The sequence below is a fragment of the Podarcis cretensis genome (assembly GCF_951804945.1).
Source record: "Podarcis cretensis genome assembly, chromosome: 6".
NCBI classification, from domain to species: Eukaryota; Metazoa; Chordata; class Lepidosauria; order Squamata; family Lacertidae; genus Podarcis; species Podarcis cretensis.
Window position 1 is genome coordinate 38,860,750 of NC_137175.1, and position 284,325 is coordinate 39,145,074.

Here is a 284,325-nt window from a genome sequence, read left to right on the forward strand (position 1 = left end):
TGGAATGATCCCCCTTAATGTGTTGTTCTGGGGGTTCTCCCAACCCTCTGAGCCAATTGCAGGAGACGCATGGAATGTGTGAAGATTTTTAATTTGTAGGCAGTTCTGGACAAAATGCAATTATTTTGTGGTGGAGACAAGGGAATGCAGAACTGTGGTTGGGATTTAAATATATGTGATGGTACAAGGATGCAACAGGGCTCACATCCTCCCCTGTGTACCCCACACCATCCCCAAAGCTACCCTAGAGGGTCAGAAGAATGTTTGGTTGTGCAGGAAAAAATCCTTGCACTGACATGCTGTTCTCCGTAGTGCTACTTTGTAATTTTTTCTTGATTTTAGGGTGTTATCTTTTTGTAAACCGCTTTTGAGTTCTTTTTCAATAAGTTTTATAAAATAAATACTTTGAATACAACCCTAAAACTATGCTATACTAATTACTTTAGGAGAGTGAAGGTGAAGGGGTGGATTACCTGCTTAAAGCTGCTTTGCTGGTATGATGCTATAGCAACAACAAAAATAAAATGCTACAAGGCGGCTATGGTTAAATGTTTGGTTTCAGCCCTGCAATCGGGAGAGCTGGGTGAGTGGGGGAACACTGTCCATAGAGGGCATCAGAAATGCTTCTCAAAATTATAGTAGTGTTATTTTAATAGCTATTGAATGACTTCATATTTGCTCTAGATTGAATAAATCCATGACAGATGGCCATCCTACTTAACATTTTATGTCTTTTTAATCGTGTTTGTGGGAGCGGTCATTATTTACTGGTTGTTTTTTGGTTTTGTTTTATTCTGCATTTGTCTTCTCATCTTGTATTTTTCTGTTGTGAATTGCCCCTGGGTCAAGGGCATTATTATTATTATTATTATTATTATTATTATTGTTGTTATAGACTAGCTCACTGCTTGTGAACTGAAGAAATGAGCCACACTGCATTCAATGAGATGTAGTTCCAAGTACATCTGCCTAAGTTTGCAGCCTTAAAAGTCGTAGATGTGGGGCTGATGGCTTTAGTTAAGCCACTATTATCTCATTCTCAACTTAAGTTTCCTGTCTGCAATATGGGACGACCCACTACTGGCCTTGCCTTATGGGGCTGCTGTAAGGTGATGTGTGCGAAAGTCTTTGAACACACTGACATACTGTACTTTGTAAATGCTAGAAGAGAAACCATGCAGAAACCTGAGAGCCTGCGAGAGAGAACTTAGCCTCCTCTCTGCCCTATACCAAAGAAACGCAAAAGGTAGATAACGTTTCATTTCGTAGACACCAAGGCGATGAAGATCAGCATGTCCCTAAGCAGTTCTAGTGGAACTTGCAGCAGCCATAAAAAGGGCTTGTTACAGCGGTGAGAAAACCAGTCCTCTACCGCAGTTACTGCCAGACTCCGATTCCCATGATCCCCAGCCACGCCCAGGATGATGGGAGTTGCAGTCCAGCAACACTTCGGAGGCCACGGTTCCCATCCAGGGAGAGCGACTCGCACGCCCCGGGCCAACCTTCGCAGGTGGAGCCTGCCCCTTGGTTTCTCCTAACTCCCGACTGGCCGGATCTGCACAGCTGGGCGTCTCCTGCTTGCCGCCGGACTCGACCCGGGCAGGTCCGCGAGACCGGCGCTCTGCACATGCCCCGGCAGCGCGTCGACCCGCGGGATGCTGCCTCTTTAAGAGCCGCCGCCTACGCGGACGGTGCCCCTTGCTGCGAACTCAGCGTCCGCCTCCTCCGCTCAGGCGAAGGAAGCGGAAACGCCGCCCGCTCGCCCGGCAGGGCGCATGCTCGGGCTGGAACGGGGCGAGAGGTGAGTGAGGCGCGTGCAGAGGGCGGAGAGGCGGGAGCCCGGGAGAAGCAGTTGGCCGGTTGCCCGGCGTCGCTTCATGTTCCGGTAGAGGACCCTCCTGTGCACCTGAACTCCGACCCCGGTTGCTCAGGGAACCGAAGGAGATGCAGCATCCCTGTGCAGATAACACGCATAGCCGGATGCTTCATCAACACACGCATTCACACATGCACACTCCCACCTAGCGGGAAGGGGATGCCGGGCGGGGAAGCAGGGCTAAGAGCACGTTCTGATAAGAGCCCCGAATTTCAGAATTAAGAAATTACCTTCAGGCGTGATCGCGACTTCGAATTCTTGCAGCTTTTCTCCTTTGCTACAGAAGTTTTATCTTTGGAGATTGCTGGCGAGTTCAACCCCAAGAAGGGGCTGCTTAATTCTGAAAGGCGTTGGGTCTAATAAAATGCTTTGGCTTAATGCACAAGCATTGCAATTTGGCTGCTGCTAGGGCATGCCTCTCTCTAGCTGCAGGTTCTCCTCCCAGGTAACTTTAAAAATTAGAATATAATAGGGCATTAGAACTGTAGAATTGGAAGGGACCACAAGGGTCATAGATAATAATAATGATGATGATTAATATTTGTATGCTGTCCATCTGCTGGCTTGCCACAGCTGCTCTGGGTGGCTCTCAACAGAATATAACACGATAAAACACCAAACATTAAAAACTTCCCTAAACAATCTAGTCCAACCCCTTGCAATGCAGGAATCTTTAACCCAGTGCGGGGCTCGAACCCATGACCTGGAGATTAAGAGTCTCATGCTCCAGCGACTGAGCTATCCGGCCTGTAAAAACACTATTCATTTAAGTGTTTCAGAATTACAAACATGAACCGACCCAGACCCTGTGATCATCTGAGGCCCTTCTTCGTAGCGTCCCCCATGAAAGGTCTGGAGGGTGGCAGCAAGAGAAGAGGCATTTGCTGCGGTGGCTTCCTACTTGCAGAATGCTCTCCCCTAGGAGGTTCATCTGGTGCCTTAGTTACATAACTTTAGGTGCTAAGCAAAAACATAGCTCTTCTCGCAGGCCTTTGGCTAACTAAACAATCTATGTCCTGTTGAACTGTGTGTGTGGCAGGGGGTATTGTTTTTGTTTGTTACTATGTGCTTTTGTGTTCTGATACCACCCTATGTTCCTCATATGAATGGCAGTACAATAGTACCTCAGGTTAAGTACGGTACTTAATTCATTCCAGAGGTCCGTTCTTAACCTGAAGCACCACTTTAGCTAATGGGGCCTACTGCTGCCGCCGCGCCGCCAAAGCACTATTTCTGTTCTCATCCTGAAGCAAAGTTCTTAACCTGAAGCACTATTTCTGGGTTAGCGGAGTGTGTAACCTGAAGCGTATGTAACCTGAAGTGTATGTAACGTGAGGTACCACTGTAAAGTTAAATGATCTAGTTAAAAAAACAAATGGAAGTTCATGTGCCCTGTCCTGTTTTGTGTACTAATTTAATTGTTTCCCCAAGTCCTTATCAACTCTTGAATAGCTAACAATTGTGGATGTGGCATACTTATCTCTTCCATCACTGAGACTCCTGAACTCATATTAACAAGAGTCTCTACCCTCCCTTCCTTTTGTCTGTGTCACATGCATATATAATACATGGAGACAGAGGTTAATATTTAACGTTTAATGAAGTAGGCTCTGTTCTAGGAAAGCTTGTTGGTCTTTCAGGCGCCACCACACATTTTTTTGCAGGGGAAGTGAACCTAGACAATTCAGGTTTTAATGGTGAGATGCCTGTCTAAGTGGTTGATCTTAGGATGAAGTGGTGAATATTTTTATTGGTTGTTGGAAGGTGGGCTGTTTTGCTAGTCTTTGGTGCTGAAGTGGTGCAGAGAGCCTGCAGATGTGGTTTAGTCCTCAATCCCTTTTATAGCCCTTGTTACAGCAAGGCTGATTGATCCGTTTTCATTTTTGTAATACCCGTTTTCCACTTCCAAGATGCAACTACTGTGGCTTAAATGAGGCCACATGTTCATGAAGCCTGAGTTCTACCATAGTTTCATCAAGACACTTCTATCTTCCTAAAGATAAAAAGTGCACTGGTTGTTGTTACTTTAGCTATATTGATTGCTGTGATTTTTATTCCTAGAGCCAGGTTGAAGCAGCTGATGGTTAAAGGCCTGATGGCAATGAGGTGATTCAGTTCCCTAAGCAAACCCAGTCTAGGACTTCAACCCACAGGGTTAAGAATGGCCGAGCCCTTCCCTCAACTCCTCATCGCTGCAGCCCGCCAACACCTCAGAATCGGGAAGAAGAAAGTCTTATCCCGCTCAGCCTCCTTGAACCTTGCTGGGGAGATACTGGCTGTAGCCGCCGGCTTGAAGCCAGCTTTCCTGTACGATTACAATTCTGCTGGGACTTCTCAGATCCTAAGCTACGTTCAGCAGCTTCAGACCATCAATCCGCTTGGATGCCGGCTACACATTCTGAGCATAGCTGAAAATGTTCTGATTGTCAACTTGGGGCTGATGCTGCTGTGGTTGGAGACAATCTTGCTTAAGGACAACATCCCCTTTGTTGACGTTTCTGCTTCCAGGACATGCCCTAGCCTTTGTGATCTGGAAGACGTGGGTTTCATCAAAGCCCATCTGTCGGAGATACTCAATCATATTAAAGCCCAGGCAGCAGACACATCTCAGATGCTTTCCTCCAGTGCGGTCTTTTGCTCAAAGTGGAATCTATGCACTCTCTTTGGTGTCTTGCTGGGCTATCCTGCTGCTTACAGTTTCCCTGTTCAGAAGAGCTTTGACAATTGCCTTTCTTTGACCCCACTGAGGGTGTTCACTGTCCAAGCCACATTCTGTAAGATAAGCAACGATTTTAGAGTACGCTTTTACTCCTTCAGCATCCCAGAACTCTTGTATCCCATTATGAAAATAGGCCTTGACGCGTGGTGGGAAAATCTCAAGGATGCTTTTAAAGCTCAGAAAGACTTTGCAGATCTTTGTATTACAAATGAAGTCATTGCTCTGGCAGCAGTGGCCTTGTAAATGTGGGCTGCAATCCAGAGGAATGTAGCAATTTTTCCTCACGCCATATTTGAGCAGTATTTTGGGGAGTGTGACTCACTGCTTAAGAAAAGGAAGTGGGAAAATGGTGCAGCTCTTACTCTCTTGGAGTCAGGGGTAGCCAATATGGTTCCCTCCAGATATTGATGGAATAAAGCTCCCATCTTCCTTGACAGGAGGCTGTCACTTGCAAATTTCTGTGGGTGTCTATACCCAGGCTCAGCATATATATAGAAGGTGGTATATAAAGCCTCATTTTGAAAGCCATCCTGCATTCAGTCTTCTCAAAATGAAGACCAGCCTGTCTGGTCTTAATTCTGTGAGGATCAGGATTAAATTGGCAAAATAAAAAATGAAGCCTTGTTAACCCCAGCCAGAAATATTTCAGCTGTTTGTTTCTTTGTTTTTACGAGTCCCAACTCCTAGGCCTGGGATGGGGAAGCTGCAGTTCTTCAGCTGTTGAACTCCATCTCCCAGCCAGTGTGACCACTGGTACAGTCAAACCTCGGTTGTCGAATGTAATCCGTTCCGGCAGCCCGTTTGGCTTCTGAAATGTTCAACAATCGAGGCGCAGCTTCCGATTGGTTGCAAGAGCTTCCTGCACTCAAGTGGAAGCCGTGTCAGATATTTGGCTTCCGAAAAACGTTAGAAAACGGGAGCATTTACTTCTGGGTTTTCCGTATTCGGGAGCTGAAACATTCCAAAATGGAGGCATTCAAGAGCCGCGGTTTGACTGTATAGGATGATGGAAGTTGTAGTTCAATAACATCTGATGGGACATGGGTTCCCCAGCCTTGTCCTACATGGTCAGACAGCACATAGCTGGATTGTGGGTTTTGAGGTTTCCAAAGCTATGGGACAATTGTGTGATGTTTCCATTCAAAACCCTCTGGAGGGTGGATGCATCAGACAGGCACTGTACTTTTTGTATTGTAGCCTTTAATTTTTTTAAAAAAAATAATACAACAGCCAAATGAAGCAACATACAAAGCCAAGCAGTCCAACAAACTTCTTTAGGAGATAGCAAAGTTCAAAATTCTTTAAGAAATTAAAAACATGTTTGATACAAAAATAGTCACTCTCTGTAGACAACTCAGAATGCCCAAATGTAAAAACAGTAACATAAGCAAAACTAAAGGTAGGTTGTACTCAGGGTACAAAATTTATTAAGTAGGATACTACAGCTGTTGCCATCACTACCAGTAGTAGAGGAATCCAATGATCCTGCCGTCTCTGGGGGGGAAAAAAGAGAGAAATCTAATAAGATAAACAAACTAGGGTATAATGTGTCTCTGTAATTCCTCCCTCTATTCGATCAGCTACACTTACATCTCTCCTACACTTCCCTTTTGTATTTTATTCCAACAAAGTCTGTGGTTCTATTTGCATGGAATGGTGATATTAGTGAATTTTTGGGAGCTGAATATTTTCCCCACTTTGCAAAGACAACAAATGAGACTCACTGCATAGATGCTGAAGACTGATTCATTCAGAACTTATCATAAATAAAATACAAGAGTGGCCAAAACCTGCCACTCTAGTGAACCTAAAAGAGTTGCAGTTTCCTGTTTCTTGCTGGTCCACGATGATTGTCCTAGCGTTACTGTTTGAGTTTGTGCTGAAATCTAAGACCACTGACTCACATTTTGACCTGACATCATGGGTGTAGCTGGGAGCGGGGGCAGCTGCCCTCCCAAATCAATAAAAATAAAAATACGTTGCTAACTGAGGTTCTGCCCCACCCCCCAAACAAAAATCCTGGCTACGCCCATGCCTGATGTGGCACGCTCTATCAACAGACTATATCAACAGTATGAGGTAGCACAAAGGGGGCATTCAGAGTGAATTCCTACTTTGGTCTTTTTGCTCTGAGGGTGATTGATCTCATCTCGGCACTGCTGTAACTTGGCAAGGCAGCTGCGGTACTCGTCACTCAGAATCTCTAGCTCACAACGGAGATCTATGCACTGGGCAAGAAAGCAAATAAGTGTTTAGTATGGTTGTTCACTCTGGTTTTTTTGAATGGTTTTGAGGGCAGCAGTTACCAATAAGTTTAGTGTGGTGGCACCTTGAGCATCCCTGATTCTGAACCAGGGTGGTTAGTTCTACTGTCCTAAACCTGGCTTTCTCTCACACCTTACTTCACAGCACATTTAGGGCTTCCTTCACCATTGGCTAAAAACTTCCTTCTTGTTTCAGGCTATGAATAAGGTAAACGCAGCATGTAATGCCAGAAAATGACATTGAACCTGAATGACTTCTAGTTGCTATAAATGTTATTGTGAATGAAGTGTATTGATACAAGTCTTCCTATCCTGATGAACAGGCATGGTGTTGAATTCAACAAAGTCATTGCACAAGCAGAACAACTTCCACAAGTAAACTTTCCCCTGTAAACACCTGCCTGTTTTCTCCCCCATCCCTCCAGAGCAAGTTTGGGGTCCGTGTGCAGGGAGAGGGGAGAGGGAGAGTTTGCATTGCATTACATGAGCAGAGACCTTTCCATTTGCACAATCGCTTTGTGGGATTCAATCCATGGTCTTCAAAAAGTATTCATTGTCAGCTGCTACTCATACAATTTCCCCTAAGAAAGAAATGGTATCCGGTCTCTCCTCCTGACTCCAAGGCCTAGCAAACAGTGGGGTTTGCTGTTTCTACATTAATATTTGAACATGCATAGTGCAATTGGGTGTGATGTCCTGTGAAGATGGTTCATGTGCCTTTGACATCACCTTTAGTTCAGAATATTGGAGAATGCCACGCATGTGCATCTATTTGTAGAAACTTTGGTTTGAAAAATCTGGCGTTTCTAGTTATTGTGAAGCCTTTATTTTTAATAGCCCGAGTCTGTCCCTTGTTTTGTGTTTTTAGCTCTTAAAGCCAATTCATACAAGCATTCAAAGTAGGCACCAGAGAGCCACCTGAACAAACCACCTGTTATCTGCTGGCTGTCCTCAACCAGCTAGTCAATAGTATGCAGCTGCCATCCTGGGCAATATTTTTGCATGCTGTGTGCAGGATTTCAAAATGAATATAGATGGTCACATGAATCAGCAGTGATTTGTTTTCTTCAAGCTGACGTGTCCTAGGGAATCACAATTTGGAAGTCTACACATAAGATGTTTGCCTGCTTTTTTTGTTTGGTTGCTGTTCCATACATGTCCAGGAGGATGCTTGTTCCAAACAGAAAGAAAACTTACACTGGATGTGGGTCATTAGGATGAGCTCTGATAGGAACATTGCTATGAATATTCATTTCACTGGATAGCTCAGTTGGTTAGAGTGTGGTGTTATTAACACCAAGGTTGCAGGTTTGATCCCCATATAGGACAGCTGCATATTCCTGTATTGCACAGGGTTAGACTAGATGATCCTCAGGGTCCCTTCCAACTCTACAATTCTATGATTTCTGTAAAGCACAGAAACAACAATAACCTCTAAAAGCATCTAAGTCACCTTTCAAATGTCCCTTCTGCTCTCTTGTCACTCAAGTTGCATGTACTCAGAAAATACTCTGTTCCAGAAGGAAGCAATGATCTCATGAAGAAAATGTTCAGAACATTTAAAGACGGTTGAGAATGACTCCCAACAGGATATGGCATATTTGCCAACAATCAAAATCTAACAAGGGCCAGAATGTCCATTGTTCATATGCCTACAGCCTGTAATTAAAACTCCCACCTTTTGTGTGCCATAGATTTATACTGCTAATAAAATATTTTACAATTGTGAACAGATCCTTCTAAGAATCTTTTAATAAAATTGTAAACTTGTATATTTTTTGTTTCCTTGAACTATGGAATGCAAGCTGTTTGAAAACTCCGGATATGCAGGTAACAGGCTTACCTGTGTCTCCCTTACCTTTCGGCATGTTGCTTAGAGCAGTGTTAGAAACTGAGATATAAAAGCTAGGAGCTAAATGGCACCTTAAACCTAGGTTATGGGCACAATAATGGAATGTCTAGGCACACTTTTTTATAACAATACAAAGCTGAAAATGAATGAACTGCAGCTAAAATATTGTGTTCATCTTTTACATGGTCTGGTCCTTCCCTTGTCCACCCCGCTGATACTCATATGAGGCTTCAGAGAGTAGCTGTAAGTGGGGAGGCAGAAAAAGGTCCTCCTTTCCTTCCACTGCAGTTTTAATCTGAAAACTTGGCCTCAGTACTGCACCCAGAGCTCAGAAACTGCTTGAGCTAATGAAATTCCCTGTTGCAAAGTGTGCCCAGAACAATGGGAGTTTCGAACACTGGCTTAGAGCCAAACTAGACATGAGTGCAGTAGATTTAAATATGTTTAAATCTGGGGTATCCAATCACAAGAGCAAAAGGAGGATGGAGGTAAAGTCTGTTAAATCCTCATGTACCTGCAGCACAATCCATGTAGTCTGCATACTCCCAATGCTTTCCAACTAACCACAGGTGAGTGGCTGGGAGAAAGGCAGTGGGGGCAGGGAGCAGCAAGCAGAGGGAAGGTTCTTACTCAATACCCGAGTGCCTCTTTCGCTGATAAACCCAGAATGCCACCACCATGGGTTGCATTTAACTAAGTTATACTCTAAGTAGCTCCAAAGAAATAAATAAACCGATGTTAGTCATTCCATTAACTTCAATGGGCCTACTCTGGCATTGAGTACTACAGTGATGTAACACAGGTTTGTCACTACCATGTCCATTTCAAATGGGGACAGGAAAACTAAGGCCTGGGGGCCAAGTTTGGGCTATAGGTAAAGGTAAAGGTACCCCTGCCCGTACGGGACAGTCTTGACAGACTCTGGGGTTGTGCGCCCATCTCACTCAAGAGGCCGAGGGCCAGCGCTGTCTGGAGACACTTCCGGGTCATGTGGCCAGCATGACAAGCTGCATCTGGCGAGCCAGCGCAGCACACGGAAACGCCGTTTACCTTCCCGCTAGTAAGTGGTCCCTATTTATCTACTTGCACCCGGGGGTGCTTTCAAACTGCTAGGTTGGCAGGCGCTGGGACCGAGCAGCGGGAGCGCACCCCGCCGCGGGGATTCGAACCGCCGACCTTTCGATTGGCAAGCCCTAGGCGCTGAGGCTTTTACCCACAGCGCCACCCGCGTCCCATCAAGTTTGGGCTATAGGCTGGGGAAAGTCCTGCAGATTGGATAGAACACTCATTCAGTGTTAACGTCTGAATGCAGATGCAACCAATGCGAAAAAGTGGCTGAAAGCAAGCCTTTCAAATCAATGTGCTTATTTTTATTATTTTTTAAAGAGTTTTCAGCCGTCTGGTTATCAGGTATACACACTGAAATGATGCACACATAGCAGGTATCTGTTGCCATCCAGAGTTTTCGGATGTGCATTGGAAGGCATTTGAAAATAGAAGTTAATCTCCCAATGAGATCCTTTAATCTCATTAGCTGCTTGAGTCACTTCCTCACCTCTTTTTCCTTAGCTGAAAGCTGGGATGTCCTCTTTTGCAGCTGGTCCTCCAGGCTGCTTTCTCTCCCCCCTTCGTGGTCTTTGGACTGTTTGGTTCTGGCTGAGCCGAGTCCAGAGCTGCTAGCTACAGAACAAAATGGATACTTTCACAATTCTCTGAGCTATCTGGGAATCTCAGCAGGCATCACATCACCAGTGTGCTCTCCTCTGTTTATACTTCATAGTTTAATTTTTTAAAATAAAAAAATCAGCAAAGCTGGACATCTCTCCCCAAACCTTATACTGTACTGTATAAAACATTAATGTCTCACATTGAATGTAACTGATCTGGAGAAAAAACCACTGAGTCTAGAGCTTGCCGATCAGAAGGTCAGTGGTTCGAATCCCCGCGACAGGGTGAGCTCCCGTTGCTTGATCCCTGCTCCTGCCAACCTAGCAGTTCGAAAGCACATCAAAGTGCAAGTAGATAAATAGGTACCGCTCTGGCAGGAAGGTAAACAGCATTTCTGTGCACTGCTCTGGTTCGCCAGAAGCTGCTTAGTCATGCTGGCCAAATGACCTGGAAGCTGTACACCGGCTCCCTCAGCTAGTAAAGCGAGATGAGTGCCGCAACCCCAGAGTCATCCGTGACTGGACCTAACGGTCAGGGGTCCCTTTACCTTTACCTAACCCAAGAAATTCTTTAATAAAAACTACTTTGAAAAACAAAAACAAAGTGGACATCAACGTTTGAGAAAAAATCATTTATTGTACAAGAAGCTTGCTCCAATAAAAGCTTGCTCCAATAGATACAGCTTCATGCCAACAGAGGAGAAAACTTCTAACATATATATATATATATATTTCAAGCAGCCTTTTGCAGACCAGTAACAATACACGCTATGTGTAATGCTTCTATTTTGTGATTCTTAATCTGAGAGCGCACATAAAACTAGAGTCTAGATCCAGGCCTATCCTGCGAGGAGTGGTTCTTAGAGTACAAGTCACAAAATCCCAGATGCCCAGAAGTCCCACACTAGTTTAGATGAGTTCTTTGCATCTCATCTTCATGAACTGGACTGATTCTGCATCCCATCTGCAAATGGAAGAAACCAGAGCAGATCATAATGCAGAATGTTTGCATGAACCAATTGCTTCTCTCTTTCCACACTGCTTTTCTGTCTCCAACACTCGATTCAGTTCTTCACGAACAATTAAAACAGTTGCATAGGTGCTGCAAACAGTTGCAGACCGCATAGACTGTACTGGTGCTGCAACAACCCCTACTTAGTCTAAACTCTAAAGGACAAGCAGGGAACCAGCACTCACTGAAAGAACCTGTGCACTTATTATGGTGGGTTAGGTGCACATCCTTAAATAACTTGCCACCTTCTCCTGCCAGCAGGTATTTTGGACTTGACTTGGGACTGAAAAAAATGCTCATCAGACTTCCGGTCAGCGCCAGCGATTAATGGCGGACTTTTCCTGGAGCTTCGGGAGAAGCCTGCTCCGCGGGTTTGGGTCCTGCTGCTACGGCGAAGCGGGGACCCTTAAAAATTACAGGTGCAGAAGCCTGTAAACAAGGAGGCTCGGCGGGTACCATTATGACCCCTCCGAACTGTGAAAGAGCCTTTTTAAAGGCTCCGGAACAGTGTCGGGGGGAGCGCGGTGCTGAGAGCCGCTACCCAGCCTGTGGAGCGAAGCCGCGTCGCCATTATCGGAGAGCGCTGATTTCTTCCGGCAAATTGATTCTGAAAGCATCTACTCGTGAGTAGGATTAAAAGCTTAATTGGACTTTAAAGAGTAAAGATTTAAAGATTTAAATTGGATCATAAAGTTTAAAAGATTGGCCACTGCGGGAAAGGTACAAAAGCGAAGTCTGCCTTACCGCATTGTAGAAAGAAGAAAGCAAAGAGACTTTTAAACTGAAACCTTTTGAGGATTGCATTTGAACAACAAACCCATTGCCTAAAAACAAGATACCCCCTCACTTAGCAGGCAGGAGCGGTGAGGGAGAACTGTCATTGAAACTAATTAACCTGCATGAAAGGGAAGAATTGAATTCTACCCACTGTCTTTTATATCCTGGGAACGGACTGCTCTGTAAGAAGGGATAAAGAATTTTGAACTGTTAAAAAAGTGAGCCTTGAAACAACTGGGAAAGATACACTGTTGAGGACTTTACCTGTACTGTTACATATTTTTAACTATTTAAGAAAAAAGTGCTGGAACTGGGGACTTTCTCTGTTTTAGAAGAGATAGGGGGGGAATTTTGAAACAATATATTTCTTGTAAGAACTGTGAACTGTGAATGTAAGTTGGGAATTCCCCCCTCTAGAGGAGACTTTGTTACATTGTGAGGAACAACTAAGCAACTAGAAGCTGAGCCACTGGAAATTTACTAGTAAAAACAAATCCAGGAGTGTGGGACTGACCTTGGCCTGGCTGATAGTGGCATGGCAGATGGCAAAGGAAAGATAGACCAGGCACAGGAGAAAAACCTCAGATCCGGCAAAACTTACAGTACTACACAGCCAAGAAGGGCCTCAGTGACAGGAACAGCTGCGGCCTCGCAAATAAAATCTAAAGTTATGTCTACAGAAGATGCTCTGACGAAAGCTCTTGGAAAAATAAATGAATCTCTGGAACTTTTAACAAAGCAAGGGACTGACACAAGCAAACAAGTAGCTGAGATCTCAAAAAAATTAGATTTGAATACTTCCAGTTTAAAAGAATTGGGAACTCAAGTTACTGCTAATGCTCAGAATATTGGGAGACTCCTAGAGGAATCAGCCACTACACGAAAGATTGCTGAGGACGCAAAGGAGATTGCAACTGAAATTCAGGGAAAAATACCACCGGTTGTAAAGAAACTGGCGGACCATGATTTATCCTTTGCCATGATAGATCTTCAGAGGAGGGATCGTAACTTAAGATTGACAACCTGGTGGATTTTATCACAAAAGAACTCTATGACTTTTGGCAAGAAGGCCTGCAGGGGGAGGAGATCAAGATTGTGAGTGCATTTAGACTTGGAATAAGACAAAAAAAGAACAAACCAAGAGACTGTTTGATTACTTTGGGATCGAAGGAAGAAAGAGATAAAATTTTAAACCTGCACTATCAAAATACACTGCAAATTGAGGGTTCTTTCGTGGAGATCTTTAAAGACATCCCAAAGCCCATTCTAGATGCAAGAGAGGACTACAAAGATCTGGTTGTACTACTGAAAAAAAGCAGAATCTTCTTCAGGTGGGAATTCCCCCAAGGCCTATCTTTCAAATACAGAGGAAAGAAAGTTAGAATAAAGACACCGAGTGATAAAGATTAATTTTTGAGAGATCACGAAGAAGATTTAGTGAAGGAAGCAGAACTTGGAGAAGAGCCAAAAATATCAGGAAAAGGAATACTGGACTTGGCAAATTTATCGTTCGGACTACAGCCACCAACAGATGAAGAGCAACAATCGGGAGCAGTAGGAGGAGTAAGTAAATAATCCCATCATGGCCCTGCGACTACTGAGCTGGAATTGTAATGGCCTGAATATTCCTCGGAAGAGGAAGAACGTATTTCATATTTTACAGAAAGAACAATTGGACTTGATTTGCCTGCAAGAGACACATGTGACAAGAGCACATAGAAAATTACTTATTAATAAAAAATTAGGACATGAATTTATTTCATCGGACAGAGTCAAAAAAAGAGGAGTGGTTATATATGCAAAGGATAGATTGATGCCGAAACAAATATTTAAAGATGAACAAGGAAGATATCTGGCAATTGAAATTCAAGTACAAGGCCAGAAATTTTTGATTTTAGGAATCTATGCACCAAATGAAGGCAAATCTGAATTCTTTAAAAAGCTACATGAGATTTTGCTGGATTACATGGACTTAAATATAATTTTGATGGGAGATATGAATGGAGTTGTTTCTACAAATATGGATAAAGCACAAAGACAAGTAATTTCTAAAGACGGAAGGTTACCAAAAACATTTTTTGAAATGACTGACAATATGGATTTAGTTGACATTTGGAGACTAAAAAATCCTCTTGAAAGAGAAGGAACCTTTTTTTCTGAAGCCAAAATGACCTGGACTAGAATTGACCAAATATGGGTTACTAGAGGACTGGCATCAAAGATAAAAAAAGTGGAAATCTGCCCAAAGACTTGCTCCGACCATAACGCCGTGAAGATGGAGATGAATCAAACAACAGCTGGCACATTCAGATGGAGGATGAATGACTCATTATTTAGAGATAAAGAATTTTGTAAAAAGGCCCAAAAAACACTAAGAGACTATTTTGAAATCAATATGAGGACAAATGTGGTTAAAAGAGTAATCTGGGATGCAAGCAAAGCGGTCATGAGAGGTTTCTTGATACAACAGAATGCAATAAAGAAGAAAAGCCAAAACGAGAAAAAAGATAAGATCTTAGAAAAAATTAAAGAAGAAAAGAAATTGAGATCAAAACCAAAGTCTCAGGAGATTTTGAGAGAAATTAAATTATATCAAATTCAATACATGGAACTGATGAACCAAGAAATAGAATGGAAAATTAAACAAATGAGACAGAAAACGTTTGAATCTGCTGATAAATGCGGGAAATTTTTGGCTTGGCAATTGAAGAGACAAAAACTAAATACAGTGACAAATTTAGAAGTGGATGGAAAGAACATTAACAATCCAACTGAAATCAGAAGCTGCTTCCAGAGATACTTTAAACAATTATATGCACAAGGGCCAGAAAAAGAGATTGATATAGAACAATTCTTGAAGAAAAATGGGATGAAGGAAATCTCATGTCAAGACAAAGTGCTTCTGAATCAGAAAATAACTGAACAAGAAATAGAAGATGCCATTCAAAACATGAAACTAGGCAAATCTCCGGGACCTGATGGATTGACTTCCAAATACTACAAGGCTTTAAAAGAATGGCTAATACAACCACTGAAAGAAGTATGTAATGAAATCCTTGAGGGGAAAAAGGCACCTGATACGTGGAAAGAGGCTTATATTACGCTTATACCGAAGACAGAGACTGAAAAGACTCAATTGAAGAACTACCGCCCAATATCTTTATTAAATGTGGATTACAAAATTTTTGCTGACATTTTAGCTAAGAGACTGGAAAATGTTTTGATGGGGGAGATTCATGGGGATCAAGCGGGCTTCCTCCCGAGAAGACACTTATCAGATAATGTAAGGAATATAATAGACATTTTGGAAATGCTAGAAGTAAATATAAATACAAAAGCTGTTTTGATATTTGTGGACGCGGAGAAAGCCTTTGACAATATTTCTTGGACCATTATGAAGAAGAATCTCCATGGGATGGGGGTAGGCCAAGGTTTTGAAAACGGTATAGGCACAATTTATTCTGAACAAAAAGCAAAGCTAATTGTAAATAATGTTATTACACAAGAACTTAGGATAGAAAAAGGGACACGTCAGGGGTGCCCAATTTCCCCACTACTTTTTATTTCGGTCCTGGAGGTGTTGCTGAACATGATAAGAAAAGACCAGCTGGTTAAAGGGGTTCAGGTCGGAGCGAGACAATATAAATTGAGAGTATTTGCAGATGATTTGGTACTTAGATTGCAAGAGCCGGAATCTAGTACGAAAAGGGTTTTGGAATTAATTCAAGAGTTTGGTCAAGTGGCAGGATTTAAATTAAATAAATTAAAGACTAAGGTATTAGAGAAAAATCTGACAGTAAGAGAGAAGGAAAGGTTTCAGGATGAAACAGGTTTAACTGTGGTTAAGAGTGTAAAATATTTGGGGATTAATATGACAGCTAAAAATTTGAACTTATTTAAAGACAATTATGAGAAATGTTGGAACCAAGTGAAAAAAGACTTAGAAATTTGGTCAAACTTGAAGCTTTCTTAGTCTGGTCGAATAGCAGCTATTAAGATGAATGTATTGCCTAGAATGTTATTTCTGTTTCAAACACTACAAATTGTTGACAAGATGGAGTGTTTTAGGGGATGGCAGCGAGATATATCTAAATTTATCTGGCAGGGCAAAAAACCCAGAATAAAATTTAAGATTTTAACTGATGCAAAGGAAAGGGGGGGATTTGCCCTGCCAGACTTGAAACCAGCTTTCTGCTGGTTGAAGGACTGGCTGCTTCTTAAGAACACAGACATTCTAGATTTAGAAGGTTTTAATAACTTCTTTGGGTGGCATGCATATTTGTGGTATGACAAAGTTAAGGTTCATAAAGGCTTTAAAAATCATATTGTCAGGAAAGCATTGTACAATGTGTGGATCAGATATAAAGACCTACTGGAGAACAAAACTCCAAGGTGGCTTTCACCAGTGGAGGCAAAAGCTGTGAAAAAACTTAATATGGAATGTATATGGCCGAAATATTGGGAACTCTTAGAACAGGAGGGTAAAGGTAAAGGTAAAGGTACCCCTGCCCGTACGGGCCAGTCTTGACAGACTCTGGGGTTGTGCGCCCATCTCACTTAAGAGGCCAGGGGCCAGCGCTTTCCGGAGACACTTCCGGGTCACGTGACCAGCGTGACATCGCTGCTCTGGCCAGAGCCAGAGCCAGAGCCAGAGCCGCACACGGAAACGCCGTTTACCTTCCCGCTGGTAAGCGGTCCCTATTTATCTACTTGCACCCAGAGGTGCTTTCGAACTGCTAGGTTGGCAGGCGCTGGGACCGAGCAGCGGGAGCGCACCCCGCCGCAGGGATTCGAACCGCCGACCTTTCGATCGGCAAGCCCTAGGCGCTGAGGCTTTAACCCACAGCGCCACCTGCGTCCCCAGAACAGGAGGGTAGTAATTTTAAATTGCAGAGCTTTGAGAAATTAAAGGATAAAGTGAGAGATTGGCTTCACTATTACCAAATAATGGAGGTCTATAAGATGGATAAGAAAATTGGTTTCCAGGTGGAGAAATCTAAATTGGAAACAGAATTGTTAGAACCCAATACTAAGAATTTATCAAAAATGTATAACTTGCTGCTGAAATGGAATACGCAGGATGAAACAGTTAAATCAGCTATGATCAAGTGGGCGCAAGATATTGGTCATAACATTATGTTTGCTGACTGGGAAAGGTTGTGGACCACCGGAATGAAATTTACGGCGTGTAACGCCTTGAGAGAAAATATTATGAAAATGATCTATAGGTGGTACATGACCCCAGTCAAGCTTGCAAAAATTTACCACTTGTCAGATAACAAATGTTGGAAGTGTAAAGAAAATGAAGGTTCATTCTTTCACCTCTGGTGGACGTGCCCAAGGATAAAGGCTTTCTGGGAAATGATATATAATGAAATGAAAAAGATGTTTAAATACACTTTCTTGAAGAAACCAGAGGCCTTTCTCCTGGGTATGGTCAGCCATATGGTGTTAAAGAAGGACAGAACTTTGTTTTTATATGCAACAACAGCAGCAAGGATCCTTATTGCAAAGTATTGGAAGACATCAGACCTACCCACTCTGGAAGAATGGCAGATGAAGATGGCAGACTACATGGGACTCGCAGAGATGACGGGCAGAATCCGAGACCAGGAGAGACAGTGGAAGAAGATTGGAAGAAATTTAAGGACTATCTTAACAAATATTACAAGATTAAAGAATGTTAGATTGACATGGATTTAAAAACATTGTGGTTTTCAGAGACATTAGAGTAAGAAAAGGAATGGAATTTGTAAAAAATTTTGGGGAAATAAGGGAATGGAGTTGCTGATGGGATAATGAAACTAGAATACAAAACGGTGAGGTATGAGGAAGTCGGGGAAATTAGGTTGAGAAAATAAGTTTTAAAATTATACTTGTTGTTTTTTGTTTGTGTTTGTCTTTATTGTAGTTGTTTTGTATTTGTATGTTTTTATTGGAAATTTTAATAAATATTATTTTTTTAAAAAAAAGAAAAAAATGCTCATCAGTTGCTCCAAAGGTAGATCTGTTGAAAACCTGAGCAATGCTGTCTCTTCTATTCTTTTGGTAATCAAGTAACCATGGAGTTCTGAGAAATTAAATAAAATCTCTTGATCTTTGGTAGTTTGAATCATCAAATGTGTGCACTTCACAAGTTATGATTGGGGACAGCTGGCTCCTTTGCAAGTAGGAGTTAACGTGGGAGCACAAATCACAGCTATTTTTGCAAAGATCAATGTATACAACATTTTCCTGCCTGTGCACCACATGTTCAAATGCTCCGTGTGGTGTACATGAGAAGTACATGTTATTTGCCAACATGGGAGTTGTGGTCATATGCAAAAATCCTCTTGCACAAAGCATCCTTCATTATGTCATCCCTTACTGGGCACTCTTTCAATGACACAACCTATTATTAAACATAATCAGAAAACTATTGCCACATTCAGATGTACAGCTGGCAACACCCCCTTCCTGTCCCTCTCCACAAGTGACTGTAGCAAAGGAAAACAGCTGTAAAAATTGAAGTATACAGTAATTATCTCTGTACTCTCAAATATTTACACTTTTATAGGAACCAAATGAATTATACCCAGAGGGATTTTAAATAGGGCTATTATACCATGAAGCACAATGTGTGAACGCTCTCTTTGTGGTCCTGCATGTTCACTGTCAATTTCTTTGGATCGCTATGATTTACTTACTGTGCAAATGTTTAATTGTTGCCTCCAGCTGTAGCTTATCTCTTTCTTCACTTCGCAGCTTGCCTGAAATTAACAAAATCATTCAGGAACAACACAGTTGACTCCATGCAGGGCTTTTCCTTTTCCCACACAGCAGTATTTGCCACCACAGGTGATAGTTGTATTCAGGTGGGACTCATGCTTTAGCCCACTGAAATTGAGGAGTCAGCACTACACTGTGGTTTTGCAATTTGTAAATGTTTTGCTTTTACTGAAACAATAGGAATCAAAAATGTGTTATTGCTGCTGCTCAGATCTACACATTACATACCTTGTTTGGTATTCCTCAAGCAGCTCCCAGCACAAACAGAAATAGGATCCACGTTTCCCAAAAAGTTATTTTTTCCTGAGGAAGTGACCTGACTTTGACTTCTTGTACATTGCCTGAATATATTTTACATGGAAGGCTGTATATGCATATTCGAAACAAAAAATAAATACCCACATGTTCAGGGAGGTATGCAGTACAATCATCCATATGACTGAATGCATACAGAGAATTGCTTGCTCACAAGCATCTCTATCCCAGCATGTAGAAAGCTAGCACTTTTGGTAAGAAGTATCCTCAAGTCTAGCTTCCAAGCTAGACATTAGAGTCATCTTTCAGACAAGCAATCTACTCTGCCCATTCAGAGGAGGTACAGCTGTAAATAAGAGCTGTGTCACTTGTTTCTCACCAACATTTGAATCACCTTCTTCCCCCTAAAAATAACAGACTGAAACCTAACAGTTGACACTATGCTCAAAACAGCAGGTAAGTTCTAAGAGTCATGTATTTATTTATTTTTGGAAACCTGTAACTTTTCATTTTCCTGCTCTGCCTAAGACCCAGATCAGTCAGCATCTAATCTCCTGTTTCCTCTACAAATGTCTTACCTTCCACTACACTGAGACACTCAATTGTGACCTTGTAGTCTTCCTGCAGATTATTAATTCTGGAATAGAGCTGGGCACGTTCAGTCTCAGAGCTCTGCAAGGCTTGGTGCAGCTGAAAGTTCTGGTTGTCAGACCACTGCAGGTAGCAAACAGCCGCAATAACAAGGAACTGGTTAGCAAAGAAATAACTAGAGAAAGGCTTGTGGGAATTATTGTGGTGTGGTGGGGTGGAGGCACTTACCTGACATTCCAGCAGGTGAGCAGTTGCTGCTCACCAGGAGGGAGATGGGAAAATGAACAAGGTGGCAAGTGGGGGGATGGTGTGGTGCAAGTGCAGCAACAGAAGCCCTGAACTGGCCTCCTGTACTGGCATAATGAGTCACTATTCTCAGCACAGCAGCTATGAACTAGACCATCACATTCAGGATGAGGTCTAACATGGGCCCAGGATGCTTAAAGGATCATTGTCTCCCATCCTTCATCCTGTCTGCTCCATAAGATCAGAAGGAGAGGCCATTCTCTGTGTCTCAACTAGGATATGGGTATGGCTGATGACAACAAGAGATAAGACCTTTTCAGGGACTGCTGCACTGACACTTTGGAATACCATAAAATGCAGATGGTCCCTTCTCTAGTTGTTGTTTTAGGATGGTGATTAATTTTTTGGTTTTGTGTGATGCTTTTGCCTACTAAGCAGGGCTTTTTTCCCAGCTTGAACACACCTCTCTAGGCTGCTGTGGCTGTGATGGGCATTCTCTCTAAAAAAAAAAAAAAGGTCAACAAGTTCCTGCACCTCTTTTTCTAGAAAAAAATGCCTTGTTGCTAAGTATTGTCTGAGGCCATTTTTACCAGTGATCTCTGTTGCTCTTAATGCTGCATATTTTATGTATTTTTATTATTGTTTTAATATTGTATTGTGATTTTTAATGGTTGTAAGCTGTCCTGAGAGGTGCATGGGCATTAAAAGGGCAGGACAGGGGTAATATAGGTTGAGCAGTAAATGTGTATAACAACTATCCATTGCGCATATTCAGGCCTCAAGCACATAATCTGCCTGTGAATAGAGAATTGTGCACCTTTCCCAGTCATTATACATGGTCGCCAACAGGTCTTCAGAAATGTACATATTGTTTTATATGTATATTATATTTTCCAATAAAATGTCAGTATTAATTTTTTTTAAAAAAAACCATGTATCAACTGAAATTTGTACAGTCTCCGTTCATTACGCATGCTATCAACAGGCCCTGGGAAATATGCATATCTGCAGTGAATTTTGTACATTCTCCAGTCAACACGCATATTCCCCAGCAGGCTTTGGGGAATGTGCATTTCTCAGCGACAATTTGTTCATTCTCTGGCCATGATTCACCCTCTCAAGAATCCTGTGATGTTAGCCACTATTATTCCCATTTTAAATTCTGACTTTGAGAACGGATTGCCAGACTTGCTGCTGTGCAAGGGAAGGTGGTCTCACAGAAGGACAAGGAAGCTACCTGAAGTTTGTTCTCCAGGACATGAAGATTGTTTTCCAGTTCAATGTGCTTGTCAGTCAGCTGGCTCCAGTCTTCGTTTAATGTGTTGTAGTGTTCTTTCCAGAGGGCACAGTCTTCTTCTGCAACAGCTAGGGCTCTCTAGGAGGAACATGGTCACATGTAAGGGTGAAAGTCAACAAGCATGCCTTCTCGAGAGTGACAAGCGACAAAGGGAGCAGGTGGTGTGGATAAAGCAAGCTGTGATCTCCATGACTTGGGATGGGAACTCAAGAGGTCAGCTGTGTCAGGTGGCAGGACTAGAGCCAACAGGTGGAGATGGCACGGAAATGAAACTCCCTAACAGTGTCCCAGGAGGAGCTGGGCTCTCTCCTTCAATGAGGGAATTTAAGCAGAGGTTAGCAGGCTCTCAGGCATGCTGTAGTTCCAGGCTAGCTGAGGGTCTAAGGGCCACACTGTCTCATTTTGGCCCCGCCACAGGCCATAGGTCAGCAGAGGGGGTGGCCACAAAGTGTATGTGGCTAACTCACAGTCTTGTACATACATGCACAGAACACAAGTCTCTCTCACACAGAGGCAGGCACAGAGTTCCTCTTCTGATTGATACAGATCAACAGAGGAGCAGGGAAAAGCTTTCCTTCCCATGCTAGCACTGGGCAGGGCCCATCCCATGCTACTGCAGGCAAAATTGGTGGCTGTATCTCCATACTAGCCCACAGGCCTCCAGTTAACCACCCCTAATATGGGTGGCATTGAGCAGGGATTTGGGCTAAATTACCTCCATGATTCTGTGATTCAACCTGCTGTAGATGGAAAACACCACATTCATTATAACACAATGGAACTTCCCTTCCATCTCTTCTGCCCCTCCCAAAAAATTGTTCCTGGGGTTTCCCAAGAGGGCAGAGAAGTTCTGTCATGCAACTCAATCTTCGTTTTCTTTCTGTCTGCATTTATTTGCTTGTGTCACAATAACTGATCTGTCCCTGAGATTTATGGATGTGGATACCTTAGGCTAACCTTAATCCTCTCCCCCCTGCTGTTTTCCTTCAAGATGTGTGCTATTAAAGAGAGCTTCAGGCATTTGCTATTTTCAAATTTACTTCCAGAAATACTATCTGGCAACCTCAGAAGCAAGAGGGGAATTATCATCACCAGACACATTGCCCCCATTTCTCTGCAACAAAGCAGCAGTTGATATTTTTGCCTGAAGGAGGGCTGGGTGAAACAAAAGCTCAAACATTTCCGTCAACAGATCTTGCTCCACTAGCAATCTTCTATTTTATGCCAAATAGCTTTCCATATGGTGCCATCTAGTGGGGATGTGAAGGGCCAATCCAGATAATACATTTAATATTTGATCACATTTATGTATCCTTCATTCTTTCCAAAAACAAATAGCACAAGCAGGTCTCCAAACTGGACTAGGACAATGTGGAGGAAGGAAGCGAAGTCTTCCCTTATACCAGAGGAAGCCAATGTGGTTCCCTCCATATATTTTTTTCTTGGACTATAACTCCCACCAGCCAATCATGAGCAATGGTAGAGAGTGATGGGAGTTGTAGTCCAAAAAATAAAAATCTGGAGGGAACCACATTACAACTCCTGCTCTATATGATACATTCCCAATGAAAAATTACCCTCTAAAACTGCTGTAGAAAATAGCTGCTCCAAAGGGCAAGAGGGATAAGGCCTTTTTCTCTTTGTGAGATGGTGCATGAGGAATAGGTTAACTCTCCTCCCCATGTGGCTGCTGGACAACCAGTTTTCAAAGACATAAAAGGTCTGCAATGTGGCCAGTCACTGTGCACATGTGTGTCTGTGTTAGTTATTATGTCGGGCTCTATTTGGGATCTGTAGAATACTGAAGCTTTGCTGAAAATTAATTCAAATGATTGATAGCATTCATCTATTAATGTGGGATTTTATTTAGAGCTTTTCTCTCCTTTGTGCAGTATTGTATACTGCTAACAGAACATTTAAAAATAAGTACAGTAAGATGCCTTGGTTGTGTTCACAGTCCTGTTTACTGTGCACACGTCATTCCAAGCACTGGGTTTTTAATCCATGTTCACACCAAGTTATCCAAAATGCATTTGCATCCTGTACAGTGGTATCTCAGAAGTCAAACAGAATCCGTTCCGGAAGTCCGTTCAACTTCCAAAATGTTCAGGTTTGTGGCATTCGGGAGCCAAAACGTTCGACTTGCAAGGCGTTTGGGATCCAAGGTATGACTGTACCTAGTTTCAAAAATGCTGGTGTTTGATGCATTGTTTCTCAAACCAGATTCACAATGACTGGAGTCCTTAAGCCTATGAAATACATCCGAAAACCCAAACAACTTAAGCACACTCTAAGGAGGTAATGTGAACACACCCCTTGTTGGAGCTTTAGGTAGAGAAAAAATAGCAGAGGTGAGATCTGAGCCAGAGAACGCCTGATTGGCTCAAGTCTTTTAGTAAGTATACTGCACCAGCTTAATACTTTCTGAAGGTACATAATTAACCACCCACCACAGAAAGACATGTGGCTGCTTTGCAGAGTTGTTACACATGTGACCTGAAATAACCCCCTTGTACATGGCGTGGGGTAATAACATGCTTAGCAGGGTAAAGAAAAGCCTGAGGAAGTTGGTGTAGTGAAGGCAGGCAAAATCCCCACCATGCTCTTTCAATAGAGCAATGTGGTTAAGGTTATGCTTCAGGCAGATCTGACCACAATGATGCAGCCAAGTGGTTATTGTCAGCAACCATGCTCCAAAAACACACCTCTCACATTGCTCTGGAGCTTCAGCCTTGTACTGAATGCACAACAAAATTCCCACATGTATGTAAAGATGGAGCATGTTGTGTAAATTGCTGCCCAATCCTGTCCTTGTTCCAGGCTGAAATTCCACACCTACCTGGGCATTCTGGAGCTGCCCTTCCACCTGCAGTTTCTCCTCAAGGAGTTTCTGAAGAGACTCTTTCGCTTTCAGCTCATAGTTCTGCTTTTGATCTTCCATCTCCAGTAGAATCCTCTTTAAGCTCCGCTTTGAGTGACTCTAAACAAATAAACGGAGAACTGAAGAATAATGCCCAATTTAAAAATATTAAAACCATTACGACCCATAGTTCACCAAAGTAGACAACATTCCCTGGAATTCTGTCACACTGGGCAATTATTAAACCCATTTGCTAGAGAATGTGGATGTGCACACACTCCTATTTATGCCGCCATTAAGAAGCAGAGGTTCTCCATTTAATTGGATCTTTAATTGGTTTTAAAGTACAGTGGACCTCGAGTTACATACCGCTCTGGATACGTAACTTTTGGGTTGTGAACGCAGCAAACCCGGAAGTGTATATGTCTGGGTTTTGCCACACACACATGCATAGAAGTGCTCTGTGCGCCGTACGCATGTGCCGAAACACTCTGCGTGCCATGCCCGTGCAGAAGCAGCGCCTCCAGTTATGGACTTTTCAGGTTAAGTACGGAACCCCGGTACGAATTTAATTCGTATCCGGAGGGTCCACTGTCCCAGCACATGATGGAAAAGGGTTGTAACAACATACTGCAGAATATACCAGTTACATGGATCAAAGGTTTGAATTGAGATAAGATTTTCTTTGGCCTGAGATGGTTGGGGAGAGGGAAACCCATGGTTTGTTTATTCTAAGCTTCTTTTATATATTTATGATTCAGCAACCCTCTCCGGAATATAATATAAAAAGATATTCATAAGTGAGGAAGGGATGTTGGAGTAATATTGATATTAACAAGGAAAAATGGAAACCACGTGTGATCTGAAATGAAGGAGGGGGAGGGGAAGCTCAAGTACGACTATGTTGGAAAGACCATGTAATTCCCCTCACCTCCGTTTAAAAACAATAGACAAGGAAAAAGAGACTGAGGTTTGTGTGTGCTACTGACGGAATATAATCTAAGATAAAGTTTAATTGGGCCATAAATCTCTTGCTGGAAGGAAAATAATTTGGGGGCTGTGATTAGAACACCACAGAGATTGGAAAGTTGGAAAGGAGATTTGCGACATGTTTTGCTAGTGAGACAGAATGGTTTCGAGCAGACTGTTGCCTGTTCCGAGACATCAAAGCAAGGGATAGAGAGATAAGAGCTCTGAGAAACTTCAAGATTCAGTTCTGCCCCAAGCCATGATGGGAGAAAACAACAGCTAGGAAGTGAAAGAGACAACACCATATATGGACAGAAGGAATCTCCAAGGACATAATCGTTTTCACACACAGGGCAGAATAAAAGATAATAGTTTGAGTTCCTCACTGGAAGCTTTATAAATTTATATATTGTAACATTACGAACGGAAATCATTAATTATGTAGTAGCTGTTGACTAAGGGATTATTATACTAAGTGAAATGTAACTGGCATTAAGTAAGATTAAGGGAAGCAGTGATATAAGATCGGAAATGCACCCAAACCACCATGCAGGGAGCCACGTTAACAAAAATGTATTAATTGGAAATTGATTGGTTTTTTGATAATTGTATAATTTGGGAATTAATTGTTATTGTTATAATTTGGCTATTATTGGGGGTATACTGGAAAAGAAATTTTTAAAAAGGAGGGGAGAAAAAAAAGGTTGCCCACTTGTGATCTAAAGCATGGCAATGTTAAAACAGAATTGGAATCTCTATGAGGGAGTCAAGTAGGTCATGCCCAAGCACTCATCTCTGAAACACAGAGCAGCCCCAAGAATACAAAGACTGGCCATTCCTGGCATAATTATGAAAATTCTCTCAGAGGGGAGAAACCACCCTTCTTTTTTGAGCCAAAGATGATTACATTATATTATAATTATTATATATTTATTTATACCCCACTTTTCCCCCTGACAGGGACTCAATGAGGCTGACATATAAAACAGGAACAGCTAAAAACATTTTTTTAAAAAAACAACAACCAAACATTTATAGAATTGAAACAATGTTAAAACTATTAAGAATATGTTACCTGGGTGCAAGTCTGCAACTGATTCTCCAGGGCACTCAGCCTGCACTTGAGTTTGTCTTCATTTAGCTGACCCTAAGAGGAGGGTGAGGGAAAGGTTGGAATTTTACATCCTCAACTTCCAAAGATTTGTCTAACAAAAAAACAAAGAAGAAAAAGAACCCACGTCCCCATATCTCTGTGCCCTGGTTCACTCATGTTTTCCAGAGTTGTTTTTTGTTTTTTGCAAAATATGAGCAATTCAGCTGAAATAATGGCAGTCTGGAAGTGCCTCTCATCTCCAGCACTCCCTAGTTATTTGTATCTATGCATTTTATCACTGTCTTATTGAGAGTGACTTGGTGCATCACAGAACAGGGTTCCTGGACCTTTCGTCATTGGGTAGAAGCCATCTCTTGTGCTGAGGAGAACATTTCAACAGGTGCTGCTTTCCTCACCACTGCAGAGCTCTGTCATGACAAGGCGTACCTTCCAGAATCTCCTCTTCCAGGCACCTACCTAGCAAAGTACTGCACACCAAACCTGAGTGGAGCATTTCTTAATATGCTTGGGATTAAGCACAAAAACGGTGGCTCAGATCCCTAGGAAATGCCTCTGTACATTAATCCAATGTGCAAAATGGCAAATCTGCTTTCCAAAGAGCAATGCTTAAAATTAATGGAGCTGGTGCCTAGGGCAGCACCCTTTGAAACACCAAGGAAAGGGGAATTTAGGTACTTGAGACTCTTAAGGCATGGTAACAAACTAGTGCTTCCACTTGTGTCCAAAATGGGCTAACAACACCTACAAAGAGCTACTATGTTGCAGCAGACTTTCAGTAACACCACACAATCCTAAGGCAACAGAGAGACAACACATTCACAGGGCATGTCTGCACTGGAGAATTATCTAGCTGTTAATCCACTTCTTCCCTTGTTCAAATTAGATCACATGTGTATGAGGAACAACTTTGGTCTTTCCTGTTCATACGAGTAGGTGTTCTCTTTTGTGTTTGTCCCCATCTTCCAAACTGCTGAATCTATTATGCAAATTCTATTATGCCTATTAGGCACAGACAGGGCATGCCCAGATAGCTGTGTGCACAACTTGGGGGCTGTTTTTTAAATCTCCTTGTCCAGGAAGTGTGCAATAGCATACAGTCAAGGAACTGTAAATTCTCAGCACCCAATTTTCACGTGGTTTGCTTGTACAGTTTTCCGATTTTGTTCAAATCTGAGAGAAATGGAAGGCTATGCTTCTCCATTCAAGAGCACTCCAGAAATAATTGTCTGCATAGCTGGGAAATAAAATTAAAAGAATCGTAAATTGTCAGCACACACTTTTCAGAATAATGGTGCTGCTCAATAGCTGGTGTGCAAATATTTAATGCTGTTTGCTTGTGCAGTTTTCTGGTTTTGTGCAAATCTGAGGGATCAAAAAGAAAAGAAAAGAAAAGAAAAGAAAAGAGAAGAGCATGTGGTCCCTTCAGGAGTGTGCTGGACATAGTTATGAGCATCGCTAGGAAAGAAATTAAAGGATGCTACAGGACACTAGCCTATAGGTTTCCAGAGGAGCCACATAGCCATTTCCAAATCAGATTTATTTATCTTCTCTTATTTGGAAACAAAGGGGTGAAAGCTTCCCCCCCCCCCACTTACACTCCTGATCCTGACTCTGTGCCAACTGCTTATTTCTTTAAAAATCAAACATGGCAGAACAAACTACAAGACAGGCATCACGTCAAGTTTGCTCCTTAGATATTTTGAGGCACTGAAAATGTTAGATGCCACCTACGGTTTTAAAGAGGCTCTTATTTTTTAATTAACTCATCTCTCATCTGACATTTGCCGTGCCAAATCTCAAAGCTTCCAATCTGTGTTTGTTTTTGAAATCCCAGCAGCAGGCTATTTGTTCCTCTCCAGAGGTAAGCTGTTAAGGCAAAGGCTGCAGTGGAAAACTATTTTCTACAACATCACTGCTGAGAGGTGAAGTCCAAACCCACCTGTTGCTAAGTTGAGGTTTCAGAGACACTTCCTGCCAGCGAGGGTGTCAAGCTATTTTTTCCTCACTCCTCTTGAAGCTTGACTGAAGTCTTTCACAGAGGAAGTCTCAAACCACAAAAGCATCAGACTGTACATATTCTTTGGCATTTCTCTTCTGTCAGAGCTCTTGCTGATCTTATTTTTGGGCAAACTACTTTGCATTGCTTTTCTTTTTTTAAACTGCCTGCAGCATTTTAAGGGCTTAACTTTCAATGCTGCCTACCTGTCTAACTGTGAAAAGCTGTTTAGGCTGTAGAGAGGACCTATCATTTTGTGGGTTTTGGGGCAGTACAATAAGACCATCCTTGCTAACAACTGAAACACACTTCTTCCATCCCATAAAAGGATGTTCTTTTACTGGTCTGGCAGTTTTTCAATATGATCCCTGCTGAATCCATGAAAATTTGATTCCTCCTCTCAAAAGGGCGATAAAGCCTGTCAGTATGGCTCCTATAAGCACCTATTTGCAAGTGGCCTATGATATTACCGCAGAAAAAACACATGCACTGCAATAGCCCAGTACAGAAATGGCCTGCTATTTAAAAGATCATTTCCTTGTTTCCAAAAACCATTTCCCCCTCACCTCAGCAGAGTGAATTCCCACTTCTAGTAGACCTACTAACACTGACCTAAAATTTAAAAACTTCATATAAAATGAGCACAAATGTTCTCCCGCCCTCTGCCCCACATGAAGGCACTCTACTGGGGAGCAAGACTCCTACTCTCTGGTTATCTAGTCTGATCATAGTGAAACAGGGACTGGAGTCACTAAACTGATACTGGGCAAAATCACTCTCAAAATGTGATACTTCTCTGAAATACTGAGGCGTCAGGCCCCAGGTCTACTGCAATTTCCTTTTTTGTGAGCCTTGTTTACACACTATGGACAAATGTGGTGGCACATGAAGCACTTGATTGGACAGACTTACACAAGTCTCAAGCACTTAAAATGCATTTTCTAATTTTCAGGGTGCTAACTCCACCACCTTGAATCATGGTAATAAAAATTGGGGTTTTTTTAAATTAAGTTTTTCAAACAGAATAAAAGCCAGGTAAGAAGGAAGCAGAGAAGTGGGATAGGAAGGAATAAATAACAATCCTGATATTCTGTTAGTTTGAACCATGCTTATACAGTAGTTTCTAAGTCCATAGCTTTTATCTGAAACACCTGATGCTTTTATGCATTTCAAGCTTTGTTCTATGGAAAGCAGGTAAGTCATTTTTGCACACAGGGTCAAGTTGAGCATTGGTGCATATGAGTGCATGGCTAAATCTTAAGCGTACTTACCAGGAAACGTTCAACTCATATTTGGAATGTGGTACTTTTCTTGTCCCTCTTGTAGATGCCTAGAAAGGGAGATTCTTGGCAAGCACACCTTGTCACAACAGAGCACTGCACTTACTGAAATTGTCTCTTCTGGACAAGGAATGACCTGGGCCTAAGAATGAAAGGTCCAGGAACCATGTTCACTGATGCATCTGATCACTCTGGGTAAGATAGTGATAACATGTGTAGGTGCCTTGTCCTTACTCCTCTACCTCCTGGTAAACAGCAGCAATATGGCAAATCAAAGATCAGGTGAGTGTCACCACCCCACCCTGTCACCTGCTATAATCTCAGCATGGCTAATCAGTACCTTCCAAGACTTTTCTGCCGCTTGCAGCAACGCGGCAAAAAGTTCCTGTAAGATGGCCATCTTCTGCTTCAGCAGTAGCTCCCGATGAAGTGCCTCCTGAAAAAAGGAAAGGAGGAATCAGGCTCAGCAAAGTGTGCAAAAGGTGTACTTATTCCCCAATGCATCCACACTATACATTTAAAGCACATGGCTTCCCCCAGAGAATCCTGGGAACTATAGTTTGCCCCCAACAGAGCTATAACTCCCAGCTTCTTTCACAAACAGCAGCTCCCAGGATTCCTTGGGGGAAGTCGTGTGCTTTAAATATATGCTGTGGATGTCACACCCATCTGCTGTGTCAGTAATGAGGTTTCCCTTAATCTCCCAGGAGAAATTGCTGCCAGGCTGGTTCAGAACAGCTTGACTGCTTCACACAAAAGAGGCACCCTGCATTGCCAAATCTCTTCTGGGGCTCTGATTCTGCACATGCTCTCACACCAGCTTCCCGTAAGCTGGCTATCAACCTGCATTTGTTGACCCCATTGCTTGCAAGGGGCCACCTTTAAACTGCAACTCTTCCCCTCTATCTTCTTCACTTATCTGTGCCTGAGATGCCATTTCCTGCACACCACTGTTATCATTCCTGTTAGACTTTCAGAAGGAAATCCCAGTGTTGCGTTAAGATCAGACCGCTGGTCCCTCTAGCTTGCCCTTTCCAATGACTGTCAGAAGCTTTCTAGGTTTTCAGACCTTTCCCCACCTCCAAGGACTAAGGCTGCTGCTCAACAGAGCAACTCATAGACTTCAATCCTATTCAAGCTTGCAGGTGAGTAAGTCCCAATGAACTCAAGTGGGTTCACTTTTGAGTAGATACATACACAATCATACTGCTCAGCAATAAATTGGATGGCATTGTAATGACTGCTTGATGAAACTTGTGCAAAACTGCAGATTATTATTATTATTATTAAAAAATGTGGTTTTGCACTAGCAGAAAGCACTTACTCGCAACTAAAGGTAAAGGGACCCCTGACTGTTAGGTCCAGTTGTGATCGACTCTGGGGTTGCGGCGTTCATCTCACTTTACTGGCCAAGGGAGCCGGTGTACAGCTTCTGGGTCATGTGGCCAGCATGACTAAGCCACTTCTGGCGAACCATGGAGAACACATGGAAACACCATTTACCTTCCCGCCGGAGCAGTACCTATTTATCTACTTGCACTTTGACGTGCTTTCAAACTGCTTGGTTGGCAGGAGCAGGGACCGAGCAATGGGAGCTTACCCTGTCGCGGGGATTCAAACCACCGACCTTCTGATCAGCAAGCCCTGGACTCTGTGGTTTAGACCACAGCACCACCTGCGTCCCCTCGCAACTTGTTATTGCTAATCCATCCCTGCAACTCTCCATGTACTACAGCTTCCTATGTCCTCTACAAAGATGCTTCTGATGGTAGGGGGACTTTCTGGAACAGCAAGGATATGGCAAGGAGTGATGCAGTAGGCAGGTAGAAGTTGGCTTTGCATGAATAGAACCTGAGGACTTTCCAGGAGTTCAGCCTCACCTCACCTAAAGATGCTAGGGATTGAACCAAGGATGTACTGTAGGCAAAGCAATTAATTGCATTTTAAATAATTTAAACTTTCTTTTTTAAACCTGCTGCTTGATTCACATGGGGTGGGATTATTTAAAAAAAAAATACTTTAAAAGATTATTAATCCATTAATCTAACCGTCTGTTTTTATACTTAACACTATTGGTAATCCAAATGTCCAGGAAAATGGGTAGCAGCCCTTACTTAGTGAAAATATGCACAAGGCCTAAAGCCACACGCTAACTTTTCTCCATTGGTATTGCCTTCAAGATGTCTGCTAAGGCACCAAATGTGAGGAAATGTTTGACTCTAAATAATGCTTTTGTAAGTTTTAAAAGTAATAAATATTATTTTAAAAAATAATGCTTTTGTCAAGCCTCTGAGAGCAAAATCTGAGGTAATTTTCCCAATTGGTGCATGTCTCATTTACAGTTATGGTCCTATCTGAAGGACAGAAGTCCTTTCAGAAGAAACAAAAAAGTCCTGGCACAACTCTTCTTGAAAAATGTTCCGATTTAGTGTTAATTACTCACCTTGAGGTAGTTAGAAAGTTGAATAATCTCCTGAAATTGAAATAAATGGATTACGCTCAAGTTCTGCTTGAGTTGAACATGGAAGTATTAGCGTATGTCAAGGAAATTAAACAGGCACTATCAATCTGCAAGCCTCAAAATGAAGCAAGGTAACAGATAGACCAAACATTCAGTGTGTTTAGGCTATGGATACTGGTGGGCATTGCAAAGTTAAGGGTACTTGATAAGAAGTATTCAAGGCAAAGCCTTCTATGATACAAAGAGTATTGGGAAAGGCAGCTCTTCCCAGCCTGGTGTGCTTCAGATGTTTTGGGCTACATCTCCTATCAGTCTGGTGCAAATTGTAGCCCAAAACATCAGCAGAGGAGGCTGATTTGGAGAATAATCCACAATTGGCTGCAGCACAGTGATATGACCTGCCCAGGTTTATCCAAGATGAAAGTCACTGCATGGCTCAGTGGCCTTTAACAATTGCCTACCCTGCGACTGTTTTGAAGTCCCAGACAGGCAGCAGAAAATGAAAGTCTCATTATTTGTTTAAAAAGCTCACAAGGAAGGGATCTAGAGGTCATCCAGCTCAACCCCAACCCCATCAAAATATAATATACAGTGGTGCCTCGCAAGACGAAATTAATCCGTTCCGCGAGTCTCTTCGTCTAGCGGTTTTTTCATCTTGCGAAGCAAGCCCATTGATGGCTTAGCGGATTAGCACTATTAGCGGCTTTTAGCGGCTTAGCGGATAAGCAGATTAGCGGCTTAGCGGCTTAGAAAAAAGGGGGGGGAAGGAAAAAAACAACGCAGGAACTCACAAGACATTTTCATTTTGCGAAGCAAGCCCATAGGAAATTCGTCTTGCGGGGCACCACTGTAAGCTGTTTTCTTTGAGAAGTTTTCCAGACCTTAGTCAGTATTTTTCAAGGATTCCCCAAACCAAGTTTCAAATTGGTATGCTGCTGCTGTGGTTGTTTTGCAATCCCAGGCAGGCAGCAGAAAAGGAAAGTATTACTATAAGCTAAAGTGGAAACACATGTACAGGTTCGTTTGGGCAGCTTATAGTCTTTACCACCAAATATATTTTATCTCTAGGATCTGATGTGTGCTGCTACACAGAGTATATCAATCATTAATGTCTTAAAATAGGTTTCACACTTCTTGTATTCCATACCTTATCTAAAACTGCTGTTCCACAACTGAAAAAGAAAAAAAGGAGAAGACTATGTCAAAAGAGGATGTGCCACTATTGCAAAGAATGATGCCGTAGGAAAGAGGTAAATGATCAAAAGTGTCTAGTGAATAGTATAGGTAATCATCAAATGTGTCCATACAAAAACCAAACAATGTGCTTCCTTACTCTGTCTGTTGGCCTGAGCTTTTCTTTACTGTACTCGACTCATCTGTGGTTTGGGTTCCTATAAAAACACAAAATGAATAAATTCCATATAACTCCTTTCAAGAATGGAAAGTTAAATATGATTGGACATATTTATTTTGCGTTTACGTATGCTGTTTATTTATGAAAGGAACAGCAGAGGGGGGAAATACTTCCATTCCAGAGTCTTTGAAATGGAAGCGTTTGCATCTTAATGGCAACATTTTAATCATGTTTATGGGAAATAAATCCCACTGTGTTCAGTGAGGCTTTTTCCTACCTAAGTGGACATTGGAAGTCTTGCCATTATCTGAAAGAATGTCCAACCAGTTCAAATGGAATCATGTAAAATTTAGAAATAAGTTGCATACTAGTTTTTGCTAAACTGATTTCAAAGTTTGTAGAGTCTTACCTTTACAGGTTGTGTAAACTTTCACAGTGAACATGTTTTTGGGAGAGGAGTTCAAGTTGCCATGTGCAAAAGTGTCAGTGAATCTATGCTGCACAGATTTGGTATGAAGCTGAGAGGTACAGTTATCCCAAGACTCCTGAAACAAAGTAAGAACATGTCTCTCTTCAACATATTGGTCTCAAGCTTGAGTAATGATGTCGTGTCTTATAGCCACATTGAAATAGAGTTGGGTGGTATTAGTGCCAAATTACCTCTAAATTGCCCCAGTATCAGATTGTCTGCCTGTGGAAGGATGGGACTTAAAAAATAAAATAATTAGAGGAAATGAACCATTTAAAATAGCACTAAAGGTAAAGGTAAAGGTACCCCTGCCCGTACGGGCCAGTCTTGACAGACTCTGGGGTTGTGCGCCCATCTCACTTAAGAGGCCAGGGGCCAGCGCTGTCTGGAGACACTTCCGGGTCACGTGGCCAGCGTGACATCGCTGCTCTGGCGAGCCAGAGCCGCACACGGAAACGCCGTTTACCTTCCCGCTGGTAAGCAGTCCCTATTTATCTACTTGCACCCGGAGGAGCTTTCGAACTGCTAGGTTGGCAGACAAAATAGCACTACTTTGCTATTAAAGAAAACAAAACACTATTGTCATCACCAGTAATTGAAGCTTTCCGACTACAAGAACAAAAACTGACCCTGGGGTAATTTATGAAAGCTATTCAGGGCCTAATTTATTTATTTGAAATATTTGTTTTGAGTCTTTTATTTCCAAAACATAAAAACAAACAAGAAGAACAGCAGAGTTACATCTTGTAATTATTAATAGGAAGTAGTATGTTTAACATCGATTCCTTCTTAAGTAGTAAGCCCTGTGTGTAAGATCCATTGGCAACTTGGAAATTTCAGTCATCACCATATTATAGTTTGTACTTAAGTCTCTTTCCCATGATCTGAATAAAAGCTTTGATAAATAGCTGTTTGATTTGTGTATGAGGTAAAATCATACCACACTATATAATAATCAAATATTTTTGCTTTGCCCTTAGCTCATTCAAGTTGTTAAGTCATTTTTTCCCCCTGCCATGGCTATTTGAAACATTTATATGCCACCGTTTATCCAAAGATATCTAAGCAGTTTAACAAAAGATAAAACCAGAGGCTATTCATGACTAATCCCCCAGCCTTGATCAACAGGAAGTTATAAAACATCAGGAGCGGCCTCAGTTAGAACTTTGATACAGCTAACTCAAGTATGTCCACACTGATGGGCAATGGCTCTCCAGCAGGGTTCAAAAGAGGGGATATTCCCAGTCCTATCTGGAGCTGCTGGAAATTGAATCAGGGATTTCTACCACTGAGATACAGACGTTTCTCAAGGAAAATGGGCCACTGAAGTCACTGAGGCCACATTTGTATCATTCATCTAAAGCACTGTTATACCACCTTAACAACCATGGCTTCACGCAAAGAATCCTGTGAACAATAGTTTGCAATAGATGCTGAGAAAGACCTCCATCATCTCATGGAGCTACAATTCTCTGAGTTGTAACAATCAATCTCTCTTCACAGGGAATTATGGGAAATGTAGCCCTGTGCGGGGAGAAAGTCCCATTGCCCTTATGTTCAGATATTACCTGGTTAGTAGGCAATGATCTCAGATATGCTGATCTCTCCCCTAAATCTCCAGGTCTGTTCTCAGGAACCAGGGACATGTCTGTGCCAGGAGTCAAATGCACTTCCTTCCTTCCTGGCCCTTCCATTATTAAATTTCTTCTTCTAAGGATCACTTTTTCTCGGCGTCTTTGAAGTAGCTCCTTGGCTTCTTTGCTCTGGCGTTTATCTGTGAGACGGCATGTGGTCCTGTTCCTCCTTCTGCGCAGGGTTTCTCGCTTTTCCTGCCGGCGTTCATATTTTTCTTCATAACTTTCATGCCTGGGGCCACGCCAGCCATGGGATTTGAAAATCTCTTTTATCATACTGATGGCGCAAGACACGGCAGTGCAGAGCACTTTCCAAATACACTTGAGAGTCACCTTCCTGGGGAAACCGTGAGAAGAGAAATTAGCAGGATGTTAGGCTGTGGGAGATTTCTGTATACAATAATACGCACAATGTATCTATGGAATAGGATGCAATTGACCCCAAAATGAAAACGTTTTTTCATAAAATCAAATATGCTGTCATGAGGGTAGGGTAACTAAATTCTGAGCTTCTGGAAGATGAAGCAAACTGTACTGTTCATATCATATTGCATATTGTGGAAATTTTACTGTTTCACTTGAGCAGGGTTATTTTAAAAGCTCCAGACCTTACTGTTCTCCTGTTATTCAAGTCTTTTGTGATTTCAACAACATGTGGGAAAATCCTAGAATAATATTTTAGAAGAGGATCATTCATCTAATTAACCTTCCCACTCACCCTTCCCCCCCCCCAAGTTTTATGCTGGACCAAAATGCAAATTCCATGATTTTTTTAAAACGCATGTGATTTTTCAATGAAACTAAAATTAATCTACTACTAAAATACAAAAGAAATCCAATGTAGTGCCCAATATTTTGAGTATATTTTTTTTTATCTCCCTGAAGATCTGTAAAGCTTTTGGACTAGGAAAATCACTGGTTAATGCACACAGCTATCTGCAATAGTTGCAATTTTTGAAAGTGGGTTTCTTCCTCCAGATACTTTTTGCATTTCACCTTCTGCTTAGGTTTAAGGGCTGCAGAGAGTGTGCTTTGCAGATTGCTTGGGAGTCATCAAAGGAACATCTAGAGATGACAAATTCTGAGGGCAAAGCTCACTGTAACAATGAGCAGGCATGCCACTGTTCCTTTAAAAACCCCTGCCACCACTTACCTCCTGTAGTAGCTTTACTTTCTCTGTTCTCCACACTGTCCAAAGGCTGTTGGATTAGGGATGCCATGTTCTATCGCTTAATGCTACACAGTTAAATATATTTATGTTCACTTTGAAGAAGGCTTACAAACTAAAGCCCCAAAACTGCAGCTAAAGGCAGTTTTCTGTGTATATCAGACTTAATCCAAGTTACATAGGCAGGTTGTGCCAGAATTCAGACAGAAGAATGAATGCCTTTGTTTTGGCATTACCTTGTTACCCTGTGCCTATATAAAGAGTGAGTTATTAACCTCCTCCTTCCCTCATTAAAATCTTGACAGCTCATATATTACAAGTATGTACGTAATTTGTCCTAGGAGTCAACTATATGAAAGGATTCGGATCTTTGCTTTTCCATCAGAAATAGAAAACAGGGTAGTGGGGGTGGGGGAAAGAGAACCCAACAAACTTCAAAAAAACCCTTATCCATCCTTTAAGCCAGTGGGATAATCCCTGTGCATATTCTAAGAATGGTGGCTGAAAGGAGGATCATGTGAGCATGCTAGGCATTCAGGAAAGAAGGTTAGAACAGGATTGGCCTTACACTACAATTTAGTGGCTAGCAGAGCTTTATTTCTGTCCATACCCTCCCCAGTTTAACAGTTATCTAGCTGCAACAGTAAAAGGGACGCAGGTGGTGCTGTGGGTTAAACCACAGAGCCTAGGACTTGCTGATCAGAAGGTCGGTGGTTCAAATCCCCGCAATGGGGTGAGCTCCCATTGCTCGGTCCCTGCTCCTGCCAACCTAGCAGTTGGAAAGCACATCAAAGTGCAAGTAGATAAATAGGTACCGCTCTGGCAGGAAGGTAAACGGCATTTCTGTGCGCTGTTCTGGTTCGCCAGAAGCGGCTTAGTCATGCTGGCCACATGACGTCGAAGTTGTACGCCGGCTCCCTCGGCCAATAAAGTGAGATGAGCGCCACAACCCCAAACTCGGTCACGACTGGACCTAATGGTCAGGGGTCCCCTTTACCTAGCTGCAACAGTATGCTTGACCATGCGGACTAGGAAGTTGGAACTGGTTTAAAATGCAACAGCCAGGATTTTAAGTGGAATTGCTTGCTGGGAGCGTAACTTGACAGTTTTGAGAAATGCGCACTGTTAGCCAGTTCACTTCCAAGCCCAATTCAAGGTGCTGCTTTTGATGCTTACAGCCCTTCAAGCTTTAGGTCCCAGGTACTTTAAGGACTGTCTAGTCTCATATCTACCTACCTGTCTCAGTTTTGCAATACTAAGCCTAGCTTGGTTAGCAACATGGCAGAAAGCGACAATGTGGGCATGGGAGAAGAAAACCAAGAGTAAAAGCGGACCAATGTGTGGCACCCAAGATGAAGAAGGAACCATAATCAGGGAAACAGGAGCAAAGGGCTCAAAATGTTTATTGCAGAAGGTTCTGTAGATTCCAAGTATCATTACTCACAGGTTCAGTGTGTGTTTCGTATGATCTGGTCCAATTCTACCTGCAACTTACCTCTTTCTTGGAGTCTTGATTTCTGGGCTTGACCAATGTGGAGGACGGTTTCCGTGAACTGCGGAGGCTTCACCTACTGGGAATTAAACACATGGCAATCAAGGGGACTGTTGCTTTATTTTGATCATTGGAACAGTTATATTACTTACAGCTCAGCAGCTTGCCAAGGGCAGGGAAGCACTCGCAACAGATGCTCTGCATTGCAGTTTGAAGAGGGCAAGCAGAAACCAGGATGTATGGCTGTGGTTGCATACTTTGGAACCATCTTCACAGTGATGCTCAATTAATACCAACATTATTATCCTTTTGGCACTGGGAGAAAATCTTTTTATTCTTCCCGACTTTTAGCATATCTATTGGGTCTGGCTTTTACACTGCTTTAAACTGCCGCTCTTGCTGTTTTGGGCTGTATTTTATTTTATATTGATGTTTTATTGTGTTATTGAAGGGTGATACAGAGGGATTGATTGTTAAATCGCTCTGGAAACTATATGTGAGGGGAATAGGTTTCTTAAAACCTCTTAGCAACCTTAAAAACTACAGTTCCCAACATTCTTTTGGGAGAAGTTCTGAATAAGGCCAGGACCCAAAGAACTATGAAGCTAGCTTTTGTAAGCCCAAGGGTTTACAGAACTTGCTTTTTTTCAAGCAGCTGTCGCATGTAAAACTGCTTTTAAAACAGGGGTGTTTCAAAAGCAGTTTGTGAGAGATGATAAGGGAGGGGATCATCAGTTCAATGAAAAGTGAAAAGTTTTTTTAAAAAATCCGTTAGTATAGTGTAATGGCTCCTTTGTGAACTTAAGTCACTCTTTGGATTCTGAGCTAACATGCCCAGACTTCCAGAAGTAATGGCCAGCACTTTCTGGCTGCAACAGCTATTCTTCATACAATGGAAAGTAAATACTGATGATCTTTGATTTATAAGATATATACATCTTCATAATGTACCACAAAAATCAAATACATGAACTACTGCTAATGTATTGGAAACAATGGTAGCCCCCCCCCCCCCCCGCTAAATCCTTCTCCCCATGCCATGGTCCTGCTCCAGCTCAGCCCCACCCCAAGGTATTAGTTAAAAACATAAAACTAGCCAAACTCTGTAACTAACATCACCTGTAGCTCGGCTCTTACAGAGAAAGGCAAAAATGCAATGTTCTCACACAAGCCAGGTACTCAAGTATAAGTACAAATCAAATGTTTGTATTGAAATTCAGGTTATTATCCTTATAAATAATCAACTTAAAAATAACCACTTCTTTATATATATATATATATAGAGAGAGAGAGAGATAAACACAATCCCTACCTACAGCTTCACCACACTGCAATAAAATAAGCACTGTTACCTCTTTGATGCACAGCTGGAAGATGTGTAAGGGAATGTAATTGGTGTCCATTGCACTCAGCTGCTTAAAAAGTCACCCCTCTCCCAGCTGATGCCTTTATCTCCGGCTGCAGCATTTTGATCTGACTACTTTGCAATGTCCTCCATCCAAGTCTGTGCTCTGGGCCTGCAGCTTACTAGGCTGTAGGACTCCTAGGCCTGCTCCACCAGGATAGCTTCTCTTTAGGTCAAAACCCCCATCGCAGACAGGTGGGAGTCTGTTCCCCTTGGCAGATGAAGCGATTCTCACCTCACTTCCAAAGTGAAGGTAAGAGCCCCATGTTAACACAAAGCAGAATGAAGGTGGGATGCAAGGGGGCTTCAAAATGGGCTGTACCATTCCAAGTTGCTGGTGAATTGCCTTCTGTTAAAAAAAATGTTATTGGGGTTTGCTTTTCTATTTTTTTATGAATGCCATTTTTTAAAAAATTACAAGCAGTTTTGCTTACAGCCTTAAATAAGTTAGAGACCTTTGGTGTGTTTTACAAGCAATCAACAATTTATAATAGTGCTGAAAATGATGATAATGTGGGAATGGGATAAAAAAAATGGGACAGCCCCCTCACAGTCTGAAATGGTACAGTCCACTCTGCCAATCCCATTATTTCGTTTATATACTGCCTTTTCATATTTAATGCCCATGGCTATAATACTATAGGTAAAAGGTAAAGGTACCCCTGCCCGTACGGGCCAGTCTTGACAGACTCTGGGGTTGTGCGCCCATCTCACTTAAGAGGCCGGGGCCAGCGCTGTCCGGAGACACTTCCGGGTCACGTGGCCAGCGTGACATCGCTGCTCTGGTGAGCCAGAGCCGCACACGGAAACGCCGTTTACCTTCCCGCCGGTAAGCGGTCCCTATTTATCTACTTGCACCCGGAGGTGCTTTCGAACTGCTAGGTTGGCAGGCGCTGGGACCAAGCAGCGGGAGCGCACCCCGCCGCAGGGATTCGAACCGCCGACCTTTCGATCGGCAAGTCCTAGGCGCTGAGGCTTTAACCTTTAGCGCCACCTGCGTCCCTCCGATAATACTATATTTGGGGGTAAATATCTTCCACACTCAGTGTAGGGGTGGAGCATGTGCATTGACAATTTGTTTAAAACATTTCTATATAGTTTAAAAATTATCAGTTTACCGTAGCTAACAAATATAAAAAACAGCAGCAAAAAGAAATCGCCCTAGAAAAAGAATCGCCTTGATTTCAATGTGTTAGGCAGTGCTCCCCCCCCAAAAAAAATGTTTAGGGGTACTGCATTCTCATTTTCCTACTCATATTGAAATACTGCTCCTCAATGAGGCCAAACTTACATTCACAAAATGTTTAGGGGTATGCGTCCCCCTGCATCCCCCCAGGAAAAAAGCACTGGTGTGAGGTGAACATTATTTTAGGGGTTTCCTTCCATCTTGAATTGGCTTTTTGGTTGTGATTATGATTGCTAGCATTCCTAGGTCAGGAGCATCCCAGAACCTGAGATTTTAGGGCCCAACCCTGAGGCGGCCCCTGATGGTGTCATAAGGGTGAGCCCTAGAGATGGAGATTAATTGGGAGAAGGGAACAGAGGTGGGCTGACACCTCAGAGCATCAATACTGTCATTTGCAGCCAGGCCCTGCCAGGTTGAATATTATTATTATTATTATTATTAGTAGTAGTAGTAGTACTCTTGCGCTGCACCTGGAGACTCTTCAGGTCAGACTTGATTGTCTAGCAACCCTAGTGACTGCACACATAGCAATTACAAAGCTAATAAAAACAACAACAACCACTTGTGGATATAAAATACCCTAGATAATCTACAACATTACACGATATAGCTTTATAGGCTAAAAATCAAACAAAAGCCCAAATGAGCAGAGGACTTTGCAAGCTTAAGAGCAGCACCATCTATTCTTAAAGGCAGATTTTTTCCCCCCTAAGAGAAAGACAACTTCAAAAATACTTTATCCACCTTTTTGAAACAACACCATTAGCCCACATATATATAGACTTGCAGTTTCAGAATATATGAATCATCTGCTTCCCTTAACATGCAACCAGGAAGTAGAGACAAAATGCTGCGGCAATGTGTGGAGGGATAGGTTGTGTCACACCATAGCAGCACAACTGGTTAATGACTGTGGGTGAAGTAAGAGCACTTGCAGAGTGTGACAGAGCTAGCCACAGGCCTCTCTGCTGCTGCACTTCAAACATACTGTGCTTTATTTAGCAGATGTTTTAAGAAACTGACAAATTTCCCAGCGTTAAGCACTTGGTAAATTGCCCATCTTCATTCCCTCATTGCTTGCCAGTCCAAAGGTCATCTCAAATACAGCTGCAACACGTGGCTAATAAGTATGGTAAATGCATTATTAGTAAGTATCCCATTTACCTGAATGGATAATTTATTAGAAATTATTTGGTATGTATTCCACCTTTGTTCATTTTTTATTTATCATCTAATAGGCAGGTTGGTCACTGTTATTTTTGTTTTCATACATTGTATGTAATGTATTTAATTTTATTATTAGCTGACGAAGATTCATCTTTGAAACAGATGACTTAATCTGGAAACACTGTTCTGCTTGTTTGCTGTTCATTATTGAATTCTACATACCCAGCACTACAATACTGTTGGACAATATCTGTTGAAAGGCATTCTGCCTGTGTCATGGTGTTCCCTGACAGCAATTTATTACGTTGACTATTTCTTGTTTATGGATTTATATATACATTATATAATGATGTTTATGATTTGTAAATTTTGGGTTATATTCTAACTTCTACTAAAAATACATTTACCATACTTATTAGCCGTGTGTTGTGGCTGTATTTGAGCAGATTATTCTGTATTGCAACACAGGGGTTTTGTTTTAGTCCAAAGGTCAGTGCATATTGGATGCTAGGCACAGCATGTATACCCACTGAAGATCCAGGGCCAAACTACACTTTGAGAATGGATTTCCTGAGGCATGGATTTTCTCTTTTAAAAAACCCCAGACTCTTCTCCTCTAATAGGACTGGAGAAATAATGCTGGGGAAGTAGTTTTTTGTAAACTTTCCCTCCCACTGTTTCCCAACCTCAGCTGCTCCCTCCTCAAGCTGCTGTTTTCTCTGCTGAGGGAAAAGACAGAGGCACCCACAGTACATGCTGGAATGTGTACTTTGCTTAACTAATATTATTCAAAGCAAGCTTCACTCTCTGGATTTAGAAAACACATGATTGCTGCCCACCAAAGAAGACAGCTGCCACACATTTCACATACTGGATCCAATATCCCAGATCCTCCAAGTGTCCCTATTTTCCAGGGATGTCCCTGATTTAGAGAAGCCGCCCTGGTTTCTGATTTGATCCTGGAATGTCCCACTTTTCCATAGGATGTCCCTATTTTCATTGGTGAAATGTTGGAGGGTATGGAATTATCTTACCCTCAAGCCTTCTGAAGGCAATCCTGTATAGGGAAAGATTTTTTTTACTGTTTTTTATGTTTTTATATATGTTGGAAGCTGCCCAGAGTGGCTGAGAGAACCCAGTAAGATGTGTGGCATATAAATAGTAAAATAATCATTATGAAATGGGATGTCCCTATTTTCACTGGAGAAAGGTTGGAGGGTATGTTATTCAGGCCACTTCTGGTAGGAGCCAGTGAAATTAGGAAAATTCTGTGATGAATGTATGTGTGATTATGCATGTGTGATCTCAAAAAGCAAAGGCCCTCCTCCCTATTATGTACGGTATCTCCTGTTTTGATGTGCAATGCAATTTCTGTTTAAAAATAAGTATATGGTTGACTTCATTTTCAGTCTTTCTCTTGTGAAAGTATTTCCTTCGTAGATGGGAATAGTCTCTTAAAAACAACTGAAAGAATTAACACAAAGGGTGGATAATTTATACATGACTTGAAACATTCATCTAGCCAACCACAGAAATGCAGGCTCACAGGATGACTTTCAAATGAATCATCTTTCTCAAAGTATGAGAAGTGTACAACAATTTTTCCATTTAGTGCTTAGGGAGATAGATAGATAGATAGATAGATAGATAGATGCTTTTTTAATGTCCTTTTTGAATAACCAGAAACATGGGAGATAGTTAGGCCCTGAGTACCGTATTTTTCGCTCTATTGGACGCACCGGATCATAGGACACACTGGACCATAGGAGGGGGAGAACAAGAAAATTTTTTTCCCCCTGTTCTCCCCCTCTAAAACAAGGTGCATTCTATGTGTTCAAGGTGCGTTCACCCGAAGCCTCCGGAGGCTTCCCGCTGGGCTCTGGAGGCTTTGGGTTCCTTTCAACCTGCTCTTTGGGGCTGGCGGGGCAGGGAGTGCTGCTCCGCCTCCCCGCTGTCCCCCAAGCTTGTGGGGCTGGCGGTGGGGAAATATCGGGATATGTGCCCGAAGACTGGAGAGTGAGAGGGGTCGGTGTGCACCGACTCCTCTCGCTCTCCAGGCTTCAGCAAAAGCCTGCATTCACTCCATAGGACGCACACACATTTCCCCTTCATTTTTGGAGGGGGAAAAGTGCATCCTATAGAGCGAAAAATACGGTAGGTACCAAGCACATATTAAGTGGTTGGATAGCTCACCAGTCTAAACCCATCTTCAGTCCTTTAGTACCTGACTGTTATCTCACGTTTTATGACAATCTGAAATTATCAGGATCGGTATTGCTGGAATGATCTAAAAGGAAGACTGTAGTGCAGAAGAAGCGCCCTTCGGATATTATTGGACTCCAACTCCCATCATGCCCTGCCAGCATGGCCAGTGTTCACAGATTATGGGAGTTGTAGTACAGCAGTATCTGGAGCGCATTACATTGGCTAGACTTGCTGAGGGTTATGCTGTTCATGTACAGAACCCTACTGGCTACCTTGCTGTAGCGCAAAGCTTTCTAATCTTTTCATGTTGGCAACACACTTTTTAGACATGCATAATTTCGTGACATGGTAATTCAGTTTTATTAGCAAACCGGAAGTTAAACTGACCCCTTTCCAGCCCCAGGAGAAGTGCAGGGAGCATTCGTGCGACACACCTACATACTGCAGCCGACACGCTAATGTGTCGTCACACACAGTTTGGAAAGCTCTGCTGTAGTGTAAACTCTATCCAATATATATTATCAATCCCTATTTCCCAGTTTAGCACTGCAGGAAATCTGCCTCTGGTGCAGTGAGAAACTGGAGACAGATTGCACCTAGCAAAATTCATCGTGCTTGGAACTCAAATCTGCCTAGGGTCTGTACCAAAACCTTTGCTGCTTATTGCTAGTCCAATGAGATAACATGAAGAATAGCAAGATTAGTGAAAAAAGATTGTATCAAGGAGCCACAATAAGCAATATGTTTTGCTTTTTAATTTTTATTTGGTAGGATTCCTTTTACTTGTATTCTTCATAGCCTTTTTGTCAAAAACCATTCAGGAATTTGTTCTTCATTTTCAACTCTTTCTCCCACTCACAGCCTGAGCACCTATCTTCTTCTTATACTGGACAATGTCGTTGGCCTACTGGATAGCCTTATAAAGGTAAATTGATTAATAATAATAGTATTAATAATAATACTATTAATAATAATTTATACCCCGCCCATCTGGCTGGGTTTCCCCAGCCATTCTGGGTGGCTCCCAACAGAATATTAAAAACACAATGTATACAGACAGGGTTAAGTGGAAAGTCAAGGCATATGTTTGCGATTAAACTTCCTTCATAGGATTTATATCCTAAAAAGCAGGATAGAAATAATTATAGGATATAATAAAGTATTAATTTAAATAACAGAAAGCTGCAAAAGCTGAAGAAGTATCTGTCCTTTGCTGGCCAGCTTCTTATCCACAACTCTGTTATGACACGAGGCAGCCAATTGGTGGGAACGTGTTCCATAAGTTGTTCATTAATTGTCACCACATTTGATGTTCACAAATGATTAGATAAAATGGTTGAAATAAGCAATTCAGGTTTCGTCTCCCTGCCACTAAAATTTAATTGTCCATTTTTCTGCACGCACACACAATATATTCACATTTGCATTTGCCACATGGTTGTTAGACAGGCTGTCCTCTTTCTACAAAATTCTGTCTGAATTGAATTCCATTTACTTTCTAGTATTGCAACACTGTACTAAAGCTCCTGCTTGAGGGCATACAGTAAATAGGTTTGTTTTGCAATTTCCTTGCTTTTTTCTTGCATTCAGATTGTCTTTGCACATCTCCCCCCCCCCCGCCCGTCATCTGATTTTTCTGTGTTTTTTTATGAGCCAAATACCAGGGCTGGACCAAGAGATTTTGCTGTTTGAGGCAAAGTACAGGATGTCCTTCCCTGAGCATTCCAAACCTAGAAGCTTGGCAGCTAAATCTTTATTCAACTTGGGTGATGGAACAGTGTCCTGCACAACATGTGAAGCAGCAAGTCAGTTCAGAGAGGCAAAGGCATGCCATGTAGCAAACACAGCTCTGTCCTCCAACAGAGGGGAATGGCCAGGCTTGTTTTAGGAGGAACAACCAAGGGCTGCTGCTGCCGTCCCCCAGTATCTGCTACCTGAGGCAGGTGCATCTCATTTCCTACTGGTGGGGGGTTGCCCTGCAAAATTCTCAGGTGAGATATCCTGAATGAGATATGTTACATTATTATTATTAACATTATCATCATCGTTAAATTAAATTTGTATACCACCCTATACCCGCAGGTCTAGTTATTTAGCTGACACATTTTTTCATCTTCATTCTCTCTGGTTCCATGCCACCTTTTCCCTCCTCTATTTTCTGCCATGTCCAGTTTAGATTGAAAGGCAGCATGAAAAGTTGCTATTTCTGCTTGCTTGAAGAAATAATGAAAGCTATGTGCTGTAAGTGTTTAACTGTCATAAAGGCAGGGAGGGGGAGAAAAGTATGGTGATCACCACCTCACTCCCTCTTAATGCCCACTACCACTGCAGTCATAGTTTGTTTGGTTTTTCCTGAGAATTCCTTTTAAAAAGTGGAATGTTCAGACATATCATGTAATTTTATACTAAAAATAACCAGTTCTTTATTTTCAAAATCAATCCATTTTAAAGTCTAAAACTAGATAATATTTTAAACAAGGATTTTGAATCCCATTCAGCCTGGCATATGATTACTTCTGTACCCCAAAAAACTTATGCAACAGGTCCCCCCCCCCCAGAGAGCTTAGGAACTACCTACCTTCTCCAGATGCCATTACTTTATTTTGTAGCTGCTTGGAAAAAACCTTAGATTCAAACCAGACTATGAAGATGAGAAGTACTCTCTTTATTTAACCCACAACACTGGGCACACTGCTGAGGCCTTTTAATCACATTATTGGTTTCCTTCTTCCAGTCTTGGCCAAAGTATTTGCCTTGGATGAACACAGATGCCCTTTATCTTTCCCTTGCAGGCATGGTCGCATACACACCAGTTTAATCAGGGGAAGTAATGCCTGCTCATGTTATGGCTGCACGTTGTCAATTGTGTTGTCAGAGGCTCAAAGCAAAACGTTCGTTTTTGTAGATTGCGTTTGCTTTCTCTAATCAACAAACAAAAATGGAAGGTCATTACGAACAAAGGAAGTCCTTACCTTTGCTTTTCCATGGTGGGCCCGAGTGAACTCGACAAGATCCGAGAAGCCTGGCTCTTCATTTGCCAAGGCACAAACGAGAAGATGCCCGTTTAGCTATCAAGTACTAACATGCTGCAACTGTCATTTTCATTCGGACGGCTTCACTTTGCTGCTCCGTTAAAAAAAGCAAAAAAACAAAACAAAACAGGAACTATAAGCCACAACACTTTACCCTAGTTCCTCTCTTTCTCTGTCTCTCATTCTGGCTTACTCTGATATGACAAGGGAGGAGACAGGAAGCCCACAACTCTGCAAGCAGGTTCATGGTATAATAGTTTGACCTCATTGTGGTTGGGCAGTCAATGTATTTCTTTCACTATCGTTGGGACTGCAGCAACAGTTCTTTGCTGAATTTCTGTTATCAGTTTTGGCGCCTTGAGTATGTACTTCGTTCCAAGGGACTGTGGTTTGCACCCCGGGACCGAGTCAACTATGATATAATGGCATCAGCCATGATACCTTTTGGATTAAGAACTCCTTGACTTGAGAAGAAATTAACGTTCATCCATTCTCAAGCATTGTGACAGTCAAGCTTTTAAGGTGGCAGTAGAATAGTGGTTTCTTTTGTGAGCTTTCAACCAGGAAGTCCTCCATCAACAATTCAATTTTTTTAAAAAAGATGTGCCCTTAGACTAGTCACTGTGGCCCATTGACCCATCCTGTATCTATAATACTATGAGCAACTTAAAGTACACTATAAACTTCCAACTTAGGCTGCAAGTGTTCACACTTTCCTGGGAGTGAGCCGCATTTAATACAGTAGGATTTACTTCTTCCTCTTCCTCTGCAGGTTGTTGGCAACACTGAAGATGGTGTCTGTGTTATGCCAAATTCTAGCTTGTTTGTTTGTTTAAATATTTATCCCACTTTACTTACAAACACTCCCACAATTGCTAATGCTAAAAAGAACAGTAATGAAATCAAGACAACAACAAAAAATTTAAATTTAAAAACCCCAGATGAAATATAAATCACAACCATTGGTGCAAAAATTGAAGCCATAGCAGCAGATTATAAAAAATATTAACTAAGATTGGTTTTAAAGGCTTGGGGAAATAAATAGGCCTTTGGTGCGGAAAGGATATAAGAGCAGATGCTTTGCGAACTGTCCCGAGGAAAGTCAATAACTAGGATGTCACAACTGAGAGAAAAAAATAGCACAGACAACTGTTTTAGTAGATATTATTTTAATGTCTGCCCTTAGTTAGAAGACACTTTCCTTGGTGTACAATCCTACAGTAGTAGGTTGTGAGAAGTTGTAGGACAAGCATCTCACAGTCACAGCGGAGCCCAGTTCCCTCCATTGAATAATCCCATCAGTTTAATTGAAAAATTACTTGGGGACCGATTTGCAAGTTCACACCAACCAGTTCACTGTTTAAAGCAATATTCACCCGATGGATCCCATTATGTTACCTGTCATTCTTCCTACTATAAAAACACAATACTGATACTGAAAGAGAGGGTGAAGCCTACTGAAAACAAAGTCTAAGTCCAGTCATGAACATTGGAAAATGAACTCTAGAGGCAGAGCTTAGAAATGGCTGGCAAGAGTGGCAAACAAACAAGGTGATAACATTAGTATTGTAGTATTGTAAATATTAGTACTGTAAAATTTGGGGTGCTCTAAAATGAAGTGAGTCTTGATTTGATGGCATAAATAGGTGATATGGGAGTAGGAATGGGTGAAGATGTTAATCTGGTTTTTCTTGGCTTCTAATTTTCCAGTTTTCAGCTCAGTTCTTTACACTTCCAAGTCAATTTGCATTTTTTCAAAATAAGTCCTCATGAAAATTCATCAACATTTTTGTGTGAATTTTGCTTAATATAGGGCTTATCCACACCTACCCTTTGCCCTGCTCTTTCCAGGCACAGGCCCGCACTTAAAAGCTCTGTATCTGAGCAGAGTTTTTGCTAGGAATGCTCCGGAACAAACAAACAAAACAACTTCTGCTAATATAATGCAATTTTGTATCTTATTTTCACCAATAGATGTATTGTTATTCAGACTTTACCCTACTATGTGCATTTTTGTACACATTACTTAGCTGGAGAACTGCACCACAAAATTTGGAAAGTGTGAATTTTGAAGCATGGTTGTGTTTTAGTTTGCAAATGATTTCAGAGAGTGAGAATCGGGTAAGTTTGGCTAATCAAGTTTCTCCTCCATGCCTGTACAGCAGACAGGAAATTTTCCCAGGTTGCCACCAAATTGAGGTTTTATTTGTTTTGATGGTGTCAGAAGGCAACATATGCCTCTCACCTCTGACCTCACCAATAAGACAAACCATAGTTGTACAGCTTCAAACTTGTATTGATTTTACTGTGCCGGGGGACAACAGAACAAACACTTTCATTTTCTAGGCCTTCCCTTCTTCTTTAAAATCCTTCACATTTTGCCATGAACCCATGCATCAATCCCTTTTGCACTGATTCATCTGGCTCTGTGTTCATCTGGGTTCAAATAGCAAGCTTTGCCCAACAATTTGTCTTCATTTCTCCGCAGTCTCAGTTGGAGAAGCTTAAAATAATTTTGTTTCCTGATGAGCAATGCTTTCAGGTTGCAAGTCTAACAATTTGCCTAAGCTAAGCCTTTGATACAATAAAATGAGAAGAGCTGTGTTTTCAGTACAGCTCATTTCTCATGCTGAGCTTTTAGGAGAAATGGGACAGAACAAAAACTGCTGGATGCCTAATATTTCTGAGAATCAAAAAACTGTGCTCTTTCCCCTTATGGTTTCTGGACTTCACAGTGAGGGTTACAATCTTTCTGAATGAGAGATAATCAAAGGCAAAACACCTTGAAATTAGGCGTAAATTAAGCAGCATTGCATTTTCTTTTCAAATATAATTAAGTAATACTTTAAGAAGCAATGTCAGTCTTTGAATGAGATATTGGTCATTCAGGGGACAGAAACCGGGATTCCATAGGAATTACTTCATTTGAATCTCTGAATAGGAAGCCTATTTGCTGGGACAAGAATACTCTGAAATAAGGTGCATTTCCTAATAATGATATTTACTCTCTGGAGAGGAGAGGATAGCTTGAGATCAAGATGCCACGTGGCTATTTAACAACGGTTAGAGACAAATCTAGACAAAGATAAATCATAGTAACATCAGGAACATTGCCAACCTAATGAACAGTGGCTAAAATAAGTAGGGCTCAAATACAGGAATCCCTACTGGGAGGGCATTCCAGAGTGGTGGGGGCTGTGCGACAAATAGAGTATTTTCTCATATTTACAGTTAGGTTTTCCTGAATATTGCTGAACTGTGGTGTAACTTGCTTCCCCCCCTTCAAATAAACCAACAAGATTATATAACAGTAGTTTTAAAAGTAGACAATTCTTACGCAGAAGCAATATATTAAAGCACAGCATGGTTTCAAGAGCTGCCATGCCCTAGTTTCAGCTGGCTGGCATGTGTTCAGATCAATGTGTCGCCTGTGAATCTAATCCACCAGATGGGGGAGCCATTGGATACACAAAAAACATTGCTTAAAAGGCCATAAATACAAAACCATCCCTTAATATAGTCAGTAGCATAATATCTATGTTATAACTTTAAAGATCAGGTTTTAAAAATGAAATAATGTCTTTTTTCTGGAGGGAGGAGGGAAAGCAATATAAAGACATATTTATATCTGAAGAAGTGTGCATCTGAAGGTATCTGAAGAAGTGTGCATGCACACGAAAGCTCATACCAAGAACTGACTTAGTTGGTCTTTAAGGTGCTACTGGAAGGAATTTTTTTGTTTTGACTATGGCAGACCAACACGGCTACCTATCTGTAACTGGACATATTTACATATAGCTTTAATTTTACGTCTCCTTGTACCCATTCTGGGCAGCTAGAGCTAAAATTTTGGAGACAATTTCTTGCAAGAAATCAACTTTATATTTCCCTGACACATTTTTTTTTACAACATTTTCAAATATGGATTTAGGTAGTTCAGTGTTTCTCTGTTGGTTTATTTTTTAAAGTGCAAAACCTCATGGGATGTATCAATCGCCGTTTCTCAACTGACAACAAGGCTTCCATAAGTGATATAGTAAGGAAATCAATTTCCTTCTTCTAATCCCCATGCCTCCCTAAATCTACTCTGAAGGGTCTCACAGCAGATTGGGAGGGGGAATGCAGATTGAGAGGGGGTGCTGTCATAAAAAGCCCTCCTTTCCCTCCTCTGTCAATGGAAGACTTACAGTCAGTTGAGTGACATCTTTGGATACAGACCTATAACTTTACCTTTTTATCAGCAAAACTAGCTCTGTCAAAAATGAACCCCAAAGACGTCAAATTTTCACATTTGATTTTTGTATGTGGGTGCCAAATCTGAAATTTGGGCAGAGCTTTATTTCCAAGTACACTAAGTTCTCAGTGCTCTTAAGTTCTAGGTGCTATTATATTTATTTATACCCCGCCTTTTTCCCTGACAGGGACTCAATGTGGCTAATATATAAAATAAGAAAAGCTAAAGAGCAGTTAATCTTTCAGTTTTTCAACGTTATAACTCCTCTGAATGATATAATCCAGGAGATTTGGAGCCCAGTCCCGGATCAATAAAGGGATTCTTGTAGATAAATATTCATAATAAATCTCCCTTTGGCGCAGGGCTCCTCCCTTAATGATTTCCAGTGCACATTCCTCCTTTGGTGCTGCAGAGATCTGGACCACTCCAGAAATTGCTTTCATGGCCGTTTCTAAGGGAAGAAAAGGAGCTCGAGTTAAGTAGGTACCCTCTGTTCAAGAAGTCAGTCAACAAGTGCCTACTGGGCAGAGTGAATTATACCCAGGGATCAGCAACCTTTTTCAGCCGTGGGCTGGTCCACCATCCTTCAGACCATGTGGTGGGCAGGACTATATTTTTGGGGGGGAGGGAGGGGGGGAAATGAATGAATTCCTATGCCCCACAAATAACCCAGAGATGCATTTTAAATAAAAGGACACATTCTACTCATGTAAAAACACACTGATTCCCAGACCATCCGCGGGCCGGATTGAGAAGACGATTGGGCCACATCCAACCTTAGATTGCCTACCCCTGCTTATACCTATCTACTCAGAAGTAAACCCCATTAGGTTTAATGGGGCTCAGCCTCAGATAAATGTGTAAAGGATTGCAGTCTAGTGGAGCTGATAAGAAACTTTGCCTGGTTTTGTTTCCACTAAATACAGTGGTACCTTGGGTTACATACGCTTCAGGTTACATACACTTCAGGTTACAGACTTCGTTAACCCAGAAATATTGCTTCAGGTTAAGAACTTTGCTTCAGGATGAGAACAGAAATTGTGCTCCGGCGGCGCAGCAGCAGCAGGAGGCCCTATTAGCTAAAGTGGTACTTCAGGTTAAGTACAGACCTCCGGAAGGAATTAAGTACTTAACCCGAGGTACCACTGTAGTGCATCACTGAATTTCCAAGTGTGTGGGGGTGGTATGTGAGAATAGACTATTTCAGAGGAATTCAGATGACTAATTGCAATGGCAGTTTCCACATCAGGAGTGTACCGTAGACCATATTTGGTACTGCCTTCATAGGATGAAACATTACAGCTTGTGGTGGTTGCCATCCGGTCATGGTTTTGCCCAAGTGGATCCCTACAACTTGTGCATTAGACAAGTGATTTGTTAGAAATCACTCTTTCAAGTTCTCAGGAATTTTGAGTTACATGTGCTGGCTGTTTCCAATGGTAACTCTTGTGTCTTTGTGCCATTGCATGTGCAAGTGTGTGTTTATGTAAAAGGGTCTCTATGTAAAAGGAAGTCGAAGAAGCTCACATGGTTTGGAGGGAAGGAAAGCTCACAGTCAATTCCAGACCTAGAAATGTACCGTTAAACATTGCCCTCTTCTCTTCAGCACTGTTCCTTCTCTTCTAAATAATATATGATATATAGAGAAGAACTGATGCAAATGGAGGCTTTTGAGTTAGAAATAACACTTCATCATTAATGCAAAAGTTTGCATATTCACTTCAGAAGCAATTTGCACGCCTTATCCATTGGCTTCACTGTCCAAACATAATTTATGGGCAAGCCCTACTTGAGAAGACGTTTCTTGGCAATTTCATGGCATTACAATTTATGGTGTTTTAGATTAGAAAAAAAGGCAATAAACAAACGATCCATATTTACGTTCACGTTGTTGAAGTTGAGATCTGAAGGATTTTGAGCACAGCACAAACCTGCCAATGAAAGCCAGGTCCTTATAGTCAGGTTTCAAAATGTTAAATTGTACCTGTATCGATGAGTCCAAGGACGCAGAGTGTGATGGAAACGTTGGTGTTCCTCATGGCAAATTCTTGCCTCAAGGTGCTGAAAAACCCATCCAGGGCAAATTTTGTTGCAGAATAGTAAACAGTGAATGGGAATGCAACTTTGCCTGCAAATACAGTATAGCAATAGTACAGTCATGGGTGAATTCCACTTTAATCCTGCAGGTGGCAAAGTAAAACCAGCATTGCTTGCATCTCTGTGAGAGATATTTTTCCCCTTCCTGCTTCCATTTGTTTACTTATTATTTTGTTTATAAAATGTTTCCAAGTTATGTAAGCACTCAGAAACTTGAACTTATGGCATAACTGGACCTTGTGAGAATTTAAAAGAAGATATTGCATATCTTTCAAAGCTCTCAAGATGAACTGTTTCTCCCTCCCCACCCCCTCTATAGGGCTGTTTTGTATATTAGCAGTTATCTGCAACTCTGATTATAGCCTGTGAAATTTTAAAGCAGAACAGAAACACTCTGATAGAAATGCAATGAAGAATTGTACAGAACCACACTTAATAAAAGCACAAGGCTGCCGGACTGTGACCCAGAGATCCTGTCAAATGCTTAGGGCACAAGTGGAGAAAGTTTAGTCCTCCAGAGGTTGCTGGACTACAACTCCCACCATCCCTGTCCCTTAGCCATCCTGACCGGGACCTAAGGTTGATGGGAGTTGTAGTCTAGCAACACCTGGAGGACTATAGAGTCCCGTCCCCTGTGCTAGGGTAAAGCTGCTATGAGGATTATTATGAATATATGAAATTCAATTGAGATACCAATAGTAGAACACTTGAATACCGTTCCCTGAGCAGTGGCAGGAGACATTCAAAAATTAGCCCCTGGCCTGTCTCACAAGCAGAGAGAGAGGTGAAGGGACTAGAAGCCATCCTTGCAGAATTGCCAATGGAAGAATTGAGTAGACCCATCCATATAATTCACACCGGGTTTGTTTTGCACCCTACAAAGGAGAACAGTCACCAGAATCACTGTTATGGAAAATTCCTTAGCCTTGCTATTGCTTAACAAGGTGAGCAGCTCAGAGATGGTTTTTTTCATTAATGGGAGCATTTCAGGTAAGAAAACACATTAAAGATGTGAGTTGATCAGCACACGTGATCTTTTTTGGAGTTGGCTGAGGGTGTCACAATTGGAAGCTGCAACCAGCTGAGTGTGCAGTCATATATGTTCGCAGTCATCAACATGCACAGCTATCATAGCAGGAAAATCAGAAATGTTTTAAGGAGCTCTAAGGCTCTGAGGGCTGAGAGTTGAGAGCTACTTCACACAAATGCTGTTTGTACTCACCTGCCAAGGATGAAACCACTACGATGCTTCCTCCGCTGTTCTTAAGCATGGGAAGAGCTGCAACTGTCATGGTCACGTAGCTTAAGAAATTGATATTCAGGACCTTTTGCATATACGCAACATCACTATTGAAATAGCTTAAGAAGGCAGGGCTAACATGATTCAGAATAAGCATATCTAGACCTCCTAAAAACAGAAAAGGGTTGTTAGAATTGTTTGTCTTGATCAGCTATCCTAGCAATGCTGTTTAATTTCTAAAAGAAGAGATACTTGAATGCCTGGTTCCGACCCATGTGTCTGCATAACTTGAGGTGCCTAACTGAAGGACTCAGCTGTGTCACTGCCATTTTTTCATGCGTTTGGTCCAGAGTTTCTGGACTCAGCTTGTGCTTGCAACAGGCTTGTTATCTCAAGGAAACAATGTTAGAATGACAACCCTGAAGCAATGATTCACATTTTCCTGGGTGTGATCTAGCTCTGATCTGCAGCAGAGGTAAGGCTGGGCAAGGTTTTCTATCAGGCCATCTATATTTCAGTGAGTTATGATGCTCCGTACAAGCCTGTGCCTGATTCAGGGCATATAAGGCTGTTAACACTTCACACTGGAGCCAAACTCTTCAGGTAGATTTGGAGTACTTCCAGTTGTGTGCTTCTAGCTAGGGAGGTCCATGGTTCAGTTCCCAGTGTGTCAGCCATGCAATCATGTCACAAAAGCTTCTGCAAAATGGTTTGGTGAGTGTGAGCAACTGGGGTCATACTGGGCCAGAAGGCTCCACATTCCTGATTCACAGAGTTGCAGCCCATGAGAATCAAAAACAGAGCTTAAAGCTTTGGAAAGCTTTGGAAAGCTTTAAGAGCACTTAATAGCATAGCAGAACTCGGACTAGCTTTCTCTATCAGGTTAATGAGTGATGCTTATATTACTATGGTAGTGGCCATTTTGGAACTGAAGATTTCAGGACATCTTTTCTTTGATTAAGTACTTCACCAAAGCCACAGCATAGTAGTATGTGTTAATTAGTTTTAACAAAAACAGGGGAGTAAGTAGTCTAGTGTTCCACCAAGGAGTTCTATTGGAACACATTATTATGATTTGGAGTCAGGGTGAGCATTGCGGTGACCAAGGTTGTGAATGATACCAAATTACGGTATTCAGCATAGTGAAAATCCAAGTGGACTGTGAGGAGCAGGTTTAGAAGAATCTCTTCAAATTGAGTGAATGTGTGAGATTCAGGTTGCTTCCAAACTTGCCTTTCCCCTGGAATATTTTATTCATTCATATATTACAGGGAATACAGATAAGCACTGCATTCCAGTGTTTTGTCCGTTATCCTCCCACGCTTTTACAGGGATGATTTTGGGATTCTTCTTTACTCATAATACACAGCACTTCCACACAGGGCCTTAATATTCTAACGATGTTGGTAACAGGTTTTATTTTCCTTAGAAAGGATGCACTTAGATTAAATAGAGGAGAACAGGCTGGCACTGGTGCCAATGTGGATGCTGTGAAAAATCTGCAGCTACAGGGAGTGCTCATCCCACAATAAACACCTCCTGGAAGCACCCATAGGTGCTGCGCCAGTGTGGACAGACATACAGCAGGAGTGAGTTGCGAGGCACTTGATGGCAGGGTTGAGTTTTCTGCATTGCTCTGACCCACTAAACTTTCCACTATTAATTTCTGGAATTTGTTGCTACAAGATGTAGTGATGAATGATCACCAACCTGGACAGCTTTAAAAGGTGACCAAACAATCCCTTATGGAGGATAAGGCTATCAATTTATGATGGCTGTGTAGAAGCTCCAGGTTCTGTGGCAGTCTACCCCTGAATATTGATTGATGAGATCATGAGTGGGAGAGGGCTATTATCTTCATGTCCTGCATATGAGCTCCCTATGGGTATTTGGTGTGGGGAGAGTCTCTTCCTTTAAATTCCTGGGAGTTTACCTTAGTGAAGACCTCACTTGGAAAAACAATATAACTCAGGTGGTTAGGAAGGCCCAACAGAGACTCGATTGTCTCAGGGTCTTGCAAAAGAACAATGTTAAACAACAGCTGATGACCTCCTACTGGTCCACAATAGAAAGTGTCCTCTCATATTGTATCACAGTGTGGTACGTTGGCTTGACAGCCATGGACACAAAGTCTTTACAGAGGGTGGTGAACACAGCACATGATATCACGGGCTGTCCCCTGAGCCCGCTAGATGACATTGCAAGGGATCGTTGCCTTAGGAGAGCAAGAAAAATTCTCAGGGACGATTCACACCCCAGCCAGCACCTCTTTAATCTTCTAACTTTGGGTAGGAGATATAGAAGTTTAATCAGTCATATCAACAGGCTAAAAAACAGTTTCTATCCATGGGCTGTTAGGCTGCTGAATGGAAAATAATATAGTGCAACTGACATTCAGGGTTGGTGTGTTGTGTGACAAGCACACAGAATGCAATGAGATTGAGTGTTTGTCGGGGGGGGGGGAGACTCGGTTAATTTCATTGTACACAGGTTGTACATTGACAATAAAGGTATTATTTTTTATTATTATTATTATTATTATTATTATTATTATTATTATTGGTGGCAAACAGGGCCCTGGACTTGATGGGCTTTTGGTCTGATCCAGCAAAGCACTTCTGATGTCCTTATAAAGTAAGCATACCCCACAATTCCTCTGCTTTCTTCACCACAGACTGAGCGAATGCCATGTCTTCCATGCTGCCATTTATGTAGCTGGCAGATGCTGCCCCCAGCTCCAAGCACTGAGCAACCACCTGAAACAAAGAGGAAAGGAGAATTCTGGAGGCTCGTTGCCCTTTCAGCCCCTTTTGCATCCCAGCAAATTAAATTCCTATGCTATGCAGCATTGCAAGGAAACAGCTGGCTAGTTCAGCTTACCAGAATACTCTGAGCACAACATTTTTTCGGGGGTGGGGTGGAGGCTGTGTGCTTAAAGGGTCAGCATTATTAGTGGGGAATTTCCAATGGAAAAAGCAGCTTCATCAAAGTTTCCAGCTGCAAGAACACCAAATTTCTCATTTGTAAAAATCAAAATGAAGCAAAATGGGCTTGAACATTCTTAAAATGAACTTGCAAATTCTGGGTATGGGCTCTGGCTTTAGAACTTTATCCCTTACTGGTGTCACTGCAACAGCTGCTGTCACAGCCATGTCAGGCTTCTAGCTTGCTTTTACAAATGTATTGGAAGTCCTAAAAATGTGTCTGTAATCATGACCATATTTTGTATTGAGCAAGAGCTGCATTTTAAAGTCTGCAACAATATTCAGGAGACCATTGGATTTTCTATAATCAGGGCAGGTGGAAAATTCTCTTCATTATTCCACTTAATTGTAAGTGTCACTGGCTCTCTAGTATCTAGTTTTTGCATTCTTCTTTACAATATAACAAACAATTTAAATATAAAGGCTATTAAAATCTAAGCAAAGGTGATGCATAAGTATGTACTAAGCGTAGAGTGCTGGCGTAGTTGCAGTAGTTAACCCTATCATAGGCTTTGTTACTTTTTCTGTTAAGTAATTCAGTCAGTGTACAAAGATAAAGATCCCTAGCTTGGACCCACTTCTGCCAAAACTTGCTAGGCTGAAGGTCTGGTGCAGGGTTTCCCAGACTTGGGTCTCTAGCTGTTTTTTGAACTACAATTCCCATCATCCACGACCACTGGTCCTGCTAGTGAGGGATGATGGGAGTTGTAGTTGAACAACAGCTGGGGTAGTCAATGTGCTGCCCCCAACAGATGTTGTTGGCTACAGATCCCATCATCCAATGTTCAAGGATGATGGATGTTCAAGGATGATCTGAAGGGCTCCATGCTGGCTAACCTTGATGGAGACAGTGCTGAGCTAGATGGACCAGTGGCAACTTCCTGTGTTCCCATGAGTGGCTGGAAGAAAGGCAGTGCGCCCGTGCCAGAAAGAAGCAAGCTCGACACTAGACATGCAGATGCATGCATGCAAGTGGGCACACCAGCTTCAAGGCCGAAGCCACAGCAATGAAGGAATCACTCCACCCCTCACCAGCCCTTCTTCCTTGACTTTGCAGTGAGTGATGGAGCAAGTTGGGCGCTGCTGGCAAAGAGGTTTCCCCCCCTCCTGTGCTGCAAGACTTTGGCTGTACCAACACTATCCTAACAGCTCCAAGCAGGCATTGGCTCAGTGCTAATGCACAGATTACACTGGCAAAAGGTCCCAGGCTTAACCCCCTGCGTCCTTGGTGGTTAACTCCCCCTGTAAACAGTTGTTCTAGCGCAACTGGGGTTTTGGGAAAATATAGCTACTTGTGGAGCATAAGGGTCCAAGGACTGATATTGCTGGATGTTGTTAAACTTAATGTGTCTCAAGAAGGGATAGATTAATGCAGGCATAGACAAACTCAGCCCTCCAGATGTTTTGGGACTACAACTCCCATCATCCCTGACTACTGGTCCTGTTAGCTAGGGATGATGGGAGTTGTAGTCCCAAAACATCTGGAGGGCTGAGTTTGCCTACGCCTGGATTAATGGCAAAGGAAACCAACCAAGAAGCAGGCCAATAGGCATTCCCATCCCGCTCTAACATGCAATCACAGGACCTCATATTTTTAGAATTCTTTGAAATGATGGCAGTGTCTGATTGTTCGCCAACTCCATGTCCCATTTCTGGCTTGACAATCTTGCAAAAGGGCATGTTGTTAATCTTCTAACTCTGAAATCAGAAGGGTTTGGTGAAGTCATTTACACTATGGTGCCTTATATTTAAAGTACAGCTTCTTGCCTGCCATGTCCCAGAATTGGATAATGGCATTGCCAATGCCCTGTTCTCTACTCAGACAGTGCAATTTCATCAGCTTGGCTTAGTGGCCAGAAGCGAAGCAGAGGCAATGCCCACAGCTCTGTGTGATCATGGCAGGGTGAGCCCGAATGCTCTAAAATGTTGGGAGAAAATCCTTGAAAAGATATTAGGCGACGTTGCATACAAATATGTGTATGTCGGGAGCAATGTGAACAATTCAGGTTAGGAGGGGCAGGCCTTAGGGCTGCACAGCTTCCAGTCTCACTGTGAATTTGTTGTATAAAATACAAATAAAGTTGTGGCCCTTAATGAACCTAATACACACTGCCTCTTCTTGCCTGGCTAAGGGTGCAAATAGGAACAAATGGAGTTGAGTTCCAGCATTTCAAGTCACTGTGTGGGTTGCTATTGTCTATTGTCTATAAAACCTCCTGGGTTGTTTCTTTTTCCACTCTAGGGCAATAATCTTCCCACATCTGTGCTTCTCACACTGCTGTTTGTCATTACTGACATGCATGGTGACCCTTGGGTGGTTTTTCCTAGTGCTGTGTACTGAACTCTCTGTTCTTCAGGTTCTGAAAAAGTATTCTTCCATTGCAGAAGAGACTTCCACCATCCCGCCTCTTTCTCACTTTAGGATTTAGAATTTGAGTGGATGAGGGGTCAGGCTTATCTTATCACTGCAAAGTGGCTGTGGGTGCGTCTTGTGTTTTTCTTTCCATGAAATGTTTCTCCAGAGCTCCACAGTCTTCCCAGCAGCCTGCACTTCCTGATCTGGTAAAGGCCCATGGGGGGATGTTACTGCATGATCTTTTCCTCTGAGTTTGAATTGAAACATAGGAAGCCAGGAGGGCTCGCTGCCAAGGCACAGAGAACAGTGTGATCACTGATTTGGTGTTTTTTTGTTTCGTTTTTTGAAGGAAGTCCTTTAAAAATCATTTTTCAATGGTTTCTTTAAAAGGAAAAAATAAAATTAAAACCCTTTACTTTTCAAACAACAACAGCCAATAGCTGCCAGGAGCCTCCCCGCTTTCCCATGCTTACAGAAAAGTGCAGCCAAGGACATCATGGCTTTTTCAGGAAATGCAGGCACCCAGGAATGCTGCAGAGTACAGACCACTGGAGAGAGGATTTGCAGAATGAAAGGGAAAAAATGCTCAGAAACATCCCATAACCAACCTGAAAGTAATGTAAGCACAAGAAAAGGCCTGCATGCAACCCACCAGGAATTCTCCAAATTTTTATCTTTTCTTTCATAATTTTTGAATGCCCTTATATGTGGATCCCTTTTCCCATGAGTCACACTTCTGTAACGGCACCTACTGCCTCTCTCTTCCATTTTTATGAGCAAATGCATTGATATTCCTGTAAATTGATATTCCTGTAAATTGAGACATGCATTCACACTCTGCTGGTGGTAAAACTGCAAAACCTAAATTGCATCTGGAAATAAATAAATTTATATAAATCTGAATTTTAGTAAAGCGTACAACTCTCCCTTCCTTCCTGTCAGGTTTGGCAATTTATCGTCACCCGTATGTGAATGTTTATCCCAATGCACATAAATATGAATTTTACATTCATGGGGTTACACATTATCTATCACCTGTGTGTGCAGGTGACTCTACAGAAGCATGCCCAGTAAAAGGCATGCATATATGAGTATATGACATTTACTTTCTGGAGCTTGGCTTCTGTTCGCGCAGTGATCAGTATGTGGGAGCCCATGCGTGCCAGGTGGTATGCCATCTGCTCACCGATTCCAGTGCTTGCCCCAGTAACAATCACACGCTTCCCTTTCAGCATTTCTGGAGAGCAAGATATAGGGACAGCCATTTATAAAGATCGCATTAAACACACCACCCAATCCTAAATCAGTCTCTAAAAGGGCAAGAAGCTCAAGAAGAGAAACAGCCATTTCTGCCTGCCGATCAGTTGCCCAGTCCAAACAATCTTCCAGTCTAATCTGCATTCTTCTCCCAAGAAACCAGCAGTCATAAGAATTGCTAACATTCCAAAAAGGATGCAGAATGCCAAGACAGCCATTTATTTTTGTTGTTGTTGTTATTTTACTCTAATTAAACATGAACATGCATTTCTTTTTCAAGCCACTTCATACGTTCAGCTTTCTTGAAGTTTTTGAAGCAATTGTACAATTAAGCAACTTTAAAGAAAGCCCAATCCTTTTCGAAATAGACAGAATATGAAAGGCTGTTGGAGAATCCAAATGGCAAGCCTCCTAACCACACCTGTTTGCAGGAAGAAAAAAAAATAGCCCTGCCTGTTGCATGATGTATTTCAAAGGCTTGCCAAGCAAAGCCTTCTATTATCGGCAATGCAAGCAACGCCCAGACATGTTTCGTTTTAGGCTTGCACCAGTTCCTGTATAAAAACCATTCCAGTGTGACTCCTTTCTCTTTCTCCCCCTCCGTCTCCCCCCTGCTTTTATTTTAAAATGTCTTTACTTAAAAACAACAACAACTTACCCGGCTTAAAGTCTTCATTTCCCGAATAAAAAAAGAAGGCCAAGATCAGTCCTGCAAAAAGAACCAGAATCTTTTGCAGCAGACCCATCCCACTGCAGAGTCAGGAAATAATCAAGCATGAGAAGCAAGGAGGAGGAGGGGAAAAAAAGCCCTGCAGAGCTGTTCCAGACAGAGGGAGCAATGTCTATGCTGCAAAAACCTGGTAGCATAGAGGCAGCAACTTGCCCAAATGTCCAACCTTCTGACAATTCAGGGTACTCGTGGCAACAGCTCCATCACAAGCCTCTAATTTACTGTTTGTCAAGAGTTGATAAACTTCGGCCTACGTGATCTTTGGATCCTGGCTGTCCCATTTCATATTTCCTGTCCCTACGGTTAAAATAGAGAAATTTGCACAACACCCTGAAAGAGGTGTGTCTTTGCTGAAAAGCATCAAGTTTCACTTCAGAGAAGATCCCAGGCTGCCTACTCCAGGTGGGCTAATTTTTTTTATAAAAAATATCATTGTTTAACATCTGCCAGGCATAGACCCCACACAGCACAAGGCTCAAGTGCAAGAAGCTTATGACTTCCACCCCAAAGAGCTTGCAGAGACTGAAGTGCAGAAGCAGAGGGTGTTGTTGTTATAATATCAGGGATTCAGGGCAAATGGGTGGACATGACTAAGTTGCACATGTTTGGGAAGCTGAGCCAACAAACGTGTTGCTGTGAGTTTTCAGATCCTTTTTGGAACTCTTGACAGTCTCGCAGAGTTGTTATCAGTCTCCAAAGTACTTTTATGCCCATAATTAGTAGAATATTTCAAAACTTCATATTCATCATTGGCATTACGTGGTGCTGTTTATGCTTTCTGATACCACAGAGTAAGCCATTCTAAGATATGTTAATCCCCACTTTACAGTCGTGGGCCTCTGACTCTGAATGTGTTCTAATACAGATTTGTGAGCCAGATCCGCCCTAATTGTACCATGGTGTTCATGTGACGCCCAGTGCCTGCGCAGCTATGGACCAGTCAAAGATTCAAGTTGCCAATGAACTCAGCACTGCATCCAGTGCAATTGTGGTGCCAATGACTGAACCACGTTAGGTTCACTAGCAGCACTGTGTTGTGTGCCATTTTGTTCTTCATACACTAGGTGCATGGCTTTTCCATGATGAAAATGAAGCAACTGGTGATATGGGCCCAGAACATACCACCCCAAAGATTGTACATCTAGTCCACCCCCCTGCAATGCCGGAATCTTTTCGATCCCCGGTTTCTCCACCCACAAAGATCTGGGAACAACCTCTGTTGGAGACCCTGGAGTACCACTGTCGGACCAGTCAGCTATGGGGCAACTTTGTATGTTTATATGATTCTTCCAAGACATACTGGAACATACAAAAAACCCCTTGTGCTTCTCTCTCTTTCTTTTTAATCTTTTTCAAAGTCAGTGCCAAAAGTGACTAGCATGACCAGTATGACTAATGAAGGAGCTCTAGATGAAGATGAGGAGGCAGAGTTATGCAGAAAAGAGCCAGCCTGATTCTCAACATTTGGCGTTATTAAGGTAATAAAAGACAAATAGTTTCTCTCTCTCTCTCTCTCTCTCTCTCTCTCTCTCTCTCTCTCTCTCACACACACACACACACACACACACCGTAGCGTATATGCTGTACAGTGCTTTTTTCTAAGAAAATGTTTAGGGCGCTGTCATTTTCCTACTTATATTGAAATACTGCCCCTCAATGAGGCCAAATTTAGATTCACAAAATGTTTAGGTGGATGCGTTCCCCTGTGTACCCCCAGAAAAAAAGTCCTGGCTGCGTACATGTTGCTTATAAATGAACTGCTGCCATCCATGCCTATGGGAAAAGGAAAGCAAAGTAGACACTGTTGCAGCAAAGGGAGGTGGCAGAAGCAGGGGGTCCATATCAGACACTGGGTGGCCTCAGCCTTCCATGTCAGAGATCCTGTAAGGCAAGTGTGGGGGCGCTTCTTCAGCCCCTGTAACTTTCCAGGGGCCACATGCCAGTGTTGGGTAGAGCAATGGATACCAATTTACCTTTATAGTGGTAGACCTACATTTTTGGAGCTCTGAAGCTTGAACTGTTATGGGGGCCTCTTCGCAACCAGTAAGGGGGTCTGGGTAACCACTGTTACCTTCTTCAACCTTTACAACATCTGGGCTACTAACTCTTAAACTTTAGGATTGTTGAAATATATACAACAAATTTTATACGCACACACAACAAAAAATAAATCTGTTTGAGTTGTGTGACTCAAATTGGGTGTACTAGATCCAATTTTTAAAGGATGTTTAAGCCATTTTTTAATAAGAGAGAGAAATTAAATGTAAACTAAAAAGCCTCTAAGGTCTCTGTACACTAGGAATTAGTAATGACAATTCAGCTCTTATATAACAGGTGTCATCTTAAATTACCTACTGCTTAGATCTATTTCAGAGAATCTTCCTGGATAGTACAGAACAGTAGAGTACATCTCATTACGTGACGTTCTGGGCATGATGCCATAGTACTTATAGACTAGGCATGACCCCAGTTGGGCTAAGAATCACCTAACAGGATCCTGAACATCTGTGTTTGGAGGAATAACACAAGATTAAAACCAGTGTTCCACAGGAAACATTGTTGGCAGCAGTTTGATGATGTTGAAGTGTTCTAGTATAATGGGCATCTCTCCCACAGTCTATGCAGGCTCTGGAATCTTGACTGCTAGAATCAACTTAAAAAACAATTAGGAAAGGGGGAACTTAGCAATGTATCCTCTCACTCAAAAAATAAGCCACTGAAAAGTTAACCCTGAAGTATCTGTTCTTGGTGCAAATCCCCAATGGCATAGCAGCCAAGTAGTAATAGAGTATCAGAGGGAGAGAGAGATGCAAGGCACTGGTAACACTACCAAAAACAAAGCAAAGGGTGCAAATTTCCATTCAATCATTAGTTGCAAAGTTATTCTTATCTAGGGGGCTGCAGTGATGGTTATAGTTAATGAATACCTGCAGTTTACTCTGTCTTGGGATCATCTCAATAGCAATAATTGCCAGCTCCTGGTAATAAAAGCCAACAAATTATGAGCCATGATATTATGAAACAAAAATTGCATGCAGAAGGTCCCGGTTTCAATCTTTGACGTCTACAGGTAGGACTGGGAATGCCCTCTGCCTGAAATGCTGAACCGCTGCCAGTAATGGATCAGGCTCATTATTAGCTTCCTATTTTTCTATCAAATGATGTAAGTTCCAGAAGGTCTGAAAAGTGACAAATTGTCAAAGGCTTTTTGAAAGTCAAATTACACAGTGCTTATTGGACCACCTCAATTCATAAGCTTGTTGACACTCTTGAAGAACTAGAAGATAAGCGAGACTGGGCTTACCTTTGCAGAAGAAGTGAAGCTTCAGGCAAGACTTGCTCTCTGCTAAGCTCCATAATTTCATATTGAACACTGCTTTCCAACATTAGGAAGTGCGGTCAGGCTTGATTCATCATATAGTCAAGAGGTTACTTAGTGACTGAACTTCCACATGATTAGAGCTGCCATTCAGTCAACTTTTGAATAGCCATCACATGCTGAGCTGTATGATCCCACCTTGTTATACAGACCATGAATGGGACAAAAAAAAAAAAAAATGAAAGTTGGTTTTCCCCTTCCACACCCCCACAGCAGTCTGTTCTGCAACTGTTATATTACACAGATTTTGCTTGCTGCAGTGTTTATTTCTCAACTACCCATTGGCGGTGAGGAAAAGATTTTCCAAAAGAAGCAGCAGTAGCAGCAGCAGCAACCCCCTCCCCACTTCCTAATAGACATTTAAACAGAGCCGGATGTTTAAAAATGCTTATCACCTGCACATCCCGTTGTGCTAAACTGAACTCAGCACTCTGCGGAAGTGGGAGGCAATTGCTCTTACAAACACAGCCAACCTTTTGTGTGGCTTTTCAGTTATATAATGAGTCCTTGTTTTGCAGGGAAATTCTCAGCTTTCCTGTGACTCTCCTCCTTTTCTTGTTCTAACCTTGAGGTCACAGACTCAGACACTTGACCTACATGAGTGAATAAATGAGGAATTAACAGCTGTCATATCTAACACCTGTATGCTACACCAGTGGTGGGGAGCCCCTGCCCCTGCACACTGCAGAAACTAGCTCTTCTGTTACTTGGCCACATTTTTTAAAACTGCAAATTCAGGATGAATCTAATGAGTTTGTTCAAGTTCATAAATTTAAAGTTCTGCCGTCTAATGAAAGAATGCCCAACTTTGACTCATACCCTGGCAGAGTTTGCAGGTACTGTGTGTGGTTCCCTCGTAGCTCAGTTTTGGATTTCAAGCGTGGCTTTTAGTCAATAACTTTGACTTCCAAGTCAAATGAATACTAAATAACTCAGGGCTCTTTCAGACAACCTATTCATAGAACAGCCCCCTTCTCCCCCCAAGACTGTTACAGAGCTGCCTAACTAGAGCATGAATGGGTGGGGATAGATCAGGACATACGGTGGTGAGAAGAGTTTCTGCCCATCTTGAAGGCATTAAAGTTATGAAGCCATCAAAAGGATGGCAATTCTGCTCTGACAGATGTGTGTCTCTTTTAAACTGACCCTGGTCCAGTGAATTCAGCCTTTGGTATGGAACATGCCAATTTGCTGATGTTTAAATGTGTCATTCCTTTCTAAAGAGGCCATCGTAAAAACAAAATTAAGCTTTTGGCCACTTGCCTATACCACATATGGTAAGTCTGTGGCCTTCCAGGTGCTGTTGGATTCAACTTCAATCAACCCCAGCCAGCATGACCACTAGTAAGGAATGATGGGAGTTTTAGTTCGACAACATATCCAGGGCATCTGGTTCTCATACCCCTGATTTGACAGCAACCCTGTATTTTTTTTTTAAGGCAACAGGAAAATGCTTAATAAATACTGCAGTGGAGTTAAAATGCTTTCCTCCACTGCCAGCCCACCCCACCCACCCACGCTCAAAATTGCTATGGAAACCTGTGAGTATCTAATGATTTGAATTCTAGATATGGTCCTGTCCACACCAAATGTGGAAAGCACTATCATGCTACTTTGAGCACTCATGGCCATCAAAGAATCCTGGGAATTAAAAGTTTGCTGAGAGGTGTTGGGAAACACTGGGATTGATTGGTAAATCACTCTGAGAATTGTGAGGGAATAGGGGTCTTCCAGGATCCAGTTCCCAGGATTCCTTTGGAGGAGCCATGAATATTTAAAGTGATATTATACTGCTTTTTAAGAAAACAGCACAGAAGGGTCCATGAAACAGCAATCGGGGCCAATCCCTGGTAGACACCCGTTTGTATTTTCCAGGATTTTGCCTGTTGCCTTTTTCAATACAGTGTTAAAGTAAAACACATCAAATGAAGACTCTGCCATCCCAGGATGAGTACTCCCATCACAGCCAAGAGCACACTTCCAAAACCTATATCTTTTCCTGTATGTCATCTTACATATTATCTCTTTTTTATTATTGGCACCAAGCTGCACTACACTGAATCATTCCTCTCCACTGCAAGTGCTTCTGTTTACATAAGGGATTAGCACGCCTCCTACTTGGCTGATCTCTCCTGATTTTGGCTTGATGAGCTCTTTCAAACATTCAGAGGAGGCTCATGGCCAAACCCTCTTGGGGCTGCACCATTTCAGAAGGTGAGCGGGGGAGATAATATGTTTCACTGGTCTCCTATGAAAACCCCACACATTGCATTGCAGCCAGTGGTAGCTTTGTGCTGGTAGAAGTGCTTCCACTAGCGCAAGGCCAGGCACCCCACTTTCATCAATATATAGGTAGCCCTCTATACCTTGGGTACCCAGATGGGAGACTATGACTCCCATCACCTGCAGCCAGCTTAGCCGGTATTTAGGAATGAAGGGGGTTGTCTGCGGGCCCAATGTCGAAGAACACAACTCTATACCATATACCATGCAGTTCTGGTGGGAATTCTAGGGAACCCTCAACCCTCTAGGGAAGATTTTCAAGGGGCTTGCATTGCATTGGAGGAATCAGCACAGACTTGTGGAAAATACAGTGTACCTTCTAGCACAGTAATGAAGAATCTTTTTTCACCCCAAGGGCCATATTTCAGTACAGTGGTACCTCGGGTTACATACGCTTCAGGTTACGTATGCTTCAGACTCTGCTAACCCAGAAATAGTGCTTCAAGTTAAGAACTTTGCTTCAGGATAAGAACAGAAATCGTGCTCCGGCAGCGCGGCAGCAGCAGGAGGCCCCATTAGCTAAAGTGGTGCTTCAGGTTAAGAACAGTTTCAGGTTAAGAACGGACCTCCGGAACAAATTAAGTACTTAACCTGAGGTACCACTGTATTGGACACCTTCCAGGAGGTAGGCAGGACCAGAAGCAGAGCAATGGATGCTACCATTGCCATGCAAAGTCAGAGGTTTCTACACACACACACACACACACACACACACACACACACACCCCATTGTCTCTGCTTCACAACCTCTACATCTGCTATTATCCTTGCTTTGTTTTCCTGACTCTGGAATGTGTCCTCTTGCTTAGAGACAAGATAGAGAAGTAAGAAGGGTGCAGGAGTGCATACAGAAACTAGGCTGTTGTACAAAGGTAAAAATTTATACCCATTGCCCCACCCAGGAATGGCATGTGGCCCCAAGAAAGTTGCTCAGAATGAAATGTGGCCCTCAGACTGAAAATGGTACCACACCCCTGGCACAGTTGTAGGAAACGGAAGGACACTTTTTACAAAGTCATTTGCACCTTCCTTATTTTACCCATTTTACAGCTGGGGAACTGAGGCAGAAAGATTCTATGGATTTCACCATTTAAATGGCATGGAAAGCATCCATGAAGGGTTTGAAGAGGTCTGTGTGTACAAGAATAAGTTTGATAGAGGCAAAGTGATTGCATGTAAAATGCTCATGTGGTACCTTAAGGCAGTGTTTCCCAACCTTGTGCCTCCAGCTGTTTTTGAACTACAACTCCCATCATCCCTGACTAGCAAGACCAGTGGCAAGGGATGATGGGAATTGTAGTCCAAAAACAGCTGGAGGCACAAGGTTGGGAAACACTGCCTTAAGGGTCAACTGGTTCAACCTCCTGGATTCACTGGATCAAACCCTCCTACTACAGCAGCCCTGACAAGTAGCCATCACAGGGATATAGGATTATAGGAAGCTACCTGATAGTGGATCAGACCACTGAGCCATCTAACTCAGTATTGTCTACACTGACTATGAGCTGCTCTCCAGGATTTCAGGCAAGAGTCACTTCCAGCTACACCTGGGATTGAAACTGGAACTTCTACATGCAAAGCACTGAGCTAGGGCCCTCCCAGCCTCTACTTAAAGACAGCTAATGAAGGAAAAGTTCACTATATTCTGACACAGTCTGTTCTATTGGCGAACAGCATGTACCTTCAAGAAGTTCTTCCTAATCTCTAGACAGAATCTCCAGAATGAGACCTTTCACTGCAGGACCTCTTAATAGCCTGCATGAGCTTTTTTATTTCCAAAGAATGATTTGTCCCAACATCTTGGCAAAATATCTATCACACTTGGTTTCTGTTGTACCAGACAGCAGCGGTATGTTTACTAGACATAAGGAAGAACAACTTCTGCTGAAGCAACAGAAAACAACAGAAAACTCTCACAGAGTTTAGTGGGACTTACTCCCAAGTATCTCTATTGATTAGACTATGAGTTGCAGAAACTGCTTGTCAGAAAGACTGACAAGCCAATTCCATTAGCTTGCTGCATAATTTTTATCTCTGATGTAAAGATCATTTCATTAGCAGCTTCAATGGGGTTTAAACATAGCAGGTCTCATTTCCTTTCTGACATGGAACAAGACTCTGCCGCACATGTACAGAGACCATATAGATCAAGCAAAGGTATTTTGTTGTTTATGAACAATACAATGACTGTCTTGGGGTCTCTGGCTGTTAAACACCCGGCTCCCTGGGCACTCCTTAGCCTATCATCAAATGAAAAGAAGAAAGTTTCACGAAGCAATTGGTCTTCTGACATCTGCTCACATGTATGCTACACACTACGCCTGCTGCTTCCTTTATCCTTCACAAACATCTTCTAAATTGAGCTGGGAAACATAGTCAAACATGAGGAAAAACCCCAAGATCTAGTCCAGACAGTTGGGACAAAAGATACATCAAGATGCCCTTGAAAAAAGCATCATGAAGAAGTCACTACTGAAGCAAGGAATTCCAAACTCAGTGAGACTCCAATGCCCATCAGCTACAGCCTATGCTGGCTGGATAATAAAAAACTGCTAGATTCAGGCAGGTAGCCGTGTTGGTCTGACACAGTCAATATATATATAAAAAATAAAAAATTGTCCAGTAGCACCTTAGAGACCAACTAAGTTTGTTCTTGGTATAAGCTTTCATGTGCATGCACGCTTCTTCATGCACACAAAAGCTTATACCAAGAACAAACTTAGTTGGTCTCTAAGGTTCTACTGGACAATTTTTAATTTTTTAAAAATATATTTCAAAAATTGCTGGAAAGCATCAAGTTGGCAAAGGCTGCCTAGAACTCCATTTCTCACTTGAATATTCGAGCTATTTTCAGTCAAACTATTTTACAGTAAGTGCATTAAGGACTGTAGCTGTAGATCTTATCAACAAGATTTTGGCAATGCCTGTTTCTGGATTTCATGCAGAGTGAGTCACTGATCCAAAAGATTTTTTTAAGCATACCACGCGGTTTAAGATACTTGTATATTTCAACCACTTTCAACAGGCAGAAAGCAGTATATCAAATCTGTCTCTTTCTTCTCCTTTCACATTTTGTGTCAGCTGTGGGGAAAGGGTGCAGTTGAAACTGGATCTTAACATGCTAGGCACAAACCTGGGGAATTGTCTATTCACACCTAGCCAAAGCAAGTTGATTCCATGTCATGGTAAAGGAAGCTTGAGAGCACATTCACGGTTGGGTCTCAGATTTGGGATGCTTTAAATTTCACTGGAAGTCCGACAGCTTTAGGTTCTGAATAGCCTAAAAGACAGGGAACTGTTGCCACTGCGTGGCTCTCCTCTCTTTTCCTTGCAGCATCTAGCACAAAACACGTTGCATGTCATTGCACTGTGCAACTTGTTTGGAAGTCACAATGCCACTATGTCCCACAGCCTTGGGCTCACATACTCGACCCCACCTTAAACAAGAAGAACAGGAGAGGCACAGGAAACTTCTGACACCAGCCAGATACAAAGAAATTCTGTGCCACCTAGTGACTAAACCCTATAATGACACTATCCGCATAATAGCCAAGTCTTGGGATCCAAATGTTTCTTTTATTTTATATTTTTCTTCTATCATGAAGCCTGAAGTGGCACAGATGGGGTTTTCAGAAGCTATCTCATGCTAGCACAGGCCACTCCAAACCTGCTCAGCACCAGCAAGATGACTGCCTCATGTGCACTCAGACCTTGCCCTTACACATGTTTTTACAATTCTACCACGACCCCTTAGGAACTCTTCAAAGCTGCTTTCAAACCTTGGGAAGCTGATTTTGCTTTTTCAAGGACACGTGTTTCCGAGACCACAAGCAAGAAATGGATCCTTCCCCCAAGCTGCCAAATACCACCAGGAATTCTTTATGAAAGGTTCAATTGACACCATCAAACCATCATTTAGGCATCTAGAAAAGCAAGCCAATGCCCGCCTCTGCTCTTTGGAGAGGGTAAGATTATATTACAGGGAGTGGAATGCACTTTTATTGTGTTAGGAAGTTGTTTATTGGGCAAGTGTCACACTGAGTAACACTGGACGCTTTTGCAAGCATTTTGCTCTCCATGTAAATAGATCAGGGCGGCAGAAGCCAATGCCATTTTGTTCCGCCATGATGGTGCTATGATTTAAGCCAGGCATGTCCAAAGTCTGTTTCAGGGGCCTAATGAGGCCCGCTGGTCGGTTTAATCCGGCCCCTGTGGCAGTTTATTTCCTGGGGTAAAATCCTAAAAAAAGCTCAAAACTTCAATCCTAAAAAATCCTTGCTCCCCAAACACCCATTTCAGGGATTTCTCCCTGCCACCACCAACAGCTCCTTTCCACCCAGCTGGGACCTCCATCCATCAATGATGGTACTCCGCTATCTGCCAGCATCCTTTCTGCAGAGACGTTCCTAATGTGCCATACCACCTTCCTCCACTATTCAACACGGTGATGGTAGAATTGTTCCCTTAGTAATTTGTCAGTGAACACATTCATGTTATGGTCGGGAACTTAATCTTCTGGAGCCACTCTTTTGTGAACGTTTACTGAAGGGCATGTAACCGCAGCTATCTCAGAAACACTTCTCTGCCGGCCATGTGCATTCCCAACTCGTGTAGGCATGCATCTGGCAGCCACTCCTGGATACTATTCTTGATACTTTCTTTTTTAAAAAGAAACACCACCCCTCTACATTTAGTCTTGGTGGCATTTGGAACCTGATGCTTCAAGCCTGTAAATATCAATATCTCCTTCTATAAACAGCCTCCCTGCCCTTGAGAGAGGTCTAAAAGGGTGGGTGGAATTTGGAAATAATACAACAAACTATCATCACTTGACTGAACTGGCTGCCTGTTAGTTTCCAGGCCCAATTCAAAGTGTTGGTTTTGACCTATAAAGACTTAAATGGCACTGGACCGCAATACTTCAAGGACTGCGTCTTCCTGTATGAACCATCCCGGACCCTCCGCTCCTCATCTGAGGTCCTTCTTCATGTGCCTCATCCATGAGAGGTGTGGAAGATGGCAACAAGAGAAAGGGCCTTCTCTTCAGTGGCTCCCCTGTTTGTGGTTACATTGCCCTTCCACATCATAACTGCTATTGTGCATTTGGCTTTCATTGTGAGAGAGAAAGGATTGCAACTAGTTATACTATGAAATTTGTCTTCTACAGTCATACTAAATGGTCCATTTAGCTCACTATAGTCTGCTGTTTCAGAAATCAGTCCTTTCCAGCCCTACAGGGAGATGCTGGGGATTGAACCTGGGAACTTTTGCACTACCACTAAGATATGGCTCTTTCCTGCTTTAAGTTTTAGAGTATTGGTAGCTATGTTTGCTGAAGTACAGGATTCCCCTTGTCCTGGAGTCTGCATGAATACCTACTTTGTACTGGGTCAGAGCAATGGCTCATTCGTTTCAGCTTTCGCCCTGTTAAGAAACAACTTTCCAGTTTGGATTTCCCAAACAGATTGCATAAGATGTTATATAAAACAGGCCTGAAACACATATTGTACTCTGCCCTCAGAAGCTGTGCCCACATCTTTTTATTAGTTAAAACACACACACAGAGATTTTATAGGAAGGAGGTTGAAATGCTCAAAAACTTTACACATATTATTGTATCAAGGATCCCCCCCAATTTACTCTCTAGCACTTTCCACATTAGAATCATAGAATCATAGAGTTGGAAGAGACCACAAGGGCCATCGAGTCCAACCCCCTGCCAAGCAGGAAACACCATCAGAGCACTCCTGACATATGGTTGTCAAGCCTCTGCTTAAAGACCTCCAAAGAAGGAGACTCCACCACACTCCTTGGCAGCAAATTCCACTGTCGAACAGCTCTTACTGTCAGGAAGTTCTTCCTAATGTTTAGGTGGAATCTTCTTTCTTGTAGTTTGGATCCATTGCTCCGTGTCCGCTTCTCTGGAGCAGCAGAAAACAACCTTTCTCCCTCCTCTATGTGACATCCTTTTATATATTTGAACATGGCTATCATATCACCCCTTAACCTCCTCTTCTCCAGGCTAAACATGCCCAGCTCCCTTAGCCGTTCTTCATAAGGCATCGCTTCCAGGCCTTTGACCATTTCGGTTGCCCTCCTCTGGACACGTTCTAGTTTGTCAGTGTCCTTCTTGAACTGTGGTGCCCAGAACTGGACACAGTACTCCAGGTGAGGTCTGACCAGAGCAGAATACAGTGGCACTATTACTTCCCTTGATCTAGATGCAATACTCCTATTGATGCAGCCCAGAATTGCATTGGCTTTTTTAGCTGCCGCATCACACTGTTGGCTCATGTCAAGTTTGTGGTCAACCAAGACTCCTAGATCCTTTTCACATGTACTGCTCTCAAGCCAGGTGTCACCCATCTTGTATTTGTGCCTCTCATTTTTTTTGCCCGAGTGCAATACTTTACATTTCTCCCTATTAAAATTATCTTGTTTGTTTTGGCCCAGTTCTCTAATCTGTCAAGGTCATTTTGAAGTGTGATCCTGTCCTCTGGGGTGTTAGCCACCCCTCTCAGTTTGGTGTCATCTGCAAATTTGATCAGGATGCCCTTGAGTCCATCATCCAAGTCGTTGATAAAGATGTTGAATAAGACCGGGCCCAAGACAGAACCCTGTGGCACCCCACTAGTCACTCTTCTCCAGGATGAAGAGGAACCATTGATGAGCACCCTTTGGGTTCGGTCAGTCAGCCAGTTACAAATCCACTGAGTGGTAGCATAGTCAAGTCCGCATTTTACCAGCTTCTTTACAAGAATATCATGGGGCACCTTGTCAAATGCCTTGCTGAAATCAAGGTAGGCTACATCCACTGCGTTCTCTTCATCTACCAGGCTTGTAATTCTGTCAAAAAACAAGATCAGGTTAGTCTGACATGACTTATTTTTCAGAAATCCATGCTGACTTTGGGTGATCACAGTATTCCTTTCTAGGTGCTCACAGACTGTTTGCTTAATGATCTGCTCCAGAATCTTCCCTGGTATTGATATCAGACTGACTGGGCGGTAATTATTTGGGTCCTCTCTTTTCCCCTTTTTGAAAATAGTCTGGTTATTAAATGCCACATTGACAAAGTAAGATGGATGGGTTGACCTCTTTCAGTAATATTACGAGAGTGTTGACCTCTGAGATTACAACAGGTCAGGAGGCAGAAACAGTGCTGGACGGAAGGACTAACATAATCCTGTCTATTCTAGCTGCCTGAGCCACCTGGGTGCTATTCCAACAGTTACACATATCTCTTTGCATTAAGCTTATAAACGATGACATTGCACAACTGCTTCCAAAACGGTACAGGCTGCAGTGCTCTGCCCCGTTCATCCTGAGGAGAATCAAATTGCCATTTTTAAGTGTGTGAAGTTGAAAATATTCATTAGATTAAGCTCTGCTCAATCAAGCCTTAGGCAAGACCAGTGTTGCTTTTGAATAAGGTGGCAGGGGTGTGAGAGAGTGGGTTTTCTAATTTACATGTCTTTTTATTGCTACATTTTATATCATTAGCCTTGCTCAGTGGAAACAAGGTTTAATAGCTAATGTGTCTTCTAGGAGGTGAAGTATGATACTCTGCAGTTGGGCATTTTCACTGGAGCAGATATGACATACTGTGTTGATGGATCATCACTTGACAATAAATTATTACTACTGTGCTGTATCCAATTTTTGCATCCCCCCCCCCCTGCAAAAGTTGCCTCTTTACGAGTGGTGGCAAAAAAAAATCCATAGTAACATTGCTACACTCCACTCTTTCACAGATTTTTTTCACATCTATTTGTCTCTACTTCTGTTTCTCCTCTTTTTAAATTTGAAAGCTTCTTCACTGTGTGATTTCAGTCAATCAAATGTCATGTCATACATACATACATACTTTGGGGATTGGAAGCTGGTTCCAAAGTACTAAACTAATTTTGGATGTCAAGGCTGAAATATTGGAATTCTCCGGAGATCATAAGCTTTGGTGAATACAGATGTACAGTGGTACCTCTAGTTACAAACTTAATTTGTTCTGGAGGTCCGTTCTTAACCTGAAACTGTTCTTAACTAGAGGCGTGCTTTCGCCAATGGGGCCTCTTGCTGCCGCTGCACCTCTGGCACACGATTTCCATTCATCATCCTGGGGCAAAGTTCTCAACTCGAGGTAACTCTTCCAGGTTAGCGGAGTTTGTAACATGAAGTGTTTGTAACCTGAGGCATTTTTAACTCGAGGTACCACTGTACAAGGTTTGAATCATCGTTCAACTTCTAATATCAGTGAAACCAAAGCAAGCTGCGTTTTAAAATTATTATTTACACCATTACCTCTTTGAATGGGTTGGGGCCAAACACTACATTAATAAGCAGTAGGGACTCTGGTTTCCTACCATTCATCACTGCCCCGCACCAGTTAGCTAGCTTGAAGTCACATAAGTAGTACAAATTCCTGTAGACGACTTGTTCCTCAAACATTTTGACCCCAAATATGCAGGTGTTGAAACAAATTATGTCTAAAGTGCTGTCTTCTAAAAACTAGGTTTCTAGCCCCAAATGGTACAAATATGAACAATGCAGAATGAGGTTTCAGGTGCCAGATGGGTGGGTGGGAAAGAGCGGAACTACTAGGGACTAGAGGGTGGGGGTTCAATGCCCTGTGTTGTCTTTGAAGAAATTATGGAAATTGAGCATGCATGTATATAGAATTCAAATGATCAATGCAGAGTTTTGGACCAGAAGCATCCTTGGAAAAGAAGTTGTAGCAGCAACGTCAGACTACCCATGAAGAATGACATGTAGAATGAAAAATCCACATGGATTTTACAGGAAAGCTCCACAGACAGAAACTGGGGCCCTGCTCACTTGGCATCATAGTCCTTTCCTGAAAAATATGTATCAGTTCTACCCTTCAGTCTAAGAGGTGCATTTCTCTCTGGATCTGTGTAGGGGGGGGGGGTATTCCCTTTGAACTGATCTTCTTAACCCAGCATTTAAGACCTCAGCTGCCAGTGTTAACATGTGAAAGCAAGAATTAAAAACCAGCAGTTGTTTGTGAGTCTCTGTTTGCAAAGGAGACCATGATGTGCTGGTAGTCTCCCTAATTATGCTCCCTGGAGATCACATTCTCTAGGCCCAAAAGCATGAAGTTGGCAGGCTGGCTGAACACTCGATGGAAGGGTACTTTTCTTATCACTTAAATCAAGCATGGAATTGGGCCAGCCACTTGTCACCCCAGAGTGCTGGAAGAGAGGTCAGACTTATTTTCCCATATTTGTTTGAAAGTCATCACGACCTCATAACTCTTTTTTCATAGCTTCCTTGCTGGACACTCTCCATGCAGAGTGTTTTAACTAATCCCCAGTGGACTGGCCAGATTCAAAAGAGGAAAAGGCTCTTGTGCCTTTAGAAGCTGCACGACATGCTACAACTGCTAAAATCCTTCTTCTACATAACCATTAAAGGTGCAGGAATCCTGAGTTTCCATTTGAAAATCTCATGTCAGTAAAGAAGGAAACATTTACTTTAAAAACATACAGCTATCAATGGCATTTCAGCCATGGGCACAGCATTTCACATTATTAAACAGGTTTTCTTGCTCCACTGGAAGAGTCATGTCAGAGCTACAAAATCCAGTTGAAATGGAACTTCTGCCATTTCAGAATCACAAGCTTTACAGTGCAGTCCTATGCATCTTTACTCAGAAGTGCACCTCATCATGTTTTGTGAACCTTACTCCCTAGTAGCACAACCTGACTCCTTCATCTGCCCCAGCTGCAACAAAACATGTCTCTCCCTTATTAGTCACTACAGCCATGGCAGGTGCTGCAACCTTCCAACAGTTTGACTTCACCCCCAGAGGCACACTTCTCCATCGTCTTCAGAGACAGATGGATGCCCACAACTCCCTAGTAAGTGTATTTAGGATTGCAGTCTTAAATGTTTCAAAATATATTTGTAGTGTTTTCTGTTGCTCTCCTTATTTGAAATCCATTGTCCTCTGTCTTCCTTGTCTGTCAGGCAGATGGGCAGGGGACCAACATGGGCTCATTTTAGGGTGATTAGGGGGAAGTGAAGTGCCCCCACATCCCATAAAAGCAAACACACCCTTAAACTTAAAGTCGGTTTGGGTGGTGTGTGAATGCTTGGGACTCTGAATCAACTTCCACCAACATGTGGGCTGTGCAGCCAGAACAGATGGGATCAGTAACTTACATTTTTTGAAATATCTGCCTTGTTTTTAATTTACTGTGTGCTGTGTCTGTGGCTGGGATTGCAACATGCCTTTTAGGGCATGGGACTCTTTGAGAGCTGCAAAGCTAACTGAACTCCAATCTTGCTCCTGACTTTATTTGAGGAAGGCAATTGCAATTTTATCCTGGGTGAAGTTTGTTCTCATTTGTATGCTAGCTGCTAGGGAATGCAATTATCTTGGATCTTGACTGCCTGAGGAAATGAGCACTGAAAGACTTGGTGGGAACAAAGTACTTTCTCAAATGGAACTGTTGGCTGACATCCTAAGATTTCCCAGGACAGGGAAACTTGTGTGGGTTTTGTCATTACAGGAGCAGAACATATCACATAGCATTTATTCTTTTTTTGCAATAAAGGGTTTTTTTGTGGGATGATAATACCCATTTCCATTTGGTTTTTATTTTTTATACTGAAGTCTTGTGCGAGGGTGATATTTTCCTGATTAAGGATTGCCTAAGAGTGATAACAGGGACGTGGGTGGCGCTGTGGGTTAAACCACAGAGCCTAGGACTTGCCGATCAGAAAGTCAGCGGTTCAAATCCCTGCGACGGGGTGAGCTCCCGTTGCTCAGTCCCAGCTCCTGCCAACCTAGCAGTTCAAAAGCATGTCAAAGTGCAAGTAGATAAATAGGTACCGCTCTGGCAGGAAGGTAAACAACATTTCCGTGCACTGCTCTGGTTCACCAGAAGCTGCTTAGTCATGCTGGCCACATGACCCAGAAGCTGTATGCCGGCTCCCTTGGCCAATAAAGCAAGATGAGCGCCACAACCCCAGAGTTGGTCACGACTTGACCTAATGGTCAGGGGTCCCTTTACCCTTTACCTTTTAAGAGTGATAAAGAGGTGTTGTGAGAAATCTCTGAACTAATTTTTTTTAAAAGTCTGATATATGTGATTACGGCAGAACAACTACTCCAAACAGGGTTGCTGAAATTTGAGCATGCCTTTTAGCTTACGGCAATTGGTGGAAATAGTCATAGACTTACAATATTGGTTGCTGGAAACAAAATGGTTAGGTTGTGCTCTGGTAAGGAAGAAATGAGAGCGGTGATAATGACCACACATATGACAACTTGCCTATCCCAAATAATGCACTAATCACCTTCCACATTGACTGGAGATGTAGAACAGGCTATGTTTACTGATCAAATCTCCCATGGTAAGAAAATACTCTGGATTAAATTTAAACTGAAGTACGGGTTGGCATTTTGATGGCAACAAGGTTGTGTGGAGGCTTTTCTTAATCAGCAGCTATGATTCCGCAACACATTCTCACCAAGTAGGAGCTCTCTATTGGAAAATAAAAGACAGGTCCCTTGGTTGCGCCTCCTGTGTCAGAAAAAAGACTCACCACTGCCTCCCAGTGCTACTTCACATTATCCCCACTTCTCACCCAACCCTGAGCCATAGGCAGTACAGTACTCCCCTCCCCAATCAATCATTTCCTAGGGCATTATAAGGTTATTGTTGTTGCTGCTTTAAAAGGAGAAAACAGAGCCTCTCCCTCTCTAACCTCTTGGCTTCTCCAGACACCTGTAGTGATAAGATTCAGCCTATGGCACCCAAAACTAAACCACACCTCTCAATTCTTTGCACTACAGCGTAGCTGCTTGTGGAAACTCCATCATGGCTTTTTGTTGTTGTTTAGTCGTGTTCGACTAAAGAACTGTAAAGGACAACTTGACCCCAAAGGGAGCAGTGAACCAGAAATATGCTATTCGTTTCAGCTGAACAAACAGGTTCTTTATACACACTCCTTTTCATACACAGGTGGGTAACCTGCAGCCTGAAGGCAGCAGCTTCCAGCCTAATTTATGTGACTTCCAGAACCACCTGAAGCTGCTCCATTCTTCCATCCCCTGGAGAGCTCCTTCATTCCTCTTCATTTCTTCTTTATTTACCCTAGCTTTTAAAAGAGCCCCTCGCCCCCACTTACCCGTGCTTCCTTTCTATGCATTTTTCAGAACTGGAAGGGGCAGTATTTTATTTTACAAATAAAATAAAATAAATAAAATAAAAAGAAGATAAGTTTTTCAAAAAACTCATTCCTTTTCCCTTTCTTGGTTGTACGGCCTGGGGAAGAGACGTTTCCTCCCCTAGCTGCCTAATAACAAGTTGACAGGTTTAATATGAGTGGAGCAGGGCTTTTTTTCCAGCTGGAACTCACTAGAACCTCCAGCATCTCTCAGGTGGGCACCGTTGCCATTCTAAGAGAACAAGAGAGGCATTCATGGCACCTCTTTTTCTAGAAAAATAGCACTGGTGTGTAGCATGCATTAGTACACAGCATTCATCTTTTAACTTGGTGTGGTATGATGTGTTTATATGTTATTGCAAACTGGATACTTTTAGTTAAGAATATTGTAAATCTTTTGATGTATTGCAATTTAGTATTCTTTTTTAAAAATTGTAAATTGCTTTGAGATGTTTTTGTAGGGACAACTATCTCATAGTAACAATAGTAACTACTGTTATAGTAAAGTCAGAAAGTAGTTACAGTAGCTATATTCGTTGTACTAAAAATAAAATAAATCCTCTGTGTACACATTTGAGAGTAATCCCATCAGTGGGGTTTACTTCTGATAGAATTCCTAGTCCTATTCAGGACTGTCTGAGAACTGAAACAGGGTTGTTTTCAACTAATTGATGTAGACCATCATTTGATCTGCCTCTACCCACCATTGGTATACACCCCTTCCTTGATGGAGTATCCCCAAATGAATGTGGTTCTCAGCAGGAAAAAGTGGCCCATCACTGTTTAAATACTATAGTAGCATCATGACCTGTGGCTTGATTAATTCTGTAAAATCTGTTCATTGACAAAGTGGGCTCTTAACTATCCTCTGAGAACACCAGCTATTACATTTCACTGGGCACAGAGAGGCTGTAGAAATCCCAAAACTTGTTTGTGTATGTGACAGTATTCACTGGTAGAAAATACCAGCACCACTTTTTTGCTACCCATGGCAGCCATTTTTTACTGGCACCGATGGCACGTTTATCAGTGTATGAGTACTGACACCTCATTTATAATAATAATAATAATAATTTAATGATAATAATAATTTATTATTTCTACCCCACCCATCTGCCTGGGTTTCCCAAGCCACTCTGGGCAGCTTTCAATGGAACATTAAAAACAGAATAAAACCTCAAGCATGAAAAACTTCTCTAAACAGGGCTACCTTCAGGTATCTTCTAAAAGTCAGATAGTTATTTCCTTGACATCTGATGGGTGGGCATTCCACAGTGTGGGCACCACTACCAAGAAGGCCCTCTGCCTGGTTCCCTGTAACCTCACTTCTCACAGTGAGGGAACTGCCAGAAGGCCCTCGAAGCTGGACCTCAGTATTCTTTTTTTGGTGGAGGGGAAGACAAACTTTATTGGAAGGACACAGGGTGGATTACCTCTCTCTGACCAAGCTGTACAAACATGTCACATAGGGGAGTTTTGACCCCATTGGGCTAAAATCAGCAGCGGGCCTCAGAACAACCAGTGGGCCTCACGTTCAGACTCCAGAAGTGTGAGCACATCCCCTTCTCAGACTGGAATATGGAATATGGATGATCAAAAGGCTGATGTCATCCTTGAATTCCACACAGACCTGGATGGACTGTGCCTGCGAGTTAGTCCGGTCCAGCACTTTGGTGACTCAGGCCAACTTGATGGGTCCATGGCAGAAGTGACACCTCATTTCTTACAAACAAACAACCCACCCCAAAAACCAACCCATTGGAAATTCGTAAACCTGGATGAATCTAATTATTAAATTATACTTGACCTAATTATCTATTATGTTTCCTCTATTTTCTGATGGAGTGTAGTCAAATCAGTAAGTTAACTATAATGTAACCATGTAAAGAGTATTATCAATATAAGGCAGCACCGTGACTGCGGAAGTATACTCCAGAAGATCCCTTTGTAGCAAGCTACGTGCTAAAGCCAAAAGATGACAAAGCACAGAGCAAAGAGGAACTGCCTAATGAAGTTTCCAGGCTGGGGAAGGCACAGATAATCTATTGAATTTGAAACACCAAATCAACTGACAAATATTTCATGATTTTTAAACATTGTATTAATTGTTTCAATTTTTAAAAATTGGCAAAATGTGTGGGTTTTTGGAAACAGAACCAGGAAGTGTTCTTTTTTGGGTGATTTCCCCCAAAATGCTCAACAACTTCCCCAAGAAAAGCTCAACTTTTTGCATCTGGATTTCTACTTTTTGAAATATGGCAACCCTAGGCTATAAGGACATCTCCCTTTTCCCCTCCTGATATATTCAGGTTCCCTAGTTTAGGGATGGAAAACATGTGCTTCCCCCCACCATATATTGCTAGGCCAGCTGGGCTTATGAGAGTTTGATGCCCTATGGAAGGCCCCAAATTCCCCATTTTTGTTGTAGTATTCAGTTCCTAAATTACCAGCCAAATATTCCTGTATTCTGATGAAAGGTTTCAGAATTCAGACACTTACCCAAACATATTTCTCATTGCTTCAGTAGCAGTGGACACCATTTCCCCCCTCAGTAAAGAGTGCTCAGGAACACAGACCAATTGCCCCAACCCTAAGTGTACTTTCATAAAACTAAGTTCTACAAAAACCAGAAAATGATGATGAAAGATCCCCCACCAATGCAAGATGACCAAAGCCAATAGTGTCAGGTATAAAATAGTTTATTTAAAATGAAAATGTATGTAAATTGTATGCATAGTTATCATAATAACAATAATATAAAAACAACCACCCCACACAAAGGTGGGTACAAGATGCTACAAGCTTCACATATCCATACCTAAAGAACAGGTACGTAGATTGAAATGGCTGTGTAGTTAAAACTGCTGCATGGCAGCAAAATAAAACTGTCTTGGTTTTAGGTATAGAGTCCATTTGCATCTCGCATACAAGTCACAGTTCTCTTGCCTTCTGGAAACTACACTGTCAAGAAGGAATGGGGCAAGGAATGTCCTGTGCATTTCACGTCACCATGTTCTTGCAGGCGCCGGATGTGCTCTTATGATGCATGCTGCCGGTTCACCAAATTTCTCACTGCTAGCACCTGCTTGCTTTTTTCCATTGTTACACCCTCCTGTTTCTGAGGCACAACCTCCTCTTTCCTCAGGGGGGTGGCAGGTCTCTCCGCTTCCTTCTCCCTCTCCTCCTCCTCTTGCCTCTCCTCGGAGGCGAAAGGGCTGCAGACCGTCTCCACCAGGCCAATGACCACACCAAAGAACGTCAGCACGCTGCCCAGCATGTACAGCTTGACCATCTTCCCGTTGGGTTTCTGGCTGAGCATCTCTTTGGCAAAGGGAATCAGCTCCTGCATCGTCTCCATCGTTAGCTAAGGGAGTAGACACAGCGAGTCACAGAGACCTGCAGAGCAAAACGGAAAAGAGAAAGGACATCAGTTGCAGTTCAAAGGATGTCTCCCCCTCGCCAAAAAAAATCCCACAAGCTGATCTTTGAAGAAACCGACAGCACTTACAGAAGTGCAGCTTACAATGGCCACGTTATCTCTGCAATTACAGTGCAGTTCAGATTATCTACCTGTCTCACTGCAGGGCGCATGCATAAGGCTTACCAATGCAAAAAGCATGCGAGCTCGGAGACCCCCCCCCATGCAGCCTCACGCTTGGAAACCTTTAATTCAAGGAATTCGAATCGCGCTCTGCACAACCTCACCCCAAACTGGCTCTAGGTGAACTGAGCCGCCAGCTATCGACCTATCTCAGCGCCTGTCGTTTAACATCCTGGTTTTGCTTTCAGAAAACAGAAACCCGCCGTACTCACCAGAACCACAGAGCTGTCAATCTTTGCCTCGAGAGATCTCTTGTTTAAGCAACAGCGGTGCTTTTTCTGTCTGCTCTTTAGATCCGACCAGGCACTCGGCGCTGCTCAGCTGTTGCCTTTGCAAGCGCGCAGCCCGGGCCTTTATATTCCCCACACTGGGCGAAGCCCCGCCCCTGGCCCCAGTCAGCTTGCAAGAGGTCGCCCAGGCAGGCGGAGGGCCAAGGGGGCTGTCCATGCGCCGAGCACGCCGCGAACACACGGAGGGCTTAGGGGGCCGGACCCTCCCGGGACGGCTAGCTGGCAGGGCGCAGGGCCGGGGTGGGCGCCAGCTGCCAGTGACCCGGGCAAGGAGACGGGAAGGGGGAGGCCCGTCTCCTGCGCCAGGAGAGAGGGGTGTAGTTGTGTGTCACGTAGCAAGCGGCGGGTCCTCAGACGGGATCTTTACTTTTCTTTTTGCAAAGGTCGGGGGGGGGGGGTAAGCCCATTTTGCGCAGCCAGGGAATAAGCAGGCGGAGACGTGCGCGGGTGCCAGTGTTAGGATGACCTTCACTCCCCCCACTCTAATAAAACAGCCTTGCGCTAAAGGGCACGAAAGCTTTGCAAGGAGGCTTAACCGGTGACTTGGCTTATATGCCTCTTCGTTTGCTTTGTTTCGCTCAGTTGAGTGATTGGGGTTATTAACCGGCCCCCAAGCGCAATGGTTTAAGAGCAGGGAACACACGCTGCATCCAACAGCAACCAAGTGCCCCCCAGTTGTTGCTGGGCTGCACCTCCCATCAGCCCCAGTCAATGCACTGGGATAGTGGCTCCTCTAATGACCCTGGGGCAGTGGCGTAGCGTGGGGGGTGCAGGGGGGGCCGGCTGTACCGGGCGCAACATCTGGGGGTTAGGGTTAGGGGGCGCAAATCCACGGGTTAGGGGGCACAAATTACTTGCCTTGCCCCGGGTGCTGACAACCCACGCTACGCCACTGCCCTGGGGTAGCTTTGTGGATAGGCAAAGCTTTAAACCCTGGTTTTCCTGCGCCAAACTGAGTCTGTAGACTCTGCCATACTTTAGATACCCGGTTTCCATATATCATAGAATTGTAGAGTTTTAAGGGACCTATATATGGGAGGGTATGTTTCTCTTGTACCCCACCTTTCACTCAAGGAGTTCCACTGCCCCCACTTTTTATCTTCACGGCAACCCTGTGAGGTATGTTAGGCTGAGAGAGAGTAACTGGCCCAAGTTCACCCAGTGAGCTTCATGGCTGAGCGGGGATTTGAACCTGTGCCTCTGTGCATGCGCAGAAGTGCCGAATCGCAACCCATGCATGTGCAGACGTGGGTTGCAAACGCTGCAGGTTGCGGACGTGCATCCCGCATGGATCACGTTCACAACCCGAGCTTCCACTGTGCATTTAAAGCAGTATTATACCACTTTAAATAGTCATGGCTCCCATCCCGCAAGAATCTTGGGAACTGGAGTTTGTTAAGGATGCTGAGAGTGGTTAGGAGACCTCTATTTTCCTCACAGAGCTACAACTCTTGAGTCGTTTCACAACCACTCCCTGTATTCTGGGAGCTGTAGGTCTCTGTGGGGAATAGGGGTCTCTTAACAACTCTCAGTACCCTTAATAAGCTACAGTTCCCAGGATTCTTTGGGAGAGTGGTATAACATTGTCTTCTTTGTGTGGTGCAGATGGGACTAAAACTTGTCACACTAACCACTACACCACACTGGCTGTATGTAGGTTCTGTTTGTTAAGGCCCAGCAACTACCTTCAGAATCCAGCAGTGGGGACCAGCCACCTCTGAGCAGATCCTTCCAGCCCCTTCCTCCAGTGCCTGACTCATTTTTTTTTTTTAAGGGGAAAGGCAAGCAACCCATGTTAGCATCATTTCTGTTCTTGCCAGCTTTGAGAATGGTTTGGAGAAATTGCTCTTCTGGTACACAGGGCATGGTTTTCGGCCTTTTGGGATCTGTGTTCTATTTCTGTCCCTAAAGCCGCTGGGCACTCTTGCGTAAGCCTTTATGCCTCCCTCTCACCTCTCACCCACTAGCTGTGTTGTCTTATTTGGATAATAAGGGGTTGCGAATGCATGCAGTCTGTTGCAAAAGTGTCTCTCATTGCAGCAGAGACCTTGTTGCTTTATCCAGATAAGGAAGGGTTGAAAAATGAATCAGGGAAGGGTAGAGCTTGGTTTAGGCTTTCCAAATGAAAGTGTAGAGGACAGCCGATATCATGGTCGTGCCCACAGCCCCCAACTTCCATGCATTGTATGCCTGGAAGGGTCGTCACATCAGCTGGCGTGATCAGATTTAATGTTTTTAGAAATATGCTGAGGTCTACCAACTGGTGCCAGGTGCAACACAATATCTCTTTTTTTGGTGTGTGGAGTTGTGGAATCAGGTGCAAAATAGTGTTTAGGTGATAAACCCATTTATTTATTGTACCCCATGAGCTATACACTGGTATTTTCTGTATTTACAGGTACAAATCTATATCTGAGCTAATACAAATCAAGGTTTGAGCAGCAAAACGTCACCGACCTTTTGGATCTGTTAAACTGTTGGGAGTTAAAAACCCTTGCCAATCCAGTGCAAGTCATCCAGCAATGTACCTGCAGATCCCAATTTACCTTCTGCCCATTGTGGATGGCCGGTGTTCTCAAATAATTTAGACAGAATAGTGATTCACAAATGATTCTGGAAGTTGTTAACAATTTGCAGGCAAAGATTCACTTCTAAAATGAGATTAGGGGAATCAGGCTACAGTTTATGATCTGAGAATCCTACTTCTTCAACCCCACATGTGTGGCAGCAGTTGGCTGGGCTTCCTCAGTGGTGGAAGTAAAATCGCTATTCTCATGTCCAGAAGCCATGTTTTATTATTCCACATATTCTAGGGATGAGCTCTGGCACTGAAAGCAAATTTTCAAGTGACAAGCCGTGGTGAGTTCTAATTCTGGTTCAAGCTAAACCTTGGGTGTTGTAGGACTGGTGGTTATGGTCTTTCCATACTGGAAAGTGATTAAAGGAAGGATCACTTCCATGTCAAACAATTAAACCCATTTTCCCCCTGGGAATTGTAGCTATGTGAGGCAGTTAACTGCAGTTCTCAGAATTCTTTGGGTGACCCACATGCTTCAAATATGCTTTAAATGTACAGTGTGGATGTGCCCCATGATCCTATTGTACCACTTCCTGTTCCATCATTTTGTGTGGCCATAAGACCCACTGAGGAGCAAGTGTGAACACTCAATGTACAAGAGGGAAAGATTTTGTATAGTGGCTGAAACACAATAAGAATTCTAATATATTATTACAAGCCCAGACACCTTTTTTAGCCAATCCATAGAATTGGGTTGCCTAACCATATTTCCATTTTATTGGTTTTTGTCGATATCTTTAATTGTAGAGTTGGAAGGAACCACAAGGCTCATCTAGTGCAACCCCTGGCAATGCAGGGATCTTTTTCCCAATGTGAGGCTCAGACCCACGACCCTGAGATTAAGAGACCCATGCTGCTGTGAAGTTTCAAACAATATTACTCTGTCTGATGTCCTCTCTTTCTTGCATCTCTTTTTCTTCATGTTTTGGAGAGATCAGACTGAAGTGTTTAGTTATTCCTTTTCTCCAGAAGCATTCTAAAAATTCTTGTTCCCAAGCAGATTGAGTTTGATCAGTTGGAGATGTAGAGGGAGAGGTGTTTTAAATCTGAATACAGACATAGGTACAGACCCACATTTATAAAATATCCCCTCCCGGCAAAACTACTATATCTGAAAAAGAACACAGCAGTGAAACTGTTAACAGGGATTTAAACTAAAATTATGCTGCATGCAACTATTTCCTTTCCCCTTTCTACAAAACTTTCCTTATGCAATGGGCTTCCCTTCTCTAATAAGGAAACTATGCAGAAACCAACTGTCCCCAGCAGCGAGTCAGAATGACCACTCCCCACATTAAATGGGGGGGCGACCTTTGCGTGGTCGCACACAGCCCCCTGGACCCTATGAGGCACCATTAGCACAGGCTTGGCTTGGCCTTCCTCAGGTGAGATACCTGGAGGTCTCCGCCTACCTCAACCAGTTGCCCAATCCCGCCTGGGGAGGCGTTGCCAAGGTGATCAGGTAGGGGGAGGGACCACCCTGCCCACACAATAGGGGGAGAATCTTACCTGGGAATCCTCTGTTGGCTCCAGAGCTTCTCCCGCCCTACACACCCTCAGTTAAGACTTCTTTTGCAGGTTAACCTTTTATTCACAGGTATGTGGGTGCTGCTATGTCAGGGTCACTGTTGAAGGGCTGGACAGGAATTCTACTGCATTGGCAGGTTTTCCCTCCCCGTAGCAAACCGTCACAACTTTGGCGGTATCAGGCCTTGGGCGGAATCCTTTATCTTCCCTAAATAGGGGTGGGCATGTAGCAGTGACCCACGCCCCACCTCTTTGCGGCGGCGATTCCAGGGTTCCCCGTTAAAGGGGTTGTTTTGAGGGGAGGCTTTGGCCGTATGCCTAGAGGTTGTCATTGCTCTCCCCTGCAAAGGCGACGTGATGGGGGTGGGCTCTCTCTGCTTGAACATATGTTCTCCAGAGCCACCCCATCCCCTCCACACACTCTGGATAAACCTCATGTTTCCCAGATCCCCGGCAGGATAAACCTGGGAAGGATAAATGCCCAATGCCTGAGCCAAGGTCTACTCACACCTGAAACTTAATAAAGTTGTGGCCAATTTTAACTCCATAGCACATTGTCTTGAGTTGTTATTCCACACGGGGCCGCCCAGGTTTGGGGCACTCTGCCTGTCCACGCAAATGGAAGGGATGCACATTCTGTGAAGGTGATAGTGAATCTCTCCCTGCCACTTTCACACTTCTTCACCTCCATCTCCAAATGAGCATTGCATCAGCAGCATAAAGCAGGTTACATAAACTTTGGTAATACATTCTCTAACCTCAAGCTGCTATTAACCCATTTCACATAAATAGTAAATACGTTCTATATTTTGAAAGGCTGTGTTTCTGGAGGATGGGAAAGATGCACAATCAACTCCAGTGCTGACACAAGGCATTTTCTCACAATTCCCCCCCCCCCCCCGATGTGACTGTCAGCATTTGTTTTAAGGGCCAAACTGGGCAAGATGCAGTTAGCGTTGTGTGCATGGCTTTAAAAAACTAAATAGCAAGTGTAGGAGGAAGCACTGAATCCCTTTGATCACTGTCTCAAATAGCCAATCCACTTCTAACCCAAATGCAGCAGCTAGGTAAAAAGTGAGCACACTTCCCAGCATTCAATGTGCCCTGGTCTTGTGCTTGCCCTTTGCCCTCAACGGCTTGCACTGTTTTCAGTTGTGCTTATACACCCAGACATTTTTCCTGCGGTTGAGACAAGGATCTGATTTCAAAACAAAATTTCCTTGCTAGCATCACAGGACTTAGCTGGGCACTCTGCCTCTTATCAGTGTGCTTGGGATGTCTAACTTTACTAATAGGGAGAGTGTTTCTACCTTGCTATTCTCAGACAGCAAAGCATTGGGGTACCTAAGGAACAGGTATATATAGAAAAATCCTTTCTCCTTGAACAGACCTTCTTAAAGAATTAGCATGGGCTTTGCCACATCAGATGGGTTACATCTCTAAACCACCTGTCTGACACTAATTATATTGTCCTCAAACTTTCCCTACTTAATTTCCTATCCCTGGAAGTTATCTTCTGTGCTAATGCTCACTTTTCAGTCCACAAAGAGGAAAATATACTTTAAACATGTTAATCGGCAGTAACCATTGGTGTCAAATTGGAGCCCAAGATAAGAGTTTGGTTTTTTTAATCAAGCAGTCAGACCAGAAAGCTGTTTACATGCTGCAGAATGTTTCAGCTGTGTCTGGGAACCAATGTAACCAACCTGGAATTTAAAGCATTGATTGCAGCCTGTTCTATCTTAGGAGGAGTTCTCTGATTCAGACATTATCCAGCAGCAAGGGTAGGGAACCAAAGCCAGTCCTGGCCACCAGTTGCATGCACTGGAGGAGGAAGAGGAAGCGGGGGGAGCACCCCGCCCCTGGCAGCGCGATCCCGGCAGGGTGCCATCGTGGCCGCCCCTTGACCATGCTGGGTGCCATGCCCCTGCAGGTGGCGCATCCTGCCTCAGGACGTGCGCCCTGCCCCTGCAGGCAGCACACCCTGCCCCCAGGATGCGCTGCCACCCCCACCTGCTCTCCGCCCCCCGGTGCTGGAGCATGAAGCTCCACCACTGGTTGCATGTACCTGCGTTGCACATCTTGTAAAACATATGCTTATTGCATCCGTATTCCAACTTTTTGCATGCACATTTTAAATACTTGAATGTGAGAAATAGCCATTGGTTTCACACCATTTCCACCTGAAGGTCCCAGGAGTGGGGAACTGATTTGGATGGTCCACCCCTAGAGACTAATGGAATATGGTAGATGCTCTGGGGAATTTCCGGATGCTCTGGGGAATTTCCCAGGAGACAGACCAGGTGCTCCATGTTTTACTGTAAAATGGCTCCCAAGGGTTCTCTTCATTGCTGCAGAGCCCACATTGCTGCTTGTTCTACTGAGGAGCTGCAGACAGTGAAGCATGCTAGAGTGCAGGTAGTGGAAAACTCACTCTGAAGGTTACATATGTTAGGTTACATATTTTTGTTTACCAATTGACAGTGAAAGCTTCAAAGGCACTTCATTGCCATTGCTGGGTCATACCAAAAGTGGTGGATGGGCCCCTGGAGCATGAAATCTCCCAGCTCCGTAGTGTGTTGGATGTTCCAGAACTGTAACTCCAGTCAAAGGCATCCAATGCAGCACCTTCTCACATTTTATGTTATTGAGCTCAGTTTATGAGGCCTGATGATTATGGCCAGCACTGTTGAGATAATGTGGCCAGCTTCCTTGACGCCCCTCCAACCCAGCTGGTAATAGCCAGTTGGATGGTCAGGGGTCTTGCTCAAGTGCGTCCAGACAAGTGCATCTCTATGTGATGGATTTGTGTCTCCTGCAACAAGAATTCAAAAACGTTCTTGTATAACCAGGCATTTGTGGGTGAGATGTTTTCAGTGTCCCTCCCTTTTAGTTTCAATGTATCTGTGTGGGTTCTCTGTCTGTTTCTATGTTGCTGTGGAGTGCCTTGGGCAAGATAGGACCAACAAATGTAATAAATAATAATAAATAAACAGCAAATTGCTTCCCCTTTGTGATCAACAAAATCTGCTGCCTTGCTCTGCCTTATCCTAGGGTCAGCTTTGGAGCTGGTATAACACCCTTACTCTTCAGAAGACTCATTTTAAGAAAAACAGAAACATTTGGGGATCTTTGGACATATTTTCTACATCTTATCTAGGTTGGTCCTCAAGTGTCTCATAGAATATGAGTGACTCTTTATGCCCGTTTCTGTATTATATACCTGCACATGAAATCCCTTCATGTTTAGGAGGCACCTGAGTACATGAGATTTCCTGATCATAGAATCATAGAATTGTAGAGTTGGAAGAGGCCCTGTTGAGTCATGATGCTTTTTTTCTCTTCCCTTATATGGATTTTTAATATGGATAGTTAATAGGAATAAGCATTAAAGAGACACTTTGCATTGGTATCAAATACTGTACCAAATTCTAACCTAGCTAGATACAGCCAACCATTTGAGTCGCAGAGTTCAGGACATAACCTGAACAACTTGCAAGGTTTAGAGAACCATTTCTGCCAGGCTACTACAATAACTGGTGGCTGGGCAGGGTTCTAACCTCCTCCTGTGTATTTGCACCAACCATAGGGGTGTGCTTATCAGAGGATAAGGAAACTGATGGTGGCCAGATGGCTGCTATTGTAATTGCCCACAATGTCCTGGAATGACACAGCACCTCTTTGGAGCATTGTAGGCAGTTGCCGTGGCAACCACATGGCACTCAGAACTGTGGAACAGAGAATCAGAAGAATCTTTCTTTGCATCAGCCACTAGCCACTTGCTATAGCAATAAAATAAAATAAAATAAAATAAAATAAAATAAAATAAAATAATAAAATAAAATAAAATAAAATAAAATAAAATAAAATAAAATGTACTGAAGATAGAGGTAAAAATGTAACTATACAAAATACATTCTGGAGGTTTACATCAATAATTAAATAATAGATCTTAGTCTAATTGCTCCTGCTAATTTTTTTTTTTGCAGTTTTTGCTGCCTCTTCTGGCATACAATATCAGGCCTGCTGGAGAATGCTTGTAATGTTCCAGTGTGTACTATCAGGCCTAATGAATGGATGCAATATTATTGTTCACTCGATATCATGGGTAAAATAATGAGGTCAACCAAACAACATATTTTTTGGAAAACTTACCAGACTAGCCTCCAGTATCTATAACTGAGGTCAATAACCTTATTTCACAGTTAAAAAATAATAAAGTACCAGGCATAGACTATCTGCCCCCAGAACTATTGAAATCTAACATCGATTGCTGGGCCTCCCTGCAATATTCTTATTTATCGATTCATCCGGGTTATTTCCTGAAGTTTGGACCACAGCGGTAGTCACCCTTTATTCAAAAAGGGCCTTACATCTGATTCGGCTCGTTATAGACCAATTAGTTTTCTACCTGTAATTATCAAATTAAATGTAAAGCATCTTTACAACAAGCTAGTTGATTGGATAACTAATGAAGCTATTCTTGCCAAAGAGCAAGCAGGATTTAGACAAGGCAGATCCACTATAGACCATTGCTTTGTACTAGCCCATTTTATAGATAAGTATGTTAAGAAACCAGGCGGTATGCTATACGGAGCTTTCATTGACCTGAAAGCTGCATTCAGTTCAATCTCTCGAGTAAGACTGTGGGATAAGTTGAACTCTTCAAGTATAGATAAAAGATTATCATTCTTGATTAAATCTCTATATAAAAACACTGCTGAAAGTGTGTTGCTCTACAAATGGGCAGCTCACAGGATCTGTACCAGCCACAAAGGGAGTTAAGCAAGGTTGTATCCTAGCTCCAAAGCTGTTTAATTTATATATGAATGATATTTTCCAGGGTTTAACATCCCCAGAGTATCATGCCCCTAAACTGACCACAAAAGCCAATAATATAGAGATCTATATTATTATACTCAGATGATGCGGTACTTCTATCTCAAAACAAAAGTGGGCCTAAAAAGATAGATGAGGGCATTCTTAGGATACTGCCAAAGAGAACAGCTGGCTGTGAATTACAAGAAACTAAACTAAAGTTATGGTGTTTTAAAGAAACTATTAGGGCCCATATGGATAATCAGTTGATAAAACAATTTAAAGTCTTTAAATACCTCCGTCTCTGCCCCCCCCCAGTCAACAAGGTCATGGGGATCACATCAGAAATATGCAAAAGGGAAAAGCGCCTCAAAGCACCAAGATTCTGACACACTTTTTTCCATATAAAAGGTGGCAATCACATACCATCAGCACCTGAAGTGTTTAAAGCTAAACCCCCAGCACAGTTATTGTATGGGGCTCAGATTTGGACAGAAACTGTTCAGTCTACAGCATTTTTTTTCTGTTCCATCCTGTGTTCCAAATGCTTCATTGCACTTGGAGGCTAATCCCCCCTTTATTGAATTACAGATTTGGTGCAGGATATTTAATTATTGGCTTCAGCTAAATTTAAACCCCACTGGTCTACTACCCTTAGTATCGCAAGAGTCATGAGTGCACTTGCTCTAAAATTGTCAACTGTGGAACAGGTGGCTGAAGGCTGTGGTGTCAGCAGCACAGTGCCCTTGGCACCTGCCTGTGGATTGCCACTTGCTGTAGCTCCAGCCCTGCTTTCTGCATTAATGTGCTTTGCCAGGGAACTCCTGGGCATATCCGACTTTGTGGTTTGTTGTAGGGTGCACATAAAACCCCACCCGATTCCTTGGATCTCATCATTGCCTAATATGCACCAAGCATACTTACAGGAACACCACATTGCAGGGGAAGTAAGTATCAAGTTGCCTTTCAGGGGAAAGTTGCCTGCCACCACTAACATTTCTTACTGAGCAAGTCTCAGGCTTCTTTGAAACACAGCCTGACTGCTGTGAGGATAAGATGCTGAAGAATTCAAGGGAGCTCATACGTAGAGTTTGTAGTTAGTTATTGGAAGTGATTTCTCTACACTCAGCCTGTTGAGTAATGCCCAGTCCTAGAAGTAACTTGTGTCAAAGCACACATGTCTGTGAGGAAGTGGGAACTCCTTTTGCTACGTGCAGTTTGGGTGCACAGGGTATGAATGACTCAGAATTTAGCAATAATTGGGAGGGTGGCTTTAAGTCATGAGAAAGATAAGACACTGGTCTTACAAAGTTTACCATGTGAAATCCTTAAAACTGCCCTGTGTGCACAGTGAAAACCCTTCTTTGCTCAACTATTACATATAGTATTCACAGAGTAGTAAACGTGTGTTTTTCATACATAGTGATCTAAATGCACTTACTGTACTTTTCTCTCTGAAACTGCTTTCTGTTTAGAAAATATTTTTTGTTAAGAGAACCTCTGAGCAAAGTAATAAAAATGAATAGCAAGTTATTTGGTAATGTTACCTTACTTGTAGTGTTCAAAATCAAATGTGTATTCTAAATCTGGTTAGGCATGCTGATGTAGGCTTGGAGGAGATGTGGGAAACCTGTGGGTGATGTGTACCCTTTGAAGGTTTACGGTGTGACCCACTGTGGATGCTCAAGCCACCCAGCCTTACAGAATTCCGTTGTGTTGGGGGAGTATGATGGTTGGGGGGAAGGTGTACACGGAAGGATAGCTCTGCATGCCTTTCTCCGTAACAAAACTGTTCTCTCCTTTTCCCTCCAAACAGCTGTAGGTGCATTTGGTCTTGGCTCTGGCCTATTCACTGCCTCATGTGGCCCTTGGGTGTCCGAGTGTAGAGTCTGCTTTCAACACCCATGATCTTACATTCAAGCTAAAGTTAGAAGGAAACATAATATGAACGTTCATTATCCAGTGGTGGGGAGGGTGGAAATCCAAAACCTCATGCAGTGCACTAGTGCAAGAAGCATAATGGATTCTGAATAGGGTTGCCAGGTCAGGAGCATCCCAGACCCTTATGAAGGCTCCCAGTGATGTCATAGGGTGGGCCCTGGAGATGGAGGTTAATTGGGAGAAGGGAGAAGAAAAGGGCAGACCCCTCAGAACATCTATGTTATCATTTGTCACCAGCTGTTGCTGGGCTGAAGCTTGCAAGCTACATGCACATTCGTCTTCTTTTTCTGCTTCAATACTTTATTATGAAGTTAAAACAATCCAGTAAGAAATATGAAATAAAATAAAGAAAAAAAGAGAGGAAAGTACAAACCCTTGACCATAAAAAATCAAGGTTCACAGCCAGTACATCATAAAACAAGGTACATTCTCAAGAGACTGCACATTGAATTACATGTTACAACATAAACCAATCTGATACAGGAAGAGTACAAAGGGATTTCTGCCCAAGTAATTTGAGACTGAAGTGTTCAGTCATGAACACTCAGGTTGACAGACTGTGCCTTAGTAATGAACAGGACCCCCATCATCAAACTGCCATGAAGCCCCCCTGAAGGACTGATGCATTACCCAGTTATTCTTATTTATCAAGGGTTAAGGGCTGCACCAATTTGGGTTAATTGCCCCCTAGATTCTGTCTCACCAATTGGCATTTGCAAGATTACACCAGCATGCAGGAAAATATTTTAAGAATAAGAGAGTCCCTCAGGCTTTGTTAACAGCTTGTAGAGCATGGAATCAGCTAGGAACCTCTCATGAATATTATTAGGTTTTTCTTTTCTTTTCTTGCAGAGCTAAAAAAAGTTGGAAGGCAAGGAAGCTACGGGGAGCAAGGGGTCACCAACGTGGCACCCATGAGCACCCATGTGTCTGCAGATGCCTCCACAGCCCCCCCCCCCCATGGAAATTTGAAAGAAGAGTTATTGAAAGAAGAGTTCTGTTGTATCCAATAGAACAGGTGGCAGTGTGGGCTTGGTGGTGGTACATGTGGGAGTGCCCACCATGGGTTTTTTTTGATAAATCTTGGTTGTGTTATTCAGATCTGTTGCTTTCTGATTCATTACTTTCAGTGATGATACCTTTATTCTCTTCCAGTAGACTTCCTCAATTGCAGTCCTAGTTGAGGGGCTGTACATAGTTAAAGAAGGGCATCTGACAAAGGGCATTTCAAACATAGGTTGAACACAGGGCTGAATGAAGCTGAGATGACATATTAAACGTATTTATTTGGGAGCAAGTTCCATTGAATCCAGTGGGCCTTACATAGCATCACACTGTCATCATGCTGTTAAGTAGGGCAAGCGATTCTCAAGTGGGGGGTGACACACAAGAGGGAAAGAAATGTGCTTGTTGAAACATGAAACAACCACGATTTATGTCTGTTGGAAAGGAGATCCCATTGATTTCCCCTTTTCCAGAAGTGGCTTACCTGGTAAAGTGGAGCATGCAGTGCATGTTCCTGGCAGGTGAGTTGCTGCTGCTTACTGGGAATGACCAGGCAGTGGGTATGTTGCCATGGCACAGGTGCACCAGTGGAAGTGCCGGATTGACTCCACTGGTGCACCAATACTATGGCATCCTCTCTCTTCCTTTGCCCATCTTTTTCCAGAAGCTAGTGTTGCGGCTCTGCCTCATTAGGCAAGCCACTTCTGCCTTTCTCTTAGCCCATGATATCAGAGCAAAGACTAATAAGGAAGCATTTGGATTCTTGATGCAGCCCACATTGTGGCTGATAGGTGTAGAGAATCTTCATTATTGCCCAGAAAGCCCAGTCCCATTTCTGGGTGTTTGCTTACTAGAGAAAAGGGTGAGTGGAGTGCTAAGAGATTTTGATTGTGTTGTAAGGCCCGATCATTCTTCTGATATATTGTATAGCTGTTCTTCTGTGTATAAGACTTGTGAGCAGGACTCAAACAAGGTAGCGAGGTGAAAAGGAGGGTGGAGGTCATGTATCATTTTTGTAGTTGAAGGGGCAATTGATTCACTCAAGTGCAAATCAAGAGCTCAAGGATAGCCAATCAAATGCAAAAAGCAATTGCAAAAGAAGTCTGAAAAATCCTGGGATAAAGGGGCAGAAGAAGTGAAACAACTACATATTGGTGAGTGTGTGATGATCATGACTCATGAGCAGCAAGAAGCAGTGATACTGCAAAACAACTACCCAACTGAACAAAAAACCCTAATGTGGATCAGGCACTGCTGAAATTCCCTCTCTTACACAACTTTGTAAGGTACGTGACCTCTGTCCTCCTTTTCCCTGGGATGCTCAAAATCCAACTGAGTGTATCCCAAGCTTGGAAAACACAGCAGTAAATGTTCAATAAAACTGGAGTCCATTCTTGTTGCATTCACTCTTAGTTTTCAATCAGTCATAGTCTACTCTCTCATTAACTTTTGTAGCAAAGTCCTTCCCAACTTTACTATCTGCACTTCCATTTTATTGAACTGCCATTGTAGCTCTCTGAAAAGAAGAGCTACAATGTTTTTTTTAGGGCATTCTACCCAATTATTTGTGCTGAGGAGAACAGAAGTAGTGGAGGGAGAACCATGACCATTGCCACTAGTAGCCATCAGTAGCCCTCTCCCTCCATGAATTTGTCTAATCTTCTCTTGAAGTCACCCAAGTGGTGGTCTTCACTGCATCCTGTGGCATCAAGTTCCATAGTTTGTGTGTGGAAAAGTGCTTTCCCCCCTCTCCATTCTGAATTTTCCAATGTTCAGCTTCATTGGATTGCCTTGAGTTTTAATATTATGAGAGAATCTGAGAAAATGAATGATGGCGTCATGCATATTAGAAAAGCTTTCTGAGACGGAACAGCAAGCCAGTAAAAGATTGTGCCTCTGTGTTTTTTCTTGAAGTCTGTTCGTTCCATTGTCTCTGGGTAAATGCTTGAGTGCAGAAAGAAAAGAGAGTACAAAATATGAGTCTCAGAGGTTCAGGATCTCAGGATAATACTTGCCAGAAGAACATTGTCTTCTTCAATGCAGTGAACACCGAGTCACAAAAATAATCACCTGCACTGCTATCCTAAACATATTTGCATTGTTTGCAAACAGGACTGTCATAGTAAGGTCTGCTTCTGTGCTTAGTTGTTCTGGTGTGGTGCAGTATTGCTGCAACCAACTAATGCCTGCCTTCATTCCTGCAGCTGGATCCTATGTAAGTTTACTTGGAAGTATTTCCCACTCAGGGACGCAGGTGGCGCTGTGGGTTAAAGCCTCAGCGCCTAGGGCTTGCCGATCGAAAGGTCGGCGGTTCGAATCCCTGCGGCGGGGTGCGCTCCCGCTGCTCGGTCCCAGCGCCTGCCAACCTAGCAGTTCGAAAGCACCTCCGGGTGCAAGTAGATAAATAGGGACCGCTTACCAGCGGGAAGGTAAACGGCGTTTCCGTGTGCGGCTCTGGCTCGCCAGAGCAGCGATGTCACGCTGGCCACGTGACCCGGAAGTGTCTCCGGACAGCGCTGGCCCCTGGCCTCTTAAGTGAGATGGGCGCACAACCCCAGAGTCTGTCAAGACTGGCCCGTACGGGCAGGGGTACCTTTACCTTTACCTTTATTTCCCACTCAGTTCAGTGTAGGTAAGATTGCTGCTTTACTTAGATAAACATCATTGTGAGGTTGCTGCAAGAAACAGGTAAATAAATTTGGCTCACCAAGGCTGGCATATTTTCTCACCTTAAGAGCACAGATTAAGACAGGGTTCTCATCCCAGTTTTTGGCTGCAACCACAAGGGTGGTCACTGGGCTAATAATAATAATAATAATAATAATAATAATAATAATAATACCCCACCCATCTGGTTGGGTTTCCCTAGCCGCTCTGGGTGGCTTCCAGCACATATGAAAATGTAATAAACATCAAACATTCAAAACTTCCCTGATACAGGGCTGCCTTTAGAATATGCGTACTAGCTGCAGATGCAGTCACAATGAAAAATATTATACAAGTCATCAAAACAAAATGATTCAGTGTTTGTGTTTAAAGTAGTTTATGATCAGGTTTGAGCAACTGTGGCTACAATGTTGGTGAGGTGGGCAAACTTCTTTTTGTTTGGTTGATTATATTTTTCATGTGGTCACAAGATACAGAAAACTCCCTTATACTGAGTCAGACAGTTCAGTGCATCTGGCTCAATAGTTGTCCATTCAGCTAGCAGACACTCCAGAGTTTCAGGGAGGGGTCTCCTAATCTGGAGAAGCCAGGAATTGAACCAGGTGCCTTCTGCATATCTTTCTAAAGAAGCTAGATGAAGGGTCAACAACATACTGCCTTCCAGAAGTTGCCCCTCACAGTGGCCTCCCATCATCCCTGACCATCCCTGGAGTCCAAAGACATTTTCGCAGTGCAGATGAACAATTGGCTCACTCTTTGAGGACCACTTTTGATTTCAAACCACAGGATGAGGGAAGCAACATAACAAGCCAGTATTTTATCACTGGAAATAAACCATGGAAAAATCCACACCCTATTTAGCCTTCATATTTATCAGATGGTTTACATCTCCATGAAAGCCAGTATATATATACCAATCAAAACCTGATTGTGTTGAGTACTCAGGTGGCTCAGTTTAGTGCTGGACCAGCGGTATAATGCAGGTGACAGCTGAATTTAGGGAGCTGCTCAATAGAAGGTCCTGCCTTCCCAGCTGCATCCTCTTTCTGATGTGCGCATGGGCTGGTTGTTTGGAAGAGGCTTGTCTCATTGCTGAGCACAAGTTCCCAGGACTGGGATAAATGGCACAGCTCCTTATCAGCCACCTTTGCGAACAAAGGCCCGTGGTGAGGAAAGTGTCCTTCCATAATCTTTATAGCTGCAATAGGACCTGGAGCTGCTCATGTCTGCAGACACATGAGCGGAGAGCGAGCACTTAGCTGGCTGCTGATCTGTTGTTTCATTAAGGATTTTGTGTTGTAAAGTTATATGGCCCAGCCGAGCTCCTTACTGATCTTTAGTGTTTGTAAACATTCCATAGTCTTTAGTGTAGTCCTGGTGACGTGGGGCATCCTGGTCAGGCCATCAGGCACCTTAAAGAGACATTGACAAGCATATGAGCCATGCCATGCCTTTGCTTACAGTTACAGTTACACCATGGTATTCAGTTCTCACCAGGAAGGCGTTTTTTAAGGCAGGCTCAGGGGCAGACGTGGGTGGCGCTGTGGGTTAAACCACAGAGCCTAGGACTTGCTGATCAGAAGGTCGGCGGTTCGAATCCCCGCGACGAGGTGAGCTCCTGTTGCTCGGTCCCTGCTCCTGCCAACCTTGCAGTTCGAAAGCACTTCAAAGTGCAAGTAGATAAATAGGTACCGCTCCGGCAGGAAGGTAAACGGCGTTTCCGTGTGCTGCTCTGGTTCGCCAGAAGCGGCTTAGCCATGCTGGCCTCATGACCCGGAAGCTGTACGCCGGCTCCCTCGGCCAATAAAGCGAGATGAGTGCCACAACCCCAGAGTCGGTCACGACTGGACCTAACAGTCAGGGGTCCCTTTACCCTTTACCTTTACAGGGGCAGAAGCCCTGTCAAGCAAGTGCAAGGTTACCTTCAGATGATTGGTTTGGGGTCCATCTATTCTAGAGGAATCCTTTCCCAGTTTGTGTCAGAGTCCGTAGTCAAATACCCAAGGCTCTGCAGGTGCTCATGCAGGACAGGAGGGAAGCTGTGGACAAAGGATTCCAATAGCAAAATGATGGAGTGGGACAACCTAGGAGTATTGGTCAGGAATGTGGAAAGAATTGCAGTGAGCAGAAGTCACAAAAAGCTGTTGTTTCTCTTGGCCAGATTGAAGTAGGAATTTCAGTAGGGAAAATTCCTCAAAAACAATTACCGTATTTATGGAGGCTGCAAAAGAATAGGGAACATGAAGGGCAGAATTTCCTATCTTGTCAGTGCAAGGATTTCTGTTTGTTCAGGGGGAGTTTCTCTTCTACCACTATGCATGCAACCTCCCCAAATCTGCTCCAAGAGGGATGGGGGAACCTCTAGAACAGCTTTGGGGGGATGTTCAGGGGGAGGATATCCCATTCTGCAGGCAGAAATCCTTGCGCTCTTAGTGCTACATTGGATACATTCTATGCATGCATAGAAATCAAGAATGCAGTGCTTTTTTTTGCCGAGCCTCAGAATATTTCCTTGTGGGATTTTCAAAGGGGAGAGCCATGGCTCAGTGGCAGAACATACATTTTGCATGCAAAAGATCCATTATTGGCATCTCCAAGTATAGCTGGGAGAGTCACCCATCTGAAATCCTGATGTGTCACTGCTGATCAGTGTAGACAATACAGTGGTACCTCGGGATGCGAACGGGATCCATTGTGGAGCCCCGTTCGCATCCTGAACACAACGTGAGCCGCAACGGCACATCTGTGTGTGCGTGGGTCGTGTTTTGCCGCTTCCGCACATGTGCATGGCGTCATTTTGAGCATCTGCACATGCGCAAACATCGAATCCCGGAAGTAATGCACTCCGTTACTTCCGGGTTGCCACGGAGCGCAACTCGAACGCACACAACCCGAAGCACATTCAACCCGAGATATGACTGTACTGAGCTGGATGGATCTCCCCAACCCCCCATAACATTTTATTAATTTTTCAACAATAGCAAAAATACTGTAAAAGAAACAACAATAACAAATCAAAACAGTTTGACTTCCCCCTATTCCCTTTCTTGGTTTCATTGTATATCAACGTGCTGCATGTCCATTGTGAAATTTTAACCATTTGAATTACTTATTATCCATTCATAATAATCTTAAAGTAATCTTAAAACCCTGCTAATGTATTAACCTGTGTACATTGCTTCTGTATATATTCAATAAAGTCCTTCATTCTTCCTTAAATTCGTTGTCTCTTCCTCTTAATTTCATTGTCAATTTTGCCATTTCAGCATATTCTGTTAATTTTACTTGCCAATCTTCTGTAGCTTGGGACACTTTCTTTTTTCCAATGTTGTGCTAATAATGTTCATATGGCTGTAGTTGCATACATAAACAAATCATTTTGTGATCTTGGTAAATCCACTCCTCTAATGCCTAGTAGGAAAGCTTCTGGTTTTTTTTAACAAAGGTTATTTTAAACATCTTTTTCATTTCATTATAAATCATTTCCCAATATTTCTTAACAATTTTACAGTCTCACCACATATGAAAAAATGTCATTTCTGTTGCTTTACATTTCCAACACTTGCTTTCTTTAGTTTTGTACATTTTTGCTAATTTGACAGGAGTTAGATACCATCTGTACATCATTTTCATATAATTTTCTTTAATTGCCACAGATGCATGAATTTCATCTCATTCTTCCATAGTTTTTCCCATTCCTCCATCTGGATATTGTGTCACACACCTTCTGCCCATTTAATCATGACTGATTTAACCTGTTCATCTTTCGCTTCCCACTCCAGCAACAGATTGTACATTTTCGATATTAGTTTCTTATCTTTTCTATTATTTCTCTCTGAAAGCTTGAAATTTCATATTGAAATCCCAACTTTTTATCATTTTTAAGTATTACGTTGAGCTGGATGGAGCAGTGGTCCAACTCAGTATAAGGCAGCTTCCAGTGTCTTCAGATATGCTTGGTGCCATTCCTGTGCATCTTGGAAGATCACATTTTTGGGGGCACACATTGTGTCTAGCAGCTCTTTCAGCCAGACAGCAACACTTTCCAAATATTGCACAGTGTTATTTTTACCCTTGTCTATTGACAAGGCACAAGAGACCATTGCCACATCTCCCAGTTCCACATGGTTTCAGTATGGGCAAAGGTCAGCAGTACGTGGACTTTGGTTCCTGAAGGATAATGACTTGCTGGTTACTAGCATGGAACAGAGATTACATAACACAGGTGGCTGATGCTGCATACAAAAAATGACTGCGTTCAGAGGAGACGGGAAAAGAAAAGGACTCTGGTTATTCTGATGGTTATTGTAGGGTTACCAGACATCCTCGGTTCCCGGGGACATTCCCTGGATTTGCAATCTGCCCCCAGACAAATTCTGTCCCCAGACAAATTCTGTCCCCAGAAAGTCCCCAGATTTGTAAATCTGTCCCCAGGAAACGTGGCAGCGGCAGCCTCCGCAGCCCGGAGCCAGCCTGGTAGCGCAGTTGGTTTTGGATGGCTTCAGAAGCTGCTTGCTGCCACCGCCACTGCCAAAGGGGAACCAGGGATATGTGGCGGTACAGATCTCCTGCCCACTTCCCCCTTTGTTTTGACAGATTGGGGGAGGCTTGGGAGTCACGGGTGGGTGGCCGTTGCCCAGGAGGGGTGCAAGGCGCACAGTTTCTCTGCCGGGCAAGGTGCAAAGCCCTTCTTTCGCACCCTGTGAAACATAAATGCACAGTTTTTTTAAAAAATTGGGCAACAGATGCCCACCTGCAACTCCCGAGCCTCCCCCGATCAGTCAAAACAAAGGGGGGAGGGGGGAGGATATTGGGGGAGGCTCGGGAGTCACGGGTGGGTGGTACGCTGTTGCCGTTTTTTAAAAACTCTGTGCATTTATGTTTCACAGGGTGCAAATGAAGGGCTTTGCACCTTTATATAATATGCATGTGTGCTTGGGCCCAGGGTCTTTTGCCTCACCATCCCTACTACTGACTCCCTGTTGCTACTCAGCTTAAAAAAAAAAAAAGTGTTCCTGGATTCATTGGAAAAAAACTGGTAATCATAGGTTATTGGGAGGGCGGACACTTAGTTCAGGGATTCTGTTTTAACCAGCCAGTGCATGCTGATGCCATTCTTCTGCAATTCTGAGTGTCTCTGCTTACCTATTAGCTAGCATTTGAAATTCACCAGGTGCCAGGTTCATTTTGCACCTAGCTATCGGCCACTCGTGACCAAGTGAAGATGCCTGGGCACCAGGATGTCGCCCAATGTCTTCACTATTTGGAGCTGCATACCTGGGGATCCTTGGATCCTGACTCTTTTCACACACTAGCAACACATCCTGTAGAATTCTATCTGTTATATTTTATTATCTGAACAATCAGAATGAATTTCAGGAACCCAAAGGTTGTATTGAAAAATACAATTTTCGAGCCATCTGACCCCAAAATGGCAACTAGGCCATTTGGGCAACTGTAACTCTGGTTTAAGGAGCCATTTGGCACCTAGCTTATATATCTGAGTTTCTAGCTGCATGTGGATCCTGTTAGATATCCAACCATGCTGACTGCTGGTTCCTTGCTCGCAATCAGCTCCTGCATGTCTTCTTACAGAAATTGAAGATATGGTTGCTTCACAGCTGTTGAACTTCCTTTCTCTAGAAATCTGAAAGAAGCTGAAAACTAGTGGGTGTGGGGACACTTGCATGCATCTCAACCATCCTTTTTCTTCTGTTGCCCAGTTTTCATTTCTCTCTGAATTCTGTCATCTTGTTTCCAGTAAATGGAATGTAGTCATTGCAGTAGACATTTAAATTCAGCAATGTCAGCCTTGGCTGTCACTCTGACTGCAATATTGGTCAATAAACCCAAACAGGAAACATTCCAGTCCTGTTTGCTTAGGGTAGGGGTTTTTTGTGTGTAAATGTATAGACAAGCTCAGAATGGTGTATCCGTCTAGTCAGATGGGACTTTAGCCGTGCAGCAATACATTGGTTGTCATGCAGAGTCCCATATTGCTAGACCATGGTCAGCTGATCTCCAGTAGGCAAGACTTGAGGTCAGTTGTCCAGTCAAGAGGTTCACATTTCCCCCCAGTGCAGATAAGATGAAGTAGCAAGAGAATTTTAAAAGAAAATTGGAACACATGGCAACTTGCAGAAGATCACTGCATATCCATTGTAAAAATGCGTTAAGAATTGGCCAAACCCGCCCTCAAGAAAACAGCTATTTTCTGTTTTCTGTTTTTGTTTTTAATATTGATTGTGAATTGCATGGAAATTGCTGAAGGCTAAGGCACACATTTTACAAGCAAACAAACAAATAGTTCTACATTGTTGTAGCCCGGCTTCAGCTGGGGAGGGCGGGATATAAATAAAATTTATTATTATTATTATTATAACAAATGAATAAATCTCTATTGCTCAGTTCAGAAGTTTTGCTTCATGATTATCTCCACCAATAATCAAACAGTTCAGGGCAGAGGAGCCAATGAAACATCTATGATTTCCTCAAGTAGAGATGCCGCCACAAGAGAAAAGGGGTGGGGTGCCTTTAGAGGTTCTCTGCCTTCTGCATAGAGAGACCTGCATAGAATTGGACTGTTAGCAATTCAGTATATCTACAAAGAACCTGATCATACTGAAGTAGCAGTAGCAGTAGCAGTAGTTATTGTTATTATGATTATGATTATGATTATGAATATGATTTATTTATTTATTTACTAAGTTGTAGAACTGTCTCTTCCCTCCTTACACAGCTTTAAGCAAATGCTGAAGATGAAGCCCCTTACCCTGGTTTTTGCCATTTAAGATGTACATTTTAAGGACCTGCCTTAGTCCTGTGATTGTAAGTTGTTTAAAACTCTTTTTAATATTGTCTTTTTAATGTTGTGACCCACCTTGGGACCTTAAGGAGAAGGGTGGATTACTAACAACAACAACAACAACAACAACAACAACAACAACAACACTTTCCAAGATAGCATTTGCATCCTCTTATATCTTGTACTGAAGAGGCTATATAGATGTTTTGCTCCTAAATAACATTTTAAAAATCATGTTATTATCTTAGGTACATTCGAAAGCACGTCAAAGTGCAAGTAGATAAATAGGTACCACTCTGGTGGGAAGGTAAACAGCGTTTCTGTGTGCTGCTCTGGTTCGCCAGAAGCGGCTTAGTCATGCTGGCCACATGATCTGGAAGCTGTACGCCGGCTCCCTCGGCCAATAAAGTGAGATGAGCACCGCAACCCCAGAGTCGTCCGTGACTGGACTTGATGGTCAGGGGTCCCTTTACCTTTACATAAGGGATTCTCTTTTCTTCATGTTATATTAATCAACTGAAATGTGTTTTGCCATTTTAAGCTGCACAAATACATTTTTAAAAAAGAAACAACTCAAGCCTGCTGTGTATTATTTAACAGGCTTGTTCTGTGAATAATTGTATCAAAAGCTATGAACTTAAATAATATTGTTATGTAACTGTCTTTCTTGGTTGCTCCTTTGGGGAGGGGATTATTTCATATTCATCACCAACTGCTGGCTTTTATTACTGAAATCTGCATCCAGGGTCAGGAATATATATATTTTTAAAAAACACTACACTATTGAATTAGTCCCAGAACAATTTATTTTTGAGGAGGAGGGGAGGTTTGGCTCAATAAAGCTTTCAAATTATTTCATGGGAAAGACTGTGGAGATGATGATGATGATGATTTTCTATACTACTTTATATTTTAAAGAAGAAAAAAACTACAAGAAAACAAGCCAGAATCAAACAGTGTGAAGGAGATGAAGTGCAGAATGCACATTTAATGCAGCAAAGTTAACCCAAAAAGAAAATTAGCTATGCCTTTCAAAAGAAAACATTACTAAAGGAAGTAAAATATAAAATGCACATTTAAAATAGCATAATTGGCAAGAGAATAGAAAATTATGATGTTGGCATCCGTATGTCTCAGGAGACAATGAAAGAGTGAACGTTCAGGGGCAAAGTCAAACCATTGGAGAGTTACAATGCCTGCTGTGACTGGAGAGACAGATAAGGGAGAGACATGATTTATCACAGATGGGGCAGAGGAAGGCACCGGTTTTTGCAGAAGCATAGAGCATATCTGCTGCTGTTGCTGCCAATCCTGCCAATAGTGGTTCATGGTGGGCAGCAGCGGTAGAAACTCAGGCTTGATGACCTGGATCTGTGCTAAGATACAGCCCAGATGGTCTCTGGCCTCTTCAGCAGCCTCAGCTTTTGTAGCTGGAGTCAGTCCTGACTCTTCCCTCCCAGGCCACGTGGGAAAAAGTCTGCAAAGCAGGGAGCAGGTCTTCCCCATAGCCAAGATGGTACAGAATAATGCTACATTCCAGCACAAACCTAGGATCTATCAAGACTGGTTGACATAGAGCTTTAAGTGATAATAGGAACCAAAGACAAGCCCTGCTGGACCAGGCTAACGACCCATCTAATCTATCTTCCTTTTCTCACAGTGGCCATCCTGATGCCTGTGGGAAGCTCACAAGCAGGACTTGAGAGCCACAGCACACTCCCCCCGTGGGATTTCCATCAACGGGGGTTCAGGGCCATGCTGCCTTCCTTGTGAAGGGAAATGGCAGAAGGGAAGGAAGACAAAGTTGAGAATGAACTTTGACCTGCAGGTGAGTGTCTACTTAGTGCCACTGAACTGCAACAGGAGATCATTTATAGCAAGTTGGCATTTTCATGTCAGCTTATCATCTTGTGAATCTCCTTAGTGTTTGATGGCTAATTCTCAAAACAGGAAGCAATAATTTAAAAGTACTGATTCATACCCAGTGTGATCAGAAACTTGATTTCTCTCAAGGTCTTTGTTTACATGCATTGGGTTATATTTGGAAAAGTGGATTGCTGCAGGGATAAATGGGTATGATTAGTTTTTCTTAGCTCCTCCAACAGAGTTCTTTTTTTTTAAAAAAGGCAAAACAGTTGCAAACACATGGATGACAATCTCATACTGCCCAGGTTCTGAGATCTTCTGGAGAGACCCTAGAGCATCCTATTAAATTGCAGCAGCTTAGCCTATGGGAGCTCAGCAAAGCCATGCCAAGTTTCTAGCCCATTTTGTGAATATGTATGAGATGGTGCTATGGGTTGATATGCAAGTCTGCTGTTTAGTTGCTGCTTCCGCCCTTCAGTTTCCTGTATGAGTAGGTATTACAGGGAAGAGAGGCATTTTCTTATTTTGCACTGAGTTTTTGCAACTGGTGTTTGTAGATTAGATCTCTTTATTAAAATTCCTTTTCCACATGTACACCTGATATTCATGCACCAAGTTGAAAGAAAACAAGCTCCCCCCCCTCTCATTTTCTAACTGCTAATCTTTCCTGACAAGTTGAGAGCTGTTGACTGCAAGGTGGTTTGTTGAATCAAGATTCCACACTAACAAATTTGGCGCCGCAGCATTAGTAATTGGAGTCTGAGCAAGCCCTACAAAAGCAGGCACACCCAGATTCTCTACCCACTTACCAGCATTCTTGCCACACCCAAGAACAGGAGAAAACTCCCAACCAAGCTTTCAAATCTTGTAGCTTTAGGAGACAGTTCACCATCTTCCCTTTTTTTAAACCCTGGAGCTATAGATCTTGATTTTCATTGAAAATGGAGTTAGGTCAGGGTGACAAATCAATAAATGCTTGAGAAAGCACTCTGGTCCTGTACGTTTTGGAAATGAGAACAGAGAATGGTTCTTATGTGCTGTAAAATGTGGCTCAGATAAAATAATACACCCCAGCATCTGAGAGTAAAGCACCAGTGTTTGCTAGTTGCTGTAAATGTAAATGTAGCGCTCGGGTTAGGAAATGGTCTCATACCAGGTCAGGCTCCTTGTCCATCTAGCTCAGTATTGTCAGCTCTGAGGGAAGGCAGCTCAGCTCTCCAGGCTGAGAGTCTTTTGCGTGTTTAGACCCAGAGACCTCCCCCCTAAATAAATTCACACAAATTTTAGTTTTGGTTTTTGGCAGAATTTAGGCCACAACTTTATTGATTACAGAAGGTGAGTGGTTGCACAGGCTCTGGTTCGACTAGCTCCCTGCACCCTTGCAGGCAGCGCTGACCCAGGGCACCAGCATAGGTCAACCAATGGTGAACACCTGTGTAGGCGAAAAGCTGGGAACAGACTATGTTCACCACCCAGATGCTCCCCTGGACCCAGGCATGGGCACAACCCCCTCTTGAGGGTTGACCAAACCAGTTGAGTCCCTGGATTCCTTTAATGGAATATCCTTCACATAGGGATGGCAAGAGCGCTCTCCCATCCCCTATCACCAGAACCAGTGCCTATCCACAACCTTACAAGTTGTGACGATTTGCTACACTGCAGGCAAAACCTAAATGGCAACAGCCAATCAGCCAAGTGGCGAAATTCCTGCTGTGCTCCTGTCCCAGCGACAGACGACACATGACGGCATAGCAAGGTCAGTTGCACAATGCCCTAAAATTAGGGAGAGGTAGGTGGGTGTTCTGAATGCATGAGCTGAAAGAGGAAGCTCTGGGTCACATGCATGGGTATATATAGGTCCCTCAATCCATTTAGACTGTGACCCATTGGCCAGATTGAACCCAACATCAAGGGACCTTCCAATCGGGTGTTGTGGCTAACCCATCCAACCCACCCACAACACAGGAGGTCCGTCTCCAGGTCTCACCACAACACGTGCCGTCTTTTAGGGAGGACACGATCTGCCTCAGAGGTGGGAACATTTACTTTATTTCTTTTATTAGAACACCAAGATACACAAGCTAAAACTGTATGCAAAAGACATCCACTTAGAATTAACAGGGTGCCTCTGAGCACATTCTGAGCCTAGAAATTTGTTTTCAGTGCCAGACCTGAATTGAACTCACAGTCTGAATTGAACATACTACTTCTTTATATATCCCCAGAGAACTAGAGGGCCGTTTGATAACCTATTTGAAGCTATCCATGTTCTATTCCAACTGCTCATATATGGGAGGCCCTGAATTTTTTCAGAGTAGAGGTTGTTGTTGTTTGCTGGTTCTCCTCCTGTGCCTTTTTCTGTTCTGATGTGACACCCAGAAACCTAAGCAAGTACAGCTGTTTCCAGCACAAGATGGAGGAGTGGGAAAGGTTATCTTCCTATGCTTAGTTTTTGCATATCCAGCAGATGCTTAAAGGCAAAGGAGCAGCGACAGTAAGAAGTCGTCAACCCTATTTGAAAGCAGAAAAATGAACTGAAATGCGGGGCTTTTCCAGACGCTGGCTTTTCAGAGGGTGGAGTGGGGAAAGGCCACACAGTCATCAGTAATCCCTCAGTTATCCTACCTGATGACCTAATAGGTGCAGCTGTTATGAGGAAATCAGAATATCCCAGCAATCGGACTACAGGATGGCAGAGCGCAATGTTTTATAGGGAGAAGTCCCTGGTTTAATACCTGACACCTCGCTGCATGTACAAATGCTCTGACTGGGTATAGGTACCTTCCTAGGTTCCACAAAATGTAAATGTAATTGTTACAAAACAGCTGACCAGTGGCGGAGCAAGCTGATTGGGCGCCTGGGGTGGCGCGTGTGCCCTGTGCCTGCGGGGCTGGGGCCAGCCCCCAGTGGGGTATGCCTCTGAGAAGTCTGCCTGTCTCCTCCCACTCAGCAGCCTTACAGCTGAGGGGGAGGTGGTGGGCGGACCGTTTGGGGCAGCGTGGAGCCTGCAGACACCCAAGCCACTGTGTCACTCCCAGGAGAGACGCGTGGCTTGGGCGTGCTGCAGACCCGTGGTGAGTGCCGCCCAGCGTTTTGTCACCCCCTCAGTGGTGACACCCGCGGCAGACTGCCCCCACCGCCCCCTTCCTCCACCCCTCCAGCTGACCCCCTTTTTGCACAACTGTCCTCCATCCACCCAAAAATGCTTTTGGGTTATACAGTGCTATTTTTCTAGAAAAAGAGATGCCAGAACTCACCATATTTCTCCACAGGAGAAATAAATGCACGCTGGACACAATAGTGCAATCTGACCAACTGAATATGCAGTAAGAGGCAGAGCTTCTTTTTCAAAGAGTTGTGTGCCATTATGGTTAGGGTTATTCAAATGACCTGTGTAATTCAAATGAATAAGAAATGAAATTCAGTCTAATGAATACTGAGTAAGTCACCTAAAGAAATGCACCTTTTTATTTTCACCATATCCTTTGCTCTTTTCCTTGAATGAACTGGACATTTGAATGAGATTGCCAGAAAAAATGTGACTATATATTTTATGAGCGCTGTTCACATGAAATATTACTCCTAAATATTACTTCTATGATTCTATGATTCTATGATTCTAAATAAGTGAAATGTGACCCATCTCTCATTTTGGATCAAGAGTTACTTGACTCAGAGTAACCTTGTTGAGACTAAACTCCTGAGGACATAATTCCTTTTCATTTATTTCATTTTGGACCTTTCACTCAAAGGAAGAGCCTTGGATAGGGATGCATAAATCTGTCAGTTTTCTTTTCTTTCACTTTCCCATCTTTCCAGTCTTAGATTCAGTTTTCCACATTTCTACCTAAGCTTGTGATTTTATTTTATTTTATTGAAAACGTCCCCCATCCTGAAAATTCACCAGCCTTTTTGTTCAAATTTCTCCTGTTTATACAAGCAGTTCCCCCTAATATAATGCATGTTAAATGTGGTTTTTCACTAATATGTGCAATTTATTGTACATCTTCCCCTAACAGACACATTTTTGTATAAGTTACTTGTTTGAAGAACTGCATTTTGAGAAGTCTGACTTTAGAAGGAAAGCTGTGCCTTTGCCTGCATTCTGGAAAGTGTGAATTAATCCTAACCACACCAAATTCCTCCATCTCTTGGGTGGTTTTAGAAAACCAATATTCTTTTGAAAAGATTTACTTTGGAGTTATGGATTCACTTACTTATGGGTACAACAAAGCAAAACCAAACTGCTCTCTTCCTGCTGTTTTAAAAGTTACTGTGACATATTTTCTTGAATTTATGTCCCTTTCTTAGTGGATTAAAAAATCCATAGTTCACATTGGTGAATAAACATGTGCTCATTGTCTAGGAGGTACAATGAGTTATATTGTAAATGGGTGTGTCTGTCTGAAGAGATCATTGAATCACTCCTTGTATCATTATTACTACACCCACAAGAGCTTACTTCCCCAGGTGAGGCGTGTTTAAAATCAGAGATTGAAAGCACAAGAGACCAGGTGCGGGATTCATGTTGACCCCGGCAAGCAAGAGGAGGAAAAATCCCAGGGAAGAAGCAGGTAGGTTCTACAGAGTGTGGGACTGGGAACTGTACATTATCCCACTTGGCACAGCTTCTGTGGCACAACGGAATTCTGTATTTTAGTTGAGAAACTGCTATTGTGCTTCTAGCAGGCTGTCGATTCGTGATTGTGGGGATTTGGTTACAAAGTTTGCATTGTTAGTCAAGTTTTGAATCAGTTATTCTAGGATGCTTGCAACATTTCCAGAAGGGTAAGGGGGATTTTGCTATCCAGAATGAAGTAGACAAAAATAAAAATAAAATAAAATAAAGATAAATGCTGGGAACAATAGCACATGCTGCAGGTAAAAGTTTAGAAAGTAGCTTGCTTGCTGTGTCGATTGACATTTAAGAGTTATCTGTTTGCCCTGTGTTTGTAGACTGATTTGTAAAAGAGAGATTCAGAGGCAGCAAATTCGTCAGCCTCTGAAAAATATGGTTCTCTAAAGTCCATGTGGAAATTTAGGGGTTTTTTGTTCCCCAGAGAGAATAGAATGAAAGAACTCAGCTGTAGTTGATTAGTGCTATGGAGAGAGTCTTACCTTTTATGTATTCAAAGAGGTTTTATGCAAATGCAAATAGGCAAAAGGTGAACTGAGAAGAAGCTATTATGTCCCTAAGCTAAAGAGGGCACCTTTGAAATAGCCACATTTTAGAATCAGTCTCTCACACAAGCAAGCTGGGCAGTGAATATTAGGCTATGCATAACTTTGGCCTAGTTTTGCATAGGGTGCACAGAAATGCAGATGTGAGCCATATGAATTGCACTGTCAGTCTTATATTAGATGTATGTCAAAGTGCAACTGAATGCACAGTCAGCACTACAGAAAATTTTATTACTGATCCTATTGTTCCATTTGCATCTTCAGCATTAGGAATGAGCTGTGTCCCATAAATCATTGTTTCTGATTTTAAAGGGGGTTAATGCTGATATGTTTCCAGGCAGCTGACAGTTTTTCCATGACTGCATTTCCCCATTCACTGCCATGAATAAGGCATTTGTGTTATATATATATATGTTTGTCTGTCTATCTGTCTATCAAGTGCTTTTTTCTGAAAAAATGTTTAGGGGTACTCTCATTTTCCTACTCATATTGAAATACTGCCCCCCAATGAGGCCAAACTTAGACCCACAAGATGTTTAGGGGTATACGCCCCACCCCAGAAAAAAGCACTCTATCTATCTATCTATCTATCTATCTATCTATCTTGCACATAGCTGTCTCCACCACTGAAAGGACTAGATAGCGGTCTTGGCTAGAGGAGGCCTGTGTGACAATGTGCATTTTATCCCTTCCATCTGCTTCCTTCTGCATTGGGTTTGCACTTCTTTACATTGCAGAAGCAACCACAGTGAAATGGCATAATTGCAAACCAGTGGTGCAAAGCTGGTAATCAGAGATAAGTTAATGGGCTGAGGGATTGTCCTTTTCTGTGTCCTCATCTGTGCCACTGAATTTATGCTTTACATTCATTTCAGGTGAATTTTTAGCGTTGCGAAATCTCAGCATCATGTGGATATTTCTTTTTTTTCTGGGTAAGTGTTGGCATTCTAAGCATGCATCTACTGAAAAGAAAATGAAGTCTTTGAGATTTGTTTTTCGTGAAAAGCACAGAGGTGAAATCAGTTGTCCAAGATGGTTGGATATAATCTCTAACTGAAACTGGTTAAAAATTGTATGCATTCTACTAAAGACCACTCACAATAAGTACTTGGTGTTAAGATAGGGACAACCTCATCTTTGGTATCTGCCAAAATCAAAATATGCTACTGAGTAGTAGGCTGGGGCAGAAATTATAGATGTACTGCAGTAGCAGACTGTGTAGCAGGGCAGAGGCGCTTTCCTGATCTCCTGGCAGGTGAGTCGCTGCTGCTTACCGGGAGGGGGACGCGGGTGGTGCTGTGGTCTAAACTACTGAGCCTCTTCAGCTCCTATTGCTCTGTCCTAGCTCCTGCCAACCTAGCAGTTTGAAAGCACGCCAGTGCAAGTAGATAAATAGGTACTGCCGCGGCGGGAAGGTAAACTGTGTTTCCGTGCGTTCTGGTTTCCACCACAGTGTTCTGTTGTGCCAGAAGCGGTTTAGTCATGCTGGCCACATGACCCGGAAAGCTGTCTGTGGACAAACACCGGCTCCCTTGGCCTGAAAGCGAGATGAGCGCTACAACCCCATAGTTGCTTTTGACTGGACTTAACCGTCCAGTGGTCCTTTACTCTTTACCTTTTTTTACCAGGAAGGGGAAGGGGGCTGTGAGCTTGCTGTGGTGAAAACACACAAGAGAACACGCAGTCTTAGCGGAGGAATAGCTCAGTCGGTAGAGCATGAGACTATTAATCTCAGGGCCATGGATTCAAGTGAAATATTCCTGCATTGCAGGGGTTGGACTAGATGAACCTGAGGGTCCCTTCCAATGCTACAATTCTATGAATCTATGAATGATCAGCATATTATTTGTATCAGTTAAAAAGATGGGTGGCTGTTTGACATAATAGCATAAATACTGCTTTTGAATATTTAAGGTAGATACATTATCTCAGTAATCCTTACCACAACCCTTTAAGGTGGGTCAGTATTGAAGAGACCTGCACATATTGCAGATTAGGGGCAAATGTGTGCAGTCCTGTACATTTCTACTCAGAAGTAAGCCCTGTTTAGTCAACTGGGGCTTACTCCCGGGATGGGCGTCTGAGTGACCACCTTGATGCCATTGAGTCCACAGCAGGAAGTGAGATTTCACATAATTGCTTCTAATTTTAAGTTAATTCACAACCATACTACACCAGCTGTTACGTTATCTCTGACGGCTTCTGGGAAACCAGCAGGTTTTACGTTGCTATGATGCTTTTTAAAATCTCCTTTTGTCTTTATTAACTGAAATTTGGTTCTTGTTTCATTCTAGCTTCACCACACCTCTTGGCTGCCCAGTCTACCTGCTCACATGGGGCTTGTTACCCACCTGTGCAAGACCTTCTTGTAGGAAGAATCCATCACTTGAAAGCCTCTTCTACCTGTGGACTTGTCCAGCCTGAAACTTACTGCACTCCATATGGGGAAGTACGTATGGCATAAGTATCTTCTATTCACACAGGAAAGGTACATTGTTTAGCAGCACTGGCTGTCGTTTTGTGTTCTCCACTGAACAGAAATGGCAGTATTTAAACACTAAGGGGCCTCCTCAACTTCCCAGAATAAGCAATGCCTGGTTGCAGAGAAGTATCAGAATTTTAATCAGGCTTAAAGGCAAGGAGTAAAAACCTTAGATATTTCCCATAGGCTTCAGTTCTCCTCCATAACACATCCGACAGGGGCCAAGTTACAAGTTGCAACAAGCAATAATGTTCTGTATGCCTTTTCTGCTTTGATTGGTGCCCTTATTTGGTCAGTCCCTATGTGCCTCAGCATCAGGGGAAATTTAGGCTTCTCATGTTAACTGTATTCATATCTTTTTGTTTGTTTGTTTTGGCCTTGCTCATTGAATGTCAGAGACATTCAGTTTTTACCTGTAGGAGTTTCTTGATTTAGGGCCTATGAGCACAGAGGTGGTTTTTCTTTTTTCTTTTAAAAAAATAATAATTACGTAATTTATATCCTGTACATTCCAAATAAATTTATGTTCTCAGGATACCCAACAGAGTTGTAATTTAAAAATAAATAAATAATGTGTGCAAACAGATTCAGCAAATGGAAACTAAAATGGCTCATTCAAGGAGATAGTATCAAGCAGGTCTGAGTTAAAGAATGCTTACATTAGCAGTTCTGGAAAGCCTGGGAAATTAGAAATGTTTTCCCATGGCACTTGAATGATAGCAGTGAGGTCTTTAGGTGGACCTTCTTTGAAAAGGGCGTTATAATAGCACTCTCTCTGGTCACCACAAACAAAAATTCAGATGGCAGGTGATGGTCTCATCAAGACATAGGATTTCTGCTAGGAAAAAAAAATGGCAACCCATCAGTATCTTTATTGATGCCTTGCTGTGTCAATTTTAGCAGTTAAAAGAGCTAATCCATTAAACATTGGTCAATTTACATCTATATTCATCTATCTATCTATCTATCTATCATCTATCTATCATCTATCACCTATCATCTATCATCTATCATCTATCTATCATCTATCTATCATCTATCATCTATCTATCATCTATCTATCTATCATCTATCTATCTATCTATCTATCTATCTATCTATCTATCTATCATCATCTATGTAATCTATCTATCATCTATCTCTTCCCTTTTCCTGAGGTGGGTGGAGCTGGAGCTATAGGAGTCTTGGTGTCTCACTTTCTAAGCAGCCAGTTTCTGTTGATTTCCTATTAATCTGCCACTGAATAAGTCTGTGTGTGCATTCTTAAGAGTCCAACAGATCATCATGTGTGGATCACACAGGGCTGGTTCACATGTGACAGCTATGAAGTGAGACATTGGAAGGTACCTTGAAATCATACAATGACTCACAGTTAATGAGAACCCAAGCCTCTGTAAGTCTCTACATGTGCAGGGGGTCGTGCATAATCCACTCCCTACCATTTTTATGGTGGGTGGGCCTCATGAAAAGGAACTAATTACATTGTTGTTTCTCAAAAAAAGCCCCAGTTTTCATTAAATGCTACAGTATGGTAGGGTAAAACTTGTAAGTCCAAAGCTTGCTCCTGTGCCCCATGGCATGGATAAATTATGTACTACGGCCCTATGTAAACAAGGCCATGCACTTGTGGAGTCTTGCACCTTGAGAAAATCAGATGATCTCACCAAGGCTATAAAACCTTTACCTGTGTTTTGGGGCTGTCCATTATATTCCCCTGCCACCACTGTTATTCCATGTCACCACTGCAAACCCAATAATTCTCTTACCTTTTATTTTGATTAAGTGCCAAACAAGTGGACAAAATGTTATTGGTGGAAAATGAAACACTGTTGATAGCAACTCTAGTTTTTTCTCTGAGCATGTATTGGCTCACAGGGATATATGGTTAAAAATGGCTACAACAGGAAGGCAGAGTTATGAGGTGTTTCTAAGGAGGCCTGAATCAAATGTTGTGGTCATGGCACATCTGTGGCTGAGAAGGCAAACTTGTTTTACCTTTGTGCATGAGAAGGCTTTTTGTGCAGTGGTACCCAGGTGGTTTACAAGGAATTTGATCACCACGGCACAACTGACCTATGTTTCAGCAGTTCAGTATTGCGCTTAGGTTTGATGAGGCCCTAAGCTACTGAAGGTAATGGGGCCCTTTATATGTCCAGCTATCCTTTGTCAACAACAAATTGTCCCTGTTTTTTGTTGTTGAATATATGCTATATGGTACCCTATATATAGAAATGAGCAAACCAGTGATATTTTAGGGAGCAGGCTAGCAGGCGGGGCCCATTACTTACATCATAGGAGCCTATGAGGCATCTAATCATAGCCTGCATTTTTACTGAGGCTTGATCAGGGCCTGTATTTTAAAATGAGCTTAAAGATTTTCAAATGTTCATGCTAGGCAGAAGACCAGCTGCCTAAGAACCTTGGCAAGATGTTTATTCTCCTGGATAAGGGGGCCCCCTGATTTATAGCAGAAAACAATTCTCAAAGTCAAAGGGAATTACAGGCTGACAGCCAAGGTTACACTGACCCTACATATTACAGAAGATAAAAAAGCAGAGAAAAACATAATTAAGAGTGGGTAAATAGTAAAATAAAACTATGTGCCTCCCATTCAACTTGAGCCATATTTTCCTAAGGTTGAAAGGTCAAGAGCAGTGAAAAAGGCAACTGGCTTGGCTGGAGAAGATAGGTTTTCTTTCTATCTATTTTTGAGGCTGGAAACTGTTCCTTACTTTGAAAAGGTTTATTCTTCTAAAAAGCTATCTATGTTATGTATTAAATATATTGGCTTAAATGTAATTATGCAAAGGAATTAGAAGCTAAGAAATGTTAAATCCTTATGCTAGATTCTTATTTCATATAGTTGGAAGAGATCACAGGGGCCATCAGCCACCAGCCCAGCCCCCCCTGCCAAGCAGGAAACATCATTAGAGCACACATATGGTTGTCAGGCCTTTGTTTAAAAGACCTTCAAGAGAAGGAGATCTTTCAATGCAAGATCCTTGACATCTGTTTAAGATAAAAATTTAAGATTAAACCATTTGTTTTGGAGGGCAATAGGGCGAGGTGAGCTGGTAATTAAGGTTCCTTGTTGAGACACATGTAAGATATATTACTACTTATTTGTCATTTATAGATAGAAGAATATATAGCTTTTTGATTCCCATAAAAGGGCAAGAGGAAATGGGTGTATCTTTTGTGATTGGTTCTAGCAAATAGCCAATAGGAATTTCAACCAGGCTGATTGGACAGAGGCAGCCACAGGAGGAGCAAGGGGGCTGGATTAAGGAAATATAAGTGCTGGCCAGAATGGCAGGAGGCCAGGCCAGAGCTTGGTAACCATATACCACTGTGCCTCATATTTATTTGTCTGACAAATAAATTATTATTTTAATTTCTCTATTGCTGCGTTGAATATTTCATTCCAGCTAAGCGTTAACCACAAGCAGGGTGCTACACCTACACAACAAAAAACACTGTTGCTGTATGTAGGTTTTATTTTATTTGTTTTTTATCTTTGATTTTAGAAATGTGCATCCAGTTTTTTCCCCCTTAAAATTTTTTCGGGGCCCCCAAGAGAGTGGGGCTCTAAGCTGTAGCTTGTTTAGTTTATACATAATTCTGGCACTGATTGCGCTCATGTTCAGCACTAAAGATGACTCATAATAGTAACTGTCTGGATGTTACCTTCAAATTTGGTCTCCCAAACACACACACTTTTCTGTGCTCTCAGTGAAGAAAAGTACAGTGGTACCTTGGGTTACATACGCTTCAGGTTACAGACGCCGCTAACCCAGAAATAGTACCTCGGGTTAAGAACTTTCCTTCAGGATGAGAATAGAAATCATTAGCTAAAGTGGTGCTTCAGGTTAAGAACAGTTTCAGGTTAAGAACGGACCTCTGGAATGAATTAAGTACTTAACCCCGAGGTACCACTGTAGATCAATAGGAGAGAAGCCACTTTTTCCATGAAATGAAGAAGTCCATCAGGTACATTTCCACTTTGCATGCATTCAGCTTTTCTGATATGTACCAGGAGCAGCCAATGCAAAAGCATTGGGCGGAAAATGCCCAAATGAGCATGCTTGGTTGGCTTAACCATAGAATTGGAAGCAATTTGCATAATATTCAAATGCTGCCACCTGGATTTGGGAGGACTGGGACATGGCAACCGTCTTCCGACTTGGCATGCGCCAGCCACTTGCTCTGTATCAGCTCTGCAGCTTAATAGGTCAGTGCTGTGAAGACAAAGTGGCAACAGTTTCATCATCCATCTGCCCTTCTCCCTTGTTTTGGGCCTCAAGCTTCCTGGTGTACTGTTAATGAGGCTGTGTATCACGTTCCTCACTTTTGTGCCAAACGGTGGAAAAGTTTTAAAGCCCTTTTTTTTTTTTTTTGCAACCTCTGCACAGGGTATGGGAGGAGGGGCTGCATTAGCTTGCTTGCTTTCCTCACACTCTGCCCTGCTAGCCAATGTGCACTGTCTGAGTCTGGTGCCAATCAGAGAAGTGTCCCAAAGTGTGTGTTTTGTGTCCCAGAGTCTTTTGCAATCCTGGTAAGTTCCGTGCTGATGGAAGCACTCCAATCCCGAGCCTCTCGTCTGCTGCCTTTGCTTTGGCTGTGATTCCTTCTAACCTTTATACTTTGTACCCCCACAGAGGCAGCCTCTCGCCCAGGACTAGGCAAAGTGCAGCCTCCACTTCCACTATTGCAAATTATGCAAAAGGGGGCATTAATCCTGATCAGTGATTTGGAGGTGCTTGACCTCAGATTCTGGCTTGTCAAGAGATAAATCTTGGGTCCTATTAGAATCCTACATTAGTTTCCATCTCTTTCTCATCCTGGGTCAATAAAAATGGGTTGCCAGGGTTGCCACTGGTTTTCCTGGCAAGGCTGCTATGCATTTAACAGCAATGGGACAGGCAGAGGTTTAGCTGGTGATGTTTTTTCTAGCACACAGATGGAGTCATGAGGAAGTGTTCTTCAGTTGAAATTCTGTCTGTTTTGCTCCTTAATTAAGGAAAAAACCCTTTTAACTGCACTTTTTAACAAAGGTTTTTAAAGCAGTTTCTAATCTTAGAGAGTAGTAAAAACCAGTCAAATATCCAGTTTAAACGGTAGCTGGCTATAACTTAAAGTGGATTTGTTTTTATTGTGTATTATGTGTTAAATTGTTGTGACTCATCCCAATGCAATAAGGAGTGGGATAAAAATCTCCCTTATTTTATCTTCACAACAACCCTGTGAGGTAGATTTTAGGCTGAGAAGTAATGGCTGGCACAGGGGCATTCATTGTGGATTGTGGCTGAACAGGGATTTGAACACAGGTCTCCTCAGTCTCCACTCAGCACTCCAACTACTTAGGGTTAAAGGGACGAGAGCCTTCCCAGAAAAAAAGTGGCAGCTCTGGGGGCAGATTATTGAGCTGACTGAAATCATATAATTAACCTCCTTCTGGTACCTGCTGTAATGGTGCCTCTGTAATAGGCATGGGGCCTCTGATTGTCTTTCAAATAGTGGTGGGAGCATTAAAATATTACAGTATGATACCATTTTGGATAGTTTCAGTGGCAGGGAGGGAAAACAGATGAGAGGCTGGTTGAAATATTCCATTTTCAATCTTTATGTGAAGTGCCTTCCACAGTTCCAGCTTTTTATGGTGAGGCAGATAATCTTGGAGGCTTATACATGAACTCGCCAGTCTAACTTTCCTCAGTGTTTATTATATGAGAGGCCTTGGATATTAAGACTGCTGTTTGCCTTAGGTCAAGGACATCAGACTCTCTCACCATTATCTTGCCTGGCAGTGAGGGGGCTATTAATGCATGATAATCACAAAGAGTGAGAAGATGCTTTTATCATCTGAGATATGGCAGGATAAGAAAACTATGTCAGTGTACACACACACACACACACACACACACACGGTAAGCCAAGGAAAGTGTCAGGTACTGTCTGTGGGGCCTAACATACTTCAGTTACTGCCAAGGGGTCGGTAAGGTTTATCTTGCCTGGGCTGGATCGGTCTTGCGGAGATCCCTCTGTGGGCTGGATTGTGTGTGTGTGTGCCCACGATTTCCGGCATCTGCACAGACGTGACTTCTGGTGCTGCGGAAGCGAGTCCCCATTCCACCTTGCGCTGGTTTAGCGCAGCACGTGAGTGGGTGGCTTGGTTTGGGAGCAGCTTGTGGGCCAGTCAAACAACCTCCGTGGGCCGCTCTCAGCCCATGGACTTTAGGTTGCTGACCCCTGGTTACTGCCCTAAGCCTGCTTACTCTGAAACAAGTCCTATGGAACTCAGTGGAACCTACTTCTGAGTAAACAGGCTGAGGACAAGATTATAAATCATAAAAAAACAGATGAGCTACAGCAAAAGAGTTACAGCAACTTTTCAAGACAGGTAGAGGTGGTACTATACGTAGCTATTAAGCAACTAATCATACTTGTTCTTCTTCTTCCTTGGCTGTTATCATAAGTCAGAATGGTATAGTGGTTAGATTGTTGGTCTAAGACTGGGAAGAGCTGGGTTTTGATCCCCACACAGCCATGAAGCTCAGCGGGTAACCCTAGGTCAGCCACTCTTTCTCAGCCTAATCATCTTTCCTGGGTTATTGTGGTAAAAAAACACAAGGGGGGCATTTGCACTGCCCTAAGATGCTTGAAGTAAGGGCAGAATCTAAAAAAAAAAATGCAATGTCAGAGCTGGGTGAAAGTGACCTCAATTTCTCCAGCCTCTCCAGAAGCCACAAATTTGTGGGTGTCAATTTTGCTGGATATTATCCAGAGATAACAGACATTTGAAACATTCAAAACACCCACTTTTATAAAAAAACAAACAAACCTGTGTCTCATGAAACCTCATAAAGGTTATTAATATTTCCATTTTATGAATATTGAACTGAGGCATGTAGATAGGGATATTCTGAAGGCCTTTTCAAGTTTCACTTGTTTTGTGGGAAAACATGGCTTCAACTGGCATACTCCAGAGCACAGAATTGGGAGCTTCCAGTAACAGCAACAAACCTTTCCACTAGGGCATTCCTTGCTTGCATCACCTTTTTACAGGGATGTGCTCTAACCTGTACAGTTCAAATCCTTGCCGGCATTTCCTGGCCTTTCCGTTTATGCCATCTGTTAAGGCTGTTGGTCTTCTGCAGAAGCCCATAATCTTCATGTGTGTTTCTTTGCAGTGATAAGGAGACAGCACTGTTCAGCCCAGCATTCACATAAGAATGGCTGGCTGGTGTGTTGTGGTTTCTCCAATCTGTTGCTTGAGCAGTTTCCCCCCAAAAAAACTTCTTATGAAGAAGGGGGAGAAAGGGCTGAGTGAACAAGTCTCTGAGACAAGCGCTTGCACGTTTGCCAAATAAAATAGGAGTTAGGGTGATTGCTTCATCAGATTCAAGCAGCACCACTCTCTAGATTTTGATTGCAGGTAAAAGGTAAAGGTAAAGGTAAAGGTACCCCTGCCCGTACGGGCCAGTCTTGACAGACTCTGGGGTTGTGCGCCCATCTCACTTAAGAGGCCAGGGGCCAGCGCTGTCCGGAGACACTTCCGGGTCACGTGGCCAGCGTGACATCGCTGCTCTGGCGAGCCAGAGCCGCACACGGAAACGCCGTTTACCTTCCCGCTGGTAAGCGGTCCCTATTTATCTACTTGCACCCGGAGGTGCTTTTGAACTGCTAGGTTGGCAGGCGCTGGGACCGAGCAGCGGGAGCGCACCCCGCCGCAGGGATTCGAACTGCCGACCTTTCGATCGGCAAGTCCTAGGCGCTGAGGCTTTAACCCACAGCGCCACCTGCGTCCCCATTTTGATTGCAACTTGCTACTAATTCTTCAGATTCTGTCCAGTCAGGGGAAATACTAGGGTACACACCAAAAAGCTGCTTTTGGCATTGGGTGGTATTTGCTGATTGGACTTACTGTGGTTGGATGTGGATGATGAGGGATTCATTGAATGATTGATTATATATCTATGCTGCTTTTCATTCAAATGAATCCCAAAGAAGCTTACTATGTGATAGAGCGGACGCAGGTGGCGCTGTGGGTTAAAGCCTCAGCGCCTAGGACTTGCCGATTGAAAGGTCGGCGGTTCGAATCCCTGTGGCGGGGTGCGCTCCCGCTGCTCGGTCCCAGCGCCTGCCAACCTAGCAGTTCGAAAGCACCTCCGGGTGCAAGTAGATAAATAGGGACCGCTTACCAGCGGGAAGGTAAACGGCGTTTCCGTGTGTGGCTCTGGCTCGCCAGATGCAGCTTTGTCACGCTGGCCACGTGACCCGGAAGTGTCTCCGGACAGCGCTGGCCCCTGGCCTCTTAAGTGAGATGGGCGCACAACCCCAGAGTCTGTCAAGACTGGCCCGTACGGGCAGGGGTACCTTTACCTTTACCTATGTGATAGAGCACATAGGTTGCGAGCGGGGGGGGGGGCACCAAGTTGGCAGCAGTGGCAGGTGCAGGTGTGCCAGAGAGTGGTCCCAGAGAGTGGCAGCACCACTGCAGCTGGAGGATGGGGCAGCGGTGATGCCTCACCTCATGCAGCGTGACTGAACCTAAGTTGCAGGGAACCAGGACTGCTACCTTTCTCCTTATTTAAGTCCCATGCTTTGCAGCTGTATGACTTATTTTATTTCAGATAATGCCATGCTACCTTTCAGGGCACAGCCCTTCTGAGGTGCCTCACACACCTAGCAAAGTCTTTGGGCTAAGATATGGCTGTTTTTAAGCCTGATACCAAGCAAATTTACCTTTCAAAGTTCATACGGTGATTCTATATGCATGCACTGTTACAGTATGTACTGTGTGAGTCATTCCACTCTGGCACATCGATTAGCGGTTTACATACACAAAGTGTGCACTGTTACTAATTTCCTGCTGCCCTCAAATGCTCCTACCTCGTATATGTTTGTTTAAGGCATATGCTGTTAACTTGATTATTAGATCAGCTGGTAATTCTGACTTTTAATCAGGGGAAAGCAGGAAACTAAATGGTATAATGTTGATTTAAACAGCTTGATTTATACAGTCCATTGCTCTTGAAAGGACGGCGGTCGTGTCCTTGCACGGCATCTCTTAAACATGTCAGCCTATAAATCGCATAACGGGGCCCTCATGGGATTGGTTCCAGACGGAGCTGAAATCATTACGGCATGCAGAGTTAAGATCAATTCCAGCATTTTTAAAGGTACTTGAGTTAAGATTACAGGCTGTTTCCCCATTCTCTGTGCAACATACTGGGAATGGGCCAAGCTCATTCTTCTAATTTAAGTGAGGTCTTGTCAACATCACTGTGTTAGAGGCAGTATCTCTAAATGGGCACGCCAAGGCTGCAAAATAAGTTTTCCACAGGCACTGTGCATGAGCGATATGTTTCAAGGTGGGGCTGAGACAAGACTGTGTGGCTACAGGTATGTGTCAGGGAGTTTAATTTTTTTGACGGAAGTGGAATAACCAAAAATGCATGGTGTATAGTTGGTGAACAGAAGAATAGCCTGCTGGATCAGGCCAGTGACCCATCTGGTCCAGCATTTTGTTCCCACAGGGGCCAAGCAGATGCCAGTGGGGCGCCTGAAAGCCGGAGAAAAGCGCCCTGCCCACCTGTGATTCCCAGCTGCTCATATTCAGAGGCATGGCTGCTCTGATAGTGACAACATGGAACTAGATCTAGAACTAGAGGGCAATAGGGAGCTTGTAGTCCTCCAGTTGTAGCTGGACTACATTTGTAGACCCCCTACCACCCCTGGCCATTGGCCGTGCTCGCTGGGGCTAAGGGGAGCTGGAGTCCCACAACATCTGGAAGGCCATAGGTTCTCCAAGGTTGGATCAGGGGGTCCCTCTGGACTGTTGTTTATTTGCAGGAGTATTCTGCAACATGTCATTGATAGAACACAGCAGTGGTGGAGTGTTTAAGAGGTTCCTGTTAGAACACTCACTACTTTGTTTTGCAGTTTTGGCTGACAGCAGGTGAACAAAGAAACATGGCTATACATTTTGCACAGCAATAACTGTTTCTCTCATGCTCCAACCTAAGAACTCCAGCAACTCATGATATTATTTTTTTTTTTGGGGGGGGGGAGGCTTCTGCCATTTGTTATGGTGAGCTTTTAGGAATGCATGCTTATCACTGAAAGAATATTTCAAATTACTCAGTATCACTTTATAAGCACCCAGCTATATTCAGGGTTGAGCAGATATTTTAAATTCCTGGGGCTAGTATCAATTTCCTGGAAATCTTGTGTGTAATTTTCTCTCTTGTCTCTGACCATTTCATACAGTGAGAACTGCTTTTGTTGCCACATGACATTTTTCCTACAGGGATATAATTTTCTGTTCAGCGAAAAGTATGTGTGCATGACTGTACACGTGTTTTATAATAAACATGCATGCTGGGAAACTAGTTAGTACATTGACTTTTTTTTTTTAAAAAAAAAGCAATGGTAGCTATGGGGAAGGAATTAATGGGATAATATAACATCATCTTTGACACCCTGGATGGCGTTCTTGGCCAACACCCAACACTCCCCTTTGCTCACAGAGATGCAAAGTGTCTGAGAGCTCTATTTTTGGAGCTGTCTTGTATGATGCGACTTGATGCTATATTTTCACCGGACTTAGGCATATAAAAAGAGCATTGTGTAACCCAGCTTTAATGAATGACCTTGCTCTGAGCTGAAATATAATTCCTCACAGTCCCGATCCTGCCAATTCTTGATAGATCTTTTCACTCTTTTTTTCCCTGAAAGTCTTAAGTAGCATCCCAGCTCCTCCCTGACACATTGAAGCCAACAGTGAACAGTTCCATTAATAGCACAAATGTAAGGCCATAGAAATATTCAACTTGAGAAGCTGGTTATTGACAGGCTGGGATTGAGAGATAAGGCCAAATACGTGACCATGAAGTGCCCCAACCAAGCACCAAAGGTTTATACATAGGCTTTCTCATGCTAGAGGAAGCAGGATGGAAGGGTAGCTTTGCTGAGATGTTGCAGTTCTGCCTTTGGTTTAATGTGCACCCACATGCTCCATTAACTGGAGAGGCTATACATATATTTACTCACTAAGTCAGCTTAATATTCTCTCCTTGAGGCGAATGACCTTCCTTCAGTTCCAAGGTCACTGGGATAAACAATGTGCAAGTTCATCTGAGGAAACAGGCCTCTGTGGAAGTGCACAATGTGGGTGGGGGTGAGTGTTCTTTGCTCAGCTATTTGCCTTGCATTATAATGCAAGTGATCAGCTGCAGAGAGGCACATCATGCAAAAAGCACCCAAACAGTCACACATAAAACTGCCATAAGGAGCTTGTATGAACTTTGTACTTGGGCTAAAGCTGCTTGCATTCATTCCTCCTCCTGCCTCTCTCCTCACTGCTTGACTGCATGTTTAATTAGGGTTTAATTGGGAAGAGCCCCAGTTTGGTTTGGGATTCAGCCAAATTGGGGGTACAGCCCTGCTATTTTATCCTGAGTATAGTTCTGCTGCTTCATGTCCGGCTTTCAGGAATTTCAGCTTTTCCTGAAATGTTCTTACCTTACTGGCTACTCCTTTGCCGAATTTTTACACAGGACGTTTGTTTGTTCTTTAAAATTTGCTTTCCTCTTGGCTGCCTATTTTGCAGTACCACAGCAGTTGACTTGCCAGCTAGCCAGAAAAGAACAACAACAGCAACCCTGGCCTAGTCTGTCCCCTCCTGGGCTTTTTGCTGGCATCTGATTTGTAGAAAATCAGCCCTGGAGTCTTTTCATAGCATGGAGCTAAATATTATCACAGGCTAAATTGCTGCAGCTCAAATTGCTCTTAAAGGGACAGTGTAAAAACTGGTGAAACCCCACAGAGCTGTCTTTCACCCCGCCCAATTTGTTTACAGCTGGGCTGCCGGGGGGCACAGTTATATGCCCTACAGAGCCCTCCTTTTGAAAGTTCTTCTATTTGAAGGGCTGTCCAATCCATGTCCACCTTTCTAGAAAAAGAACCTGAATCCTAGTCAGACCAAAGCACTGGGGGTGAATGGGGCAAAATATGCAGCCATGCAACTTGCTCAGTGTTGAACTTGCTCTAAGGCTATGTATCTTATGATGCAGTGTTATCTCAATGCAAAAGAAAAAAAATAGGGGCCCAACATTCAGCTGGAAGACAAAGTAGTGAAATATGAGGGTGGAGCTAGATGAATTCCATGGATCTGTCCATGGTAATCCACTCCTTGCTGCAAGCATGATGATCTAACTGTCTTGATGGTTCTGACTCATCACCTCACAGACATTTATCTGCTCAGCTGGACAATACAACCTAGAATTAAGGTACCTGCATGAACAAGAATACTTTTTCACAGTTTCCCCCCTATTCAGAAGTGAGCTCTGTGTGTGGAATTTATAACCTTCGAAAACCAAGCCTTTTACATCACTTTCAGATCTTTAAAACCTGGTTGTTGCCCCCCCCCCCCCCGTCCAAATTAGAGCTATGATTTGCAACTGGGGAGGTTTGGTGCCTGGGGGAAAGCCCTCCTTCTCCATGCCATTTCCATCTCCCATATCTCCCTTCCCCTGATTGCTTTCCCTTGAATTTAGGTTCAACCCTCAAGCCTGCCCTGAAAAAATGGATCTAGAGTGGGTGTGGGGAACCTCACCCTCTGGGTGCTGTTGAACTACAACTGGATATACAACCTAGGGTCAAGGTACCTGCATGAGCATGGAGACATTTTCACCCTGGCCATGTTTGCTAGGGCTGATGGGAGTTGTAGGTCAGCAGCACCTGAAGGACCAAAAGTTCCTCACTTCTAAAAGTAGGCTGGTAGGAGGAAGTTCCTCTCCAAAACTTTGTTACTGCTAGGTCTATACATTTGCATAGGTGAAACAAATAGCCTGGCATGAGGCTCAAGTGCACTGCACAGTTCTTCTAATCATAGGTTAGACCTGGGATGGAGAACCTGTGGACCACAGCTCTTGTCATCCATGGCCACTGGCTGATAGGAGTTGGAGCCCAGTAACATCTGGAGGCTGCCAGGTGCCCCATCTCTGGGTTAGGCAAATACTTGGAGAGAAAATAGGCAATGTAAAGGACTGAATAGGCAATGAGTGAGATATTATATTGCACCCTCTCCATGGGATCTCTTGGTTCCAACTGGTTACCAAAGGCAACAGAATGAAAGAAGTTGACAAATGTTCCCCACTCCTCTTTATCTCCTGGTGATAGGGAAGAGTAGAGGACATTGGTTCAGGAGATCTCCACCATTTTCCTCATGAGCAGGCCCTTGCTTCTCTGTTCCTGGCAAGGGGACTAGCCAGCAGCTTCATGTCCTCCCCTTCCTGGATCAGCTGCAAGAAAAAACACAACTTCCTGTGGCCTCTGTGGTTAGGCTACTGCGCCCTCCACAGTTTGAGTTGTTTCACCTCCTTGATCCTCTTGCCCTAATGTGGGCTCAATTCCTGTGTCCCATAGCCTCAGTACAGTGGGAATACTGCTTCCTGAGCCTACCCTTCATATGTCTGTATTCTTGATCATAGAGATTGTGCCCTGTTCATTTAGCCACAACCACACTTGACCCCAAATAAGTGGTGAGTAAGGGATTTGTGCATTTTTGTCAAATGTCAGCCTTCCCAATTGTGATGTGTCCATTATATCTGGCAGCCAAAGCACTTGGTAGAGATCTTCCAAAGCAGGGTGACCTTCAGTTTAGCCAAAATAAAATCCATAGTTTTAGTTTCCGGGGCAGGGACTCTATCTTCCCAGAGGAACTTTGAGACACACACCTCCTCATGAAAGCTGCAGTTTCAACAATGGGCAGAAAATATCCTCCGAAGCAGTGGAAAGGTTACACAGCTTGCTCAAGAAAGTAAACGTCCCATGCGTCTGCCCCCAGTGTTAATTTTAGCCTCCCCAAAGATTGAAGAAGAGCACAATTTCGACACTGTGGTGGGTTGCCACATGAAATGATTATTTCAGGGTCCAAGTGTTTCAGTGTCTGGGCATGAAGGCATCCAAACTTGGTAGGCAGCACATCTGGCATTAGCCTGATCTTGATTTGAGGGAATGCAAGGTCCTGCTGGAATTCTAGCAAACTTTTTGCACAGTATATTGTGCTAAGCAAAAACGGGCAAGATTTTAAAGAGAGAGCCTGGGAGAAGGACAATCCCCTTGGTGTTTCAGTACACACCTTATTCACGTTTCCTTGAGGGAAACTCATACAACAATGGCAGGAGCAGGGATTTAAAACTGTAAGGAGAAACCAGTGATGGGAGCAATCTTCAGCTATTGTCCTGCTCCATTTCCTCCAGCCGGTCTGTGTTTCACCTGTGGCCAGGTGAAAGCTGCTGGCACCAGAGGAAGAGATGAAGCATTGGAGGCTGTGCTGGATGGTACCTGCACATTTCTGAGCTCATTGCACATCGTGCTGGAATGCTGGAAACAGCATACAAAACCCTGGATAACCAAGACCACGTGCAAGCTAAGAGTTGCATCCCAGCATCCTCTGTGACATTATAGGACTGGAATAGACAACATGGTGCCCTCCAGACACTGTAGAATCCAACTCCCATCAGCTCCAGCCAGCATGGTCAGGGATGGTGGGCTTTGTAGTGTGGCAGCATTTGGACAGTACTATGCTGGCTATCCTTGTTGTAGGGGAAATTGGGGTATATCACCCCTAGCTAGCAAGGCCAGAGCTCAGGGATGATGGGAGTTATAGTCCAACAACATCTAGGGACCCACAGGTTGAGAACCGCTGCTCTAGTGCATAGAATGTGGCAAAAAAATATGTTTATAGCAGATGTCCGTCTTTCCTTACAGGAAACTCCATAGTATTGTGGGACATGTCATGGGTATGGAGATCAGAGGGAACTGGGGCAGCTTTGATAGTAAATTAAAATGGATTGGGTTAGATAAGAGTATGCTAGATGAAAGGTTCTTGTCCTAAATATGAACCTTGTAACAGGTATTGCTGAGCAATGATGAATGAGCTGAGAGTCCATTATATTGAACCCCTGCACCTGTGTAAAGGCCATGGACTTCTATAACTGCACTCTCCAGGTGTTTGCCTCAGCCTCCCCTCTAAAAAAGCTCTTTTTAGAGGGGAGGCAGGGCCCACTGTGTGACTTTGGGCCAGTTTCAGTCCCTACCTCACAGGGTTGCTGTACAAATGAAATGGGTGGAGAACTTGGAGCTCCATGGATGAAAGGTAGGATATAAAAATGTAATAATCAATAAATAGGCATCTGCTAAGTCACCAGATAGCCTGGTTTTTGTTTAAAAAAAATTCTTTAAAGAGTCAAGACTTAACCGGATCTGTCATCTTTTAGTATTTGTTTGCCAAGTTGGGACTGAAGTCTCTCTAAGCCATTTGTGCACAAAACCATTAGGGGATATCCAGGCCTGGCCTGCTTCTTGAATTACTCACTCCAGCTGAGGGATGACATTTGCTCTGCTTGACTTTCCACCTAGTAACCTTTCACCCACTGAAGCTGCCTAACCTCTGCTTGACTCTTTTTAGGGGGAGAGGGTGTTAAAGGGTCTAGGTTCAAACTATCTTGAGATTTAGATAAAGGTTCCTTTGTTTGCCCAAATGAAACATCCCACCACAAAAGCCTGACCAACCACTGCAAAGTTGGGTACTTGTGGCTAACCTTCTGCTGCATGGCAAATATTGTCACAGGGACATTTTTGGCGGTCTGAAGACTTCTCTGATTAAATTGAAGGTGCAAATTTAATCTTGAGTACCAAACAAAGGATATAAACCAGTGAGCCAGAATGTACTGTTCTCCTTTGTGTTTAGGGGGATCTGAAGTTGAGCAAATACTAAGTGGCCACATGTGAAACTGGGGGAAAGAAGTCAATTTTCACCACAGTTGAGCAGTGGGTGTTCACCCCTTGAACTGAAGCCCATTCTTTTTCTACTCTGTCCTTTAAACTAGGCAACTAGTAAAGTGGCTCTATAACTTCAAGGCATGTTCTGTTTTTTGTTTTAAAAAATCTGTTTTCTTGACAAGCTTGACATTTCTTGACAAGCTGTCCAAATTTCAGAGTGTAGCAGTGGTTACAACCCATGTCTTTCTACCCTTTTGCTCATGCCCTTGGACCTCATTCTCCGCATCAGGGATAGGGAGCATGTGACTCCCCTGATGTTGCTGGACTACAATTCCCACAGACCTGACTATTGGCCATGCAACCTGGGGCTGATGGGAGTTGAAGTCTAACAACACCGTGAGAGTTGCAGGCTCCCCATCACCGCTTTACACTCTAGAGCAGCCTTTCTCAACCTGCGGGTCCCCAGATGTTGTTGAACTACAACTCCCATCACCCCTAGCTAGCAAGGCCAGAGCTCAGGGATGATGGGAGTTGTAGTCCAACAACATCTGGGGACCCACAGGTTGAGAACCGCTGCTCTAGAGTTTCCTTTATCTCTACTGTACAGTGGGCTATAGCAGTGTCTCCCAACCTTGTGCCTCCAGCTGTTTTTGGACTACAATTCCCATCATCCCTTGCCACTGGTCTTGCTAGTCAGGGATGATGGGAGTTGTAGTTCAAAAACAGCTGGAGGCACAAGGTTGGGAAACACTGGGCTATAGTATATTTTTGGCCAATAAGTAACAAACCTTAACCCCCAAAGCATCCCATGAAGAAGGATGTCAAATCTATCTGGCATAGCTTCAGCTCTTAGATCTACTTAGCATTGTTCTCCTGAATCTAGAGTTCCAGTAACATAATCTCAGAGATATTGAACAACCCAAGAAGAAGGACATACTGCCTAACTGGAATTGATTTTCATTTTATTTAAAACATCACTATACTGCTCTTTATCAGTCAGGCAAGGATGGTACACAACAAGGCAAAACAGTTCCAGGAAACTCGGCTGGTTAAAATGCGTAAAAATACACCAAGCGCTAAGATCTATTAAACTACGCTCTGCTTTTCTTGAGGTTTGAGTGGCATCCTTACTTGGACTCTTGGGACACCTTTGTTATGTTCAGTTTTAAGCTTTTTTATATGGTTGTGTGCACCTCTCTGTGTGTATGTGGTCCTCAACCTTCTGTCTACAAAGTTTGGTGAAATTTTGATTTTTATAATGGAAAAAAAATATGAGAGAGAGACATTGCACACACCTTTGTAAATCAAGAAAATCTTTAATAAAAATACATTAAAAAAACAATGGACATGGAAAGAAAAGCTTCCACAGTGCAATAGCAGATTCCACGCTTTGCCTGCATGAAGTTCTAGGTTCAATCACTGGCGTTCCCACATCAAAACAATATGGGGTATCAGGGCTAGGGAAAAACACTCCTGCTTTGCACCCTTGAGGGTCCTCAGCAGCAACAGGAGACACCACCATCACTAAGTTTATTTATTCAAATTCCCCACAAAAACCAAATGGCAGGTAAAAATGATATAATACATGCAATTGGCAAAAATGACAGGGAGAGTTAGAGGATATTTGATGCAGACGTTGAATAAAGAATGGATAGTATTTAAAGAGTACAGTACTTGAAAAATTGTTGTGATAACAAAAATCTCCGGGCAGGCCTCGAGTGACTCTTGTAATATATTGGTGACAAATAATAGAACTTTTTGTAAATAATTGGAAAAATAAAATAATAACAAGGCACTGTGGGTAAAATAACAAAATAATAAACAGTACAATGAGAATAATCGGAAGTATATTTTATTTATTCCATTTTTTGTCTTCTATCTTTTGTTTTCTTCTTTTTCTTCTTTTTTTGGTAAAGTATGTGTATGTAGGTTGTATGTTTTATATTATTGTGTATTGATGTGTAGGTTGATGTTCATTGTTCAATAAAGATCTATTTAATTATTTTTTAAAAAGTTTATTAATTCAAAGTGAACATTTTCTTCTTTTCTGGATTATCCAAGGTGCACTGTATGGCCATGCACCTGACTTCTGAATTTACTTAAATTGAAATAAAAGTTCATATGTTTATATCCCACATTTGCTGTATCATAGAAGCCCATCACACCTCCCCCCCCCCAAATGTCTTCTATCCAGGCATTGGCCAGACACAGACCTGCTTAGCTTTAGCAAGGTGTTGGCCTCATGGAAATCCTTTTTCCTAGGCATCCTAATCTGATAGTCACCTTTTGTTCTTTTTTAGTGGCAAATGAAATGTTGCCGATGTGATTCCAGAAAGCCTCATGCATTCAACAGTCACCGGGTAGAAAATGTCCTCTCTTCTGCAGGAAATATGCACTGGTGGCAATCCAAGAATGGTAAGCCTCTGCCTTGCTTAGTGGGCCTTCAAGAAAACAAACAGTGTGGACGTGCTCTGGACAATGTCTTGGTTGGATAGCATAGAATAGTAATGATAAGTTGAGTGGGGCAAGGGTTGTGTAGATTCAGCAAACAGGGCTTGGGTTTCAGTGGATTAAATGCAAAGGGGAAATGGATGGCCTGACTAATGGGAAAATCCGATTGCAATTTTGTTTTCACAACCTGCTGTTCTAAAAACTGCTCTTTTCTGTCTCTTCAGATGTGAATCCTGTCTTTCTCCAACTAGATTTGGATAAAAAGTTTCAACTTGATAGCATCCTGATGGATTTCAGGGTATGTGAATAATAACTCTTACACTATTTACTGGGGGTATAAACTTGAATTCAGATGGCCTTTGGAAGCTTAGTTACATACACCAGTGGTTTTCAACCAGTGTGTCATGGCACTCTGGAGTGCCTTGAATGGTGGTCAGGGGTGCCGCGGGCAACACTGCCCTCAGTCCCTCTTTCCTTCTCTCTCTCTTCTGACGCCCTCTCGCGTCTCTGCCTCCCAAAGGCTTGTGCAGCTGTTTGTTGCAGCAGCCCTGGCTACAAGCTCCGCAGGTGAATGGTGCCTCTAGGGCTGGTCAGGGGATGCTGGTTGCCAGGAGCTGAGGCGGCATCAGAGTAAGCAAGCAAGGTGGGCAAGGGAGCCCAGCCAGCCAGTCCACCAGCCCTTGCTTTTGGGAATGGACAGACAAGTCCTATGCCCCTGTGAGGAGGCACATCTCTTTGGGGCAGGGAGGGATGCAACTCAGAGACCAGGGGCAGCAGCAGAGGTGCCCATAGCACTCCCAAGGAGAGAGGAGAAGAGGTTGGGGGAACACCTCACAAGGGGACGGTGTTCAAAAAAGCGTGAGAGGCTGCCACCTCTGTAGGCAAGGAGTGACATAACTGGGTTCCTGAGCCCCATAGGGGCGCCACAGAAAGAATGTAGTTGACCAAGGAGCTGTGGATTCAAAATGGATGAAAACCTCTGGCATACACTATTATTGTTCTGTTGGCTTAGGCGGCATCCAATTCCAACCCATTGTTTGTTAACGTTTTCAAAAAGAAACAAGGAAAGGAGGAAAAACCTACATTAAAGAAACTGCAGCTTTTCAAGAAGAAAATCAATTGTTAAGTTCAGACTCAAGTACAACTTTAAGCATTTTTGTTCCATGTACAATTGCACCAAGTATATTTTGATGTGTTAATTTTAATTTTATGGGGGAAGAGGCACAATAACACTGAGGGGCATTGGAAAGACCCTTATGTCAGGTCTGAATATTTTTCCATTGAGCCCATGTCATCTATTTCTTTGGCAGAGATCTTCCCAGTTTTCTTTTATGTGAGCCTTTTTAACCAGAGATGTGAACTAGGGATTTCACTTGGGATGGTTTGCATGCTCTGCCTTGGAGAAATGGCCTGCTCCTTTGAAGTATATCTTCCTCTGTTTTGGCATGTCCAGTCCAGTCTGCTTTGATACCTCTTTCCTTCTGTCCCTCCAGAGTCCTCTGCCCACTGGCATGGTGATTGAGCACTCTACAGACTTTGGCAAATCCTGGAAGATTTATCAGTACTTGTCCACAGATTGTGCCACTTCGTTTCCACGGATCTCTAGAGGTCTCCCTCAGACCTGGCAGGATGTGCGTTGCCAGGACATCCAGACTCAAGCGCAGAACGGGGGGAAGGTATAGCAAATGTGATGCTTAATGGATTTCACCAGACTTAAGACTTCTAGGACCTAACTAGTTTGACAACAGCCATCCCCAGAGTGACTTTGCTGCACTGTGAAGGCACCTGCCTTCCACTCTTCCAGGTGCAGATCAACAAATGCCAGAGGGCCCAGCAAGCCCTTTTTGTGGAGAATTGGTAGCCCTTTCCAATCTAGCTGCTGTAGGGCACAGAAGGCTTCAGGTCTCTGGGGACGATTTCTTAAGAGACATGCTGGAGTTCAGGAATCCACCCCCTGACTTGGAAAAACTGCCCTCTGGTGTGTGTGGGGAAGCTGTTGAGTAACATTAATAAGGTGATATTCTTTCCCTCCAACAGCGGTTTCAATGAAAATGTTGGCAGGTGGGTGTGGCAACCCACTTGTCAATCATTTGATATCATAATAATATCAGGTGATTGTCAGGTAGGTCTTCCCACGTACTTATCAAAGTTGGCCTGCAGGGCAGGGGACAGATCTGCCTGCCCTGGGGGGGGGGGGGAAGGTTCCCCACCCATGTTCTAAATCATACAGGGAGTCTACCCAGACAAGGCTTCTCACTCCAGAAGTTATTGCATAATTCAGCTTGGAGGAGCTGTACAACTTCTTTAAAAGGAAAAAAGTATTGTGGTTTAAATCTGTTTCATGGGATTTTAATTGTTGCTGCCACTTTTTGGCAAAGAGAGGGAGGGAGGGAGGGAGGAAGTATCACACAACCCTCCTTTGATGGGTGAAGAGACTATAGTCTTCCTTGTAGCAGTAATTCGGTGCAAAATCACCATTTTAGTGCTAATGTAAATAAGCATTTGCCTAACTGGGAAGTGCTGTTGATAGTTTTTAGAATGACAGGATAGAAAATCTCATGCTTTGACTGCCATCATTTTTTCCTCCTCTGTTCTTCTAAGGTTGAGTTCAACCCCATTGGTCTTGCATCTGGGATGAGGACACCTCAAAGTCAAAAAATCAGCAGTATGTACATATTATTTTGTGTCTGCTGGGGTGGGGTAGGGAAGCTTTTCAGGGAGCAGAACTTGTTTAGGCACCCAAGTGGATGGTTTATAAAATCCGGTGCCTGAGCTCACTTTCCTGCTCCTCCTTCCTCCTTCCCTTTCCCTTGCTTGTATTATTTTTTAGATCTTCAGCCTGAGGGCAGGTCTTAGAAATGAGCTTTGTAAGCTGCTCTGGGAGCCTTTTAAGCTAAAGAGCAGGGTGAAAATTATTTAAATAAATTTGACTCCTTCATATACCAATGGGGTCAGTGATTTAAGGTTCCTGTGTCTTTTGTGCTGATCTGCATCTGACTCCAGTCCTGACAGCCTCACTCAGACTTTTGGTGTGCTCCTCAGTGCCAGGTGGCAAGTGGTGTGAGCTTTTTAAAGGTCCACCTGGCCTGGCAGGTGCCAGTGATCTTTGGTCCTGGGAGGCCCAGGCACTTGCCCAAGGATCACAGTTGCTGATGCTGGGCTCAGTTTGTTAAATGTGGTTATTGGGACCTAACAGTTATATTGTTTGTACTTCCATGTATTAAGAGGAAAATCACATCCAACGGAGTTTGCATCTCCCTTTCTCACTTGGTCCTTGTCCCAGGAGCTAAAGGCTTTAGGTCCCATCTCACTGTGTGTGTGTGTTTCCCTTTGTTTCTCTTTCTCTTGTCTCCAAAAGATCTGGGCCAATTCACCAACTTGAGAATCAACTTCACCCAGCTGTCGCGTCCTGTGCACCAGGGGTACCGCACGCCCAGTGCCTTCTATGCCTTGAATGAGATGCAAGTGAAAGGGAGCTGCTTCTGCCACGGACATGCAGACCGCTGTGCTGCCCCGGACACTGCTTCTGCAGGACACAATGTTATGGTGAGGGTGAGGACGGGGAAAGGTTGCCACAGATCTATGTATATCAGTTCTATTCTTCCCAGTTCTATTCTTAGATTCTCGCAGGCCTGCTCTGCAACCTGACCTCTCTCGACGGTTAAATTACAGGTTTGTAGTGATACACCAGAAGCCCTCTGTGCTTTTGGAAAGCAGATAGTGTTTCCTTGTATTATGCAGAGTGCAAGTGACCGAGATGATAAAGGTCTTGCCATCTTCTCTGCCTTAGCCACAAAAAGAAGGTATTTGGCATAGCACAAAGGCCAACCAGACTGCTTCAAATTGCCTTTCTGACTATCTTTATCTTTAAAAGGTCAATGACCAGCTGCCCTTGGGCTTAGTAAGGCAGCTACTAGCTTCTTTCTAACTGGGCTCCTGGGGCTGCCCAGAGGGCTGAAAGGGAGGGCAGAACAGAGAGTGGTGTACATGTTCTCCTTTGCACATCCTTCATTCTGTAGCTCATTTTCCCTCCTCATTGTAGACATCATAGCTCCTCATCATAGCTCTTGGAGAGGAGAATGGGCAGAAGCAGAGAATGGGGATGGTGGAGAAAACCATTTTGTTCACATCTTGAGGCGAACCTATCCACCATTTCACGCTTCACACCAAATCACAGCAGAACGCAGCAACCGTTTGAAATGTGCACTTCTCTGAATGTCGCAAAGCTGTTTTCCAATCAAAAACCACCTGCAAAAAGGCACATGCGAGCAGAAAGTGTGCCTCAGACTTGAACATATTAGTGAAAATAATGTACCAAAGTGCATTCTTATATTAGAGAAAATGCAAGCATGTGCATTATTAGACAAAATGAGGAGAAATGCACACAAATATGTGCTTTAATTTTTGTGTGGACTTGAAAGGAAAATGCATTGTTGCAGAAATGGGGCAAACTGAGCCTAAGACTGGGAAAAAGAAAGAGCAACTGAGACAGAATCACCCCTGCCTAGCAAAAAGGACTTGAGAAAGAAAATAATGCTCTGTCTCTGTGGTCCCTTCAGATGGGATATGGCTCCATTGGGGCACAGAGGAATGTGTGCAAAGGGCAGATGAGAGGGAGTTTTCTCTTGCTTTTGTGCACAGGAGAGTGCAAATAATATTAGCCAAACAAAGTGACAGGCTTCTTGCAGGGGGGATAGGGTGCCTCAGCACACCCCCACACCTTGATTTATAGGTGGTTTGCATTTAGATATAAAAGCAACATGGCTTCCTTTATTGTCTGGCCTGGAGCAGCTTGGACTGAACAGGAGTTTCCAGACAGGAACTTCAGAGTTAAGCCTGAACTGTGAGAGGCAGCACGCACAAAGAAGAGGGATTACACAGTATGGTTTTTTAAAATGGCAGCCGTATTCACTCTGATAAGCTTTTCAGCCCTGGGAGTTGCAGGGATCATCAGTATGGTCTTTTCTTTTCTTTTGCTTCTGATATAAAGTGCTCTGATTTGGCACGAATGCAGAAGAATATGTCCCTCCCCACAATCAGAAGAGACACGATGTGAGAATTCATGGCATACCGTAGAAGAGCAGGCTGATCTATGATACCCGCAAAGCAAAGCTTTTTTTGCATCTTCTAGGTGAATGGACAGTGTGTGTGCCAGCACAACACTGCTGGAACAAACTGCGAACAGTGTGCGGCTTTCTACAATGACCATCCATGGAGAGCCGCTCAAGATGGCAACCCCAACGAATGTCACAGTACGTATGCCTCTATCCAACTTCCTAGGGAAACAGGCCACACTTTAACTGAGCAAAGCTGTCTTGGAAAGATAACTGGAGTTTATAAAATACAGTGGAACCTTGGTTTTCAAACGTAATCCGTTCCGGAAGTCCGTTTGACTTCTGAAACATCTGAAAACCGAGGATCAAAGGGTTGTCAGCAAGTTCAACGGGGAAAATGGAGAAACACTCCTCGGAAGCCATTCAACTTCCAAGGCGCGTTTGAAAACAGAAGCATTCACTTCCAGGTTTTTGATGTTCGGCTTCTGAAATGTTTGGCAGCTGAGACGTTTGAAAACTGAGGTTTGACTGTACATACTTTGTTCATTGTAGCCACTGGAAATATTGTGGTTTCTCCAATGCTTTTTTTTTATCTGGGGGGGCGGATGCAGGGGTAGACATACCCCTAAACAATTTGTGAATCTTTGTACTTTTGTCCATTAACTGTATTTAGTTTTCCCGATTTGAACTGTAAAATGGTGATTTTCTTGAGTCAAAATGAGAAAAAAAAAGTACTAGGTTTCTGATCAGTTATGGGATCTGCAGATTCCTAAAAGGGTGGAGGTGATCAGGGAAAGGGGAAGCTGAGGTAAGAAGTACAGGAAGGAGTGTTTAAAAGAATCTACTAGCAAACATTTTTAAAAAGGCTGAGGCAGATGAGAGGAGAGCTGTGATTTCCATTTGCAAAGAAGCTAACTGTTTCTTGTCAAACATCCTCCATCAGTTTGGAGAAAACAGGCAAGTTTGGGGAAATTGCAGTGTGTGAATAGAACAGTGCTGTTGAATTGATGTTCCCTAAAGTCCTAAACCTTGCACTCTGGCTGTTTTGCATGTTCTGTGTGGACCCACAATGTGATAAACCTTATGGATTTATACACTTGCTGTAGAACTAACTGAAGAGGGAGCCCAAGCGCCACCCAGTGGTGAAGTTGAAAAGTATAGGCACTATTGTTTTCCTTGAACTTCGTTTCAGAAATGGCTTTGTCTCTTTTCTCCTAGGATGCAACTGTAACGGTCATTCTAACAAATGTCATTTTGACCCAGCCGTGTACCAAGCCAGTGGGGGTGTGAGTGGGGGCGTTTGTGAAGACTGCCAGCACAATACGGCAGGGAGGAACTGTGAACATTGCAAGACCAAGTTTTTCCGTAATAAGCGTTTTGAACTTGATCACCCAGAAGCTTGTCTCCGTAAGTGGGTGCTTAAGCATTTTCTTCATGAGTTTTTTCATAATCTTTTTTAAAAGATAATATTTGAATATGTAGTCTGCCTTATTCCAATGGTAGAGAGAATTCCCCTGTAAGATTGGTGCTCAAAAGAAACATTTTCTGTATTTTAAGTTGAATCTGAAGTGTAGATACGCCTCCAGATTCTTCACTTCCTTCCTTGTGTCCCATCTTTGGAACTCACAATTCTTTTCCTGAGTCTCTATTTTGGTAACTGGAGGAGATGATGAGGCTTTCCTCTTGCTCCCCCCTGAACTAGAATCCTCAAGTTCCAAGTGCATTTTCCTATGCATTTAAAAGGGAGGAGCAGTAAAGCTGCCTTGCAGCTGACCAGAGAAAAATGAACGGGCTTGTTTTCCGAAATCTTTTGTGCCAATTTCAAGTGAGAGAGAGGAATCCTGAATGGGCAACCCTGTCTGCAAATGAAGAGTGGGAGAAAGAAATGATGAGGAACAAGGCAATGCTAAATCCCTACACAAAGCTCGGGTTTTGATTACACCTTTTTGCTTTGGCCTGTACCTTTAAAATTTGTTGATTCCATGTCTTCTCTTTTTAGCTTGTGAATGTGACCCAGATGGCACTGTTCCTAACTCCAGTTGTGACCCCCAGACGGGCCGCTGTGTCTGTAAGGACAACGTGCAGGGAGGCCGTTGTCATTTGTGCAAGCCTGGATTCACCCAGTTAACCAACTCTAACCCCCAAGGTTGCAGAGGTTAGTCAAATTTCAGCCATGCCAAGCTAGATGTGGGCATGGTGGAGATAGCCACCTCCTGCTGTTTATTAACAATCAAACGTTTATTTCTTTGGGAGGGCCCTTTATACGCTGTGATAGAGATAGATAAATATGTAGATTAAAGCTATCTAAACTAGTAGCGATCACTACATCCCATTACAATTCATTCCATACATGAAAACTGTACAGTGGGTGAAGAAATTCTTCCCTTGTGTTTGTTTGGAACCTATAGCCATTCTCATGTTTTGAGAGACAAGCATTTCTTTCTCCACTGTTCATAATTTTATAAAGCTCTCACATGACCCCTATTTAGTTACCTCAAAGGCTCCAAATCAGTCAAACACGTGTCTTCATGGGGGATCCACCCTCTTTGGTAATCCTTTCTCTGTAACTCAAGAGACCATAATATTGGTGAAGCTCTGCTTGTGCTGTTGCACTAGTATGAATGCAGCACATAAGCTGTGAGAAGATCAATTCAATGTGAGCAAAACCTGGACCATTTTCACACAGCCACCACCAGAAAGCCAGCAGTCAATCACACTGGGCAAGTTGAGTTAACTCTTTATTAGCAAAAAAACAGGATCTGCACAGGGCTGTCAGGTCTAATGAGCATAGAAACTCATCTCTGGTAGGTCTTGCCACCTTGAAGCAGTTGCTGAAACTGCTGCCCAAGTCCCCTCCTTTCTGGGGTTTCCCCTAAGCAATCTGAGACTGCACCTGTGTGAAGCTATCTCCTGGTTCTGGGAGACCAGGGGTGGGGTGGGGTGGAGCTTGTTGCAGCAGGAGGGGGAGACACTCATGCCTCTTCACCAGTTGGAGTTCTCTCTCTCTCTTGGCCTCCCTGCTTTCCTGCTTTAGAGCCAGTGTGGTGTAGTGGTTAAGAGCGGTGGACTCGTAATCTGGTGAACTGGGTTCGTGTCCCTGCTCCTTCACATGCAGCTGCTGGGTGATCTTGGGCGAGTCAGCCCCACTCAACTCACAGAGTGTTTGTTGTGGGGGAGGAAGGGAAAGGAGAATGTTAGCCGCTTTGAGACTCCTTCGGGTAGTGATAAAGTGGGATATCAAATCCATACTACTACTCCTCCTCCTCTTCCTCCTCCTCCTCCTCTTCCTCCTCCTCCTCCTCCTCTTCTTCCCCTGATAAAGAACTTTTCTCTCTGCCACAGACTCTTCCTGCTCACTAAACCCTGTTACCTCTTCACCTTCCAACACCTCCTCCTCCCAGTCTTCTTCCTCTTCTCCCTCTAACCACTCATTGTTGTCCCACCACTAGTCCCCTGGCTCTAAGCCGCCTTCCCCTGGGGGTTCCCCAGCTGATTTCTCCCATCATTTCTCTGCATTCAACCAATCCACAACAGCATACTATGTAAGGGCAATCTAGCCTTAAAAAAAATGTTTTTTTAAACAGAGCAGGTTGAAACATTCAAAACATAGCCCTAGGAAGATGGAAGAAGAGGGAAAGAGTTTTTCTTTCAATTTCACACAGATTTGAGGCTTGGCTTACATAACCAATCTCACGTCTCTAGATCCACCTTCATTTATCCGTCGCAATCTTTGCCTTGCTTTAGATTAAAATGAAATGTAGCCTCTGCAAGTGGCTATACTGATGGGTTTCAGCTGCCTCCCAGCAGGTGGCAGTAGCTGCTTTGCTAAGCTTGATCTTGGAGAACAGCCGCAGAACATGACAGCAATAGCTGGACAGAATCACCTTGGGGAAGGACCGTAGCCTAGTGGCACAGCAAATGCCTTCCATGCAGAAGGTTCCAGGTTCAGTCCCCAGCTTCAGCTGGGAATGTTCTCTTCATGGAACCTTGGAGAGCTACTGCCAGTCAGTGTGTGAGGTGGACTAGTTTGCTGGCTCAATAGAAGGCAGTTTTGTACGTTCCTGCCGTTATTCATTAGAAGCCTGACCTCCTGTGGTCAGCTGAGGGGGGGAAGGGTCTGTGCTGAGGAAACAAATCTAAATTCATGGAGCAATATCTGCTTGGATATGACTAGTATCTGGAGTGGTAATGGGCACTGTCTGTCATAGCCTCAGTTCAAAACTGTAATTGATTAGTGATGTTGCTAAAGAGTGCATCTCCTTAATTTGAAATGCAGACCTTGGTGTCTCATGATGCTCAGCTCCAGTCTGAGATGCATGCTTTGATAATTGCAATGTCTGTGGTGACATCAAGCATGAAGAGCAACCAGCCTTCATTCTTAATTTGATGCTGAATAGATTTAGTAAATTTCTATACCACCCTTCATCTAAGGCTCACAGGGGGGTTTACAATATAATAGCACAAAAATGGATAACAAATGAAAACAATACCCTATCCGTCACACAGTTTTAAAAGCCATAGATTGTTTAATTAGCCAAAGGCCTGGGAGAAGAGGAATGTTTTCCCCTGGTGCCTAAAGATGTGTAAACTAAAGATGTATAATGAAGGCACCAGGTGAGCCTCCCTGGGGAGAGCGTTCCTCAAGTGGGGAGCCAGCACCTGCCCACTGCCGCATCTGCAGATGTAAAGGAGAAGTAGAGCTGTGTGTTGTCAGCATATTGCTGGCAATGTACTCCAAAGCTCTGGTTAAACAGCATGGGGGATAAAACTTAACCATGAGGAACCCCACACATTGAAGGCTTCATAATGTTGAAGAGCACTCCCTGAGCATCACTCTTTGGAAATGTCCATCCAAGTAGGACCGGAACCACCGCAAAGTGGTGCTGCTTACCCTCAACTCAGACTTCTGCCCCAGATACAATGGCCAATGGTATTGAAAGCCCGTGAGACATCAAGGACACATTGATGAGAGGTTGAGGATACGAGGATACATTTCCCCTGTCTCTCCCCCAACAGAGGTGGTCACGAAGGGTGGCCAAAGCCATTTCTGTGCTAAAACCAGCCCTAAACATTGACAGAAATTGGTCTAGAAAATCAGTTTCCTCCAACAGCACCAGAATCTGGTTTGCAGCCAGATGGGTGGGGATCACCGACACTTTCAGAGAGATCCTTTCCTTCTTCCAGATCAATGTGTTGCAGGAAGTCTATAGCAAAGCTGGGGACTGGAGGCGAATCTGCCCCCAACACCCCTCCCTATCTGGCCCTCTGGACGTTCCCCTTGCTTAGCTGGATGGAAGACAGAGAGGGGTATATAGAAAATAGTCTACTGCAGAAAGGTCACATTTACATTCATTGGCCCACCTCCTTTTCCCCCTGGCTCCACCTGCCATTGGCATGACTTTCAAAACCTGGAGCCAGCACTGAAGGGAAAGCATTTTAGAACAAGACTTTGCTACTGGCGGACTGAAGGGTTTCATCAGCTTTGATTTTATCTATTTATTTGTAGAACACCCTGTATCCACAGGTTCACAGTAGACCTGATACCTCCTGCCCACACCCCAGGAGCATCCCCCAGTAGTTCCGACACAAATGCTGGCTCTTTTGTTTTCCAGATTGCGCCTGCAGCGTTTTAGGCAGCCGCCGCAATGTGCCATGCGACGACGAGACGGGCCGCTGTTCTTGCCTCCCCAATGTGGTGGGAGACAAGTGTGATGAATGCGCCGCCAATCACTGGAAAATTGCAAGTGGGCAGGGCTGCCAGGCTTGCAACTGTGACCCTCAGCATTCACGCAGCCCTCAGTGTAACCAGGTACTGCCCACGAAGCAGCAGTGCAGCAGCTTACAGCTCTAGAGGTGGGCGGGAAGAGGGAAATTCTGGGCCATTGCACTTTGTAGCACCACGATCAGGGCATTGTCTTCTTAGTCCTGCAGAGAGAGGGGGAAGCTGTTTTGCTCAGTATCTAGGCTACCGTTGAGAGTACTTAGTACATTCGGTGGTATTGGGTAGTAATGCTTTCTGCAGATTTTACTAACTGAGGCTGTATATCTGGGCATGGGGGGTTGCTGTTGCCTGTTTGAATTAGGGATGAAGGAAAAAATCATTTTAAAGCAAAGTGGCCTAATTTGCTGTTCCCTGATGGCCATGTGGATTAAAATGCAGCTGTCCATCAGATCACACATTTCTCTGAATTTTGCGAGGCAGTTTTTAAAAATGCACACGTAATTTATATTTTATGGAAAAATGCATATAACAATTTATATTTGTGGGGGGGCATTAAAAAGCATATACGACAGTGGTTGGTAACCAATTGACTTTTACTCAGAGTAGATCCATTGAGATGAATAAGCCTAAATTGGTCATGTCCATCAATTTCAATGGGCCTCCTCTGAGTAGGAATAGCATTGGTTGCAATCCCATGTATTTAAGGGGAAGGATGAGTACAACATGTGTACCATTTAAATGTAATTTTTCTTTTGCATTAAAAAAACCCCCAATACTGTAAAACTTAGAATGTAACAGACCTAAAACTGAACATAATGCTCAAATACATGTGAAACTGACCTGTAATGGAAATAGACTGATTTTTCCATTCCTACCACGAATGCTTTCTCATGAAAAGCAAGCAGCTAAGGCCAAAGTTGGAGCTTTTCCTTGTAAACCCCTTCTGGAACTCAATTATTCTCCAGACCAACAGGCCTAACTCTGCAGTTCTATGTCAAAGTGGTTTCTTCCCTGGCATCTCTCTCTCTTGTTCTGCAGTTTACAGGGCAGTGTCCATGCAGAGAAGGCTATGGGGGCCTGACATGCTCTGCTCCTGAAGTACGGGTTTGTCCGGACCAGTCTTATGGAGATGTCAGGACAGGATGTAGAGGTAAGGAATGCAGGTTGCACCCACCTGTAAACCACTGGGTATTTAAATGGTTCTTGCTACCTTGCTGTTCCATCTAACTCAGGTCTGGAGGAGCCTGTGGCCCTCCCAATGTGGTTGTAGTTCATCTCCCACCTTCTCTAACAGCTGGCTGTTGGGGAGAAGAGTGAGCAGCCAGAGGGGTGCACTGTGGAAATGTCAGCCTGTAACCGGCAAGTAAAGCCTGTGACTATTTTTGAGGGATCCAGACCCTTCTTGTTCTCTTTCAACAGCTTGCAACTGCAACTTCCAGGGCACAGAGGAAATGGGCTGTGACAAGCTGACAGGCAGATGTCTTTGCCGTCCCGGCTTTACTGGAGACCGCTGTGACCAGTGCCAGCGGGGCTACTGTGGCAACTATGACCACTGTGAGGCATGCAACCCTTGCTTCCAGGCCTATGATGATGAGCTCCATAGGTTTGGCTTGCGCCAGGCCACCTTGAAAAATTCCACCCAGCGGCTTCAGGTGGGGACAATGAGCTCTGGCTTCAGCACCCGCCTCTTAGAAGCAGAAGGCGAAGTGCAGCTCATCCAAGGGATCCTGGGAAACCCCCTCTTGACGGAGCAAGGGCTGGATCAGGTGGCCAATGCCATTGCTACGATCAGGTGAACAGGAATTGCATTCTACTTACTGGCAGCGAGCAAGCATTGTCCAAAGCATGCAGATAACAATCTCTGATGCTTTGCTTTTAAGCAGTCTCTCTTCTACTTAATGGGTAGAGCATGAGATGCTTAATCTCAGGGTTGCAGTTTCAAGCCCCACCTTGGGCTAAAGATTTCATTGCCGGGGACCTAGAGAGGGGCCCTAGTTCCTTGCCAATCCTTCTTTGGGTGCCTCCAGACTGCCACTGTTTTGTGAGAGGGATTCAAGTGCATATTGTAAATGGAGGTTTGTGAAGTTGGATTAAAGTGCTCTGTTGCTCTAGCGAGACAAATCCAACTCGATAAAGAGTGGCTAGGAAAATGACAAGGAAATGTACTTAAAAATGTGGGTAAGACATATGAATGCCAGGCAACCAATCAGGATGAAGGCTCATTGTTACATTAAAAGGTAAAGGTAAAGGTACCCCTGCCCGTACGGGCCAGGCTTGACAGACTCTAGGGTTGTGCGCCCATCTCACTTAAGAGGCCGAGGGCCAGCGCTGTCCGGAGACACTTCCGGGTCACGTGGCCAGCGTGACAAAGCTGCATCTGGCGAGCCAGCGCAGCACACGGAAACGCCGTTTACCTTCCCGCCAGTAAGTGGTCCCTATTTATCTACTTGCACCCGAGGATGCTTTCGAACTGCTAGGTTGGCAGGCGCACCCCACCAACGGGAGCGCACCCCACCGCGGGGATTCGAACCGCTGACCTTTCGATCGGCAATCCCTAGGCGCTGAGGCTTTTACCCACAGTGCCACCCGTGTCCCGCATTGTTACATTACTGCCCTGCAAACAAGATAGGAATGAATACTCAAGAAAGACCTCACATAGTCTAACCTCTGTGTAAACTTTGTGCAAACAAAGTGGAATGAATGTTCAATAAGCAGATTGTCTGCAGGAGCCCCTTGATTCACTGGCAGTCTATGAAGAAGTCAGTCTTTTAGTCTCTCATAGGGGCACAGAATACTAATGACATGCTTTCATTTGTTTCACAGTATAAAATCTGTGAAACACTGTGCACATTCAAGGTGGTATCCAGCTGCCCATTCAGTGATTATATGTTTGAATCAATTGTTTTAATTACTTCATCCACTTCAGTCTTTGTCTGTTAATTATTATAAACTGCCCTGTGATCCTCAGATGGAGGGTTGTATAGAAAATTAGCAAACAAATAATAGTATTAAATTAAAATTCTGTTCTGTCCCTTCCGTTACATTTGTTGTCCTACATTTGATACCAGTGGGTACTCGGCTGCTGATATATGAGTCAGAATCTTCAAGCTTTATTTCAAAGAAGTGCCACTGATTTCATGGGCGTATGTTGGCATGAAGGTTTTAAGGGCAGTAATCACTGGATGAAAGAAAGAGAATAATTACAAGATGTAGGCGGAACCCAAAACCAACTATCCTGTTTTGTTTTGTTTTGTTAATTCCAGGCAGACCATTGAAGGTTTAAGACATGAAATACCTTTCAGGGATGAAGCATCCTCTTTATCCATAGATATGGATAATCTTGATAGAAGCCTGATTCTGATCATCACTGAGTACCAAAACAAGAAGGCTCAGTTTGAAGCCAGCCGAAGCACAGATGTCTCAGGTATAATACCTGTGTTTCAACCACTACATTCATCAGTTCATACATAAGCGGCTGTATCTCCTACTGTAAATACGGACAATTATCTGATTAATAATCTGATTAATGGGCGGCTTTGCCATATTGTGGATTTTGTATCCTGCCTGAAAGAAATTGAAGAAGAGAGATCTTCAACTTAAGTCAGACTTTCGCAATCTTTCCCACTTCTCATTTTTCCTCTTCCAACCCTCCCCCCTTTGCATGTAAGAGTGGATCCAAGCACAGGAGCTTATATCAGAGACAACATTGCACTCTCACAAAAGCACATTTCCTAGTGACCCTCAGAGGAAGCTTTGGTCATTTGCACACAGCACTTTTGTTTTCAGCTGCTTAAAAATGGCAACCTACTGTGGATGGAATATATTTCTTCTTCTTCCCCCCTGTGTTAAAGGTGTTATGAAACCGGCCCCACCGCTCAGGGTGTGTAGCCTCATCCCACTAGCATATCTAGTAAACAGATTTTGCAGTGCTTCAAAGTAACTTAACAACTCTACATCAAAAAGAATGACTTTCAGTTTGTGAATTGACCCCGGGCTCCAGTCTCGGGCAGATCTGCAAGGCGTTTCTAATTATTCTTCTAACTCACATCACACAGCCTATAGTTCTTACCAGCAAAGTGCTGCTCTGAGGCTTTCCAGACACACCCCAGTGGTATTAGTAGGCCATTTCAAGAAATGTATGTTTTGTTTCTGTTCCTGCTTGGTGATCTAATTAGAAGTGTGCAGAACATCCTCCCCTCCAGGGAATTATCACCAGTCTGATTGAAACTTTTTTTTTGCTTCCCTTGAAAATCACTGGATGTTTCCCTTGATTAGGAAGCTCCAAATTAGCTTCCAGATTTTGCTGTAGGTGAAGTGTGATGGCAACTCTGGATGTACAGTGGTACCTCGGGTTAAGTACTTAATTCGTTCCGGAGGTCCGTTCTTAACCTGAAACTGTTCTTAACCTGAAGCACCACTTTAGCTAATGGGGCCTCCTGCTGCTGCCGCGCTGCCGGAGCATGATTTCTGTTCTCATCCTGAAGCGAAGTTCTTAACCTGAAGCACTATTTCTGGGTTAGTGGAGTCTGTAACCTGAAGCATATGTAACCTGAAGTGTATGTAACCTGAGGTACCACTGTAATATATTTACTCTGGAAGGCTAAGGAGGATGCAGCACTGATCTCCAGCACTTTCTCAAACCTACATGTTCACCTACTGCAGTAGCTTCAGTTTTGCCTCCTTTTCTGAATTTTTCTGAACTCTGATGGAAGGAAGGAGGTGTGTCGGACCACATACCTCAGCTTGATGAGTTCTGATGTGAATCTTGGAGCTGCAGGTGGCAGAGGCACATCTCTACTATACCATGTACAGTACAGCTTAGCTTTGTATAATACATTTTCAAAACAAAACACTAATGCAAGAGAAAAACAGCCATTAAGCAGTTTCATGTGAATGGTGATTGGCAAGTGCTTTTCAGCTGGCGTCCTTGTGATTCACTGCTCTGGCAGATCCTCCTTCCTCCTTTTTTCAAGGTAGAACTCCATACCAGGAGGCCTTGGAAAGGAAAGCTGCATTGTGAGTCACTAAGCCATCTAAACATCATTTTTTCCTTTGTTTCCCTAGGAGCATTCAAGACACTCAGCTCTGCGCATCAGACATCTTCCAATGCCAGCTTGCGCATAGCTGGCTCTTCCAGGCTGCTGGCCCAGTCTGTGGAAAACAGGCAGAGTGCTGAGGAGCTAGAGAGTGATCTTGCAAACCATGGGTTGGGACTGGAGGCTCTGCAGGCTGAAATGGCCTTCTCTCCAAACTTGACTCCTGCCATTAATAAGGTGAAGCCAGCAGTTAACCTCTGCCAAAGGTGCCACTGCATAGCATCATTGCTCAATTTGCCTCATAAATTGTTACCCAGTGAACACTGCTTCCTATTGTTCTGACTGCAGCCCAATAATGGCTGCAGACTAATGAGGCGGAAGGTTGTTTGGGGCCAAAGTCTGTTATTGTTATTGGGGTTTTTTATTCCTCTTTTCTGCAATTCTACTATTGCCATGGAGACTGATGGCAGCATCTCCAGTTTCCATGAAAAATCACCCATCTAATCTTGCTGCATTTCAGCGCAAGTGCTGTCAAATAAAATCTATGGGTGTGGAGGAGTTGGGGATATCAGGAATCTCAACTGCCTCTGGATCTCTTTCTCTCCTATGAACCCTACAGTTGTTCGTAGTTGGGGTGGGGAGAGGATGTCTGCTTTCCTCCTGGAGTAAGGGTGAAGGACCTCCAACCCAAATACCCAAGGCAGCACCCATTGACTCTCTGTCCCTTGAGACACTTTCCAGGCCATGTTCCTTCACCAGCCAAGAACTGCGCCCCTTGAGTGCTTTGGCCTGGCCTGCCTTTTGCTTGCCAGGATGGAGGAATATTTTAATCCCTTTCTGGGAAATTTTACTTAATATTTATGAGAATCCAAAGCATTATTTGTGTATGAAGTATTAAAGCAGAACAGCAATGTTCAGCTCTCTCTTTGGGGCTGCCCTTGAGGTTGACCTGGAAACTGCAGCTAGTGTAAGATGTGGAGGCTGCTCTGGTCACCTTTTGCTATCATGTTACCCCGCTGCTGGAAGAATTGCACTGGCTGTCAATTAGCTGCAGGAAATCGGATGGAATGGACTTAAGAATGAGCAGGTGCAAAACAGACACAGACTGGAAAAAAGTGACCCGCCCTCCTCGCTTCATGTATCATTGTGACTCCTTTTCCCCTTCCCCATCCCACCCCCACCGACTCCCAAGCAGTCCTTTTATGTTGTCTCCATTTGGGCATCTAAAGCTGGGTGCTGTGCATCAGTGGATGTGCTGTACCATAAGTGCATGAAGATAGTACCTCCCTGAATCATTTTTGGGTTTTGTATTATTGAAGGCATAACTTAACTGATTGTGTGGCTTCTATGTTTAGATTTGCAGTGGCATCAGGTCAGAGATCTGCAGCCCTGGAGAATGTCCTGGAGAAGTATGTCCACAGCAAAACACGACTGGATGTGGCCCTGGTCGGAGCTGTACTGGAGTGTTCTCACTTTCTGGAAGTTCCATCCAAACTGCCACGAAAACCTCCCAAGATATCCACAACTTAAATATCCGACTTCAGGAGACTACACAGATGGTATTTGTGTGTGTGTGTGTGTGTGTGTGTGTGTAGAAAGGAAAAGGAGAGCTCCTACCTTTGCTTTCTTGGGAGACAAAGAGTGAAAGCTCTTTTGCAATTGCCAAGGAAAATGCATGACTTGTGCTGTGTGGCTTTTTGTGAACATGTGAACATGTTTGTCACGACACCCAACATCAAACAGCATTCCTTCAATTTTAAACTCTGCCTAGGTAACTTTTCAGTTTGGGAGATCCACCTGGCGAATATTGCTTTGTGAGGGTGCCCTGTCTGACAGGTACACTCCACAGGGCAGGGTGTCTTCCAGAAGTTGTTGGACTCAGGCTTTCATCAGCCCTAGCCAGCCTCGTTAACATTCAGGGATAATTGGAGTTGTCATTGAGAAGCACCTGGAAGGCACCGGGTTGGCTGTCTCTGCACCAGCACAACAGCTGAAAGTGAAACATCCAAGAAGCACCTTGGGTGTGTCCTCTTCCTGAACAAAAATATGGCGTGTGGAGCAAATGAGAACCTGCTTGTGAATGTGCATAATGCATGTTGTTGTGATGCCATAGTGGGATTGTGCAGAAACAAATATCTGTGTTCTGAGTGCCTGTTGGTTGAAGGCAATGGCACCATTCATTTTCTTCCTCAATGTCTACATTTTTCACTATAAAAACACATTTTTTTTGTTTCTGAAATAATAGGAAGCACTGGGTAATTAAGAAACAGGGAGATTGAAAGTATGGAAGAATGACACTCTGGAACCAGTTTAGGATCTTAGAAACTGACTCTGCCTTGCATGTTGTTTGACATAGATCAGAGCTGCAGAAATAGCTGTTGGCCAAATTCAGACTAATGCCCAGAGCCTGGGAGACCAAATGACTTCAACTAGGGCCCAGATAGAGGGAGACATCCATCGCACCCAGCAGTTCATCTACCAGGTTCGCAACTTCCTGTCAGGTAAGTCTATGCATGAAACTTCTGTCTTTGATTACTTGCCATTACATTATCTTTAAAATGGTCAGCTTTCTCATAAAACACACCTACATGAAGGAAATGATCAAGTGCTATTCATTGGACCAATTCATTGATTAAAAAGTTTCATGCTTACAGGAATATGAATAGTTCTAAAATGTATGCTAAGGCCAGATAGATAGCAGCTAGCTGTTGCTGGGGAAAGAAAAAAAACATTAGATAGCAGGCAAGACTTCCTCCAAGCCCTTCAGAGACAAATACAGCAGATGAAAAGCATACAGCAAATTTGCCGCTATTCGAGGATGGCTGTTACAAAACCATTCTTCCTGCTTGTATTTTCCTTGCTCAATATCTTTTGTCAATTGTCTGTGTCTCCTGCCCGCTGGTACGGAAATAGAATCCATTGTGCATCATGGTGGTTACGCACAAAAGCTTTATCCAAAAGGTTATGAGCTGGACTACTTCCCAAGTTATGCTTAAAACATGTGGGAGTTTACTTTTGAGTAAAGGGCATGTGGTAGAAAAGTTGTACTGGCAGTGCAGGAGTACATTTAAGAGAAAGGATATGCCAGCCCAGGATCTAGTTGCAAAAGTTTGGTCAATGGGGGCCTTACCTTCAAAGATATCGGTGGTATTCTGACATTACAGTTTCACACAACTTCGGGCAAAGCAGGAGGGTTTGACTTGATGTGCTTTGAGGTTCCTACCAATTCTAGGATGCAAATGCTGACAGTAATTCAGTGAGGTAACTGTAGACAAAGAAGGGAGCCATGCATATTTTCCTAGGGAAGCTGTTCCAGGGATCTGGGACCATCACAGAGAAGAGTCTATCCCTGGCTCTTCCTTCCCACCCACCCCTGTTCCCCAGCAACACATAGGTGCTAATAACCAATCCCATGATAAGGAAGCTGATTTGGTGCCATGGCTTATTTTTTTGTTTTAGAGGTGAACATTTTCACATTTGAGCTCCTGGGTGTATGAGAGTATCTGGAATTTGTGACCTGCTAATTTGTATTGTTTTGCTAGAAGTTCCTCTCCTGTCATCTCTAATTGACTTAGTGGTTCTTCAGTTGCCCACCCCTGAAAAAAATAAATTCAGACATGGGTATCTGCCCAGCATCTTCTTCAGGGGAGACCAATGTGTAAAGAAGAAGAAGAAGATATTAGCCACTAGTCCTACTCAGACTAGGCTCACTGAAGTTAATAGGCATGACTAACTTGAGTTCATTAATTTAATTGGGTCTAATCTGATTAGGCCTTAGTTGAATTCCTCAGGCTACCAACCTATGCCAGCTAACTTCAATAGGACTTATTCCTGAGTGGATACATATGGGATTTCACTGTTAGGCTTTAGCCCTTGGGACTCTTACTTTAGAGTAAGCTCTGCTGAATACAGTGGACTATATTTCTGAGTATTTAATCGTCCAATCATCTTCTTGGGTGATTTCTTCCTTATGCATTTTAACACATTTGTTTTTAAATTGCAGGCATTATGTAGCATGAAAATGTGCTCCTCCATCCTTTTTTTTAAAGTCATGCATTATCATTAGTTAATATTATTTTGTTAGAAGCCTATATATAACAACTCGCCTATTTGAATAGCGCTCTCTCTAAATCCCCATCTCTTGCTTGAGACTTCTCCCTGAGCAGTGCATACTGACAAGCATGAAGGCTGTGATTTGACAAGTATCTAGGGGAGAATACCGAGAGGGTGGGATACTTTGGTTGTGAGAATAAATCATGAAATGTTGAGACATCTCAGATGTGGCAGATGCAGAGAGTGATGGACCAGTTAACTCCTGCTGCTTTGAAAAATGTCTACATGTAGAGAGAATAAGAAGTGCTGCTGACAGCTAGGGTGGCCAGATTCAAAAGGGGAATGTCTACACAACTGGAATGTTAACTAAGAGCTCCTCCAGACAACCTGTTTATTTAGAATTCACCTGGATTTTCTTGCACAAATCTTATGCAGAGGTTAGACTCTATACAGTCTTTACTGAGCATTTGTTCTGATTTGCGTGTGAGATGGTTATACAACATTGAGAATTTGTCCTGTGTTTATCCTGATTTGCTTGTGGGGTGTTTTTATATCCTCCTGTTAATCGTTCATTCATCCCACCCTTTTCATTGCATTTCCTTCACTTTCCAAACTGCAAAGAGGCTGATTCTTTTATAAAGTCGATTTGTTGCACTAGGGTGACAGAGTGTGTTAATCCAATTGGATTGTGTGAACTTAAATGTACAGTATGCGCTTGAAACCCTCCCGCAAAATGGTGACAGTTTGATGTCCATGCCTAGTTTCCCCCTTAACTGTTAGCTTCTGACGCTTCCTGGATTTCTTCTTAGCACCCTTATGTTCTCTCTTCAATCTGCTTGCTTGTTTTTTTTAACATTTCTGGCTTTGCTAATATAAGGAACCAGTGGGAACCTACAACACATTTCCCCCCTAGTGTATCACCCACATCCTAACAGGAATGCTCCTTGTCAGTGCTTTGTACAGTCTAGAACAGGAACCCTTTGAGTGTTGGTTGGAGGTGGCAAAGGACCTACTTTTTCTTTCCACCCTCCTCTCACTGTGCTATACAATTGCAAAGGAGTCAGGATTGATAAAGAGCTTGGAGGAGTATAAAATAGGATGGAGAGGGTCATTTCCTAATGCTGAGCTCAAGGATACTATAAACAGTTTGACACACCCACACAGGCCAATTCTCATTCTCTCCCTCCATTTCCCAGCCCATAAACATTCCATGGCTTAACTGGCCTCAGTTATGCCTTTAATTCCTAGACTCACACAAGCCCTGTTCAGGAGAAAAAGCCTTTGTGTGGTTCTAATAATCACAGGAGAATAGAGCCATGCTCATTAGCCATGCTCCTTGCATTGTGTCCCCACTGCTCTCCAGGTGTCACAACTAGAAGGTCTGAATCTCAGAGTCTGCTTTATGCCTTTGGGCTCCTTATATGATTTCAAACCCTGATCACACAGAGCTTTAGCCTGTGTCACATGTTGTGGAGGCGACATGTTGTGGAGGCTCCCTTCTCCAAACCCCTTCCTCTTCATATGATGGAGGCACAACACCTGAATAGGGCTGTGGCCTGTCTGAGTTCAGTTTCTTCAGATTGTTTTCTGAAATCCTGGGCGAATCCTGGATTTTACCATAGCCATGATTGGACAACAGTGTTTCCTTCTATCTCCAAGGAAAAAATAACAGTAAGGACAAGAGTTTGGAGTGAACATAGGTGAACATGAGATGTGTGTGTCTTTGCACCAATATTTGTCCTGTAATTTTATTTGGAAGAGCAGCAGATCTGGCTTTCCCTAGCGACCCAGTGTTTGATTTGCTTCAAGGAAGCTTCTGGTTTGTTGAATAAGATATATACTCTCACTTGGCCTCGACTTGACTTTTTTCCACTCTTATCTTTGCAGATCCAGATACTGATGCTGCTACCATCCAGCAGGTCAGCGATTACGTCCTCTCCCTTCGCCTTCCCGCTGACACTGCCACAGTCCTCAGGAAAATGAATGAGATTCAGAGCCTGGCAGCTAAGCTGCAGTGCCCTGAGACATTCATTTCCCAAACGGCTGGGGATGTTGCTAAGGCCAGACAGCTTCAGCAGCAGGCAGAAGAAGCCAGGTAAAGAGGCCTTTAGTACTGTTGGATCATGTAAGGAGAGTGATGGAACCTGTTTGTAGATATTATTCAGAAGAAAGGTCCTGCCCTATAGCTAGTACAAGATTCTTTGCCTTCTTGAGGCTTCCCGGGGACGTGTGCGCAAAACCTCAAGTTTTTAAACCAATTCAAATAAGACACTATATATGTGATGTGGTTTCATTTAGCACCCACTGAGATCTGTTGGTAGAAGCATGCCAGCCACATCATTGAAGCATCACCCCACTCTGTTGGTTGAATACAGGAACATTGCTCTCCTTTCTGGACAGACATTAACCCTGCATCCAATCCACCTACACTAGTGGCCAAAATTGTGGAAACCTGTTGGAAAAAGTGTATTTCCGAGCTTTGGTGGCTCTCATAACACCACTTTCTTTTAGAGTAATACCATAAAATTATATATCAATGGAAAGATAATTTAATGAAGAATGTAATGCAACAAAGTTTGTTCAATTTTCTGTATTCTGTCAAAGGTTATATAGCCAAATAAACAAAAAAAGGGTGGTGTTATGAGCCATCAAACCTCAAAATTACACTTTCCCCAAAAGGTTTCCACAATTTTGGCAACCAGTGTACTTGGGTTTAGTGCTTGCTATAGCAGCATGGGGAGGGAGCTCCGAGTTTGTATTCTACACTTAATTGCTGCTGTTGTTACTATGTGCACAATTCTTGAATTTGCACTGAATTATTTGTATAGGATTCCCCCCATAACTTTTCAATTACCGTTTTTTTCGCCCTATAGGACGCACTTTTTCCCCTCCAAAAATGAAGGGGAAATCTGTGTGCGTCCTATGGGGCGAATGCAGGCTTTCGCTGAAGTTTGGAGAGTGAGAGGGGTTGGTGCGCACCGACCCCTCTCGCTCTCCAGGCTTCAGGAAGCTATCAGCAAGCCTGGGGAGCCCGCGCTTCGGGCAGACATTGGGCAGCCCCACAAGCTCGGGGGACAGCGGGAGGCGCAGCGCCGCCATCCCACTGTTCCCCGACCTGGTTTGGATTCCCCGACCTGGGTTTTTTTTTTTGGGGGGGGGGAAATAAAGGAATTTCCCCCCTTTATTTCCCCCCAAAAAACTAGGTGTGTCCTATGGGCCGGTGCGTCCTATGGGACGAAAAACATGGTACTTGGGTGGGGTCAGAGGCAGCTGAGTGAGGCACAGTGACTTGCTTCAGTGAAACTCATCCCCAGCCAGATCCAGTGAGATAAAGGTGGTCAGGCCCCCACTTCCTCATCCTTTTTGATATCTCTTGGCAGCAGGGAGGCTATGCTGAGAGTATCCCTGCAAGTGTGGAAGGTTAGCCTCTTGCAGAAACTTATCCTTGGAATGGAGATGGGAGCCAAGGATTTCCTGGATGACAGATCATATATTGTAGCTGCTGTACATTATGTTATTAGCTCTCACCATGCTAGCATAAAGTGATGGGATCTTTTACACAGACAACATTTTTCACTAGCACTCACTTCGGCAACCACCTAAGATTCTGAATTAAAGTTTGCTGGCTTATCTTGCTTGGACGCTGCTCAAGGTTTTGTCCCTGCTGCATACACACACACACACACACACACACACACACACAATACGTCCAAAGCACCACCAAGCATTATGTGATCTGTAGTTTACCTCTCACAGAGCTACACTTCCCAGCACTCTAAGCAAACTACAGTTCCCAGGATCCTTTGAGAGTAAAATGTGCTTTACATGTATGGTGTGGATGCTTTGTTTATAGATGCTTGTTGTAGTCCATCCTCTCTGCCACTTCCCACTTCTTACTGGCCCAGTCTGTCTATTTTTCATGTAGCAATATGTGATGGGAATTCAGAGGGGTTCTTTTTCATAAATATACATTTAACATTTTCCTAGGAATCGTGCCAATGCTATTGGGGCCAATGTGGAAGATGTGGTGGAGAATTTGAAGCAAGCAAACACAGCACTTCAGGAGGCCGAGGACACCATCAGTGGCTCTGGCTATTCCCTCCGGCTCATCCAAGACCGCCTTAATGAGGCGAGTGATACTTGAGTGTCTGGCTCTGAAGCCCCCAAATGAATGGCTTACTCTAAAGCAAGCCGGCAGGACTTGTGATCCTCCAGGCCCAAATACATCTTTATTGTTCTGTCAATGACTCATGTTAAAAAAAGAAGAAGTTCTGTGAAGGTGGAACACCTACACACTCCCCGACAGAAACAATAAAGCACATTACCTATTTAAAGGCATAACATTATAAAGATTGATTTCAACTCAGAGCATCATAACTTCCCTTCCCTTGCACAGTCCAGGTAATGTCAACTATTCTAACCCTAAACAGTTAACATAAAAATATTCAGTCCCATTTCAAGTCTGGATAAGCTAAGTGTCTTCATTATTTCCTGCGACATGGATTGCCAACTGGGAGGACATGGGCAGTTGTTGGCCGTCTTGCATTTTTTCATGCAAGAGAATATATTTTTGTACACACATATTTTTCTCAGTTCTGGGGAATGCTCTGTTTTTATTAGACAACAACAGCATCATGTGTGTGTGTGTGTGTGTGTACGTAATCAATATTGTGCAATCTCCACCATTGAGATTAGCAGGGCATGGGTGACTTCCTATGGCAAGCAGGAGGTTCTTGGGGGAGCAGGAGGCAGAAATCAGTAATGACTGGACGCGCTTAAGTTTTGTGTTCTGCCAGCCATTTTGTATTCTGCCATGTCCTAACAACCACCATTTTAGAACTAGCATCCATAGCAGTCTAAATATTTGAAGTGTGCCTGCTGGTCCAAAAAAAGTTGGTGATTTCCATAGATTCTTGAGTAGAACAAAGTTTTTGCAATGAATATATTTTTTCAGGGACAAGAATTTTCATTGCTAAATGTTTCCTCTTTTGGGATGCTCAGATCCAGGCTGTCCTTAATCCAGCTGAGAAGCGTGTGCAGGACATCACTGGTCAGCTGGATGGTTTCACTGGGAGACTTGCCCAGCTACAGCTTAATGCAAAGCAGAACCTGTTGTTGGCTGCTGATGCTCAGCAAAAAGCAGGAGAAGCCAGTGAGCAAGCAAGGAGCACTCAGCAGGTATGGGAAATGGGAGCTTCCAGACACTACAATGTTTCTTCCCCCCTTCATTTTAAAGCTGTCGCATTGTGATTCAAGGAAAGCATATCACTGTGTTTCCTGTAGTTGTTTGCATGCTCTGGGGTGCAATATTAGTCAAGCAGCCCTGGCCAATACCTTTTGGGAGCTGCTTTGAATTCTGCTCCCAGTTTGGTGGTTATTCATGACGATGGCATGCTGCCTCACTATAATATAGTGTCTCTATCATACATACCTTCTCTCTTTTGCTTGTCCAGCAATTCAATTCAATTATAGCCCTAAACAACAGACCACTGAGGAACTGATGGAATTCATAGAATTGGGTTGTTTAAAGAGCATTTTACATATCACATGCAGTTGTCAGCCTCAGCTCATCTTTTTTCATAATCCTTTGATCTAGTTATACAGGGGTATATTCGATGCACTTGTTCTATTAGTGCAAGGATTTGTGCTTGAGCAATGGAATTTCCCCCTTCCTCCTCTTTGCACCCTCTGCACCTTTCACAGATCTGCTCCAGAACATTGGGGGATATTGTAGTGGAGGTTGGGATATTGGAAATTCTATGGCATCCACATGATAGAGCCGTCAGATGTGTGACATTAGCCTGTTCCCTCAATTTCTTCACAGAGATTTGAACAGGTGAGACAAAAATATGCAGAATTTAAGAGGAGGATGGGACAAGGATCAAACCTGGGAGAGCAAGGGGCTCGGATCCAAAATGCCCACAAGGAGGCCAGCACATTGTTCACAGAAGCCTTGAGTATGATGGCCAAAATGGGAGGTAAGGAGAGCATGACTTATAGCTGACCTCACAGTAATTTTCTCTGCCTTGCCTGACCACACAGGATTACAGATTTGAAAAGAACTAAAGGTTCTCCTTGGATTAATTTTATCTCTAGAATAAGTAGAATCCTACTAAAGTCAAAAGCAGTATTGAAGGCGTTTCATTTTGGGTACAAATCTGGAATGGGGAACCTTTGGCCCTTTGGATGTTGATGACATCCAACTTGCATTAGTCCTAGCTGGTGTGGCCAGTAATCGGGGTGATGGGAGTCTGCTGAAGACTATAAGGCCTTGTGAGCATGTTCTCCAAAATGGAGGCTGTGTGCATTTCTGGAGTAGCAAAATCTCTGCCAGTCCAGTTTCAGGGTTTTGTGGAAAGGTGAAACGAACAGCGACTGCAATAACCCCCGTGTATCTCTGCTCTTTCTTTTGATGCTATGTCCACTGAAGGGTGGGGTCGGGGTGTCATGTAAACAGAGTGTCCTATAGAGCCACTCACAGGCTCGCATCTTAACAACTGGTTGCCAAGCCAAGTGCCAGATTTTTTCGATGCTTCATTTGAACACTTCAGTTTGAAGCTTTCAAACCTAATGACTTTGCTCGACACGCTTTGGGAAGCAGCCAGTGTGTAGACTAAATGCCTTGGCCCCTGTAGCAGGTGGAGCATGAGTAACTGGCTGGCTCAGAGCCAGGGATGTTGCTGGAAAGGGGAGTCGGTGTTGCTTCCATTGATAAAGCTGTGCCTCTAATGAATGGCTTTCATTGAAGGTGCCTCTCTGTGCCAGAGACTTGGCAGCTGGCTGCTGCCAGGCACTTACTCCTGCTCAGAGTTTGCTAAATGCAGCAAGGAGTGTTGATATTACTAAATAGAGCAGCAGGCAATTTCCTATGCAGAACACGAAGAGCATATTTTACCAGTGTCTGCTGACGTCAATGCCAAAACTTGTTTGCCCCTAATCGGAAGGAACTGATTCAGGATGCTATGTGATAGAGCAGCAATTTTTTTAAAAAAATTGTGGTTCAGATCCTGCCACTGTTTTAGGCAGGCTCAGTGGGGGGTGTTAAGGATAGGCAGAAAATGTGGTCTGCAAGGCTCAAGGGTGTAGACTCAAGCAAAAGTCAGCTGCTGAATTTGTCTACTAAAATAGATGTACTACTATCCAGAACTTGCAGGAATGCTTGCATCAACTGTGGCAGCACTTAATTGATTTGTTGTGCTCAAGGTCCTTTTTCCATCCTTGGAACCGGTCTTCTGCTTTCTGCATGCATATGCCTTTCCTCCTCTTAGGACTGAAGCTTGTTCTTTGCATTAGGAAGTTTAAAAGTAATGCTGAATTTGTGCACAAAGAGCTGTGCATGCTTGGTAATGCAAGCAAGGGGGAGGGTAGGATCTCCAGAGATAAAGTGTGATCTTGAGAGATTAACACACACTCTGCAACAGGGGGCATATTATATAACAGCTTAGTTTCACTCTGATCAGATGAATGAGAAACCCATGGCTGCTGCTGAGCAACAGCCTACACACACATATATAATGTTAAAGAACTGGAGATCAAACAAAAACCTTTCTTTTCCGTGCATGTACCTGATTTCTTTTTCAACCCACAGCTATAGAAACAGAGCTTCAAGATAGCAACAGTGCATTTCTCCTTGAATCAGCCAAGCTGGCAGGCCTGGAAAAAAAGGTGGAAGCCATTCGCGATCATATCAGTCGTCGAGTTGAATATTACGCCACATGCACGGACTAGCACAGCCCTTCCTGTCTCCTTTCAGATGCCTTTTCCCCTCTTTACAAATAAAACAACTTTATCAGGAGGAGAAGCTAGCTGTGAACCAAAAGAGCCCTAGCTTTTAAAGAAGTCAGTGGGTTAATTTATTTGCCTTTCAAGGTCTTTTTTATACTTTAGAATTACTGTTTTCAATTAAAACTTGCAGATGGTTCCTTTTTATGTAGAGAGTGTGCTTATTTTGCAACTTTTGTACTACAGAAACAAGGGGGACTGAAGCTGGGTTTGGATTAGGGAAGAAACACAGTCATGAATAGTGATTGTGAGCAGCAATAATAATGACACTGCTGTATCTTGGACTTTATATTACAAGGACATCTTGTCTTATTAGCCACCACCTGCTTTATTGACAGCATAACACTCTGCAGACGGCAGGAAGAAAATCTGCCCTTGGAGTTCAGGTGAGCGCCCTCCAGAATGAGTTAACAGACCGCTTCCTTTGCCATCAATAACCAACAAGCACTTAAAAACCAATCAGCTTTATTAAGCATGGTACATATTGTAGAATCACTGGCTTGGAAGCAGAACTTGGCTTCATCAAGAGAATAGGAATGCTATGTATGTCCCCTCTGCATCCATTGGAAGGTGTACAAGGAATATGGAAGTTTTTGCCCAACTACAGCTGGAGGACATCTTGTTGGCTACCACAGCTGTAATGAAAGCTACACAAGCAAGCCAGCATAGAATGCATTCAGACTTGATCACCTTTTCCACATGGGCTCAGCACAAAAGAAGAACTCCTGGCAAGTGTTCTGTTATTCCACTGGACAGCTACAGGCTATAAATACAAAGCAAACATGCCCCCTACTTCCCACCCCCGCATAAAATATAGCTGTTTGCAAGGATGTAGATAAGTACACTGAAATGGCTAGCAAAAACCTGCCTTCCTTTCATAGAAATGTTTTCTTGTTGGTATTAATGATCCCTCTAACATTTCAAGTCAATTGCATCACAGAAATCCTCAGGCCCAGTGCTTCCCCCCCACTAGAAAAATAGGTGCCAGTACTCACCATGAAGTTGTTACAGTAAGTGCCATATTTTTTAACAACAAATAAGAGGTGCCAGTACTGGAGTACCCCCTGAAAAAACACTGCTCAGGCCTATGAATGTGTAGCACTTAAATGAATGGCCACAGGCAACCGAGAACTCACTTCGGCCTGGCAGAGCTCAGACCAGGCTCCTCTTCTCTCTTCTTGCACAAGTGATGTTTGATTTTGTGGCTTTGAAGAGATGAATCCAACAGCCCTTCTGAAAAGAGATGAAATATAGTTTCCCATAGTTGTAACATAGTTCCCCAAAATTCAGAAGTGCTACAGTTGTTTATCTTGTGGTTGGTATTTTTAAAAGCTCTGCCCACTGAAACAGGGTGCTGAAATGGAGGATAGTGGTTCAGCAAAAACTACACAGTAATACCAGTGATAAAACTAAGTGTTTGTCCCCAAGAACCAAAACCGCTGCTGGATCTCAAACTGCTTTGGCAGAGATTATACTTATTAAACATTAAGGATCTCTCAGAAGGTGGCACACTGGCCATAATCCAATATAGAGTTAAGCATGCTTTAAGGTGTGGGGATCTTTTTGATCCCAAAGGGCACATTCCTCATGGGGAACCTCTGGGAGCTTCATGCAAGCAGCGCATGGGGCAGGCACCTTCATTCATTAGAAGTCAAAAGTTTCTCTACACCCATCTCTCTAACCACCATCCAGGCACATGCACATTTAAGCCAACTTCTCTAGCTAAACAAAGACACTTTTCACCTAAGCATTAAGCAAGAACAGGAGAGAATGGAAATGCAACTGGATCATCAAGGTTTCACCACTAGAAAGGGCCCTGCAATACGTCTGGATCTAGACACACTTACCCGGTAAATGTATGAGAAAGACTCAAATGGCTGATTTTCCAATCACATCACCAAACAAACTCCAGTTTGCCCAGTGCCAAAATAGGAGTGGTTACTGGCTTTCACTGGAACAAGGACTTCTGAGTTGAAATGACTGAGATTTGGAAGAGAACATTGAAAACAAAACAAGAGTGAATTATATGTGTGGAAGACAGCAGCAGCATTGTTTAAAAATACTTACATATGAATCAGCTCATCTATAGGTCAGCAGCTTTATGGCTCAAGGATCTATTCACCAATAAAGTGTGCAAGAAGTAAACTACTGCTTTCCCCCCTGCATGATTTTGAAACTCACATTAGCATAAAATCCTTACAGCAGATTAAATGGTTAAGAATCAAGCTGACAGTCAGTTGGGGTAATAGTCTACTGCTTAACTTGCAACAATTTGGGAATCCTATCAGACACATTTCATACAAAACTGAGGTTCCGTAGAGTGTGACAACACACTGACATCCAAATTACAGATGTATCCAGCCTGTACAAGGGAGTTTTGATGAGTGTTGCAGTTCAGATGAAGTTACACACCCATATGCTTCACTGCATACACATAAGTCACAGGTGCAGAAGCCTACCTCTGCTAATTAACTTCCCTTGCTAGATTTGGATATTTTTGGGTTAGAGTAGACCTACTGAAATTAATAGACAAGGCTAATTTAGGTCAACTCATTTCAGTGGGTCTACTTCAAGGAAAACTTAGTTGGATAAAAACCTTTGCCTTAACATTTCAAAAATAAGTGGATTAAAAAAAGCCTAATTTGAAAAAGAAAGTACTTATAAGGCTGGGTTTGCATGCAAGACCATAAAGTATATTTGAACATCTCATGCACTGCTTGTTCTATGTGGGAGTGTTGTTAATCTGGAATAAAATATGGATAAATTTAATGTGAACATTCCTGTCATTATAGGCTTTATATCCACCTTATAGAGTAACCTGAGAACAAACTAATTTAAGCTTCTTAAAGCTGTCATACTTTTAGGAGTTACTGTGAATCTGATGGGTTTTCATGATTTGATGACACCAAATCGCAGCACTCTACTTTTTAAAGCCATCAGTGCATTCTGGTTTTGTCAACGCATAGCAAAGGGAATCATTTCCAGCATGGTCTCCTAACAAAAGCGAATACTTTTGTGGGGTTCTGAGTGTGAAAGCAAATTACTTCAAGCCTGATATTACACCCTCAGGAAATTTTCAAGGCAAGGGAAATTGCCTTTTCATATTTTCCTTTGAATCAGAATCCGTGAATTTTGCAATAAATCTCAAGATACGCCAAAGAAGATAAAGCAAAAATGGTTAGAGGTACAATTGTTGCTCTGTGGGAGCACATGCCAGCATCTCATTTGGGACCTGGTGGAAAAAAATGCAATGGACAAAGCAAGTCTCCCTCCTTCTGTATCCAGCTGTCCTGAACTGGTTTGGCAATCACAACCCATCTACAGCATAATGGAAAGGTTCACACAATGTATCAGGGAAGGCCGAAATGGTTGAGCACATTTAGCACAGAGGTATAATGCATACTGAATGCACACTGGATGTTCAAAACCTGACCCCACCCCCCTAATACCCTACTGGGCAGAATTACCCACAATGTGCAGGCTTTGGACTTTAATAAAGTTCTCAAAAAGTCTCTCCAAGGTTCACATGGATTAGGCAAATGTTGCCACCAGCAAAGCTGGTCATTAGAAAGAATAGGGGGAAAACTGTTGCAATGGTCTTTCTGTGACACTTCTTTTTGTACAGTTGGCTTTAATATAGTGTTCATTTTTATATTTGCATTGTGTGTTGCATTGGGTGGCCTTGTAGTGCAAGAGCTAAGCCTTTGAAAAATGAATAAAAGAAGCATCTCTCTCAAACAGCTTGCCCACAGTAGACATAAGAGTAGAGGAAAGCTCTACATTCTCATACGCCCCCTTTTTTTGGCTTAACATTTTCCCTCCCATTGGAAACAATGGAGGGCAGGAAGTGGAGGGAGAGATGTAGTCACATTCAGGAGCATAACTAAATTATTCCCCAGATAGAGAATGCATCAGAGAACTAAAGCAGTTCAGGAGCCTTTGGGTCCAAGCCCCTTCCTGGCATGTCCTTTGTGGCCATGCTGAGATTGGAACTCTGGTGTTTGGAGGATCCAGTCGTGAAAAAAGGGAGGATCTAACATGAGATCTCCTTCTCCTGTGTTTGAGGTCTCCAACACTGAGTAAGTTAGACCTGATCTATTCCATGACCCCTGGCATGCCCTCCCATGAACCATAAGGTTGCGCCCTCACTGACAATTAGGGCCTCCTGTTCAACAATTCCATGTGGTGGAATGGACACTTACTGGGGTTTGGCACCTCTTTTGAGGAGCACTGACTCTGAGCAAAAAGCCGTCTTCACTTTCTCATGTGTTCCACATGCTGTGTTGCAGCTAAATGAAGGTCCGTTTGGAGAGCTCTGGTGGTCTTCTGTGGCTGTGCTGGAAGTGACAGGGAGGGGTGTGGTAGCCGGGTGATCCAAACACTTGCTGTCTGCCATCTTGCTTTGCTGATTAGAAAGCTCCAAAGTGTTCTGGCATGATAGCACAGGCACCAGCATCTTGGCCTCTCGATTTGGTTCTTCGTGGCTGGCGACTGATGGAGTATTGGGTCTTGATGCATTTTGCACTTCTATGAGTGGGAGACTGCTTTTGGTTTTGGTATCTGGGTGGTGGCAGTTCATATGGAGCTTCTTCATGTGGTGTACGACAGCTGCAGCATTGAAGGCTTGCTAGCAAAGAAGAAGATAACAAGTTTTGTAAGAGTGCCTACCGGACTACTGAACATTAAGTCTGTTCAGATGCTACTTTGCTCTTGGAATTCTTTCTGGAGTGACATTGGAAGCAGAATCAGGTTCCTGCTCTCCCCGCCCCATTCCCTCAAGTACAGGCAGAAGTAACAGGAAAACCAGGAGATCCCATGTTTATTTGAATATGGCAGCTTTGGTAACCCAGTGTCCTCCAGGATTTCTGGGCTACAATTGCCATCAGCTCCAGCCAACAGAGTGTGGATATGGGGTCTGCCTCTCATGTTCATTGCAAAAGTGCTCAAAGGTTTGTAATGACTAAATGTTTTATCACCTGTGTTAAATAGAACAAATAAATAAAAGGCAAAGGTTACAAACCACTTTGCACAAGGGCAATGCAATCCTATGCAGACATTCTCAGAAGTGAAAAGTGCATTTTGGATACCAATCTAAAATTGGTATATAGAGCAGATGCCATAAAGGCCTAACACAGGGGAAAGTTAAACTCCTAAAATGAATGTCAGTCCTTTATTTCTCTGGTATGACAATTCTGCCATTAATGAGGGACATTGTACAACATGGCAGGGCCAAATCCACATTAAGTCTTCTGGTATGCCAATACTCATGCTTAGGGGAGTTCCAGGAGGAGTGTCTTAGCTGGGAAATCTTTCTTTGGGGTATTTATTCATTGCTAGACACCGAACTGAATGTCCTTGGGTATCGTAATATGCTTGGATAGCAGCACCAAACAACTTACCTTCCACTTGCTCTTAGCAAAATTTTTCTGGATCTGTGCACTGACAGATGGATATATGTCACGGTGGAGAGCTGTGTTTCCATTAATCCTGCAGACAGAGGGAGAGGAATAACAGGCAGAAAGGCAGATGGTGTTTGTGAGGCATTTTGCATTCTTGCAACAGTTAGCTAATGCCTTTGTATGTTCAATCAGTAGTAATTAAACCCAAAAGGGAAAAGGCAATAGAGCACAATATAAACAAATTCTTCAGTGTTTGAGCATGGTCAGAGGAGGATGTCCCCTCCCCCTCCCTGGCTGTCCTCACAGTGAACAGCCATGCCAAATGGTAGATCTAATTCAAGGTGACCCACCTTTTCATACCAAATGGGCCACAAGAGTACTTTGACATGGAACCCACGGGCCTTGTTGCACCAGGGGATGGGGGAGCGAGGCCAAAATTTGACATGCCCTCATCCCAGTCCTTGAATTGCCTTCCTGAAGGTGGCTAAGTGAGGCACTGGGCTTTGGGAAGGAGGCATGAAGCTCAGGCACGGTCCAAGAGCCCTCCTACCTCCTTCCCAAAGCTGGAAAACCACTAACTAGGCTTTGGGAAGAAGGACTCTATGACCCTGTCAGAGCCCTCATACCTTCTTCCCAAAGCCCAGGATCCCCCTTACCAGGCTTTGGGAAGACAGCATGAGGCCTGGGCTGGGGGCATCAAATGTTGCTGAGGGTCACCCAAAAAAGGCCCTGAGGGCCACAAGTGACCCTTGAGTCACGCACTGGACTACCCTGATCTAACTTATAGGAACTAGAGCAGAGAATGACTGGGGCTGCTTCAGTGAAACTGTACAATCTGTAGATCTTCTGAACTATAGAATCATAAAACCATATAATTCTTTTTCAGTTTTTGACAAACTCAGGGAGGTGCAACCAACGTACCTTATTTTGTGTGAACATGCCCCTCTCAAAGGATTTGGTCTGAGCAGGAAGCCACTCAAATGATCATTATATTCCCTTGAATTATTGTTTCATTTGTTTTTTCATGCTTTTATATTCCTGTTTTATTGGTTTTAGGTTGCATTCTTGTGTAAATTATATTGGCCATTTTAAACGTTGTATACTGCTTAGAGGTTTTTGAAATATTAAGCTGTTTGTAAATGTTTTTAAACAAACAAAACTGCTCTTTATATTGTTCGGTACACAGGGCTGATGGAGTAATTCTTAGCTTTTTGAAGGGTCTACTTGCTTTAATGGTCATCCTGGGGAGAACTTAGAACACACCACAAGCCTGTCTGCCCCTGTGAGGCTCAGCTCAATTGCTCGCTTGAGAAGGCTCACCATAACAACCTCAACAATCTACACTAAAAGCTAACACCAGTTTTATACTATTTTAATTGCCAGAATCCTCAGAACTGAAGTTTAGTAAGGCGGTAAGAATCCTCTCCAGTTCTCACTTTACAGCACATACTGTACTACAATTCCCAAGGTACAGCATGTACATTCTTGAAGAAAAACAATTCCCTATCCATATTTTCCCACCTGCAGGTTCCAGCAAACTGAGATCTCATTTTGTCTTATGAGCCATGACCACTACGATTTCTCTACGATATGGAGTTGCATGTTTTTATTCTACTAGCAGCACTCGTCTTACCAGGGGTGCCTGAGGGCCTTCTCACAGGTAAACCTCTCATTTGGATCCTTCTCCAGTAAGTGACAGATGAAATCCTTGGCTGTTTGGAAGGAATGAGGAGAGGCAGGGTTCAGCACAAAGGCAGGAAAGCAAAACAATGCACCACAGAGCTCATCGTTTCAGGGTTCACCACATGTTTCATGGTTCATTTGGTTTGTAACCAAATACATGGCCTGTGTTGGATGGAATGCTAACTTAGTTGACAAATTCCTTACACGTGTAAAATATTTTATGTGAATGTCTATGAAGCTCCCTTATAACCAGTGCTTTTTTAAAAAATAAATGTTTTGGGGTACTCTCATTTTGACTCAAGAAAATCACCATTTTATAGTTCAAATCAGGAAAAATAAATACAGTAAATAGACAAAAGTAGAAAGATTCACAGTATCTTTAGGGGTATGCGTCCCCCTGAGTCCCCCCTGAAAAATAGCACTGTTTATATTGATCAAACCACAGTACAATGCTGGTTTGTTTCGGTTGTCAGAACCTTTCCAGGACGTTTCTGAGCCCTGTTTCCGGAGGTCCTTCTAACTGGAGATGGCAGGGGTTGAATGTGGGACATTCGACTTACGAAACACTGAACTACGATCCTTCCACTAAATTACAGGTTATGGCAGCCAAAATGCATATATTCTTGGGGAACTATTCTATAGGCAGGCCTCCTAAGGAACTGTTGAACTCCATATCCTGGAATTGTGACCAGCTGTATCCTGAGGAAATATTTTTATTAAAGTCTTCTTCCTAGCCTACTATTTTTGAATTTGATTAATATAGGAGTTTATTTGATCTGGTGTGCCAGATCAAAAACTGGCCACTTCTCCAATGTGGCATCATATACTAATGTCAGGTGGATTGGAGCCCACCAGAAGACGACAGGCTTTGCATTTGGTACTGAATTTAAAAAGCATCAAGTGCATACCCCATTGCAAAGGAACAATTGGAAGCGCAACCTAAACCATGTGCTCCCAATTGTTCCTCAGCAGTAGGTCTTGATTTTGATGTTTGGCTACAAGCCAAGCCCTGCTCCTTGACTCCCAGTGGGGCTTGCATTCAGCAACAAATTTAGATGGCATCAAATGCAAGTTCTGTTGCACAGGTGTTCTGCCAATAATTTGTTGGTGGCTATGACTTTATCTGCTCTGCACCTGTTGTCACATGATGCCAAGTGAGTGACAAGTGGAGGGGGCTGTCCAAAAATGGCTGCACAGGCCAAGCTGGCTAGCCTGGAGAGCCTAAATTTGCCCATGAGCTAGATGTTCCCATCCCTGATCTAGAACAAGAGCCCTGAAAATGTTGAACTACAATTCTCATCCCCACCCCAACTATTGGCCATGTTGGCTGATAGGAGTTGGAATTTAACATCTGGAGGGCAACAGGTCCATCCCAGAATATCATAGGCTGAATTCTTGGCCAGCTGAAGTCAATGAAGCTTTGAGACCGAAATGTCTCTGCAAAATTGCCCGGTATTTCATTAAGTATCTCTATGTTTCCTGGCCACAGTAACACTGAAAATCCATTGGTAAACAGGTCAGAGAATGAAAAAGGATCATCTCATTTATCCAATAATATTTGGAATTCTCAGTCTGAATTTTAGAAAATAGATCAGTTTCACCTAATAAATGTAGCAGAACATTAGTAGCAGCTGATGCATTCCAAACTGTGTTAGATTTTAGAAATGGAGATTTACCCACTTTACTAAGAGATAAGAAAACTCCAGGGTCTACAGGATTAGATTCCAGGACAGCAGTGTGTGTGTGTGTGTGTGTGTGTGTGTGTGTGTAATTTGTTTTAAGCTGTTTTTAATGCTGTATTTTACATTGCTGTAACCTATCCTGGGACCTTCTGCTGAAGGTTTATAGAAGAAGAGTTTGGATTTGATATCCCGCCTTATCACTACCCGAAGGAGTCTCAAAGCGGCTAACATTCTCCTTTCCCTTCCTCCCCCACAACAAACACTCTGTGAGGTGAGTGGGGTTGAGAGACTTCAGAGAAGTGTGATTAGCCCAAGGTCACCCAGCAGCTGCATGTGGAGGAGCGGAGACGCGAACCCGGTTCCCCAGATTACGAGACTACCACTCTTAACCACTACACCACACTGGCTCTCAATATAAATATAAAATCTTATAAAATATAAATCTTATAAAAGTCAAACAATAACTACAAGAGATTTACAGAATCCTTATAGCATACAAGTTTTTGTTTATATTATGAAATATACGAGTATCAGTCATAAGCAGATTCCTAAGGGTGGAATGTACCTGATTCAGAGATATCATCCCAAAATGGAGACTCAAATTCATAGTATCCTTCTCTGATCTTCTCAAACAGTTTGGACTCTGTCTCTTCATAGAAAGGAGGGTATCCACATAGGCTAAAGGGGATTGGAAAAAAGGAGGAAGGCCACCTGGATTAGATGCTGCTACTGTACACATGACTGACCTTTAATGTCTATTCAAGGAGGGATGGGTGATGAAGAAGAAGAACAACAGAGGCGTGTGCTGGTGACACAAAAGCTTCATTTGTGAACTGATTGTCAGGAGCCCTTACCTGTGGCCCCTTTATAGCAGGTGTGTTTTCACTGGAGGAGGGGGGGCTCTGGAGAAGAGTCAAAGTCAGATTTTTATGAAAAAATATAAACAATCATTGAAAAGATTAGAAGGGAACATACATTGTCATGTGGCACCAGTGGGAGCTTTCCTTCCATTTCGTATGGCAGGCATGCCTCCAGCCATGGACGAAGAGCATAGCAATTATGGTTTACCCTTCTTTTTCTTTGGTTGTGGAAGGTGGTTGCCTGCTCTTTTTTGTCTGTGCTTTATTTATTTAGGGTATGAGGTGTTATTGGGGAGTTCTGAGCATTGCCCATTTTTCTTCTGTGAAATGTATATTTTGTGGTGCACATCACCATTTCTTTGGGCCCTCCTGGACCCAAAAGGTTGGGGACCCTTGGTTTACAGCATTTTAGCTTGTAAGCTTCTCAGCCAAGGTCTTTTGGAGATCAAGCACAGTCACAATGGAAGAGAGCAGTGGAAAAGTAAAGGCAGAACAGGAGAATTCCAGGCCAGGGCTTTTTCAGTGACGGCTCCAACCTGGTGGAATGCTCTGTCCCACGAGGCTTGGAACCTGCAGGACTTGATCTCCTTCTGCAGGGCCTGTAAGACAGAGCTATTCCACCTGGCCTTCAGTTTGAATTAGCCTGATCCTCTATTCCCCTTCCCCTTTCCTCTTCTATGAAGAAATCCTTTCTGGGACCCCACATTTAAATTCTTTCCTCGTCTCCTTGCTGGCCCTAGTAGGACCAACTTGGCCAGTTAGCCCTGGTGATCATTTGATGTCTACTCACTGGGGTTCCCCCTCCCCAAAAAATGACCCCTGAATTTTTGAATTTTATTATATTGATGCTGTATTTTATATTGTATTTTATGCTATTTTATGCTGTTTTAAAGTCGTATTTTAATCAATGCTTTATATTTGCTGTTAGCAGCCCTGAGCCCGGTTTTAAAACCGGGAAGGGTGGGGTATGAATAAAAAAAATATTTATTTATTTCCTCAGTTTTAAGAGAGACCAATATCCAACGATGATGGTGCCATTTTATTGTTTTAGTGTTTTAAATTATAAAACTGCCTTGAATGCATTGAATGCACACAGTAAGAAAGAAAGCAGATTTTTAAAAACCCATAATAAGGATGGAAAACCTGTATGTATAATGTTGGCTTGTAAATGTTGGTTTGTAATGTTGGCTGTACAGTATATCTGTTTATGGTGAGTATTAGAGCACACCAGGCTACTGAACAGAGTATTTTAAAATGGGAAGTGGGTTGATTCTTCTTTTCATTCAGGTCATCAATGAATCACAGATGTTTGCTTATGCTTTTTTTCTCTGTCTCTGTCAGCCAAGCATGCAGGCAAGAAAACATCTTGTGGGCTAAAAACTGTGGTGGACATTTGCAAACTTACTATTGGGAAATGACACTTACAGGATGTAGGTAATGACTCCGATGGACCAGCAATCCACAGCTTTGCTATATGGCTTTTGTTCTAGCACCTCTGGAGCTGCAGAAAATGAAAAGGAAAGCCGGGTTAGCAATAAAATGAGCAATTTGAAAGCAAACATTCCTCTAATCAGCACAAAAATCCCTTTCAATGATGCAGAGTAGAATGGAAAAATCCAACACCTGAAGCAGGTGATGATGGAAGTTGGAAAGTCTGAGGAGGAAATTATAGTCCATCTGTAACACACCTTAAATTATGTGTAGAATATAGGGCAGCCTTGAATCCCCTGAAATTACATTTGGCACAGGAGTGAGACAGTAACTTTAAGCAGTGTATCACCAAGCTGCCTATGGAATAAGGCTGCAGTTCTATGCATGTTAAGTCGAAACAAAATTCCGCTGAAATCAATAATCCTCTTCATTCATGAACTAACTTGTGGAGCTGGGTTACCTATGCTCAGTGTCTAGGCACTGAGTATGTCTGAAAGAGAGTCTTCAAGACTTTTACTCTTTTGTGGGTGGGATTCACTGATATACTGACAAATTTAAGACTGTGCAGTTCCATTTCTTTCTTTCTTTCTTTCTCTTTCTTTCTTTTTTCTTTTCTTTTCTTTTCTTTTCTTTTAAATTGACTTTTTACAGTAAGAAAAGCAAGAGGATAATTCAGTGGAAAGTATGGGCCCGGTCTTATTCAACATCTTTATCAATGACTTGGATGATGGACTCAAGGGCATCCTGATCAAATTTGCAGATGACACCAAACTGGGAGGGGTGGCTAACACCCCAGAGGACAGGATCATACTTCAAAACGACCTTGACAGTTTAGAGAACTGGGCCAAAACAAACAAGATGAATTTTAACAGGGAGAAATGTAAAGTATTGCACTTGGGCAAAAAAAATGAGAGGCACAAATACAAGATGGGTGACACCTGGCTTGAGAGCAGTACATGTGAAAAGAATCTAGGAGTCTTGGTTGACCACAAACTTGACATGAGCCAACAGTGTGACGTGGCAGCTAAAAAAGCCAATGCAATTCTGGGCTGCATCAATAGGAGTATAGCATCTAGATCAAGGGAAGTAATAGTGCCACTGTATTCTGCTCTGGTCAGACCTCACCTGGAGTACTGTATCCAGTTCTGGGCACCACAGTTCAAGAAGGACACTGACAAACTGGAACGTGTCCAGAGGAGGGCAACCAAAATGGTCAAAGGCCTGGAAACGATGCCTTATGAGGAAAGGCTAAGGGAGCTGGGCATGTTTAGCCTGGAGAAGAGGAGGTTAAGGGGTGATATGATAGCCATGTTCAAATATATAAAAGGATGTCACATAGAGGAGGGAGAAAGGTTGTTTTCTGCTGCTCTAGAGAAGCGGACACGGAGCAACGGCTCCAAACTACAAGAAAGAAGATTCCACCTAAACATTAGGAAGAACTTCCTGACAGTAAGAGCTGTTCGACAGTGGAATTTGCTGCCAAGGAGTGTGGTGGAGTCTCCTTCTTTGGAGGTCTTTAAGCAGAGGCTTGACAACCATATGTCAGGAGTGCTCTGATGGTGTTTCCTGCTTGGCAGGGGGTTGGACTCAATGGCCCTTGTGGTCTCTTCCAACTCTATGATTCTATGATTCTATGATTATATGGAATGAAATTCCATTGATGCAACATTAAATAACCTCTCTACCAGCAAACCAGAATTAATGTCCAACAAGCAGCTGATGTTGTAGAACCGCCCACAAACTTTGTGCAAACAGATCAGGATGAATGTTCAATAAACAGAACGTTCAATTTCGAAGCGACTCTAGTATATAAAACTGTAGAAAAGAAGACTCAATGTGACTGATCTTCCAAAGGGTTCCCAATCACATGGAGAATGCCCTCGAGGCTTCAAACATGTTGTTATATGTATGAGGCTGTGGGGGCCAGACACGTGGGATCACTCTATGCATTCAGATAACATACACACAGGAGCAATGGGTTGGAGATCTAGATGTTGCGTATGCATCAATACATTCTAATTTCAAGATACAGTCAGCAACCTGCAGGTTGAGATAGCAATTTTCTTTTTAAATAACTGCCACACACAAAGGAGAAGGAAGTAATATAAAAGTGGTTAGGCACTCAATATCATATTTATGTTCACTACACTCAAATAGATAAATTTGCTGGCAGGAAGTGAATATATGTTGTCATGCATGATGACTTCAGTGATAGAGAGCAAGAATAATTGCTTACCGACATATCCTGGAGTCCCACACGCTGTCGACATGATGCCATTCTGCTCCATTTTAGACAAACCAAAGTCTGTGATCATGATTTTGGAGTCCTCCTCGGGAGTTAGGTAGAGCAGATTTTCAGGCTAGGGATAAAGGTTGAGAGTATAAAGTAAAGTAAGATGTCTAAAGAAAGGGTTTCTTCAGTGGTTGCTTCCAAGTTCTGGAACTCCCTGTTAATGGAAACCTGTCTAGTCTCTGCTTATCTTCTGCTGGCAAAGACATTATTATTCACAAAGACGTTTAGCCTTGTTAGATGACAGTATACCAAATGACTGTAAATATGCAATTTGGGGCTTGGGACTGTTTTTTTATTTTAAAAAAAACACCCCTACCCGCTTTTGTGTTTTGTGTTTTAATTTGTTAGCTGCCTTGAGCATCATTTGGTGATGTTGAAGCAAAAATACTGTAGTAAGGATTATATATGAATGACATTGCTAGTCAATGTAGATAAAGAGTATCTCAAGGAGTTTACCTTCAGATCTCGGTGGACTATCCCATTCTCATGAAGATAATGCACAGCTCCCAGGACTTGCTGAATTACAATGCTTGCATCCTTTTCAGTGTAAACACCTCGTTCTAAAATACGGTCAAATAATTCTCCTCCAGACACACTGTGGAGGAAGATAATTAGAATAATAATAAAACTGCTTTTACTGAACTGCATGCACATTCGTTCTGATCACATATTCAGGATGTTCCGTTTAAATTCTACTTTCAAGTTCAGCACACCGTGCCACTGAATAACTTGGAAGCCAAATCAGTGGGGTAGCAAAAGAGTTTTGGACCTGACTGGCGCTTCTTCAGGAAAATTCAGAGAAGCAAGATTCAACGTTCAGATGTGCTGCATAAGAAAAGGAGAAGCAACATATCTAAATGGTGAACATTTGGTCACATCCACACTGTATTTTTAAAGCACATCTCCACAAAGAACAGACTGTAATGGTGCTGGGAATTGTAGCTCTGTGAGGGTAAACTACAGTCCCCATGATTCTTTGGGGGGGACATGCCTAAAATGTTTTGAGTCACTAAATACGTATCTATTTCTACTATGCAATTGCTTTTGCTTCCGCTTCCTTCTCAGAGTTCCCATTTTTGTTGCATTTTTCACTGATAAGCCTATGATGAAGAAACTTGAAAATGCAGCTAGATAATGGAAGTTCTGCCACCCATTTCCTGGGTTTGTAAATAAAAACCCTGTCAGTAGTAATCAAAACTGGATGTACTAACATACTGAACCTAGACCATGCATTTTTCTGCCATGTTTTCTTTGAAGAACAAGGATCAGTTTTCATTTAATCCTTTCAGCGCTTGAAAACCCCCGTCCCCAACCCTTTCCTCTGTAGTTTTGTTGGAAGCTGCACAGGCTGGCTGGTGCAATCCAGTCATACAGGCAGATTATAAGAAAATAGTAACAACAACAACAACAACAACTAACTTTGCTCACAAATCTCTTTCGAGTCTTCTGTGAAGCAATCTGATTTACTAGTACTTAATTGTCACAAAGTACCTTCATTAGAAGAATCAACCTTTAATCCAGAAAGGCTTTTGGAACCTGATTGCTGACACACTAACCTAATTTCTTTTTTTAATGGTCACAGTATGAAATCAAATCAGAAATCTCTCTCTTAATCCCTCAGGGTTGCATCCAAGCAAATCATTCCGTTCACACAAGGACTTCTGCTTGCACAACAAAAGTTGTTCTCCCTCTATTCTCCCCATGCCCCACAAAATCGACTCCAGAACAAATTTGGGGGAACTGCAGGGGAAGGAGTGGGAGGGAAAATTCCATTGTGCAAATGGAAGTACTTTTGTTAATGGGATGACTTCGTTGGCTACAATCCTTAGTTGCCTTTTTTAAAAAATGGGGGTGAGGTAGAGTCTGAAGATTTTCTTTAGAATTCAACTGCCCACTATGGATGGGTCACTTGTATTGAAGAAGACACTCCCCACAACCCATTGACCAAAACACTTCAAGTGGAATAAAGGTGAAAAGTGGCCTGCACATGGATTTTAATGTCACTGGGATCAATCTCTTTAAAGCTGAATAGTTTTTAAAAAGTGCTCTTCTCCCTTCTGTTCCAGATCCCTCCCTCAATCCCACCTACAATTTTCTTTTTCCTGCTCTGAATATCTCCTTATCAAGCTGTTATTAATGGAGGGGGGAGAAGTGGACTTATGGGTGGGTTTATGAAAATGAGGCTCACAATTGTACCATCTGCAATTCTGGGATATTGTGTGGATTTCATCACAAAGATGTGTATGATGGACCTCATTCATGTTGTCACTTCATAGCCAGAAGCTACTGAAGCAGTGTGCAATAAGAGAAAATACAAGACTCAAAATAGAAAAACCGTAAAACCATTTCTACAGTTGCCCAACTAATATTCCATAAATTGACTGTCAGACTTCAGAGCAAGCCTTAAACAAAATGTGGTAAGATGCAGCTCTTATAGCACAACAACTCACTGACATTTCTCTACTTACAGCTGCATGACCAGATAATAGTGGGTCGTACTCTCATAAATGTCCTCCAGAGTCACTATGTTGTCATGCTTTATTCTGCAACCAAAGATAGAAATGTTTCACAACATAGCAAGTGTCAGAAAATGTCAAACTAAAAGCAATTCCTCTCTTGTGCAACACTTATTCCATTCAGAATGAAGCACCATTACTTCAATGTACTTATTTCAATCTACACAGGAAAGTGGGAAGCGTCCTTTTTTCCTAAGCACTGTGAGTCTCTTCTGTTCAAGGAACAACAACAAAAAATTGTTTGAAATTCTAAGAGCAAGAGAATTTTTCTTCCCAGCTATAACCAAAACCCCCCGCAGTACATTCGTAAGGAAAAGGGTTTATCTGTTTAGAAACCACAGTTTCTGAAGCCTGTTTTGCTATGTATACTCAGTCTTTGGGAAGCATACCCCCATTCTTATTTATTACCTAATTTATATACTGCTTCTTAGGGCAGAATTGCCCTTTCAAGTATACAATACAATAATCATTCAAATAAAAACCTCCTTGCACTTATCTCATTAATGATGCAACTAAAGGTTGAATTCCCTAGAAACAGCTCTTATATTTCCCTCCCTTCCTTTCTAAATTTTACCATGCCTTCTTAATAGTGTAAATATTTGAGGGATCAGAATGAAGGTTGAGATAATCCACCTTTTCGTTGCAATCATTGGATGAACAATTGGAATGAGTGGCATGAAAGAAATAACTATCTCCCACTGATTGACTATGCTATATAATAATTCAAGGAACACTGCCTCTGAACATAGAGTTTTTATTTAGCTATCATGGTCCACCCACCCTCATTTGCAAAAGATCATCAAGAAATCCATTCTGCATAATGCTAAAACCAGGTCTTTAGTGTGGTGGCACATGCTCTTTGGAACATATCTGGTGCTGTCTTTATTGCCTTATAGCTGGATGCTGAAGATGTTTCTCTTTCAAAAAGCCTTCAAAGTGGATCCTACCCTCTACCCCAGCGGGTATCTGCGTGCATGCAAAATTCCTTTCTTATACCCTGCCTGTAGGGCTGGGTTTTCATACATGATATTGTTTTGCGTGTGGTTTGAATTGTATTGCAAAATCACTCTGAGATTTAAATTATTCCATTTATGAACCACAACAAGTCTATGGTGTTGTTAAGCCCTCACAAAAGCTTGTCACCCACTTTGAAAACCATGCCACTAAGCTAACATGTGCCATCTAAAGGCTGATTTAAATTTTAGCTGTTATATCTGTTGGTTCCTGGATTGCAACATGGCAAGAACAGATCAGAAAACATATTTAAAGCATTTCTTTCTTTAGTGCATTAAATCAAATATGAAACTTCACTGTTTCAGCTATGACTTCTGCTGTCCCTCATGGGACATGTTTTTTGTTGATGCCCTTTAGTGCTTCATATATACATATCTAGTAGCCTTTCTGCGAGGCTCTGGAAACAGCACCTGGCTTTATTTTGGTGTCCCAACTATACTTACTTCTTCAGCACAGCTATTTCATTATCTAGGCTGCTGTCCCGGATGACAGGTGACTTTTTAATGCATTTCAAGGCATAAAGCTTGCCAGTCGTTCGGTGCTTCACCAGGAAAACTTCTGAAAAAGCACCTCTGTGAGGAAAGCAAAGATTGAAAGGTAGGCAAATCGATATCAGAGGCATGGTTTAACTTCTATCACTGAACACATGCAGAAAACACTGTCACATCAATAGCCAGCAAGGAAAATGGTAATAAATCAACACTCTTTTCATATGCAGATGGCATTAGTAATTAGACCTGGGGGGTTGGCTGCAAACTCAAGTATATTAATTGCATAAATACACAGTGGGATTTGAAGTTCTCTATTGAGTGATTGCATAGGAAATGTAGAGAGAAAACAGCAGTGTAGAGTGATGGTATTTATGAGGGCTGAAATACAACAGCTGCAAAGATTAAAAAAAAACAAAAAAACTTGATAATGTATCATTGCAATGTATAAACCTAGAATGAAGACTTGGATTGATATGTTTGAAGATGGCATCAACATGGCATCTTTCAATGAGGAGGAAGGAGGGGTTGGATGCATATCTAGAATCACAGAATTGTAGAATTGGAAGGGACGGTGAGAGTCATCTAGTCCAACTCCCTGCAGTGAAGGAATCTTTTGCTCAAACCCACCACCCTGAGATTAAGAGTCTTATGCTCTACTGACTGAACTACCAAGGCAAATCTAACACACATCCAACCGCTGGTGTCTTGGCCCTTTGCTTTCCCTTGCTATTTTCTACTCCATTGATGCAGAAAGTGACTATAGGACTAGAATGGGATGGGCTTCAGCTTGATTCCAGCACATCACACTTTTGGTCAGGCATTTCAGTACAGCACACATCCATTGTTGTAGGTAAAGGCTTGGGAAATGGTAGGAACTGTTTTTCTCTGGACATCCTTGTGTTAGTGGTCAGGCTGTGCTGAGGGAATAATGATAGAATCTGCATGCTCATTGGCAGAAGGGTTCCCCAAATTCAAGGGTTCCCCAAATTCAAGAGCATCTTTACTACACAGAGGCTGGGATGGCATAATTCAAGAGATGTCCTCTCTCTCACCTCCTGCCCCTTGCAACGCTAGAAGCATCACACCCATCTAGTCTCTCTTGCACATCTTCTGACATGGCCTGCTCTGCAAAGAAGCTCAGAATAAAATACCCTATGATCTTTGGATGAAGGGCAACATCTACACTTAATAAATAAATGAATAAACGCAGGAAATTCAACAGTAATAAATATGACAGGAGAGGCCACAGATTTGCATAAAATTAGCTCATGTCAGATGCAAGAGTTGGTGCCCCGGGACAGAGCCCAGGTTGAAAACTTGTCGTGGCTGGAGTAGCTCTAGGATGATGCAGTTTGCATTTCTGCTTGTGTTATTTTATATTGTGTATGCCAGGCTGCTCACCTATATGGATCATGCACCAGCAGGTTCATCAAAATCCTGCAGTCAAACAATGGGTGGGAAATGACCAGTTATTTCAGCCACAGCAGAAACTTTCTTTTTTGGCCTCCGACCTTAGTTGTCCAGTTCTTGATGAGCCTACTAGCTAGGCTTAATTAAGACCTGATAAATGAACACCCATCGCAGCTCTCAGGTCTATGGCAGGAAGTGTATTTTTAACTTTTTTAAAGCTTGCAATCTTATTAAAGGCTTTTTTGCAGGCAGCTAAACACATGGGCAGCCAAGATAGTGCTGTCTATTTTACAGGTCAGTCGTGATTTATTCTCACCACCTGAGTAGCCCTTGCAGCTGGTAATTGCTACTCTACCGACATCTCCACATGAGCTTCACACTTCTGAAGCAAGATTCTCCCAGAGCTGTCCTTCAGCCATGAGGAAATGCATTCTACAACCCGCATGGTGCATTTATTGGGGAAGGGATCCCTAATGTTCTCTGGGAGATAAAGTCAGCGGTTTCTCCAAAGCATTTTTAACGTTACATCGATGATTAACTTTTTGCAATGTTTGTGGTTTCTCTTCCCCCATTCACAGACCTTAGTGTCATTTTCAAAGAGAAACATAATTCAAAGCCATCTGGATAAAAAATGTCATATTCTTTATCCTTCAGCTTCATTTTCCATTCAGTACGCCCACCTGCCTATTTACCTCATCTTGATGCTGCAACGATGCAAAAGTAAATTGAAGTTTAAATAAGCTAGAGACCTTAAAAAACAACACCTGAACATGTTTTTTTGAATGTTTGCAGTACCTTCTTTGTAGTCCCTCTGTCTCTTCCTGCAAGCAAATACACACACTTTCTCATATTCTCACACACTTAACATTGCTTTCTCGACCAAACAGATCCTGTCTATAGGCCCTTTTATGGGACATCTTGAACTCCTCAGGTACTAAACTTTTTTATTCTGCTCTTTGGCCAAAAGGGCCCTGGAGGAGATACATAAGAGCAATAAGAATAATATCATTAACCAGGTTATGTAAAAAGGTGGTGATAGGGACAGTCTCCTTCTTAGTGTTCTTCCACTAACAGTGGAATCTGAGTCTTAGCCAGTGAAGGAGCAGCAGTTAAAGACGATGTATGCCTTGTTGTCTTCTTCATCTTGTAAGCATCCCATGACACCACAGTAACTCAACCACTGGTGGAGAGAGGCTAATTTCTTTGATTTCTAGGCTTACATGACATCACAGCAGTTCAGCCAATGGCTTGGGAGGTCTTAGAATGTGCAGCCTATTCTTACTTCCTTTTTAGTGATCACACTGGTTAGTGATGGTGGTGTGCAGGGACACAGCAAAGCACAGCAGATTCTTAGCCACTCTCTTTTGCTCCTCCCTTGTTGCATGACTCAACAAGAGCTCTCTTTAAGCCATCTCCATGGATATGATCTTCAGAGAAACCCTGTAGTTTCTTTCATCAGCACTTAATCTGCTGGGCTTGTGGGTTGTAGTCAGATGGGCTGGTAGAGACAGAGGGTCTATCTGGGAAATATCTGCATGGGGCAACTTGCATTTGGTATTCCTTGCAGGTATTTCTGTTGCCAACTTGGCTGTCCCAGCTGACAGTAGATGGCTGAAACTGTGACAAGCACTGGCATATGGATGTTGTGCATAACAACAACAACAAAAAAGGTATATGGAAAGAAAATAGGATGTATACTCATTATTGATTCACTTCTTTGGTTAAACTGTTCTTGATGGATATCAGGATGCAACACATGCCAGTTCCTAGATGATACTTGCCCTCAACAACCCATAATTTGCACAGCACAGCTGAACCTTCCTCTAACGTAAACAGTACTTTGGGGGGGGGGGGGATTGGCATAATGTCTGCTACCAATACTACTGTTAAGAACTGTGCAGAATAAGCCATATTCATTCCTGTTTCCTTTGGGTATTTGAAGGCAAGGCTAGACAAGATGGTATCCCCACAATTAGCAATTGCACATTGCTAATTGCTACCCCACACAATCTAAATCAAGACTGTGGTGCAGCAGGTAGAGGCCTCTAAACTTTTGCCACCTTCTAGGGGTTGCACCCAATGCTACTCCTACACAGAGTAGAACCACTGAAATTAAAGAACACAATGAACTTGGGACCCATTGGTCATAGTGGGTTTACTCTGAGTAAAACTTCGTTGGCTACAACCCTGTGATCCCAATTGGCCACCTTGTGCCTCATATTTGCATTGGAAGAAAAGTTCATAGTCACACCAAGGGAAGTTTTCTCCCAATGCAAATAGTAGATATGGGGTCTCTGATCTGGATCAGGACTGCATCTGTGGCAAAGGCCCCCTAACAGCCCCATAGGCCAGATGACTGATCCACCACACCCGCTACCAACTTTTTAAAATGCTATGTATTTAATGGCTAATTCTGAGAATGTTGCTAATCCATGTTGATCCTCAGCATGGCCTGCGCTCAGCTCACTATGCCTGGTTTCTTTTTCTTTTTTTATGAGGTCTGGAAAACTAATGTGCTGCTTTTTTAAAAAAAAGAGAACAGAAGCCTATTAACTTAGGATCACAAATGAAGAACCAGCAGGTTCCACGGTTTCACAGCGCACCTACACACATGTGGCGTGTGAACAGCTCGGCATGGTGGCGTTTTGATGAGATTCTGGGTGCTCTTGTCTCCATCTTGCACTTTATTTTATTCTCTTACCTGCCCTTTCCAGTAATGCTTCCCCACCGAAACGCCCACTGCATCGGGGAAGGAGTCAGAATTTCTAGCAGCATCTTTCCTCGTAACTGAAGACAGTAGGAAATCAGCAGCCCACAGCTCAGATGCTCCGGCATCTGTTCTATCTTTCATTTCTAAACAGTTTAAGATAATTACAGCCCCACATTTAGACTACTTGAATCAACAAGCTGGCGCAGAGGAAACAAAAGCTTTCTCTCGCCTTCCTTCTGTATTGCACTGCAGGGTACTGGCTCTGGATAACTGATCTCATCCCTGGGGTGACTAACCATCGATGCATCACCAGCTTAGAACATGTGTTCATGAAAGCATAAGTGAAAAAGGCAGGCTATACACCCAATATATTTTAAAAGCATTTAAAGGAACAGACCTCTGTATATTCTTTTAAAACCAAAGCTCCAGTTCCATCACTATTCAAAGTCAGGTAAATTTATAAGTTTCAAATCCTTGAAATAGGGTTTTGCTTTTTCTCTCTCTAGCAAATGAAGCTTTCATTTAACCGTATCAATTATATTTCAGTTTTGCTCACAATTCTTGTATCATTTTCCATTATAGGCCCACACTGCCACTGGCTGTTTATAACTTTGTTATAAAGTCGAAGGGAGGCTTGGTACTTTGTGCAGGGCTGTTTATTTTGGCATTTCCTTCGCCTCTTGCACTTCAGTTGCCTGTTGCAGCAATGTACAAGTCGCAATTGACTTCAGTAACAGGAGAGCTACAAGCCGATTTCTGATTAGCCAGAAATAACAATCAGCTTTTAGATATAAAACAACCTATTTGGCCCTCCAGATGTTGCTGAACTATAGCCCTCAGCTGGCATGGCAAATGGCTTGGGATGATGGGAGTTGTAGATTCAGCAGCGTGTGGAGGGCCACAAGTTCCCCATACCTGACCTGCAGTAACATAACTCATTGACAACACATGAAACTTGACTTCTTTGCATGGTTAAGGGTTGGTATTAGAAGCAAGCAGGGCTCTTATGCCTTTAACAGCTAGGGGACAGAAATATATTAAGCGGAATAAGCCTTTTGGAACTACAAATATGGGGCAAGCTTCACCTGTTGCATACCCATCAAGCACCCCAGAAAAAAGGGACATCATTTTTTTTTTCTTGCGAAAGGACGGTGGCCAAAATGGCCACCACAGTCTTTTCCAATTTCAAGCTGCACTTTTTTGGGGTGTGCCTTTTGGGGACTGTGATCTTGCACAGGTCACGTGACTAACCCAGGAGTATGGACCTGGAAAATGGTGTTCCAGATTTGGGCCACATTGTGTTGGAAGGTATGCTGTTGATATTCTCTCTGTTGGACATCTTGATGTGGAGGTAACGCTCCACTTTGCGAAGGCAAACCTCGCACCAGACATGCAACAGTATGTCAAGGAGCGTTGCACCTACTTTCCCTGACCTTTTGCCTTCTTGGCTAGAAAACAGGGTTTTTCCCTTAACCGTTTGTCCTCTCACAGATTTGTTTAACATAACACTTGGCTGGAGTATGACCGGGGACGCAGACGTAATCAAGTATCGGGGAACATTTTAGGGAAACACCTGCTGACACGTGTATTTGCTAATGCTGGAAATGTGCTTAGATGGAAATACGTTCAGGGTGGTTTCACTACTGTTTCCAATTGTTGACTTCTGCTAATAAAAGGAGCCTCTACAGAGCTAGCCGGCAGCTTGCTTGGAGCATGCTTGCCAGCGTGCTTCTGCACAGCTCACCTGCATCCAATCTCCTATCATCTCCGTTATTCCTACATCTTACTACTTTGCTTGTGACCCTGATGTATTTGGGGTTGCTCCCCCCAACCAGCAAGAGAAGCTACAACATCGCATGTGACATAAAGCATATGCAACTTTTATGCAAACTTGCATCTTCTTTCGTAAGTGCCACAGAGGGCCCAGTCTACGTACAGGATACCCAACCCTGCCTAGATCCTGTTTCTACATAAGTATTTCAAAACAACAAATACTTTTCAACCAGTTGATAGCTTTTAAGATTAAAGTGCCTCTTGTTCATTTTAGGATACATCCAAATGCAAATTTTGCTCACGGGGAAAATCATCAGCAGTTCAGTAATTTGTCCTGGTCGAGATGCAAGTAAGAGTTGAAATACAAAGGTTTTTATAAGGGCTGGGGTTTTCTAAAGGCAATTTGGGACATTGCTGAGACACCTAAAAAAAAGGAAGCCTGTTGGGAAAATGTAAATTGACACAGTGGCAGTGAGTAAAGTGTTTTTAAAAATCCATTATGAGCAAAATGAATCTTGGTAGGCAGGGATAATTGCGAAGACAAGCAGACCCCTCACGGGCTTGAGGGAGGAGAAAAATGACACTTGTGGCACAATATTGGAGTCACTTAAATGCCATGGCAGAATTAAAGAGGATGTAATGTGTGAAGGAGAAATCTTTTGACCACTCAGCCATGTAATCATAATCAAGAGGCTGTGGCAGCTGCAATTGGAGCACAGGTCCTTATGAAACTCACTGATTGTGTTTGTCAAACAGAATGGAAAAAGGGGGGCAAGAAAGGGGGAAAGCAAGTAAAATGACTCTGTAAACACTCAGCTGGAATGAAGCAGGCAGTAAGAAATGAAAACTGCAAGCTCTACAAAAGATTTCTACTGCATCTTATAACTTAACTAGACATCACACAGGGAGGGGGGAACCTGTGGCCCTCCAGACTCCTCCTCCTCTCATCTGTGACCATTGGCCATGCTGGCTGAGGCTGCTGGGAGTTAGGGCTGTGCTGTATTTATACTGGTATAGTTGCTGTCTGATCCACCTGGCTTTCAGAGGGAATTTGTAGTTGACTGTCTGCCTCTTTGGTCATGTTTGTTGTTATCAGAGAGTGAGAGTGGGGTTTTCCTTTCCACGCTAATGGTGGGTCGTGCTCAAATTGAGGGAAGTCTGGTGGCCATAATGACACCCATTATGCACTCTTATGTTCATGGAACTCTCCTTAGGGCACCCCCTTTCCCCAGCCATACTCTCTCCTCCCAGGTCACACCCCACACCAGCCTTCCTTCTTTTGTAATATACAGTTACTGACTCGCACTTGTGTGCATGAAAGGGTTAATCTGAACCCTGAGTTTAAATTAGAGTGGGTGTGGCTTAGCAGGTTATCAGCAGCCTCTTTCCCCCCCCCCTCAGTTTCTTTTTCCCTTTCATGGTTCCTGGAACAAGCAAGAAACCATGCAGCCATGGCTCCCTGAAGGTGAACTGATCTCTCCAAAATGAGATTTTACAGCCTGCACTCTGAGATTGCATGATGCTTTTTGGAAGTAAACCATGCACTTTTCTTTTAAGTCACTTGGAACCCTTTTCACCTTCATTTTACTGCTGACCAATGGGGACTTGTTTGCTGCAACTTCTGGAAACTCGTTGAGCAAAACATTCACTTATTTGCAAAGCTCGGTGTCTGATTTATTCTAGCCTAAGTTATTTGTGGGACGTGGGTGGCGCTGTGGTGTAAACCACTGAGCCTTAGGCTTGCCAATCGAACCAGAGCAGTGCACGGAAAGCCGTTTACCTTCCCGCCGGAGTGGTACCTATTTATCTACTTGCACTTGGATGTGCTTTCAAACTGCTAAATTGGCAGGAGCAGGGACCGAGCAACGGGAGCTCATCCCGTCACGGGGATTCGAACCGGCAACCTTCTGATCGGCAAGTCCTAAGCTATGTGGTTTAACCCACAGCACCACAATGTACTGTTTTATTATTTACAATAATTGCTCTACTAAGTTTTGCCTCTGGCTCTGGATGTGGTCCTCAGAAGATTACCCATAAGAGAATGGGGGCTGAAAAGCATTTCCCACCCCTGCTGTACTGTGTGAAGTGATCTTTTCTGAAAATTCTTTCACTGTGGTGTGAGCATTATTGTTAATTATATCATGCCAACTGATTTGTTTTTAACTGGTTTCATTGTTGTTGTTTACCTCAGGTACCTTCAACCTTCTCAGACCCAGTACTCACTTTTAACCCAAACATGTATTTAGGGACCCATTTCTTAATATTTTACCCTATATTTGCATAGCAGTAGTGCTCCTGTTGCAACCCACCTTGGATCAGGCCATGACCAACAGTGGTCTACCTCCAGCTGGGTGCTGACTTGCACCTTGCAATGACTGTGCATAAGTGCTTTTAAAGATAAATAAAAAGAATAATGAACACTTACGATCCAAGTGCTTCCATGAAAATGAATGTTTTTCTGATGTTGCTGGTTTGTTTTTTCCAGGAACTGCCCTCCTCCTCTTGTTGGCAGCCCATTTTCTCCAGAGTTGAAGCTGAGAGTTCTGACAGGAAATCAAAATGGTGTCAGAGAAGTAAAAACTGTTGCAGAGATTAAAACAAAATAAAACAAAACCTGGTTGCTGCTTTTGCAGCTGGAACACAGTTACTAATGCTAACCCTCCAATACATTCTCATCTTTGTGTGGCAGGTCTATTTCATTTTTCAATAGGCCCCAGTGTAGCCTGTGGCCCATTTCTGTAATTCAGTTCCCTTCTCTGCTCTGTAGCCTTTCTTCAAACCACATGCCTGAGGAAGACTAAACTATTAGAAATTATGTGAACCCACAAAGGACTCTGTACTATCATGTGATGAAGTCTAGGCTAATTTGGGCAATGGTGATTGGGCTGCTTCTCACATCAGTGGTACTCCAAAGGAGGGATGGGCAAAAAGTAGATCAGAATCTACTGGTAGATCCCCTGGCAAGTCTGGGCATATTAGCAAGGGTTTCTGACTTCTGTTTAACAACCACAATAACTCTTTCTTTCTCTCTGTTGAAATTAAGAAAATGTGGGTGGGGGTGGGAGCCAAATAGGAGGGATTTTTGTGTGAAAATGCTGTGGTTAAGCTGAGATGTATACATTTCAGGCAGCTGTTGTACATGTGCAGATAATAGCTTCAGTGAATAGAGTTTAGTATGGGGAAACAAAACAGGTAATACACATAAGTTGAAGACATTGCTAGCTCCTCTCTGGTGCAAACAGCAACATATAATAGTAATGAAATGCAGTGGGGATGGGGTAGGGCAGGAAACAACCTCTCTTGAGTTTCAATTCACAGAGCCTGTGTAAATAGCCTGTCTGTGTCCCACCTGCATCACTATGGCTCAAACCTAGCTGATGGATCTTGGGGATCTAGTAAACAAAAGACATCCAGTAGATTCCACAAGCCTCAAGCATGCCCACCTCTGTTTTAAGATATCGTGCTTCACAGCCATTGAACTTAATGTGTAGGAATACTAAGTCATTCTTCTTGAGCAGGAGACTCCACTTTTTTTAATGGCTGGTCTCCCATATCCACTATAACATTAGACTGGTTATGGTCAAATTCACCTTCACAAGTTTTGTAAACCAGCAGTCTTCAGCATTTCTCAACCCGGGATTCCTGCAAAATGGGACTTACTTTTGTTAATTTTAACCAGGCACAAAGTGTTCATTGTGCTTGCAATGAAGGAAGAAAAAGACATTTTGCTAATGCATGAGGTGAATTATCATGGCAACACCTAGTTATGGTAAATAACTACTTGTAGCTATCACACACCAATATTTTAAACCAGGAATTGGTAGGTAGCTGTGGCATTTAAGACCTACCAGCCACAGCAAGGTACAAAATGTAAATTTAGGAAGAGACAGTTTTCCTCTAATACATACATTATTTGCTGGGATGTTTTGCAAGTCTATGGACTCAGCTACATTAGCAAAAAGAAAAAGAAAAAAAGCCTAATTTTTAGAGAAAGCATTTTGCTGTTGCTACTGAGTGTTAAAACAGTTGAAAGTTAAGGCTTGCCAATCTACCATTGTGGCCATCACAATCAAGATAAACAAAATGATTGTCTCTGAAGTTTAGTAGTGCAGTAGGTCCATCCGTTACTGAATTCAACAATGGTGTTTTGCTCTTGAGGTACCTTCTTCTGCTGTTGTCTTCAGGGCTGAAAGAAGGCATCACACACTCAGGCTGTGCTCTGGTAAGTTTTGACTAAAATAAACCCAAGCAGGGGTTTCAGCACAACTTTGAAAGCTAAAGTTTTAAAGAGAGAGCTGATTCTTAGCCGAGTTGAGAACCTACAATTCTTACTGAAGACGCACATCCTTCAAGAAATGAGCCACTAAAAACGTACATGTGAAACACAAGCATAATTTCTATTAATGGCTGAGTCCTATTATTCACTGTGATAGACAAGGTTGGATTCTCATTGCAAAAGATATTAAACCTCTTCATTGTTTATATGCAGAGAGCAGGACATGTTACAATTACCATACTGAATCAATTTTGGAAAAAATCACATGGAAACTGTTCCCTTTCAATCCCATCACAATGCACTGTAATGATTATGCTTGCTATTTCTATTAGGGTGGCTGCCTGCACATCTTCATTTTAAATGGAAAGCTTTGGGATATTAGATGCTAACACAGTAGTTTAGATGCTAATGATGGTAGTTTATAGTTGCTCTTAGAGACGTAGGATCTCATTCTGACTACGCTCATTTAGTTTAATAGCCTACCAATGGAATTCAGAGCAAGCACACAGAAAACCAGACAAGTTCTACAGCCACCAGAATGAATACCCCTGTCAATTATTCCAAGATACGAATTAGTGGAAACAAACCTTAACTTGACAGAGTTAACACTTTCCATTCAAAGCAGGAATTAAAGAAAGATACTGGCCATGAATGCTCCCAAATGCTTAGTTTATTAAGTTAGCAAATAATTACTATATGGCCCAATTGATCAAAAAGGTCCAAAATGTATCAAATCATTAGAATATGAATGGGAAACACACATCTAGGTGTTGTTGGACATCAACTCCCATCATCATCCCTGAACATTGGCTGCACCAGCTGGGCCTATGAGAGTTGGTGTCCAATGACGTCTTGAAGACCACAGGCTCCCCCATCCCTGCAGAAGGAGAATTCACAAGACAATATTACCTTGGCATGAAGCTGGGGCAGGACATAAAACCCTAGAAAGAAATTTACTCTTCATGAGAACCCTTGCCAGGATTTGGATAACAGTGTTTTCCTTAACCAATTCCTTGGATAATGAGTGCGGGTACATCTATTTTTTTTAATGGCGAACAATAATATTTTGAAATATCAGTAGGGTAGCCAGGTGAAAAATAAGGCAGGGCTCCTGCATGTTTAATAGTTGTGTCTTCTTTTGCCCTTACCCACCTGAGTGGGTGGATGCACTTCCACTAGAAAACCTCCTTAGACAGCACCTATTTTGAGAACTATGTCTTTGGGCAGTCTTTGCCAACCTAGCGCCCTCCAGATGTCTTGGGACTGCAATCCCCATCAGCCTCATCAGCCCCAACCAGAACATACTGGTTGGGGCTGATGGGATTTGTAGTCCAAGACATCTGGAGGTGACTGTGTTGGCAAAGGCTGCTTTAGAGTATCCTGCACTGATATCTAAAAACTGACATTACTGCACCAATATCTGAAAAACCCCAAAACATAATCATTTGCTAGTCAATAAAAACTGGTGGTTTCTGTATCATCTGGGTTTACATTATACCTACTTATGTGGGAATCTGCACATTTTGAAATGCAAACAGATGCTCCGCCTTACAACCTAGATCTATAAAGCATTGATTAATTAGAATTCCCCTCTTTCTCAAAAAGAGCTCAGAGCAGCATATGCAGTCCCATTCTTTTTTCTTTTAATCTTCACAACGACCCTGTGAGGCTACAAGAGAATGACAAGCCTATGGTCATCCATGGAATTTCATAGCTCAGTAGATAATTGAATCCAGGCCTTCTCAGCAATCTATCCACCACACTGAGTCAATGAGCCCATAAGTACAAGTGGCACCTTATATGATTAACAGAAAATGTAAATGTACCAAAAAAATGTTATACCTTTGCTTAAGAAGTTAGTGTCCTTCAAAACAGATTTCTGGGAGCACTATTAAGTGCAGGCACTTGAGAATTCTCTTTCTCTCTTTTCCGTGCACCAAAGACTAGGAATTGATGCTAAGAACAATATTGCCTCAAGGACTAAAGCACACTCCATTTCTCACTTTCCGAACCAAGGAAGGAGAGCCTCCAGGTCCATGGCTGAAATTGCCAGTGCCCTAATTGAATCTTTTGTTAAAAGGAACGTTCTGAACACGGAGAAATAGCTATAGCTAAAGAAGCCAAAAGTTCACTTCTTGTGACAGGTAGTTAAGATTTTCAATTCCTACTGAAACTGTATTTGCCCCCTTTAATTAATGGGGTGACATGATTTTCCAGTGCCCCAGCATTGGGTTTCAAAGGTTAATTCAGGTGTACTGAAAGAGAAATTGACTCAGCTGCTAAAGAATGACAGCTTCAGTCTACAAACTCCTTAAAGGCCAAAATGTGAGTTGGCCTTTATCCACTTGCAAGTGTGCATGTTCCCCTGTGAGCTGTTAACTTGCAAGTCTCAGTAAAAGATGGCTTTCTGTGGCTGTTATCTGTATGCTGATGGACAGATTCAAAAGGGAAATCTTTATTGTCAGTACTTGCAGCTGTCTAGTTTTATTTGGCATTGTCCTTGACCTACCTAACAATCTGCACAAGAAACACCACAAATTGTAATACTGCATGGCTGAGTCACACAGTCACTGGAAAGTTTGCCGTCACTGAAATTTGAGGCAATTCAGATATTTGGAACCTGGATTTTAAAGACACAATCCTACTCAGAGAAAATCCCACTCACCCTGAAAACAGGGCCACATCACAGAACTGTATTGCAAAAGTCAGTGTTCACCTAATCAAAAGAACTTTGACAGGATCAAATGAATGTGGAGGGTAAATGTCATCTGATGGTTCATTCCTCAAATAGTTTAATCAGTACTGAGCCAAAGAGCCACTCTGAATGCAGTACTGTATTTTGTTCTTATTTTTTGGCTCTTGGGCAAGATTTAATTGGTTCAGCACTTCTTTAGAATAATATAACTTGTTGGTTCAATGCAAAAATATAAAACTTGAATCTGGCACTGTCAACATTGTACATTAACAAATTAAAATGCAGTGCCTGCACAATGAATAGTGTTATTTTCCAGAAAGTTCTGGCAATTCTTTCTGGGCTGGCCAAGATAGACCTGATTGACAGGTGCATAAGAATGAGATAGCAGAATGAATCACATGAAGTGATAAACTGGGTTGTACCACCTGAGACTCCAGGTGAGGGGGTATCATGTCTGAAGCCTCTCTCATATCAAACCCAAGCCACAAAAATAATACTTCTTGCTAGTAACAAAAAAACCCCTTAGCACACAAGGCTAAAAAGCTTTAGTCCCATCTGTTCCTTGCATACAAGTTTCTTAACTTGTATTGAACTTATAACTTTACTGAAGCAAAGTGTATGTTCTTCTACTGAGGTACAGAACCACCTCATATTCACTTAAAGGTAAAGGTAAAGGTACCCCTGCCCGTACGGGCCAGTCTTGACAGACTCTGGGGTTGTGCGCCCATCTCACTTAAGAGGCCAGGGGCCAGCGCTGTCCGGAGACACTTCCGGGTCACGTGGCCAGCGTGACATCGCTGCTCTGGCCAGAGCCAGAGCCGCACATGGAAACGCCATTTACCTTCCCGCTGGTAAGCGGTCCCTATTTATCTACTTGCACCCGGAGGTGCTTTCGAACTGCTAGGTTGGCAGGCGCTGGGACCGAGCAGCGGGAGCGCACCCCGCCACAGGGATTCGAACCGCCGACCTTTCGATCGGCAAGTCCTAGGCACTGAGGCTTTAACCCACAGCGCCACCTGCGTCCCATATTCACTTAACTCCCATTAAACTCAGACTATACCTCCAAGTCAACGTGCATAGAATTGCAATGTAAGATTGCAAACTCTTCTCAAGCAGACATGCATGTCTTTTTTATTATTGCTATCCTCATGAAACATCAGGAAAGACTGGCTAATATTTATCAGTAGACATGTAATCCACAATGAAGACTGGGTGAAACTAATTTTTAAAACTGACTTTCTGAAAATTGTTTAAACAACTCTGAGGAAAACAACAGCAGAAAACTTTCAGCAATCCTGTCAGTGCTCAAAGCAGTATATTCAAAACAAACAAAGTCACGACAAGTTTTTTTATCAGTACCCAACCTTTTTTTGGTGGGCAGCTAATGGGTCATAAAATGACAAAGTCTAAATTTCCCCTCTCTACTTTAGACAAGACTTCTGAAGCACAAGAATAGAAGCATGAAAATAGAATCTGCCACAACTGAAGTTTCATTCTTGTATATAACACCTTTTCCAGATAATGTGATGATTTTGTCCTTGCTCCAGAAATGGGACAGGGAACCATGAAGTTTGCTCCTCTCAGGCCATTCAGTCGAGGAGCCTGACTGGTCAGCAGACAGCATAACTCAAACATACAGCTGAGCTGTTCCAGTCAGCATGCTTCACCTTGTGATCAGTGAATTCACATGGACACCATGTGAAAGCTAAGCTTCCAAAAGATTGCTTGAATAAGCCACTGAAATGAACTGCAGTGACATGAGGAATCAAGAAGCCACTGTCATCAGCAAGCAAACAGGGAAGCTGTGAACCAAGCTGATGGTGCCTTGAACAGTTAGGAAGGTCCACATGATGCCTCATTCTCTTTATGGATATTACAAACGCGTAATGAACATGTGATGGAATGTGATAGGGTTGCCGTATGTCTGGAATTTCCTGGACATAGCCAGTATTCGGCCATTGCAAACAGTACCTGGGCGGAAAAATCACTGAAATGTCAGGGGAAATCTGGATGTATGATTTTGGCATCCCAGCCCCTATAGCTCAGAAACATTTTTTTCCCCTCGGAGATTTTGCAAAAGAAGCTGAATAACTTTGGGCAAAAATTACTTTTGTGTCCGGATTTTATTTTTTGAAATAGGGCAACCCTAGAATGTGATAGCAGATCACATGGGAGAATCTCATTTTTCATTCCATCAACAATTTCTGTTGTCAATCATTTTGCAAATATGTGCTGCATTCATTAATGGTGCTCGGGCACCATCAAGTCTCTCTGGCAGTTGGAGGCCACCCCCCTTTTTTAAAGGAGCTTAAGGTAGTATGATAGAGCCTTTGGGTGGAATTCAACATGGCACTATTATGAGTATTCGGTTAGTGTAAGCATTTTTGCTTGCCAGATGGAACAATATCCCTTCTGCATGCTGTTCTGGGGTTTCTTTGGAGCCTCCAGAGCAGATTTGGAGGGTGCATATAAAGAGAAAAGATGTGGGAGCCCTGTTGCACTAGCAGGAGTTTTTGCCCGGGCTTTAGCTTCCACACCGGGTTAGTTAAACCATGCACAAAGCCAAACATTGAAGGACATGATGTGGAATGATACCTCTGTCACACTATATTCAACTCTGGGGATGGGGACTTCATGCAGATGTTCAAACGGTCCACTGAACATACAGTGAGGTGGGAGAACAGTCTTCACACTTTCAATTCAATCTACAGATTGCATGTATAGAGTTGAACCTGCATAGAACTTCACCTGCACAATAGGAACTCTGGTAAAGTGGTGTTCTCTAATTGAATAGAGAATGTCCTACACACAAACTGTACACACATATGCTCTATGCAAACGTTCAACTGAAGAAATGTAGAGTGGGGGCCCATCCTCACAATCCCTCTTATGTGTTCACTGTACACAGTTTGAACATCTTCATCAGTTGTAGGGGGGATCCCAAAGCTAAAATATAAAGTCGTTAACTGAACAGATGCCCCCTTTGCACCTAAATTCCACCACTTCCCCTTCTTTTCCTGATGTTTGCCCTCCTTAGGCTACCCATCTGTTGGGTAACATAAAAACAGAAGAACCAGATTTTAAAGTGTTGATTTCTCTTTGCTCAACCTCCTGAGGTTAGTGTGTGTAGGCTCTTCAAATAACCTAATGAAACATTTCCAGTATGCAGAAATTTAAGAGAAAATACATGCTTACCAATGTCTTAAAAGTCTAGTGGTGCAATCTCTGTAACTCTCAACTTACCCTGTTGCAGATTTCTCTAGCGTTTACATAGTTTTGGAATTTCTAGTTGTGTTACGGTAATTTAGGAGTTCTTTCCTGAGATTTGCTTTGAACCAGATGCCATGCATGTTTGCTTTTAGAAGTAAACCTCATTGAGTTCATTGGGCTTACTCTTGTGCATGGTATAAGTGTATATAACTAATTCTTCTAGGAGCCAAATCCCATGGCACTCAGTGGAGCTCCCTCCATAATAAATAATAATAACGATAATAATAATAATAATAATAATAATAATAATAATAATGATTACAAGACACCAGGCAGTCCCATACTTTTTTTAAAAGAGAAGGGCTGGAGGCTAGTTCAAATTGAAACCCATTCTTCAAACTTCTGTGATTATGGAAATAGTAAATGATGGGCTCACAGCTTTTGTTTACTTGTGATGTCAAGGCAACTTTGCACAGCTACAAGTACGAGTACCCATAGTTGTGAATATTCCCTCTACCTGCTCCATGCTTCCACTAAATTGCTCTAAAACCAGCCTAAATCTTAAAGACTACTGATATATACTACTGGAAAGGTGGAATCAGATGCTCAAAACCACAACATAAATTATCCTCTTCTGTCACAAAAAGAAAGATGAATGGAAAGAAAAACATGTGAGAAGGGAAGAGGAAAGACTTTCAATACAGTGCTAATGAGACCTGTAAGTCAGAGGAAGAATAGACACATACTATGTATGTCATACATCTTGTAAAATCAAATGCTTGTAAAGCACAGGAATGTCTACCCTTGATTTACAATGTATAAAGTTTGCTCCATAAAACAAGAAAACTGCTCCCTGGAGAGCCTTAAGCAGGTAAAATGCATCACACATTTTCATATGTTTTTGCCACCCAACAATAAGAACATACAGAGTTGCTGAATTGCTCTCTTCTGTAGCTTAACCAATAGATCTATTTGCTTTGCAGACAGAAAGAAGTTGCGTTATTTAAGTCTAAGGGGAGTATTACCTCCCCCCCAAAAAACCCCAGATAAATATAAGCTAGACCTGTTTTCTTTTCTTTGATCCACAAAATGATGTGCCATCCATTACAATCTAAGAACAAGTGTTACGACCTTCATATGAAAAAAATGTCCTTGGTTTTTATATATTACAGTACTGGCAGATCGGTTTGGGTCTGCTGCCTAATAACATATTAGAAAAACTGCAGGAACATTGCTTGAGAGACAAAGTTAAGATGCAAAGGAAGGCAAAACCATGCCTCTTAACCTCAGCCCGTATAACCAAAGAGAGAGAGATGGTGCATGTAATCAGAACTATTTGACAATATAATTCAGCTCATTTCCTGCGTCATTCAAATCAAGCTCTTCTAGCAGTCATAATCATTGTTAAGAGAACAGAACAAGAAGAGGAAACTTAATATAGCCTTGCTAATTTGCATGTTAGAAGACGACGACGAGCTATGCAGTAACACCACTGATGCCAAAGGAATACATTAGACTGACAGTAATGAAATGGCATTCAAAATCTCTCTCACTATTAATTTTCATATAAACACAAATGTTTGCAAAGTAAACATGCACCCCATGCTTAAGTTCTCCCAGAATAAAAGTATCAGGTAAAGTATGACACCAAGCAACAAAATCTGCAAAGCTGTATGTTCATGATGAAGACACACAGAGGCAAATCTAGCTTGGAAATAGCCTGGCCAAAATGCCCCCCTGTACTTTGGACAAAACAGGTGCAAGACAGAAATGGTTGTCAAGGAAATAGAATCAGCTTACCCCTCAAGACCAAAAAGGAAGCAACTTCTCTTCTCTGACTCGGCTGCTCTGCTCTTACAGGTCTGCAGGGATTAAAGGCAGGCACTGTGCTAACAATAAAGTGAGATTAAAGGGGAGGGAAGCAGGAGGCTCCTTTCATGAGATAGTAGCTAGGCAGCTCTTAAAGGGGAGTGAATGAGACCAGAATGCACTTTCTCTGCGAGTGCCTCTAAAACAGCAATGAAAGTGGTGTTTTACATTTCCGGAATACCTGTCATCAGCACACTCCAAGCTACATAGCAACAGTCATTAATTTATATTTCTGCATGCCAGTAGCAATTGGTTTAGCTGGTCCCTAGAATGGCACATTGTCAAAGGAAGCTCATTACCTTTTAAGAGTCCTCTTATTTTTACCACCTGATTGTGAGGAACTGGTTGCTCTCAGGCAGCTGAAGTAGCACCAGATACTTAGCAGGTGGAGAAGAGCAAATACTGCTCTGCCACATTTGCTAGAGCACCTCTGGAGTCTGCTTTTTGCAGAGCTGCTCTGCACATAGTCAGAGGCTGCTTGAAGTGCCAAGGTGGAAGGGTTGTTTGTGTTCCAAGGTGAGATGGATCAGATTAAGAGAGGGAAAATCAGGTCCCAGCACAAAGACACCAAGATTATAAAACTGAGCCATAAGAAAGATTTTCATAACAGAAAAGGGATGTGGACACCTCCGTGAAGTCCACCCCAGTTTTACACACACACACAGAGCAAACCTATGCAATTCAAACTAAAAGGCGCTACAAACAGCTGCAAGATATACGCTTGGAAACAGTGGCCAGATAATTGTAGCAGCAAATATCTTGGCCTGGCTGCACAAGCTGCCATTTAGTTTCCCGGCCCAATTCAAAATTCTGGTTTTGACATATAAAACCTTCAATGGCTCAGGAACACACCTCAAGGACCACCTCTCCCCATATGAACTGACATGATGGCCTTCATTGCGTGCCTCCTCCATGAGAGCTCTGCAGAATAGCAACACGAGAATGGGCCATTTCTGCAGTGGCTCCCTGTTTGTGGAATGCTCTCACCAGGGAAGCTTGCCTGGTGCCACCATCATATATCTAGAGACACCAGGCAAAAACATTCCTCTCCCCACAGGCCTTTGGCCTATCAAACCATCTATGGCCTTTTAAACAGGGGTGGGTGTGGGTGTATTGTTTTCGTTACTACATTATGCATATACACATTGTGAATTGCTCTGTGATCCTCAGATGAAGGGTGGTATAGAAATTGAATAAATAATAACAACCACCTCACAAGCATAATACTGAATTTCTAGCCCAGGGGTCGGTCCCGCAGACGCTGCAGTGGGCTGGAGTGTGTGTGTGCCCATGTGCAAATGCTATTTCCAGCACTCCTTCTGGCGCGGAGGAGGCGTGCGCAGCTTCCCATTGGCTGCAGAGCTTCTGCGGCAGGGGTCACCAAGCAGGTGGGGTTTTTCCCCCCATCGGCTGGTTAAACGACACCCATGGGCCGCTTGTGGCCCATGGGCCTTAGGATGCCAACCCCTGTGCTAGTCCTTCGAAGTCTGGCATGCTAACTGCAGATGAAAAAGGGTGCCAGGAGGTGTTAGCTAGTGGTGAAGGAATTGCACTTGGAACATGCTCAAAGGCACCATGTGGTCAGTTTTCAGCTAAGTTGTACTCAGAGTCAACCCACTGAAATAAAAAAACAGGGTTAAGTTAGGTCCATAGATTTCCATAATTCTGTGGGTTAAACCACTGAGCCTAGGGCTTGCTGATCGGAAGGTTGGGGGTTTGAATCCCCACAACAGGGTGAGCTCCCGTTGCTCGGTCTCTGCTCCTGCCAACCTAGCAGTTCAAAAGCACGTCAAAGTGCAAGTAGATAAATAGGTACCACTCTAGCGGGAAGGTAAATGGTATTTCCGTGCGCTGTTCTGGTTCGCCAGAAGCAGCTTAGTCATGCTGGCCACATGACCCGGAAGCTGTATGCCGGCTCCCTTGGCCAATAAAGCGAGATGAGCGCCGCAACCCCAGAGTCAGCCACGACTGGACCTAATGGTCAAGGGTCCCTTTACCTTTACTCTGATTAGAACTTGGTTGAATACCTCCTTTTTTATTGCTCCACATGTGTCAGACCTACATATATCCTAGTACCGGTATTTAAAATCCTGCATTACTGCAAGACAGTGATAACACGAACAGGGAGCATCTGTTTTCTTTCTTTCTCAGCACAAGCCAGTATGCTAAAGAGCTTCATGAAAAGAACTTGCTTGTGCATCTCACTTCATCTTCATGATGCCTATGGGGTTTTGCCATAAATGTGACTTTTTAAAAAAGACACAGCTGACTGGATTCCACTTAAACACAAGTGGAATTGCCCACATAAATTTCACTTCGCCGTTTAATACATTATACCTATGTATCAGAGCTATAATCAAGATAGATAGTTTTTGGAATTTAAATTATATGATGTTTCCACCTCCCACTTAGCTTTCTCAATGTATGGAGAAATGTTGCCCTCTAGAGGAAGATACAGAGTAGACTTCATGGAGTCTATGCCTGCACACCACTTCTCTGATAAGCATTCTACCTAAGGTTAGAATAATAGAGTCATAAGAGTTGGAAGGGACCCCCAATGCCATCTAGTCCAAGCCCCAGCAATGCAGGAAATCTCAACACACAGTCTCCCATCCAGTTTCAATCTATACTGGATCCTACTTAGCTTTGCAAATGAGCTAGTGGTCTTATTGCTGCACCGCTAGGTTGAGCCAAAGTTTCTCAGAAAAGAATTTTATCTTAAAATAAAAATAATAATTGCTCCTTCAAGCACATCCTGAACTGTTAGAGAATTTCTAACTGGAAAGTATTTGACAAAATGGTCTACCCAGCTTCACCATCCATGCATTTTTGAGTGCAACTGTCAGATTCCAGTTTCAATTTCATCATCATCATCTTCTTTATCATCATTGTTAAATTATAACTCACCATCCCCCCCCCCCCTTAATGGGACTCCAGTTACCTTACAAAAATTAAAGCAAACATGGATAAAACCCAGAAAGCAAAATAGAAAAAGAAAAAAAGATAACAGTTTTAAAATAATAAAACTATAATGGAATTAAAATAATGCAAAACCCTCAAAACATATTAAAATATAGATAGCAAAAAACAGTAAACACAGCACAGCACTATTTAAAAGCCCTTTCCTTAAAAGTAGTCAGATCCCAAAGGCCTCTTGGAATAAAGTTGTTATCTGCTGCCAGGAGGTCAGTTAAGCACTGCCATTTCATCCTGCCAGTTGCTCCCAATTTCTGTTCTATTTGTATTTAACTTTTCCTGCTTCAGTCTAGATTGCCTCCCAAGTATACAGCATTAAGGGGAAACAATAATGTATTAATCTTTCCCAGGTTTTGCTGATTGTAGCTTCTGGAGGGTGCTCTCAATCAGGGAAATGTCCATTTATCGATATAGGTTTTATAGGGCGTTTGAATATCTGGGGTGGTAAGACTGTGTCCCAAACCCCTGGCCTACCTGGCAGCAAGTCAGTATGTCAGATTCAAAGTTCAAAGTCTAGGGGTCAATCCACACAAGCAAAGTGCAAAGGTCAGGAAACACAGTCCAGGGTCAATCCAAGTAAGCCACATCTGAAGTCCAGCAGTCAGGATACAGTCTACAGTCAAACCCAAAGCAAAGTTCTGCAGAAGTCCAGGAGCATCCTAGCCAAGGTGCTTCAACATGGGTAGTTGAGCAGACCCAGCACCTCACTCTGCTTCCTTTGTGTACTTTGCATGCTGATTGCAGCATCTGGGCTTGATGAGGCAGGTGACCCTCACCTGCTCCAAGCCTACGCCACCTGAGGAATCACACCCCTCCTCACAGAGCTAGAGCCAGACACACCTGGGCTGAGCTGTGGGCCCTTGCTTGCCTCAGCTTTCTAGAGGGCCTGCATCCCCCTAAATCTGGCACTACTGTTGGCATGGACAATTTACTGCTTTGTATGTGTGTAACGCAAGATGCAAAGCTGGGTGAAGGATATTTCATCCTCCAAACCCTGTTTCTAGATTAATTAGACTAGAGCTCAACCTCCTGTGGATGGGTTTAATTTTAGTCTTCTAAATGTGTTGAATTTTGTAGTTGTGATTACTTAGGAATGTTGGAAACTGGCTTACAGGAAACAGGTCAGAACATTTATTTTGTTGTGGTCCATCTAGCCCAGTATTGTCTAAGGCAGTGATGGCCAAACTTGGCCCTCCAGCTGTTTTAGGACTACAACTCCCATCATCCCTAGCCAACAGGACCAGTGGTCAGGGATTATGGGAATTGTAGTCCCAAAATTGTTGTCCTGAAACAGCTGGAGGGCCAAGTTTTGTGCACGCTCCCCTTTTGTGGTTTCCAGCAACTGCTATTCAGAAGCATTACTGCTTCCAACTGTGGGGACAGAGCATGGCCAGTGTGGTGTAGTGGTTAAGAGTGGTGGACTCATAATCTGGGGAACTGGGTTCGCGTCTCCGCTCCTCCACATGCAGCTGCTGGGTGACCTTGGGCTAGTCACACTTCTTTGAAGTCTCTCAGCCTCACTCACCTCACAGAGTGTTTGTTGTGGGGGAGGAAGGGAAAGGAGAATGGTAGCCACTTTGAGACTCCTTCAGGTAGTGATAAAGCAGGATATCAAATCCAAACTCCTCTTCTTTTTCTAGCTGTGGATTACTTTATCCAGGGCCAGCCAATCCATGAGGCAAGGTGAGGTGACCTTGGGTGGCAGGATCCACAGGGGCCACAGATCCCAGATCTTTAGTCTCCCCTTGTTTCCGATTTAGATCTTCATTCACTCTTTCTCCCCTAGCAGGAGGTGCCATTTTGTGGTTTTGCCCGGGTGCCAAAATAAGGCCCTGGCCTTATCCTCCATGAATTTGTCCAATCCTTTTTTAAAAAAAACAATCAAGGTTGGTGGCCAGCACTGCTTCCTGTGGCAGTGAGTTCCATAGTTTATGCCCTGAGTGAAGAAGTCTCTTCTTCTAGCTGTCCTGAATCTTCCAACATTGAGATTCACTGGATGTTTTAGTGTTTAGGGAGAAAAACTTTGCTCTCTACTTTCTTCATGCCATGCATAATTTTATGAACTTCTATCTTGTGACCTCAACTACTTTGACTGGTATTGGTTCTCTGCAAAAGACCCTTTGTATCACTGGCTGTCTGATCATATTCACCAACCCAGCTATACTGGGGTGGGGTGAGGGTTGAACCTAGAAATTCCTGCATGCAAATTCTGTCCACTGCCACTGAGCTACCCTCATTCCCAGAGTTTGCAAACTTCTGGTTCAGCTCTACATCTACGCACTCTCTTTATTCTCCACCCCCACCTAATAGAAATCTCCTGACTGTACCCATTTCACATGATAATAATTGCTAATAGAACTGAAGGGTTTATTAATCCAATTACTACACCCACATTTAAACACTAGCTTCCTGTCAACACAGGGAGCGCTAGAAATGTGATTTTCTGGGTTCTATTTTTTATTACTCTCATTCATCAACCATATTGAAAAAGACTTTTGCAATGTGTGATGGTGTAATTTTTTAAAAGCCCCACAGTTGACTAGTTTTCCAATCCTGAGAATACTGAATTGTTTTTAATTAGGCTGATAATTAGCTGAAAACCTCCTCATAACTTCGTATTTATGGAGACTATGATAATTGGCTCATAAAGAAAGCTCACGGGGATTTGAAGTTTCCTGAAAACCAATATGAAGTTGTTATAATGAAAAGATAAAAGGGCCACGAGCTGTTAGCAAAAAAGGGGTATTGTTGGTAATAGCTCAATACTGCTCCACCACCATTGAGCAGTTGTTTAGTTAGATAATTTTGGACTCTGGCTTTAATGATCTCAGACCAGGTGTGGGGATCTTTATCTCTCCTGACCTTCATGCCCCCTTTGACAGGTGGGCAGGGCTATGCACTCTTTGCCAGAGCTGTAGTGTATGGGGGTGCCAGAGATCTTTTGGACAAAGTTTTGTGACATCAATGGTATATGCCTTGGTTTCCTCCTTTAGTATGGACACAATAATGTTGTAGCCTTGAGCATCACAGTGTTTCAAGTAGCTTAAAACTCCACAGTTACAGGGCACTGCTGGCTACAAGGAGTTGTGGCTTGAAAGATGAGTGGATTCCGATTCCACAAAAACAGGAGATTTTATTCGTAATATAACAATATAATGCATGTTATGCTTCTTCCAAATGACATCTTTGACCATTGGTTTCTATGGCAACAATTCACTTGTACTTGGCCAATTCTTTAGTTATACAAAGACCCATTCTCCTGACACATGGGAATCTGCAAGGCTATCTTCAACACAACAACAACAACAACAACAACAACAACAACAACTGTTTTGACCGTGTTTTGCAGCCCTCCTATTTTTGGGGACTTAAATCTAACAGCTATAAAGTAACAGGACTGGTTGGTAGATGCATTTTTTTAAAAAGGGGGCTTCTAAATGCAAGTGTGGGACGCGGGTGGCGCTGTGGGTTAAACCACAGAGTCTAGGACTTGCCGATCAGATGGTCGGTGGTTCAAATCCCCGTGACGGGGTGAGCTCCCGTTGCTCGGTCCCTGCTCCTGCCAACCTAGCAGTTCAAAAGCACCTCAAAGTGCAAGTAGATAAATAGGTACCGCTCCAGCGGAAAGTAAATGGCATTTCCGTGTGCTGCTCTGGTTCGCCAGAAGTGGCTTAGTCATGCTGGCCACATGACCCGGAAGCTGTATGCCAGCTCCCTTGGCCAATAAAGCGAGATGAGCACCGCAACCCCAGAGTCGGCCACGACTGGACCTAATGGTCAGGGGTCCCTTTACCTTTACTAAATGCAAGTGTAATTAACAGTGCAAAAACAACAAATAGTTCTTGCCATGTGTGTATGTGTGAGGAAGAACTTGTAGATAGGCTCAGAAGAACCTTTTATTGAGGGTGAAAGAGGAGAGTGCAAAATATGGTCTGAAGCTCAACATAAAAAAAACACGAAGATCATGGCTACTTGTCCCATCACCTCCTGGCAAATAGAAGGGGAAGAAATGGAGGCAGTGAGAGATTTTACTTTCTTGGGCTCCATGATCACTGCAGATGGTGACAGCAGCCACGAAATTAAAAGACGCCTGCTTCTTGGGAGAAGGGCAATGACAGGCCTAGACAGCATCTTGAGAAGTAGAGACATCACCTTGCCAACAAAGGTCCGTATAGTTAAAGCTATGGTTTTCCCAGTAGTGATGTATGGAAGTGAGAGCTGGACCATAAAGAAGGCTGATCGCCGAAGAATTGATGCTTTTGAATTATGGTGCTGGAGGAGACTCTTGAGAGTCCCATGGACTGCAAGAAGATCAAACCTCTCCATTCTGAAGGAAATCAGCCCTGAGTGCTCACTGGAAGGACAGATTGTGAAGCTGAGGCTCCAGTACTTTGGCCACCTCATGAGAAGAGAAGACTCCCTGGAGAAGACCCTGATGTTGGGAAAGATGGAGGGCACAAGGAGAAGGGGGCGACAGAGGACGAGATGGTTGGATAGTGTTTTCGAAGTTACCAGCATGAGTCTGACCAAGCTGCGGGGGGCAGTGGAGGACAGGAGTGCCTGGCGTTCTCTGGTCCATGGGGACACGAAGAGTCGGACACGACTAAATGACTAAACAACAACAACAACAAAGTCACCATTCTTTCAGCTACAGCTGCCACCCCCCTCCCATCTGCAGTATGAGTACAGTAATAATATTGAACAATAAATCCAAAGTAGTAAATTTATGTCCTAAATTCCTGGTCCTCCTGCTAATGCGACATCTGCATCTGCTTTTCCTTGTCAGGGTCCCCCCCCCCCATCAATGTAACATGGCAAATATGGAAACAAAGTTGTGTAAACGAACTACTTCTTCTTCTTCTTCTTCTTCTTCTTCTTCTTCTTCTTCTTCTTCTTCTACCACCCATCTGACTGGGTTGCCCCAGCCACTCTGGGCTGCTCCCAACAGAATATTTAAAACATCAAACATTGAAAACTTCCCTAAACAGGGCTGACTTCAGATGTCTTCTAAAAGTGAGATAGTTGTTTATTTTCTTGACATCTGATGGGCGGGCATTCCAGATGTCAAGCACGTGCGTGGCAGATCAAAACCCCATCTTTCTATTTTACTTCCCACTATTGACTCCGTAGGAGTTTGGCATGTGGAAAACAACAGCGGCATTTCAAATCCAGTCAAGCATATTCAGTTGTGCATTATTTCTCTTGATCCCATTTCAGGCCTAAGCATACTTTAGGCACACGTGAGGGCAATACCCCAAGCATCGCAGGAGACATTGTCTTCCCAGTTATTGGATGGCAAGATTCTGCTTTGTCCTTCTCACAAAGCAATCTCATGCAGCATTTAGAGGTGAACTGGGCAGCAATCTGAAAAGCAGCCCTACTGTATGAAGCTAGCAAGAAGAGGAACGACTGCCCTCACAACAATAACAAAAGAAGGTGAGTGGCTTCGGATGCTAAAGAGAGCCTGATAATTTTCTTTCAATTGCCATTCTGAAATGGGGAGCAAATACTGATTAGTCATTTTGCTGGGTTTCTGAAGACAACCCATCAATCTCTCTCACCCCTGCCCCCTCTCTGTAACCTCTCCTACACTTAATGTATATATTATGCTTTGCTTTCTCACTTGAATGTAGGGTGGTGGGCGGTATCCTGCAGAAAACATTAGTTTTCTGATAGATGTTGTTGATTGGACTACCAGGGAGACATGAGTTTCTGGTTGTGCTGTGAGGTCGCTGCATGGATGGGGATGTGGGGGTGTAACACAAAGGACGGATAAATCACATCAGAAGAAAGTGAGTTCTTTTGAAGCTGAACATTGATTTCACTCTGGGTGGGATCAAATGACCGCTTACAGCATGGTAATGACTTGAAAACTCCCTGTGTGGCAACTGTAGGCATATAAAGAGTTGGCCATCTGTAGTCAAGCATTGCCGTAAAGATTCAGAAAGCTAGGAAAGTGTGTGTGTGTGTGTGCAAACAGTCTTTTATAAAGGTTAGAATCTTAAGATTATTAGCTCCTCACACAGGTAGAGCTACTTCTTCAAAAGTGTAGCATGGGTATGTGTAGTCACACCCCTCTCTATCCTCCATTCAGAAAAGTGGGAGGCATTATCAAAATTCTTGACAAAAACGCTCAAGGAGGGTAAGATGGAGGGTCAGTTAGGGGTGTGATCCATAGCTGTCAACCGTCCCTTGTTTGGTGAGAAAGTCCCTTATCCCAGTGCTGTGTCCCGCTGCTGTCCCTTATTGATGATGTCCCTTAAATTTCCCGGGTTTCAAAGGAAGCAGCTCCTCTCCCTCCCTCCCTGCTGGCCAGGGAGGGAGGGAGGCTCCAACTGTGTTGCTTGGCTGTGTTGCTCACCCAATAAGGAGTCTAAGAATGACTGGGGGGGGTGGAGCTTGCATGCCTTGTGCTGATCAAATCGGCCGCGTTGCCTGGGGACTCGCCTTTGCTCAGCGCTTCCGAGTGGAGAGGTGATGGTGGTTTTCCTTGCTGCATCCCCTTTGCCGGGTCGCTGTGCTGTGGGAACCACTGCTTGAGGCTTCATTTCGCTGCTGGCTGGGCTTTCTGCCTTTGGCTCGGAGGGGCTCAGAAGTTGAACATATCTGTGCTCGCAAAATCCCTTATTTTGGCTGCTGATCCCTTATTTTCGAGGCTGCTGGTCCCTTATTTTCAAATCTGTAAGTTGACAGCTATGGTGTGATCTGGGGACTCTGGAGGAGATGTGTGGTGTGGGAAGAGCCCCAAAGCCCAGACAAGAGAGTCTTGGAGAGTCACATTTATCATAAGCTTCCCCACCCCTTCTCTAAGTGAAGTCAATATTGCCTCCTGGCTACTTGGAGATAGCCTAAGGGATCTGTTCCCTCATCTCTGGTGGAGTTGTGATCCTCATGCCACTGTGGAGTCTGTGCATTGTGGATCATAGTGGCTTCTCTCCTCCTGGCTGTCCTCATCTGCTAGCTGTCGGAACATGCCTGGGGGGGGGCAGGCACATGCAGCCCCCAGAATGAGACAGACCTCTCCGGGCATCTTCCTGATGAAGCACAGCTCAGGACATTCACAAATCAGTCCCAGTGCGCACCAGCGACACATATCTAAATACTATCTGCACACTCACTTAGCAGAGTATAGCAGAAATGAAGTGGAGCTTTGATTTGTGCATTCTAAGTATTTATTAAGCAATATATACAGGACAAAGCAACCATGACGTCCTCTCACTTCTCCTCTGACAGAGAGAGAGAAAGAAAACAGTACAAAAGTACAGTACAGCAGAAGAGATAAGACTGGCTTCTGTTCTCACACTTTCCAAGCCTGGAAAGCAAACACTGACATGTGATGTAACAATCACACATCCAGCAATGGAGGAGTAAAATACTAACACCAGTATCTTTGCTCCTGGGTACCCTCTCTTCCTGCTGTGGTCAGGGCCCGCCTGCCCATGAAGCAGACTGAAGCAGCCACCTCAGACAGCAGCATCTTGTGAAACAGTGCTCCCGTGAGCATCCTGCCTGCCTCTGCTGCCTCTGTGGTCATGCAGCTATGGGAATTGTGGCTTCCGGCGAGATCTCATGAGATCTTGGGTAACTCTCATGAGATCTCACCAGAAGCTGTCAACACGTGACTCCGGTAGGCAAGGCTGTGACTGGGGGTGGTACCCTCCCATTTCACCTTAGGTGATGAAATGGAATGGGTTGTCCCTGGTGATGGTCATGGATTATGTAGCACCAAAGGCAGCAGCAGGATGTCAGTGGTCCTGCACACCCCCAGCCTGGCGAATATTTACATCCAATTCCGAACACACAACTCCCACCCTCCAGACATGGCCACACTATTTTCAGTCTTTTAAAAGGGATTACTTTCCATGAAAATAACTTACAGAATGGGCACGTTCAACAGCTGTGCTCTCACAGGCCTTTTATAGTTATTTATTATAGTTAATTAATTAATATACCGCTTAATGCCAAGATAGACCTCTAAGCAGTTTTCATAGTATAAAAAACACAGAGATTAAAATATAAACCTCTGTAATTAATGTACATAATAAATCCTATTAAAATATAGGCATAATTAAAATATGCAATAAAATGGTCCCGTTGAAACAACACAGCAAGAAAAACAGGAGGCTCAGGTGGGAGATCAAGGGAATGTTTGTATGACCAGGTGCATCTTCAAAAGCCAGCAGAATACCAACATGGACAATATAGTTTTGCATTTCAGCAGGGAGCGTGTTGTAAAACACTAGCACTACTAGTGAAAAGATCTATCCATCTATGTATTGCCACAAGCTAATAACTATCAGGCTGTGGCAAGACTAATGGGGTTCCACTTGTTGATCTTAACGCCCTTTCAGATAACCTGGCCCAGAGTGGTTCTTAACGAAGAAAACAACAGATGACTTTAAGTAGTCTAATCTCTCCCACATGACAAACATGTTGTACTTTCATTGCTCCTCTCTGCCTTGAAGGAAATGCACTCCCCAGCCCTGTGTACTAGAATGACACCATCATCATTAATTTTTCCAAGGATCACAGGGTTTACAATATAAAAACCCAAAAATACATACCATAGTAACAAACAAAATCATTTACACCTCCTGCCATACGCACACAGTTTGAATGGTAATAATTGTATAATTAGCCAAATGCATGGAAGAAGAGGAATGTTTTCACCTGGTGTCAGAGGAGTCTCCTTGGGGAAAGTATTCCACAAGCGGAAGCCACCAAAGAACGGCCCGTTCTTGTGTTGCTCCACCTCTTGTGGAGGAGGCACACAAAGAAGGGCCTTAGGTGTTATATATTGTTGTCATCTTAGCTGAAGGGGTAGATTAGGGTGCTTTCTCCTTCAAGAAGGCTACGCTTCCTCAACAATAATTCCCACCCTTAACATACAATGTGGCCAAATGTTGCACTACAGCTGAAATGTTGGGTCCAGTACACTGGTGATGTTGTTTCCAATTGTTTCCAACTGGGCAGGGACTTTAAGTTCCTGCAAATGATGCCCATTGGTGGTGCTACATGTATCAATTAGTTTACCATTGATAGCACCACAGGGAAGCTAGCGCCACTACTGTCTGAAAAGCAACTTGTATCTTGCCTACAAAACAAACCTTACTGCAGCATCTAAAACTGCAGGTAGGAAGGCATAGCCCGGGCACCACAATTTTGGATATGAGAAGCAAACACAAAATGTTGCGAAGACAGTTGCAAACCTTTTCTTAAGGCTTGGGTCCGGAGTTCCTGTGAAATTCTCTCCTGCAGAACTTTACAGCCTTCAAAGGGTTGAAGACCCATCAAAACAGTGTGAGAACTGGCACGGTGAGCTACAGAAGGAGGAAGAAAAACAAAAAAAACCCCACTTCCCTGTTTTCTACTGACTGGATCAAAATGGAAGAAACTGAGAATGGAAGGAGTCTTTCCATTTAAGGAAGGGATATTTATGATCCAAGCCATAAAATATTACTGGATTTAAAAAAATATATAGCCATTGAATTGTATAAATCAAAACCACAAAAAACAAGCTTAGGTCTGTGTGTGTGTGTGTGTGTGTGTGTGTGCATGTGCACACACACACACACACACACACACACACACAGAGAGAGAGAGAGAGAGAGAAGGCCACCTTACCACAGAACCACAGGATGTGTTGATGTAGCCATTTCTTTGAGGCTATAGCATGGGTGGGCAACACTGAGGCCTGGTTTGCTGAATGGGCCACTCCAAGCTTATCTGGTCCTCAAAAGTCTCATTGGACCACATTCCTCTTCTGGTTTGCTTTGCACTCTTGACAAGTGCTTGTGTCTTTTTAAAGTGTGTTAATGTCTCTCACTTGCCTGGAAGGGCAATGGTCAGAGGTGTGTATGTATGCAGAAAGCTCTGCGCTGGCATGCCACTCTGCCAAGTTTTGCCTCTGGCCCTGCCCATGAAATAATGTGGCCCTCGGGTTGAAAAAGGGGGACATGCAGCAAAGGATTAGTTTGGTTTGTGCTTTGGCCACTCTAGGGTGTCTGTGGACTTGCCCCATTATGTCACCTGGTGAGGTTTCAAACAAGTGAATCACATTGTTATCATCTTATGCGCACAGATAGGAACAGAATGAATTATATCAGCTTATGTTGGCTTCCCTTGGATTTTCGATATACACCTGTGTGTGCCTAACTTTAAAAAAATAACACAATTTACCAGCAGAGGGCAGTGGACTATAAGCAATAAAGTGATGGGGACAAAAAAAAAAAGCCTGTATTTTATAGAACCAAACTAGAACTAACTTAGTTGGTCTTTAAGGTGCTACTGGAAGGAATTTTTTTTATTTTGTTTAGATATTTAGAAGCAGTGCTTATAAGAATTTTAGGATGCTGGCAGTATGATTTTGATTTTTTGACTGGATTATATTTTTTTGAGTGAACTGCATTTAATCATCTTGTATTTTTTTAATTTTTAATTTGTTTTCTGATATTAGAGGCTTTTTCCCACTGGCAAAATTTACTTAGAAGAGAATGCTAAACTTGGTTTGCAATCACTGGAGGTGCAATTCTCAGCAGGCATAGTGGAACAGTTTGTTAGATTCCAGCTCAGAAAATACTCTGTGAATTTAAGAGCACAGGAAAAGGAAGAACCATAGGTACATGGCAGAACACATGTAAAAGGTCCTTCATATCTCCAGATAGGACTGGTAGAGACCCTTTCCTGAAACCCTGAAGAGTTGCTGTGAATTGATCCTAATATGCACATTTTCCCCCCTTATGTGAGTTTGCCTATTATTCCATTTTTTAATGTGCAATTTACTCTAGTATATGCATTTCTGTGCAGATTAGTTGGCTGGAGAACCTCATTTTGAAATTCAGAGAAGTTCTGCAACTTTTTATATCAGAAATGTTCTAGGGATGGTGGGTTGTCATGCATTTGTTGCATTACAATGCACAAGCGGCCCTTCTGGCAGCAAAGATGTGATAACATTGGGGAAACATTGCAGAACAACGAATAAAGCTAAATTATTTGTGGGTGGTCCAGTATAAATCCAGCACATGGCAGAAATTACCTTTCCCTAGGTGGGATGAAGGGGAAAAATATTATCTGAGGAGCTGCAGTAAATCAGGAAGTTGTCCCTAGCACTTGGGCACCAATGGTTACTTTAGGCTTCTCCAGATAACCTGTTTATTGTCATTCATCGTTTCCCAAAGATTACATAGTGGTAATGTCTGCTCATCATTGAGCATTTGTTTGTGTGGAGGTCATTTGTCTTCCTGTCAATTAGTCATTATCCCACACTTTTCTCACTCACCATCACTTTCTTCATTGTAAAAAAAAAAAAAAAAAGTCTGTGTTTTTGTTAAAGTGGATTTGTTGCACCAGAGGGTTTTAATCTACTTTAATAATGCAAACCTAAATTTCTGGCATAAGATCGGATTCCTCCTGCAGTGGTTCCTTAAGAATTCCTGGGAGGAATGCCAGCTCTTTGATAAGGTATATCTTCTCAACAAACAGCCAGATAAAAGGCAATGATGGGAGACCAAGGGAAGGCTGAGTCCTCATAGGTTTCCTTGAGTCCCATATGGTATGAAATGACTTTTGCAATGAAGGGAGATAAGTACGCTTGGCAGCTGTCCTGGAGCCATAACTAACTGAGTATAAAAATAACAAAGACGGAGAAGAATTAGGGGACATTGGGAAGGAGGTGGGAAGGGGAACCAAACTATCTAGGAGTTGAACAATCCAGGCTGATGCAGACCAGGAATGAACAGACTAGAATCAAACACTAAGGTTTAGAAGTGGATAACTCTTGAGGGTTTACCATGAGTTTGAGGCTGCTTGAGTCCAACATTTCTGGGCATTGTTCACGTGATCTTTCCCTCATCCAGAACCCATCTCTTTCCCTGTAAATTCAGATTTCCCCAACCCTGGGATAATCTGAAGAGCAGAGCAAAATTCAAACCCAATTCACTTCTACCCAGCTGCCAATCTCTGTTGTCTGAATTTCTTCAGTTAAGGTGGCACTAGGCAATCTTAAGGAAGTGGTGGGAGTGTAATCCAGAGTTTGTGTTTGTTCACAGAGTGGAAGGGAAAGGAGGACCTTCTCTATCCTTGCCCACTTTCAGCCACTTACTGAAGACTGCCGAAGGGACTCATATAATAATATTAGCAGGGGATGGGGAAAAGCATGGCTTTGTTTTTGATAGAGGAAGGAAGTTTGTGAGGCCATCTTAATATTTGCCACTGCATTGGACCTCAGAATGCCCACAGGAAGCAGTGGTTTTCTTTGGACTTAAAGGAGCAACATCCAATTGGCTGCTTGTTTTGCAAAACTATGGACTGAACTGTGGATTGAACTTGGAATCCTGCCCTTGGGTGAGCCTGCCCACACAGGTTAGATCACCTGAGGGAGGCACTTCCCAGAGAGGAAGACATATCTGTAGTTCAAGTAGGATATAAATTTACTCACCTTAGGTAATTGGTACAAAGTTGTGTGTGGTCCTAATCTTGAAGGGGAGCAGTGGACGTTCAAGTCCCTATAATGTGTTTACTAACACCCTCCCATCAGATGTCAAGGAGACAAGTACCTATACAACCTTTAGAAGGCATCTGAAGACAGACCTGTTTAGGGAAGTTTTTAATGTTTAATGTTTTGTTTAACGTTTTCCAGGCTTCAGGAAGGCTATTCCTCCCCCAGTTGCAGCAAGAGCAGAGAAAACAAGGTAGATTCCTTTTTAATGAGTTTTATTCAATCCTAACAGCGAGAGACAAAAGAACGCAACAAGCCTTAACAATGGTGTTGCTCCAAACTGGGGCTCCACCCCCTCTTCCTTCCTAGCAACAGTACTTTCCCTTACGGTGGCTACCCATGATCAGTTGCCATTGATTACGTTGTTCCTGCACCCTTAATGAACACTGAGTTCTGGGGGAAGGGGGATCAGAAATACTTTCCAGTGACAACATGTCAACTGGTTCCAATTCCACATTTTCCTCCCTGCCCCTTTTTCTAACACTTGTCAACTCTTCTGTTCACCTGTCTCTGAGCTATGACTTCCTTCACACTCCTCAAAGCCCTGCTGTAATTCAATACTGCATTCCTCTCCTTTTGCAGCGTCAGGGGGAGGGGGGGGTTGATCTCCACCATTCCTCCCCCTCCCCCTCGTCCTCTTCAGTCCAGTCCCTGACACTGGGGCAACCCAGTTAGATGGGTGGGGTACAATTATTTATTTATTTATTATTATTATTATTATTATTATTATTATTATTATTATTATTATTACCACCAGTGTTTGGCAGGGCCTCTTTCCTCAGGTATGGAACATCTTCCAGCAGGACTCTTGAATAAATTGGATTAGGATGCACCTTGGATGTCTTAATTAGGTTAAACCCCTCGCAGAGAGGAAGGCATTTGGAATTTCTGGAGGTCTCACACTACTTCTCACAACTAGTGAGAGTCAATCCTATTGATTAAGATAAATAGAGGGTGGCGCTGTGGGTTAAACCACAGAACCTAGGGCTTGTTGATCAAAAGGTTGGCAGTTTGAATCACCTTGACGGGCTGAGCTCCCATTGCTCGGTCCCTGCTCCTGGCAACCTAGCAGTTCGAAAGCATGAAGTGCAAGTACCTTCCAGCAGGAAGGTAAACGGTGTTTCCATGCGCTGCTCTGGTTCACCAGAAGTGGCTTAGTTATGCTGGCCACATGACACGGAAACTGTACGCCGGCTCCCTCGGCCAGTAAAACGAGATGAGCGCCACAATCCCAGAGTCGTTCGCGACTGGACCTAATGGTCAGGGGTCCCTTTTCCTTTACCTAAGAACACATTACAACTTTCTTGTCTTGTATGCCCAGGTTTTTGTCTTGCATACTTTCCCAGACAACCTAGAGACAACATTGACTCGAAGGCACTCAGTGCATACTTGTATAGACAGCAAGGCTGCGTTCCTTCGCAGCAGACAAGATGAAATAGAAGGGTAACTATTGTCTGGTAGGAATGGCCAAACAAACTCAGGTGCTCCAGTGCTTAGCTAAGACTATTTACTGCTACAAAGTGTATTGGAAATCCAGGGCAAAATTTAGAATGATGCTATTCATCTTATTCTAGCTTATCTCTTGGCCAAGTTCACCACTTGAGATGATGATAACAACTGCCTGGAAGCGATGTGTAGATTACTGACTCACAGCGCTGCAAAGCTACTGTGAAGTGCTTAAAGTAGGCAGAGAAGGCAAAAAAGCAGCTTGATGTGAAAGTCCTACTGCTGCTGTTATATATATATAAAGCAATAAGACACAGCTGTTGTACTGAACAGAAAGGGGCAAGGGAAGTTGCTTGTAAATGTAGCAGAAGATGAATGTGAAGAATTGCAGTTACATGGACTTCAGTGTTGGGAGTGAGGATGGACAAGGCATGGGTCAGGATTGGGGAACATGAGAGCCTCCAGGTGTTGGATTCCAAGGCCCATCAGTGCTGGCCAGGATGGTCATTGGTTAGGGATAATGGGACTCCAACAACACCTGGCAGGCCTAGACATGCCAACAGAGCTCATTAGATCCCAGCCACAGATCAGATAGGCTTCACTTTAGCCTCCTATGTCTGCCTCCCAAGCAAAAAACAAGAGAGATTTTTATATATATTATTTTCAACCAAAATGCAATTTATTGGAATATACAATAAATAGTATTGTGGCTCTACAAAGGCTGTGTGTGTGTGTTAGAGAGTGCTTCATCAGATGCATGGCAAGATAGGTTCTAGTAGATAAAAGCTGTTAACACAATAAATAAAATTAAAATTTAAGGCATCACAAAAATCTGTACCTTTTTTTTTTTTTTTTTTTTTTTTGCTATAAAGCACTCCCCTGGATTGGTTTTGTTAGATAATGTTGACAAACTTTGGGAAAAGAAAAAAAACCCACACAATGATTATTGTGTAATAGAATTCTAGAATTGACCCAGGAGCTATCCAGCTCCATTTCTGCCCCCAAACATGGCATGATCCTATGCTGTCGTTTGGGGCTTCATCCCTAAACAGTAGGAATTTCAGGGTCAAATGTCAGCCACAATGGCACCATGCATTTAAAGGACTGTGGTATCACTTTAAACAACCTTGGCTTTCTCCAAAGCATTCTGGGAGCTTGAGGTTATTATGGCTGCTGAGAGTTGTTAGGAGACCCCTACTCCCCGCATGGAGATATGGTTCCCAGAATTCCCTGTGAAGAGGGCTTGGTAGAGAAACAGGCAGTAGTACTAAAACCCCTAACATCTCTCTCTGACAACTGGTATCAAACTTCTGTTAATCATCTCCCTTGCACACCCTCTTCCAGGGAAATGTTAGTTTCAGTGCCCTACCCTGCAAGACAGTGTGATTCCAACTGCCCAGTTTGTGATTTTATTATTTAAATGACAGTGTATTTTGTTATTAATTCTGATTTCTTTTGGGTAACTTGTCCTCAGCTTAAAAAGTAGAAATAATAATAACATCAAAGCCTAACTGAATTGTTGCAGACTGTTCATTTGTATTCTGTTCCCATTTAATGCTAACTTGTTGTTGTTGTCGTCATTGTTGTTACTTTCTCTCAACACCCCATAAACGAATCAGAACAAATGCTCAATAAAGAGCAGGCAGAGTCTAAGTTTTGTGCAAGCAAAACACTCTCAAGCAGCCAGTTGTGTATGTTGATGGGGAGTTGTATAATTTGCAACTGATAGCATGATGGATTAGCTCATGACATTTGGGCAACCATATTCCATATTATTATTGCAATTAGGACTGTGTGGATGAAGTATCATGTTATCTCAAACACAAAATGCTTGCCCCAAACAGAAAGGCAACTTGAGAGGATGCATGGATCTGATTTTGCAGGAAGACCCAGGAAAATTCCTTCCTTCCTTCTTTCTCCCATTGCTTGATCCTTATGGAGGCAATAACACTGGATTATATCTGTAAGGAGGGTCACATAGGCCTTATCCTAGAAAAGTTGCTTGGAGGGGGTTGTGAGACCTAATGGGCTAGCTATCCCCCAGACTCCCACAATAGCTGTGTATTTGATGTATATCAGATGCACACACAGAGAGCACCACGGGACTCTGGCCCATTCAGGAAGAACTCTAGACACATACATTGGTATGTGCCTAGAACACCTTTCAACATGTGTCAGAAGCAGGTGTTGGGGGAGCATGGTTGCCACCATGGTCCTGCTGCTCCCTCTATGTGTGGGGAGGATCTTATGAGCTCCCCACACATATGCATTTAAGACCGAGACTTTTTAATGCGCCCATTTGTTTGACCCCGACAGTTCTTAGACATGTCTGCATTTGGTAGCTCTCTCTTTCCAGGAAGGTTCCCAATAGCACACTTCAGGCCTGCCTGAATCTTTCTGTTGGTTAGGATAATCAACATGGGACTTATAGCTGAGTAGCAGGAGTCAAAAAACATGCGGGCATCTGCGAACCTCAGTGAGACTGGGGATACACAAAGGTTGACCATCCAGAAGACACTGTCCAGTCCAAAGCTGAGAAGGTACATGGCCAGCAGGCCCATGACTGATTTTGCTGCTCGGATCTCTGAATGCTTCAACTGTAGCATGGGCAGGCGGCTCATCATTTTCCCATGCTGCCAAAAAACATAGAGGAGGTATCCACTCGAGAGGCTCATCAACCCCAGGAAGAAAATGTCTCGAGTGACAAATACCGCTCCATTTCCAAAGTACAAGAGTTGGTTAGGGAACACCACACAGCAGAAGTCATACACTACCGTGATCTCTTCCTCGGTGCAGTTGGTACCAGTGCGAGGCAGGGAGTAAAGCAAACGGGTACAGCAGACCAGGAGGTTGAAGCACCAAAGGGAAATCATGATGGAAGGGAGTTTTGCAAGGATGCTGTGCCTTAGCCGCAAGCATCTGAGAGGACATGGAGCAATGAGGAGGCACTGGAAGCAGCCCAGCATGGAAGTTAAGAAGATGCTCATGGCTCTGCTCACACAATAGATGTAGAGGGTGATGCCACAGGTCAAATTATCATGCATGGTGTGGATGCCAAATGCTTGCAAGGTGAGTGGGACACCTCTGGTCAAGATCACCAGGAGGTTGGCCAGTGCAAGTTTGCCCAGGATGATTTCACTGGGTGTGAAGTTTTGCCGGCAGGTGGCTTTGAGGAAGGCATAGAGGATGGCTAGATTTCCTGGAATCCCTATCATGTCGAGAGAAATGAAACCAAGCATGTTTACAATGAACCAGACTTGCATCGCGGCTGCGTAACCCTACTGGCAGGAAGGTTGCTCACTCTGTGTATTCTACAAGACAAAAGTGTTGAAAAGTAGCAGAGAATTGGTTCCGTCCCCCCTCCAGTCAACAAAGCCATATATGAATTAAGTTCCTTTCTTGTTGATTGAAAAAAAAAACCACACAAACTACTTATTTAGGAATGCATTCATGCAAGCCCTTCTGCATGCAAAATTATTGCATGCTGGAAAACTGAAAAGTTGCTTAAGATGCTGAATTCTAAGATAGGGGGAAAGTTATTCTGCAAGCAGACATTCCTGCTTGAAAAAGTGAGAGGCCTTTCAGAGGCAGCATGGTGTAGTAATCAGAATGTTGGCCTAGAACCAGCAAGAACATCCACTCAGGCATTGCTAAGTGTCCCTTATGACATCCGTTTGGCAACCACAATGAATGGGGCCTTTAGCACCTAGATTTGTATATTAGGCAGACATTCTCATGTGTTTCATTTTGGATTTATCTTCTTCTGATCTTTGCATTTTAATTTTACGTTGAATTCTTGTGCACCATTCTGAGAAGATTCCTCCCTTCCCTGCCACTTGATTTAGCAGTATCCAAGTTGTGCCCACCCTGTGGAATGCCCTCCTGTCAGATGTCAAAGAGATAAACAATCATATGACTTTTCATAGACATCTGAAGGCAGCCCTGTTTTGGAAGCTTTTAATGTTTCATGTTTTGTTGGGTTCCTTTGTATTTTGTTCGAAACATCCCAGAGTGGCTGGGGCAACCCAGTCAGATGTATGGGATACAAGAAACAGATTGGTATTAATAATGATTTTTATTATTTTTATTATCAATCATGATATAATAATAATGATAATAATAATAATGATGATGATGATAATAATAATAATAATAATAATAATAATAATAATAATAATAGAAGCTCACTGAGTGAGGTTGGGCCAGTCATTAACTTTTCTAACTTCCTGAATCATTGTCAGGATAAAACGGGAGAAGCATTTATATCTCCCTAAACTCACAAGAGCAAGAGTGTGATTAACAATCCCATAAATAACAAACAAGCATGCAGGCCTTAATTTCAAGTGATGTATATCACAATCATATCTTTGGAGGCATTGTTCCAACTGATAACCTTTCTGTACTGTTAAAAACTGGTGATTTCTTTCTAGCCTGTATCAGCCCCCTTTCCACCCGTTTGAGTTTGTTATGGCCTTAATATGCTAGATTAAAATGTTTCTGCCTCTGTAGGATGTTATAGACTCAGTGTGATGGAATCACTTTGTAGTCTTTTTCCTTGCATAAATGACATAAGCTTTCCACTCATGTCCCTAGATGTGTTCTTCTCAGTTACACTGCCAAATTCTGACAAGGGTATCTGCACAGGAGACGGCTTTCATTTCATGCTGGCTGATAACCATTTCTGTTTGACATCTACTTGGCAGCCTTTCAAAGACAGTTTGGTGATAACGGTTGCAGCCAATGCTAAAAATGTGTGAAAGTAAAGGTGGGTAATTAGATCTTATAAGAACTGAAAACTTTAATGATTATGTCTGGAATCCAGTTTGGATCAAAGTGGATGGAGATGTCTATAGAAATGAAAAAAGAAAAGGGAGTGGAGGGGAAAGGAGCTGGAACAAATAGAAAGGGGGGGGGGGAATGTTGCCATAAACTCAGGGAAAACAAAGCCATGCTTTTGTTTCATATTTTCAAAGGGACGTGAAAATTGTATACAAGTCCCTTGACTGCCCTAAATCAATTGTTCACAAAACAAATGTTGTTGTCACAGGTTTGCTTCTATGGCTATCTGCATCCATTGTGAAAGGCAACAGGGCACCTAAAAGGGAGCAATTGTATGCATTGGTTAATTTCCAAATTTAGGATGGTATCCAACTAAATAATTGCACAAGCAGAAGAACGTCAGCTTGTGCAATAGGACTTCCCCCCACTTCTCTTGCCTGTGCATGTCCTGCACCCTCCCTGAATCTGCTTTGGATTAGGGGAAACCCCAGAACATTTAAGGGGCATGCAAGGGAATGAGAGGGGGAAAGTCTCATGGCTCAAGCAAAAATTGTTCTGCTCATGCAAGGATTTACTTGGTGCTACTTTGGAAACAACCTAGAGAGGTTACTGAGGACTTCCTGTTGGATCCACCTTGCATTACCAAGTCATACATTGATTATTCATGCACTTGGGGAAAATGCTCTAACTTCTATAGAACTATAGAAACAGGAAACATAGAATGCGTACATTTTTTGAATAAACAAGATTTTTGTAGTGCAAAAGAATCCCATGCCAGTTCTATGGGCTGGACCCAGACTAGCAGCACAATCCTAAAATGTTGACTCAGAAAGTCCTGTTCCTAGGCAATATATTGTGTGTGTGTGTGTGTATACGTCCACTCACATACTAGTGAATATAGCAATAGCTGGAAGATGTAAATTGGTATTGCTAAATGGAAAGACAAACTATATTACTCAGACTAATATCTGACTACATCGGTGTCCAGAAAAGACTTAAAATAGTATTTATGGAGTTTAAGATACTGAAGCTGCAGATAATCTCATTATGGAACTAGCTAACTAATGGAAAGATGTATGACCCATAAACCAGTAAGTGAAAACTGCTTGGATTTTTGCTCACTAAAGTAAGCAGGAGCAAAATAGCTTAAATCCAGCTTGGGAAACTGTTTTAACAGAAATGGCTTGCTTTTACAATGCAATCCTTTATGTGTCCAATACTCTGAGGTGTACGTGTATAGGACTGTAGCCACAAAGCATCTTTCAGCCTTGAAGTTCAAAGATCATTTACATCAATCCCCACCAATTTGCTAGTCTCTAACATGAAATTCAATAATGGATCAGCACCGAACAATACCTGTAGCAACAGCTGGGGATAAGTTGTCTTCCTGTTGTTATTTCTAAGCTCCCGCACTGGAAACTGAAGCAGGTAAATTTGCCATTGTGATGCAGCTGGGAGGGAAAACGCTATTGTTTGGAACGCCAGAAGGAAAAATCATGTGTCTCACAAGTACACTGGAAAGAAGCAACCCACAATGGGATCTGCAAAAACAAGCCAACAAACATCTCTTCCCCTCTGAAATAATGGAAGACAATGGTGTAAACCAGAGATAGCCAAGCTTTTGACATTCAGCTTCTTATGCAAGATGTCTCGAGAGGAAACCAAGTCTGAGTTTTTTCCAATGCAAACCCTCACTTTCCCATGCTACTGTTGGCAGCTTCTCAGAAGCCACAGCAGATACCAACCCACACTAATTAATGAGGAGCTGGGCAGGCACAGCAGGTGCACAGCCACTTCACCAGGCTCCTTACAGGGTTGCAAGATTGAAGGCTGGAAGTCCTGCCTGCTCCCTATCTATCCCTCCCACCCCATAGTTCTTCATTGCCTTTCCTGCTGCTTGCTGAAATGAGAAGCAGGTTTGCTGTTCAAAGGACCAGAGGCCAGCCACTGAACTCTGGGTGCAAGAAGCTAAAAGGAATTGGAAAAAATGGGCAGCTGTTAACCACTGGACCTGGTAGGTGCAGGGCAAGGAAGTCACTGGTTGGCTCCATTTTCTTCCACATCCGCTCTCCTTGAAAAGATACTGTGGACATTTAAGCAGTAGTCATAGGCACAGTAGTGCAATCGCTTGGCATCTAACAGAGCTTTTCCCTTTACCACAGGGAAGAAAAACAGGCGTCCCCCTACTTATGTGAGAGTTACATTCCAGGCCCCTGTGTGCCTAAGCGAAATGGCGTAAAGTGCGGAGCACCCTCTAAAAAGCTCCTAAATGTCCATTCTGCCCCCCTCTTCAGCTCTCTCTCTGCACAGCTGTCTCTTCAATTAGAGGTGAAGCTCTGGGGCTGGAATCTGCAGCTCCTTTACCTAATTTCACTATACAGTGGTTTCTTTTGCTAGAACAATGAACGACTAAAAGTAACTTTAGGCAGTTAACTTTACCAAGAGATTTTCATGTTCATTTTAACCTTAGCCAATTAGTTTCCATGGGCTGACAATCATTAATTAAAAACTGCCAAGGGATCATGTAATTGGCTCCTAATAAACACATGCTGCTAATTCAGCTACTTGATGCATTTATTTACAGCTTAATTGGGTATCAAAGTCTCCAATCCTCTGTCCCCTTACATGGAAGTAAATCGATTGACCTCAAAGTTACTTACTTTTGATCAGGCATTTATAGGTTTTTAAAATAAGTAGGAATGGGTGAATCTATCAATTCCAGTTTTCTCAGTTTCTTGTTTTTCCAATCTAAACAAGAAGTCCCCCCACTTTTACATACTAAGTTTGCAACTTTATTCATGTTTGGTGGGAATGTCCCCATGTTAAAAACATTTGGAATAGAGCATTCTCCATTGTATCTACAATTACAAGCCAACCTCTTTCTCCAAATCTTGCCTTAGCCCTCCTCTCTTTGGACATAGATTTGGGCTCACCCCTGCACAACAGTAGCCTTCTTACTGACCACAGCATGATTAGCGATATCTGGGCAATGAAAGAACCAGACTGAAATACCCCTGAGCATATGAGAAAATAATATCTGGGATACAGCAATGTCTGTGCAGAAGGGCAATTGAAGGCATAATGAAAATAATAATAATAATAATAATAATAATAATAATAATAATAATAATAATAATAATAATTTATTATTTATACCCCGCCCATCTGGCTGGGTTTCCCCAGCCACTCTGGGCGGTTTCCAACGAAACACTAAAATACAATAACCTATTAAACATTAAAAGCTTCCCTAAACAGGGCTGCCTTTAGATGTCTTCTAAAAGTTTGGTAGTTATTTTTCTCTTTGACATCTGGTGGGAGGGCATTCCATAGGGTGGGTGCCACTACCAAGAAGGCCCTCTGCCTGGTTCCCTGTAACTTGGCTTCTCGCAGCGAGGGAACCGCCAGAAGGCCCTCGGTGCTGGACCTCAGTGTCCGGGCAGAATGATGGAGTTGGAGATGCTCCTTCAGGTATACTGGACCGAGTACCTGTCAAGAAACGGGGACCCCTTGCTTTAACTATGTTAATGATCAAATTCAAGACCTTGTTATACCAACTGCTCATCTTCTCAGTTTATGTCTGCTTTCTTTATATCCTCAGGTCAATGTCAGGCTTTCAGGATTACATTTTTGTTTACAAGAGTGCCTAAGAGCCACCAACCAGAGCCAGGTCCTAAATAGTGTCTGATGAGGTGGAACCCATCCTTGCATTTAAGCACTAGCCTGGTAACTATAAGTGACATGCAGGTGAGTGACCGAGCAGTTGTAGGAGATATGGAGGGCTCCATCCTCTATGCACCAAACATAGAAATTGGAGAACTGCTAGAGGAACATTCTTTGCTTTTGTCCCCCCCCCCCCACAACTGCTCCCCTGTGTCCAGTGGTGATGATGATGATGATGTAAGCTAGTAACTTTTGTGAGGCTTAGTTACAATACTGATGGAATGAATTAATCACCATCACCCTGGGAGCCGAACAGTGGAGGGATCTAGATAAACAAGTACAAATTACATCAGAGTTACTACAGTTGGGGGTCATAAAGCTTTGCCAATCCACTACAAATCTACTGAATCATTGATTTACTTTTTGCACAATCCCTGCATTGGAAACGGAGCATGATCTGTGTCAAAATTCAAAGCTGATTTGGTTTTATCTGGCTTGATGAGATATCTGGAGACATGATGATTATGATAGTTCTGCTCTTCCTCCACATTACTGCCGTAATGCTTCTGAATGCCAGTTCTAGAAACCACATGAGAAAGTGCTCTTGTGCTCAGGCCCTCCTTGTGGGTTTCCTACTGGCATCTGGTTGACCACTGTGAGAACAGGATGCTGGAATAAATGGGCCCTTGGCCTGATCCAGCAGGCTCACCATATGTTTTTATCTTGGATCACTCAGATAAAATATGGAATACAAACATTTCCCACCATGCTTTTCATTTTATTCATAAGCACAGACAATATTGCATCTCATTCTTTCAGCTGTTGCTTTATCCTCTTGCTCAAGTCACGTATTTCCCAAGTCGATTATTTCAAATGCTCAAAGTAAGCTCTAATAGGAGGTGGCAGCCAATTAGGAGCCTAAAAGAGATTTTCATCAGCTACTGGAAAATTAAATACCATAATTATTTAGCTTTAGCTGCCTACATACTCAAGGGGTTAATTGTGCGCCTGTAAAGAAACAACATTTGATTTGCCCGGCTTGGGGAGTTAAAAGGGTCACACAATGGGAATATGGCCTGCAGTTGTGTTTGTTAGATTTTTAAAAAGTGAGGCCATGGAGCTTTAAGGCAAGATCAGAGTCTCAGCACTTCAAAATTTGCCTCTACGCCACTGCTGCTACACATTCATCAGAAGGGTTAACTCTTAGCACAACATATGTACATACAATCCTGTAGGCTCTATATGTAGAACAGTTGACGCACACATTTCCAGAAGGTATGAAAATGGCTAGAGCGGAAGTAAGTTCCACAGAAATTAATGGCATGTGCAAAATGCAGTGGAGATATGCACATTCCCCAAGGTCTGTTGGAGATTGTGTACATTGACCAGAGAATGTTCATAATCCCCTCTTCATTGACAGAGTATGTGCACTAACCTGGTGAAAGGCCAGTTGTTGAGCATATAGCAATGACTCAACTTACAGTACCCTAACACACACCCATATTTTATATATAATAGTATTATAGAAAATCACACAGAATATTTTTTTGTGTGTTTATAAATATTATATACCAAGTGCAATAGTATGATATGTACTGCCGGAGGATCGAAAAGCATTTTGAGAGCTCAGACCCTCGTCGTGTATGGCAAGGCCTGCGACAAATTACAGGGCAAAATATTAAAAATGAACTGGCTAACAGCAGTGCGCACCTGGCTGATCAGCTGAATCAATTCTTCAGTCGTTTTGAGGTGGGAACTGGAACCACCGTCACTACAGCATTGGCTACCAGCACACCATCAGGAACTATTACTGATAAACAACCACTTTTATTACAGACCTCCGACGTACAACGTGCTTTTCAGAGCATTAATATTAGGAAGGCAGCTGGACCGGATGGAATTATGGGACGAGTTATTAGGGACTGTGCTGCAGAATTAGCTGGTGTATTTACGGACATTTTTAATCTATCCCTGTTGCAGGGTTCTGTCCCTACCTGCCTGAAGACATCGATTATAGTGCCAGTCCCTAAACAGTCAGTGGTGGTATCTCTCAATGACTACAGACCAATAGCCCTAACATCTGTCGTTATGAAATGCTTTGAGAGATTGGTGCTAGATTATATTAAGGCTGGTCTTCCATCCACTCTAGACCCGTTCCAGTTTGCATACAGAAGGAATAGATCTACTGATGATGCTATTTCCATCGCTGTCCATACTGTACTGAGTCATCTAGAACAACAGGGAACCTCGCAAGGCTGTTGTTTGTGGACTACAGTTCTGCCTTTAATACAATTCTACCAGACAGGTTATTCCTTAAAATGACCAATTTGGGTATACATCAGAAGATCTGCTTGTGGGTAAGGAATTTCCTGACCGATAGGCCGCAGACAGTGAGAATGGGACCTTACCACTCTTCTACTCTAGTATTAAGCACAGGAGCCCCTCAGGGGTGTGTGTTAAGCCCCTTCCTCTATTCCCTGTACACATTTGACTGCACCCCACTGTATAAGTCCAACACAATCATCAAATTTGCGGATGATACAACAGTGGTGGGGCTCATTAGTGAGAATGATGAGGCTGCTTATAGGAAAGAAGTACAGGGGTTAGTTCAATGGTGTAAAGAAAATAATCTTATGCTTAACACCAAAAAAACCAAAGAACTCATAATTGATTTTAGGCGAAAGAAAAGTGTAGTTTTACCATTGCACATAAATGGCGAGGAGGTGGAGAGGGTTGGTAGTTTTAAATACCTGGGCACTTACATCTCTGAGGACCTCTCATGGACTGCAAATATTAATATGGTTGTGAGGAAGGTGCAGGGGAGGTTGTATTTCCTGAGAATGCTCAGAGGATTGAATCTATCTCAGCACCTACTTCTGTCCTATTATCATAGTACCATTGAGAGTGTCTTAACCTATAGTATATTATCGTGGTATGGGAGCAGCTCTGGAATGGATAAAAAAGCCTTACAGAGAATAATTAAAATTGCCCAGAATGTTATTGGGCTCCAACTACCAACCCTGGATGAGATCTTCACGTCTCGCAGCTTGAAGAAGTCACACAATATCCTGAGAGATCCCACCCATCCTGCTCACAACCTCTTTGAACTGTTGCCTTCAGGCAGAAGATATAGGACAATGAAAACACGAACCACACGCCTTCTGAATAGTTTCTATCCAAGAGCTCTGATTGCACTAAACAATGATCTCAGGGCCAGTTGTAAGAAATAGCAAGCAGTGAGTAGTAAGGAATGAGATAGGTTTTAGGTTATGCTATGCTTCTAATAGGTTGTGTTATATTCTGGATTATGTATGTTTTAATAGATTATGTCTGAATAGGATGAGAGTGTTGGAGATACGTGCAAATGTGTATGTGAATCCGGTCTTGGGTGTTTGATTTTCGTTGTTGTGTATACTGTGTATATACGGACAATGACAATAAAATTTATCTAATATGTATATTCTTTCCTTTTGCCTGTCATTGCTATTAGTTCCCAGTGACCCAGCACCTATTCTTGCAACTTCTGTTGCAATAATTTTAGGGATAAGACACATGATGCAGAAATAAATTCTGAGGTAAAGAAATGCATGTTTTCAATTTTATTTGGGGACCAGGTTGAGGAGTTAGCCTCTGAGCCCCTACCTCATATAGTTGCTCTAAGAAAAACAAACATCATGGTTTTTCAATGGATATAGATAATCCTGCTCATAAGACATTGTGTTCGTGTTAAGAATCAACAACTCCAGAGGATGATAAAGCAAAATGAGTGTGCGTAAGTCTGGTCTTATTCATATGAGTTCATTAATTCATGCTAAGAGTGACATATAATGCAATAAGATCCTTTTGCCGTTATATGGCAACAGCAGAGGAGCTTAACTGCTGCAGCTACTGGAGCCTAACCCTCTTTTTTATGCCTTTCACATCACAGGATATTCAAGGAAAAAACAGTGGAGTTGTTTTGCTGAACTGTTGCCACACAACTCACTGCTGGGGTTGATGAGAAAATGAACAAAGGATTACATTGGAGACCTTGCACAGTCTTGTGCAATTGTTCCAGATATACTTTGGCAGCAGATTGGCTCAAGGGAAGATATTTTGCAAAACAATTTGAACAAAGTCATTATGATGGACGGAACACACATACCGTAGCGGCTTTTGACAGCATGTAAGGCTCAGAGGTATGAGAGGGGCTCAACAAGCCACAGAAGATGCAACCCTTTGCTGCAGACTTTGCCTTTGCCAGGTTTGAACAGATACTAGACCTGAAACAAATGTAGAAAAACAAGATGGGATCTGAAATGGCAAATGTGATGTGAATTTTGTCACCTAACCCTAAAACCCAACTAACAGAAGAGAGTCATTTATCTGTTTGTTAGCTTCTAGTGGCTGTAAATAGTACTCTGGGTCCAGAGACATCTGAGGTGATGGGCAAGCTTTAAATCAATAAAACTATCAAATTAAATCCTAGCTTGTGGGGGCGGGACTTTAGATAGGGAGCCTTCCTTACTCGGGTGAGCAGGCCTCTGCACTGAGCACCTGGGGGCAGATGATGATGTTTTCTTGGCAAATCTCTAAGATGTGTGAAGAGCAAAGACTAGTTGTAGTTTGGAGATCTATTTTTCTTTTTTCCTTTTTAACCAGGCAGAGGGCTTTCTCGGCAGTGGTGCCCTCCCTGTAGAACACCCTCCCATCAGATCTCAGGAAGCTAAAGAATTACACTTTTAGAAAACATCTGAAGACAAAGTTTTTAAGAGAAGTTTTTAATGTCTGACATCCCCCCCCCATATTTTTCTGCAAGCCACCCAGAGTGGCTGGGGAAACCTAGCCAGATGGGTAGGGTATAAACAATATTATTATTATTATTATTATTATTATTATTATTATTATTATTATCTCCTTACTGGCAAAGTGGTGGCGCTTGTTTTGCATTAGTGATTGTGAACCACCAGGGCAAATCACAGTTGTACTGGAACCCACTTTTTGGAGTGCATACCCTCCCAAGGTCAGATTAAAAAAAATCAATTAACATCATGAAAATTCAAAATGAGAAAATATGATCTCTCAGATAAGCAGGTCCTCTGCTGTTTGGGGCTTTGTATATCAACAGTAAAACCCAAAACTTGTCCCAGTAGTTAACTGGCAGCCAGTACACACCCCTTAATGATGGTGCTGGGAATAGGGCTGTTCCTAAGAGCAGCTTAGTTGTGGCACAATATATGTATAAATAAACAATTTAAAGACGTTTAACATAGGAATATGCTTACACTGAGTTAGACCCATTGGTGTATCTAGCTCAGTATTACTAACTGGCAGACGCTGCCTAGCATTTTCAGATGGGGGTCTTTCTTGGTCCTACCTGGAAATGCCCAGGACTGAACCTGAGACCTTCTGTATGGAACCCTGATGCTCTGCTAATGAAATACAGCCCTTCTCCTGACCGATAGTGTAAACACAACCTGCATATCCTCACTTTGTCTTTTCCCGAAAATCTCACAGAAAAGAGGTACTGGCAGTAATGGTGATCATTGGAAAACAGATTGCCCTGCGTTCCTGAGTAGAAAGGGTCAAGCCTTCTTCAGAAGTCGGAGTGGTGGAAGCAAAGCAAATGTGCTCCCCTGTAAAAATTACCTGTGAACCATGAGGATCTCTCTGAAGGGAATACTATAACATAAGTCAGGCACACACTTGAAAATATCTCCCAAATCAGTGCTTGATTAATTGGGCATTTTATTAGCTGAACAAAGTTTTAGGCACTATTAAAACAAAAAGGGAATAGAAAAATAATTACAGGACCAAACACCAACAGAGAATACTAATGAAGGATTTAAAATGCAATTTAGGATTTAATCAATTCCTTTACAACCTGACAGATAATTAATTAAGCCTTAAAACAGATGTCCCAAAAGCATGAACCGAATCTCGGGCCCTATTTATCTGTCACATCCACTCAGTGGCGTGATAGTTTCTTGGCATTACCAGGTTCCAGTGACCTTCGAGCAGCTGAGATTTCTTAGTCAGTTGCTCCCTCCCTTGGCCTCAAAGGAAATTGCAGTCCCCGTTGGAACCTAATGTTGTTTCTCACTTGCAAACAGTACAATTCCAGAAGGTGCATCAGATGAGACATTGCTGTTATTTACAGAGAAGAATGTGGTGCAGCTACACTGTTCACAAAAGAGTGCAAGAACCGATGCCACAGTGATGATAGTGTAGGCTTGGCAGCACGCCAAAGATTCACAAGTGCAGCCTGTGATTTCATGTGACTGCCAGCATCAGAAATAAAAATTCAGTTTCAGGGCAGTGTATAACAGTTAGGAGGTTAAAAAAAAAGAGGACCTCACTACTGGATTTTTGTGAGTGGTGCTGGTGGAGTGCATTTACTTCAATTTTCCCCAGTGGGCAACTGCCAAAAAATAACACTGCCTCTACAATAATGATGCATAGTGATGAGAGGAAATCTGTTTAAAAGACTGTTTTAAAACAATGCTGTTACAGCCAATGACACTGGTGCTAAACTTTGATTTAAAGGTAGTAACAATAGCATTGCTCCTGCAATTGCCTGGTTTACTAAATCATCATTTCACAAATGAAGACAGAGCTGTGCTGGTAAGTCTCAAATACCAATGCCAACTTCAGGGCCTAAGCTTCCTCATCCTCCTCAACTATCCATTCCTATAGACTCTGCTTTAACTGGTGCATTTACAAATGGAAGCAGCCTTGTTTTGAGTCATTTGACTGATCCACCTAGGTCAGTATGGTTGACATGGACTGGCGATGACTCTCCAGGGTTTCAGACAGGAATCTTTTCCCAACTCAATACCCTGCGGGTGCTGGGTATTAAACATGGGAGCTTTTGTGGAGGCTAAGGCTTTGAAAAAACTCAATATGGAGGCCAAATGGCCGAAATATTGGGAGATATTAGAACAAGATCGTGACACATTGAGATTGCAGAGTTTTGAGAAACTAAAAGATAAAGTGCGAGATTGGTTACACTATTATCAAATAAGAGAGGCCTTTAACTTGGATAAAAAAATAGGCTTCCAGGTGGAAAAATCGAAATTAGAAACAGAATTGTTAGAACCTAAAACTAAGATACTTTCGAGAATGTACAACTTGCTGCTAAAATTGAACACTCAGGATGAAACAGTCAAATCAGCTATGATTAAATGGGCACAGGACATTGGTCATAACATTATGTTTGCTGACTGGGAAAAGTTGTGGACCACTGATATGAAGTTTACGGCATGTAATGCCTTAAGAGAAAATATTATGAAAATGATCTATAGGTGGTACATGACCCCAGTCAAGCTTGCAAAAATTTATCACCTGCCTGATAACAAATGTTGGAAATGTAAAGAAACTGAGGGAACATTCTTTCACCTTTGGTGGACATGCCCAAGGGTTAAGGCCTTCTGGGAAATGATCTATAATGAACTAAAAAAGGTATTCAAGTTTACCTTTCCTAAGAAACCAGAGGCCTTCCTTTTGGGCATTGTCGGCCAATTGGTGCCAAAGAAAGATAGAACATTCTTTATGTATGCAACAACTGCAGCAAGAATACTCATCGCAAAGTACTGGAAGACACAAGATTTGCCCACCCTGGAAGAATGGAGGATGCAAGTGATGGACTATATGGAATTGGCAGAAATGACTGGCAGAATCCGAGACCTGGGAGAAGAGTCGGTGGAAGAGGAATGGAAGAAGTTCAAAGAATACTTACAAAAACATTGTAAAATGTTTGAATGTTAAAATGATGTTGGATATAAAGATAACATGGCATTAGTGACATAGTAAAAAGAAAAATGCAAGAATGTTTTAAAAGAAAAGGATGTAAAGACCAGAGTAATACCATGTCGAAATTAAACAAAATGATATAAGGGATTAAGTTATAAAGAACATGTAAAAATGTATTTAAAAAGAAAGGGAAAATTCAAGACATGATAGGTTGAAATGTATAATATTGATTAAGATTTGAAAGAGGGTAAGGAGCTGCTAAATTTGATTGTGTAAAGGGGAATGCAGGAAAGGGAGACGTGAGGAAGTCAGGAAAGAGGGTTATAAAGATAAGAATTCAAAAACCAATTTTTTCTTTACTTTCTGTTCTTTTTCATTTTTTCTGTTATATGTTTTTTATTGTGCTTTTTAGCTTTGTTGGATTATGTTGTCTTTTATTGTATTTCTTTTTGTTTTGTTTGATTGTAATATCTGTTTTATTATATAAAACCAAAATAAATATCTTTAAAAAAAAAATAAACATGGGAGCTTTTGCATGTGATGCATGTGCTGTACCACTAATCCAGTGTTTCCCAACCTTGTGCCTCCAGCTGTTTTTAGACTACAACTCCCATCATTCCTGACTAGCAAGACCAGTGGCAAGGGATGATGGGAATTGTAGTCTAAAAACAGCTGGAGGCACAAGGTTGGGAAACACTGCCAATCTATTGCTCTTTTTTGTTTGTTTGTTTTAACGCTATAATGAATTGACCCACCGTGGTTTCAGATCCAAGAGAGTGTGTGCTCTTTGGGCTAAAGAGGATATACTTAGAAAAACATAATTGTACTGCAATATGTTATATCGTATCAGTTCAAAATGAGGCTTCCCAGCTTGTGAGATGGCAGTCTGTGCATTGCTACCCTAATGCCTTAGGGTGCATTAGGGGCAAGATGCAACCAATGCTCCACTAGAAGATTTAACTTCTAAAGACCCTCGTTAAAGGGTCAGTCTCTAAAGAATGAGCAGAACCCCCCCCCCCCCTTTCTGAATGCAGTAAGGCTGGATTACTATTAAGTTGTGGGTGAACATATCAGACGACACAGCGATTCTTCAGACAGCTCTTGTTTATTCACAGGCCAGAACAGAACTGGGCTGAAGGGTTCAGCCAACCTGCTTATATAGAGCTCAACTACAAGGCAACAGTAACAACTTTCTGTAACTATCCAATCACTGAACGTCACTTTCAATTCCTTATTTGCATATGGGGACCTGAGTGAAAACTTTCTACAGTATCCCCCTGCTGGCCCAGGGTGAGAACTTCAGTACATAACAATTACCACATTTTGAAGTAAGCTACAGTATGTAGCAGACATTACCATCTAGAGCAGTGGTGGTCAACCTTTTTATACCAATCAATTCCCACTAATGCATCTTTCTTTATGGTAAAATTTCCTTACCGCCCACCAGTGCTCGATGGAAGGAAGATTCAGCTTGTGCTGTAGAACCCCCTACCACCCACCTAGAATCCTGAAATGCCCACTAGTGGACAGTAGAGACTAGGTTGACAACCCCTGATCTAGAGAGTCCTCTGCCCACAAGACCATTAAGCCTAGAGCCTAAAATTACCTGACTGCGCTACTGCCTCCAGTCTGCTGTTTGGGGTATAATCAGTGGAAATTAGGATCTATTCTCTTGCCTCCCACTTATGGCTATTACTGCGGTTGCCAATAACCGTTATAGCTTTTGGGTAGCAAAACCATGCAGCAACTCTTTAAAAATGGAGGATCGCACCACTGACCTTCAGCACTGGCAATTGAAAGAGATGGATCAACCCAATGGGGGCATTGCATTGAACTGCACAGAGTTCAGTACTCAGAGGTTGGCTGAGTATGGGTATCCGTTGTTCATGGCTCTTATCCAATCAGTGCACACAACCAAATATGGGAGGGGTTTGCAATTTTGGGGGAATTGTTTCCTTCTCTCCACATATTTTCACTGTGTCCTTTAAGAATCATTCCTCTTAATAACTAAAGCATTGCTGCATTGCAGATACTCTTATTGTAACTGTCAATGCTCCTAGCACTCCTCCGCCCCCAATTCTGCGGTATTTGCTATTGACTTGAGTAGGATGTGAACTGAACCCCAAGTGCACAATTCGAACTGATGTAGGGGTTTTATTTTGTAGAAACCAAAAAGAAGAAGAAGCTAGAAATGGTCTCTTCCATTACGGTAGAATATAAATATTTAATGTGTTAAATATTAAATGTAATAAAGTAGAGGAATACCTAAAGGTGCCCCATTTCATCATTTACGTTAATGATGTTTTAATTTTAGTGATTTCTCATTGCAAAGAGAGGATTATATTGTATAGAGAATCGTTTTCTTACTACATGTGGCTTGATTCAGGCTGCTTGCTGGCAGTTAGCATGTCTGCTTGGGTTCAATAAATATTTATCTATCTTTAAAAAGATCTTGTCAGCCTGTATTTTAAAAGGCCTCCCAAAATAGAAAAAGTCTGAAAAAACATTGAGAAGGCACCAGGCAAGCTTCAATGGAGTGAGCATTGCCTAAGGTGGGGCACCATGATAAAAAAAAGTATTTCTCTGTCTCTCTCTGGTCACTACTTGTGTAACCTTAAGAAGTAGAGGTAACAGGGAAGGGTTTCTGGAAATTTTCAAATGCAACGTCTTTTCTCATTAACTGCTGAGAATGGTAAAAAAAGCAACAACATACACAACTTTTAGTGTTTGATGTGTTTCCCCTCCCTCTGTATTTTGTTGGAAGCCACCAGGGTGACTGGGGTAACCCAGTCAGATGGGCGGGTTATAAGAAATTTATTATTGTTATTGCCCATAGGGCTGATTTTGGCGCACCACTCATTTTAATGGCATCACCAAATTTTGTCTCAAATTCTACTTCAACACTTAAAAAAAATAAGATAAAATAAACCTCCAGCACTGTTGTAATGTTATGGTGTTTCTTAAGCAAGCATTCTACTCTTTAGTATAAGAGATAGCTGAGGTCATTATCAAAGGAGAATGAACATTTTGGGAAAGTTCTCATGGGTGGAGTATTTGAGGGGGGGCTTACCTTACTTTTGAGGTGACTGGCAGCTGTTTTTGAGTGCCTCTTCTTTCATTCTGCAAATCATCTCACTGGTCATCTGCACTCTGCAGCCTCCACAGATGCTCATACTTCAACTGAGGACCGGGAGAAGATTGGTGCCATTGAGTCTTCCTCCCAAGTAAGTGCGTTTAGAATTATTGTAACCTTTGTCATACTGAACACGGATACCATTTTTGAACCCACTGCTTTAAATCATGTACCTTGTATTTCTGGAGCTTTAATCTCCAGACATACTGTGAGCTTCAATCAATTTAACTAATCCATTAAACAACCACTAGATATAATAATACATTAACATTTGCACCTCAAAAAACCATATGACCATAAAAGTGCCTTTCTGGTTGAGACTAGAGGTTAGTTTAATGCAGCTTTCTGGCTATAATCCCAGCTAATTATTTTCACAGAGTAATCCTATATTGCCATTTTGGTGGTACTAGAGAGACATTGCTGCTACAATTGTGACTGTGAGTATACTTCTCCCTTGGCAGCTCTAATAAAACACTTTGTGTGTGCGCGTGCACACAGTGGCTGTCTGTTCATGCATCTGTGCTGCCATCTTGCAAGGCAAAAGTGCTTCTGAGTGTTTGGCCAGGCATGGAAATGGCTAGAGTAGGGGGCTTGGCCTTTAGCAGCAGAGAGCATGTCTCCATATGGCTTCCCTCGTGTGCAGGATGCTACTCTTTGCTATTGTGCCTTTATGTGTGAGAGTATGTATGTTAGAACAAGACAGTTCAACAATATATAGTTTTCACATATGGCAAAGAGGGAGACAGATGCAGCAGTTACATATTATAGCGTGTCTTCTGCCTTTCCTTGCTTGCCTGTGTGGGATGCTCTGTCCTGGAAACTGCAGTTAGTGTAGAGGAGCTAAATTCCTTGCTGGATGTTTGTGCCTTCAGTTTTGAGCCAGTGGTACCTGTTAGGATTCTAGGCCAAGGGATGTTAACAATTTCCACAAATTCCCCATGTGTGTTGCGAAGCCAACCTGTTTTGTGCAAAGTCTCCATAATTCCCACCAGCAGAGCTCTCCTTTGTGTGCTCTACTTGACATGAAACTCAGACATAGCCACAAGTCGTGCACCCTGCTTGAGTCAAACAGCAGCAGATGGTTTTGTGGGCCTGTGCCATTGACCTGAACTCCATCTAGCTGAGTCCATTCTGCATCCCGGGATGGAGAGGCTGTGAGGTCAGCATGGTGTAAATAAACCAGCAGAGCCAATCTGATGCTACTGCTGGTGCATTTTCACCTCACCAACCTCACCATCACTGCACCCCTGCCTCTTCCCCATTCTGATATGCTTCAGTGACAGCCTTCAGGTGAGTGGTGCAGCCCCACCATGTTGTCTTCTTCTGGAGTTATGTTAACTGGATGGCCATAGCCTTACAGAAGCTGGGTAATCCTTCCACCGGGGTTTTGCCATCCATTTGGCAACCCATCAAGTTACCAATGTGAGAATAAATTGAATGGGTAGGACTATGCAGATAGGAGCTGGGTTAGTTGTTAATGGCTTCCATCAAATGATATGGGACAAACTAGTCTGGAACAAAGTTGTAATAATGTTCCCAAACCAGTTTATCCCTTGGGTCACCAGGACATGAGACAGACTTAGCATTAATCCAAGTAGAGTCCCTAAATCCAATCCACAACCTTCTCACATCTAAGAGAGTTGCTACCCATTCATTTCTATAGGAACAATAAAGCATTGAATTTGGAGACAACTATAGAGTGGGGGAGGGGAACTTTCCAATGTTATACCTGATCCTGGGTAGTTTGGCACCCATAAACTAGGATAACCCCTTCAGGAAGTTGAGACACCTTGTACACCATCCCACACATTTCTGCAATTGCAGTATATGGGTCATCCCTCCACAGATGTGCCATAATAATAATGAGCAGTTTTTCCAGTCTCAATATTCACAAATATCTCTTGACTAACTGTAGAGGTGCAAATTGTTTAATGTTAAAAAGTCACCTAAAAGCCTTATCACACTTAAGAGATCTGCCCAGGGGGCTCCCCACTGTTTAAGATGGTATTTTGTAAACAACCTTGTGATTTAAATCCAGTTCATTGCAAATCCATAAACATAAGCAATCAATTAACAACGACACCTATTAATTTAATGCATTCTGCTTGGGTATTTACATTTTTTATTGCTCTGGGAAACAGCAATTTAACAGACATAGGAGGACAATTCATACTTATTTTCCTTCACATTTATTCTAAGGGCAGTTATATGACAGGAGAAAAACAAAAAAATGAAACAAAAAGAACACCCTGCTTAAAAACAAACAAACAACCCACTTCTGAAAACAGCAGTCATGTACATCTCATTTGATCATGTGTAGTACAACTTAACTCACAATACCCTTTTGTCATTATGCTGAACATTTCTTGCTCCTGCCAACAGCAGCCAGTGACACAAGACAGAGGGAAACACTCACTGTAGTGATATCACAACACAAGATAAGGTGTATTACATGCTCCCTGGGGAGAGATCACTACTGGCAGCACCCAGTGTTTCCCATAATGTGTAATTCTACCCTAGCTGAAGAAGTTTAGTTGGAGCTCAGGTTCAAAAATGGCAGAGGAGTGCTGCGTTTCCTTCCGAGCCAATTTTCAAATTTCCTATGTTTATTAGCACTTCCCTTGGGACTGACAGTCAGTGTATTCCACAACCATGGTGAATTATAGCATCTTTAATTTAATATACTATTAGGAAAATAAAAACAAGAGTTAGGGCGGTTCACAGCAGTCTGTAAATCCATCTCCCAGCACCAGACTTTTCATTAGGAGGGCCTGAGTTATTGCAGGGTCTCCACATGGCAATGCCAAGTGCTATAACTTCTAAGCAGCCAAGATTTATACTGATTTATCCTTCTGAGAGCCAACCCCTTTCTCATAAAAGCCGCATATCAGCTTTGTGATGCTAGCCAGCAGACCACCTGCCTCCTCACCACCCGATTTATCATTCAAGTCATCTAATGCCACCAAATTCCACCCAGAACACAACTCATTCATTATTTAGGCACTAAAGGTCTAAACTCACTTTCAGGTGTTGGAATTCAAACACGTCACACTTCTTCATCCTGAATTCAGGCTGTTGAGCCTTTTGCCAAGATGCAAGGTCCCCCCGAGAAAAGAAAAGAAGAGAAAATAAAAGAAAAATGATTATCACATCTCCCTGTGATCTTTTTCTTTCTTTCTTGATTAATATGCATGGAGAAATGAAACAATGGCGGATATGGGAAAGTCCCTGATATAATCTTTAATGTGACTTGCCCACATTCTTCCTGATAAAAACTCTGTGCTTTTAACATCTGACTGTTGAGGAGAACTTCAACAGGGGCAGTTTCCTTGGCCCTCCATCCCCATTCCATGAAAACTGTACTGGCTAAAATTCTCTCTGCTATGTAGCTATTTCATTCTAGCCAGAGGCATGAAATGATAACTTGCAGATAAATAAATAGTCCTAAGGATGCATGCATCCATAAAGCACAGATGGCCCATGCCTGGTGAAGAGGGCATATGTACCATTTGATAACATGTTTTCTTCCTCTACAAAAAACAAATGCAGCATATCTACAATGGTACCCATGATGAAATAAAAAAATTCCTTCCAGTAGCACCTTAAAGACCAACTAAGTTAGTTCTTGGTATGAGCTTTCGTGTGCATGCACACTATCTGAAGAAGTGTGCATGCACACGAAAGCTCATACCAAGAACTAACTTAGTTGGTCTTTAAGGTGCTACTGGAAGGAATTTTTTTATTTTGTTTTGACTATGGCAGACCAACATGGCTACCTATCTGTAACTGGTACCCATGATGGTTAGCCACTGTCAAGTGAGTCAGGTTTGACATGGCAATTCTTGGGTTCTACCCTTTCAGCTCATTGAGTCTGTCCAGTGCTCTTTCATGTCATTTGAAACATTTTTAATCACACTTCATTGCCAAAGCAGCCCCAAAGCAGGGTATATTACATTCAAATATACACTACATTTCAAAGCAAGCTGGGGACTATACAAGCTAAGACACCACCAGCATGTTGCCTATACCCGAGTCTGGGCAATTAAGTAAGCCTTAAGGTGGCATCAAAAATTGTTAAGACTTGTTGCCAGCCACATCTAGGTGCCAATGTCTGCCATGTTGCCACATACAGAATTTCAATTTACTGCAATACAGTTAAGAGTGGCTCCACTCGGTGGTGTGGTACACTTGTTTATTATTATTATTATCATTATTATTAATAATAATAAAGAGTGGCTCCACCATAGATCTTAATGCCCGGGCAGATCTATATGGAAGAAGAAACTTCATCAGGTATCTAGGTCCCCAGTTGCATAATACAGGTCAGTATAAACACCTTGGACTTGGTTTTCAACATATAGGCTGGCAGTGGTACCCTTTCAAAACTTGTGTAGACCAGAAGTAGCCTGCCTGATGCTCTCCAGGTGGTGCTGGTCTACAACTCCCAGAATTTGTGACCATTGGCTATGCAGGCTGCAGTTGATGGAACTGTGAGTTCAACAACATCTGTAGATCACCACATTGACTACCACTGAGGTAGATGATCTCACATAACAGCCCAGCTGTGACATTCTACACTAGCTGTAGCTTTTGAACCAATCAGCCCCTAGAGCTATGAAGCACATTGTTGTTGTTTAGTCATTTAGTCGTGTCCGACTTTTCGTGACCCCATGGACCAGAGCATGCCAGGCACTCCTCTTTTCCACTGCCTCCCGCAGTTTGGTCAAATTCATGTTAGTAGCTTCGAGAACACTGTCCAACCTTCTCGTCCTCTGTTGTCCCCTTCTCCTTGTGCCCTCAATCTATCCCAACATCAGGGTCTTTTCCAGGGAGTCTTCTCTTCTCATGAGGTGGCCAAAGTATTGGAGCCTCAGCTTCAGAATCTGTCCTTCCAATGAGCACTCAGGGCTGATTTCCTTCAGAATGGCTAGGTTTGATCTTCTTGCAGTCCATGGGACTCTTAAGAGTCTCCTCCAGCACCATCATTCAAAAGCATCAATTCTTCAGCGATCAGCCTTCTTGATGGTCCAGCTCTCACTTCCATACATCACTACTGGGAAAACCATAGCTTTAAGTATACGGGCCTTTGTTGGCAAGGTGATGTCTCTGCTTTTTAAGATGCTGTCTAGGTTTGCCATCGCTTTTCTCCCAAGAAGCAGGTGTTTTTTAATTTCATGACTGCTGTCACCATCTGCAGTGATCATGGAGCCCAAGAAAGTAAAATCTCTCACTGCCACCATTTCTTCCCCTTCTATTTTCCAGGAGGCAATCTAATTTTGAGGCTACTAGCACCTCAGATTAGATCACTGTGACATTCCTATCTAGGAATGGCTGTAGCTGGCATGCCAACTAAAGCTGGCAATAGGTGCTCCTCACTGGGAAGGCCACTTCTGCCTCTAGTGACAGTGTTGAATCTAGGCAGTGGTGAACCTTGGCATCTCAAATTTCAGAGGTGCCCTGTGCAACACCAAAATCCGATGCCCCCTGCCTCTATGGATGTCATAGTTGCAGTACCTGCTCCGGCACTCCAGAATCTCCCCTAGATCTGTCTTTGATCTGGGAACCCTCAGATTACATACTTGTGCTACATATCGTCCAGGTAAGTGCTGGAAATTCTAGCTCCCAACGGAGTACTAAATAAAAATCCTCTATTATTAATTACATATTACTTTCCTATTCTTCCTAGGGCTAGGATTGGACAAGGCATTATTCATGCTTAAGTTACAAATGTGGAGTAGATGTATCACTTATACAGAAGCATATTACCCCCTACCTATATATATGATTAAATGACTTTACTAGAAGTGTATATCAAGCCATAAAAAAATCTTATGGACATGAAAGATGACTTTTAATATGCTCTTGTTACTGTTGCGGCAATGACACCTGAAATGGCATCTCACTAATCAAAGTGTTCTAATGGGACGGAATCTGATCTGCCAGTCCTCTAGAGAGAGCTAAAGGAAATGGAGTGCCAGTTTGCTTTGTGGTTTTTATTGCAGCATTATAATACTTTGCCAAATGGGACAGCTCCTGTTCATATCGATGTGCTCTCATTCGACTTAAATAAACTGTATGACCCTATGCCAGGCTGTGCGAGAAGGGCCAGTGAGATCAGTACTGTGACAGGTGACCTTTTATCAATCAAATACATTTATTCATATTTGTTTTCCTAGGTGATGGTATTTGTCCTTGCAGCGCATTGTTGTGATGTGTTTGAAGTTCTTGTAGCCAGAATCATGTCCCCACCAACCCAACTCCCAGACTTTCCAGGGGAATGGAGAAAGCACAATTCCTGAGAAGCTCAGAAAAAGAGAAGAGAGGAAATCACTTCTCATGCAAAATAGAAGTGAGAGGTGACATAAATTTTCAGGCCCATTTCACTGAGGTTGTTATCAAGAACTGGAACCACAAGCCCCTGAGCAAGTCCAAAAGGGATACAGGGGAACTTTGGTTTTCGAATGTAATCTGTTCCAGAAGATCGTTCAACTTCCGAAACATTTGACTTCCGAGGATCAATGGGCGGTCAGCAAAATCCATTGAAAAAAATGGAGAAACGCGCCTCAGAAGCCATTGGACTTCTGAGGCACATTCGAAAACTTCCGGGTTTTTGGCATTCGGGTTCCGAATCGTTCGGCTTCTGAGACGCTCGAAAACAGAGGTTTCACTGTATGACCAAGGATGCACAGGAAGATGGAGCAATGCAGCCTTGCCTCAGCCAGTGGTAATGTAAATTAACACTAATTTTTGAGAGGGAAAATGAAAAATAGGATTTTTAAAGAAAATTTAAAGAAAAGCCTACATGAGATTGAAATCCAGATGCTGTGACCTCAGCTCAGTTCAGTGTTTTCTGTTCAGCTAGATTACAGACATTTTACACAGACACACTTGTGAATATCTCGATGTTTCCAAATATGATATTTTCCAGGAAACTCACAGGGGTCTGAACAGATTCTTCCCACTGCTTGCAATTTATCAATACATAATTCAAACATCTGCTGTTTCTGTATGTTCGGCTGAAGCAAGCTCTCAAATGAGACCAGTAGAAGGTTTGCGTCCTCACATATTATCTGGGCAAGTAGTTTGGCTCTTAACTGCTTCTTATGATAGAAAGCAGGAGCAGCAGGAGCTCCTGGTATGTCATACAAATGTGATTTAGACATGTCACCAGCGATGGCCCTTGATGAATTTCACCCGCAGATGCTGCCTACAAGCTTGACTTCCCTTGTATTCTCACCACATGTTTGTCTACATTTTGCATTCTGAAAATGGAACAGAGTTTATCAGCTGCAGTTCATTTGTAAATGTAACCTTTCAAGATTCAATATTTGTTCATTTCCTAACTGCTTTCTTTCCATTCTCCATTCCTTTATCATTTGGGGTACCATGGTAAGGAAGTGAAAGCTAGAAAATCAAACCTTATACTCATATATACTTGATTATATACTTATAATCAAACACATACTGAGTTGGTCCTTTTAAGGTGTGCACGGTAGCTTCTTATAGCTATGAAGATTGAATTTTTTTCTATGCAGTGGAGAGCACCAGTGACTTAGGTTTTTATTTTTTTATTTATTAGAAAGTTATATTTGCTGCCTTTTTTGTTGTAATGTTCTTTGTTCAGTCCTGTAAGTGTCAGTGTGCACACAACCCATGTCTCTCCTGAGGACTGATCTTGCGGCAGGCAGGTATCCAATCTACCCTACAACTTCTTCTTCCAGCAAAAATGACATTATTTGTCTCATTGTCCATTGTGGCAAAAGGGTATAAAATATTTAAGGAGAAATTTGCTCAAGGCTGAACATTTAGATCTTATACAAAGCAGAGGTTTGCAGGCAGAAAAGTCACAGGTTCAATATGTAGCATCTCATCCCCACCACCCTCTTCAAGGAGCTTCAAGGAGCAGATGATGAGGAAACATACCATTGCCTATGACCCTGGAGAGCCACTGTCAGAAAAAGCAGGCAGTGATATGGATTAAAAGAATCTGATCCGATAAAAGACAGCTTCCCAGGTTCCTAATATTCCTGGTGATAAATGTTCAGGTACATTTTTTTTAAAAAAATATGTTAATTTTGAATGTTGCTAGGCAAAACAATTGAAACCTCCCCCACACTGTGAAAAACATCAAAAGCAAAAATGCAGAAATAGATGTTTTTGAACTGTGTAATGCAGTGCCCAGAGACAATTGGCACTGCAAATCTTGGGACATATGGGCATTTCAAGGCCAATACTCACAACTGCAGCATTCACAGTGGCCCCTTTCCCCCATTGCGGAGGCTCCTTGCTCGTGGCAAACGACTTGTCTGGTTAATTTGCCTGAAGCAAAAACTGGCTGCTTTGCCTACCATATGTGCTTAGCAAATTAATTAAACCAATGAATGAATCATAACAGAAGCTTGCAGGCTAAGATGCCAACGTTCGATCTACGATGCTTGGCCTTTCGAGGATTTCCCCCTTGTAAGTTCTGAACACTGCTGAAATAAAACTTTTAAAAACTGGATGAATTTATAATGCAATATTTTCTCTCTCCCCCGCCACCTGACCCGCCTTTGGCCTGTGACAATTCTTTCTCGGTTTTTGCTAACAATGCATTCCAGAGAGCATGAGACGTACAACAGGAACTTAGCTGTCGAAAGGCACAGAGCTGCCTTTCTAACAAGCCTCGGTTTTCTGCCTGCCCCTCTCCGATTATATTTTTGTGCTCTCATGATTAGCTCCCGGTAGGAGCCAAGCTATGAATCTCTCCCCAGCCCTGGCTTTTTATTAGTATGGCCCATGCAGGTTTGGTGAGATGGAACAGCTATAACTCTGAGATGCTGAATAGGAAACCTTCATTTGCATGAAAATGAGGACGCCCTGCTGGCCGCCGTGCATGGATCAACTAATAAATATTTGCAGCATTTTGTTCTCATTAAATATATGCAGACACGAGACGCACAAACAATGTCTCCTTCTGGCACGCAGCCTCGGCAGAAGGCCTGGGGAAGGACACTGTGCAACCAAGGAAAGGCTCTTCAGGAATAATTTAGAAGAAACAAAAATCCATTAGCTGGGCTGAGAGGAGTCAACCCACACAAATGTTTTTCAGCATGCAGTGGTGGCAGAAACAGCTTTGCCTAGTTTGGCTTTCAACCCCATCAGTCAGTGACAACCCCACGTGCATTTGCTAGAACATGCCTACAAGATGTGGCTTTTGATATGGCATTGCAGACATGGCTCTCGGATAAATTTATGGTGTCTCACTGAGTGCCAAAGTGGTTATGCAAACAGACTTTGCCTCCCTTGAAAATGCAGGGCAGTGACCTCAGATCTGAAAGGCTTCTGGCTCACACAGTAAGATTAGGTGCTTGTAGCTGGATCTCTTTCTCCCTTTGCACTCTTGCTGTGGTCTCCTGTGGCTTGATCCTGTCAGCTGCTGCACTGAAGTTGATCTGACTCATGAGAGCTTGAGCTGTGATCCTGTTGTGGTTTGTGTTGTATTGTGGACAAATAAAAAATGCCAGGGTTCGACCTTACTTGGATAGCACATTCATTTTCCCCTACCATGAAAATAGATACGGAAGATTATAGAAAATAGATTATGGAAAACATATGTTATCCTGTTGGTTAAGATTAAAAATAGCAAACACATTCTCTGAGTACTTATGCTTATGCAGGCAGCATGGCCCCTTCCACATACAAGTGGGAGGTGTCATCAGCCTTAGAGAACTCCCCAATATTTGCAGAAGTACATATCATGTTTAGGGGGAAATAATGTGGAGAGTGGGCAGCCCGAAACAGCCCAATGCAGACTGAGTGTGCTCTGTGGCCATGGAGTGCTGACTGACTGTTGGAAGGGGAATAGAAAACCAGGAGGTGGGGGATATAACAGAACATCCTGGAATTGGACATGGCTAGCTGGATGAAACCCTGAGCAGAAGTACTCTATACTGCAGGACTCTGTTGCAGGTCCCACTTATATTTCATAAACTACCAATAAAGTGCCATATTATGATGTCCACTAAAGACTCCAGGAAGTCTGAAAATGCTACAGAGACAGATCTGCTTGGTAGTACTTTTTCCACTCTGCGCTCCAGTAATTACTTGTCAGTTTTCAGATTTGAATAGACACTTGCCGTATTCATTCTTCCTCCTTAGCGGCTTGGCTCTTCACAATGACTAATCATTGATGAGCAATCAAGATTATGTAGAAATGCAGCTTACACCTACGTCCTAGGATGGATGTTGAGACAAGTATTCTGCCTGTGTGGATGTGTGGAATAAGAGGTGGGGGGGAGTGAATTTTGAGTCTGGCTGACAAGGGGCAAGAAATTTGAGTTTTTGCAGGTGGCTAGGGAAAAAGGCAAGCTGGGAAGGCTGCTGTTACTTCCAAGGACAAATGCTGTTTCATTGTAAGTGCTTCCTTTCTGTGTGCCAACCTGCTCCTTGGTTTCATTGCTAGATTAATCAATTAAAATTTTACTTGATCAATCCATGGAAGCCATTTTTAGTCAGTGAGGACACATTTTAATCAATAATGTCATTTCCTGCACTGGCTCAAGAAGTCACATCCAAATGTTGTATTAATATTCAATGTATCCCTCAATTATGAAAGAATTCAATGACAAATTATTATGCAACTAATATTCTTTAATAGGTTGACAGTCCTACAAAAGTGGGAAATGGATTAAAACGTACTCATCCCTATGCAGAATCTGGGAATGGCATGATGAATGTCTACCAGTGGCTGCTTATCTTTATATGAGTGTCTCATAATGTTGCACATATCCCTTAAGAGGGCCCAAGTAAATGTTGCAGACAGGCAAAAGGTCAACAGGGGCGGAATATAGTGAACAGTATTCTTTACACTCAAGCCAATCTCAGTGTGGTAGCTGTCATCTAGGTTGATGCATCTATAAGCTATGAGTGCATAAGTCTTTAAAAATGGATGTGGAAAGCCTGACTCTGTTGCTGGGCAGTAAGAGATTCATATGCATCCTCGCAAATACCTTGCACGGTGCAGCCCATTCTTCATGGGAGCTTTACCTAGAAGGCACTGCACTGTTCACATTTCTTTCGGTGACAGACTGTGCTTTGGGGATATGGACACACATAGCTTTTCAAGGCACATCCGTCAGCACACACACACACATGCACACACACACTTTCTTTTCTTTAATAGCTTTTAATAATTAAGTCTAGCTGAGAAGCTTTGATTGCATTATACACTTAGTGAGTTAATTAGAAACCTCTAAATAAGTTGCAAACTGGTTCCTCCGGACTCGGCCCATTGGTCATTCCCCCAGCTAAAATGCTTGATTCTCTGGAGGCCTCGGGTTTGAGAATTGAATGGAAGTAATTGCTCCCAATAAGTAAGACTACAAAGTTAAGTAATTTAATTTTGTCCCCTCCCTCTTCCCCAAACCCCCAGGAACCAGGAACAGCTGTGTAACACTATCAATAAAAATCCCTTTAAAAGGTTAAGTGGGTGTTCTATTGGAAATGCTTAGAATCAGGGGAAATCCAGTAAAGACGTTTAGCAGAGTGATAAGGTTCTCATTGAATGAATGTTCTCCCTCCCCCATCAAAGTCTTCTTTGTGATTGCTTGCATGTCTTCCATGTATACCCATGCAGCTAACTTTTCCTTCTTGGAGGGCTCTGCTTCCTCCCAAGAATGCTCGTCTCCCCTATTTGTATTATTGGCAGCACAAGAGGAGATATTTGCAAAGCAATGGGAGGTGGCTGGCTTTGGAGCCTGTCCTACTCATTGCTTATGATGATTAGCTAGTCAACTGAGATCTCACAAGGTTTTGCAGCATTTGTGAGATCTTGGCAGCTCAAATCTTGGGAGACCTGGGATTCTGGGTTTCCCTGGAGTCAGGGCATTCAAATGGGAGCAACAGCACCAGGTGGGAAGTTGTGTCATGGAAAGCCAGGACAAACCACCAAGCGGAGCAAGGAGCTAGGTAGCAATTGCAACTCTCCCCTCCCCTGTTATTGCTCCCATTTTAACCGACATTATAGCAGTCAATTTTGGGGGGCGGGGGGCAGGGAATCAAAGTTGTGGCCATTTAGCTCCAGCACTCCTTAGCTGCCACATAGAAGATGCACATGAGAAAAAACTCCTCAACTCACTTCTCCACCTTGAAACCAGCAATGCTTTTGGCTCAATCTCCTTATCAATGAAGCATGCTCAAAGATTGGCTTTTATTAACTGACTCCTTGCTAGAGCTTTCTGCAAGTCCTGCTGAGCTGCAGGCAGTTTAAAGTTCCTTTAACTGTCAAGCTTATTGCGCCTACCTGTATGATCACAACTGCCTGCCAAGTTGCTTCTTTCAAATTGGCCACCTGTAATGAAGCCTGGGAGTTTAGTTGCCTTTCGTGCTGGGGGTGTTTTCTTTTAAAAGGTAATCAGTTGTTGTTTTTACATGTGTATCTTTCGCTTCCTTCATAGAGCTCAGAGTGGTGTTTTAGCTTCACAGCACCCCCTGAGATAGACAAGCTGAGAGATAGAGAGCTGCATAGCAAGAAGTCGTAGTAAGATTAATAACTTGACAGGGGTTGCATCTGGGTTTCCCAATCTATGCTCAACATCTTAGCAGAATTCAAGTCAGTCCACTATCCATCCAGGTAACTGAACCTTTTTTTGCCAATTGTGTCAGAGTATTTTGCAGTTGATGGGCATTGATGTCCTAGCCTCAGCTCCCCCAGTGAATTGTATTATTGATAATACCTCATGAAGCCAATGCAGAGTACAGAGCAGGAATCATCACTCTTGCTCTGGATGGTTTAACACGTTCACCTTTCTCCATGCTCCCCACACTTCTGTTGGCACCTTGTGAAAGCTTTCACAAAAAGCTTTTCACTTTTCCATTCTATATTGGCTCTCTCTTAAGTCCCAAACTACCTAACATTCCATAATCACTCTACAATGCATCCAACTGCTCTCTCACTCTCTGCTATCAATAACATCTGCTCTTGCTTAATTGTATCAGAACACCTGACAAATACTCCATTTCCCCAATCTCTCCTAATATTCCATTCCTAAGCCATGCTTGAGCTCTCCTTATTACATAGTAGGGACTGTTCCTTCCAGGCACTGCAGGAGATAATTAAAAAAATGAAGCGCTTGTAGTATTTTCATACTGTTAAGCCCAACATGTTATTTTAGGCCAGGGTTTCTTAAAATTGGACGGCAGGTCCCCAAACTGCAACAATGAAAACAACAGCAATTGTTGTCCTATATCTGCTGCATACAAAGATCCAGCAGATGGCAGCATGGAATGTTTTTGTGTGTTATATATTCCATTTTGTAAATAGATTTGATGCAGTGTTCAAAAGCATTTTCCTGAAATACAGCACTTTATCCAGAAGAAAGCTGAAAGTAAGCACAGATATCCTGATATCTTATAGTTTTAAGTGACTTGGTTAAACATAAGGTGATCTAGTCCCACTGAAGTAAACTCCAATAGTTTTTGGCAAACACTGGGGTTTCCTTGCAATGGAAATTAGCTTTAAGTCCTTATAATTATATATGGATTACTATCTATGGGTTGGGCATGAGATAGATGGGTGGATGTGCTGCAGTTGTTGGACATCTGGCCCATAGGTCTTTAAAAGGATATTTCCCTCTTTGTTGTTTGGATTCAATGTCTGTGATACCAAACGCATCCCTATGCCATGTGATTTCTTTTTGTAGAAGCTGTAATATCACTACTTTTTTGATAAGATTAGGGATATGGCTGGTATTTTGCTGGGCTCTAGACAAGGGAAAACTAGCATTTCCATGCGAAGGCAGTTGGGGTCCCTGTGCATCAGCCCTCATTGAAATCTTGCCACTTGCTATCCTTCATCACACAGAACACACTAATAGTATTGCCGTGTCTCCACTTGCTCTTGCTTGTGAGATATTAATGTGAAAGATAATATATTGGCCAGAATCAATACTTTTCCTTAGTAAAGATCACCATCCATCAGTCCCTGCTTTCATTTGATAAAATCCTCTTATGTCACTTTTACTTAGACTGATGAGATCACAGTGGCCCTTTTGTTTCATGATCAATGGAGCCAAGATGAAATATTGTCCTATAAATTAGTACCTCTGGATCAAGACTACGAGATTCCCCCAATGGCTGCCAAGAGGACTCACCAAACATCATAATAAAGCACAGCACAGTCTAATGAGTTAATTAATTTAGAGCTGGAATTTGCTGCACTAACACATGCTGGGAAGCAGCAATATAATATCCAAACAGCGGAGTACCATGAACTCTGTTCGGTGGTTCCTCAAGAATCTTGAGTCAAGATGTACAGACTTTAGTCCAAATTATTCCTACACACAGAGGTCAACTAAATATGATGATGATGAAACACAGGTTACCAAATCAGTTTGTTTTCTCTCTCTTATAATATGAAGGTAAAACCTGGAAGGCATTTGCCTGGACAGGTAGAGTTCCCCAAACCCTGGGTGGCCCCCGTGTGGAATAACGACACAATACAATGTGCTATGGGATTGAAATTGGCCACACCTTTATTATGTTTCAGATGTGGGTAGATCTTGGCTCAGGCATTGGACGTTCATCCCTCCCAGTCCCCCGCCAGGGACCTGGGGAACATCAGGAATATTCAGTTTGTGTGGGGGATGGGCTGGCTCTGGAGAACATATGTTCAAGCAGAGAGAGCCCGCCCCCATTACGCCGTCATCACAGGGCAGAGCAATGACAACCTCTAGGTGTACGGCCAAAGCCTCCCCTCAAACAACCCCTTTAACAGGGAACCCTGGAATCGCCGCCGCAAAGAGGAGGGGGGGCATGGGTCATTGCTGCATGCCCCCCCATTTAGGGAAGATAGACTAAAGGATTCTGCCCAAAGCCTGATACCACCAAAGTTGTGACGTTTTGCTACGGGAAAGGCAGACCTGCCAATGCAGGAAAATTCCTTTCCGGCCCTTCAACAGCGACCTTGACGTAGCAGCGCCTGCATACCTGTGGAGAAAAGGTTAACCTGCAAAAGAAGCCTTAACTGAGGGTGGGTAGGGTGGGAGAAGCTCTGGAGCCAACTGATGATTCCCAGGTAAGATCCTCCCCCTATTGTGTGGGCAGGTAGTCCTTCCCCCTACCTGGCCTGATCACCTTGGCAACGCCTCCCCAGGCAGGATTGGGCAACTGGCTGAGGTAGGTGGAGACCTCCAGGTATCCCACCTGGGGAAGGCAAAGCCAAGCCTGTGCTAATGGTGCCTCATAGGGTCCAGGGGGCTGTGTGCGACCCCCATTTAATGTGGGGAGTGGTCATTGTAGCAGATATCTGTGGGGCGCTTAACCTACTAATTCTTTCTTGCAAAACTCACCCCAAATTTATTTGCACTGATTACCCCTCAGTCAGACTCTGAAACTAGAAGTGAGTTCAGTTGGGGGGGGGTGGAATTGTATTGGAGAGCAGATGGGGAGAAAATAATTGACAGAAATAATTGACAGATCTGGAGGAGTAGAGTCACTGCCATCCATTCAGAAGTGCTCTTGCCCAATCAACATGCAGTTAAGACTATGTTTTTGCTGAGCAAATGTCTAGTTTAAGTTTCAGTGCATTCCATAGCACATCCCACCAAAGGATATATTGGAAGCCAAAGAAGAGAAAGATGCTGCCTCGCAGCAGTGAATCGGGTGGGGGGTAGTGTTGCAGACACATGATGCTTCCACATACCAGCCCCAGCACTGTCCCTTCCTGTCCCTCTTGCTCAGTCCCTGAAGCACCCACCCTCCTGCCCTTGGATGGCAGTAGAGGTAAGAGGGGGAGGTGACTAGGACTTTTTGTCTGTAGTCTTGTTGGCCATGGGAAACTTGGGGTCCCCTTCCCACACTCTATTCTTTATATGGGGGAAGGCAGAGTAGTATGAGAGAGGTGAGCACCCCGAGACACCTTTAAGATGCTAGGATTCCTTAGACAGGTCCCTTTGAGCTGCGGGGTCCAGGGGGGAAGAAAGGAACCTCCTCTGAGGCTTGCACTAAAGCCATGGGACTTTGGGGAAATGTTAGGTTGAAGGAGATCCTTCAAGACCTAAGGGTATGACCTGCTGGGCAGGAAACAAGTAATAAAGGGCTCCCAGTCTAGGGAAGGCTCAGGCTAACCCCCATAGCTTAGCTCTTGATGGGGAGGCTGCTAGCTGCCTCCCACCTCTGCCAGAACCTGCACAGTTCGAAATGGCTGCAGATCTCATTTAATAAAATGGTGACCCTAGTTATTCATTATCCATCTCTCTCCTCTTTCTTCTGGATATGGGAACAGTAGGGATCCTTCCAGAATCTGATTGGATATTTCCACCTGATATTACCTGCTCTTGATTCTCAGATTTGTGATGGCTTCTCGCCAAAATTATGCTAAAACAAATATTTCTGCGTAAATATGATCTGAATAGTTTCTATACAAGTGTGGCTGAACCCACATCCTTTGATGACTTCTCTAGAACAACTCTGGTTCATAGTGGGATTGTGTGTGTGTTATGGAAAACTGGAACTTGAACAAACTCTGCAGAATCAAAACCCAGGATTTAAATTTGGACTGCATTAGCACAGCCAGCTGTAATCAAATGATTTTATATATAGTTACAACTGTAGTCACATATGTTTGGTCTGATTTTCAGAAACTTTTTCTGTGCAAAAATGCTAGCAATGAGCTAGTCTGGTATTTTCTAAAGTTTCCTAAAGTTCTGTACAAGTTTCATACTTTTAAAGTTACAGATAATTTCAGTGCAGCTAGCAGACACACACTTACACACCCACGTTGTGAGCTATTTGGTGAGAAGTAGTTATTGTGCATACAACAAATGCCAGAGGAAATTACAGAGCTCCTTCTTTTAAACATAGAAAATAACCTCAATCTCTTGAAGTGAGAAAGCAATAAATACAATGTGGCCCATAAAGTTGTACACCATAGGGTAAAGTACATCCTGAGAATAGATACCAATGGATGGATGCTGCTGTTTTCTAGCTAATATGCCCCTGTTGCATCATTTGCTGTTCAGTGACATTGAAGTATCTTGAAACAACCAGCCTGGATTGAATGATGAATGATGCAGCGCAGCTCGAAGGTTCAGCTCTTTCTTTTTTTAGCCTGGCAATTTGGCAGGGATTTGTTCCAAACAAGTTTACCGCTGTTCCCAAAGTGCACCAGTCAGGGTTCAAGGTAAAAAAAACTTTGCTGTTGATTCTTTTTGTACATAAACCACAGAACTTCACCTTCTTTCTGGCTACATAGCTGCCACTTCACTGTAGCAGAGGGCTAAGAGCTACAGAAACTTTGGTACCAAGAACTTTGAGCAAGGGTGCCCATGTAGCCAGGCATCCCAGCATGGAATGTTTATCCCATCCCTGTCACTGCCCATACTGTGCCCTCCCTATCTGAGCTGCTGCCGCTGCCACAGATTGTGTGCCCAAATAAATCTAGGGACCCTATTCTTCAAGCATTACCAGAGCCAGTCACAGGGAAATATGCAACTGCTTCACTTCCATAATCAGGACTTTGTGTTCCTCGGCTGACAGCGAAGGAGGAGGTAAATAGCTGCTTATTGCTTGGCTTCTCATTCCTCTGAAAAAGAGATAGCGGTGAAGTGATGAGTTACACATCTGTCTTATTGTAGGTGAGAGCTTGTAGTGTGATTCTAACATTTTCTCCCTTTCTTATTCTGAAGGTTATTCTTGCAACTTTAATTGAGATGATATATTAATAGCTGAAATATCTTTCACATTTTTCAGTGGGTTTTCCAGAGCCTATCATTATTAACGTGTCAACAGGTCTTCTCTTTCTCTTCAGCTCCAGATATACCTCAGCCTGAGGTATTTTTATTTTTTTTTACTTTAAAATTAGGTTGTTCATAAAATAATTATTATTAATAATAATGTTGACTCTTCTGTTAACACCACTGCTTCAAATAAACTCAGCACCTTTCTTCCAGTGTTGTTAATAAGGTAGCAGTGAAACTATAAGAATGAGGGGGTGGGCAGAATGCCTTGGTCTGTGTTGTCAGAATAAAGAAGGAGGTATCATACCCCCACCCAACTTTTTATCCAAACTATTCTGGACTCATTGCCTCTTCACCCATACACAATGAAGTCAGGTTTAGATTAGGGATGTGTGATGGATTTCATTTCTGTGAATTCTGATGCAAACTACCATGATCCACGCCTACTAGACTGATGTGCAGATTGAAACAAAATTATAATTTGGATTTTGAACCTCTCCAAATTGTTTGGTTCAATGCTTGGCTAAAGAATATATGTGCCAAAATGCATGCTTTACGATATAACCTGTTTTAAAAGGTTTACACTGAGATAATATGTACATTCCTTTAGTAGTGCACCTGGTGCCATTCTAGTACAGGCAAGTCCCCATTTAAGTGGGGGTTACATTCCAGGTCTCCACACGCATAAACAAAACTCACATAAGTGGAGAGCTTGCTGCAGTACATATAGCTTCCTGCCCAACAGCTGTTAAGTGGGGTAGTACAGCAGTAGCAAGAGCTTCCACATGCCATTTTGGAGCATTTGTTGTTTTGGCTCACTGCTGTCCCCTTCGGGCTCTGGGGAGGGTCTCCTTGTGAGCCACAAGACTTTCCAGCTCTCTCCCACCATTTCAGGTTAGAACTGATTTATTTATTTATTCCCCAGTGCCACACATATACACAGTCACCTGCGAGTCAATAGCACATAAATTGTGGGTGCCTTCTAGGAAATTATGAGTGTCTTTTAGGGATGGATGAATCTGTCAACTTTGGACAAATTAGAAACAGGGAGAAATACCAATCTTAAATTCAGTTTACCACATTTCTACATCACCTTGTGATTTTTTAAAAAATTCATCATTTTTAATTCATCAGCATTGTAGTGCATATTCTAATATACTCAATTTAAATGTAACTTTGCCTATTCTATACATTTTTACAAGCAGCATTTTAATGTATTTTTAATGAATTGACAGTTTTATGCACTGTTTCTCCCAATGTTCCCATTTTTGTACATATGCTTTAGTTGGAAAGCTGTTCTGCAAAAATTTGGAGAAGTGTGAATTTTCAGCCAGGCCATAACACCAAGTGCCTTTCTGGTCTCAGGTCTTGATCTTGGTGAGTAAATGAATGAATAGGTCAAAATGCTGCTTATTTTGAATTTTCTCCAGCCATAACAAGAAGCTACATCATGGACTACCATGTCCTCTAGGATTTGAGATCTCACCTAGATCAGATGTGGGGAACCTGTGGCCCTCCTGATGTTGCTGGACTCCCACTCTCATCAGCTCCAGCCAGCCAGCCAGCTCAATAGTCAGGGATAATGGGAGTTGTAGTCCAATAACATCTGAAAGGCCATAAATTCCATAGTCCCAATGCAGAAACTTGATAAGGAGCTGGATCGCGGTGGCTCTCACTCAAGTAATGCCAGGAAGAACAGGTGTTGTGCCTGTGTTGCTACAATAGACCAACAGAGAATACTTATTTAGTTTTAAATAAGTTTACCATTGCTGCTGGTCTCTGTAAGTCCCTCAAGGCCACCATACAATTTACTGTAGATGGAAAACTTGGTCATAGCTTGGGATAACCTGGTGGCAACTTATTTTGAGTGCAATCTTCCTGTTTTGGACAGAAATATAACTGCACAGGGCAGCAAATGAACCACACTGCTGTATTGTCATAGCATTAGCTCAACAGCAAGCCAAGAGATATGTGTCATTATGTTAATGCACTTGTCTGCCTCAGAACAGTGTCCCCAGCACTCCTATCCATCATGTAAATGCCTTGCAGAAACAGTCTTCTGGATTCTCTTTGTGTACTTGCTGTCACTGCTATGGGAAGTAATGGCCTGAAATCATTCACACCATTAGTTTTAATGGATTAGAACTATGTCATTTAAGGTAAGGTACAGGTGCGAGTGGGCTTGCAGAGTGCATCTCTACCCACATGCCACTGGCTAGTGTTACTCTGAGGGTTAAAAAGAAAATGAAAAGAAGAAGAAGACATTTTCCTCATCACCTTGGGAATGAAAGTGATGCATTTTCCAACTGTCCCCACTGGAGGTCAGTGGAACATTGTTTACCATTGTTTGCTAGAACAAAGAAACTGCAAAACAGTGACATTTCAAGGGTGAATGTATATCTTTTTCAGTGTCTTTGTTATTGTACATCTACAGATAATTCTGTAAATTGTCCATAATGCCTAGTTTTAATGGTCACCATTCCATGCTTTATGGGACATTAAATCAGTGTTTGTTTTATTGGCATAATTGCTTATTTAGATGCACAGAAACTGCCAGAAAAGGTGCCCCCTTGTGCTCTCTAGGTGCTTGGGGTATAACTTAATAATATGCAAAGCACAGTGGTGTGTTTTAAAATAATTCTCTAAAGTCAGAAAATGCCTGGGCTCCTGCCCCCTATATTCGGTACCGTCTTCCCAACTAAGCCTGGTGCTCTAGAAAGAATGTCTCTCATGGCTGCATCAACTCTGTATCAGCAGTGTACTTGAAAATGGTGCTAATCATTGATGCAATAGCATTGCAGTACTTAATGACTAGAGCCAGGCAGTTCAGGGTGCAATCCTGTGAAGAGCATCTGAAACACAAATAAAAATAAATTTGCTGAAGGAGGCAACATCAGGCATTGTAGGTGGCAGTGCCAGACATCATGAAAAAAACAAAGTAATGAAATAAAACTATAAAACAGGAGGTGTTGGGTACATTCAGAGATGGGGAATATTGCATTTTCCTGGTTATCATGCTAGCACTTCTGTACCTGTTGTGTTATGGAGATGTGGCTTTTGGACTGATATAAAAGCACATTTTGCTACATTCCATTCAGACCAGTGGGTGTGGTGTGGTACAACAGTGACTGTCATTGGATGTCGTTATTCCTCCATCGTCTCCACACATGTGTGCTTCTGTTCCTCCATCATTCAGCCAGGAAAATGGCAGGAAAGAACTGTGCGAACTCTCATGGTTTTCCAGGTTAATGGGCTTGCAAATGGATTTATTTATGGAGCCAAATAACATGAATATCAGCACCAATGGAGGTCATTTTTACATCACATGAAAGCTCAAATATAATGTGGAAATTAACACTTAGGGAAACATCGTGAAAATGGAATAAACTGCCATTTATTCCTAAATCAGTGGTAAGGTAAAGGTAAAGGTACCCCTGCCCGTACGGGCCAGTCTTGACAGACTATGGGGTTGTGCGCCCATCTCACTTAAGAAGCCAGGGGCCAGCGCTGTCCGGAGACACTTCCGGGTCACGTGGCCAGCGTGACATCGCTGCTCTGGCGAGCCAGAGCCGCACACGGAAACGCCGTTTACCTTCCCGCTGGTAAGCGGTCCCTATTTATCTACTTGCACCCGGAGGTGCTTTCGAACTGCTAGGTTGGCAGGCGCTGGGACCGAGCAGCGGGAGCGCACCCCGCCGCAGGGATTCGAACCGCCAACCTTTCGATTGGCAAGTCCTAGGCGCTGAGGCTTTAACCCACAGCGCCACCTGCGTCCCTTAAATCAGTGGTAGTGCTTTGCAATTCTTGGCACCTCCAGATAGAACTGGGAATCTCTTCTATCTGAAATGCAGGAGAGCACCCGCTGATCAAAATCTGAGCTAGATGGTTGAGTGGTAGGACTTCTAGAAATAGGGCAGGTTCCTATGTTCCTGTTAGGAACTATTTGTGTAACTGAGGGGTGACTGATGCCATTTCTTTTTTTCTGGCTAAGTAACCATCAAGATTTCTCCTTGCGCAACAGGACTCTTTCCTGCCCTGTACATGTACGCACACACGCACACGCACACACATATTGTTCTCTCCTAATCTGCTCTGGGGGATGTTCAGATGGAGAAGAGGGGTGAATCCTGTGGCACATGTGGAATTCCTTTCAATGGTGGGACTGTTACTTAGGGCTGTGTTGAATACAGTCCTCAGTGAATAATGTCTGATATCAGTGGTGTGGGACCATGCCATGGTAAAGCAGCTTCCATATTCCTGTAGCCAGGCATGAACTGAACCTCAGCAATAAAACACTTCTCCATACCTTCTAAGTCAAGATGTCAACATGGGGAGTAGGAGAACTGAACTGTCTTGATGACTCGCTTATGAAACAGTAAAGGTTTAAAGATGAAGAAGCCTTAGAACAGGGACTAGTGATAACATTAAGCAAATATCCCATTTGAATATGCTAGCTGAAGAAATGTGAATTTAGGCTATAGTGTGTTTGTATACTAAATGTATTTGAAACATAGCAAGCATTTTGATCCTTTTCTGTGTGGTTTGCAAGTAGAAATTAATTAACTCCATTGATGATAATGAGGTTACTTCAGGTTTACGTCAACATTATGGCGAACAGAAGGTAGAACTGTTCAGCAAATGGTTTGAAAGTCTTTCTTGTACATGAATAAGCATTGAATGCACATTAGAAAGGAATGAAAGCCATTGTTATTGCTATTATTTAACACAGCTGTCTCTTATTTCCACTACATAATTCTTGTCTAAATGTACATAACGTCTCCTGCTTGCGAGCTGATAGAGCTCAGGTGATTGACTATGACTCACCAAGCAAAACAGGATTGCTGACATGAGAGGAAAGAACAGTGGGTTGGATCCATACCATTAGTTGCACTTAGTTCCCATTGAAATCAGTGGACAAATTCATGGAAGGTAAGACTATCAATGGCTAATAGTCATTATTGCTATACATTACCTTCAGAACCAGAGGCAGTATGCTTCTGAATACCAATAGAAGGGGACACACATGTCCTACTTTTGTGCTTCTCATAAGCATCCATTCCCATAGGTGGTTGAGAACAGAATGCTGGACTACATGGGCTTTTGATCTGCTCCATGAAAGCACTTCTCATGACATTTGTTCCATCATTGCTGATGGCAACTAAGTGTGCCCAACTTAATTTGGATCCAACCCAGTTATTTATAGGAGGCTCTAATATAAGGTCATGTCCTCTGATATAATGGTAAAATATATCTGATCCAATGGGTTAGTGCTCATAGCCAGCCTTCAGGGAGAGGAAATCCATAGTCCTAAACTAACATATAAGGCAGGAGAGTATTCTAGAGCTGTGCACAAATGATCCCTTGAAAGTCTCCATCCTGTTGTGGACAGAAAAGTGGAGCGGAGGGTACTATTTCACCAAATTTATCCAATGGATGGGCTCCACTATTAGCCATGACAGTAGCATAGCTTCTCTCCCCTGCCCCCGAGTTTTTGTTGTTGCTGCTACAGCAGACAACTGTGTTGTTTTGCATTCTCCACAATGCCCTGGACCTGCAGCATTTTGTAGCCACTGCCACAAAAAATGGTGGAAAATATTCAAAGCTATCACTGCAGATCCATTTTCTAGTGGGTGGTGGTGAGAAAAAGAAAAATCACACCATTTTTTCCAGAAATACATCATCTGGGAAATTTTAGTTCAACTTTCGATTATCCTTCCCAGACACTATGACTGCTTCTAAAATCATTCTGAGTGCACACTTAATCACTGTGCATAAATAAAAGCATATTAGGGAGCAACACTGACATGTGCCGGCTATGATAAAACAATGAAGCCTCTTTTTTTTTCAATTGTCTAAGCTGTTATAGTTACCTGGCTTCTTAAATCTAGATAGAATGTGTCTAATAGCTCTAAGAAGGTCTTCCCAGAGAGTGGACAGGTTCGCTGTCCTTGAAAAATAACACTTAGTAGTGTCTGGGAAAAGATATACTACATCAGAGAAGGAAGTTGTTGGAAGATTCTTCTCCTTTAGTAGAATTCATGTCTCACTTTCCATCGTCTGAGGCTGAAAATTCTTCCCCAACTTCAGTCATGCTCAAATTGAGCCATTGTTAAGGTGGTTCTACCTAGGTGACAAAATATTAGTGTAAGTACGGTGCTATAGATGTGAAAAAAGATGGCCTGGGACATTGAAGATGTAGGTTTGTAAGCATGTTGAATATTTGCAGTTGGGCACATATTTTGCAGTTTCCATATTAATACCCATATTCTGAGGTTTTTTTGCTCATTCCCTCCCCTTGCAGGAGTCAACAAAAATTGCAGAAAACTATGAAGTTAGGGAAACATCACCTACATTTCGAATCTAATCTGGGGATGACATAAGTAAACACCCTGTCCTGATCTGATATGCCAACACTTAGAAAATGTATTGCACCCAGCTTCCTTGGAAAAGCTGCTCTTTGGGAATTGGATGGACAATATAGGAAATGTAGAATCTTTTCATTTGTATGCCTGATTTTCTTTATTGGCATGACTCGAGGTAAATTTAGAAATAGTGCAGTAGCCAAGTGGGCAATTTGCCAACTGCTTTCACATGGGGAAAATAATACACAGGATCATAAGCAAAACAACTCTTCATTATGATTCATGGATAATTTTGGGACACTTTAGCAACCAGTTCATCCTGATTAGCCAATTAAATGCAGGAACCTATGTGCAACCCTGAACCATGGAGTTTAGATCAATGCATTGAAATAATGAAAGACTGTCCTGGAAGAGAGATTGCTTGTTCTTGAGAGTCATCTGCAATATGCTAGGACTCAAGAAACACTCACATAATCACTGTGAATGTGCAGCTTCTTTAACGACCTTGGCACCTGCTTAAATGTCTCCCAGTGAAATAAATGGAACTGATATACACACTTCTCTGAATATTCATGTTATTTCAGAGTTGTTCAGCAATGGCACCATTTTTATTCCCATACTGCTGCATCTTTCCAGCCCTTCTTTTCTGAACTTCATATTCTTAGCCTCATTTGACCTCACTTCTTTTTAGGCTGTGGGGTTGATGCATGTGGCTTTTCTTCACACTTGTCTTTGGGGGCATCACATCAGTTGTAGCATGCTGTTGTCATTGACGAAATAATGTCACCAATCATAATAAAGGGCCAGTGAGGGTAAATGAGTCTAAGGACAGTGTGGTCAAAGATGCAGAAGAAGAGCACATGGAAGAGGCACGATGTAAGCCTGTTTGGCTCACTGTGCCTCTGTTGTACCAGCAGTTCTTCAAATCATGCTGGCAAAACCAACACTGTCCTGCATACAGAAGTTGTTATAAAGTCTCCAGAAGCATCACCAATAGGGGGAAAGTATTATTTGTTTAATAACACAGCTCAGCTTGCCGCTTTGTCAATGGAATCGTGCACATGAAATACTCCCTCCAAATGCACAAGAACACAGCAGAGTTCTTCCTTTTTGGCTATAGTTTTAAGAGCATTCAGAGCACATTTCTGCCAGCACACCAGCAGGTTTCAGCGAGAGAACACACAATTGTAGTTAATTGATCATTTCCACTGAGAAGAAATTTAGAAGGACTTTCTAATTCGTGTCTTTTTTTGACCGCTTTTAAACATCTAACAAAAGGCGTTCCTTTTCTTTTCGCTTGGGTTCTTCTTATTTCTATTTAAAATGATCTTCCCTGTCTGCAGTTACCTATATTCGAGAGAGAAAGAAGAAGATACAAAGTACGTTCTGATTTGGTATGCTTAATCTTCAACATTGTGAAACCATTCACAGTTTTGCAATTATATGCTAAATGGGCACCAAGGTCATTTTGTACTCATCTGTGACTTTCTAATGAAAGGCACAGATGTCATTAAAAGCACAGTTCATTCTTTTTTAAAAAGCACGTCTTTGAACACACATTTATTCATGGGCTTCAGGAAATGTATATATAACACATTTGGTTGCCACTTTGCTTGAGCCAAATTACTTGTGCTCAGTGGTGTTTCTCTCTTTATATATTTGTTAGTTACAAAACCAAACCAAGATCCATATAAACCCAATAAAATCCAAGGGGTTAGAAGGTGAGCCACTGCAACAGCTGATGAATGCTGTGAGAGCCAGGAATTGGCTCCATGGATGGTTCAAGAGCATTGTCATACACTAGCAGTTGTCTCCAGTTTTTGCTATAAGTAGCATGCTGTTGAGTGGCACATGTCACCCTGGAGTAGGAGCAGTGAGGAATGATAACCTTTCCAAACCCCATAGCATAGCGCAAAGACACTGGAAAATGTCTCTCTGTGTGTGACTTTCTTACAGGACAGCAGAGTTGATAACAAAGGTTGTCTGCCCACAGAATTTCCCATTCAGTTAAATGGGAGTGTAAACCGAGCTGAGTCCACCACTGAAATGAATGGAAAAATCTACTTACATAGGCCTTAAGTGAGCACATCAGGATATTACATTTCAGGAATTCAGAACAATGAACTCACATCCCATTGGTTCCAATTGCATTTAAGTGACTGTGTCTTTATCATAGAGCAAATCTCTCTCTCTCTCTCTCTCTCTCTCTCTCTCTCTCTCTCTTTCTCTCTCTCTCTCTTTTTTAGGTATACTGCCTTTTACCAAATAGTCACAGGACTTTCTTTTAAAAAAGCCATAAATACATAATATAAAATACTAAAGCAGCAAGGTCAAACAAGACTAATATTAGTGAACCCTTAGCAAATGAGATGTGGAAGAAAGGGATGTGGTGGTGTGAAGAGAGAATACTTAGCGATGGCAAAGGGCAAGATTCCTTTGTAGGGGATTTTTGGGGGTTATTTAAAGGTTGGCTTGCGGGGTGCACTTTTTTTTGCTAACTCTGTTCTATTGAAAGGAGGCCTGCTGTTATGTCATTTGGCTGACTGGTTAATTCTTCTGGTCACACTTAAGAGTGAGACCAGTGAGAACCCTGAGGTAACCCAACTATCTGTCCACCAGCCGACTCAAAGGGATGGGGGGAAGGGAGCTGCCCTTTGGCCCTCAATGCTGTAGTCCACTGAATGCTGGCCAGTGGGTCTAGGGTAGGGAAGCCAGGTGACCTTGTAGTTCACCTGCTTGTAGGCTTCCCACAGACATCTGGTTGGCCACCATGAGAGGTAAAGATAAAGGAAAAGGACCCCTGGATGATTAAGTCCTGGAGAAAAAGGATGCTGGTCTAGATGGGACTTGATCCAACAGGCTCTTCTTATGTTCTCACTATTAGGTGAGCAGGCAATGATCCAGTGATCCAGGATAATTGATCCAGTGCATAGAGCTGGGGTGGGTGGATTTTGTCCAAAGGAAAGTGGATCCATCTCCATTGTTCATTAGATTGTATCTTTCTAACCACACGTATGTGGGCAATGTTATTGCTCATTGCAGATCCTTCTAGTCAATAAAGAGTGACCCTTACCCCCCATCTGGTCTCTTGCCTCAATTTGGGTGGGCGTGTTGCTATCTAATCTATCTATCCATCCATCCATCCATCTTATTTTTGCAAAGTTCCCACAGGACCCACTACATGCCTAGTTTCCCAATCCCATAAGTCAGGGGTGTTGATGAGCTCCAGCTCCCATCAGCTCCAGCCAGCATGACTAGCAATCGGGGATTATGGGAGTTGTAGTCCGTCAACATCTGGAGGGCCACAAGTTCATTAACCCTGCTTAAATACTGGGGTTTTTTTAAGCTACTTGCAATGTGGGTCAGGGGATGCTGTGTGTGATTCAGAAATGACAGAAAGCTCCACACTGTACATCACACCTCCATGGATAGTCCTCTGGACTGTGTTCCTGGTCTTAATATTAGATTCTTTTAAGGCAACTATCAACATTCTCTGGGGAGGAAAAGCATTTAAATAATCACTTTCGTTTGTGAAATTCTGGTGATGATTTCCCCACAAATAACTATATTATGAACTCCTTCCAGTCCCTCCCCCCACAATGTGTTTGACCTCCTCCAGCTGCTCTCTTCGCAACCCCCACTCCCACTTTAAAACCTTCCCTTTAATTGCTTGCATTAATGCCCTGAGGTTCTGTGAGAGAAGCTACAGAAACCTTGATTTTATTTTCCCAAGGAAGCAATTACAAATCTGGGTTAATATGAAATCAAGTTGTTTGTAAATGCAACTGTTTAAAGTTTGCCTCCAGGGAAATCATGCAAAAATAGGGCATTTTCTACCATTTGGATCTGTGCCAGTCAGCCAGCTCCACCTATGCTATAAATCAGATCATCAATTACAATCTGAAGAACATGGCATATGCATTTAAAGAAACATGTTTAGCCAGAAAGTTTTTAATAATAGGATGTGTCTTTCTTTCATGGGAAACAATCCTGTAGTTTACCTGCACCTTGATAAAGCAAGATGCAGCAGGTTATGACTACCTGACATTTCTGAAGCAGCCACACTTTTAAGGCAAAACAAAGCCATACAGAGGAAACTGAATGAATTGATGGTGGGCCCTTAGATTGGTGGGTTTTTAGGTATTTGTGGCCTCTTTCGGAATGCCTTTTATTTTTCATAGGCAGAGGCAATTCAGAGCAAGGGCAATTTTTACTGCATTGTATTGACCTCACTCTGAATTACCATAATTTCCCCACAGCTCCATGATCACATAGCCAATTCTTATGGACTACTCAGCATTGTGATGCCACCATACTCATTACATGACCCCTGATTGAGTGAGATCACCTAGTGAAGAAAAGTTGTTAAAGCTGGTAGTGAAGCTGTAGCAGAACTGGAGAACAGTGTTTGTGAACTGCTATGAAAAGAAAGGAGGAAAAGGCACATTTAAGCATGGGGGGAGAGGTGTTAATTCACACACATCTGCAAAAGTCCTGCTTTCACTTATTCGTGAGTGAATATTCAGCTGAGGTCTAACTTAGAATAAAAGGAGATAAGAACATGAGCGCATTTTCTTCTCAATGCTAAACATTTTTTTTTGCATTGATTTCCCCACACATTCAGGAAAGTTTTATATTATAGGCCTCTTGATGATGGCAGGAACAGGAGAGACCTTGAAACCTTTGAATTAAATATGATCCAAATTTACAGCTGAGTGAAGGATGAAAGATTAATAGGGTTTTCTTTCAGTGTGCTGTAAATCTGAAACTCTGGCGCTGGTTGCAGTGGTAAATTTCAAGGACCCAACTCCTAGTCATGAGCAAGCAGAGTGCACCAGGTTGCCATTATAAGCCTGTAGCACAGAATTATTCCAGTAGCAGTTTATATGGGGAAGAAACTGAAGGATAAATCATCCTCGGGTATAAGCCTTGCCCTATCCCTTGAGTCCTTGATATTATAATCTTTGACATCCCATCCTCCACCTATCTGGCCCCGCTCAGAGCCCTTGACCTAATCTTTCCTGTAGTCCTTGATTCAACAAAATTCTCTACATTTATTGCAGCTCAGCCTGTGCCGTTGCATTTTGCAGCCAATCAAAACATTTGTTTCAATCTGGAAATACTATGAGCCAAACCTTTTCCATTTTCTGTAGCTTGAATGTCAAGCTGAGCCTCAAGCCATTTCTTCTGAGCTCAAATTCTAAGGAATCTCGCTTTTATTTTTTTAACACTGTACTTGCAAAGTTCTTGCTGATTAGACATTAGTAAATTTGTTATTGTGAACCAAATAGGCAAATTAGTGAGCAGTGGGTTTCCCTAAGAAGCACTCAAGGCATGTGTTATGTTAGGATGGTGGGGATATTCTCATAATGCTAATATTGGAGCATCCGTTTGTTTAATCCCAACATTAACCATGCAAGCTCACATAGTAATGCTTGGTAGCTCTGCCATAAGTGTGGAATACTTTCCACTCTGCAGCCCATACCCCACAGACCTAGTATGAGTGGTTGGCTAGGTCAGGCACTAGACTACTGGCGAAGGACCCTAAGGCTCAGAAGGGACCAGCCTACCACCAACTTGAACTCAGACCCTCAGGCTGGAAGGATGCCATCTTCATTCTCTGTGGCAGCCCCTAACTTGTGGAACTGCATCCCCACAGATGTGCATCTGGTGCCTTCATTATACAGCTGAAGACGCACCTCTTTGCTCTGACTTTTTTTGGACCCACCTTATTTTTTAGGATTGTCAATTGTTGTCAATTGCTTTTTAATACTGTTTTAAATGCTGCAACCCACTCTGGGACCTCAGGGTGAAGGAAGAGAAGTCAAATCACCACCATCACCATCATCATGAAGCTCAGGCACCTGGGGAGGCAGTAGAAAGTAGACCATAAGAGAGATGTGGGGAAGGAAGGGAGGAAGGAATTACACAAACGCCCCTTGGCCATGCTGGAAGTAGTTGAAATGAAGGAAAAGCCTTCCACCCCAAGCATGAGAACTGTACCAAATTTCTCTCTCCTCTTATATAAATTTTCAAATGCAATTTCTTGACAGCGCTGCCAGTGTGCATCATTGAGGGGGCAGAATTAGCTCTGTGCGTTCCTACAGGCTCCTTCACGTATCCAACAGTGAATAACTGAAGAGGGCTAATATATCTGAATTTACTATAATAATTCTTTAAAGTCTCTTTTAACTTCTCTCATCTACATACTGTTCATTGAGGATTCTCCTTTGTTGTTCCTTCATGTACTCTGGCAACACTTTCGACTAATCAGTGTTCCTTCATCACACAGTAAGAAAATCGCCTTATAATAAATTCCTGGCAATAAGCCTAACTAGAGCCGACATGCTATCAAGGCTCCATATACAGTTTTTACCTGCTGAGTGTATGACTGAAGACTTTGGGTGTTCAGTGAGACTGAACTGATTACTACTAAAAATGTTATTTGCTTGAGCGAGGCCTGGATTTGTCCAGTTTCTGATTGTAGACTTTCAGTTTCAATATGCTTTAGGGAACATTCTCTTGTAACAGGTCACTCCAAATCCTTGTCTGTCACAGATTTGAATTAAACATGCCAAGTTGACTGCTACGAATGTAATGAATTTGCACAACCTAATGCACAACACGAAAATCCTCTGTCATTTTAAAGATTGTAATTCTGTTCTATTAAAATCAATATAAGCGTTGTATGGATTTCTATTGGAGTAGGTTTGCAGCCTTAATTTTTGGTTTTCAATGATATCTGAAAGGCTGCTTAAAAAAGAATAGAACAGTTTTTGCCTGTAAACGGGAGGATTAGAGATAATGGGTTTAAGCTGAAACGGTACAAATGCAGGTTGGGTGTTGGGGAAAATGATTATAAGAACAGCTGGACAATACATTAAGATACAGAGGGAGTTTAGGGTATCTTGATCTGTAGAAAAATTTCAAGACCTTATGTAAGTGCCTGTCTTACTTAGGTGGTAGATTTTAGATTTTATTTGTTTTGCTTTAGGGTATGATGCTGGAGGAGTAGATTCTTTTTCTTTGATTCTGTGAATTCCCCACCTTTCTGTATCAGGCACGAGCCTTGGGCATGCTTGGGGGGAAAGAGAGAGTTGTATATAATTGTTCGACGCCAAGCAACTGGGATAATATGGTGGAGTTAATCCAGATTAATCCCTTTCCATACCTCATGCTGGCTAGAGGGGGAAATGCAGACAAGGTAATTATCACAACATTTTTTTGTTAAAGCTTCCAGCCTCTCTCCTGGTGGGAATTAAAGCAGTTGGTTGAATGTGAGAGATGCAGAAGCAAACAGATGCAAGGTGACTGAGCCAAACTCAGGACATTCCAACAAAAGTGAATTTTGAAAACACCTGCTAAGGGTATGAGGAACCTGGACTTTCTCCTGTGAACTTTGACTTTTTCTCAGAACACACTCAAGAGGAAGTGCCAAGAGTGCTCTTCTCCCATTTGCCCTTGACCTGGAAATGATGAGACCATGCAGCAATATTGATTGCCATATTTCATCGGAGAAGACATTGTCCAGATGTGCCTCTTCACCTGTCTGCCCCTTGGTCTCAAAATGTCCTGAGCTTTCTAATTAGAGCAGAAAACAAGACTTGAGAAGGAACAGATGGCAGCGAGGTGTGAGCAAGGATTTGAAAGAGTCGCAGGCAGTTAGCTAACAGCCTCTCTCAGGTCCCAGAGGGAAAGTCCTACTGCTTCCCCTCATCTATTAGGAGACAGAAGGTTGTGACGAGAACTTGGAAGAGGAGAGTAACAAGGGTTTGCCTTATGCAACCTGTGTGATATGAACATCACATTTGGATTTATTTCCAATCACAACTCATTCTACAGCCCATGCCTGAATGTTCACAATCCACTATAGGGGGGAAATCACCATTATGCTAAATACACTTCAGAATACCTACTGGCCATATCCAGGTAAACAAATGTTCACATTCTAGGAACAGGCAACGATGGCTAGGTGTGATATTGTGTTCACACTGTTTCATGCCATGTGAGCAGAAGCATAAACATTGAGTTTTTCTTACAGACTGTTTTAGAAAGTGTGTACAAAGTTAGGGGAGGACTAAAAGCCTGCTCCTGCTCCCCAGTCATTGTACAATTCCCTTACACACACAAAATGCATGTACTATATAGGGCTATAGTGAACAGGAAAATGTCAAAACATTATACAGCCAATGAGATTTGGCTGTATGATTATGTCACTGAGAGCAAGAGAAGATAATTTAAATGTGTAAGCAAACATTTTCATAAGGAATGAAAAAATTCCCCCCAAAATAATACTCACCGCACCACCCACATTGGCAAAAAAAAATTAACAAAGGATGCATTCAGACATGGGCAATATCGCATTGGTTTTCCTGATTATAATGCTAGTGCTTCTTTCCCGTTTTCTAATGTTCCTTACACACTGTTGCATTACAGAACTGTGGCTTTTTGACTGATATGCCACTATGTTGTGCTATATTTCATTCACACCACTGGGCACGGTCACACAACAATGAGTGTAAAATGTTGCTACTCCCCTCCCCTCCCTTTCCGTACATGTGTGCTTCTGAAGAAGAAGAGGAGTTTGGATTTGATATCTCGCCTTTCACTTCCTTTAAGGAGTCTCAAAGCGGCTAACATTCTCCTTTCCCTTCCTCCCCCACAACAAACACTCTGTGAGGTGAGTGGGGCTGAGAGACTTGAAAGAAGTGTGACTGGCCCAAGGTCACCCAGCAGCTGCATGTGGAGGAGCGGAGACGCGAACCCGGTTCCCCAGATTACGAGACTACCACTCTTAACCGCTACACCACACTGGCTCTGTTCCTTCATTAACACCCCCCCACACACAAAAACAGCAGGAATGTGCCAGTATACTACCCCAAATTTTGCCATTTTATTCTCACAATTTTTCAGGTTAAGGTGGCTGCAAATGGATATTTATTGGAATCAAATAACATGAAAATGAGCACTAAATTTGTGCTATATTCTATTAGTTTACCAGAAGTGGCTTTTATGTTGTGTGGAAGCTCAAATATTATGCAGAAATTAAGAGTTAGGGAAATGTTGGGCAAGTCCATGTGAATGCAGCCAAAGAATGGTGAGTCGTTTTGGCTCAGCCTGATATTTTTATTTCAGGTAAAGATTCTAGACAAAGAGGGCTGCTGTTCAAGTTCCAGTCAGACAACTCTTTCCCACATGACATTATCATTATTATAGGCTGTGTAAGCTTGTTCCTCTCCCACAGTACTTCTTATAAACTGAACATAAATTTTGTGACACTTTGGGATGGAAGATGTAGAAGTAGAACACTATGAACTTTAAATTTCAATCTTAAGTTGTTGGAACGAGGAAGGGGATTTGTACAGAGAGTGGTTAATGACGCTTTCTCCTTCACATTTTATTCTAACAAGCAACTCAGAGTTCTACCATGTTATTTGCTTTTCCAACAAGAGATATTTCCCAAAGGAGTTTGAGTGTGTGTAGCTACATTTCATTTCTTAGTTAATTCTTACAACACAGATGCCAAGAGGCTGGGCTTAGAAAGCAAGTGGGCCTGCATTCAAGAAATCAAGCTTTGTGATCCATCCCTGTTATCAGTTCTGTGAAATAAACTTCACCAACTGGAATAATTAAACTGTCTCTGTTATTTCAATATTCATTGAACAACCCACGTTTTGCTTTCTTTGTCGATTCATCCACTGGTTCTCGTTAATCTACAGCAGGGAAGAAGTGTTCTCCAGTGGTTTGATTGCTTTGAAAAACACTATAATTTGTAAGCAAATTGGGAAGCTTTGAAATGAAATGAAAGCATCAGTGACTAGACAGGCAAAGCTCACCTTTCTCCTTTCCAGTGAAATGTTTCAGACCAGTGCTCATCATTGCCATGAATTACACCATAGCGTCAATGGGCCCTTCCAGCTTTTGATTAAACTGTAGCTATTAAGGTTCCTGGGGGGAAAGAAAACAAAACAGGTAATATCTTGCTTGTAATATCTTTGTTGGGAAATTCACTTCCAGCAGCTCAAGCAGTGTCAATAAAGGTGATTTGCCATCATAAAGCAGAAAATAAGATGGGAAATACAGATGAAGCCATTGACTTGACTGTTGTGCTCTTGTTATGGGGAGAGATTATTTCACTTTAGAGAAAAACAATATGCTTCATACAACAGGGGTGAGGAAAAAAATCTCCTCTTGTTCACAGTCCCTTCACTTTTCCTAATCTTGAAGGGGAGAGGAATGTGGTGGTGCCAACTTCCCTTTCATCTCTTGAACACAGCAATAATAAATATGTGATCATGAATCCATTGGATTTCTTTTCTAGAAAGAAAAGAAGAGTCACAATCCAATTGAGTTTGATGCTTAAAAAATATCTATGCATATTTTACTTCCTAATTGCATTTGGAGAAACTGAGAATTAATGTAAACAATGCTCACTTCTGTTAAATTATTTCTCTGTGAGTTAGCTTTACTGTGCTTTCCACTCTGTCTTTCAGTTTTGTATGTCAAATTGCTTTGAGAACAGGAGCTTATGCAATTTGCCTATATTTCTTCATGTGTTTTTTTCAAACCACTAAGTCATCTATATGTATTAATTGTTGCACATATTGAAATGTTGTGATTCTTATTTTCTTTTAGTTTGTTATGGAAAACATGAGTGCAGATTCCCATCAACAAGATTATGGGCTATGGTGGGAAGAGGACACACATTCCTAGGCAAATCAACAGGCCAAACCCAAAGAACATTGCAATGTAGATGGGAATGTTCATTCTTTGTTGCTGTTGCTCTGTTGCTGTTGCTCTGCTCCAGTACACTCCCACTGCTAGTGTTTGAAGCCAAGTACACATGCCATTAGCCACAATTCATATGTATCCTGTATTTTCTTGAGAATTACTCCTGTTCGAGGCATTTTCCCCCAAGCCAGTTTCCATCCATTTTGAAACTGCAAGCTGTGGTTAAGCTGAGATGTGTACAGTTCAGATAATCAGTGCACATGTGCAGATGACAGTTTCATTGAACAGGATTTCAGGGGTTGCAGGCATGAGGAAACAGATCAGGTAATACACATAAGCTGCCAATGCACTTCTGTCTTTCTTTCTCTCTTCCCACCCAAGGGGCTGCCGGGTGAGAGACAAAATGCTGTTGCCAGGGGTGTGAAGTGATCAACCCCATCACTTTTTTCTTTCATCACTCTACCCATTTCATCTCCCCCACATTTCCTCTGTCTTGCACTCCTCTCTGTCCAAGCCCCACCCCCACCCTGCTGCCCATCACTTGATATTAGGGCAAGGGCTACAGGTTCCCTATCCCGACTTAGATACACAGGACCTAAAGTATCATTAACAAATCTCCAGTCTCCCAATCCATTTAAGCATGTCTACCATGTTATATATAGAATCGCCTAGGAAGTATTCAGTTAGGTGAGCTCCTCTTTCTGTTTGATATTTGATGTCATGAGAATCATAGAATCTGTTTTAAAATATGTTATGCAGGTTTTTATTTTTTTAACATTTCATTTGTTGTCTGTACTCCACCTTTTGCTTTAGAAGGAAGAGGAGGACATGCAACTAGCTGCAATTCCTATTTCAATGCAACTCTGTTGTTGGTAATTGTAGTTTAGCAATTGTATCAGCCTTCAGCTCAGCAATGATGAAAGATTCATGGGTGTGAATTATTAGCTGTGCCATTTACCTTGGAAATGCTCTCAACACTGTTGTGAGTATTTATTTTTGGAAGTTTTCTTTTGTTCCGTTCTGAATCTCATTATTCTGTAATTGTTGAGAACATTATTGTTAACAGGAGATGGTATAAAATATCTACCTTTCAAGAAGAGGACAGTTTAATAAATCTGGAGGCTGCATTCTATCCTGCTCCCCTCCCCCCTTCCAGACTTGTAGTGTTGTCATTCTGCTGATTGTAATGGGATTGTTCTAACTTATAGGAGAATGCTGATTCCAACAGCCCTTTGCTGTGAGAACCACATTCTCATGCGCTCTGATGGACTTTTGATGTGTAGTCTAGTGTAGGGCTTTATATCCATATCACTAGAGGTATTTCAGCAGGTGAGAAAGCCCCATTGTGCTAGCTGGAGTCCTTGTGTTGGCTTCCACTAGCAGAATGAATTGGTTGAACCCAGCCTTACGGCTGCAAACACCCACCCATTTTCATTGTCTCTATGATTATACTGTCACCGAAATTAAGGGAGGTTTTGCAGCAGAGGGAGGATGGAACTCTTAGTTTATAGCTTTAGGAAGCTACATTTCAGAGCTAGTTTTAAGATTTGGTCCTTGTGAAGCATCTCATGTGGCACGTGGCATACGGACCCTGTAACTGAACGCTGTGTCTCTCTGCTGCAAGAAAGGCACAGCAAATCATGATGGATACATTTCCACCCATCCGAACAGACAATTTAGCACCACAACTCCTAATGGATCAGGCGTCTGCTAAAAGCGAATAATTGCTCAGATGTGAAGCTTGGCTTTCCTGATGAGAGGGATTTATGACATGTCAGGCTCCAGACATAAACAATAGCATCATATTATGCTAATTCTCATCATGCTCATGTGTGTGATGTGACACACTATAACACAAAATGACTGCCTAACATTTATAAGAAATACGAAGGGATGCCCCCACTACTAATTTGTAGTGGAAATATCAAACACATCACTAAAGGTTAACAACACCATCCTGGTGACTGGAAATGCTGGCCTGCTTGCAGATATAAGCAATAAATGCATTTTTGTGCCAACTAAACTATCCATGGTGCAATGAAATATCCTTATTTCCTTGAGTGGTTTCTTCTTCCTGCACTGCCCAGTGGCAAATAAAGCATATTATTCTGTGACCTAAAATCCCTTGGGACTCCCATTATATTTTTTCCCCTCTTCCAAGATTTCCATACTGGTGCTTTCCTGCTTGCACAATCTCACAATGTAGACAGCAGAGTTATCTACTGGTGTAATTATCTACTCAAAACTAGTATAGTATAGCTGTGACTAGGAGACTGATGAGCTATGAATTGGGAAGTCATGGGTTTATATCTCACTTGTGTGTTACTGCCTGCCATTTTTTATACTGACCCAGCATTGTGGGCTCCAATTGTGGTAATTTTGTTTGCAACATGTAATTCATCTGGAATAGTATCCCCCAATTGCTGCCCTCCAGATCTATAATCCAGGAGTAGATAATGTAACACCCATTAGATGTTGTGGGCTGCAACTCCAATCAACCCAATCTAGCATAGTCATCCCTCAGAGATTATGATAGTCGTAGTCTCACAACACTTGGAAAGAACCAAGTTGAGGAAACCCAAACTGCAGTACTGCTGTCTTGTTTGGTATCTAGTATTTTAGTTCTGATCTTTAAGAAAGGCAGTTGGGGTGACCCTCAAAACTATCACCCAGTCAGTCTTCTAATGGTTTCTGCCAGAATACATGTCCCCCCCCCCTTTTTAAAAAAGGTTAGAATGGTTAGAAGAGTGGGCTGAAATAAATAAGTTCCTCTCTCCTACATAGATGGTTTTCCCAAGGGGCATAGTATAATGGAGCAGACTCTCTTTAATTATCATATGCAAGCATATGTTATAATTGCACACTCCAAAAAGCTGTGGATAGTATTCAATGACTATGTGCCACCAATGCAACAATTTCTGCTTATACAACAGGACAACCCCCCGCCCACCTAGCCCTGTATCTGCCTTTCATTCTCCCCAAGTATTCTGTAGAGGGTCAGGGGAAGCCCTATAACAGATTTAAGGGGTGCATTGGGGGAGCACATGCTAGAAATCCTTGCATCAATGGAACATTCATACAGCAGTGTTGCATTCAACCCTGTATGTTGCATTTATTCATCTCTCATCTGCCTCTGACCATTGACCAACAGAGTCCATGAGAAAAAACTAACTGTTGCTTCATTAGATAAGTGGCTGCTGTTTCTTATATAACAGCTTTGCTGTTATACTCAAGTTAAAACTCAAACTTAATTCAGGGGCTCTCGTTCTGATCTGGTATTTACACCAGGGTTGCAGTCTTGCCCCTCTGTAATTTAATCTTTAGAGAAATGATGTAGTTCAGGAGCTCCCTTCGCCTTCCCCTCCCACTCAACTGGTAATCACAAAATTCCAGTGCTTCTTTATGCAGATTATATGGCTCTTATTTCATTATCCCAAGTAGGTATGAAAAGATTACTTTCTAATTTCAGAACTTATTGCAAGCAGGAAGGTTTATCTATTAATTATATTAAGGCTAAATTGGGGGGTGTTTGCCAAAAGGCATAAACAGCATAAATGGGTCCTGAATCATCATTCAATCAAAGAGTGTAGTTAGCTTTAGCTATTTAGGGCTTAATTTTGTGGAAATGCTCTGTGGCACATTCATTTTGAGGCAATTAAAATTTCATCTGACCATTCATTGGGGGCTATAATGAAACTTTATTAAACTGAGGGTCACTGTTAGAACCGTTGTTCAAAATTTGCTTAGCGAAAACTGCATCTGGCTTGTTATAGAGTGCAGCAATCTGAGGTGGCTCTAATACAGGTGAACCTGATATAATTCAAAGTAAGTTTTTTGTACTATTTGCAGTTCCACATACAATGCATTTGGTACACTACTTAGAATCTTATTTTACTTAGAATCTTATTTTACTTAACACATTCCCATACTACTACACATTTCTGAGTGGTGTGTGAAAAAAATCCACGGAAAATAAGACAAGAAAACAATAAAATATTATAATAAATCCCAAACACATTTAAATGTTACAAAGTTACAATGTTACAAAGCTAGACCGGATTCTGCAGCAGATGTATGCCAAGCTTCAGGCTTCCCCCACATGTGACCAGGTTGCACTGGATACACAATGCATGGCACAAAAGCCGCCAGAAATGTATTGTGAGAGAGGTGGTTGGTTTGCGTCACTTGAAAAGAAATGACATGTACAATAGGTTGGCCCATGTGTAAATATTTTAAGAGGATCAGAAGAAAGGACATATCATGTATTTGAATGTGAGGAATAGTACAATTCCATTCTATATCAGCTGGGGTCCCCTGAGGCTCCCTTCATATATAAACCACAACCTTCCTTGAGGTAACCTATACATAGCCTATTTCCCTTTATCAATAGGGCACAGATGCTTTTGGGAGACATTGTTTGCTTCTCAGACAAAGAAACCATCCACGCTCAAGAAAGAGGCACTGGGCAAGTTTTCAGGTGTGAAAACAAGCCACAGATGGGAACAAGATATTATTCTTCACGGGAGACGCTTATGAGAAGTACATCAAAGCCCCCTAATGACAAGCTGGGAGCGATACTACAGCAAGGAATAATCATAACAAGCAGATGAAGGGGAGTTAACCATTACTAGAGTAGCTCTCACAGCTTGCTAGCCTTGCAAGAGGTGCCTGATCTCCATCAACGATGTAGGACCACAGACTGTTAGTGCGTATGAAAAAAGATGAATTATTAACTGAAAGGCTGGGGGAATCATCTCCAAACTTGGAGCTTAACATTCTATGCATTTGTTAATAACATCCTCTCCCCCAGCCCGCCCCGGCCACACAGAATGTACAAATTAGAGAAAGCAAACTGGGGTTTATACTAGAACAACCATCACATGTCTCCTGTCTACCAACATCGGCATATATTATCTCCATTAGATGAGCGTGCATTTAATTGAGCTGAAGGACAAACACGCAAATGTTGAGGGTTTGATTATTTTTCTCAGCTGGGGGAGCAGTGCCAGGCCATCCTCTCTCCGACACTGTGCATCAATTAGGTCTTGAGAGGCGACAGTAACCTAAACCGAACCTGGAGATGCTCCACTGGGTCCCTGGGAGAGTTCAGGAGCTCCGTTTGGGTTGAAAGCGTGATGTTTTCCCACAAGGGAACCACCAGTCACAATAATTACATTGCTGTCTACTCGTAATATGATTTATTTAGATGTTGCCTTATGAATTAATTCCCTCTAATTGCCGCTCCTCTCGCTGTAAATCAAGGTTTCCTGCTTTCTGTGGAGCAGCGAACATGATCCTACACTGCCATAATTAGTCCAATTAGAAAGGAAGGCAGATGTGGGGAGCCAATTACTTGCCGGAATATGTCTGCTCCAATGTATTCTGAGTGCCATTCGATTGAAATTTAATAGCAACTTAATAAAACATTGTTTTATTCATAAACCAAACTCCCTTTGGGCTATTAGTTTTCCTGAGGAGACAGTTCCAATGAGTTTTATGGCTGGTGAGTTAAGGGTCTTCTTAAAGAGGTAAATCGGGAGCAGATCCATTGAAATGTATGGATGCAGGCTGGGTGAGGGAAATGAGAATTGACTCCCTTTTCTGCAGTAACATTTCTTACTCTTCTCACGGAGAGAATGAAATTAATGACTTTGCCTCCCGAATCAGTGCAAACGTCAGAAGCTGTTCAAACTGTTTGTCACAGCCAGGTCTTTACTCCATGTGGTGGAACTCTTGTTACTGAAAGCCTTGCCTTAGGCAACACCCTCAATCAAATAGACCAAATCAGAGTAAACATCCACACACATCTGACCCGTTTGGTAAGCATTCCCTGAAGCTTCATGTCACCGCGCTTGATGTTGCTGTGCCCCCAAAGAGCAAACTCATCAAAAGTGAGATGTGCGTTATACAGGAGAAAACAACTCAAAATCCGTCTGAGCCCAAGAACTGGGAGAAACGATACATGATAAATAAAACAGAAGAGAAATAGGGGGCAAGCACGGTTATTGTGCAGCTTAAAAGAGGGCTAGGGGACGCAGGTGGCGCTGTGGGTTAAAGCCTCAGCGCCTAGGGCTTGCCGATCGAAAGGTCGGCGGTTCGAATCCCTGCGGCGGGGTGCGCTCCCGCTGCTCGGTCCCAGCGCCTGCCAACCTAGCAGTTCGAAAGCACCTCCGGGTGCAAGTAGATAAATAGGGACCGCTTACCGGCGGGAAGGTAAACGGCATTTCCGTGTGCGGCTCTGGCTCGCCAGAGCAGCGATGTCACGCTGGCCACGTGACCCAGAAGTGTCTCCGGACAGTGCTGGCCCCTGGCCTCTTAAGTGAGATGGGCGCACAACCCCAGAGTCTGTCAAGACTGGCCCGTACGGGCAGGGGTACCTTTACCTTTACCTTTTAAAAGAGGGCTAACCCCCCCCCCCGACCTGTACACTGGGTGATATTGGCTGGTTTGCTGCTTTGCTCTGATTGAGTTCAAACTGCTGAGACGCGCAGTCGTCCCTGTGAAATTTGAGCAAGTAAAGAGGCGACTCATTCCAAATGGGCATTAAGCAGAAAATGGGTTGTTTCACAGGGTGAAAGGCACAAAACATTTACAATCCTATTTGCCAAGTGCCCTTATGGAATTTGTTGTGACTAGGGTTGCCATACAGAAGGAAGAAGCTTGGTTTTTTTTAATGTTAAATATATGGTAGTCAGATTGCTCCATTAGCTAGAAATCGCTGTTTGCAACTTCCCCACACCAAGTAGGAAGAGCAGAAAGCTTGTGATGGATGTAACTTGATATTACATCTCAGCATAGCATCAGCAAGGCTCTTAATTTGTTGTCCCTCCTGCTCTGGAAAGCAAGACAGGGGGCAAATTTGGCTGTCGTGCTGGTTTCAGTTTGCAGTGCCTTTGATGAACCATCACTACCAAGTCACAGTGAGCAGAATTTACCATTTTTAAAGCAAAACACTTCAGTTATTTGCTGTGTATCTGGCACTGCAGCTATCAGGGCTACTGGATGTCTTGACCCATGATTATACGATAGCATGAGGGATGGCTGAAATGTTCGCAAGCTATGTAGAATGGCATTGGGGTTGTATTTAGACTGCACATTTTTCAGCAGCTAATTCTCTTTAGGTTTAAAAGCATTATAGCCTTTAGTCCCAGCCAGAGAATTACATGGTCCAGGTCCCTGTGGCCTACCTAACCTTGAGTTCTAGACCTGAGGGGCATGCAGATCTTAAGAACGTAGGGTTGTATTCACTTATGTCCCACCAACGATGGAAGGTCCTTTGATCCAGTGGAGGCTTCTGAATCATTGGAATGAAAAGGGGAGTTAATTTTCACAAACGCCTCCATTGTAGCCTTCATTCCCCTTCCCCAATATGCTCTAGAGGATTCGGGAAATTGCATGAGAGAGGGTAGTGGAGGAGTATCTATGTGAAGGGTAACTGGTGAAAATAGCCTCCTTTCCTTTCCTATAAATGGGATCTACACTGGACCAATAAGCTTTGGGGGCAGGTGGGGTGTAGCTACAACCATGGATACAACCCACGGAAACTTTCCCAGAGAAACTATTTAGCAACTTAAAGATTCAATGACCAAAAAGACAGTATAAACAGCAGTTACTAAACTATGTTGCCTTTAGTTATGTGCTACGGAAGAAGATTATATAACTGTAATATTTTATATAAATATTATATTGTTAATTATTATATTATTAAAATAAAGGTACCCCTGCCCGTACGGGCCAGTCTTGCCAGACTCTAGGGTTGTGCGCTCATCTCACTCTATAGGCCGGGAGCCAGCGCTGTCCGCAGACACTTCCGGGTCACGTGGCCAGCGTGACAAGCTGCATCTGGTGAGCCAGCGCAGCACACGGAACGCCGTTTACCTTCCCGCTGGTAAGCGGTCCCTATTTATCTACTTGCACTTAGGGGTGCTTTCGAACTGCTAGGTTGGCAGGTGCTGGGACCGAACGACGGGAGTGCACCCCGCCGCGGGGATTCGAACCGCCGACCATGCGATCGGCAAGTCCTAGGCGCTGAGGTTTTACCCACAGCGCCACCTGCGTCCCTTTTATTATTAAAATATAACTATTTATATAAATATATTAATAATAAATATGAAAACAACTCTTGTGTTTACCTCTTCCGATGATCCAGAGATGTTTGTGTGTGTGTGTGCATTGCCTTAACAATATCAGAAGCAGCACTGACATAACTTTGTTCATCTTTATGCATGGTTTCTGGAATCTCTCTAGGCTATATGAGTTTTGTATATGTACATTTGAATTTAATAGGATGTACTGAACTTACAAATTAATTAACTCTCACATTCAAACAAAATTAAATGTCTAAACCTCTAATTTTGGTAAATTGATGTTTCAGTGAGCTAAAGGTAGCTTACATAAGATCAATAAAAACAAGACAATCCCTTTCATCAAGGTTACAGTCTTAAGGATGTGAAACAAAAGGGAAAGGGGGATTAGAATGGAAAAGGAAAACAAGCAAAGTTAGGCACTAGTTCCTAAATTTACATAAGCCCTTTTCAGGTATTCTACCCTACAGAATTCCAACAGCAAGAGGAGGCCAGAGAGGGGATGTGTTATTAAGCCCAACACCTCCAGTACATTAACCTTATTATTCTCATGGCACATTGTGGCACCATTGCAGGCATGGCAATTTGATGTGTGGGAAGGGGTGGGGCCAAGGACTTCACCCCTGCTCTCCCTCTCAGGTAGGTAGAATCATGTATTGATAGTGATGCCTGAGGAGAGCTTGACTAGTTGGAATACAAAAGTTCAGGGATAGAAGGAGCCGAATGGAGCTGATGGAGTGGTCCTGCTACCTATTGATCCATCTCCTGCAGCCTGAAAAAGCAGCTGCTGCCAGTGGTTAGAGAGCGAAACCTGATGGAGCCACATGTAAGCATAGCCAATGGAGCAGTCCTGCTTCCCACTCCTCCTGTGCTTCTGCCTGAAGGAATGAATGCTGTCAGGTAACAAAGGAGAGAGGGAGAAATCCAGAAGAACTAGCTTCAGCAAAGTTCATGGAGTGGTTCAAATATTCGAATTTGACTATGTTTTGAATACTTCTTTCAGCTGTTATAAAATGTTTATAACTCAGGAATTTATAGAATATTTATAATTCAGTCAGAATAAGCTACCCAGTGCTAGGCGGAGCAGTGATCTGACTCATTATAAAGCAGATTTTTTAATGTTCATTTATGTGTGTATTTTACAGATGCACAGATTCCCTGCCTTCCAGTCTTCCAGGGCTTCAAGGTTGGTTGTCAAAACAAATTCAAAGGGAAACAAGGAGTGAGGTGGGAGAGAGTGCTGGGCAGAACAGGCTGATGCCGCAAGGGACAAACGGAATTGGTACATAATTGATATGGCATTGATTTACCAAAGCTGAACACATTTCAAACAGTAGGACTTCCATATCTGTGTAACATTATGACATGAGTTATAGACAATCCAAGCAGTTTTCTGGTTGAATTAGCCAGCTAGGGGATTAAGAAAGATAAAAGAGAAGAACTGAGATCACAGCCTGTGCCCAGACTAACATAAATTTAGAGCTAGCTTCAGATCTAGTGAAACAATGCTCTGTTTCTTGTCCATCCCATGAGGGCAGTGTCGGTAGTAAAATCTGTGATGAAGTGATGAGGACAGCAGACCACAGCTCAGAAACTCAGGGACCATAGCCAGCATGTAATAAATATCCTGAGGGTAAGATGATCAGACAGACAGATACATGCCTGAGAAAGATCAGGTGTTCACCAAAAAGAAATCGCAGTATGATAATATGCAATTTTGTCTTATGTGCTGTGGACAAGGCCATCGTATGATGACTTTTATGAACTTGGACCGATTTACAGCAGTAGGATATATGGCTCATTGACTCAAAGTGAGGTACCATTGATTTCTCCATACTGGGATTAAAGCCCATTGATTTTGTTAGAGAAATTGTTGAAAAATCGGGCGGCATTGTTTTTCAAGGCTCAGAAGCCAGAAGGAAAATATTTATGACATTTTAAAATGTCATTAGTGTAAAAATTGGATTCATATTTTATTTTTTTTGGGGGGGTGGATCTGGCTATATGGTTGAACATTTGGGGTTGGTCATACCAGATCAACTACAAATGTCACAGAGTTGCTTTTACTCACATGTATCTTGACGCCTATCCTGGGCCAAATTTAGTTTTAATTTCAAGTCATTTCCTGGAGTTTGCAGTGATCATCACGAATTCATACTTTGTGTGTAAATTATTCTGGATTTTGGAGAAACTTTCACCAGCTTTAAACAAACATGTCTGAATATTCTGAATTTGTTAAAAACATTCACCAACATTTTCTTAGGAGGGGGGAAAAACAGGATAAATATAGCTTGTAAATTTCTGCAATACTGTATGTGCATTCTTACTTGGAATAGACATGGTACAGGATTGCATTGTAACCTCCTGAACTTTCTCTAGGACTGAACACTTCTGATTCAATCCCAGAAGCATTGTTGGCCAAGCAAAGAAAACCTTTGTTCTACTGTTTGGCATTTAGTTTGTTTATAACATGATCCCTTGTTTGAAGATGGAGATTATCAGCAATTAAATTTGGTTCGCAAGTTCAGAACACAACTATATTTTATCTCAGATTTAAATGGAAGCTCAGTTTCCTACACCTGTTTTCAAAGGAGAAATACAATACCTGCTGTGAATGACATTATTATTTACGATAATCAATTACATGTATATCCTGTATTTCCTCCAAGGAACTTAAGATGGCATACACAAGCCTTGCCCCCCATTTATCTTCACAACCACACAGTGAGGTAGGTTAGACTGAGGAAGTATGCTAGACCAAGGACTGCATGATATACAGTGTGGGCCATGTGCATCCTAGGGCTGCAAGATCCCTACTCTGGTCTAGATGTGCAAAAACTGCTATTCAGAAAAATAATAGACATGGTGTCTTTCTCCCAAGCATTTTGAATGGACACAATAGAGGCACTGCCTCACCAACCTCAATCTGCCTTCAGCCAGCAGTTGCCTGCCTTTCTTCCTAGTTACAACCAGGCCTGGGATGGCACTACCTGTCAGCTTCTTCCTCCTTAGATTCGGTGTTGTCCTTGTAGAACTCAGCAGGGAGGAGAACTAGAATGTATAGAACTAGAATTAATTGGCTCTGTGTTCCATTGGCTGTCTTTGCAATAGTCATTGGCTCTGGCTCCACCTACTGTTGACCTCCTGCCTTATGCCCTACTAGTGTCAATGGACACCAGCCACCACAGCTTCATTTGAATCCTTCCACCAACCACACACTTAACTGAATAACTGCAACCCAGTATCAACCTCATGTTTGGTGAATTCTAAGTTTAGGACACCATTCAGCCACCTCTTAACCACAAAATTCAACCACCTCTTACCTTGATTGGGAAATATGTGTTTTTCTTCCTTTGTAAACATTCCTATTAGACAGTCACTGGCTTGCTCATGCTCAAAAATGGTCAGTTTCCTCCCTTTGTAGCTGCCCCCTCCCCAGCCTGGAGAAGGGATTTATTTGACATCACATTGTTTGTTTACTTTGCAAAGTGATCGATAAAACATTAAGTGGAGAGAAGCAAAGACTCAGCACTTTCACTAGTAATTAATTGAACAATGAAGCATTCTCAACATAGGTTTCTGCAGTGAGAAAGGCATATCCATGGGAAGAAACAAACTGAGTTTTACACCTGCCTTTAATTTGACTAAAACGGAACTAAAATGGCTGGTGTTTGCGACATTTCCATTACCTACAGAGCTTTGGTTTTTGTTTTGTTTTTTACATTGGATGCTGGCCCATCTATTTTCTCCTATCTAGTGCACAGGAGACAACCATGATCCTAATTGGGCCATTAGGAGAGGTGTTGAAATGTTGCTAATTGTCAAAGGCAATTAAGTGTAGCAACATGTCACAGGTAAATTAACGAGACTCCAGGTGTTATGAGCAAGTTGCATTCATTTTGGTAGAAAACAAACACTGTCTCATCTGCATATTACCCATCATTTTCCTTCTGTCCATTTCACAGAAAATTGCACAGCAGGCCTGGAAATGCAGGCTTTCCTTTTTTTAAGCAACATGGCCTTAAAATATGTTATTTGGGGTTTTCCATTAAAGGACAAATGTCCCCATATTACATTCATTTCAGAAGTTAGCTTCATGAGTGGTGTCATGGTTTGGCATTCCTCAGATGTTCTGTCTGCATCAAGAACACCCGTGATCTTTCAGTTTAGTATGATCAAAATCTGGTGACAGCCTAAGGACAGTCCTGAGAAATCTTGCATGTCCATGGGAAAATGTTTGGATTTTTTGAAATTCCTTAGATACTATGTTTTTAAAACTTCCCTTGGAACTCTATATTGGAGAGTGGTATAAAAATTCCTCAAATAATTTCGTAAGATAAGAATATTTTACCCAAGGAGGAATCTCCACAGCCAACTAACTAACATCCAGGTCTACTCAGCTTCTGGATAACACTGCAAGTAGAGACTCAACACTGACATTTTCAGCATTAAAGATATTCCCTTGTTATTCCCATACTACATGCTAGCCTTTCAACGAGTATCTCCTGCTTCAATCTTTAAACATCCCTGAAAACAATTCCATGCCACCAGGCTTACGTAGGCAATGAAGAAAATATATTTTCTTAGTGGTTAGTAGATGGTCTTTGATTTTAAATTTTAACATAATTTTTAAAGTTTGTTGTTATATTTTTCTGTATTATATATTATTTAGGCATTGTAGTAAACCCCTCTGATATTTTTATGATATAGCAGTATATAAATATGTTTTTATAAATAAATAATCAGGTAGAAGGATGAGTATGCACTTGTGGGCAAGGCATGAACCTGTCAAGTTCAGACCCTAAGCTTACAAATCAAGTAAGAAGATGCATATATTCACAAACTGCCTGAGATCTATGCCCTTTCAATATGTGCCTCTTTTGGAAAAAGAACACAGTGGATACAACTGAAAATGGTTATCAATGTTTCCCTGTGTGGGCTACCAAATACCCATCAAATCAGGGCATCAAATCAGCTTGGGGCACTGTGCTCTCTCACACATTTTGGGGGCTCTGTGATATCATGCAAGGTCACATCTCACATGTTTTGTCCAAAAAATGTACATTTTGAGGCTCCGCAATGTCACATGGGTCACGTGACTCATGAAGGAGTGGGGTAATGTCCTGGATTCTAAGGTAAAAATGTTGGAGGGCATGCTACCAGAGTGTCTGAGAGGAGGAGAGACCAGATCTTTTTCTTTCCTTCCATCATGCAGTTTCTGCTACCCTGGTAGGCAAGTTTTATAAAGGGAAAGGGGGTGGAAATTGGAAGTGCAAATATGTGTATGAGAGAGCAGGTTTGAGGACTGGGCAGACCAGATTTTCTTTGAAATAAGCATTAGGGTCATCTAAAGCTGTATGTGAGTCCAGCAAGCACTGCTGGCATCTCTATAAATAGTCTACAAAAGGAGATCCAATTTCACTGGGGCCTTACCTTGTTCCTTACGTAATTATTACTCTAGTATAGGGATCAACAACTGGAAGCTCTGCGGTTCCATAGGAAAACCTGGTATCAATCCGAGATACCAGGCTAAAGATAAAAGGGTGTTGTGGATGTTAGCTACAGGTCTTGTCAACAGCCCACTTTGAAACGAGGAATGGAAGTTGGCGATCCACAGCTTTATCAGCATCCCACAAAGTGGCTACCAAAAATCTAAGTTGTTGACCAGGCCTCTCCCCCATGTATGTCATGAATAGAATCTTGATCTGTTAGGGTCCAGCCTAAGGTTTAATTCAACTGAGCTTATAGTCAATAAACATTTGCTTTTGGAGTTGTACCGAGTAGCTGCTTATCATCAGAGGAGTAAATGAATATGTCACCATTTTGGCTGTGTTGCATAAACACTGAGAGAGATTTATATCAACCAGGTTCTCTGGCAGCAATAAAAGAACTTACTCTTTAAAACTGCCTGGATTTAATGCAAAGTATAGTCTGCTATCCAGTAGGACACATATTTCAGAGAGCTGGTCTTTAGATCTTTGGGTTATTTCTTATAATGCCTTTTAAATAAATAGGTGCATGTTCCTCATCTATGCTGACATCAGAAGACACATGAAAAAGTAGACCATAAATCACTATATACATCTATCTTTGCAAGCGTGGAGTGACATCTGCTTCTATGCACTCACTTCCATACTGCTCCAGGAATGCTGGCATTGGAAGTAATGCCTCCCCAAGTCAAGTAATACTGGAGTAGCCTTGAAACTAGAGCTGTGTAATAATGGCCTTCTCTGCCTTATTTGTGGGCAGAAAAAATGAGAAGGCCACTTAAGCTGTTCTGCTCGGGACCTGATTTGGGGCTTCCCATAGACATTCAGATTTGCACAGCATACCTGACTATATGGGCCTTTGACTTGATCCAACAGGCTCTTCTATTTTTTATATACAGTGGTACCTTGGTTTACAAACTTTACCCGTTCTGGAAGTCCGTTCTTAAACTGAAACCATTCTTAAACCGAGGCACGCTTTCCCTAATGAGGCCTTCCGATGCCAGTGCCCTTCCACCATTTGGATACCATTCTTAGACCAAGGTAAAGTTCGTAAACCGGGACACTGTTTCCGGTTTTGCGGAGTTCGTAAACCGAATTGTTCGTAAACAGGACTATTCTTAAACCTAGATACCACTGTATTGTTTCATAGCTTTATTTATTGACATTGTGATTATTTGTACCTGTTCTTAGTTGAGGTGTTTTTTTAAAAAAAACAACAACCCCAACATGTTTATATATATTATTGTTTGCTTGATCTGTTGTAAGCCACTTTGAGCAGAATTTTGTGGAAAAGTAGTATAGCAATAAACAAATGGTGATGTGTAATTCCATGCTTCCATTCCCAGACAATTCAGGATGAAAGTCTATATCATATCTATCTATCTATCTATCTATCTATCTATCTATCTATCTACAAAGTGGCCTAGGATTAGGAAATTACAGTGGCAGGCCACATGTTCTGCATGCCAGCATTTCCAACTTCAATCCTTAGTATCTGTTGCCAGTTAAATAGGATCTTGACTAGGGTGTTCTGCAGTAAACTCTGCCTGAGACTCCATTCAGAGTAGAGAATAGTGGGTCTGGTATAGGGTATGGCAATTTCTTATGCCCATATTTCTAACTAATGTTTGAACTAAGGAGGACGGGAGAAGCCGCACAAGAATTTTGTATGTTTGTTCTTTCTTGGAGCACAACCCAAGGCAAAGGGCATCTGAGAGATGCATCAGAGTCTTTGAAGCAGTGCTCACCATTCAGAGACATTCCCAGATAGAATAATATAGCTCCAGTTCTATTTTGAGGCAAGCAGGCAGGCAAGCAGGCAGTCATTCATTCGTATGGGCCTTTCTCCCCCTGCTCTCTCTTTCACAAGGCTCTTAATGAGACAGGCAAACAGCTGCTCCAAGTCTCTGTGAGTGTGAAGAGACAGGAAGCTACATCATAAACACCACTGCAATTTCTGTGTTGTGTTTTGTTAATGGCACTTTTCATCTTGTTTCCCCCTCCAATCTCATCCTATTTTCTGTCATTCGCTTTCCCTTTGATCATGGTGTTTCATACATTGCTGCTTTCCATTGGAGGGCTAGAAGGCAACATTTCCCCTCTTCATCCTGTATAACTCGAAGCATAGCAGCCTTTGTCTGCAGTACTGGGTCACATGCCCCCCTCTTGTGAAGTGTGTACCATTAAAGCTGCATTTCTGACCCAGCAGCTCGCTGCCATGGAGCAGCTATGTTCATTCTGGAATGAATGAAGCTCACTTGCAGTGATAGGGTGGGCACATTTGTCACTATTCATGAAGGCTTTGTAAGGAAAGAACTGAAGCAATCTGCAGTTCTCTCTGTCTCTCTGGCATCCTATAGCAGGGATGAGGCCAAAAAGTGTTTGTTGTGGAAATATAAACACGTGTCCTGCATTGGACTGCAAAATTGATCCAGTCCTCAAGCTCTGAACCTGGCTAAGAAACAGTTGCTAGCGTAAGCAGAGTTGGCTCACTTATATTTGCTGCCTGAGGTGAAAGACAAGATGGCGTCCACATTCCACTTACAGAACCTGACTGGACTGCAGTATAATCTTAGGTCACAACCACACCATACATTTAAACACTATTAGACCACTTTAAGTGCTTTAAATGCATGACCTGGATGCGACCTTAGTTCAGCACCAGTGATAGGACAGCATATTTTATTGCACCTGAAGGAAAGCTAGCTACGAAGGTGCAAGGCAGGCCATTTCACACACACATCTTTGTCTTCTAGCACCTTGCTATTGCTTTCTGCCCTCAGTACCTGTTGCCTGAGGCAGCTGCCTCATTTTGTCTTATAGTAGGGCTGGTCCTGTCACTAAGAGGCAGTTCCATATTGTTGCCCGTGGAAATGGTATGCATATGGAAGTGTATGATTTGCACAGAAGACATTCTGATGCACCCTACATGGATCAGATCAGTTCCACTCATACGTTTGCATAATTGCATCTTTGTGGTAACCCCTCCACCCATAGCTGTCAATGTTTTCCCTTTTTTAAGGGAAATTCCCTTATTCCGAATAGGATTCCTCGCAAGAAAAGGGAAAAGTTGACAGCTATGCCTCTGCCCATGCCAGTTAAACTCAAAATATTCTTCAAACATAGCATTCCAGAGAAAGTTTGTTGTACAGGCTGGCCAACAACAGTCATTTATCGAGCAACTACTTTGCTACATCTTGTATCAGCCTTGGTTGTTTCTTTCTCCTCTTCCAGTCTAAATTACTTAAGAATCATCCAGAGAAAAGCCTCATCACATGGAGCTATAATTAGCACCCTTTGTGTTTTCTCTGTTCTTGATGTGATAGATCCTGTCCCTGCAAAGAGAGTGGAGATTGTGCATATTTGGGGGATGGCAACGGTGAACTCTAATTGTATATTATTAAAATAATATGATTTCCCCCTTTTATATAAGCTGCAGGCAATGCACTGTGTTTCCTTGAAATTTGGCACAGCTGGCCTTGATGGGAACTGCAAAGGGTCTCCTGCAGGTGCTGCCACATAATCTTTTGACACATAGTGTCAGTAATTAAGTGTATAATTAAGAGAATGTCTGCAATTAATTCAATCAGTCTGTCAATCAAACCCACATTTCTAAGGGGCCTTTCATCCTAGCTTGCTTGGGAGCACTGCATAAAGCGAAATGCCAAGCATAATGTAACATTTTATTTAAGTTTTTAAATCAAAGGAGCTCTAATCAGTTCATCGTGGGCAAATGAATGTGATCTGAGCATTTGTAGGAGTAACACAGAACAGATCTGAGAAGAGTTTTAGGAATTATAATTTAGAAGAAGGCGAACTGTATCACTGACATTAAAGCCTGATGTTGTTCCCTTGAGACTGTCTGGGGTTGACCTCTCTATACAGTT

The 284,325-nt window shown here is 42.7% G+C and overlaps 7 protein-coding genes and 3 long non-coding RNA genes across 22 annotated transcripts; 4 read left to right on the plus strand and 6 right to left on the minus strand.

Annotated features, from left to right (window-relative positions):
• The first annotated feature begins 1,460 nt into the window (after nt 1-1,460).
• Nucleotides 1,461-5,145, plus strand: LOC307217900 (UPF0739 protein C1orf74 homolog). Of its 2 annotated transcripts, none has more exons than XM_079979948.1 (2): nt 1,461-1,801; nt 3,938-5,145. In XM_079979948.1, exon 2 carries the CDS (start codon nt 4,038-4,040, stop codon nt 4,836-4,838), a length of 801 nt encoding a protein of 266 aa, XP_079836074.1. In that variant the 5' UTR covers nt 1,461-1,801; nt 3,938-4,037; the 3' UTR covers nt 4,839-5,145. The 2 variants fall into 2 exon arrangements, with proteins under 2 accessions (XP_079836074.1, XP_079836075.1); XM_079979949.1 differs by lacking the exon at nt 1,461-1,801 and adding an exon at nt 1,833-1,885.
• A 66-nt stretch (nt 5,146-5,211) lies between these two features.
• LOC307218152 lies at nt 5,212-6,570 on the plus strand. Its single transcript, XR_013839828.1, has 2 exons — nt 5,212-5,535; nt 5,568-6,570. It is a non-coding gene; the product is annotated as an uncharacterized lncRNA (long non-coding RNA).
• On the minus strand, nt 5,528-47,679 carry TRAF3IP3 (TRAF3 interacting protein 3). Of its 10 annotated transcripts, none has more exons than XM_079979369.1 (16): nt 47,057-47,679; nt 38,125-38,197; nt 35,396-35,798; nt 33,768-33,903; nt 33,338-33,395; nt 33,152-33,176; nt 31,987-32,016; nt 29,884-29,979; nt 26,229-26,300; nt 24,164-24,304; nt 21,265-21,402; nt 19,769-19,904; nt 18,854-18,916; nt 10,267-10,391; nt 6,710-6,823; nt 5,528-6,089 (listed from the first exon to the last, which is right to left on the minus strand). In XM_079979369.1, the coding sequence occupies exons 3-16, from the start codon at nt 35,735-35,737 to the stop codon at nt 6,006-6,008; spliced, it is 1,560 nt and encodes a 519-aa protein (XP_079835495.1). In that variant the 5' UTR covers nt 35,738-35,798; nt 38,125-38,197; nt 47,057-47,679; the 3' UTR covers nt 5,528-6,005. The 10 variants fall into 10 exon arrangements, 9 of the variants coding, with proteins under 9 accessions (XP_079835495.1, XP_079835494.1, XP_079835493.1 ...); XM_079979368.1 differs by having other exon boundaries at nt 38,125-38,200; XM_079979367.1 differs by lacking the exon at nt 47,057-47,679 and adding an exon at nt 46,663-46,854 and having other exon boundaries at nt 38,125-38,200.
• On the plus strand, nt 40,963-110,282 carry LOC307218106. The gene is made up of 5 exons (XR_013839775.1): nt 40,963-41,027; nt 44,946-45,009; nt 105,038-105,126; nt 106,764-106,931; nt 110,242-110,282. It is a non-coding gene; the product is annotated as an uncharacterized lncRNA (long non-coding RNA).
• Nucleotides 50,902-62,526, minus strand: HSD11B1 (hydroxysteroid 11-beta dehydrogenase 1). The gene is made up of 6 exons (XM_079979919.1): nt 61,943-62,526; nt 61,134-61,264; nt 57,332-57,443; nt 54,670-54,855; nt 53,335-53,478; nt 50,902-51,801 (listed from the first exon to the last, which is right to left on the minus strand). The coding sequence occupies exons 1-6, from the start codon at nt 62,028-62,030 to the stop codon at nt 51,584-51,586; spliced, it is 879 nt and encodes a 292-aa protein (XP_079836045.1). The 5' UTR covers nt 62,031-62,526; the 3' UTR covers nt 50,902-51,583.
• G0S2 (G0/G1 switch 2) lies at nt 82,555-83,835 on the minus strand. Its single transcript, XM_079980697.1, has 2 exons — nt 83,685-83,835; nt 82,555-83,267 (listed from the first exon to the last, which is right to left on the minus strand). Exon 2 carries the CDS (start codon nt 83,227-83,229, stop codon nt 82,909-82,911), a length of 321 nt encoding a protein of 106 aa, XP_079836823.1. The 5' UTR covers nt 83,230-83,267; nt 83,685-83,835; the 3' UTR covers nt 82,555-82,908.
• A 1,127-nt stretch (nt 110,283-111,409) lies between the features above and the next one.
• On the plus strand, nt 111,410-160,669 carry LAMB3 (laminin subunit beta 3). The gene is made up of 23 exons (XM_079978952.1): nt 111,410-111,543; nt 113,026-113,082; nt 114,445-114,599; nt 132,725-132,839; nt 133,100-133,173; nt 134,369-134,551; nt 135,477-135,540; nt 136,234-136,421; nt 138,007-138,127; nt 139,148-139,336; nt 139,929-140,084; nt 143,542-143,738; nt 144,690-144,801; nt 145,071-145,443; nt 146,915-147,075; nt 148,716-148,924; nt 150,043-150,246; nt 151,044-151,188; nt 154,628-154,835; nt 156,728-156,869; nt 157,742-157,918; nt 158,565-158,718; nt 160,329-160,669. The coding sequence occupies exons 1-23, from the start codon at nt 111,495-111,497 to the stop codon at nt 160,466-160,468; spliced, it is 3,573 nt and encodes a 1,190-aa protein (XP_079835078.1). The 5' UTR covers nt 111,410-111,494; the 3' UTR covers nt 160,469-160,669.
• Nucleotides 160,670-160,970: 301 nt separating this feature from the next.
• CAMK1G (calcium/calmodulin dependent protein kinase IG) lies at nt 160,971-196,073 on the minus strand. 3 transcript variants are annotated; one of them, XM_079979458.1, is made up of 13 exons: nt 195,766-196,073; nt 186,210-186,327; nt 177,844-177,972; nt 176,339-176,413; nt 174,327-174,465; nt 173,814-173,937; nt 171,572-171,647; nt 169,852-169,964; nt 167,555-167,633; nt 165,922-166,009; nt 164,725-165,149; nt 162,370-162,502; nt 160,971-161,755 (listed from the first exon to the last, which is right to left on the minus strand). In XM_079979458.1, the coding sequence occupies exons 2-12, from the start codon at nt 186,299-186,301 to the stop codon at nt 162,412-162,414; spliced, it is 1,431 nt and encodes a 476-aa protein (XP_079835584.1). In that variant the 5' UTR covers nt 186,302-186,327; nt 195,766-196,073; the 3' UTR covers nt 160,971-161,755; nt 162,370-162,411. The 3 variants fall into 3 exon arrangements, with proteins under 3 accessions (XP_079835584.1, XP_079835582.1, XP_079835583.1); XM_079979456.1 differs by lacking the exon at nt 195,766-196,073 and adding an exon at nt 192,238-192,543; XM_079979457.1 differs by lacking the exon at nt 195,766-196,073 and adding an exon at nt 182,003-182,154 and having other exon boundaries at nt 186,210-186,316.
• An 18,949-nt stretch (nt 196,074-215,022) lies between these two features.
• On the minus strand, nt 215,023-216,015 carry LOC307219194 (olfactory receptor class A-like protein 1; the record flags this gene model as incomplete). The annotated part of the gene is made up of 1 exon (XM_079982197.1): nt 215,023-216,015. One exon carries the CDS (start codon nt 216,013-216,015, stop codon nt 215,023-215,025), a length of 993 nt encoding a protein of 330 aa, XP_079838323.1.
• Nucleotides 216,016-252,342: 36,327 nt separating this feature from the next.
• Nucleotides 252,343-277,984, minus strand: LOC307218098. The gene is made up of 4 exons (XR_013839766.1): nt 277,870-277,984; nt 265,971-266,082; nt 261,863-261,998; nt 252,343-252,624 (listed from the first exon to the last, which is right to left on the minus strand). It is a non-coding gene; the product is annotated as an uncharacterized lncRNA (long non-coding RNA).
• Nucleotides 277,985-284,325: the final 6,341 nt, after the last annotated feature.

Bases quoted from the DNA above. Each gene is read 5' to 3' on its own strand.
- G0S2 (XM_079980697.1), bottom strand. From the start codon at position 83,229: ATGGAGACGATGCAGGAGCTGATTCCCTTTGCCAAAGAGATGCTCAGC.
- CAMK1G (XM_079979456.1), bottom strand. From the start codon at position 192,379: ATGCTGTCTGCTGACCAGTCAGGCTCCTCGACTGAATGGCCTGAGAGG. The intron at 167,634-169,851 runs GTACATTCCACC...CCTTCCAAACAG, and splicing joins GGATGATATCTCTGAATCAG to CCAAGGATTTCATCTGTCAC. The intron at 165,150-165,921 runs GTAAGTTGTTTG...CTTCTTTGCTAG, and splicing joins TTGCTAAGAGCAAGTGGAAG to CAAGCCTTCAATGCTGCAGC.
- TRAF3IP3 (XM_079979365.1), bottom strand. The intron at 24,305-26,228 runs GTAACATATTCT...TTATTTGTTTAG, and splicing joins AGTTGCAGACTTGCACCCAG to AGTCACTCAAAGCGGAGCTT. The intron at 10,392-18,853 runs GTAAGTAAATCA...TTTGTTCTGTAG, and splicing joins AACAATTAAACATTTGCACA to CTAGCAGCTCTGGACTCGGC.
- LOC307217900 (XM_079979948.1), top strand. From the start codon at position 4,038: ATGGCCGAGCCCTTCCCTCAACTCCTCATCGCTGCAGCCCGCCAACAC.
- LAMB3 (XM_079978952.1), top strand. From the start codon at position 111,495: ATGTTGACCCCGGCAAGCAAGAGGAGGAAAAATCCCAGGGAAGAAGCA. The intron at 154,836-156,727 runs GTAAAGAGGCCT...ACATTTTCCTAG, and splicing joins CAGCAGGCAGAAGAAGCCAG to GAATCGTGCCAATGCTATTG. The intron at 156,870-157,741 runs GCGAGTGATACT...TGGGATGCTCAG, and splicing joins TCCAAGACCGCCTTAATGAG to ATCCAGGCTGTCCTTAATCC.
- HSD11B1 (XM_079979919.1), bottom strand. From the start codon at position 62,030: ATGGGTCTGCTGCAAAAGATTCTGGTTCTTTTTGCAGGACTGATCTTG. The intron at 54,856-57,331 runs GTATGCTTACTT...TTCTGTTTTTAG, and splicing joins GAAAGCAGAGGAATTGTGGG to GAGGTCTAGATATGCTTATT. The intron at 53,479-54,669 runs GTGAGTACAAAC...CTGTATTTGCAG, and splicing joins AGTGGTTTCATCCTTGGCAG to GCAAAGTTGCATTCCCATTC.